This window comes from Schistocerca piceifrons, chromosome 1 (assembly GCF_021461385.2).
Source record: "Schistocerca piceifrons isolate TAMUIC-IGC-003096 chromosome 1, iqSchPice1.1, whole genome shotgun sequence".
NCBI lineage: Eukaryota > Metazoa > Arthropoda > Insecta > Orthoptera > Acrididae > Schistocerca > Schistocerca piceifrons.
Genome location: NC_060138.1, coordinates 147,902,348 through 148,173,972, shown reverse-complemented (window position 1 = coordinate 148,173,972; position 271,625 = coordinate 147,902,348). Strand labels below are relative to the sequence as shown.

Below are 271,625 nucleotides of genomic sequence, written 5' to 3'. Positions count from 1 at the left end.
ACATCTCCTGCAACCTTTAAACGCCACTAACTCATTATTTACCATTTAATATCAATAAATCGTACCTTCTCCAGAGATCCTGTGTGCCAATGTTTTGGAACAGCATTTATTTATATCATATAAGTCATAGTGTGGTTAAAACATAAAATACGCCAAATACAAGATTGACAAAATCCAATATGGCCTCACCCAGGTGCTTCAGCCAAAGTATGCCACAAGATCTGTCGTAAGGTATATATATATGAAGGTACATAACCCTATAAAGACATCACTCAGGTTGGAATGCCAGTTGCACATACAGCTCAGAGCATTTACGAGATACTGAGCAGAGTAAATGTTGTGATTTTATTGTTACAACGTACAATAGAGCGTCAGTGCATGACAGTCAAGGGATGGTTCCAGATTAGCTGGAAATTAGGGATGTAGGTACATGGAAAATTCAGGTTCAGGGCCCCATACAGTGTGACCAGCCAATAGGCAGGCATGCAGTAACAACTTCCCAATACCACCACCACCAATAGCAACAATGGAAAAAACCAGTCACAACATTACCCAGGCCAAAGACAACAGAGATCTACCTAAAGAAAGGAAAAAAATCAAGAAATGAAGCAGAAGACAACGAAGAAAAATGGCATTAAAAGAAATCAGAAGAAACTGACAAGACCTTTTACAGGAAGAAAATAGTTTAGAGGAATGCAGCGAAGGAGAATCTAGCGACGTTTCACACACAAAGGAAAAAAATGGAAGTACAAATAGACACAAACCAAGGCACCACAGAAGAAGACAATTATGAAGAACAATTCATCAAAGACGCGCTTCAGAGATCCGTATCTCGGAAGATTGCACAAAGGGCACATGAGCAACAAAAGGAAGATGAACATCAAGATAACTAACAAATAAGACGCCTTGGCGACAACCTCAAATGAGCCACTTGCACAACAGGCCACAGAGCCACAAGACGATATTGAGAAATACAATGTTTACCAACACTTGTATCCACTACGACGCAAATCATATAAAACTGACAAAGGCTGTCAAAAATATGGTACAAAGGAGACTCAGAGTGATGTTCAGAGGAGACAACACGTCATACCGTTTTGACAGCATGATAGAATATGCAAGAGGATTCTACTTTCGCCAAGTCAACAAAATACCATTCTACATCCATCAGAAACCAGAGAAAAGGGAATTAAATGTAGTCATTAAATACTTGTCACCAGATACAGGAGAAGAAGTCCTACAGAAAGTTCAAAACAAAAATTCCATGGTCTGACAATTACACTAGTATCACAAGAAATATCCTAAAACTGGACAAATGGTTCTACCTTCTCTATTTATAGCTATTCTGTCAAAAAAAACACTAGATGCCATCTATGATGTCAAATACGTAAGCTGTGTAAAAGTGACGACAGAAAATTATATTCCACGACAGATCCACCTCAGTGTAAATACTGCCAAAGATGGACACACAAAAGAAACTACTGCTGGTTTCCAGCAAGGTGCATTTAGATGTGGAGGACCCCACAACAGTGAAACTTGTACTCACCCGAAGGACAAACCAGCCAAATGTGCAGACCACAAACAAGATGCTCATGCAGCAAATTGGAAAGGATGCAAGAAAGTCAAGGAAGCGATCCGAGCCCACGAGGCAATGTTAAACAAAAAAAATTCTGATTTTCCTGCAGAGAAAAGAGTGACACAACAATGACGAAAGAACCAACTGGAACGACACATCAATAAGCAATAAAACCAAACATCATGATGCATCAAGAAGAATGCTCCAGGAGGAAAATTGTATTCAACTGTACTGAACAAATGCTAAGATGAGATGGCAAAAAACTCAAACAACAACACAGAAAAACTGGAAGCTGGTGAAACCCTATCAGAGAGATTACCAAACTGTTAACAATTCTAAAAAATGGCTGCTTGTTCCAAAAATTGATCAACACGGGGAGGAAGCAGAGGGAAGGAACTGACACCATTACTAGGATGATGATCTTTGTCAAAGAAATAGTGAACATCATTGACCAAAAATATCACACACCATGGAATGAAAATGGACGAAGAATTTAAAAATCTGCACCTGGAATATAAATGGAGATCGAAATAAGAAAACAGAACTAGAGGACTTCATCTCCACTAATAATATTGCGGCTCTGTTATTAACAGAAACATATCTCTGCATGTCTGAAACTTTCTGACTAAGAAATATGACAAGTTATAGAACAAACAGACAAAATAGAAGGGGACAGTAGTATCATTCCACAACAACATCACTCATTTTGGAAAGAAAGTCTGTGACCATTGCAGCAACTTGAGGCAGCAGCGGTAACTACCTGGACAGCAAGAACACAAGTAACACTGGTAGCGGTTCATTTAAGACCAAATGCCCAGCTAGTACCTCACGTCCTGCAGATGATATTTCACAGTTTCATTAAGTATTTCTCGGTGATGACCTCAACGCAAAGCACCCTCTATAGCATTCAACCAGAACCAATCCGAAGAGGGAACAGCTGTTGTACGTAGATGAACACACAGGTGCCATCATATGTGGATGCCTTGAAGTTACACGTATTATAATACAAACCAATCATCGCCCTGATTTATTGGACATATCAATATTTAAGAACATAGTAATTACCACCCATAACTGGAAAAATCCAAAGAGCTATAAAACACCCACAGCATTGAAGACGATTGATACTGATTGGAACAGATTCAGCAGATATATGAACAACAACATCAGACAAACTATAAACGTCGCAACTAAAGAAGACACAGATATAGCTATTGACTATCTTACCGAAAAGATACTAAGGGCGACCAATGAGGCCAGTACTACGAATATACGCAAGAGATAGCGACAACAGGCTTTACCTCCATTAATACAGGAACTCAAATACCAGAAAAAAGAACCAGGAGGAGGTGGCAACAATGTCGAGACACTGACGAGAGACGAAATTTAAATAGATTGCAGCGTGGATTACGGAAGCGAATGTTGGAATGGGAATTTGAGAAATGGGAAGACAAGATGTCGAACTATTTGCTGCAAACCAGAGATGAGTGGCAACTGCTTAGAAACTGAGGAGGAGAAAGAAACCGAAATACCCACCGGAAACCGGAAAGGACTTCCAAATGACATGTCCGAAAAAGCACAAGCCATTGTTAAGATTTTTGTAACTCAAAATCGAATAATCCAGGAAGACCTGGACATCTGGGGAAGAGAGTACGAAATAACAACTAATCAATCAGCGCAACAAACAGTCGTACAAGAGACCAGGAATGCACCTTTTCTAACAACACAAGAGGTTAAGGAATCCTAAGAACAAGAAAGCACCTGGGCTGGATGCCATAACAAATGAACAGCACAAGAGACTACTGAGAAAACCACACATCCTGTTGACTAGAATTTACAACAGGTGCTTTCTCAAATGCTGTTTCCGGAAAAATAGCTGCTATGCACATCATTACTATTCCAAAACCAAGGAACCACTTAACTCAACCTCACAATCACAGACCAATCAGTTTATTGAGCACTGTTGGAAAATCTTTCGAAAGGTTCATTACGGACACACTTCAAGACATGTTCACTAAATTTGAGAAGATATGACCAGTGCAATATGAGTTCCAGCGGAAGATTTCGGCAGAGCTCCAAGTATTGAGACTTATGGAACATGTCATGAAGAATTTCAATACGACAACATTGGCTGCTGCTGTTTTTCTAGACGTGGAACAGGCCTGTGATAAGATTTGAGAACTTGTTACGGAAGATGAGAGATGAGACAACGATCCCAGACTACTAAATTAAACTTATGGAAAGCCTTCTATGCAATAAAAAATGCTAGTACACCAGATCAGAGATCAAACTCATAGAGGGCGGAATTCTACAAGGCTCGGCCTTTTCACCACTCCTGTTTAAAATCTGCGTCAATGATATGCCAACAACTGGAAACGTTCAGCTGGGGCAATTCGCTGATGACACATATACTTTACGACCGGCCGTCAACATAACGCCATTATCAGAAGACAACTGAACACCACAGAGCGGCATAAGTACCCAACCAAAACAAAAGCAATAAACTTTAGCAGAAAACTTCCACGACAAAACAGAAACCTTACTATCCAAGGGCAAGAGGTACCATGCAGCTCAACTGCCAAGCATGTGGGAGTCACACTGCATTGGCGCCTTTTTTTTCGTAGATACATGTGACACATAAAACTTAAAGCCTCCGGTATGGTGAGGAAACTGATGCTAGTATTCCGCAGTAGCGAGCTAAACATCTGAATAAAAGTTCGATTCTGCAAGGCAACTGTACTATCAAAACTCCTTTATGGGAAGTACATCATAGGGCCTCACTAGCAGACCCAAATACAGCACATCCAGGTATTACAAAATAGAGTCCGTCAGTGGATATTTTGTGCTTAATGATACATGCTCACAGACACTGCATTAAGAGCACGTACTGAAGAAATTATCAAGCTCAACTCCACAAAAATTCATGAGAAACTAGACCAACTCTGATATCTCATATGTCATATCCGAGAAGAACGTAACACCAGAGCAGAACCCTGGCATCGTTGCAGAGTCCCCAGGACATTAGCTGAATATCAAATACATTAGAAATGAGATACTAAAAGTAAAGAAACAGACCCCCAGAAGAGAGACTTATGGACCTGTGGGCCTTACAAGTCTTCCTAAAGTGCAATAAATAAAATGGTGAAAACTAAACCTTATTCAGTCATAAAGAAGCGGAGATCGCTGAAGAAGGGATGGGACATTCATTCATTTTATTTTATTTTAAAACACCTATCAAGAATTCCAAATCAAAATGTACTCCAGAAAGTGACGTCACAGAAGCGATTACTATTATGTTATTGGTCAAAACCGACAGTTGGCAGGACAAATTTCTCTTGACCTACAAATATTTATTTATTTATTTATTTACTTATTTTTTAAATAATTTTATTGACTTTTAGTAGCAATTAATATGGCTTATACATTTAACATGCAAAGAAACTGGTAAACATGCGTAATATCTAGTAGGGGCCCTGTGAGCATGCAGAAGTGCCGCAACACGATGTGGCATGGACTCTACTGATGTCTGAAGTAGTGCTGGAGGGAACTGACACCATGAATCCTTCAGGGCTGTCCTTAAATCGGTAATAGTGCGAGGAGGTGGAGATTTCTTCTGAACAGCATATTGCGAGGCATTCCAGACATGCTCACTACTGTTCATGTCTGGGGAGTTTGGTGGTCAGCGGAAGTGTTTCAACCCAGAAGAGTGTTCCTGGAGCCACTTTGTAGCAATTCTGGGAGTGAGGGCTATCGCATTATCCTGCTGGAATTCCCAAGTCCGTCGGAACGCACAATGGACATGAATGGATGCAGGTGATCAGACAGGATGCTTACATACGTGTCACCTATCAGAGTCGTATCTAGATGTATAAGGGGTCCCATATCACTCCAACTACACACCCCACACCATTACAGAGCCCCTACCAGCTTGAATAGGCCCCTGCTGATATACAGGGACCATGGCTTCATGAGGTTGTCTCCAGACCTGTACACGTTCATCCACTCAATACAATTTGAAACGAGACTCGTCCCACCAGGCACCATGTTTCCAGTAATCAACAGTCCAATGTCAGTGTTGACGGGCCCAGATGAGGCATGTAGCTTTGTGTCGTGCAGTCACCAAGGGTACACGATTCGGCCTTTGGCTATGAAAGCTCATATCAATGACGTTTTGTTGAATGGTTCTCAAGCTGACACTTGTTGATGGCCCAGAATTGAAATTTACAGCAATTTGTGGAAAGGTTGCACTTCTGCCACTCTGAACTACTCTCTTCAGTTGTCGTTGGTCCCGTTCTTGCAGGATCTGTTTCCGGCGGCAGCGATGTCGATTTGATGTTTTACCTGAATTCTCGTAGTCACGGTACACACGTGAACTGGTCGTAAGTGAAAATTCCCACTTCATCACTACCTCGGAGATGCTGTATACCATCGCTCGTGTGCCGACTATAACACCACGTTCAAACTTACTTAAATCTTGATAACCTGCCATTGTAGCAGCAGTAACTGATCTAACAACTGTGCCAGACACATGTTGTGTTATATGGGCGTTGCCGACAGCAGCGCAGTATTCAGCCTGTTTACATATCTCAATATTTGAGTACACATGCCTACACAAGTTTCTTTGGCGCTTCAGTGTACTAATAACTTCAGTTAAATCTTAAGTACACATTTACAACACACATACATAAATTCACAAAATTAAAATTACAAATTCAGTATTTTATATGCCATAGCTGAATGGCCATTTCTTGTAGGTAACATATGGTCAACATCTCTGTTGTCTCATGGATGTTCAGTGCATGTAAGAGATTCTATCACTCCAATCGTGTAGAGGTGTGCAGGAAACATGCATGTCCCAACCTTATTGTAATAATTGATGTTATGTAAGTCCCTGGGAAATTTTTCTAACTGGATCACAGTTTTTTTGTATATTTCACTGGATTGAAGCGATGTTTGCCACTGCTGTTCCCACTGACTGTATGCCTCTTTTTTTTAAAACATGAACAGTATGTGAAAGCTACGGAAATATCTGGTCTCTTTCTTTGATGCTTCCTTTGTATGCCTCTTTTTTTTAAACATGAACAGTATGTGAAAGCTACGGAAATATCTGGTCTCTTTCTTTGATGCTTCCCTTTCCAAGACCATCTACTACTTCATTAAGGTGAATATGTAGATTTCTCTTTGTGTGGGAATTTATTTTCATTGTAGGTTTTCTTATTATTTCCAGCACATTGTACATACAAACTGCTATCAATTTTTCACTTTCAATGCTCAAATTTCTCCAAAGCACTTATAGGATCGGCAAGGAATATTGTTTTGCTATCCTTCTCATGTCCAAACTTGATTGCTTCTTTACTAGTGGTTACTTCAGCAGTATAAATACACTTAATGGTGGTAACAAAATTTTTTTAGCTAGCTGCAGCAGAGGTCGGTAATATACCCAGCAAATTCCCTCATAAGTTCTGAATTTGTCAGTCTATACATGTAAAAAAACGTGGCCATCCACTTTCCAGGTAATTTATTACTTCCATATTAGCTTTAAGCTGTTACCTATTCTGTCTGGTGGATAAAAAACCTTAGGCTGGCAGACTGTTTTTTCTTATTCTTTACTGAACACTGGTAACATTCGCTCCTTCCATGTCAAAGGGAACGCAAATCTGAGACATTTGAAGCCTCTTACTAACAGTGGTGGGTCGTTTGTGTTCATCTGAGTATCTTCTTTCTGGCAACTGCTTAGGTTAAACTACGGTGACCTAATTAATTACTACAGCCCTTTCAACCAGAAATCTTTTAACGAGTAGTTCTCTATGAATGGAAAGAGGCATTTCTTTGGTTTCTATAAGAAGTGCATTAATTAGTAACGTCTTCATTGCTCCAAGGCACTGCCTTATGGCGTGGTATTGAAGTACATTTAGTTTTTCTGTTTCATTTTGTGGGGTATATCCAAATAGATGGCCTCTGTAGTTCATTACAGAACATGTTAGTCCATGCCATAGAATAGGGAGTATGTCTGATGAGGCTCCCCATCACATATGGTTGGTTGGATGGTTTGCTGGTTGGTTGGTTTTTGGGAAGCAGACATCAAGGTCATTGGTCCCGTCAGATTAGGAAAGGATGGGAAAGGCAGTCAGCTGTGACCTTTCAAAGGAACCATCCCAGTATTTGTTTGAAGCAGTTTAGGGAAATCATGGAAAACCTAAATCATGGTCAGACGTAGGTTACAACTATTGTACTCCTGAATGCGAGTTCCCACGCATGGCTTTCAGTGCATAACACATTCAGAGCCTTTTCTGTTTTAATAGCAGTGTGATTAATATGTTCTGCCCAGGTTAGTCAGCTACCCAAAAAAAGCTGCAGTAACTTTGCTGATGATCGTACATTAAATCTGAAAGGTCACAGGCTTATCACATTCATTTGGTACATTTGGTGTTTTCGTGTAAAGAAAACTGCAGAAGGTTCTGATTGTAAGAAATTGAGAATATACCTGAGCAACCGTTCAGATAGTAGGTCAGCGACATTATTCATCCATGAGAAACACTATTCCAGGCAGATGGATGCTGTATATATGCAGATATCATCTGCGTATTGTAGCACATGAATAGTGGGGCCCCATATGTTTTTCAAATATGCTACAAAGAGGGCATATGAGACGGGACGTAGAATAGCACGCTGCAGGAAGCTTTTATACACTGCGAAGGTTCCATATGTACTATTTTCTTGCATCCTAATATAAACAGTTCTACAGTGTAAACAACTTTTAAGAAAGCAAAGACATATATATGGGACACCTAAGTGGTCTAACATTTGCAAGAGTAAGAAGACGTTAAAGGAATCATATACTCATGATGTATCTCAGAATAAAGCTGTAAGATAACCTTTCTCTTCAAATGCTTCTTCAATGTCCATCATGAGGATACTTAAATCAATAATCCTCTCCTCTTTCCGAAAGCCGTACTGTGACACTGGTAAAAATTTTATTATATTCTAACCACTAGTCGAAATGTAAATTTAGAAGGCATTCAAAAGACTTTGCTAAACACAATGACAGTACAGATGGACGATATCTATATCTACTGCACATCTACACAGACACTCCCCAAGCATGGTGGAAGGTATACTGAATAACTACCAGTCATTTCCTTTCTTGCTCCACTTGCATGTAGTAAAGAAAAAACGGTTATCTATGCCTCTGTGTGATCTGTAAATTATCGTATCTTAGCTACCTGGTCCATATGCACAATGCATGTTAGAAGCAATAAAATTGTTCAGCAGTCAGCTTCAGACGCTGGTTCTCTGAATTTTCTCAATAGTGTTTCCCGAAAAGAACATAGCCTTCTGTCCAGGGATTCCCACTTGAGTTCAAGAGGCATCTGCGTAACACTTACATTTTGTTTGAACCTACTGGTAACAAATCAAGCAACCCACCTCTGAATTGCGACTTAGTATGAATCCCAAACACTCGAGCAGTACTCAACAATAGGTCGCACAAGCGTCCTATATGCGGTCTCCGTTACAGGCCATTAGTGGCTCTGAAATTATAGTCCAGATCCTAGTGAAGGAGATGAGAACAGAAACTGAGAATAGCAAAGCAAATGCTGAAATGCTTAACTCTGTTTTCTAATGTACTCTTACAAAGGGAAACCCAGGAGAATTAGCCCAATTTAATCCTCATACCACTGAAAAGATGAATGTAATAAGCATTAGTGTTAGGGGCGTTGAGAAACAGCTGAAATTGTTAAAACTGAACCAGGCTCCGCAGCTTGACAGAATCATTGTCAGATTCACACTGAATCTGCGGTTCAGGTAGCCCCTTTTGTAACTATAATCTATCGTAGATCCCTTGAACAACAGAAAAAGGCACAGGTCACACCCCTTTACAATAATGTTAATAGAAGCGATCCACAAAACTACTGTCGAATATCTTTGACGTCTATTTGTTGTAGAAACTTATAACATATTCTGAGCTCAAACATAATGAGGTATATCAAATAAAGTGACCTCCTCAGTGCCAACCAGCATGGATTTCGAAAACACTGATCATGTAAAACCGAATTTGCACATTTTGGTTCAAATTGCTCTCAGCACTATGGGACTTAACATGTGAGGTCATCAGTCCCTTAGACTTTGGACTTCTTAAACCTAATGACATCACACACATCCATGCCCAAGGCAGGATTCGAACCTGCGACCGATGCAGCAGCGTGGTTCTGGACTGAAGCGTCTAGAACCGCTCAGCCACAGTGGCCAGCAAACTTGCACATTTCTCACATTACATACTGGAAGCTTTGGATCAAGTCAACCAGGCAGATGCATTGTTTCTTGATTTCCAAAAATCATTTGAGTCGGTACCACACCTTAATTGGTGACTGGGTTGAGGACTTTTTGGTATGGGAAACACACCATGTTATCTTGGATGGAGAGTCATCATCAGATGTAGAAGTAACTTTGGGAGTGCCCCAGGGAAGTGTATGGGACCCTTACTGTTAATGATCTTGCATACAATATTAATACTAAAATCAGGCCTTTCGCAGATGATGCAGTTATCTATAATGAAGTACTATTTGAGAGAAGCTGTTAGATCTTGATAAGATTTTAACATGGTTCAGAAATTGGCAAAATTTTGCACTTCAAAAAATAATGTAGTATCCTGCGATTGTAATATCAGTGAGTCACTGTTGGAATCAGCCAACTCAAACTAATACATGGGTATAACGCTTAAAGGGATATGAAATGGAATAATCACATAGGTTCAGTCATGGATTAAGTAGCTGCTAGACTTTGGTTTATTGGTAGAATACCGGGGAAGTGCAATCAGTCTACAAAGGAGATTGCTTACGAACCCCTCATACAACCAGTTCTAGAATATCGCTGAGGTTCATGGGACCTTTACCAGATGGGACTAACATGGGATATTGAACATGGTGAGTGAATGGTCACATGTTTGTTTAATCTGTGTCACAGCGATATTGAAAGAACTACCTGGGAAACTCTTGAAGACAGGTGTAAACTATGCTGAGAAGGCCTATTAAGAAAGTTTCAAGATTTAAATTATTACTCTAGGGTTATACTACAGCCCCTTAGATATCACTCACGTAGGGACTGTGAGGATAACATTAGAATAATTACTGTATGTACAGAACCATTCAATCAATCATTCGTCCCATGCTCCATATGTGATTGGAACAGAAAGAAATCCTGATAACTGGTACAGTGGGACGTATCCTCTGCCATGCACATCATGGTGATCTGCAGAGTACAGATGTGGATATAGATGTAGGTAAACCACTCTTACCTTAAATTCTCCCAATAAATGAAAGTCTACCATACATCTTCCCTACCATAGTTCTCACATGCTCGCCCCATTTCATATTGCTTTGCAACATTATGCCCAGAGGTTCAAACCAGTAGACTCTGTCAATCAGGACACCAGTAATACTGTATCCGAACAGTACAAATTTGTTCTTCCTACTGATCCACATTAACTTACATTTTTCGACATTAACAAGTAGCTGCCATTCGTGACACAACTAGAAATTTTGTCTAAATCGTCTTGAATCACAGTACAGGCACTCAACGTCGACACCTTACCATACACTGAAGCAATCAGCAAACAACCACAGACTGCTGCCCACCCTGCCCCCAAATTGTTGATGTACATAGAGAATAATGAGGTCCCATCACAGTTCCCTGAGGAACTCCTGACTATACCCTTCTCTCTGATGAAAATTCGCCATCGAGGACAACAAACTAGGTTCTTATTACATAAGAAGTCTTTGGGCCACTCACATATCAGTAAATTTTTTCCACATGCTCATACCATCGTTAACAGCCTGTAATGGGACTCTGTCAGTAGTATATTTATGAGAATTCCTGCACAAAGAGCATATTTTAGAGAATTCTCACTTTTAAAAACAAAATTTTAGTTTCGTTGTTTCCCACATAAAAATGTATCTATATCCATGAACGAAACGTTCATTTAATTAAAAAATAAAAAACTAATACATTTTTCTTTATAAATAAGTTCTCTGACACTACATTTATCTATATCTGTGAACGAAATTTTCATTTATTTAAAGATCTAGTAAAATTTTGTCTCCATAAATAAGCTCTCCAAAATCTTGTTTATCCATAACCTCAAGCCAAATTTTCATTTATTAAAACAATAAGAATGGTACAAATTTTTCTCTTTATAAGCAAGCTCTGTCTAACCTTGTCAATATTTATATCACTTAAAACTTTAACTAAAAAATCAAAGTACATTTCAATCATAAAAGTATTAATTTTTGGAAATCTAACTCTTCATGAGTCAGGTAGCCCAGATGGTAGGGCACTTGCCCATGAATGGCAAAGGTCCCGAGTTCGAGTCTTGGTCTGGCACAGTTTTAATCTGCCAGGAAGTTTTATATCGGTGTACACTTCGTGTGGAGTGAAAATCTCGTTCTGAAAACAAAATGTATTCGAAAGCTGAGCTAATTCTAAACTTAGAAAATTATTTTAAATGGAAATTTGGATTACAATATGCTGATTTAGAAAATTATTGTAAGGCTATTCAAATGTAACTAGAAGAGAAAATTACAGATTATTTGAACATAAAAGAAATGAAGAAGAGAGAACTAAGATATAAAAATATAAAAGAACTTCAATCAATTTGTAACATGAGAAATTTAAAAAATTATCTCAAGTTAATATGGAAAATTAATCGATCTTATTCTAAGTCCTGTAAGTCTGAATCAAAGGCTGAGATGGGTCTGCGACCGTGTGGGCTGCAGATTCCTCGACTTGCGCCATAGGGTGGTGGGGTTTCGGGTTCCGCTGGATAGGTCAGGAGTCCACTACACGCAGCAAGTGGCTACACGGGTAGCAGGGGTTGTGTGGCGTGGACTGGGCAGTTTTTTAGGTTAGATGGCCTCGGGCAAGTACAGAAAGGGCAACAGCCTCAAAGGATGCAGGGAAAAGTCAGGACATGAGGGAACCAAGCAGCAATCGGTATTGTAATTGTAAATTGTCGAAGCTGCATTTGTAAACTACCGGAACTTCAAGGGCTGATAGAAAGCACTAAAGGTGAAATCGTTATAGGTACAGAAAGCTGGCTGAAGCCAGAGATAAATTCTGCCGAAATTTTTACAAATGCACAGATGGTGTTTAGAAACGATAGATTGCATTCAACCGGTGGTGGCGTGTTTGTCGCTGTTAGTAGTAGTTTAACCTGCAGTGAAGTAGAAGTGGATAGTTCCTGTGAATTATTATTGGTGGAGGTTACACTCAACAACCGAGCTAGGTTAATAATTGGCTCCTTTTACCGACCTCCCGACTCAGCAGCATTTGTGGCAGAACAACTGAGAGAAAATTTGGAATACATTTAACATAAATTTTCTCAGCATGTTACAGTCTTAGGTGGAGATTTCAATTTGCCAGATATAGATTAGGACACTCAGATGTTTAGGACAGGTGGTAGGGACAGAGCATCAGGTGACATTATACTGAGTGCACTATCCGAAAATTACCTCGAGCAATTAAACAGAGAATCGACTCGTGGAGATAACATCTTGCACCTACTGATAACAAACACACCTGAACTTTTCGACTCTGTAAGTGCAGAACAGGAAATCAGTGATCATAAGGCCGTTGTAGCATCCCTGAATATGGAAGTTAATAGGAATTTAAAAAAAGGGAGGAAGGTTTATCTGTTTAGCAAGAGTAATAGAAGGCAGATTTCAGACTACCTAACAGATCAAAACGAAAATTTCTGTTCCGACACTGACAATGTTGAGTGTTTATGGAAAAAGTTCAAGGCAATCGTAAAATGCGTTTTAGACAGGTACATGCCGAGTAAAATTGTGAGTGACGGGAAAAACCCACCGTGGTTCAACAACAAAGTTAGGAAACTACTGCGAAAGCAAAGAGAGCTTCATTCCAAGTTTAAACGCAGCCAAAACCTCTCAGACAAACAGAAGCTAAACGATGTCAAAGTTAGCATAAGGAGGGCTATGAGTGAAGTGTTCAGTGAATTCGAAAGTAAAATTCTATGTACCGACTTGACAGAAAATCCTAGGAAGTTCTGGTCTTACGTTAAATCAGTAAGTGGCTCGAAACAGCAAGTCCAGACACTCCGGGATCATGATGGCATTGAAACAGAGGATGACACGCGTAAAGCTGAAATACTAAACACCTTTTTCCAAAGCTGTTTCACAGAGGAAGACCGCACTGCAGTTCCTTCTCTAAATCCTCGCACAAACGAAAAAATTGCTGACATCGAAATAAGTGTCCAAGGAATAGAAAAGCAACTGGAATCACTCAATAGAGGAAAGTCCACTGGACCTGATGGGATACCAATTCGATTCTACACAGAGTACGCGAAAGAACTTGCCCCCCTTCTAACAGCCGTGTACCACAAGTCTCTAGAGGAACGGAGGGTTCCAAATGATTGGAAAAGAGCACAGGTAGTGCCAGTCTTCAAGAAGGGTCGTCGAGCAGATGCGTAAAACTATAGACCTATATCTCTGACGTCGATCTGTTGTAGAATTTTAGAACATGTTTTTTGCTCACGTGTCACGTCGTTTTTGGAAACCCAGAATCTACTCTGTAGGAATCAACATGGATTCCGGAAACAGCGATCGTGTGAGACCCAACTTGCTTTATTTGTTCATGAGACCCAGAAAATATTAGATACAGGCTCCCAGGTAGATGCTATTTTTCTTGACTTCCGGAAGGCGTTCGATACAGCTCCGCACTGTCCCCTGATAAACAAAGTAAGAGCCTACAGAATATCAGACCAGCTGTGTGGCTGGATTGAAGAGTTTTTAGCAAACAGAACACAGCATGTTGTTATCAATGGAGAGACGTCTACAGACGTTAAGGTAACCTCTGGCAAGCCACAGGGGAGTGTTATGGGACCATTGCTTCTCACAATATATATAAATGACCTAGTAGATAGTGTCAGAAGTTCCATGCGGCTTTTCGCGGATGACGCTGTAGTATACAGTGAAGTTGCAGCATTAGAAAATTGTAGCGAAATGCTGGAAGATCTGAAGCAGATAGGCACTTGGTGCAGGGAGTGGCAACTGACCCTTAACATAGATAAATGAAATGTATTGCGAATACATAGAAAGAAGGATCCCTTATTGTATGATTATATGATAGCGGAACAAACACTGGTAGCAGTTACTTCAGTAAAATATCTGGGAGAATGCGTGTGGAACGATTTGCAGTGGAATAATCACATAAAATTAATTGTTGGTAAGGCGGGTACCAGGTTGAGATTCATTGGGAGAGTCCTTAGAAAATGTAGTCCGTCAATAAAGGAGGTGGCTTACAAAACACTCGTTCAACCTATACTTGAGTATTGCTCATCAGTGTGGGATCCGTACCAGATCGGGTTGATAGAGTAGATAGAGAAGATCCAAAGAAGAGCGGCGCGTTTCGTAACAGGGTTATTTGGTAACCGAGATAATTAGCAAACTCAAGTGGCAGACTTTGCAACAGAGGCGCTCCCATCGTGGTGTAGCTTGCTTGCCAGGTTCCGAGAGGGTGCGTTTCTGGATGAGGTATCAAATATATTGCTTCCCCCTACTTATACATCCCGAATGTAAAATTAGAGAGATTCGAGCGCGCATGGAGGCTTTCAGACAATCGTTCTTCCCGCGAACCATACGCGACTGGAACAGAAAAGGGAGGTAATGACAGTGGCACGTAAAGTGCCCTCCGCCACACACCGTTGGGTGGCTTGCGGAGTATAAATGTACATGTAGATGTAGATGTATTAATAATAGTCTGCCCCTGAGAGCTGAGTGGTCAGCGCAATGAAATGTGATACCTAACGGACCGGGTTCGATTCAAGGCTCGGTTGGGGGTTTTCTCCGCTCAGGGACTGGATTTAATGTGGTGCTCATCATCTTCATTTCATCCCCAATGACAGACAAGTCGTCGATGTGGTGTCAACTAGAAATACTTGCACCAGGCGAACGGTCCACTTATCCAAATGATTACTCAGAATCTAATAGTAATTGAATGATATAAATGAACAAGAAAGCTTTAGAAAATGGAAGAGGAAAATGGGTGAAAAGTTATGTTAGCATTTGTTAGTTTAATATCGCAGATATATTGTTATAAACTTGGTGATGAAGAAGGAAAAAATGTGAATGAGTTAAAGAATCTAATAGAAAATCGGAAATTAACCTGGTGTATACAAAAATTATTTAGATATCAAAATATAACAGTATAGAAAAATGATTTTACTTAGCATCTTTGAACATGAATTGTTTACAGTCGAATTAAAGAAAATAGTTTTAAGTTCTGTTGATTATAAACGTATTATATTTCAAGTTTGGACATTATAAATTTAACACAAAAATAATAGATGTTAACAACGATTTCTTAAATGAGTTAACAGATGCATTGAAGATTATCTGAAACTAATATGTAATTAAAAGATTAATGAGTTTTTATCATTATTTCATTAGATGATAATTTTTGATGTTTTTTCAGATACACTTTACAAGCAAATGTTCCACAAAAACATTCAACCTTTTGATAATGCTTTCCTTTATGTTTTGGAGTGAAGTTGCAGCTACTAATATATTTAGAGGAATTTTTCTTTTTTATTTTACAATTTACACATGTAAATGTTTTTTTATATTCATATTTATTTTCTCTGCATTTTTATTGTTTCCTTTTTTCTATTAATACGACCCCCCTTATGAAGGTGTATCGTATTTGTAATATTTGTTTCATTATCAATGTCTTTTTCTTGTTTATACAATGGACAAATCATTTAATATCCACTTTACATTTGTAAACAAACTATTAGAAAAGCTAAGCCTTTCCAATTTGAAAGTACTGAGAAGAAGTGAAAAACCATCTATTTTCACTTTCCATTTTATAAAGAAAAATTTTATCAGAAGTTAAAAACAAATAAGTTTTTACAAATATAATTTCATGTAAATTTGATCAGTTTTAGATCTAAAATATAACAATAAAAGCAATTAATAATTATCGATAAAAATAATAATCCTTGGTTGAATGTGAAATTAAGTTGATGATATCTTAGGGTATAAACAACATGTCGAAGAAAAGTATTCTAAAACATATAAAATTCCAATAAAACGTTACAAAGTATAAATATCCATCTTGATACAAAAGTTACTAAGAACTGGGCTTATATTCTTCAATTATAAATTCAAAAATGTTATTTGCAAAAATTACATGATTAATCTCATTACATGATTAGGCTCAAGAAGAAGTTTTACCACCGATTCAAAAACATGGTGAATATAAATCAAAGCTAACTGCAAAACAGCTCTAAGAAGTTTTAAAAGACCAAATAAAATTAAGGATGATTATATGAAGGAATTAGATGAAATATATCTTCAACCTGTAGTACTATTAAATGAAAGAAATGAACAGTTAATAGTTTATTACCATATGTTGTTCCTTGAACACCTAATGAAAATTTGCGGACTTACTTTTGTTATTTTAAGATTATGTGATAATAATTTAAAATATGGTTGTTATTTTGTTCGAACAGTAATAATAATGAAAACGAATAAAGTGCATAACAAATAGACATCCAAATTGTGATGACTTTTTAAGAATTAATTACATACCTATTAATTTGAAAAGATTGAACATTATTTGTCATTGAAATTGTTCCGATATTTTGGATAATTATTGACAAAAACATTTCTATGATGATGTATTAATTCTTGGTAATTTTTCAGAGAAAATGAAACGAAATTTTCGACTACTTTTTTCAGGATTAAATTTTAAATAACATTCATAAGGACTTTCGTATGTATCTAATAACCAAAATTCATTACAACCATCTGAGTCAATGAATTCTAGTTTAAGATTCACCAATATTTCAGACATAAAATTATGTTTGTTAAACTTTATATGAATTTCAAATTATACTCTATATTCTGTAATAAAACAATGAGTATAAGGAATGTTATATTCAAACCTTAAAATGTATGTCAATTTTCATTAATTGACATTTTAAAAAATTACATTACTTTCATTTACCCAACTATAGTGTGAATTATTAGAACCTAACCATTTAACATATCCTTTATAACCTTGCTACTTACAACTTTTTCAAGAAGATAAGAACCTGAAAACTCAGTTTTCAATACTTCTCGTTCTTAAAAATTTCATTTACTTACTTCACTATTTAAATCTTTTAATTTATATGGGTTGTGATTAGGAATGATATTTTCAATTTAAGATATCTCTGTTGACGAATATGTGCTATTTCCCTTTTCGAACATTCCAAGAGATTTATTTACTCTAACTGTATCGCCAATTTCTTATTTAGTTTTAGTAAGGGTTAAATTTCTTACATATACATATTTTCATAATTTTTATCATTTTTAGTTTTATTTATATTGCTTAAGGTTTTGCTCTATTATTTTAATCAATTAATTTCGAAACTACTTCAACACCTTTATAATTCCCGAGAAGAGCAAATTTCTTCCTCAATTTTTTAATGGCCTATTCCATTGCTTGCTTTTCATCTGATAAAAGTTGAATAACAATTAATACAAACATTTTTAAGAAATTTTGGAATTCTTTATTATAAAAGGCTTTACAATTATCTCTTTGCAATTTTTTTGGATTTCCCACCTTGAATATTTTTTCAAAAGAATGCATTTAAAATATCCTTGAGCATATCTTATACTCATTTCTTTCATTTAATGTCCTACTCCATTGTTCAACTGTACATGCTTTTATTTCGCTAAAAGTTGAATATTATGTAACATCAAATTTTTTAGAAACTTTTTATATTCTTTATTTTAAAATCCTCTACCATTATCTCTTTGTAATTTTTTAGTTTTCCTGCATCTCTTTGTAATTTTATCACATTTAGTATTTTTTCAAAAGAATCAGTTCTATAATTGTCGTTTTTATCTTTATTTTGAATAGCCCAAACTAATTTTGAAAAGATGTCTGTAAAAGTTAATAAATAATTACATGCTTTATTTTATAATTCCATCAACTTACCATAAGCTTTTTCGACTGTACCATCTATCCATCGTGCATTTACTGTAAAAATATATAATTTTTATTTAAATAATTTACTCATTGGTTGCTGTAAACCAATAATAATGTGTTCACGAATACTTAAATTACCTAAAAAAAATTTTAAATGGCTACAAATAAATGCGTTAAAATTTTGTACACTTTTGCTAGAATACACTACTGTTTCCTAAACAGTTTGGTAATTAATTTAGGTTATTTCCTCGAAATGTAACAAAAACAAATTCTTATAATAATAAGTCCCAACATGATCAGATGTACCTACGTTTACTATTGCACATTCTAAATTTTTTGTCTTAGCAGCAAATTCATGTCATAAAAACGCTGCAAAAATATTTAATTTTTAATAGTTTACCTATATCTTCTATGTAAAATTTAGATAACAGATTGTTATCTTTTCTAATTATAACTTTCAATCTTTTATTAGCTTTTTAATCGCTATCCAGTGTTTTTTAATTGCTTGAATATTTCTTTTTTGTACTCTAATTCATTATCAGCTATTTTCTTGTTTATAACAGCATTTTCAATTGATGCAGCTGCTGAAGAATCACCTAAAATATGGTAGATGTGACAACATTAATGACAAAAATCCACCATTCTGTTCTTTTCTATTTTTTCAATAAATATTTAATAATTTTTTCAGAATAAGCTACCAATTAAGTAAGCAAAGATCCAACAGTTCTTTGTCTTTTCTGTGCAACCATCAAAAATGGTTGAGCGCTATTAAATTGTTCATTAATTTAATTTGAGTTTAGTTCTATATGGTTTCATTTCTCAATTTGGAAGTTAAGTGTAATCAATTCAACAATTATTCATTGATATACGTTAATAACTATTAAAGAATTTGAATAATCCCCCAACCGATTTTATCTAAATCAATTCCCAATTCCTCATTTTCTTCTTCATACAATTGAGGCGTCTGAAACGTAAGTTCTTTCCTTTGCAGCTAACGGAAGTTTTTTACCAGGTTCATGTCTTTTTCTAATTCTTTATAACCTCTATAAAATATCTTGACTTTACATGCTTCATTCTTTATCTACACATGCTAATTTTTCATTTACATTTGTTCCAAAGCCACACCAATTATAGCCACGTAAATGCATTGAAAGTGGTAAATTATTAACTGCATCATTAACTAATACTTTCCTTTATTCACTTTCACCAAATATATGTCTTACTTTATACAAAGTTATAAAAATAATATATTTCGTTTATGATTGTCAAATATAAAACTATTTAATTTATTAACAAACCTTACCTTATTACAAATTTTTTATTATAATAATTTTTATTACCAGCTAATTCTTCACCATGGATTACTGCTAATCAGTTAATTAATATACAAACACCATGCATGCAGATATATTCAACTGGTTTTACTGATTTTTTTTATTAAATCTTCTTCAACATAATTAAATGAATTGTTAAGATTTCATTGTTAAGAACTAGGAAAATATTCTCCTGCAATTTGTTTTACAAAATTATTTTATTTATTTCCTTTACTTGATTTAATTACATTTTGAATGTTATCAGAATATGTGGCATTTGAATCAACTGAATTTCTAACATAATTATTAGAAGTGAATTCTATACCTAAATCATTCAAAGTAATCTGTTTTTTTAGTTAAAAAAGTCTTTTTCCATAAGTATCTTCATATTTTTTCACTAATGTTTATTTTAGTACCATTTACTTCAGCTGCATACTTACCAATATATTACCAATAGAGTACCAACACGTTTACATCCAGAAACAGTAACTTCGCTATGATTGATAAATTTTAACTTCGTTTTTTAATGCCTTTGTCTTTTTATTTTATTCTGTCTTCGATTTCTTCTTCATATATATTCAATCAATCAATTATTTTTTAGTTACTTAATGTAATCTTCTTTGTCACTATAATAATACTTAATTGTTGGGATGTCGTAAAATTCTTCTAAATAAGGTTGATTGTTAGGAACTACATGTTATTCGACTTCTGTATTTTCTTCAGCAGCTTTCAAACAATTTTCATCTAAACCTTAGATTCATTGTTTCGTATTCTGCTCTTGTTCTTTTCCATTTTTGAACTTTTCTTCTAATTGTTCTTGTATGTTTCTATTTTATTTAGCTTTTTTCAACTTATTTGTCATGCTTAGAAAACATTTATTCAGGATAAGAATACAATATTAATTTTTTTCATTTTATGTTCATTATTTATGTTAATCGTTTAAATGTTCAATGTTGTATGTGTAACGTCTTTACTTTTTATCGTTTAATATTGAAAAAATTTTCATTTCTCTGTATTTACCATCATTATGTTTTCTTCTCATATCTTTTGTTATAAAATTCATTTCATCGAACATTACTATATAATTCTATAAAATCTCGTATTTGAAATCACACCCCACCAAATTCATGCAAAATATGATTCAAATTTGTAAATTATTGTCTGATGATTATTAAATAATTAAGTTTATCTCTAACTGTTTTGGAAATTTTTAATAACTTTGTATTGAGCAAAACAATTTATTCCTTTACATCTCTTTCTAGTAAAATGCTTTCTGGCGAAACTAGTTTTCCAAAAATGAAGCTATCGAAAATTACAACTGAGTTATTGTCACATTCATCCAATGGAATAATTTCATCATTACTTTCAATAAAAATGAGTTTTTCTCTTTTTTTGTAAGTCCATTTTTTATCTGTATTTTTAGAATAAACCTACAAATGATTATTTTTTCCAATAACGTTTCTGGTACTAGAATATAATTATCAATAACAAATGTCATATTTGCACAACTACTTGTTCCCATTAGTGAGCATTGAGTATAATTTTTCTCAAGAATTCCTATGTGTGGTTCGCCATCTGTCATTTATTTTACGTAATTTTTATAAATATCAATGAGCAGATTAGTTAATTGAACGATAATTCATCTGTTCTGGAAAAATTAACTGTTCATATAATAGATACTAATAGAAATGTTTCACTAGTTGGTTTTTAGTCTACTTATTTAGTTTCAAATATTACAACGAAAAATGGTAAATTACACACTAATGATAAAATTCCTATTGTCAGAATTTTTTGAAATTTTTGGAAAACTTTATACAATTGGTAAAACATGATACTAACATGAAACAAGATACTAGATGGAGTTGCTTTTGTATGTGATATAAAACTATTTGTAGGTAAAGGAGATTGTATAATCCAAATTTTAGTATTTTATAATCAAATTATGGTGGCTAATGAGAAAGCAATTGTTAATAGTTTTCCTAAACTAATTCTACTTAAGTTGATAAATATATAGTTTAATCTAGCTGATAGAATGTTTGTTAAACATAATGATCATTTTGACAGAAATAATGATATTATTTCCTCATTCAAGCCAAATTTTGAATTTTGAAGACCAAAGATTCATGAACTAAATTATTCTATAAATATTCCATTTTTTAAACTATTCAAAATTTAACGATTACTAAATTTGAGGAAAATGATAATTCATGTATTTCTTTTTAATCAGTTGTGAAAAAATGCGAGAGTAGTAAATTTTACTCATGTCCCGGTAATGAAAAAACAGGAAATAATTTAAATCTCCCTAACAAAGAAACAAAAATTATTATTAATATTGGTGATGAATGGATTCATCCTAATTGTGCACAATTTTATATGACTTTATATGTTATTCACACAGAAGGAACGAAATTTTTGGTATACGATGGCAAATTTAATATTAAACTAATTGATAAGTATGTGTTAAAATCGGTAGATATTATTATATTTAAAAAAGGAAACAATATTTTATCCAGAAAAGAACACCCATTGATTTCCTCCTCGCCTTTTATTCTATTAACTTTGTCTCTATCAAATGAATTAATGATGGAAAGATATATTCTAAACAATGATAAATTAATAACAATCAAAATGAAGTTCTTTATCCATTAGAATTATCTTACCTGTTTTTAAGGCTTCTAAAGAATTCATGTGGAAAGGAGGGTTAACAGTAATTTGCACTTGGCATTCATGATCATATCAAGAAGATCCTTTTTTCCAATAGGTTATTAATAATAAAAGTAAAATGCTTCCAGAACAAAGTAAAATTGTTGTAAGAAATATGGAAGTTCATGTTCCTGTTTTAAATACGAACCAGGATATTCGCTTGAACTAGACGAAAAAAGATTGAAAATCCAAAAATTGCAATTTCTTTCTTTGAACTACAGTTGTTTGAATCTCCTGGATTAAATGGAAAAAGAAATTTTGAACTAGATATTACTAATTATAATGATTGTACTGAATTTGACATACCTTACTTTCTTTTCCTTGTTTTAGAAACCAATTGAAAAAATAATCCGTTAAATGAGTCTTCTTTATTCGATCATGTTAAGTTACAAAACGTTTATATAAAAAATGGAAGAAATTAAGTTTTTCGTCAATAATGATGGATTCTTGAAACCCCCAAATTGTCTGTTACATACTAACTATGCTTTTAGTGGTTTAAAAGCTTTAACTATTATATAACAATATTAATGTAAATCCATTCGGTTTTATTCCAAATTTTCCTATATATGATATCAATATGACTGAAACAATGAATGGTTTAGCTACTCAGAAAACAACTATGAAATTATTTACTTTTCTAACGAAAATATACTTAATGACACAATCAAATTTATTATTATGAGTGGTAAAAAGAATGTAACCCATGACTGACAATATAGAATTTTAACTGAAAATTTTAATTACATTAGTTAATAAAAAATTAAAACATTTTCAGAAAGACAGAAACGATAAAATTTGAAAAAAGTTTGTTTTGATTTTATTTATAAGTAAAATAATTATCTTCTCAAAATTAAAACATTTATCAAACATTATTTTGAGAACCTAGTTTTATATATATAAATAATAGTAAACCAACATGAACATAAATACAAGCATTGAAAATCTAGTAAGTGATCTTTACAGTTTTAGTAATTTTGGTGCAGTAGTGTTCCTAAGTTAGCAGTGCTAAACAAAAAGCTTTCACTATTTCATAGGATGAATTTTTGATAGCTAAATATGTTGAAAATTTTTATTACCTTTAGAAGATATATATAAAGTTACACTTCCATACCATGATACAAAATTTTTTTCAGAGGGCGATGATAAATTAGAGAAAATTGTTGAAGTACATCTTTTTTATCGAGTTAAAACGAAATAAAGTTGCCTTGAATTTGAATAAATCTTAAATTTTTTAATTTTTACGTTTAGTTTTTTGAATATTAAATTTTAATTCAATAAATTTATTTCTTTTATGAAACGATAATGTCGTTTGCAGTTATAGATAAATTTTTAAATGGGGAGAACACCGAAACTAAAATCTTGGTTTTAAACCTGAAAATTTTTAGAAAATTTGCTCTTTGGCCAGAAATCTCATAAATTTACTACCTGTGTCAAATGACCTCTGGGAATTTAGAAATTTCTCATCCGCCTCATGCCCTTCATCCAAATGAATCTCCTATTGAAGGATCTTCTCTTGCCTTTAGTATAGGTACAATAGTTGGTATGATGTATTCTAGAGCAACTTCACTTTCTTTCTATGTTGCCTTGTAATGATCTCTAAGTGTAAGGGACTTCACGCTCCCTGTACTGCAGTAGTTCGAGTAATGAAGATTTTTGTGAGGTAAGTGATTTGTGATAGGTATAGGTTAATGTTATTCAGGGCCATTCTTTTGTAGGGATTATTGAAAGTCAGATTGCATTGCGCTAAAAATATTGTGTGTCAGTTTAAGCACAGTCATGTATAATTGTTCAAAGAGGACGTTTCATATGTCGACCCTTAGCCGAGGATCCCTCACTGGAATCTTCTGATTTTTTTTTCTTGTTGTTTGTGTAATTAGTGTAGCTATTGTTTATTGCTAGCGCGTAATTGTAGAAAGAATCTCCTATGTAGTTGCTTTTTGTTTTGGCATGCATGTAGATTTGCACCAAGTATTTCGCAGCTGTGCTTGCAATTAACTAGATATTATTTTCAGCGCTATGTTAATGTGTTCTCTTATTTTCTGTGTTATTGTGTGAAATATTGTGACAATAATGGCGTGTGAAAAACGTAACACTAGGCTCCAAAGTAAACAGAGAAATGATAGTGACGACGAGCATAACTTACCAGCACCGCTGTGTAATGAATTAACAGACATTCAAAGTAGCAATTTGGTAACTGTGCATAGGGAAATGGAGCGGGCGGCAAATAATGGTGTAGACAGTGAAACAGGTAGTGAACAGGGAAGCATTATCGATCGATCGGTCGGCAACAGGTCGCCTCAGGAATCGGGAATGACAGAACGCAATATTGCAAATACTGTAGACTCAGGTTTTGGGTTCTCACCATTTTCTCAAATGAGTCAAGACACATTTTCCGCTTGTCAAAATGTGAATGTTGCCGGTGCAAATTCACTGCCGAAAAGCACTGAGGAACATGTTTCAAACACCAGTGCATTGTTATTACAATTAATGCAACAAATGGGACAAAAGCTTCAAAAGTTAGATACAATGGAACAAAATCAGAGACAAACACAGCAAAAGCTTCAAAAGTTAGATATAATGGAACAAAATCTTCAAAAGTTAGACACAATGGAACTAAATCTTCAAAAGTTAGACACAATGGAACAACACCAGAGACAAACACAGCAACAGTTAGGCGCAATGGAACAAAATCTTCACACCACGCTTGAACAAACACGTGAAGATTTAACTACTGAGTTACATAAATCGAATCGAAATGTCAAAAAGTCTGGAACGACGTAAAAACACACATTTGTTAGCATTTTCAATCTATTTTTTCGTGTCATGAAAATGCATTACAGAATCACGAAGCAGCCATAAAAGAACTGCAAATTATTGTTCATGAAAATCATGAGACCTTGCAAGCTAAAATTGACTCAGTTGCATCTACCGATTCGGTTAAGCAACTTGCAAAAACTCAGGAAAACTTAATGGACACAGTAGAAAGGCACATGGAGGAAATTAGTTCATTATCAGAGAAAGTAGTTGAACTTTCGGATCAGCTAAATAATTTATCTACGAAGGTAGATGATAATCTGAATGACACAAAACCGGTAGTCTTTAATGACACAGAAGAGTGCGAACAAATTAGGAAATTCAAACAAAATCAGAATCAAATTAATACGCAACACCAAAGAGAAATCCGGGAAGTACAAGACCAGTTGGCACAAGTAATACAAGAATTACATATTTCAGAGGACACTCGCGCCCCAATACGGGAAGAGGGACATAGAAACACGGAACAGCCACAAAATAATAACACAGCGCATTTCGGAAATTATAAACGATATTGGAAAGGTGCACCGAATTTTGAAATGGAACCGCCGAAACGACGTAACAATGACCGACATGCGACTCCCCGACATTATGATTTTGACTATAAGCTGTTCATTACTACACGTAAATTCAAAACATTTAAGAATTCTGGCAACGACATTCATCCACAAGCATGGCTCCATCAATTCTCTCATTGTTTTCCTCCCAACTGGTCGTTAGAACACAGATTAGAATTTATGTGTGGCTACTTAGAGAATGAACCAGCTGTAAGAATGCGATCGGCCATTCACGATTGTTACAGCAAAGGAGAATTTTATCATGCCTTCCACTCAGCATATTGGTCTCAAGCTACGCAAGACCGAGTAAAACATAGCATCATGATGATGAAACACTTTGAACAATCTGAATTTTCCAGTTTTGTCAAATATTTTGAAGACATGTTGCACAAGAATCAGTACCTGTCAAACCCATACAGCCCCTCAGAACTCATCCGCATTTGCTTAATCAAATTACCTGAACATTTACAATATATTATTTTGGCAGGACGTTGCAAAGACGACATTGAAGCTTTTCAGGGACTCTTACAAGAATTAGAAATTGTCACTGATAATCGCGGAACGCGAAAACAGGAACACAAGAATTACAGGTCACATCCGTCGGAATTCCGCGATGAAAGAAATAATAACTGGACACGACGAGGCTATTCTCACAACACAAATCGTGACCAAAACAGACAGCACCCGTATGACAACCACAGAGATAACCATAGAAACAGACAATATGGGAACAAAAACAATTATTATCAAGGGAGACAGAATAACTTCAAACGCAACAGTTCAGCGCGCAGTTACAACTCAGGAAGAAATTCCCTACCACGTGACCGGCAAGAAAGAAACTATGGAATCCACCGACATGACGACAGACGATATAATCGTAACGACAGACCTGAACTGCATCAGAACTGGCGAGCTTCAAACAGGGCAGGGCCTTCTCGACAAGGTGAATTTGTAGAAGTTAGGTCTCCTAATCCCAATAACGACGCGCGCCAACGAAGAGACAGACAATGACTCGCACCGCAGGCAGCCACGTGCGCCGGCTGGGTCAGAGAAAATTAACATAGACGCTAACCTTGAGAAAAATTCCAGTATTCTTTACCGACGTATACCACATGATAATTGCGTTCAAGTTGAAAATCTGAGTACTATGAAGAGTAAAGGATTGCACCACATTTCACATGTAAAACCGTTTATTGAAAGATAATCTGCTTTTTAACTTTGCCTTTGCCATATAACTTTTCACTTTACATTGCTAGTATGCTTTGTCAGACTTAGAATCTGTTAACATGCAACAATGTTTGAAGTTAAATATCCAGTCAAGAACCAAGAGAACTTATTTAAACAGAAATTACGAATGTATTGTTATTGCGAACAGACGACACAGTGTTATTGTGTGTGTACATTCTTGCTTGTTAGTTGCACGATTACCAGTACTGCTAATGAATTTTAATGCTATATTTTGGTTTACTTGAAAATACATTCTGAATTTAAAGTACTTTCAGTGAGATACCAAATGACATAGTTGTTAGTTTATGTGACAGCTACACGATTTTATCACGACGCTACTAATGAGTGGCAATTTGCAATGTTGCTTTTGCGGTGTTTCTGTTTTATATCGGCACAGTTTTCTGTTTTATTCTGGAAAGTAAAACATGTTTTAGCAGTAACTTTTGTGGTATAGCTACAATGAGACAGCCTTTTCTGTAGCACAACAATACGTTACAGTACAGTACTTTCTTCATCACAACAATAAGCGTAATAACTACGATATCTATACAAAGCATTTAACTTTTGTTTATCATGAGGTAAGTACATTGACTTCTGCACAACTTACTTTCAGAGGACGATAACTGCCAGACTTCCACAGAGATTATATTATAACATGACGCACAGTTTAGCGCTACAGTACACGTATTTGAGTGATTAATTTCACACTTAAAACATTTATTTTTTGAGATATTTGAAGTACAATGATACAAGGGTTTTCCGTGATACATTTCATTCCATTGCTGTAACCTGTAACACCTGAGGGTATAATTACATTAATCCTCAGGGGGTACACGCTTACTTTGTGTATCATGTGTTTGGCAAGCACAAGGAGCCCTAGCTAATATGGTATTTGCTTACACAACATTACACATCGGTACCATATTTCTCCAACACATAATTATACAGCTATCTGATCATTTAACTGAGAGAGACAAACTTTTTTGCTACGGCAGTGACAGATGTTTACGTAATTACACCGTTGGATAACTTCACACTTACGAAATTGTATTTTGTCTGTACTTTGTGAACTGTTCATATTTTTTCAGACCCATTGTGATATTATGATAGCTTTGAATGATACATTTGGTATGGGATCATGATTTTTAAAGTATGTGTGAGGTAGATGACACTTTTGACATGAGCAGAGAATTTTTTTAGGTTTTGGAATTATTGAAGGAAGCTACAACGATTTTGAGATTTGGCTGAGGTTTTAAGATGTTATGATGACGATGTGTATTACGCTGTTGCGGTATGTTTATGATCAATAAGCTGATGCTATATGAGGAATTTGATTATGCTATGTATTTATTATGATGGAATATTGAAGAAGTGTCGACGAATATGCATAAGTGTAATAAGGTAAGGAATAATGAGTAGTGGTTAGGGACTCTGACTTGTGAAAAAGGATGTTGGAAACCAAGAATCGTACTTTAAGAGTTATGAAATGTGTGTAAATGCGTGAATGTACCACAATGCCTACGAAAACTTTTTGGACACTGTTATATTTACAGCATTTTGTTTCTACAGATTTGTAACGCAAATTCTAGACCTGTGAAATTTTTTATATGAGACTGTCACTGTAGTGCAAACTGGTGTCATAAATATTTCCATAAGAAAGTTAAGTGACCACCTGCACGTAATGCGTCGTGGGCAGCTGCGCACAGTCGCCTGGAAAAAAGCCATTAGTGTGTGCCTTTTCAGAGGCACAAGTAAAAAAAAAGGAGGGAGGCCATTATCCTCGCTATTGACATTCCTTTGTAGAAAGCATCGCAAATACGACACGCTCAAACTTGAAAACATATCATTATACTGTGGAGCTCTTAATTTATGATATTTACTAAAATGCCTAATGAAATGATGAGAAACATTCACGGCTATTGTCTTGCTAGTTGAGAGAAATGCCATATGGCTTGCTTTATGTATTTATTTACTCATTTTGTTTAATATCTAGTTTCTAGCTGCACTGCAGCATTGGTTAAAATAAAATTTAATAGATGTACTAATATAAATATTTTATGCCTACAGATCCAGTAAATAATTTTATGATCTATTAAAAAAAACGAAGGAACATAAAAAGACATTTCCCATCACAGGAATTGCATACGGAATTTTCTTTTCAACTACTTGGTAATTTCTTTTGTAGAAATAGTTGTGGTGCACCACTTTAATTTCATAGACATTAAGATGTAATTATACATTTCCTTTATCTGCATTGTTGTCTTTAGTGTACTATTTTTTCTGCTTGAGCTTTGTCATGTTTAGATATAAGTTATTGCATTTGCTGCTGCTGTTTGCCAGTCATAGTGCTACTAAATTTCACTTTACATTACTCTGTTAAGCCAGTTTTACTACTGATTTATTTTTCTTGTTGCTGCACATTGGCTCATGTTAGTTGTAATTTTGCATTTTATCTGTTAATTTAGATTTACTGCTGCTTGCTGTGCACTCTGCATTTTTTTATCATTGCTGTTTGTGTTAATTGTTTTGTGCTGCTGCATTACCTCGTCCCTTAGTTTAGCATCTGAGCTTAAGTTAGCTTAAGGTGGGGTAGGATAAGAGAATGTGTTGTGATGAATGGAAAGAAATGCATTGAGAACCTATAAGAAAATGGTCTGGCCAAAAAAGTATTTTGAAAGAGGATATGAACAAAAAAGTAGGGTTTAGGGACAACAGGTTTAGGTAGGATTTTCTTGGAAATAAATGATGAGGTAAGATAGTGGAAAATAAATAATGAGGTAAGAAATATGTGAACATATAAATACAGAAAGCATGCTTGGATAGGATTTTTTTGGTGCAAACAAATGTTGAAGTAAGAGGAAAGATCTATGGAATGAAGTTGTGGATTGGACTGCAGTACCAAATGCTACCCTGAAAACGAACCCTATCCTTCCTTTTGTATTATTCCGCTATGTGTTTATGTATCCTTGTGTATTTGTCTTTTTCCTGTCTTTGTGTGTTTAACTAATAATATTTATCTTGTAGAATTTTTCAAATACTATGTTATTTTCTTTGTAAAGATGTTTAGACTTTATTTATTCCGTTTTGTTTTAATGCTCATGTGTGAAGATGATGTTTCAAAAGTTATTCTGATCTTTTATGTATGTACCCATGTCATAATTCCTGTAACACTGATGTATATGTTATTTCGATTCATTTGTAAAGCTTGTACTACAAATGTTATCTGTATTGTTATGTTCTTTAATGATGTATTTTGTACCTTTGTAATTGTATTCTTATGTTATAAAATTGTAATTGACAACAGTTCATCAAATTAAGTAACTTGTAAGTTACATTTCACTGCACACATTTCTGTTGGTCATAGTATATGGACAGTATGTGAGAAGTTGGGACTGTTAGTCCTTGCACATGTGTTAATAATTCAGCAAGGGACTGGATAACAGCATTGCTGGTTCTGAGGACAATTCCAAAAACTTTGTGAGTGCACAAGTGGTGGTTGTGGACTTGCTATATTATCCGTAAGACTCTTCAATGGTGATTGTGCACCTGCACAGTCACAACAGATGGCTGCTGGCCATCTCTACAAGGACTACAGTGGGTCTGCATCTTTGATGACCCACCAATACCATTATTTCTACAAGGACTGCAGTGGGTCTGCACCTCTGGTGGCCCACCAATACCGTAATCTCTACCAGGACTACAGTGGGTCTGCTCTGTGATGACCTACCTACCAATATTCTTCAAAACGTCGAATGATTTTGCTGTGGGTTTGCTCTGTTGTGGCCCATTACCTGTCAGCATGTCAAGGGTCACCACTGTCTTTCCGTTGGAAGGACAACACTACTTCTTCAAGACTGCGTGGAAATCCACTACTTCTGTGTGCATTGTCTTTTACTGCTCAGACTTTGAGAAAAGAAATGGCAGTTTTACTGTGATAAATGATCACGACTGCCTTTATGGACTGTGAGAAAATTTTAGCTTTTGACCAACATTGTATTAATAAGTGTGTGCATTTGATATCTTTCTTACTGTAATTATGAAAATTTTTTTCAAATATGTATTGGCCAGTGCACAAAACAATTTGTAAAATTTTTTGTGGGCGGCATGGGGGCTATGTAAGTAGGCTGTTTATGTTTTCTTATTGGCAACGTTACGTACCGCTCTGTATGAAAATCACTGGCTGTGCTGTGTGCAGTGTGTGGCTAGTTTGCATTGTTGTCTGCCATTGTAGTGTTGGGCAGCGGCAGCTGGATGTGAGCAGCGCGTAGCATTGCGCAGTTGGAGGTGAGCCGCCAGCAGTGGTCGATGTGGGGAGAGAGATGGCGGAGTTTTGAAATTTGTAACACTGGATGTTATGAACTGCTATGTATAATATGAGTTTTCAACACTATTAAGGTAAATACATTGTTTGTTCTCTATTAAAATCTTTCATTTGCTAACTATGCCTATCAGTAGTTAGTGCCTTCCGTAGTTTGAATCTTTTATTTAGCTGGCAGTAATGGCGCTCGCTGTATTGCAGTAGTTCGAGTAACGAAGATTTTTGTGAGGTAAGTGATTTGTGATAGGTATAGGTTAATGTTAGTCAGGGCCATTCTTTTGTAGGGATTATTGAAAGTTAGATTGCGTTGCGCTAAAAATATTGTGTGTCAGTTTAAGCACAGTCATGTACAATTGTTCAAAGGGGACATTTCAGATGTAAGTCAGAACAATGGACTCGAAATGGCGTCATGAATTATTTTTCAATGAGCCCCCCATTACACATCAAGTTATTGGAGTTAAAATGATATAAAATAGAGAAGCAAAATGCCTTAATGAGGGGGCAATCGCAGTTGATTAGAGATTGGGTTTAACTTACAGATTTCTGGCGACAGGCAGGTCATGCTATTGCTCATTGTTCATTTCTCTAGTATCAGCTACCGCACTTAGTAAAATTCTGTGGAAACCTGCGAAGTAATTATGTCTGGCTGGGAAGGACCTTTTTTGACAGTTAACGTAGAACACTTATTTTACACTTTGTGATAGTTCAGTGAAATGGACGTGTATTTCACAACCTCCTACTAGTCATTGCAGATGTATGACGCATTTTTCGAAATGGGAAATCAGCATACATTGCATCATTTAGATTGCCATCGATAAAATGGGGGCCAATTATTGTTCCTCCCATAATGCTGCACCATCCATTAACCCCCCAAGATCGCTGATGTTCCACTTGTCGCAGCCATCATGGATTTTCTGTTGCCCAATAGTGCATATTATGCCGGTTTACGTTACCACTGTTGGTGAATGACGCTTCGTCGCTAAAGAGAACACATGCAAAAAATCTGTCATCGTCCTGTAATTTCTCTTTTACCCAGTGGCAGAACTGTACACGACGTTCAAAGTCGTCACCATGCAATTCCTGGTGGATAAAAATATGGTATGGTTGCAATCAATGTTGATGTAGCATTCTCAACGTCGACGTTTTTGAGATCCCGATTCTGGTGCAATTTGTCTGCTGCTGATGTGCGAATTAGCCACGACAGCTGCTAAACCACCTACTTGGGCTTCAGCATTTGTTGCAGGTCGTGGTTGACGTTTGATATGTGGTTGAACACTTCCTGTTGCCTTAAATAACGTAACAGTCCGGCGAACGGTCCGGACACTTGGATGATGTCGTCTAGGATACCGAGCAGCATACATAGCACACGCCCATTGGGCATTTTGATCACAATAGCCATACATCAACACGATATCAACCTTTTCCGCCATTGGTAAATGGTCCATTTTAACACGGGTAATGTATCACGAAGCAAATACCGTCTGCACTGGCGGAATGTTTCGTGATACCATGTACTTATATGTTTCTGACTATTACAGCGCCATCTATCTATCACAAAGTGAAAAAAGTGGTCCAACTAAAACATTCATATTTCTTTATGTACTACACAAATATGTAATAAAAATGAGGGTTCCTTTTTTTAAAAAACGCAGTTGATATCCATTTGACCTATGGCAGCGCCATCTAGCAGGCCAACCATAGCGCCATCTGGTTTCCCCCTTCAAGCTAGACAAGCTTCGTTCTTCGTAGTTTTTTCGTTTGACGCTTATTTCGTGAGATATTTGGCCCAGTTATGATCAATGGACCACCCTGTGTATTGACGATACTGAGAATATTTTGAGGTCCATCAATAAGGTCGATCAATACTACTCATCAATACAGGGTGATAATAATTAAAGTTAAACTTTAAAGTCGCTGTAGTAATAACTCCACTGGTCAACATGATGTCAAATTGCAGCGGAGTATCATTGGAGAATGGGGAAAACGTATGGCAGAAGGATAAAAAGTGTGAAAATTGATCAATAGATTGTGCTATATATGTCAGAATACGTAAATGTAAACATCTGTCATGCACACGACCCATTGAAGTTGGTATAAACACGCTGGATACATGGCTTTTCCTGGTTTTGCATCTGTGACTTCCGCCATGTATGTCTGAATGTAGGATCGCGCCCTGCTTGCAAAGATGTATCTCAAGAATGATGACAAAGCACATGTCGCTTTACAGAAGTTCCGGACCCTGAAGGGTTTGAAAAAGGCTTTCGACTAATGACTGCTGTGGGTGTGGAGAAAATGATTCGTTGATGTGCAACCTGATAGAGGGAGGAAACGAATTGATTCGATGCCAGTGGAAGCAGTGGCCACATCAACGCAGGAGGAAACGAGTGGTGGTGAGCAAACGTGTAGTGCATGGAGAATTGCCCAAACATTGGACATAACTGTGAACACGGTGCCTAAAATCCTATGGAACAGCCTTCTTTGTTATCCATTCAAAATTATCCATATGCACAAGATGCTTCCTGTTCACCTGCCAGCATGAGAGACCTTTGCTTTAGATTTTCTCACTTGCATGGAAGTGGACAGTTATTGACTATGGAAGATTTTGTGAACAGACAAAGCCCACTTCCATGTGACATGATATATCAATACACAGTATTGTAGAATATGGGCAATGGAAAATCCACACGCAGATCAACCAGTACCACTTCATCCTGAAAAGGTCACTAGGTGGTGAGGATTTATGGCATCATCTATCATAGGGCCATATTTTTTCGAAGAGGCAAGTGCTTCCGGTCCCAGTTCTGTTACCTGTACGGTCACTGGTAAGCACTATGAATGTCTTTTGTTCAACTACGTTATTCCATCTCTCTAACAGTGTGGATGTGTGGATGGGATCATTTTTCTGCAAGATGCCGCACCTCTGAATATTGTAAATCCAGTTAAGCAACTGCTGGAACGCCATTTCGGAAATGCTAGAAGTATCAGCCGCCATTTCTCCACATCCTGACCATCCTGATCACTTGATCTTAATCCGTGTGACTCCTGGCTGTGGGGCTATCTGAAAGATGTTGTGTTCAGTGTTCCGATTCCAAACTTATCTGCATTGAAGCCACACATTGCGTGAATGTGTCCCTTGAAACACTTCAGTCAGTTGTAGAACATGCTGTTTCTAGATTTCAACTTCTTGTAGAAAATGCTGGACAGCGGTATAGGTAACATGTTTCGCGCCAGTCACATGGAAATTAATAATCCAATTTTATTTTGATTGATGCTTTTTATGCGGTTTTTGGTCTCAGGACAATTAAAAACCGGTGTGATTGATACATTTTATGCAGTTTTTGGCAACAGGACATTTAAAATCCGATGTGATTGATGCTTTTTATGCAGTTTCTGGCCTTAGGACAATTAAAAACCGATGTGAGTGATGCTTTTAATGCGATTGTTGGCCTCAGGACAATTAAAAAACCGATTTTTCCCATTCAATTAGGGTGACCAGACGTCTGGATTAATCTGGACATGACCTCCTTTTAGCTCTTTGTCCGGGGTCCGGGCGGATTTTTACAGTGCCCGACTTTTTTGCAAACTTTAGCGTAATACAGTTAAATTTACAATTCGTCCCGTTCCATTGCTCTTTTCTTAAATACTTTAACTATGGGCACAGCCTTTGTGATAAACACACAAGAAGGCAGTGTTAGTAGGTGACTCCAGGATCGTCGATGTTATCGTTGATCGATCTATAAGCAAATGCAAATATTGATTATTTAAAATTTTCGTTTCGTATCCTCGCTTTGTATTGGCTTGGCTTCCTGTAGTGTATGTGTGATTTGTGAGTCTAATTTTTAACCGAGCGAGATACGTAAAATATTTGGCTATGCATAAACGAAAGTGTCACCACAATCAATATTTTTAATTTAAAATAAAAAATATTGCTCTGGGAATCACCACCTCACCACCAGTAACAATTAACTACTAGTTTTACCGGTAATTCCCGGCAGTCACGTGACTTGTCCAAAGCTGATGGGTGGTATCCTCATCTGCAGTTGACCCTTTTGATTTGTCCTTTTTTTTCTTCCCTTGTCCTCCTTTTTGAAGCTATTTGTCCTCCTTTTTAAACAATTGCATTTGGTCACCCTACATCCGATATGATATGACTTTGCCATGGTGGATGGGCTTATGTTGTTTAATACCTAACAGTATCACACCTGTACACCCATACACACTTTTTAAACTACAGCTTAACGTCAACCCTACACCTTAGACGTTGTTGTATGATTCATTACTTATTTGTAGTCAACCACTATTAAATTGTGATGCTTAAAGCGCCATCTATTACCACATTTTGTAACTATTTTCTTCTGCTGTACGTTTTACCCCTTCTCTGATAATATTCCGTTGCAATTTGACGTCTTTCTGACCAGTGGTGTTATTTCTACAGCTGTTTTGAAGTTTAAATTTAATTATAATCGCCCTGTATTTCTAATATAGACAATACAACAATACGCGCTCTCAGACGATCAATATATTGGCGGTTTGACAATATTATTAAACGTGTGAGGTCCCCTGTATGCACGCATAGAGTAAATTTCTCTGGAGTGAGCACTGCGTTCTGCGCATGTTGTCAACATTAAACCTGGATTGTCACGTGTTTTCGGGACTTCGCTGTGCGTGTGTGCTTTCCGCAGAGTTTGAAGTTTATAATATCAAGAGTTTTTGTTATGTTTTCACCGTTTGTTGACAGTGTAATAGCGATGGTGAATTACTGTTGTTGCTACAGATGCAAAGAAATGTCGTCATACATTAGTCATAGATAGTAATGTCTTCACTTCAAGGCATAGATAATAAAACAGTTCTGTGTTCCGGATAAGTGCTATCATTGTACATTAAAATAATTGAATCTGAATCTAAAAGCGACCGCTTTTTATTCCTTAAATTATTCATCGTTTGATTTAATTTAATTAATTGGTTGTTTCTTATTCAAACGGTACTTAATTTTATTTCTTATGGTACTGAGGTAATTCGGAGTATTAGTTTGATATTGTAGAGCAATTTTTAGTGTCCTATTTTCGTTTATAGGAATGGATTTGTCTGTTGCAATGAATCTTGATGATTTAAAAGAAGCTATGGGGAAAGACATGTTGACCACAATTTGTTCCTTGCAAATGTGTAGCCTAATTGCTGAATATGTCCGATGTCGTGAGTGCGGCGAACATATGCGCCTCACCGGTGTATCATTTCGCCATACTCACGACTTATTTGTATGGAGGTGCAGCAGAGACCGGTTGTGGCGATCTATTAGGAGGGGAACGTGGTTCGAGAAATCTACTCTCGCCCTGAGAGACATAATGAAAATATCACTTACTGTTGGTGTTCAAGATATCCTGTGTGGCTCTGTGTGCATGAATGTCGTGTGAGTAAGCATACGGTAATGGACTGGTACTCGTTTTGTAGGGAACGTTTGTGGGGAATATATGAAATATAGGGGGCCATTGAGGGTGGGGTGTTAGGGGGTTTTATGGTCGAAATCGACGAGTCGCATTTTGGGTAAAGGAAGTACAACAGGGGGAACCTCTGGTGGGTTTATGGGTGTGGAGGGCAGTAGTTTCAGGTCAGCATTGTGACTGTGTAGTGTTCAGAGCAATACCAAATAGAAGTAAGGAAGTTTTGGTTAGGTTAATTGAAGATCAGGTTCCAGAGGGGTCTATTGTTATATCAGATGGGTTTTCTTCATATAGGGATTTAGGGGATAGGGGTTATCAACATCTTGTAGTAAACCACAACATTGAATTTAGATCATTATCCACAGGCGCCTGCACTAACAGTATTGTGGGGTACTGGTCAGCGGTGAAATCTCTTATAGGGAAAGGGAAACGTCAGATTTCGATACTTCAAAGCCACCAAGATGGGTATTCGTGGAGACAATGTATTCCGCGGACATATTGCCAGTTTAAATGTTTTATTAAACATGTTGGCAAAATGTATCGTCCCAAACATCTCAGCTAATTTCACAGCGGGGAGGGGGGGGGGGGGGTTGGAGTGGAGTTAGTGAATGAGTGTGTGTGTGTGTGTGTATGTGTGTGTGTGTGTGTGTGTGTTGGAGAGGGAGAGAGAGAGGTTTCGTAATGTTGCGTTTGTTGAGAGTGTAGGTATGTGGTTTTTACTGTATTTATAGGCGAGCTTCGGTTATTCTTCGATATTTCCGTGTGGTAAGTTCACTTTTCCATTTGCTTCTTTCACTGTATTTCACTATTTTGACACATTTCACTGTTTTATTCCACCAACATGTGTATTTTTCGTGTTGTGAGTATGTAATAGAAATGTCTCAGATGTCGATCTTCTTTCGTTTCCCAGCTCTAATATCAGTACAACATTTTCGAATGTGTACTTGCTATATTAAAGGCGAAACCCCCCGACACAACTAAAATTTGTATCCCGTCCTTCACTTCGCCTTTACACTGACACTGTATATGTCAATTGGCGAGCAAGATACAAATGTTGCGCATAGCCACATAGCTCAAGTAACGAATGGGATGCTATTAGCGTCCCATAGTGAAGTACAGGATACAAATTGTACATGTGTCGTCTTCTTGTCTCCGTGTAGTTCAGTTGAGGTACAGGTTGCAAATGTAACGTACATCTACTTCCACTTTTAGTTACCAGTGTACATATATAGAGGTTAGCGGAAATCTGGTATACATATATTACATACCTAGGTCCTTCTGTCATCAGTAGTACTGATATGTACATAAGAAAAGACTCTTAGTAATTGCGGAGACGAAATAAACAACACATCTACAATCTGTATTCTGTGTTCCATTTAGGGTTTACCTAAGCGGAGGATACATCGTACAAGTGAAGAGCAGGCAGTAATGCTAGTGAAAAGGAAGAAATCGACTTAGACAAACTCGTGTTCCGTACTGTACTTAAGAAACACAATTCGAATGAGCTTTTAATTTGTGTCCGGTGTTTCATTTACGGTTTAGTGAAGCGGGGGATACATAGTTCAAGTGAACAACAGGACAGCAATGCTAGTTAAAACTAAGAAATCGAAGTACGCTTAACTTGTATCCGTAACTGCACTTAAGCAATACAGTTCGAAAGAGTTTCGAAATACCATTGACATACATGTAACGTGATGTATTCTTTGCTAGTAATATATTTCATTCATTTCTTTCCATTGTATTTTGCGGAGAAATACTAAGATACAAACACGCGATATCGTTGACGCGAAAATACTATTGGCCCTTAAATATGTGAAGTACAGTTTTTCTCTCTTGGATTCCTTTGTTTCTGAACATTCTTCGCAGCTCTTTCATGTTTGTAATACATGCTCTCTGGCCAATTCTGACGTCATTGGTCAAAGCTGACGGGTTGTATCCCCTGCTAAACTTGACCCGTAATTTTTCATGGGTACTTTGTTTAAAAATTTCGAGGCGCATTATAATTAAGGCCTGAGTCTGTAGACCTATTTTTCTAAGATTTTATGACTATATAATAGATATTACGACTCGTACAAAAGCTTACAAACAGTCGCTTCCTCTCGTAAATTTGCCAGTGGAACAGGAAAGGGAATGGTTAGTTGTTTCAGCAAATACTATCCTCCGTGCATTTATTAGTGACTTGTCGGTTATGTATATAAATTTGAAATATGGGAGACAGATAAATTCAATAGAGTGGGAGTCTGTAATTGTCTTCGTATAATATGTGTCCAAACATTTTTGTTTACTATAAAGCTACAGTAGGAGACCATGTCAAGTATGTCTAGGACATGGAGAGTGATTATGTGTGATTTATATTTTAGTTTCCCGAACAACGAGTAAAGATGTGGCTCCAGAAAATAAGAAGGAGTAATTTTGTCCCCACAAAATATTCCAAAGTATGTTCAAAACACTTTGAAGAGGAATGTTTAGACAGAGAAAAATTTGGATGTGTGTGGCAGAAGATAGATGCTATACCAACTATTTTTAATTTTCCACAACACCTACTACCAATTTCTGCATTCAGCTTACATACATTTTCTACACAAATCAAATAAACACAATAGTGTAGCTAATCAAAGTGCACATTCATCTTCTTTGGTGTATTTTGCCTTCAATTTATTTTTTTCACCATTTGATTAAGAAGCGTAAAATATAAGTAAACACGTCCCCAAACTATTTCATTTATGTCACTTTCCACTTCCCGTAATGGTGATATATGGGGTGACTGTTACATGACCAACTGTATTTGCTTTACAGTACATTTATTCTCAGATCGCCTTGTTTCCTCCTTCTTACTCAGTCTATTATTTATTTAATAAACTGGGAGCAAGTACGTAAAATGCGTTTTAGATCGCAAAAACGAGAAAGTAAATACGTAGAAATAGCAGAAAAAAAGGACTAATTAGTAGGGATATAATCATTAATGTGTGGCAAATTCGGTGTTTTTCGGACACTTGCGGAAACTGCTTGTGACGGGTTCTAGTGCGCATTCATTCATGTGATTCTAAAATCAGTCGCTAGACTGAAATACTAGCGTACTGTCACGTCGTTTTGCAAGACTATCACTGCAAAAATGTACGTCAGGCTCTGTAATACTATAAAGTGCCGTTTCATATCGAGAACTACCAAAAATCGAGTGCATCTGAACTGTGACACCTATCGCAATGAAGCATAATGCAAAATCACTTGCCCTGAAAAGTTACGTAGCTTGTTTATTCCCGGTATCAAATGGATACTGTTAAAATGTCTGCTCAACATATATAAATAATCCACGACACGTACGAAAAGAATCCTTCTGTACTAGGGATGTAGTGACATTCTAAATATACGGACAAACACACGACGTCCAGAAAACACGTGACCATGCCGGCAATGCAAGCCGGCGATGTATGTTGACAACACAGAATCTGTTCTGCCCATGTGAATACTCACTCCAGAGATATTTACTCTATGTATGCACGCCAGTATTCGGATTGTGTCAACTTTGGCTACGCGCGACATCTATGATTTCGTGTGTTATCATTGGTCGATGCGAAAGATGGGATGTATGATGTCAATTTAAATGTTAGAAATTGCGATTTTTGTATTTGAACTTCGTCGGAAATGTTCCGTTTCTACATTTAAATACAATTGTATCAAAAACTGTGTATTCACGCAGCTGTTGTCATGTAAAGCTTGATGGGAGTCACCATTGAAGCACATTGGTCTATTGCGAATTTTGATAGGTACTTCGCTAATTATCTTCGGCTGTGTGACTTTTTGTTGCTGCACTGCAGATTAACAGGCTTGTATTGAGTTGTAATTTCTCCCCGATTTGTAAAACCGGGGTGCTCTTTTGCGTAAAAAATTGAGCACTTGCAAGTAACCAGACGGTCACACATGCAGAAACATATCGTACACTATGTAGGATGTGAAAGTTACAGAATTTTTATGTTAATCACTCGTAAGCTTGTATATGCGAATGTTTATCGAAACATAAAATATTTGCTGCCAGCTCTAATTTATTTACTTCTAGTGAAATGTTTGCAGTTTAATACCGCTTTGAAAAAAGATTACAGATAAATTAGTTTATGGAAATTCACTAGCAATTTATTAGTTAACGACGTTGCTGACGGATTTAACCGGGCAGGACATGGAGTGTGTTTACTAACATCCGCCGTTAATGGAATCTAAAACTCTGTTGCAAAACTCCTTGTCTCGAGTTTTAGATGTATGCAATGAGGATACATTCTTCTATTATCGCCAGGCAGTCGCTTCTGCGCTCCCCAGACAATTGTCTACATAAGGCTTGTCATCTTTTATGTTAATAAGTGATTTTTAGGCACGTTTTTGGTGTTTTATTCTCCCCCAACAGGGAAATATTTATTTGTTCAGGAGCCTCAAATTCAGATAGAAAATAGATAGAGACAAAGTTGATGGGCTCAAGAACCCACGGTCAAAATCTTTTTAAACTACCTGTTCGCATGATTAGTCTTTCCACAGTAAAATGCTGTTATGATTTTACGTGTGCAGTAAGCTGGTGCAAAAGAGATTTTTTTTCATGTGTTAGCAAATTTTATTCTCTTGGACAATATTGAGTCGTCTGTTTATTCATTAATCCATCCAGAGATCATCTCGAGTGTTCTAGGATTTGTCATTATAGTACAATGAAAATAAAATGCTCATCATATACACACACATTGAATAAACAAGTATGTTTTTATGAGGTGGTTGGCCATGGCCTTGGTGTAGGAGCACCCTGGCATTTGTGTGAAATGATTTAGGAAGACCTTAATTTGAATGGCATGACAGAATCTCCGTCCTCCCGAATGTGAGATCAGTGTCACAACTGCACATCATTCAGTTGGTCGCCATTGAGTTGTGTTCCTTGATTTATACACAATTTGATCCAGATAACTTGCAAAACGTACTTTTGTATTGCATCACTGCACACGCTAAGGACTCCTGCAACTGACTCTTGGACCACAAACATGGTACTATTCTTGCACTCCCTCCGGTCTGTTCAGGAAACTGACTCCAGGCCTATAAGTGTACAACTATGCCCCATGCTCATCTACATATCCTCCCCTCATTCCACGTGAAAAGCTGAGTCAGTATTCCCCCATTGGGAGTGAGATTCTGAGCTTGGGAGAAAGACAAGATATTACTGTAATGGACTATAGTTATCAATTGGCACATGATTTTCTTGTAAAAGCATTACATTGTGATACTGTATGGCAGAGTGACAGGGTGTTGTATTTGTCACCTTTCATTATTAACCACTACTCTCAGTAAATCTGTAATTGTGTAATATGCATTATTTATGGAGAAAGTTTCAGCTGCATTTTTGAACAGATCTATTGTTGTAATTCTTTTCCTCTCCTTGGCCAATTTGTTATACAATTTTATTCCATGGCAAAAAATGCTGTTTTGATTCCCCCCCCCCCCCCCCCCTCCCCTTGGTAAATTTAAGTCAGAACTAGCTGTATCTCCATAATTATCTATAAAGCTATTAGTGGAGTATTTTGTAGGCCTATTGTCTTTCTGATGTCCATGACAGGTTGGTAGATGTACTGGCTTGGTGCAGTAAGTAAAGGATACCCAGTTCTTTAAGGGGACTAGACCCTGCCTATCTAACCCATGTTAATTTAGGCAAGTATTTGACCCATTTCTGAAAAAAATTATGTGGTGCAGGACCTTAATATTTTTACTATATGTTACATGATGCTAATAGAGTCAAATGTACTAAAATCTATTTTATCAGTTTTATAGTTTTTAAGAAATACTTCTTTAAAATTTATTAACAAAAATATTAAGTTTTTTTCTGCAGAAAATATTTTTTGTGAACTTCCTAAATTGGGAATATTAATGAATGTAGGACCACAGGTGGCTTTTTATGTTATGTAGAGTTTCTGAAAATTTCATTCATTTATCTATGATATATGATATATTCTGATATAATGGGGCATATGTACTGGAAATTTTAGTTTGCAAGAAATTGAGGGTCGACAGAAGCGTCCGATCCAACGCGTCGGCTTTGACCCGTGACGTAAGGGTGTTGTCGTGTGTGACGTCATGTAGGGGATATAAAGATCTAAAATAAGTGCAGAAAAGTGGACGTGGCACATAAACACTCGTGGTAGGAAATTGCTCTTTAAATGCTATAAAAATTGTTTTTCAGCAAAATCCTTTTCAGAGTACTTAAATAAAACCTTAATCTATCAAAATGTGATGGAAACCAAAAATAATTTTTTTTTTTTACCTGAACCTCGGCGTGGTCCCCTTAAGTAGTTCTTTAAATTAGTCCAACTACTACTTCTAGTTATTATTCTTATGGCTCTTTTCCACCATTTAAAATGGTTTCCATTTAATTCCCAGAAAAAAAAGCATCATCTTTTCTAGCTAAATGTAATAAAACCAGATATAAGGAATTTATTACGGATTATAAGTAATGGAAGCAGTGCATAGTTCATTTGCATAATTTGTAAACTGAGCATTGTAAAGCACTCTTCTTGGGTGATACTGTAACTTCATCATGTTGTGACCCTATTTGGTTAAGAAACCACAGCCAAGAAATGCTGAACTTGCATGCAAATTCAAATTCCTAATGTACCCTAGACAGTTAGGCTCTGTGGATTGAATGATGACAATCCATCGAGGGGGAATTCTGTTCAAATTGTGTTGTGTACCACACACACACACACACACACACACACACACACACACACACACACACACACACACACACACACACACACCACTGCGCCATCTGGGACAGAACATTACTGGGACTGCACGAACTATCTCGGCATGCCTCATGGCGAATCCACATTCCCATTGAGCGCCACCTATCTGCATTCCCTGTCCATTTCCTCCATGTTCACCCTCAGAGATTCCCAGAGGAGGCCAGACAAATTTGTGCATCCATACTCAAGAAGGTACGTCCATTCCCCAGCTAGGCTAGTGAAATTATATGAATGTGTAGCATCTGTCCTCTGCAGTGATTAACACACTGTCTAGTAAGCAGGAGATCTTGGGTTTGGATCCTGGTCTGGTACACATTTTCACTCATCACCACTGGTTCCACATAATGTCCCAATGCAGCTGATAGCAGTGATCCTCTCTTTGCCTTTCCTTTCTTACCCTCTCCACCTCCTCCAATTTACATGTAGTGTATAATAGCTGCGGGTTCTGTGCAGTGTCTGCTCTTTTGGACATATCCAAAAGAACAGATACCACTCATTCATATAATTTGAAAAGCCTAACTGCGTAGTTGATCCACCTTCTTCAGTCAGAATGCACAAATACATTCTACCTCCTGTGGGAATCTCAGCGGGCAAATATGAAGGAAATGGACAGGGACAGCAGATAGGTGGCGCTCGATGGAAATGTGCATCTCCCGTGAAATGTGCCGAGATAGCCTGTGCAGTTGCAATAATGCTGTGTCCTGGATCGTGCAGTGGTTAATGCACCTGCCTGGTAAGCAGGAAATCCTGGGTTCGAATCACGATCTGGTCCATATTTTCACCTGTCGCCCATGGTTCTGCATAATGTCCTGATGCTGCTGACAGCAGTGGTCCCATCCCCTCTCCTCCATACCCTTTCCTTTCTTCCCCTCTCCACCTTGTCTTGTCGTATAAAACTACATAGAACAGATGATATTCGAGTCTACTTATGATGAAAATGTGTGGGATAAAATAGCAACAGCTCTTTGAGGACTCCCAAATTAAAATGGTATCAGTGACCATTATGCAGCTGTAGCAACAATGATAACCAAAGTACAAAGCGCAACTATTACTTTACAAGTATTTATTTCTTTAGTGAACTAGATATGAGACAGTAGTAGCATATCTCAGTGAGGAACTTGAAACTTATCTCTGGGCTGGAGCATCCAGAAGAGCTGTGGCTCAAGTAAAAAAGGGTAGTTGACCATTCATGTCGTAGATATGTACACAATAGAAAAGTTTATAATGAGAGGGCCCTTCCATGGTATACAGTTCCTGTAAAGTAAAATCTTACAAAGAAACAAGGCCTATTGCATATTAGGTGTAAAATCATACGGCTATCGATAGTGTGATGATGTATGAAACATGTTTGGCTATCAAGAAGTCACTGAATTGTGCCTTCAAAAACTATGGTGGTAGAATATTATCAACAGATTTCTCACAAAATCTGGTGAAATTCTGGTCTTAGGTGAAAGCTGTTAGTGACTCCAAAGTTAGTAACCAGACACTAATGATCGAAAAAGAGAAACTAGGATTTATCTTTGCACTACTGAAAAGATGAGTGAGTAGATATTAGTGTGAATGGCATTGAGAAAGAGCTGAATTTGTTTAACTTGAAAAAAAGTTCCAGGACATGATGAAATACTGAATTTGGAGCTGCGTTAGGCCCTCTTATAACAATAATAAGGTGTGGATCCTTTGAACAAAAAACTGTGCCCAGTTGCTGGGACAATGCGCTCTTGTTTTACCTATCTACAAGAAACATGGCAGAAGTGATCCACAAAGCTGCTGTCCAGTATCCATCCATTTCTTGTAGAATTTTAGAAAATATTCTTAGTTCAAATGTAATGAAGTACCCCCAACAAAATGGCCTCTTTCCTCACGTGACATCCTGGTAGCTGGTAGATACATGCAATATTTCTTGACTTCTGAAAAGTGTTAGAATTGGAACCACAACTGTCGCTTGTGAGCCGGCCGGTATGGCTGAGCGGTTCTAGGCGCTTCAGTCTGGAACCGTGTGACCGCTACAGTCGCAGGTTCGAATCGTGCCTTGGGCATGGATGTGTGTGATGTCCTTAGGTTAGCTAGGTTTAAATAGTTCTAAGTTATAAGGGACCAATGACCTCAGCTGTTAAATCCCATAATGCTCAGAGCCATTTGAACTATTTTTTTTGTCACTTGTTCTTGTTATTGAAAGTACAGTCATGTTGGGTGTCAGGTGAAAATTACAACTGACTTGAGAATTTCTTGTTAGGGAGGAAACGTCAAATTATTGTGGATGGAATTATTGACAGATGTAGAAGTACCTTCATGTGTGACCCAGGGAAGTGTGTTGGAACCCTTTCTGTTCATGCTATATGGTAATGCCACTGCAGATAATAATAGTAACCTCAGATTATGCAGTTATCTATAATGAAATATTGTCTGAAGAAAAGATGCACAAATAATTTGATAAGATTTCCAAGTGGTTCAAAGACTGACAGCTTGCTTTAAATATTCAGATATGAAAAATTGTGCATTTCACAAAATAAAAAATAAAAAAAATAGTATCCTACGCAGTTTGTCCCAGCTCTGTTAGGATGCTTGTGTAAAATCCCAAACCGCAGTTTCCCCCTGTGGGCTCAAGGGTTAGAATAGGCCTGAGGTATTTCTGCCTGTCGTAAAAGGCGACTAAAAGGAGTCTCGCAGCTTTTGGCCTTTATGTGATGGTCCACTGTAGGGTTTGACCTCCATTTTTCAAAATTTTCCTGAAGAGCGAGCGAATTGGGGAAGGGTGCCTTACATGGTGCATCATGTCCATTGTGCATTGAGATCTTTAGCCCACTTTCTCGTTGTGGCATTGCAGTCCCGATCATCCTCCATCTGTTAAGTGAGGACACCTTGGATGCATTTTCCTCCAACCACTATGCAGTGTTGTTTTCTGTGCTGACAAGGACCATGGAATTCTTTGCGCCTCGTATCCAGCATGGTAGCCAGTCCGTTGTGGTGGGCCGCCATGTACCCTGTTGGTTGTAGCCCCCTGACAACATAGGGATCGCTCTGCTGATGCCTGCACCATTAACTCCCCATGTATGCCATAGAGTAGATGCCCATCTCCATGACCTTTGCTGCAGCTGGGTGGCGCCCCTGGTCGGAGTGGGTGGCATCACGGCGGATGACACGCGATGAAGCATAGTACATCATCTCTTGATGGTGGTCAAATACCAGCAGTCTCTAAGCACTCACGGGCTCAGTTCAATGCACAGAAGTACGACCTCAAATCGTTCCCCTCCCTGGCCACACCATGGGAGGAACGTCAGGCTAAGGATGGCAGCAGCTCTTATTTGCCCCGGTACCTCATATGTTCGAGACTGTGAAGCCTCAGTTTTTTGTTGGGCATTTAGAGGACAAGTCTGGGGAGGTGGAGGGTTTGTCCAAAATGAGATCTGAGTCGGTCTTGATCAAAACAGCATCATCTGCCTAGTCACAGGCGTTACTCACTTGTGACAAGCTGGGGAATGCTTCTGTAACCATCAAGCCCCATAAGAGCTTAAATATGGTCCAGGGTATCATATTTCACAGGGACCTTCTTTTGCAGTCTGGCGATGAGCTGTGCGCCAATTTAGAACTGCAAGGTGTATGTTTTGCTTGGCATGTCCACCGGGGGCTGAGGGATAATCAGGTCCCCACCGGTGCCTTCATCTTGGCCTTTGAGGGTGATACATTGCCCGAGAAGGTCAAGGTGATGGTCTATTGCTGTAATGTAACACTCTATATCCCTCCCTCGATGTGGTGCTTTAAATGCTGTAAGTTCGGTCATATGTCTTCCCCCTGTACTTCCAGCGTCACATGTCGAGATTGTGGATGCACGTCACATCCCAATACTCCCTGTGTGCTGCCTCCTATCTGTGTCAACTGTGCGCTGTGCTTGCCAGACTGCAGGATTCTCCAGAAAGAAAGGAAAACCATGGAGTACAAGACCCTGGACCAATTGAACTACACTGAGGCTAAGAGGAAATCTGAACGCCTACACCCTGTATGCATGACATCGTCTTACATAGTCTCTACAACAGTTGTAGCCACATCAGCTCTGCCAACCCCAGAACCTCTCAGAGCCAGAAGACTACACCTGCCCCCTTGATGGTGGGGGGCATTTCCCTCCATGTTGATCCTGCACCACCTACTTCAGGAGCAACAGTCCCTCAACCATTGGGGGCGTCTGTCCCCACTTCTAAGTCGGAGAAGCGTACAACTTCTTCGGCTGCTCTTGCTAGGAAGGGGTCCCTTGAGTCACTCCCTTCCCAGGTTTCTGCTAGTGGGAAAGATGACACCCGCCAGTGGCTGAAGAGTCCAAAAGCAGCTGGTCTTAGAGCTTCATGCTCATCCTCAGTCCCAGAGACTGACTCAGTGAAGTCCTCCCAGCCAGGGAAACACAAAGAACAGTGAGAGAAATCCAACCTCCAAGCTTGTGTCTGCTGATGAGGCGGATATTGTAGCATCAGCTGAGGACCTAGATCTCGCTGGACCCTCAGACAAAATGGATATAGACTGTTCAGGCAAAAAGTCGGTGGCAGCAGGTGACCCTGAGGTGTAAACTTCAATGAATGCTCAATGCCTTCCCAGTCTCACGATGACGTCATCCTCCAGTGAAACTGCGGTGGTTTTTTCCACCATCTGGCTGAGCTACAGCAACTGCTAAGCTTTACACCTGCTTTCTACATCGCCCTCCAGGAAACCTGGTTCCCGGCAATGTGGACAAGACCCCTGCCCTCCATGGCTATAACGGATACTACAGGAACCGTAGTGACTGTAATCGAGTGTCAGGTGGAGTTTGCGTTTATGTCCTAAACTCAGTCCGTAGTGAACCTGTGCCCCTTCAAACCGCTCGTGAAGCCATGGCTGTTAGAATAAGGATGACACAGGAGATGACTGTCTACAATGTACATCTTCCTCCAGATGGTGCAGTGTCCCTGAATGTATTAACTGCACTGATTGAGCTTACTCGGCCATTGATTTATCAATTTGCAGCCCAGGACTTCTAACATCTATCTACCGGAGAGCACATGACAACCCAAGGCAGACTGGGGAACTTTCACATCTGCTGTCACCATTGAATCTCCCCCACACGGGAACATTGATGTGATGGTTGAGCAGGTGACTACGACAATCGTTTCTGTGGTAGAAAACATGATCCCACACTCTTTAGGGTGCCCCCAGCGAAAGACAGTCCCTTGGTGGTCGCCGGAAGTCACTGAAGCAATTAAGGAGCGTCGGCAACTCTACAGTGGCATAAGCGGCCCTGGAGCACCTCATAGCCTTTAAACGGCTCCGTGCTCACATTCGCCAACTTATCAAATGACCGAAGCAGGAGTATTGGATGAGATATGTCTCGACCATTGGGTGCCATACGCCACGTTCAGAAGTCTGGGCAAAGATCTAATGTGTTTTTGAGTGCCAGACCTGAACAGATGTGCCCAGTGTTAACATAAAAGGCGTGTTATCTCGACGCAATTGCGATTGCCGAGCACTTTGCCAAGCACTTTGCTGAGCACTATGCTCGACCCTCTGCATCAGAGAATTACCCCCCAGCCTTTCACACTCTCAAACGGCAGCTGGAAGGTAAAGTCCTCTCGTTCACTACACGCCACAGTGAATCCTATAACACCCCATTTACAGAGTGGGAGCTCCTCAGTGCCCTTGCACATTGCCCCGACAAAGCTCCTGGGCCAGCTCAGATCAACAGTCAGATGATGAAACATCTCTCATCTGACTACGAGCGACATCTCCCATCATCTTCAACCGGATCTGGTGCGATGGCATCTTTCATCACAGTGGTGGGAGAGCACCATTATTTTGGTGCTCAAACCTGGTAAAAACCTGCTTGATGTGGACAGCTATCGGCCCATCAGCCTTGCCAACGTTCTTTGTAAGCTGCTGGAACGTATGGTGTGTCGGCATTTGGATTGGGTCCTGGAGTCACATGGCCTACTGCCTCCAGGTCAGGGCGGCTTCCGCCAGGGGCATTCTATCACTGGTAATCTTGTGTCCAGAGAGTCTGCCATCTGAACAGCCTTTTCCAGATGCCAACAACTGGTTGCTGTCTTTTTTGATTTACGAAAGGTGTATGACACCACCTGGCGACATAATATCCTTGCCACATTATACGAGTGGGATCTCCGAGGCCCGCTCCCGATTTTTATCCAGAATTTCCTGCCACTTCGTACTTTGTGTCCAAGTTGGCTGTTCATCTCCCTCATCGGCAGCACAGGTCAGAGCTTCCAATTGCAGTTCGTGTCTGATCCCTTCTTTCTGAGCTGGAGTCCTTGCCTGTACCACCTATACTTGTCCATTCACATAAACCTCCTTGTGTACACTTAGGCTGTGGCTTTGCCTGGACCTTTCGCATGGCCCTAAGGACTCAATTAACCCCATTGCTCTCCGCTGCCACTTCCTCTCGATTCTTGACATGTACCGAGGCCACGAAGTGGTTTACACCTACAGCTCGATGGCTGATGGTCACGTCGGCTTTGCGTATGTCCATGGAGGATGTATTGAACAGCACTCCCTGTCCGATGGCTGCAGTCTTTTCACTGCCGAGCTGGTGGCTATATCACATGTTCTTGAGCACTCCGTTCATGCCCTGGGGAGTCATTTCTTCTGTGTACTGACTCCTTGAGCAGCCTACAAGCTATCAACCAGTGCTACTCACATCAGCCTTTGGTAGCGACCACCCAGGAGTCCATCTATGCCCTGGAATGGTCCGGACATTCAGTGGTGTGTTTGTCTGGACCCCAGGTCATGCCGGAATCCCAAGCAACACACTTGTGGACAGGCTGGCCAAACATGCTACATGGAGATCGGCTTCTCTGCAACTGACCTGCATTCGGTACTACGCTGCAAGGTTTTGTGGCTTTGGGAGATGAAACAGCATAACGTCAGCATTCACAACAAACTGTGTGCCGTTAAGGAAACTACATATGTGTGGCAGTTCTCCATGTGAGCCTCTCGCAGGGGCTCTGTGGTTCTCTGCCGGTTCCGCATTGGCCACGCATGGGTGACATGGCTACCTCCTGTGCTGTGATGGCCCATCTCAGTGTCAGTGCAGCACCCAGCTGACAGTGGCCCATATCTTGGTGAGCTGTCCTTCTTTGGCTGCCCTGCGATGGACTCTTCAGTTACCGGACTCGTTGCCATTAATTGCAGCTGACAATGCCTCATTGGCTAATTTAGTTTTACGTTTTATATGTGATGGTGGGTTTTATCATTCTATATAAGTTTAAGTGCATGTCCATTGTCCCTTTGTGTTCTCCACTCTAATGCTTTTAAGGTGGATGTTTTTAATGTGTCGCAGAGTGGCTAGCTTTTCCTTTTTTATTCTCATTGTCAGCCAGCCATGGTCATCTGCTCTCTTGTTTTTACCCCTTCTTCCTGTTTCTTGCTTCTCTCTGTGGTTTCGTTTTCCTGTTTTGTGCATAGTAGTGTTGGTTGTCCTTCTTCTGGTTCTTCCTTTCTCCTGTAATTGTGCTGTATGTCTCCTTTCTTTTCTCCTTTCTCGTTGTGTAATTATTTTGCTGGGAACAAGGGACTGATGACTGTGCAGTTTGGTCCCTTCCCCCTCCCCCCCTCTTTTAAACTAACCAACCAACCAACCAAACTGCAATGCTATCTTGTAGTGAGTTGCACCATTATGTTCTTTGAAGTTTCAGAAACAGCTATGTAGACAGTAAAAGCGCTAGCATTGCTGCAGCAGTCATCCTGGCCTTGAATGTAACAGTATGTGCCTGGCACTTGTCAATGTATTTGCCGAATTTGTTACACAAATTGAAGTTGGCAATGAAAGGACGCCATTATGACACAATTAAAAACATCCAAGAAAATTTTACTCCAGTACTAAATGCAACTCAAAAAAGGATTACTGTTTCTGTTTCAATATACTTTTAAAATGATTTCAGCTGTGTTTTGATTCAGGGGAGACTATCTTGAATAAATTTAGTTATTTTGTGAATGTAGTCCATGACTTATTTTTCAAAGCCACAGTCTGATAGAACTAGGACACAATGTGTATTGCTACGGTATCAGTGAATCACAGTTGAAATTGGCCAGCTTATGAAAATACATGGTGTAACAATTTGTAGGGATTTTAAATGCAAGAATCATGTAGGCTCAGTCATAGGTACAGCAGGTGGCAGACTTTGGTTCATTGGTAGAACACTAGGAAAATGCAATTCCTCTACAGAGGAGATTGCTTACAAAACACTTGGAGGACTCATTTCGGATTATAGCTCAAGTGTTGGGAACCCCTACCAGACAAGACTAACAAGAGATATTATACTATACAAAGAAGGGCAGCCCAAGTGCTCACAGGTTTGTTTAACCTATGGGAGAGTGTAACAGAGATACTGATATATTGAGTAGTTATGTAGATACTAAAGCAAGAGCTCTAAAGTCTCTGAACATCTTAAAATGTCTTAATGGCAGTTACTGGGGAGCAAACAGATATTCGCTGTTGGTATGTTGCAGAGTCATTGTTCAATCACAGGTGGAATATGGCTGTCCTTTATATTATTCTGCATGACCAACCTACATAAAGACCTTGGATTCATTGTGCCATGATCTCATTAAACTGGTGACAGGTGCCGTCAATACAAGTCCCGTACCCAGCTTCTGTGCTGAGGCTGGGGAACTGCCATTAATCGTCCAGTGTAAGTTCTTCACAGTGTAACATGCATATAAAGTCGGTGCAGTGTCTCCAGCCTCTAATCTCATGGTTCACCATTAAAAGTACTCAGATATATAAATCACAGCAGAGTGATGAGAGTGGTTGGGACTGAAACAGTGGAGCAAGGTAAAAAGCTTGGTGTTGTGTAGCTGAAATTTTTAACACAGTGTGGGAGTATTGATTATTAGTAACAAATTCAAGGCTGTTTGAAATTTGACAAAGCACAAGAAATCTTGTACACTGGCTCTTATCTTTAAACAAGCCTTTTACGGGTTGTTAGATGAGCACTGATACTGTGTCATTTATTCTGATGGGTCCAAGTAGGGTTATGTTGTCAGTTGCTCATTACTTTCTCCAGACAGTGTCCATAGGATTTGACATCCAGATGAATTTATAGTCTTTGACTCTGAGCTTTAAGTATCTATAAATGTGCTAGAGCAGCTGAGGTGCCATTGGCAGAATAATTTTCTTGTAATCTGCCCTGATTCCCCAGTCCTTACAGGCAATTCAGTAAACATATCCAGCTGACTAACTAGTACAGAATATACAAAAAAACCTATGACCTTTATGTTTTAAAACAGTAAGGAAAGGAAATATCATTCTGCTGTGTACCAAGTATATGGAAATAAAGGGAAATGTGTAAGTTGACATGGCTGTAAGGGACATTTGAAATGAAAATAATATACCACCAAATGCTGTCTGCTTGGGTGATAATGCATTGTTGTTCTAGAGAGGAGTTGTGTGTCAGCTGGAAAACTAATGACTAGAGTTATAAAACAACAAGCTAAGGCTGGTGAAGCCACTGTTTCTGTCATGGTGAACATACCTCCAGCCACTCTGATGGAAAGATGCAGATGTAACACAACTGAATATAGTGCACTGTCCAGTGACACACTGGTGTCTGACAGACGACCTGCCAATATGTGATGCTTGTGGCATATCAGTGATGGTGCACCACTTTCTACTTGATTGCATTTTATATTCAAACAAGAGGGAGCAATTTTTTCTCGATAGTGATTAATCCAGTGTTTTAAATAATAACGAAATGAGTGTGAAAAAGGTTTGTGGGTTTTATATGTTGTTGGGACTCTGCTAAAAAGGTTCTTCCTTTCTAGCCATAATTATGTGAATCACAGTTTAATTCTGGGAGAGTGTACATTTGTAGTTAGTGTGAGTATGTACATGGAAAAAATTACTGACAGATCCCAAGCTCATTCATGTCTTGTGCACCATCTGTTACTGTTGGATCTAGAGATAACTCATGTATTCTGCATACTGCCTGTGGATGTGATATGCTGCAATATATTTTAACTACTACTTACACCAGCAGTCAGTGTATTAAGCTTCAATGCCTTCATGTATGTTTTGCTTACTTAGCATTTTGATTCTGTTTTGAGATTACAGATAGTTATTATTTTCCTCTTGGCATTCCTCCTGCTTTTAGAGATAGCCCTATTCAAAAACAGAAGAAAATGAATAAATGTGAAACACTTTTGGAGGTTTTTGATGATGATGATGATCAGATGTTCCTAGTGAGAATGAAGTGCCGGATGACTGTGTGAATGAATGATTTTAGAGTTCTGAGGAAAATTCCAGTGACAGTGACATTACTGGGCCTGTAAGGAAGCACAAGGTGACTGTTTGCAAGTAATTCTGACAATAACGATGAATGTGATTAAGTTTGTGTGACTGATTCATTTTGTCATAATATTAAACCAAGTCTTGAGTGCCATCTCAAATGTGGTAAATGAGATTCAGATTTCTGTGTAAGCATTTATAACATTGATATGTAGTACTGTTAACAAACTTCATCATCTTCTTCTTCTTATTCTTCTCCACATACTGTTACTCGCTCCTGCCTTCATTAAAAGTAAGTGATAGTAAACGTGTGTAAAGTAGGCAACAGCACATCTTGCTGGAGACTTTTTCTAATACCTCGGATTTCTTAAATTTACTTCACAGTACAAAAAGGTGTTGAAAATGTACCTGACCAGCTAACCCTAAAATTTATTAGAAAATGTAGACTTACGGGCTGAATAGTCATGTCATCTGCGTAACAAGCCAATACTCAATGCAACAGGCTCATATTCTTATGGGACATACATAACAGCTGTTCAAAGATAAACATGAGCGTAATCATGTTGGTGAGTTAACCAAAGGTCACCTACAGAAGACATCAAGCTAATACTGTGTAACCGTCTCTAACCTTGATAAAGGCCTCAATTGAGCCAGCAATGTGTGTGTAAGTTGTTGTTTAGATGCTGTAGAGCTATCAAATTATGAGTATGGTAATTGTTGTTTTTCACCTGCTGTCCTGACCAGCCCCAGATTTTTATGCGGGATCAAGGTCAGAAGATTTAGCAGGCCACTGTAGATGTGATAAGACGTTTGAAAGGTTTTTGAACTAGGAATGTATGTGTGCAGCCCTCTGACCACAGCTGTTGTCATCTTGAAAGAAGGGAGTGTCCACAGCATACTCATTATCAAGATTCAGAAGAAAAGACATTTGTTCACAAATAATGTTGAAATGAATGTCCTGGTTCATGTTCATGATAAACTGAAAGACTGGCCTCGAGTTATGGTATGAAAACACCCCCAAACTTCACAGAACCACCTCTATCATGAGCCACTCTCTCCACACACTGTGACTTAATTGCTTCGTTGGAGTGTCAGTATAGTTGTCACCTTACATCATCTCTCGTAGGACCACAATTCATGTTTCCAATCAGCCGCTGTCCAATTTTTGTATTGTTTTGCCAACTGAAGCAGTTGTATGTGCCACTGTGAGCAGTGGTCATTTGTTAGATACCAGATTCCCAGTGTACACTGCATGCAATTCCTTTCGCAAGGATCACTCGGAAAATGTTTGGGCTGTGCCTGCATTGACCTACAGCAGCAATTGCTGGCACTTCTGAAACCATTTGTTATTGACAAGTCCTGACACTGTTTCTGGTTATGTTGGTTGGAACCTTTTTATGACCACTGATCGTACAGTGTGTTGCATGACCCAGAGTGATTCACCATTTCTTGCAGTAATGTTGGACGGTGCACATTGATAAATTGGGGAACTTTATGTATGTTGTGGTGATGGGCATATCCAAACTTGATAACTCCTAACTAAACAGTCCATGGATGTACTACCAGTTCATAATGTCACGTGAGAACAACATTTTGGTGATCAGGTGTGTCGCCATAGTCAGCTGTGCTGAAGATCTGAGCTCCTGGGCTTAGCTGAGAGTGTTATCTGCTGATGAAGGCAATGCTGCTGCTGTTCTTTCTGACAAGAACTACAGTGAGAAGATACAGAGCATGCAAGACAATGATTCCTACAGGAAGATCAACACTGACCCCACCAAGAAGACAGACAAGAGGGTGCTTCTCAAGGACTTTGACTTACGAGAGAGGATCATTAAGAAATTATTACTATAATGACCTGTACTGCCAAGATCTTAAGGACTCCCTAAGGCCAATGAAAATACGATGCCCTTAAACCCCATTGTCAGCAACGTCAGGGCTCCCCATATTTACTGTCAAGACACCTGACAGAAATATTAATACTCTAGGATTCACAACAATTAATATTCATTGTAGGTTGTTCTTAGCAGAGTATTATTTACAGTTACCAATAAGTTGGAGGACAAATGTACAGCTTTTAGCTTTTTTTCATTTTTGAGTCCTTTTTTACAATGCTTTACACATATGTAACATTGGGATTCAAGGTAATGGTATTGAAATGGGTAAGATAAATGTATAATCACAGTTTTGAATTCTGAATCGATTTATTACAAAAGCTCATACTGTAATGTAACAATAAACATATTTACATACATTTCTTTTTGTAGTGAAATTATCTGCAGGAGTTTCTGTCTTTGTTGAAGCACAGAAAAACTTTGCATTTTTGGCACTGAACAAAACTATTCTGTTTCTTGGAAATTTTGCACCTTCCTCTTGTGTTATTTCACTGAGGAAAGTGGTAATTTTGTCCTGTTGACATTCTAGCACTGGAGTTACTGTAGTAGCCAGTTTCTTGACTTTTTTGGAGATATCGTCAGTACTTGGACATCCCCTCTTGTCCAGCATATATCAATGCACTTGCAAGATTAGCTTGAAACTGTCTGAGAGAAACATGTTTTCAAGACGGGGCCTTGCAGCCTTCTTTATATTTCAGCCAGCTATTGACAACAGCTATTGTTATTGCATGCCAGAAAATATACAAACACTGTCCTCTGGATTTTATGAGATTTTTGTGTAGTGATGTCAACATGTCATGAAGACTTACTCCTCCCATATTACAATTGTACATTTGAATATTGGATGGTCTTGGGACAAGACTATGTTATTTCTTAGTCCTATGCCATCTTTTTGCCATGTCCTTTGGCTGTACACCTGTTAGCGAAGATAACAGTGTAACACATTTGTTGTCATACCATTTCACAATGATGAACTTGCCCGTTGTGTCAACTTGTGAAGCTATAGTGTCGCGTCCTTGTGCTGTTGTCTGCTTCTCGTTGGGAGGAGTACATTGCTTGAATCTTCCAGCTCTTATAGTGCCAGTGTAATAAATACCCCTCTTCAGTAGGCTCTCAGCATCATGATATGATGTGGAGAAATCTGCATAAGCCCTAAAAAGTGATTGTCTGCCAATGCTGCAGTTAGCTTCATCACAACATTGTAACCAAGAGGTACATGTACCAAGCAGTTACATGCTTTGTTGCCTTAGAAGCTGCACCTTGGTAAACGTCAAAATCATACAAATATCCTGAGGAACCAGCTCTAGCCCACATTTTGAATACCCATCTTGTTCGCTTGTTTCGTATATATTGTTGAAGACTACTGCGTCCTTTGTCAACACGATGATTCTGCTCAGGCAGTTTTCTCAGGCAAACTTGTGAGAACAAAGTAAGCCAAGGTTGAATTTTCCATAGCTTATCTTCTTTCTGTGTTAATTGAGTAACAAAAAGATTATCCTGGAAATGCAATAGAGGTACTAGTTTCTGAAAGCAGCTTTGAGCCATTATATCAGAAACCAGATTATGCACCATATGTTTTTCCCAGTAACATCACACACTAGGCATTTGTGCCAAGAGCATTTGCAAATAAATACCTAAAAGCTGCTCCAGCTCAGCTAGGGTAACGTCAATAGCTTTACCCAATTTCTGAATACTATAAATATTAGTTTGTTGAACACAGAGTTCCAGTATTTCACGTGTCACAAGAGATCTGAAGTACTGCTAAAGGGTGAGCATTTCTTCAGGTTAGTCTTCTGGAAGCTGCATGAATGGATGAATTTTTGGAGTAAAGTCACCATCAATCCACAACACTGTATCTTCTGGAACATCCTCAGGATTTACTGAAGCAAAAACAGCCAACTCTTGCAACAGCTCTGGAGTAGAAGTTTCTCCGCCATCATTATATGTGTTACTATTAGTCAGAATTTCATAATCATCCTCATCATGAAGTTCAGAAAAATCACTTTCATTGGGATTAGTTAGAACCTGAAGAATGTCATCAATCGTGAACTGGAAGTAAAAGAAAATGCCTAAATGTCACAATACTAACATTCATAAACATAGCCCTAAAGGATAATTAATTGGAACCCCTCTGCTGCTGACAGGTGTTGTTGATATACCTCGAAGCTGCACGGTCATCAGTGGTATCTGTTCTTTTGAGAACAGTTGCTATTTTCATGTATAACCCTAAATGCCCAGCCGGCCGCAGTGGCCAAGCGGTTCTGGGCGCTTCAGCCCGGAACCGCGCGACTGCTACGGTCGCAGGTTCGAATCCTGCCTCGGGCATGGATGTGTGTGATGTCCTTAGGTTAGTTAGGTTTAAGTAATTCTAAGTTCTAGGGGACTGATGACCTCAGATGTTAAGTCCCGTAGTGCTCAGAGCCATTTGAAATCCTAAATGCCCACTGTTACATATATGTAACATGAGTGCATTTCAACATTCGTAGGGTATTTCAATATGCAGAACCAAAAGATTACAAATAATTGGTCCACTAGTACTCATTTAAAGAGAAAATATTTAATATATACTGATTAAAAACTTATTATCCACACAAAAAGAGGATCCCACATACCTTGCGCAGCATGATGGTGACCAACTTCTGCCCTGGAGCATCTAAGAAGCTACGAACATGGTCAAAGATAATATTTCTACAGTAGTTCCATTTATTCCTCACAGAATGCACTGCATGGCTTGTACAAATGTGTAACAGTGGGCATTGGTGAACTAGCATTGGCTAAAGACTACTAAAACTGATATAAAACTTATGTTGCATATTTGTAGCTGGAGGTACTAGAGGGTTAAGTCCTCATGTGGCAAATCACCTCAACTACTTCAGCCTGAAGGACACAGATAGTGTCGTGAGCTTTGATGTTGTTTCATTATTCACTAGGTTGCTAGTACGAGAGTCACTAGCACTCATTCGTCAGAAATTTGACAGGAAGACCATTGACCTTTTCTTGTGTCTTCTGACTGCCACATATTTTCTGTTTAATAGAGAATGTTATGAACAGATGAAGGGAGTTACAATGGGCAGTCCACTCTTTTCTGTGGTTGCAAATGTGTACATAGAGCAGAAGTCCTGATGTCATCCAAATGGAAATCTACCTGCTTTCTCCAGTACTGGATTACACGTTCCTTGTCTGGCGCTAAGGAAGGGAAAAACTTCTTGAATTCTGTGCCTGTCTGAACTCCACAAATTGCAACATCAAATTCACTACGGAGACTGAAACAGAACGAAGACTACCATTCCTGAACGTCATGGTCAACAGAAGAGCTGATGCTGTTCTGGGCTGCGGTGTGTATCAGAAGAAAACACACATTGACTTTTATTTGCATGCAGACAGCTGCCATCAACGTGTGCACAGAGGAATTGGGTACTAAAACCTCCAGTACTCAGGGTGTGCATCATCTGACCCAGAGAATCTACCCCAGGAATTGTAACACCTCAGAACGGTGCTTTTTTTTTTAAAGTTACACAGAGTAGCAGATGAGGCATGCTCTCCACCCCACCACTACAGTATGACCTGTGGAGATGGAAGAAGTCACGCAGGGAAGAGGTAGGCATTGTCTTTATACCGTACACCTGGACACTAATGGGAAAAATTGGACGTATACTGAAAAAGCAAACTGTCTTTTGACCGCCCAATGAAACTTGAACATTATTGCATAGTGTCAGAGATGACCTTGGTTTGTGGAAGATTGGAGTACATCGGGATGCAAGTCAATTAGGCAAGACCTGTAACAGACAAACAGTGTGCACCATCGAAGATCAATACCGAGAACACCAGCAGCACACTTTACTAATGTATCCCAAAAAGTTGGAGGTCACAGAGCACTGTCTGTCCAAGAATCGTGATGGAATATATTCATACCAGGATTTTAGCACAGGCTCTGAAATACTGGGACAACATTGTTAGTGGCCATCGAAATTCGCACCAGGGACAATCTCTCCAACGAGCACTGCAGCTATTATCTCAGCAAGGCTTGGGAACCAGCACTGGATCCAATTGAGAAGAAACTCAGCAGACACAATACTCTGGCACCTAGGGCTGACAGAGTAACTGCACTTACACTGCCACAGACCCTGACGCCATTACCTGTGCGGCTGTTGACATGTGCCCTCAGGCATAGACTGTGTATAGAACGTGTTGCAGGGAAAGGGTATAAAAGTCAGAAAAAGTCAGATCGTGTGCTCAGATGAACTCTATTCATTAGAATATCTGATGATGATGTTGTTGTTGTTTTTGTTGTTGTTGATGATGATATGTCTGATGGCCAAAATATTGTACCTGTTGGATGCTTGAACCAGGAGTAAACCTATGGACTGCTCAATCAACAAATGCATCTGGGGAAACAGAAGAATTGATTATTCCTTTTGCCATTCTGTCATGTTGCCATTGTGGCCCATCACACTGCATTGGTGATGTGCAGCCGACTAGCACATACACTTTACTTCACTGCCCCCTTTTTTTTTTTTTAATGAGGTGATTAATATTTTGTTTGAACAGATTACTAAGTTAGCAAAAGGAACTGTTGCTTAATATTACTGAACAGGCAGCAGCTTTTTCAAAGTAGTGAATTTCCTGTAATTTTAAGCATGAGTATGCTTATAGTGAGTTTATAGCAGTTTAACAGTAAACAATAATGCAATTTGTTACAGTGTTTCACTTTTTAATGTACACTCCTTATCCCTGAACACTCTTCTTTGTTTGAATCTATGGAACACAGTCAGTGAATGAATGAATGGTTATAAATCATGGTGTTTGGGAGGAGTCTTTTGATGTTATGCTCCAATTAAATGAAGCTCATTGACTTTGTTATTCACCATTGCCTGTAGCTTTACTTTTTTACTGTTTTCATAAATGTTGTTTTTGTACACAGTGTCTGTATGACTGTACTAAAGCTAATGCTTATATGCAGAAACACACTGTTGATCTAAACTTGTGCTGACAGAAAAGGAAATATTTGAAATGTGTCTGAATTGCTTCCTGTTTGTGTTATAAAAATATATAATCTTCTGATGATATAATTTTTGTTATGTAGCAGTTGACTTTTTTTGCAGATGCTGCATTCTAACACGCAGTTGCTTTTTACGAGAGGGGTTAGGAAATGGAGAGTGAATATGGAGGTACCTGTGATCAGACAGAACTGAAATCATTGCTTAATGAATTGGAAGTGTCTTATAAAGTGAGTACTTATTAACATTATCATTCAGTATCATTCATGGTTATTTTATTGGAAGTACTAATAATACTGCTGTATCAGTTGTATTGTGGTAAATTGAACAATCTTTGGGAAATATTGTGACTCATTGGGAAAGCAAATTTCTACAGAGTTAAGTTGATGGTGGAATCACACCATTGTAACAAAGACCATATAGATTAGGTCATAAAAGAGATTTACCAAATTATTAAAATCACTTCACTGCATAACTACCACAGTGACACTGGTGCAGCAATCATAATAGAACCTTAGAACAGAAAAAACACCCTTTGTTTCACAAGATAGTTTTATTTAATCTTAACATGCCACGCATTTAACCTGTTCTGCTCACTGAATATGCCTCTTCACCTATGATAGGTACCCCTTGCACGCTTTAGTAACATTCTTTTTCCTGCTGTCATTACATTTTTCCATGTTGCTTCTAGGTGATGCAATGAAGTGTCAGCAGGGCTATTTGGCTATTACCTGCCAGTTCTTTGAAGCTCTTAATCATGTTTAACACTTTGGTTACAAGTAGGAAGAATTTTATCAGTGATGCAATGAAGTTCTATACTCTTAATTACATTTGATGCCTCTGTTATGATTAGCAAGAAGTTTTTATTGGTAAGCTCAGTTATGATGCAATATTCTATGAGTTGAAATTTAAACCCCTCACTACCCACTGAAACACAAATGTGGCCCTGTGCTCCTAGTCCTGTCAGTGTATGTCTTCCTCTTGTTATTTTTAATTTACTCACTTATTATTGCCTTTGATACCAATTTATCCTTACACTGGTTTATAATTTCCCCAGATTGTATGATAATGCCTAAAACAGGTGAAATGCATCACATGTGAAGATTAAATAAACCTAACTTGTGCAACCAAGACTATTTTTCTGTTATTTACCAAATTACATATAATATATGTTGTTGTGGTCTTCAGTCTTAGGACTGGTTTGATGCAGCTCTCCATGCTACTCTATCCTGTGCAAGCCTCTTCATCTCCCAGTACCTACTGCAGCTACATCCTTCTGAATCTGCTTAGTGTATTCATCTCTTGGTCTCCCTCTACGATTTTTACCCTCCACACTGCCCTCCAGTACTAAATTGGTGATCCCTTGATGCCTCAGAACATGTCCTACCAACCAATCCCTTCTTCTAGTCAAGTTTTGTCACAAATTTCTATTCTCCCCAATTCTATTCAATACCTCCTCACTGGTTAAGAGGTCTACCAATCTAATCTTCAGCATTCTTCTGTAGCACCACATTTCAAAAGCTTCTATTCTCTTCTTGTCTAAACTATTTATCGTCCACATTTCACTTCCATACATGACTACACTCCATACAAACACTTTCAGAAATGACTTCCAGACACTTAAATCAATACTCGATGTTAACAAATTTCTCTTCTTCAGAAACACTTTCGTTGCCATTGCCAGTCTACATTTTATATCCTCTCTACTTCGACAATCATCAGTTATTTTGCTCCCCAAATAGCAAAACTCGTTTACTACTTTAAGTGTCTAATTTCCTAATCTAATTCCCTCAGCATCACCCGACTTAATTCGACTACATTCCATTATCCTCATTTTGCTTTTGCTGATGTTCGTCTTATATCCTCCTTTCAAGACACTGTCCATTCCGTTCAACTGCTCTTCCAAGTTCTTTGCTGTCTCTGACAGAATTACAATGTCATCGGCAAACCTCAAAGTTTTTATTTCTTCTCCATGGATTTTAGCACCTACTCTGAACTTTTCTTTTGTTTCCTTCACTGCTTGCTCAATATAAAGATTGAATAACATCGGGGATAGGCTACAACCGTGTCTCACTCCCTTCCCAACCACTGCTTCCCTTTCATGTCCCTCGACTCTTATAACTGCCATCTGCTTTCTGTACAAATTGTAAATAGCCTTTTGCACCCTGTATTTTACCCCTGCCACCTTCAGAATTTGAAAGAGAGTATTCCAATCAACATTGTCAAAAGGTTTCTGTAAGTCTACAAATGCTAGAAAAGTAGGTTTGCCTTTCCTTAATCTTTCTTCTAAGATAAGTCATAAGGTCAGTATTGCCTCACGTGTTCCAACATTTCTACGGAATCCAAATTGATCTTCCCCGAGGTCGGCTTCTACCAGTTTTTCCAGTCATCTGTAAAGAATTCGCGTTAGTATTTTGCAGCTGTGACTTATTAAACTGATAGTTTGATAATTTTCACATCTGTCAACACCTGCTTTCTTTGGGATTGGAATTATTATATTCTTCTTGAAGTCTGAGGGTATTTCGCCTGTCTCATACATCTTGCTCACCAGATGGTAGAGTTTTGTCAGAACTGGCTCTCCCAAGGCTGTCAGTAGTTCTAGTGGAATGTTGTCTACTCCCGGGGCCTTGTTTCGACTCAGGTCTTTCAGTGCTGTGTCAAACTCTTCACGCAGTATCATATCTCCCATTTCATCTTCATCTTCCATTTCCATAATATTGTCCTCAAGAACATCGCCCCTGTATAGACCCTCTATATACTCCTTCCACGTTTCTGCTTTCCCTTCTTTGCTTAGAACTGGGTTTCCATCTGAGCTCTTGATATTCATGCAAGTGGTCCTCTTTTCTCCATTTTCCTGTTGGCAGTATCTATCTTACCCCTCATGAGATAAGCCTCTACATACTTACATTTGTCCTCTAGCCATCCCTGCTTAGCCATTTTGTACTTCCTGGCAATCTCATTTTTTAGACATTTGTATGCCTTTTTGCCTGCTTCATTTGCTGCATTTTTGTATTTTCTCCTTTCATCAATTAAATTCAGTATCTCTTCTGTTACCCAAGGATTTCTACTAGCCCTCGTCTTTTTACCTACTTGATCCTCTGCTTCTTTCACTATTTAATTCCTCAAAGCTACCCATTCTTCATTTACTGTATTTCTTTCCCCCATTCCTGTCAATTGTTCCCTTATGCTCTCCCGGAAACTCTGTTCAACCTTTGGTTCTTTCAGTTTATCCAGGTCCCATCTCCTTAAATTCCCACCTTTTTGCAGTTTCTTCAGTTTTAATCTACAGTTCCTAACCAATAGATTGTGGTCAGAGACTACATCTGCGCCTGGAAATGTCTTACAATTTAAAATCTGGTTCCTAAATCTCTGTCTTACCATTATATAATCTATATGAAAACTTTTAGTGTCTCCAGGGTTCTTCCATGTATACAACCTTCTTTGATGATTCTTGAACCAAGTGTTAGCTATGATTAAGTTATGCTCTGTGCAAAATTCTACCAGGCAGCTTCCCTTTTCATTTCTTAGGCCCAATCCATATTCACCTACTACGTTTCCTTGTCTTCCTTTTCCTACTGTCGAATTCCAGTCACCAATGACTATTAAATTTTCATCTCCCTTCACTACCTGAATAATTTCTTTATCATACATTTCATCAACTTCATCATCATCTGCAGAGCTAGTTGGCATATAAACTTGTACTACTGTTGAAAGCGTGGGCTTCGTGTCTATCTTGGCCACAATAATGCTTTCACTATGCTGTTTGTAGTAGCTTACCCACACTCCTATTTTTTTAAATTTATTATTAAACCTACTCCTGCATTACCCCTACTTGATTCTGTATTTATAACCCTATATTCACCTGACCAAAAGTCTTGTTCCTCCTGCCACAGAACTTCACTAATTCCCACTATATCTAACTTTAATGTATCCATTTCCCTTTTTAAATTTTCTAACCTACCTGCCCGATTAAGGGATCTGACATTCCATGCTCCGATCTGGAGAATGCCAGTTTTATTTCTCCTGATAACGACGTCCTCTTGAGTAGTCCCCGCCCAGAGATCCGAATGGGGGACTATTTCACCTCCGGAATATTTTACCCAAGAGGACGCCATTGTCATTTAATAATACAGTAAAACTGCATGCCCTCGATAAAAATTACGGCTGTAGTTTCCCCTAGCTTTCAGCCGTTCGCAGTACCAAATCAGCAAGGCCATTTTGGTTAGTGTTACAGGCCAGATCAGCCAATCATCCAGACTGTTGCCCCTGCAACTACTGAAAAGGCTGCTGCCCCTCTTCAGGAACCACACATTTGTCTGGCCTCTCAACAGATACCCCTCCGTTGTGGTTGCACCTACGGTACAGCTGTCTGTATCGTTGAGGCACGCAAGCTTCCCCACCAACGGCAAGGTCCATGGTTCTTGGGGGGGGGGGGGGGGGGGTTATGTATAATATATACCTAAAAAAAATACAGTGTCTACTCACACACCATACATACTTTACTTTCAGTCCAAAATGCAAAGTCGCATGAGAAAACATTTACTATTTCAAATATTATTCCTTTTAGTGGAAGTCTTCAGCCAGTAACCACATTCATATTTATTTATCAACTGTTGGCCATGTACGTGATATGGGTTTTGTCAGGTATAAACATACCGTATTTACTCGAATCTAAGCCGCATGTGAAAAATGAGACTTGAAATCAAGTAAAAAAAAAAATTTCCCGAATCTAAGCCGCACCTGAAATTGGAGACTCGAAATTCAAGGGGGAGAGGAAAGTTTTAGGCCACACGTCGAAATCGAAACAAAGTTGGTCCATTGTAATATGAGACACAATTTAGGTCAAATGAATGACAATACAGCTACAGTAGTTTGATTCGAGTCGTAAGCTTAGCAGTTAAGCTTTACCAGGTAGGCATTGCTATGCGTCAGGCGCTCCGTCCGTATTTATACGGGTACCCTTCCTTTTTCACATGCTTCGTCTGGTTTGAATTGATTGCTTATTTTTCTTTGATCTGATAAGTGCGTTCTCTATGTTATAGGTGTTTACGTCACTCTAAGCTGAAAATGTATTATTGTAGTGTGTCATGCATTGTTTATCGCATTCTGTTAATGAGTGTTAACGGCCTGTCGCCGCTCGCGGCATGGCTTGCTCTTGTGCGCGCAACCATGGCTTAAAAGAGGAATCTTCTCATTAGCGAAACAATGGCAAGAGACTGCTATTTGTTGTTACTTACACTGCTGCTTTCTTTGATAATGATCAAGAAGAACCAAATAATAGACTGCGTATGATAGATGATGTTCTGAACTAGAGTTTAGCGAAAATTTTTCTCCGTTTGAAAATCTTTGCAGAAGCCTCTTCAGTACATTACATTCTGCACAGGAATTAGTCATCGTAGATTTAAAAATCTAGTCAATTGCCATGCTTCATTTCTGACTGTGTCACTATTAGGCATAAGAATAATACGAATATAAACATGACATATGTATATTATTCCGCGTTTGCTGTTGTCTCACTCGCTCTAGTTTCGTAGTTTACTAGGCAGACAGGATTTAAATGAGATAGCAGCAAACACGAAAGAATACATGGCAAAATGTTTATATTCATATTATTCTTATGGTGCAGAGAATACTGCATGTGATTCACAATTCATAAAATTCCTGTTAGCAACGATCTCTTCTCACAGGTTGGAAAAAATTCAGAACGTGGAGTTGGCCATGTTGATAAACATCCCAAACAGTCTTTCCAGTCGGATTTCCATAGTACATTGAAATGCTGCTACATTTGAAGATGAACAATACGGAATTTGTATTTACTACATTGGATAATGTATGAAAAATGCGGTGGTCGAAACTCGGGGCAGAGAAAACGCTCATCTTCCACCTTTTTTTAATTTATTTACTGATGCAGAGGTTTTGGCGCCAGTATTTATCTTTGTGCCTGCAAAGCATGCCTGTATAGCGCTACATATATTCGACGGCAGAAGTTTGTTGTGGCGGCACCTACCAACATTTTTCAGAACTTCCGCTTACTTTGCACTCGATTCTAAGCCGCAGGCGGTTTTTTGGATTACAAAAACCGGAAAAAAGTGTGGCTTAGATTCGAGTAGATACAGTAATAAGCAGATACACTGGTCAGTCAAAACATTATGACCACCTGCTTAACAGCATATTTGTCCATCTTTGAAAGGGAATACATCACTGTGACATCACAGTCAAGGAAGACATCAAGAATGAAGGGTTGCAGGTGTTTTGCAGCTGTCTGCATGTCTTAGAGTACCACTGCAGGTCCCATGCAAGTGCAGGCAGGAGGATGTCTCCCACAGTTTGCATATGTGGGGCACTGCACATTTCGAGTTGCTGTTCAGCTCAATGACGATGTTTGTGGACATGATCATCAACCTAGTGTAGCAAAAATGTGATCCACCCAAAGAGCTGACATGTTTCCATTGATCAGTGGTTAAATTCTGATGGTCTTCTGCCCACTGCAATCACAATTTACGATGTTGTTGGGTCAACATGTGGACATGTAGGTGTGGTCTGCTGTGGAGCTCCATGTCCAACAAAGTGTGATGAATGGTGTTCTCCGAAACACTTGTGTGTGCCCCAGCATTGTACTCTTTCAGCAGGGATGCCGCAGATCACAATCTATGCTACTTTACAGAGCAGACAAGCCTCCAAAACCCATGTTCTCTGAAGAGTCGTGGACGTCCAGCCATTTAACACCTAGTGGTAGTTTCACCATCCTTCTACCTCTTTCTGTAGATACTCATGACGTGAACATTTGACCAGTTTCGCCATTTTTGAGATACTTGTCCACAGGCTCTACTTAATATAAGGGGCGTTCAAAAAGAAACAAGCCAGAGACATAATTACAGAAACCACTACCTGTATGGTAGAATTATTGACTCTGGCTGTTAAGACACTTGTCCCACTGTGGTAGAAGGCAGTGAATGGCTGTCTCAGAAAATTCCCGGGGCTATGAAGTTAACCAGTTCGGCAAGTATGGCTGGACATTGTCATCCGAGGTGAATCGTTTGCCCTTCAGAGACTTTTTAAGGGGACCAAAAGATGCCCCCCTTCTGATTCACTTCCTGCAGCACGGGACAACAGCAAATGCCTGGCATTACTTGCAAACCTTGACCACCCTTGGCCAAGCGATCAAATCAAAATGACCAGGCAATCTCACCCATTGGGTCATTCTGCTCCATGACAATGCAAAGCCTCATACGGCCAACACAGTTGTGGCACTCGTGCAGAAATTCAAATGAGAGCCTCTCAGCCACCCTCCGTACAGTCCGGACCTCTCTCTCTGTGATACGCCATGTTTGGTCCACTTAAAAAGGCTCTGAGGGGCAAACGATCCACCTTGGACGATGACGTCCAGCTGTACATGCAGAACTGGTTAACATCGCAGCCCCAGGAATTTTATGAGACAGCCATTCACCGCCTTGTGTCACAGTGGGACAAGTGTCTCAACAGCCAGGCTCAATACTCTAACATGCAGGTACTGGTTCCTGTAATTATGCCTCTGGTTCATTTCTTTTTGAATCCTCGTTATAAAAATCTGCCCTTTGTCAAAGTCATTTTCTCAATCAATTTCCCCATATGCAGTCCATATCTTTGCTGGGGTGATCCCCTGTCTGTGTCTGCTTCACTTATATACTTTTGTTATTGCGTCACTTGCCTGCAATGCCACCAGGCGGCACATAGTGTCGCGATGGGCAGTGCTCATTGTGTTTAGGCCGATTAGTGTACATTTAGCTATATAGATAAACAACAAGTATATTTAATAACTAATGCAATAAATGATATTAACTAGGTAGAGAAATCAAAGGAATAAAAATATGTAACACAGTATACTGCTGATATTAATATATAAAGCTTCCCATTTAAGTAAAGAAAATAGTTAGGAGGCCTACTGGTGGTAATTACTACCTATTATTTTACATTTCATTTAAATAATCCTTATGTGGATAGTAACTTTTTTTGAGGATATAGCCTACTTTAACAGTTTTTTGAAGCTGTCCAATTCTGATGCTTCTTTTAATATCTTTAGGTAATTTATTATATAATTTTAAGCTCTGATATTGAATATCATTTTGTTTTTTCTTTTTAGGTGCAGGCATTCACTGGTTCTTGTGTTTGTGTATATAGCTGCCTGTGGCACATTGATTTATGGTTGTTACTGATATGCATTAGCATTTGAAAATATAATCACAGGGGACAGTCAAGATTCCAAGCTCTTCAAATAATTCCAGGCAGTGAGCCTGTTTGTTCTTTTTCATTATTATTCTGAGACGCAGCTTTTGTAATTAGAAAAAACTTTCAAAGTTTTTCCTGTTTGTGTCCCAGAAAATTATACCTTACTTAGTGATTAAGTGAACATATGCATAATAAGTTGCTTAGAGACAATTACACACTGATACTGGTAGTGTTAAAGCATAGCATACAGATGGAATTCTTTTTGCTATTCTTGTTGTATGTTCTCTCCACTTCAGTTGGCTATCTGTAGCCATCCCTAAAATTTTTGTGTTATTTACACAGCTTACTAGGTCACCAGTTTGATTTTATTTACTATTGTTATTATTTTTTTTGTATAGAAATTTATTCTGTTTGTCTTCTGTATGGTAAGTGTGATGTTATTCCATGACCACCTTTCATCGTGTCATCGGCTTTGCACGGCAGTAATTCTGGAGACTTAACTGTGATTTCTACGTTGCTGTCATGAACAAATGGAAAATTGTCTCCCTGCATGACTCTTTCTGAGTAGACATTAATACAGACCAAAAATAAAACTGAGGGCAATATACACCCCTGTGGAACTCCATTGATGACATGTTTGGCATATGATAGATGTTTCCTATGTGTCGAATGCCTTGGACAAAAAAAAAAAACTATTACACAAACACTTCTATCCAAGGCCTCCATTATGACTGTAGTAAATTATGCTGTTGATGCTTCTGTGCTATAGCCCCATCTGAATCTTGATTGTGATTTCATTAGCAAATTATATTTATTAAGATAGTCTGTATTTTATGACTGTTTCAATTATCTTTCAAAATGAAGATAATAGTGATGCTGATCTGTAGTTTTCTGTTTTCAGAGTCACGCATTTTGATACCAATAAAAATCTGGCTTACTTTAAACTCTCAGGAAAGAGGTCTGAACTGAAGAATTTGTTTTTAATGTGTGCTAGGGACCTCTTTAGGCTAACTGTGCATTCCTTGAGCAGACACACTGAAACTTCATGTAGTGTGAATATTTTTAATTTTTTATTCTGCGCACTACCTTTCTCACTTCCTGCTCTTTTGTGGGTAACAATACCATTGATATGTAGCTTCTGGCATGTGATATGTATGATTATGAAAAGTTTTGCTGTAGCTTATGGCAATGCTGATGGAAATATACTTTTATGAAATTGGCCAGTTTGCTTGGGTTATGGATTAGAACTCCTCTGTCTCCTACTTGGGGTCTATTTCTCTCCAACTTATATTATTTTGATACCTCCAACAGAATATAATACTTTTGGGAATGTTGCCTCAAATTTTAGTTTAAACACCGATGAAAACTTACAGTACTTAGCCACCACATTTCCTTCAGCATACGCTTTCTCTCCTATCTGGTGATACAGTTGCTTTAAGTCATACTTTTTGACTTGGAAAAAATCTTTCTGTAAACCGGCTCCCTGTAAGATTTTTTTGTATGTGTATTAAGATAAATAACTTCACAGAGATGGTCAGAAAGCCCTAGACCTTTATCAGTTATTTCATACTGAGGTTTATAATTTTCAGTTATGTGATCTGATGTAATAATTTATGAGAATCTTACAAGACATTTCGAAACCTACCCTGAAATTTTTTTTACGCAGGAAAAAGACAGTGAAAGAAATGCACTGGCAAAATTTTAGCTGCAAAGAGGCACTGCCATGTAATTTGTAAAAAAATGTTGAAGTTACACATTTTTGCTGCGTGAAGAACAGCTTATAATAGCGGTGTGTACAGCCCTGCCCGCCAATGCGTGACTCGGCAAATCACTCACGCAACACCACGTAGCAGAATTATCCGGAGTTCACAGACACGAATTTTAAGCACCTAAAACCTGGTTTACAATGGAGTGGATGGAAACAAACATGTGTAAATGAGCATCTGCAGAAAATTCACTACAATTTGCGTGTATATAGGTAGAATCATTTATACTAAAGGGAATGGAAGAGAACACTAGGTAGCAAACATTGCCTATGAACACTGTGTTATTAGTTTTTGGGGCTAATATTCGGCATACAGCATACAACTCTGTCTTGTTAGAGACAAAATGCAAAACTTTGCTATTCAGTGAGGATTATTTGGCTTGGTGAACGCACTGTTTTTGACAGAATATGCAAAATGGTGCAGGGAAGGTAGAATTTAAGTGTCTCAGTTTGTATGGAAGAGTGGCATGTGTGGAGATCATGCACTTTACATGGAATTGAATCTCCACCTCTCCTTACCACTGGTCCAAAATTTTCCATGTGTGTTGCCTTCCGTATTTCCCTGGCTTCTCATTAGTTTTATAACAATTCCTGTAGGTCATTCCTTATAATTATGTTTGGATGTTGTACATTTGACTATCAGTGAAACAGTTCTTTGTTTATTTCCTGTAGTCACCACAAAAATGCGAAGTATCTATTGAATGACAAAAACAAACATTTTTCTTGCACCAGTCACACTGGACAAAGGAAAAATTGATGCAGTCAGGCATTTTGCAGTAATCACTAGTTTTATTTAGACAGGGCTGGAATTGGTAGGAATACATTTCGAATGAAATGTTGAAAATTATTCTTTCCCATTTTTTCAGATTTTCATATGTTGATTACAAGATTTTTTGCAACTAAACAGTTCATTTTTTGTTTTTGGTCCTAATTTGCCTTACGGTTCTTGAACACAGATATACAGTTGTGGAAACAGTAAACCACTCATACTTATCACTGGAATTATTGTAATGAATGTGGCATTGCATTAATCGATTGGGCAATTGAGTTTTTTTCACCCTGAAATGAAATGATAAAGTGTGGTGTGCGCGCAGTTGTTTCATGAAACCTGATTGATCAGCATTATAAACAGCAGTTGTGGGGATAACAGCATGTTTCGTCTTTACGTCAGTTATGAATTACTCTATAGCATTGTCTTATCACTGGCAGCTGCTCGACATGTTTTCATGTCAAAAACTTGGTAATTTTGTGACTTCCTATTTTGTACGATTTCTTGAACCTGCATAGCCAGGTCAACGAAGCTTGGAAATTAGCAATGTTAATGTCAGATGCAATTAGGAGGGCCCAGTGTCATAGATCTCCATCGGTAATGGTGCATAGCCTGTCACAAGCAGTTCTAAATCTTTGGAACAGTTTTCCATTCAGATGGTTTTGGGTTTCTATTTGGCACATATTTCTTACTTCATGTAATTCATTCTTCCATTTGTATAGGTCACACTCCAATTTTACGAAACGAAAACGCGTTTGCAGTTCAAGCATTTTTTCCCTCCTTCATTTAATCAATATTTCACTGCCTTTTCTTTGTTGCTGAAAGCTGTTGCAGTACATGTTTTTTTAGGCTTGGAAGGTATTCTTCTTCAGAACTGTTACTGGCACAACTGATGTCATCTGAACCACGATTCATGGAGTCATCACAGTTATTTCCTATTTCTTCTAACATATTCATAATTTCAAACGAAATGTTGATATCATTTGAATGAATGTCAAGAAAACCAACTAACAAACACATATGTACGTGCTCAGAAGAAGTAGGTGATTTCGGCTGGAAACCCCGGTCTTCATATTTCATCATTGCTAAATTGAGAACATTAATTGGATTTCACATAACTGGTGAAACTGGAAGGAAAAAAGTACTATTATCAGGAATGCCTTATTAAAGCACAATAAATATTAATTCGGCTTCATATGTATTGTCAATACTTACCAATACTGCAAAAAGCAACTGATAATTTGTCGTAGATGTTACTTGAGTGGCTAATTCGAGAGAATAGTAACTGTGTACTGTAGTGTCAGAGAAACTATCAGTGAATGGTAACCTGAAACATCCTTTACAAATTACAATAGGATTGTGTCATGTTTCCTGTTTACAAATGTACCGCTGACCTTGGCTGTGTGTGTGCGTAGTTGCGCCTGTGCAGTTGCTACAGCACCAGGAGGGGTGTACATTGTACATTGTACCGCCACCTGGTGCGCTACAAATGTGGCAATTTTTTTTATACTTTTTATATATATTTTTTCTGTGCCTCTTAGCAGTTAAAATTTTGACAGTGCATTTATTTTGTTGTCTTCTTCCTGCGTACAAATTTTCAGTATAGGTTTTGACATGTCTTAGTGGACTATTCCCTTGTTAGTCAAGGCTATGTTAATGTTGGTAATCTGTAAAATTAAGCAGAAGATGATCATAACAATAATATGAAGACATAAAGGATTGAATTGCATATCATGAGGCGTTGTCAAACACCATTTTCTTTCTAATTTATTGGGGTCTGCATAGTGTGATGGGCTCTATCAGTAGTGATGACTGTCTGCTTCTTAAACTTCATCAGCATGAGCACTGTTGAGTTAAGCATTGCTCGGTAGTGAGGGTCATAATAAATACACAGATGCTGACATTAACAGTGTTCAACAGGTAAAATTTAACCTTCCACTGTTATTGTGGGTATTAATTGTCCTCTTCTTAGTCTCACTATGAAAAAAAAGTAAGATTGTGTGGTTGTACTTAATGTACCAGTGCCCTTGTATACCTCTCTTCACTGTAAGAAAGTGTGACAGAGGTGTTTGTATACTGTAAAACAAAGAAAATGATTAGAAGAAAGATGGGGGCACTTGCTTTTAAATGCAGTTCCAGCCATCAGTCTATCTAAGGGCATACACTCTCCAGAAACAATAATACACATACTTTAATAAATTAATTCTGTAATCATGCCAAGATATCAATAAATTAATATACAGTAAACTCTCTACTATCTGTGGACAGATTATTCGCTTTGCATATTATGTGTGGCCTATTTCTCCCACTTTTTTTCTGCTACTGAAAATTTCCCATTAACTTGAGAGTGGTCACTGGTGAGTGATAATCTCACATTAAAACACAGGCATAGTAAACAATATGCTGCTCAAACACTGAAAGATCTGTACTGTATTTTGTTTCAAAGTACTGTAAGGTAATGTGAAAATGATTGAAAACTTCTTTTTATTTAAAAATAACTTGTTTCATCGTGATTAGGCATCATCTGATTGCCTAAAGTGAAAAAGGAGGCTGATTAAATAACTACCCTACAAACAATATAAGGCATGGTTCTAAGTTACACCAAAAATTTAATTAAAACTGCAAACAACACTCACATAAAACTGTCAAATGAAGTTCATTGCAACGGCTGCTAAAGCTCCATGTCGGCCATATATGCACATAACTGTCTGTATGAAAATCAGAATAACTAAAGGAGCTGTGGGAGCCTAGACAGAAAATTTTGGAAATCAACCCACAGCCACAGTGGAAACAAGGTCTGAAAAACTAATAAAGGAAACCAGTAAAGAAATACAAATACCTTTGACCTGTTGTAGCAAGAAATAGAGCACAGAGCAGAGTCACAGTGTCTGGGTGCCAAACAGCTGAGCAGTGTAACGAGCAGTGGCACTAGAATTACTAATTGAAGGATGGCCACATATATAGCTGCAGTAATACAATGAAAGGACAATAGATGTTGTTAGTAACTTAAGTTATGGAGAAGGCTAATATGGGACTGATAAACCTTCACTTAACTAGAAGGAATAAAGTGGATTAAAATTAAGGTTAAAATGAAATGGAAATTAAAATTATTGAACAGGAAATATGGGCCATGCAAATCACGTACAATACTATGTTGCTTAGTGTACATATTAGGTAGTAGTATTGTGGTAAATGACAGTAATATTAAAAGTTAGCCAGCAAGTATGACATGGATGAAGCATACAAAAGCAGTATTCATGAACAATTAAATAAATTAATCAATAAAATTGCAATAAAACTTATACAAATCTTTAAAATGTTAAAAAATTACATGTCTGTGTGGGGTGCAGAATGCTATGACACTGCACTATTAAATGCATGCTCAAATACCACAATTACAGTGAATGTTCATGTAAGGCAATAAAAACCTACACATTTAAGTGCCCACATGTTAGTAACGGGGTTAAAGTACATTATACACCATACAAAAGATGAAAAATAGAAGATCCAGAACCGATGGTACACACTCAATATGTGTTAGGTTAGAAAACAAGAACACGATGATAAAACAAATTGTTGGAAGAATAGTGCTAAGCCAATGAGGAGACCTTATAGCAGGTATCATTAAATCTTAAAATGTCTGATTCTTGCTAACCAACAGTTCATTAAGAAGAGTATGTTCATAACAATGTATAACAATTTCCATCTCTTCTAACAAATTCAGCTTTTTTCCCTTTTGGCAGACTGGAGGACTTTTAAATTGCTTAGCATCAGTGACTGATGGCCACTAGCTTTTAGGTGTCCTTTTCTGTTCAGAAAATACTCACAAAATCTAGTCTTAAATATCCTACTCGTTTGTCCTATATATGAAGCATCATATTCACTGCAGTTGATCTTATACATGCCTGAGCCAGCAAATTTATCTCTGTATAGCTCTTCATTGTGGATATAATGGTTCCGTATATCATTTGCCAAACCAAAAATAATGTCTGCACCCTGTTTCTTAAATAGTTTGGCTAGCTCTTATGAAAGATTTTCTATGAAGACGATTCTCACAAAATTAGGATTAATAGGTGGGGAGGCGAGTGGGACCATGTGGCAATCTTCCCTTTGTAATTCTTGCAGGGAGTCTATGGCTTTGCATTGGCCACACTCGGCTGACGTACGGCCACATCCTCTGGTATGAGGATCCACCCAATTGTTGGTGTGGAGCTTATCTCACAGTGGCCCACATTGTACGAGGGCGAGTCAAATGAAAATCTTAAATATTTTTTAAAATATTATTTATTGTGCAGAAGTGGTACAAAGCTGTATCACTTTTCAACATAATCTCCCCCACGCTCAATGCAAGTCCTCCAGCACATACAAAGTGCATAAATTCCTTTAGAAGAAAATTCTTTTGGTAATCTGTGCAACCACTCATGCACCGCATGGCGTACCTCTTCATCAGAACAGAACATCTTTCCTCCCATTGAGTCTTTGAGTGGTTTAAACATATGGAAATCACTTGAGGCAAGGTCTGGTGAGTATGGTGAACGAGGAAGACACTCAAAATGGAGGTCTGTGATTGTTGCAGCTGTTGTACGGGCAGTGTGAGGCTTTACATTGTCATGTTGCAAAAGGACACCTGCTGGCAGCAATCCACGTCACTTTGATTTGATTGCAGGCCGCAGATGATTTTTTAGGAGATCTGTGTGTGACGCACTGGTGAAAGTGGTCCCTTTAGGCATGTAATACTCCAAAATCACGCCTTTTTCATCCCAAAAGAGAGTGAGCGTAACCTTCCCTGCTGATGGTTCTGTTCGAAACTTCTTTGGTTTTGGTGGTGAGGAATGGCGCCAGTCCTTGCTCGCTCTCTTCATTTAAGGTTGGTGGAAGTGAACCCAGGTTTTGTCCCCAGTAACAGTTCTTTCAGGGAAACCATCACCTTCTCGTTCAAAGCACCGAAGAAGTTCTTCACAAGCATCAACATCTCGTTCTCTCATTTCGGGAGTCTGCTGCTGTGGTAGCCATCTTGCAGACACTTTGTGAAACTGGAGCACATCATGGACAATGTGGTGTGCTGATCCATGACTAATCTGTAAACATGCTGCAATGTCATTCAGTGTCACTCGGCAGTTTTCCTTCACTATGGCTTCAACTGCTGCAATGTTCTGTGGAGTCACAACTTGTTGTGCCTGACCTGGATGAGGAGCACCTTCCACCGAAGTCACACCATTTGCAAACTTCCTACTCCATTCGTAGACTTGCTGCTGTGACAAACGTGCATCACTGTACTGAACCTCCATTCATTGATGAATTTCAATAGGTTTCACACCTTCACTACGGAAAAACCGAATTAAAGAACGCTGTTCTTCTGTGGTGCAAGTCGCAAGTGGGGCAGCCATCTTTATACTCATACTTCAATGGTATGTGTGCATCTGCACTATGCTGCGACATACAGGCCATTCTGCATGCTGTTTGTAGCACGCTTACCAACTTACTGGATAACGGCGCGAAATTTCAATTTGTTACTACACATTAAAGATTTTCATTTGGTCACCCTCGTACTAGACTGCCCGAATTTGGCCACCATATGGTGAAACTCGCCCCCCCCCCTCCCCCCTCCCTCCGCCCCCTGTGAACCGTGGACCTTGCCTTTAGTGGGGAGGCTTGCGTGCCTCAGTGATACAGATAGCCGTACTGTAACTGCAACTACAATGGAGGGGTATCTGTTGAAAGGCCAGACAAACTTGTGGTTTCTGAAGAGGGGCAGCAGCCTTTTCAGTAGTTGCAGGGGCAACAGTCTGGATGATTGACTGATCTGGCCTTGTAACACTAACCAAAACGGTCTTGCTGTGCTGGTACTGCGAACAGCTGAAAGCAAGGGGAAACTACAGCTGTAATTTTTTGCGAGGGCATGCAGCTTAACCGTATGGTCGTTATCAAGAGAATGAAAACTGGCGTTCTATGGATCGGAGCGTGGAATGTCAGATCCCTTAATTGGGCAGGTAGGTTAGAAAATTTAAAAAAGGAAATGGATAGGTTAAAGTTAGATATAGTGGGAATTAGTAAAGTTCGCTGGCAGGAGGAACAAGATTTCTGGTCAGGTGACTACAGGGTTATAAATACAAAATTAAATAGGGGTAATGCAGGAGTAGGTCTAATAATAAATTAAAAAAAAAATAGGACTGCTGGTAAGCTACTACAAACAGCATAATGAAGACATTATTGTGGCCACGATAGACATGAAGCTCACGCCCACCACAGTAGTAAAAGTTTATATGCCAACTAGCTCTGCAGATGATGAAGAGATTGATGAAATGTGTGATGAGATAACAATTTTTTTTCAGAAAGTGAAGGGCGATGAAAAATTAATAGTCATGGGTGACTGGAATTCGAGAGTAGGAAAAGGGAGAGAAGGAAACATAGTAGGTGAATATGGATTGGGGGTAAGTAATGAAAGAGGAAGCCATCTGGTAGAATTTTACACAGAGCGTAACTTCATCATAACTAACAATTGGTTCAAGAATCATGAAAAAAGGTTGTATACATGGAAGACGCCTGGAGATATTGGAAGGTTTCAGATAGATTATACACTCCTGGAAATTGAAATAAGAACACCGTGAATTCATTGTCCCAGGAAGGGGAAACTTTATTGACACATTCCTGGGGTCAGATACATCACATGATCACACTGACAGACCCACAGGCACATAGACACAGGCAACAGAGCATGCACAATGTCGGCACTAGTACAGTGTATATCCACCTTTCGCAGCAATGCAGGCTGCTATTCTCCCATGGAGATGATCGTAGAGATGCTGGATGTAGTCCTGTGGAACGGCTTGCCATGCCATTTCCACCTGGCGCCTCATTTGGACCAGCGTTCGTGCTGGACGTGCAGACCGCGTGAGACGACGCTTCATCCAGTCCCAAACATGCTCAATGGGGGACAGATCCGGAGATCTTGCTGGCCAGGGTAGTTGACTTACACCTTCTAGAGCACGTTGGGTGGCACGGGATACATGCGGACGTGCATTGTCCTGTTGGAACAGCAAGTTCCCTTGCCGGTCTAGGAATGGTAGAACGATGGGTTCGATGACGGTTTGGATGTACCGTGCACTATTCAGTGTCCCCTCGACGATCACCAGTGGTGTACGGCCAGTGTAGGAGATCGCTCCCCACACCATGATGCCGGGTGTTGGCCCTGTGTGCCTCGGTCGTATGCAGTCCTGATTGTGGCGCTCACCTGCACGGCGCCAAACACGCATACGACCATCATTGGCACCAAGGCAGAAGCGACTCTCATCGCTGAAGACGACACGTCTCCATTCGTCCCTCCATTCACGCCTGTCGCGACAACACTGGCGGCGGGCTGCACGATGTTGGGGCGTGAGCGGAAGACGGCCTAACGGTGTGCGGGACCGTAGCCCAGCTTCATGGAGACGGTTGCGAATGGTCCTCGCCGATACCCCAGGAGCAACAGTGTCCCTAATTTGATGGGAAGTGGCGGTGCGGTCCCCTACGGCACTGCGTAGGATCCTACGGTCTTGGCGTGCATCCGTGCGTCACTGCGGTCCGGTCCCAGGTCGACGGGCACGTGCACCTTCCGCCGACCACTGGCGACAACATCGATGTACTGTGGAGACCTCACGCCCCACGTGTTGAGCAATTCGGCGGTACGTCCACCCGGCCTCCCGCATGCCCACTATACGCCCTCGCTCAAAGTCCGTCAACTGCACATATGGTTCACGTCCACGCTGTCGCGGCATGCTACCAGTGTTAAAGACTGCGATGGAGCTCCGTATGCCATGGCAAACTGGCTGACACTGACGGCGGCGGTGCACAAATGCTGCGCAGCTAGCGCCATTCGACGGCCAACACCGCGGTTCCTGGTGTGTCCGCTGTGCCGTGCGTGTGATCATTGCTTGTACAGTCCTCTCGCAGTGTCCGGAGCAAGTATGGTGGGTCTGACACACCGGTGTCAATGTGTTCTTTTTTCCATTTCCAGGAGTGTATAATGGTAAGACAGAGATTTAGGAAACAGGTTTTAAATTGTGAGACATTTCCAGGGGCAGATGTGGACCCTGACCACAATCTATTGGTTAGGAACTGTAGTTTAAAACTGAAGAAACTGTGAAAAGGTGGGAATTTAAGGAGATGGGATCTGGATAAACTGAAAGAACCTGATGTTTTAGAGAGTTTGAGAGAGAGCATTAGGGAACAATTGACAAGAACTGGGGAAAGAAATACACTAGAAAAAGAATGGGTAGCTTTGAGGGATGAAATAGTGAAGGCAGCGGAGGATCAAGTAGATATAAAGATGAGGGCTAGTAGAAAACCTTAGGTAACAGAAGGAATATTGAATTTAATTGATGAAAGGAGAAAATATAAAAATGCAGTAAATGAAGCAGGCAAAAAGGAATACAAACGTCTCAAAAATGGGATCGACAGGAAATGCAAAATGGCTAAGCAGGGATGGCTAGAGGATACATGTAAGGATGTAGAAGCATATATCACTAGGGGTAAGATAGATACTGACTACAGGAAAATTAAAGAGACCTTTGGAGAAAAGAGAAACACTTGTATGAATATCAAGAGCTCAGATGGAAACCCAGTTCTAAGCAAAGAATGTACTTGAGGACATTATTATGGAAATGGAAGAGGATGTAGATGAAGATGAAATGGGAGATATGATACTGGGTGAAGAATTTGATACAGCACTGTAAGTCGAAACAAGGCCCCGGGAGTAGACGACATTTCATTAGAACTACTGATAGCCTTGAGAGAACCAGCCCTGACAAAATTGTACCATCTGGTTAGCAAGATGTATGAGACAGGCGAAATACCCTCAGACTTCAAGAAGAATATAATAATTCCAATTCCAAAGAAAGCAGGTTTTGACAGATGAGAAAATTATCGAACTATCAGTTTAATAAGTCACGACTGAAAAATACTAACACACATTCTTTACAGACGAATGGAAAAACTGACAGAAGCTGACCTCGGGGAAGATCAGTTTGGTTTCTGTACAAATTTGGAACATGTGAGGCAATACTGACCCTACAACTTATTGTAGAAGATAGGTTAAGGAAAGGCAAACATATGTTTCTGGTATTTGTAGACTTAGAGAAAGCTTTTGAAAATGTTGACTAGAATACTCTCTTTCAAATTATGAAAGTGGCAGGGATAAAATACAGGGAGCAAAAGGCTATTTACAAATTGTACAGAAACCAGATGGCAGTTATAAGAGTTGAGGGACGTGAAAGGGAAACAGTGATTGGGAAGGGAGTGAGACATGGTTGTAACCTATCCCCGACGTTATTCAATCTGTATATTGAGCAAGCAGTAAAGGAAACAAAAGAAAAAGTTGGAATTAAAATCCATGGAGAAGAAATAAAAACGTTGAGGTTCGTCGATGACATTGTAATTCTGTCAGAAACAGCAAAGGACCTGGAAGAGCAGTTGAATGGAATGGACAGTGCTTTGAAAGGAGGATATAAGATGAACATCAACAAAAGCAAAACGAGGATAATGGAATGTAGTCGAATTAAATTGGGTGATGCTGAGGGAATTAGATTAGGAAATGAGACACAGAGCAGTAAATGTGTTTTGCTATTCGGGGAGCAAAATAACTGATGATGGTCGAAGTAGAGAGGATATAAAATGTAGATTGGCAATGGCAAGGAAAGTGTTTTTGAAGAAGAGAAATTTTTTTAACATTGAGTATAGATTTAAATGCAGGAAGTCATTTCTGAAAAGTATTTGTGTGGAGTGTTGCCATGTATGGAAGTGAAACATTGACGATAAATAGTTTAGACAAGAAGAGAATAGAAGCTTTTGAAATGTGGTGCTACAGAAGAATGCTGAAGATTAGATTGGTAGACCACTTAACTAGTGAGGAGGTATTGAATAGAATTGGGGAGAATAGAAATTTGTGACAAAACTTGACTAGAAGAAGGGATTGGTTGGTAGGACATGTTCTGAGGCATCAAGGGATCACCAGTTAAGTATTGGAGGGCAGTGTGGAGGGTGAAAATCATAGAGCGAGACCAAGACATGAATACACTAAACAGATTCAGAAGGATGTAGGTTGCGGTAGGTACTGGGAGATGAAGAAGCCTGCACAGGATAGAGTAGCATGGAGAGCTGCATCAAACCAGTCTCTGGACTGAAGACTACAATAACAACAACAACAACAACAAAAACATGGTGACACTGTAAACTTTCTAGTGGACAATGCCAAAGTACCTGATTTGGATTTACATTTTACCCGTGAAATTGTTTCTTACTCCTCTGTGTGATGTAGTGCATATTAGCCTCGTCAGCCAATTGAGAGATTTTTTTGAGGGGTGGGGGTGCCCCATTGCCTGCTCTGACACGAGGGGCCTACTGCTGTCCTTGCTTGATGGTCCGACCTGGCTCATGCCCTTCCTACTTAGCTAATTCTTAGTATTCTTTTACAACTGTTGTTCCTTTTCCTGTGATTTTATGTTGTCTGTGTAGCTAGTTTTCTGGTGGTGATAGAGGGTGTGTCAGCATCGGTCAGATGTAGAGGGTGTCTCTCTGTAATGTATCCCAGCGGCCTCCAGCTGTTTTCTGGGTGGGGCAACTCTCCCACCTTCACCCTTTTACCCCTGTCTTTCTTCTACTTGCTTTTATCTCTTGGCTTTCATGATTCTCATACACAATAGAGTCCATTGGGATTTGTCTTTTGTGTACTTTATCTGTGGGGGCTATTCCCATCTTGACACACAAAGGATTAAGGGACTGATGACCTCATAGTTTGGTCCTTTAACTCCATCAATCCATACATACATTACCCCACTGGAAAAGAACAGTGCATGCTACCAATAACTGGTAAATACAACATAACACATGGTTAAATGGGAACAATGTGCCCTACAAAAGCCAGAGACAATTATTCTAACACATTTTCTACCTTACCTTTGGGAAGACTGAGGACAAGGTAGTGGAAGGGGCTCCCAGCCAAAACATGGCAAGTTAGAAAAATATCCATAAAATGAGATTTTTTCTATTGTGATGTAGGGCATATCTTAATATATTGTTTGGGAGCCAACAACTGTAGGAATTAGGTATGCTATTACATGACTAGATTAGTGCATTTACTTCTGTATGCATCCTCTTTGGTTTGAAGCTGGCACAGTACTTACAGTAGAATATCTGTGGCTTCACTCTGACACCCATGCCTCCGTCTTTGCTATCCTCCCTGTTTACCTTTCCCCTGTTTCTTCATAACCTGGGTTGTGAGTAACTGAATCCACTTTCCCTTCTTCCCCTTTTTTCCCATCTCTCCTCCCTGACAAAGGAACAAAGTTCTGAACGCTAGGATACGTAAATTTTCTGTTCTGTTTTGTGTATCTATTGGCTGTACTGAGCTGAGGTAAGTACTGGCCAGCCCCTCTATCTCTTTGTTAGTATTTAGTACACACATAATAAGACAAAAGCATTTTATTAGAGAAGATGGTGGAATTATAGTGAAAAACTGCAATCAAATAGTGGGTTGTGAAGTGAAAGTTCATTAAGGAAAGTTAAAATTGATTTTCCAGCAGGAAATACTACGGTGTCTGTGTTTTGAGAGAAACAGGGTGTCAACATTATTGACTAGTTGAAAAAGAGAACATCCACCATTAGCTCTCATTACATGACATTATTAGACAGTTTACGCAGTGAGTTGAATATTTTGTGCAGGGTATTAATCATTTTGGTGTTTCACAAAACAGTCAGACCCCTGACTGAGGTGGTAATTGATGTAATGTATTGGTAGGTCATCCTCACAAAAAACAAACAAGATTAAAAGGTGAAGCAGACTATGATTTTTTTTTTCCCTTCCTTACCTAAATGTGGCATTTTGTTTTTAAGGTGAGTAGTTGTTATCGTCTGCCCTATCAATCGGTTTTTGTGTTCCGTACAGGGCTTTCCACTAGAGCTATAACATTTTCCGTATTGGTATTTGTGCCTATATATTCTTATAGCTTCTACTGTTTTAATCTTTCATAAATATTTAACTATCACTTATTTTCACCAGATGCAGGAAAAAGAAGCTAAGTACCATGTGATCAAACTTCAAGAAGAAAGCTTAAAAGTGAAACAGATCCTCTCAAAGATATCATTGGTTGTCAGATCTGCTGAACAGAAAGGAAATATTGAAGATTATCAAGCACTTTATAAAAAGGCTATCGAGGTATGAAAGTATTTATTATCTGCCTCTTTCATGCATTTTGTTCTATTATTATGAATAATTCTTTGGGTTGTTAAGACATGAGCTGTTATATTTATTTCATTTTTTAGGAACGAGATGAATATAAACTGAAAGCTCACAATCAGGCATGTGCTATAATGAAATTAGAAAGAGAGCTGTGTAAAATAAAAAACGGTACCTTGGACAACAAAAACGTTGGTTCAAATAGTGCGTCATATTTGGATAAGGAAATTGATTTTTTGCATACGGAAAATGCCTCTCTCAGAAATGAACTCAAATGCCTTAAAAACCTTCTAAATGATCAAGAGCATTTGAAGAAAGAACTGTCTGACAGCAACTTGGAGAATATTTCTCTTAAAGAACAGATTGTTAATAAACAAACAGAGTTAATGGAAATGCAGTATCAGTTTGACAGTAAACTGAAAAAAGTACAGACAGAATGTGAACAACATACATTAAATCTACAAAAGAAACTTTCAGAGTGTCAAGAACAACTAACAGAGGCCAAGATTTCAAAGGAGTTGACAGAGAGTAATCTGAAGGAGAAATATGCATGTGCATTGAATAAAGTGAAAGAAATGCAGCAGAAGCTTGAGAAAATAGTTGACGATAATGTAAGTACATCTTTAATGCTGTGCAATGAAACTTGTTTCATTTCCAAGTACAGTAGGTGTTCTGTGTATCAGTGTGAAGTTCATATAACAGCTTGCTGTGTATGTTGTATTTGCATTCATCGACAACGGGCTTAGGTATATTTCTGATGCATGAAAATCAAGGGTGATGCTTGTTACATTTTTTATGACCTGACGAAACTACAATTTTTCAGTCATAACTGTGGGTTCTTTCATTGTTCTGGGAGATGGTTGGTCGGAACTACAATGTATGAAATATTAATTCACCTTATTACATGAATGATAAAAAGATTTACTTAACTTTATACAATCTTATACTTACAACTGGCACTGAATACTAAAACATCACTTGATGCACACATTTACCAAACTCTTCTCTCCAAATGCAAAGATCTCAGTGTTCAAAAGTACAGTTCCAGCAAGACATGATTAGAATATGAGCCCTAACTAATCAATGTTATTGTCTTGATTGGAGATCACAAACTTTGGTTTGAGCCTTCCTCTCCTCAGCCGTGTATTGGCATCCATGCAGTGGCACTGCAGTGCTAAGAGAGAGGGCATGGCTTTGCCAGTGCCTCCCATTCATTGTTATGGATTGCAGTGAGACATCGTTAACTGCTGTGGTATTGATATAAAGTGCCAAAACTGTCATGGCACCTCGATCTTTGGATGATACCACAATTTTAATCTTATGTGAAGCCACTGACTGATAGGTGAATATTCAAGTACTTTGTAGTAGTGAAATTTTGAACAGTGTTACAAATGAGAAACAGAAACCAGAGATGCCTGTTACCCAACATTTCACTCTCTGTGAATTCAATCTGTCAATTCATTATTTTCCATTATAACTGCATAATATAATCTCTAAATTTATTTTCATGCAGGTGTTTTCACTCCATGTTGCTTACACCAGATATGAAATATTCTGGGTTAACAGCCAGATTGTCATGGAAATATGCATGATATTACGCCGTCCGACTGAACAGTTAATTTTTTAAAATATATATAAACCAAAAACATGCTTGTCAGAACATACTCCTCATAATTTTCATAGGAGGAAAGCATTGAGCTGCTTATGTAACACATGTTAGCAGGAACTTGACAGTATATAGGCAATCTTAAAATTGAGATGTGGAGTGGGGACAGTGGCAGTTGTAGAAAATATTATTTCATTTCGGCGCTTACCTTCAACATTAATTGAAGAAAACTGATTTTAATTAATAACTGTCATGAGGAAAGAAAAAAAAAACGAGACAATTCTTAAGTTAAAATTGACATATTTATGTTGTCAAAAAAGTTGCAAAATGACAACAAAGGAATAAATTAACTAAAATACTTCATAGAATATTTTATAGCATGAAATGAATATTTCATTCCATTTTTCTGCTACGTCCAAGTTGAGATGACCAAATGAAAACTGTGATTGGACCATTTTGAGAAAACAAAAATAGCTGACTTCTACATACCAAAAGAAGGGATGGAGGAGGAGGTGGTTACAGTTGTATTTCATAACTGCATAACAGTTTGGTGCACCACCAGTTTCACCAGTTTTATTAATTGTTAAGAACTGTGTCGAGTACCTTACACACTGAATTTATGAAAATTATGCTTGTTTGAGAGTAATGTGTGATGCCTGGTTGGCTAGTTTGTTGTATACATTCTACATGTAATGAAGTACATAAAAATGATTCACATTACTGTAACATTATAAAATGCTGTCAAACTGATTTGTATATGAGTCGGACTAGTAGATTTTAAGCTTTAAATTTATTCAATGAATGTTAATAACTTACTTACAAACAAAAGCCTGACAATTAAAATAATTACTCTGTAAATGATTACAATATTGCTTAGTCCAATTGTAATCAAGTAACTTGTAGAAATACCACAGCTTAACAGTTTTTGAGGATGTGAAATGGAATTCTCACATAGGCTCAGTCATATGTAAATCACATGGCAGACTGGCTCAGTGGTGGAATAGTAGAGAAATGGAATCAGTCTACAAAGGAGGTGCTTACAAAATATCTGGATGACCTATTCCAGATTATTGCTCAAGTATGTGAGACCCATACCAAATATGGTTAACAGGGGATTTTGAATGTACACAAAAAAGGCCAGCATGACTGGTCAAAAATTGGTTCAGTCCATGGGTGAGCCTCATGGAGATGATGAAGAAACTGGTCTGGCAAACATTTGAAGATAGAAACAAAATATTCCATTAAATCCTACTTAGAAAGTTTCAAAAATGAACTGTAAGTGATGAATCAAGAAATATACACTTAAAGAAAAAAAAAGGCAAGGTACTAAAGGTTGGAAATTGGTAGATGTGACATACATGTGCAGCAAACAAATGATTACATTTTCTGAAAAATTGGGTGATCTATTCAAGAGAGAGCTTCACAAACTGTGCAACTCAGTGATGAGTTAGTCCACCTCTGGCTCTTATGCAGCATCCTTCTATGAAAAGAAATGGGACCCCTGGCCATCACTCTTGGTTGCTGGGCCATATGGCAGGTGACTTAGATTGCTCGAGGCATCTCTAGAATATCCTCTTTGGTCATCGGTGCTCAGTTCCTAGTAGGACTCATCAATGACGATAGTTCTACTCCAGTCAGTGAAATTGCAGGCTGAATGTGCCTGACACCACTGCAAATGGGCTTGTTGGTGTACAGAGGTCAATGGTAATCGGCAAGAGCTGTGCTGTGACCTTGGATCTTCTCTGTGAGTGCCTGTTAATGGTCCTTGTGGTCACTGAAGGACCAGTTGCACATCAGATTGATAAGGAATCTGAGCTCTAAGTGCCAGTTTGATGATTGCTTGGTCCTCACGTTCTGCTGTCTCTTTAAGTTGACCTCTTCTTGATGCCGTGTTCAGCCATGGTTCACCTGTTCCTGCCAACATCGGAAAGTCGCATTGCTCCATTAAAATGTTGAGCTATTTGCAATTACCTCAACTGGCTTCTTTGAATCCAACTACACATCCCCTCTCAAATGCTGACATGTACGTATATTATTCAAGTGCCTTTCTGTGAGGCATAGTTATTGTCCAACTCAGTACGGGGAATGAAATTCAAAATGAGTTTATGCCCTGGTATCAACATGCCCCTGTTTACTATCATTGCCAGTTGTGCAGTGATTGCGCTGCAGTGTCAGTTATCCATTGGCTGCAGAAGTTTGCAATTTTGCATTTTCCATCGAAACCGGTATGAATATCAATTTTTGAGTTTTAGAGTGTATTACAACCCTTATATATGATTTCTGTGGGGATACAAAAACAATGTTAGACTAATTACAATGCATGCAGAGGCATTTCAGTAATCATTCTTCCAATGCTCTATGTGGGAATGGAATGTGAAGAAGCTGTAGTAACTGGTACTATTGGTATGGATTTGCAGAGGTTTCCAGTGTATGGATATAGATCTATGCTGACAGACTGAGTGTGCCATCGCCAGATATGTGACTAGATTTCCACCAGGTAGTGTGGATGCATGGTATTACATGTAACATAATTATCATGGAGGTTATAATGGTTATTCTTCTGGTTTTCTTTTGGTATTGTAATATCTTCACCTGTTATGTCCAGAGATTGACAATTATTTGGTTATTTTATAGGGAAATATGTTGCCCAGTAGGCATGCTTGGGTGGAACATCAATGTGGCTTTAGATGAGACAGAGGAACAGCTGATAGAATAATTGTGAGTTGACAAATAATGGAAAAACATAGTAGAGACAAGAAATCTCATAGGAGGCAGGTGACCATGGTTATATTATAATGTAATATTGTACTGGAGCTGAATAGGTCACTTCAAGAAAGCCATACATATAGTGAAAAACGACTCTTTTTACCCATACTACTCAATTGATGAGTTTTGGATTTATTTCCCTCATCAGATATCAAAGTGTGCAGAGGACCTAGGATACAAGTGTTACTCGATGAATAAGTAACATAAGCTGATATATATATATATATATATATATATATATATATATACACACACACACACACACACACACACACACACACACACACACACACACACACACACTTGTATATCTGATCAAACATCAGATGGAATGTAGCAATATTATGAAAAGGAAAGTTGCTACTCGCCATATAGTGGAGATGCTGAGTCGCACATAGGCACAACAAAAAGACAGTCTTTTTGTCATGCCTATATCTGCGACTCAGAATGTCCACTATATTGTGAGTAGCAGCTTGTATATCCGAAACACATCAATTGAGCAGTTTGGGTGATAGTTATTTTTCATTGACTATATGACTTCTCTGAATTGACCTTTCCAGTACAGTGCTACATTATAAAAAAATAAAAGTTCTATGAACACAGTATAAATATGCGCTTCCTATTCATCAATTTCAAACAAGCCTTTGATAGCATAATTTGGCAAGAACTATACAGAGTGCTGTGAGAAATTGGTATGTGAGCCAAACTAATAAATGTAATAAAAACCTCAATGGCAGAGACAAGTGCAAAAGTACAAATATTTAACAGAAGCAGTATCAGCTTTGTCTCCCAATTAGGAGTCAAGCATGGTGACAGTCTCTCTGCTGTGTTGTTCAATATAGCCCTTCACAGTGTAGTACATAGCATTATATTTATGAAAACCAGCCAGATATGTGCTAAGAGTGGTGACAACAGTAGGAAGAAATGCTAACAAACTTGAAGAAACATACATGGCAATGAAATAAAAATCAGCCTTATAGTAAATGGAAAAAAAAGATAATGCCTCAATCTGAGGCCAGAACAACTCCTACAGATCGAAATATAAATGGAAAATTTTTCAAAGGAGTCTTAACCTTGGGAACCTTATATCAAATAACAGCAGTGGAAGAGCTATAGGGGAAAGGCAACAAGCAGGAATTGTATTGTATTGGGTAAGTTCCTATGGGATCAAACTGCTGAGGTCTTTGATCCCTAGGCTTACACACTACTTAATCTAACTTATGCTAAGGACAACACACACACACCCATGCCCAAGGGAGGACTCGAACCTCCGACGGCGCGAGCTGCAGCAAGGCACCTAAGACCAAGCAGCTACCCCGCGCGGCAACAAGCAGGAAACAGAGCTTACTTTGCAGATTTACAGCTGTTCAAAAATAGCCTTGCTACAAGAACAAAACTCCTAATACATAACTCCCTAGTTTACCCAATTTTTACATGTTGGTTGAGGTATGGATGCTGTTATAAGATGGCAAAAGCTCTTTAATAACCTTTGGGCAAAAAGTAATACATAAAATGTATGGCCGAATAACGGAAGAAGAAGGCTGAGGAGTACACAGTAACATCGAGCTACAAGCACTAAGATGAGGAGGTGGTATAGTAAAATTTGTCAAATCACAATGAATAGAATGGGTGGGACAGTTGGAGAGAATGGCAGAGGGTAGAATACAAAAGGAAAGGATGAAAGGTAAGAGTCATGTTGCTAGATGGAAAGGGAGACCTAGAAGAAAGTGGACTGATGATGTAATAGAACTCACCAGCATGGGAGTCTGTGGTTGCAAAAGAGCTGCAAAAAGCAAGAAGCATGTAGGAAAGTAATTGAAGCAGCCAAGGCTCACTAAGGGCTGTAATGCTACGGAAGTAGTAATGTGGGAAACATACACTGTAAGGGAAAAAAAAAAGAAAAAAAAGAAAAGAAAAAAGGTGTACTGTGAAGGAATTATTGAAATGGGACAGGAATTGGTAGATGTGATGCGCATGTACAGACAAGCAAATGTCTGCTATTTTAGAAAAGTTGGACGATTTATTCAGGTGAAAGAGCTTCACAAACTGAACAAGTCAGTGATGTGTTAGATCACCCCTGTCCCTTATGCTGGCAGTTATTTGGCTCAGCAATAATTGAGAGAGTTGTTGGATGTCATCCTGAAGGATATTGTGACAAGTTCTGTCCAATTGGCATGTTATACCATCAAAATCCTGAGCTGGTTGAAGTGCCCTGCCCATAATGCTCTAATCTTGCTGGCCAGGGTAGGACCTGGCGAGCACGAAGACAAACAGTAGAAACTCTCTCTCTGTGTGTGAGCATGATTGCTGAAATATAAGCTCAGGATGGCTTGTCATGAAGAGTAACAAAACGGGGCGTAGAATATCATCCACATACCATTGTCTGTAAGGGTGCAGTGGATGACAACCACAGAAGTCCTAGTTTGAAAAGAAATGGCATCCGTGACCACCGCTCCTGGTTTCTGGTTGTATATTGGGTGACAGACAGGTTGGTATCCTACTCCTGTTCGGGGTTTCTCCAGACGCATCTTCACTGTTCTTCGGGCCTCAGTTCGAAGTGGGAATTATCACTGAAGACAATTCTACTCCAGTCAATGAGATACCTGGCCAAAGACGTATCTGGAGACTCCCCAGACAGTGGTCGAATACCAACCTGACTATCAGCTACCATACAGCCTGACAACCAGGAGTAATGGTCTGAATTGCCATTTCTTTTCATAGCAGGACCTCTATAGTTGTCTTTCACAGCACCCTCACAGCACAACGGTACGTCGCTAATATTCTATGCCCTGTTTTGTTGCCCTACATGGCAAGCCATCCTGGGCTTACATATCAGCAAGATAATACCCACTCGCACACAGTGAGAGTTTCTACTGCTTGTCTTTGAGGTTGCCAAACTCTACCTTGGCGAGCAAGGCCACTGGGTGTCTCCCTGATTGAGAATGTGTGAAGGATATCCTTCAGGAGGACATCCTATGACTGTCAGTCCATGCCAAGCCAAAAAACTGCTTGGCTAAGGCCCAGACTTGCTCAATTTGTGAAGCTCTTTCTCTTGGATAAATTATCTAATTTTTCCAAAATTGTAATCATTTGCTTGTCTGTACATGTACATCACATGTAGAGATTTCCATCCCATTCTGATAATTCCTTTATGGTGCATTGTTTTTATCTTAGAGTGCCTATATCTTGACACAACTCTAATCTCTCTGCATCAAGAACTAGTGTTGATCGTGTGATGAACCAAATTTGAATCCAAAGTAGAATGTGGGCTAAGGCATCAGACTTGCATTTAGAAACAGCAAGGCCCAAAACCTCTGTAGCTAACAAGATGCAGGTTTTCAGTGGTTTGTGTGGACAAATTTAGGAAGGTAACTTCAAAAATAACATAGCCAATGCTTTTCTCCATTCCTCCTCTAGTGGCCACTTCTATATTGTGACATTAAACGCTAATTTTTTTGCCTTCCATTATCGACAGAATGTTAAGTCCTAGCCTTCCTTTATTTTTCCAACTGACATGTCATGTTACTCCTCAATATGAATATGGGACATGATCACTGGAAATCCTTTCTAAACTGATGTGAGTACTTGTGGTTTTTCTTATTAACTACTTCTATAACACAAATCATTAGATTTTTTAAAAGCATGTACAGGTATTGGTCTTCTGTTTCAGGGAAATGAAGGTACATGTATAGTGGGCTCTCCACCAGACAAGTCTGAAAGTAAGTGTGTAAACAATACTGTTGTCAATTAATAGTTTTGTGCATTTTTTATGAGTCAAGTATTAAGAAGACTCATTAATTTTTGACTTATTACCTGGTTGGGAGTTTAACAGAGAAAAAACATTTGCTTTATGAGGAGAAATGTAAAAACTGAAAAAAAACTGCACCATTTATTTGTCTGTGGTTTGTGTAGATTCAGCCAAGATGGCAAATGAATTTGCTGAATCAAATGGTTGTGAACAAACCAAGATCACCACTGTTATCACTACTACCAGAAGCAGCAGTAGTACCGTTACTACTACTGAAAAAGTTTTGAAGACCTCTTATTCATCAGAAGATTCCCCAGAGGTAAGAATAATGCAATAATTAGGTTATAATACTTATGCCTGAAATTTTTGTTGATGTTATTACTGAAGGTACACTTCTTTTGTGTGGGCTACATTAAAGATTCACTGCAGGGGGATTTTGCTTCCCTCAAAAAACATGCAGAGAAGGAAAGCAATTGGAATTCTATGCAATAGATGTAATTGACGGCCAGACATAAGTAGAAGATTTTTATTTATTTTTCCCCTGAATTAACGTCATTCTTCAGTTATAAGAGCAATTTGGTAACATCTTTAAATTCATAGAAATATTGATGAGCTGGCTAACATTTACCTTCAGCCCAGTGTGGGTGATAGACGTTCACAAGTAGATGCAAGTCAAACCTTTGGAGTCACAAATTTCTTCTTCAGGATAGAAAAGATGAGCAAGGTTGGAGAAAAAGGAGAGAAGAGATGGGTAGATAGTGTAGTTCACTCAGAACTTGAGGACTCCATCTTGTCTTGTCTAAGAAGGAAAGGAGATAAAGATGAAGGTAACTGTGTCAGAGTAGGAAGTCAAAGGCAGAACATCAGAATTTTGTTATTTATTTACAATGGTTTTTTGCAACTTAATTATACAGCTGCTTATAGTAATACATGAAACACACAAATGAGTTTTTGTGCAAAACAGTTATTTTTAAACAAAACAAAACATCACATGCAGTAACAACTGTAAATAAACATTAGGCATTACATTTTTAGAAAACTGTGATGTGCAAAATACAGAGTTACTGTGTTTGGGAAACTATATAAAAATGGGTTTTGCAACAGTAAAGGGATGTTATGCTCATGGAAGATCAATGTATCTTTACTACTTAAATGAAAACCTTTTACGAAATAAAATAAAATAATATAATTATTAGTGTTTGTTAGATGTTGGTTTTGCTTTTTATTATGAATGTGATGCTTTTTCCACCTTGATGTGGAGCCTGCCAAAGTTAACACAAATAAATGAAGATATATTAAGGTTTTTGAGGTAGGGAAGTAATGTAGCTTGTTCTTAACACAAAAGATGTGGTCCCTATCTCCAAATGAACTACTGCCAAGTCTGTTTTAAGCATATTAAAATCAACCCAGAATGTGCAATAATTGAATTCCATTCTAATCAGTATGTACACCAAATTTAAGTGTGGTTTATCTGTTTGTGCCCCTTTAAATCTACAACCCACCCTTTTTCTGTTAAAGAACACTTTATGCCCTTTGCTTACAATTTTACTATCTGAGAAAAAATTTACAGTTAAATGATATGACTGATGCCAGATAAGTCGGCCGGAGTGGCCGAGTGGTTCTAGGCGCTACAGTCTGGAACCACACGACTGCTACAGTCACAGATTCGAATCCTGCCTCGGGCATGGTTGTGTGTGATGTCCTTAGGTTAGTTAAGTTTAAGTAGTTCTAAGTTCTAGGGGACTGATGACCTCAGAAGTTAAGTCCCATAGTGCTCAGAGCCATTTGAACCATATTGATGCCAGATACTTAAACTTCTACTGCTCCATCACCAACTAGCTGAGCACCCAGTGGTGCCCGGTATGTATTTATTTCCCTCCTCTAGTAGTCCGTCTTCTCCTCATCCATCTTTCTGTCCATCTGTTCGTACTCCACTGCCTATCCGCTCCTTCCCTCCCCCCACCCCCCCCCTCCCCCGCCCATCTCCTCCTCCCTCCTTCTAGCTCCACGTTATCGCCTCAACCCCAGTAGGTGGCTGGTGGGTCTTACCACAGCAGTACTTCATTTCAGATTGTAACTAACATGTATATCAAATTTACTTGAAATCATTCCAGGTGTTTAGGATGAGCTTTTTACCCTTGGCTTTGCCCACGTACACATGTCAAATATATGTATCTCTGGCAAATTTCAGCCTGCAGTTTCATTTTCACGCAGCTCAATGTTTATGCATCGTATTTCCTGCATAATGTATCGAACAGAAATATACAACTTTAAAAATGTGTATTTAATGAAAGAAACATAATATAACCTTCTGTTATACATCATTACAAAGAGTATTTAAAAAGGTTTTTTTTCACTCAAAAACAAGTTCAGAGATGTTCAATATGGCTCCCTCCAGACACTCGAACAATATCAACCCGATACTCCAACTCGTTCTCTCTGTAGCATATCAGGCGTAACAGTTTGGATAGCTGCTGTTATTTCTCATTTCAAATCATCAATGGTGGCTGGGAGAGGTGGCCGAAACACCATATCCTTAACATACCCCCATAAGAAAAAATCGCAGGGGGTAAGATCAGGGCTTCTTGGAGGCCAGTGATGAAGTGCTCTGTCACGGGCTGCCTGGCGGCCGATCCATCGCCTCGGGTAGTTGACGTTCAGGTTTCATAAATAACCTTTTTCGTAGGACTCTCCGTACAGTTGATTGTGGAATTTGCAGCTCTCTGCTAGCTCTGCGTTCGATTTTCCTGGGCTGCGAACAAATGCTTGCTGGATGCGTGCTACATTTTCATCACTCGTTCTCGGCCGTCCAGAACTTTTCCTTTTGCACAAACACCCATTCTCTGTAAACTGTTTATACCAACATTTAATACACCACCTATCAGGAGGTTTAACACCATACTTCGTTCGAAATGCACGCTGAACAACTGTCGTCGACTCACTTCTGCCGTACTCAATAACACAAAAAGCTTTCTGTTGAGCGGTTGCCATCTTAGCATCAACTGACTCTGACGCCTAGTCAACAGCGCCTCAAGCGAACAAATGTACAACTAAATGAAACTTTATAGCTCCCTTAATTCGCCGACAGATAGTGCTTAGCTCTGCCTTTTGTCGTTGCAGAGTTTTAAATTCCTAAAGTTGTGGTATTCTTTTTGAATCACCCTGTATATCTACTTACAGGTACATTCAGCAGCATATGTGGATACTGTCTGTGAAATGTGTAGTGAATAGAGTTAGTACTAAAGTAGTTGGAAATTAAAATTTCATGCATGATGCGGCAGTTTTTCACACATCTCAGTATTTGATGTCATATCTTCTGAACTGTGTTTTGTACAATTATATATTTTGGTTGTTACATTCAGTGGCATATGTGAATACTGTCTCTGAATTGTGTTGCAAATACAGTTAGTAGTAAAAGAAGTAATAAATTAAAACGTTATGCTTCATGCAGCAGTTCCACTGCATGAACAGTGATTATGTAGTAAGCGCTAAACTTCTTTTTTATTTTATCGAATTGTGTCGGCGAGAAGACATTTTTGGTCTGACTGTTTCCTAGTTACATTTGCTTTATCATTATTTTTTGATGAACGTCGTCCTTTTTCAGCCTTTCTAGAAGACTATTTAGCAATACTATTTGGCCTATTCCTCTTTCAGCATTTAATAATGAGTTTTATTTGATGCTGTTTATGTAAATATAAGGCTGATTGTTCATTTGCATTGACATTGTCAAGTTTGACACCTTGTAGTAGTTTTATTTCAAAACAGTCTCCGGTGACATGTGTGCTGTTATTTCCATACATGAGAATAATTTGTCTGGTCCATGAAGAATATTAGGGGAAATGTGCTTAATGTCTCACTTCTTCCAAGAAGCATCCACTTCCATTTGATACAAAGGAGAGTTTGCTGTAACGTCCAACAGTTTGTCTTGGACTAAAAAGTGTTCATAGAAAAATTTCTGTGTTGAATAATTTTCACATCCAATCAGCATTTCAACTGTCTGAAGTCCAGATGAGGCTTTATCACTCATTTTTAGGACTGAATGTTTAAAATAAATGGCAGTATGTGGATACAAATGGTCACTCTGCTTAATCAATAAAAAATCAGCACACATGGAACTTACGAACTGACTCTAGATGTCTGCGTACAGCATCTATTGTTAACTATTAAAATGTTGCTTTCGTAACTGAGCACATAATGTTTTTGTTGAACATTTTTAGTATAACTGACATGAAGTGCTTGTAGAAGTATTTTTTATTAAGTGAGAAAAACAGTATTTGCCCAACAGTGACTACACGTATATGGAAACACAGCCACCACAGACTTAAAGTATAAACAAGGAGAAAACTGTTGATACTAATTTAGATATTTCAACAGATTTTGCCAGTGGTGAACAGAAAAGAAGGAAAGAGAAAGGAAAGTGAAGAAATGAAACATACAAGGAGTGAGAAGCTTGTTGGGGTACACAAAGTATGAGAAAAAAGCGATTGAGGGAGAACTTAACAGATGAAATTAGAGAAGAAGACTGTGTGAGACACTCAGCAAACAGACATAGAGAAACTCTGGATGGAACAAGATTATGTAATGAACTAAGTAGATTTACAATGAGTAAAGCTTGTGAAACACAATGATTGCAAGTACGAGGGCCGTTCAGAAAGTAACCTCCGGTTGATTTAAAAAAATACACCAAGTTAAATAAAAATATTTTAATATATACATCTTACAACTACATCTTTGCACTATTTTTCTACATAGTCTCCATAGCGATTGAGGCACTTATCGTATCTCTTCACAAGCTTTGAAATTCCTTCTGCATAAAAATCACCCGCTTGTGCCTGGAGCCAGCCTGTGACCGCATCTTTGAGCTCTTCGTCGTCATCAAACCGCTGTGACCCGAGCCATTTCTTCAAATGCATGAAGAGGTGATAATCACTTGGCACCAGGTCTGGGCTGTAAGGTGGATGGTTGATAACGTCCCACTTGAAGGACTCAAGAAGGGCCGTTGTTCTGCGAGCAGAGTGAGGACGGGCGTTATCGTGCAAAAAAAACGATACCGGAAGTCAGCATACCACGGCGTTTGTTCTGTATAGCCCGTCGTAACTTTTTTATTGTTTCACAGTAAACGTCTTGATTAATGGTCGTACCACATTCCATGAATTCAACCAACACCCCTTTGGCATCCCAAAACACCGTTGCCATCAGTTTTCTGGCAGAAAAATCTTGCGAGGCTTTTCTTGGTTTGGTAGGCGAATTTGAATGTGCCCACATCTTTGATTGTTCTTTTGTCTCAGGGTTCACGTACTTAATCCAGGTTTCGTCACCTGTCACGATTCTGTTTAACAATGGTTCTCCTTCGTCCTCATAACGTGACAGAAAGTCTAATGCAGAGGCCCTTTGAGTTTTGTGGTGGTCGGTAAGAATTTTGGGCACCCATCGTGCACAGAACTTATGGTAACCCAATCTTGCTGTCACTATCTCGTACAAGAGAGTCTTAGAAATCTGTGGAAAACCAGTAGACAACTCCGTCATTGAGAAACGTCGATTTTCACGAACTTTTGCATCAACTGTCTGAACAAGTTCGTCAGTCACCAATGATGGTCTACCACTCCTCTCTTCATCATGAACGTTTTCTCGTCCACTTTTAAATAAACGTACCCATTCACGGACAACTCCTTCACTCATAACTCTTGGTCCGTACACGGCACAAAGCTCACGATGAATAGCTCCTGCAGAATATCCTTTGGCTGTAAAAAGCCTTATGACAGCACGCACTTCACATTTGGCGGGGTTTTCTATTGCAGCACACATTTCAAACTGCCACAAAAACTAAACTAGCGCAGGTACGACGTTCACTCGACCACGGCTTGATGCCGACTGACCTGTTGAGTGCGTGAACGCACAGATGGCGTCGCTACTCCCCCCACAACCCGCACTGTGACCAATCGGAGGTTACTTTCTGAACCGCCCTCGTATATAAGTAAAACATTAGTGTACAAAAATTGCAAGCAGAATAATTAGATATTTCAGTTTCTCAGGTGGAGCATTCTTTTATGATCCCACTAAATAGTACAACAACACAATTACAATGTCATTGGCAAAACTGATCAAGTATTTTACTTATGTGGTGTCAAGAAATTCAGTATAGAAGCACCAGATACCTGTTGCATGAGTGGAATAGACCAAGCTAACAATTTTTCAGTTAATTATTAACATTACACTACCAGGAGAAACTGAACTCACTCAAGGACAACGCCATTTTATTGACAAGTAATTCATTGTTGTAGGAGTATATCATAACAAATTCAGACCAAATGAAACACAGGTCATCGATACACAGCGTATCTCCCTCTGATGGCAACACAGCCGTGTATTCTCACACAAAAACGTTAATACAGGTGGCAGATGTCATCCTGTGATAGATTGTCCTATGAATCTTGAACTTTTTGTTGCAGTTTGGCAATGGTTCTTGTAAACGCTAGAGGACAATTAAGTTGTCACTTCTTCATGTCCTGTATGTGTTCAGTTACTGAGAGATCTGCTGATCATGTTGCTTGGGGCAATCGTTGTACGCTATGAATAACATAATGTCCCAGCAGCTGTGTTTGCTGATGCATTACCCTGCTGAAAAACACATCACCTTTGTGATGAAGAAATGCCAGTAGTATGGGGTAACAACCTGTGTGATGTTGTGGGCACTGGTTACTTAACTCTGCAGAAACACCAAATGATACCACAACCTCTGTCTGATGCTTGTCCCCACTCTACCCTCACTCCCCATCGCCACCCCACTCCCCTCCACCGCCACACTCCCCACCGAGTGAACACGTGGCATCCCCACTGCTGCTGGATGATTTACGGAATCCACTTGTTCTAGCATTGAGAGCTCTGCACCCACATGTGGGTGCCCAGCCCATGGATTCCCAGCCAGGTGCATGGAGGAACATGCTGGCTGACAGCCATAGAGGAATTCTACTGGACTCTTCTCCCTTATCAGCGTCGACTGCAGGAGCTTAGAAAAATTGTTAGCAGCTCATTCGTAGGAGCATCGGCCACATATTTCATCATCTGTGTTTTAAAAGTTCGCATCAATCTTTTGGCCCCACCATTTGATTAGGGCTGCAAAGACAGACATAGCATGTTTTGAATTCCACGTCTGTGGCAGAACTCACCGTAAATTTGGGAGCAACATTACGGTCCATTGTCCAACACCAGCATGAGAAGTAGTCCTTCAGTAGCAAAAATTCTGGTGAGTGCGGTGACTGTTCTCTCTGCACTTGTGGATCAACAGCAGACCACATACAGGAAGTTGGACCGACAGTGGACCACATAAGGAAGGTTTGCAGAACCTGCTATCATGGATGTGAGGACATCAGCCAGCATGAAATCGTTTAGTGGAGAGCTCCTTGCTGTTATTCTCACTGATGCCAGTTGTCGACATGACGTTTGACCTGTGACATGGCGCTAGGGGAGCAGCTTATTTCGTGAGATGCGACAGTTACCTTGATGCAAGAGCTGCAAGATTGTTGACTGGAGAGGTTGCGTGAGGACTACCTGGGGAGACTGTTGATCCATGGTTAGTAGGATCACTTCGTCCACGAGGATTAGACGTTGGTGGAAGTAATGCTGCAACAGTTTTGAGCATTGACTGGGAATGTGGTCTGACTATCCCTGTTGTACGTACTGCCGCACCTTTGCAAGATTGTGTCCTCGGCCATGGCTGTAGCCACACAGGTCTCTGTGATGGGAAAAGTGCCCATGACCTGTTGAGTTTTTTGTCCAACTGGAAGCACAAGATCACATTTTGGTCGAACTCCAGGTCAGGGCCCAATGGGAGAGTGCCTGTGTATGCCTATTAAGTGGTATTGTAGAAGTGAATTTTGTAATTTTACCTGCAGAGAAAGAGTGCCTAGTGCTGGAATCCGGTTGCGTAGGTTTGCTGCCGGACTGAAGAGGGAGGTAATGGTTTATGACCTGTAATGAGATGATACTTTATTTCATGTAGGAATATATGGATTTTCTTCAGTGCAAAGATGATTGTGAGGACTTCTTTTTTTGATTTGTGAATAACACTTCTGCACAGCATTTAGTGTCTACAACACAAATGTGATCGAATGTTCAGAGCCATCTGGGTCTCTGTGCCAAGATGGTCCCCAGGTTCTGTTGAGAGGCATCTGCTGCCAAGACTATCTGTTTGCTTGATTGAAATATTTCTCAATATTGCTGACTGGAGGGCCTGCTTCAGGTTCTTGAATGCCTGTTCACATGCCTCCAACCCTACTAAAGGCATATTCTTCTTCTACTGGATGTTGAGTGGGTGCGCAGTTAACCCCATGCCTGGGATAAATTTTCTCTAATACATTATTTTTCTCAAGGAGTGGAGCTCCTTTAAATTTGTGGGGCAAGGAAGTGTGACAACAGCTTCAACATCTGTGTGTGTGTGTGTGTGTGTGTGTGTGTGTGTGTGTGTGTGTGGAGGGGGGGGGGGGGTGCTTATTACCTGTGCAAGAGATGATGTGTCCTAAGTAATCCACCAACGGTTGAAAAAAAAAAAAGAGATATTTTTTGAGGTTGCATTTAAGGCCTGCCGAATGGAGGTTGTGGAACAGCCACTGCTGGTTTCCTAAGTGTTCTTGCATTGTGGCTCCCATCACCACAATGCCATCTAGGTAATTTATGCGGCCCAGAACAACCTGCAGCTCTTGGTTGAGGAACCTTTGAAAGATTGCTGGGGTATTGGTCACCCCTGAAACTAAGCGTTTAAAACTACTAGTACATTCTGTGGTTTCTCATCCAGGGTAGTTGTAAATAAGCTTTGTAGAGATTGACATTCAAAAAATACTGACTGCCTGTGAATCTGGAGAAAAGCTCGTCTGGTTTTGGGATGTGATACTTACCAATATCTGACTGGGAACTAATCTTAATCTCCATGCAGGCAGTTTCCCTGACAGTTTTTTCACAATAACCGAAGGTGTTGCTCATCCACTTGCAGACAAGGGTTCAGTGACGTCCATGGCATCAAACTATGTGTAAAGGACATAAGTTGTGCAGGATAGAAGCAAGGGCATGCCAATTTTTTAATGGAATGGGCACCATAAAGTCCTTCACTTTTCCTGGACACTAGCGAAAGTGTCAGGGTAATCCTTACTGAGGGTTTCCAATTCCCTAAGTGGGACTTATTTCAATACCAGGTGGACTGAGTCATGGATGACAAATCCGAAAGCAGAGAAAACATTGTGACTGAATAGATCCTCTATCCGTGCTGTGAACCACAAGGAAGGTAATGTGTTGCATGACATTTTTGTATGTTGACGCACTTGGGTATTGTCCATTGAGTGGAATGTATTTTCTATATGCTGCCAAGTGGTGAGCTGTGAATTAAAGGGGAGGTGCTCCCAGCTGGAGATATTTGAGAGAGCAAAAGGGACATGGTGACACCAATGTTGACCTGTAGCTAAACTTGTTTGTTGTGCAAAATGAGCATGATGAATAATTTTGCAGGTGACACCAGTGTAGTGTGAGACTCTGATGAAATCATATTAATGTCCATTATGTCCTATCCAGACATGGTATTTTACAAAGGATAAATAGGACTTGGTAGCAACGTAGCTAAGCAGAGCGCTTGAAACCTGTCTCAAGCTGGATTAACTTCTCACAAGTTTCATCTGTCTGTATTATTCCAACTAAACAAAGAGGATTATTGGTACAGATATTGAGGGATTTATTGTAGCACAGATTCATTTGTCATGGTTACTTGAGCTGTAGGGAAAGGAGTATTTGATCTGAAATTGCTGGGGATTGTAAAAATGGAGTGGTTGTTTGCTTTCATGTGAACCCTAATTTGGATGGCATTGTTAGTCAAATGGAGGCCGACATTCAGGAAAACTGTGGAGTTTGTAAAAGAGTAAGATAACTTTCAATAAAGAAATCAGTTAGTTTCTGGAAGGAAGTGAAGTTTTTCATCTTAACTATAAGCCTAGGGCACAAACTATTGTTGAATCTAAGAACCTTTCACAATCGAGGCGGGTTTTTAGTTTTTTAATATATTGTTGAATCTCCCATGTGTCTTTGTGTTCTGGCAGGACACAGAAATTTTGAAAGGTGCCACCATAAGCATCACATCATTTATTGGACACAGCCAATTTCCACCAAAGCCCTTACACCATAGATAACAGTTGCTTTTATGCATATCAATGAGTGAGTGCTATCAATTTCTGATTGTTCATCCAGTGCCTTTTATAATAACTACATAATAAATTTAGCTTCTTTTGTGGGTAATATTTGACAGCATTATTTTTTGCTCCTTTGAAGTATCAACACTTGGAAATAATGGCATTACCAAAGTTTATATTCTCTGTTAGATGCAAAGTATTTGCTACATGTTGTATCTTCATTAATAAGTCAATGTCCCAGTTAGGTGGCCTCTCAAAATGTTGCTGTACAATGGAACCATACTGGGTTAATTGCTGTCCACCTGATTTATTTACATCTCTGACCTTCAAAGATGAAGACCATATGAGTAAGCATGATGTTGATTAATGTTACAATCAGTGAAGTTTGTGGGATACTTCTAGCTTGTCATTGCAAGAAATAATAATTAAAGAAATAGTGTTAGACATAGATACCCTATATAGGATGGATGCCGGTGTAAAGAGAGGTTGCATTAATGGTGACAAGGTAGGTTTTAGCTGTAAGAGAGTTAGGAATATAGTCAAGGTGTGCAGCAAAATGGATTGTTAGTGACTTTAAAGCATGCCTCAATGAAATGGCCAGGATAGCAGTCTAGTCTCTGCTTTGGTTTCCTACTCTCTCTCTCTCTCTCTCTCTCTCTCTCTCTCTCTCTCCCCCCCCCCTCTCTCTCTCTCTCCTCCCCCCCCCTCCCCCCACTTTCTCTCTCTGATGGATTCTCATTTATCTTTGTGTCCCTTCTTTCTATGTCTACATTGTCATACATATTCTGCAAACCATTGCGAAATGTGTGGCATAGAGTAGCTTTTCAAGCTACCCACTATTTTTTCATGTGCAGCACGCAAAAAGTCATTTTCTTGATAACTACTACAATTTATATATAGCCATTGTGAAAAATGACCACAATAAAAAACAGTAATTAGTTTCATCTTGGCTTTGTGGTCCCTATGAGAGTGAAGTGTAGGGAATTGAAGAATGTCTCTTGATTATTTGCTTAACATTGGCTCTTCCAACTTTGTAAATAGCCTTTCTTGGAATAATGGACTTCTGTCTTCAACCATCTTCCAGGTCAGGATTTTTCATCATTTCTGTGATGCTCTCTTGTAAGTTGAGTACATTGGTGACCTTTCATGCTGTTTGTACACTCACTTGAGGATGAAATAGTATTGGAAATCAGTGTGGATTTGTAATTAATATATGGTACCCGGTTTTAGAAAAAAGAAACCATATTTGTAATTAATGTATTGTACCCAGGTTTAGAAAAAGAAACCGTATTGGTGTATTGCTTATTGAGATGTATAGCGAAGATTGCCAGGGGACAGGAGAAGATAACTCCAATAACCCAGACACACATCAGAGGAGAAGGGAAATGTCAAGGTCAAAAGACTAAGCCATTTGGTGATTGCTCTAGTTCATGGCTGTGAACAGAAGAGAGAGAGATGTTTTTAGACCACAGTTCAGAGGGCCATCTGTCTCACGAGTCAGGTGAACCTGCAGCATGATTTGATTGGCAAGGCAGCTTTGCTAACAACAGTTTGGTCTATTCTGACATGAACAATTTGATTGTTGTTGAATTCAGCTGAAAGGTGATGGATGAAGGAGGTGACCTTTTTGTAAAATTTAAATAATGAAAATTATTCACATCTGCGGCACCTGGTACATATCTTTTCCTCTCCCTGAAAGAATTTACTATTGGTAAATTTGACAATCTCAGTGTAACCTTAAATCTAGCGAGTGACAAAATTTAACACAGTTATTACAGCTCTGTCTGGTGACTAGCTGGGTGCACAGGGCTGTGACAGCCATGGCAATACAAAGGTAGCCAAAGCTGACTTCTGAGACATTTTTAAGGAGTACAAGTAACTGAGACACTTATAAGTCAAGGACTAGAACATAACATGTAAATAATCAGTACATGTTACAGGTCAGTTTTTTTTTTTTTTTTTTTTTTTTTTTTTTTAGAAAAAGATTAAGGAGGAAGTGAATGATTGATTTCTAGCATAATTAGGAGAAGTAATGGATCTAGCATGATGTTCAATAGGGGCCACATGATGTTGAAAGGTTTCTTCATCAGATTGTAGTTTGTTTTTTAAAAAGATGTGAGCACACAGTGCCCTAGCTCTTTCAGGGATTAGGTAACCATCAGGGAGACACAGACTGGTTGTCAACCTGACAGTAAGGCAGATTGAAATCAGGGAACAGAATTTTGAAACACACGAGTTATTTTAATTGTAATCAGGGAGGACTGAAGCATTTTAAGTAAAATTTATTTTGAGTTTGTTAGCACCACCGAGTATGTCTTGTAAGTAATGTTGTAATTATTTAAGTGATCAAAGAAAAGTTTTAAAACTGAAAATATATTAATGTGTGGAAGGCACAAATCACCTTCTTGATTGAATCTGAGCATCAACCAGAATGATCTATGAAAGTAAACAGATTTGACTGACAGAAATGTAAAGTGACAATTACAAAATGTGAGGCTTCTCACTGCATTAATGCATCTCATAAATCAATAACAACATTTAGAATAAACTCCTGAAGGTTGATTCCTTTGACTCAATTTTTTGTGGTCATAACAGCTACGTATCTAAATTCAGTTAAATTGAATAGAAAGATTGTAGAAATAATGCATGACAACAGAACATCAAGTGAACATAAGCACAATAATAAAACACCATTGTTTGAAACAAGTCGCAAAGTAAGAAATTTATAAGACAAATACAAAATAATAGTTTAATTAAAGAAAACAGTCCAAAGTGGGATTACAAAATTATAGTTCACGACAGTAGAAAACAAAAGTTGACCTTAACTTTTGCATTTTATCTCAGAACAATCCACTGGAATTAGGTGAAGGCACTCGATCATCTAGAGTGGCTGTATGCATTCTACTCCATAACTTGCAAGTGAAACAGCAATATAGTCATCCTCAGTATCAGAATAACAAGTAGGATGGAAGTTACTGCGGGAAAAGTTAGGGTACAGAGAAATTTCTGCATTATGGCCTGAGAGGGGTGAATCAGGCCTGAGGGACCGCCAAGTTGTCCTGTGCTGATGGTTTCAGCAGATGCGATACCAGGAGGTGTGTGGTCAGCACACCACTCCTCCAGTCATTTTCGGTTTTCTTGATTTTGAAACCACTAGTAGTCGGTCGAGTGGCCATGTCAGGTGATCTTACGAGGCTGAATGCACCCTGTACCAGTACTCCAACCAAGGAAAAATCGTTATCAGTACCAGGAATCATGCTGAGTACACAGCTGCAGATTTGGACACTACAGAAACACTGTTAAGTAAAATATTGTGGTAGTGGAATCTTATACTATGGATGGCAGCTAGATCTAGTGTGATTTGTTGTTGATGCTGCCACCGCCGCCACTACTGCTGCTGCTATTACTGCTACTACACCATCAACTAATCCAAGGACTTGAGCAATTCAGTGTTTTTAGTCTCCAGAAGAACTGTTAAGATAGACTGTGTACTGCCTAAACTGAAATTCTGGAATGAATAGCAGGAATGGTTCAATAGTGGAATTAAGAGTTTCTTTTAGTTGTGTGTAGAGCCAAAATTGAGGTTTCAGGACGTCACAGTGGGATGGTTTGAATAGAAATCTCATATTATTCAGTATCTGTGTGAAGTGAAACTCCAATCATAACTCACAAGTGAAACCACAGTTATATATGGGACATTCTATAACCTACTGCTTCGTATGTGGTAGCACAAAAGCTGTGTTAATTTATCAGTCAGGGATGTGCAAGTTGTTTAGTTTCTGCTAACAACAGAATAATTTCAAAAAGAGAAGTGTTGTTATATGAAATTAAATCAATACAAATATAGTTTACCTAGAGTGGCAATTCTGTGACTCTACAGCAGACAAAGCTCTATTGTGTATGCTGTTCAGTACAGTGTCTAACTGGAGGGACCATAGTTGGATAATACCTTTATGATCACTCCCATTAGCCATCGTGCCAAGTATCAACTTAGTTTGTGTGGTCAATAGTTGCAAGTATATTTCCAAGGAATAGGTAAGGTTAAACCCTGTATCATTCCAATTCACAAATCAGACAAGGAGGTATCCACAAGTGAAGAATAAGTTTGAGGTAATTTTGAGTCAACTTCACAGTAACACAGTTATGATACTGTGGCATAAAACTAGAAGCAAGGGGTATATCTTTTGAAGAGGCAGGTATAGTTGCATTGAGATATTTATAAGAGTATAAAGTAAGGACTCAGGAGGAATTAAAATCAAACTGACTTTATTTTGTAGTCCAGTTTATGTACCCGAAATAATACGTCATATCAACTTGGGCATGACCAGAGTTTATCGTGAAAAACAGGGTTTTCTAGTATCGTACTTGCAACACTGTTGAAGTTGCAGCAAGTTACTAATTTGGGTTTTCGTAGCATCCGTATTTTGATTAATCAAATCACGAAGGAGTTTGTGGTGAGATAGCAACTGGGTAGTGAGCAGCGAACTTTGTTGCATATGAGAACAAACTGTCTTCAGTATGTTAAAAGGAGGAAACGAAGTCTACACAAGACATTGAAGTGTATCACACATGTGTAAGCAAAGGTGCTGATTTGCCTCGCCAGTGTCTTCTCGGAGGCAAGTTGCATCTTGCAGTGCCTGGTTGCACTTATTCAGTTTCTGTTGAATGATAGGTGGTTCCATCCAAAGAAAAGCGTGATCATATTTCAGCAGATTTCAAAAAAACATCACAGCAGCCTTTTCCATTATAATGAATTGCACCCTTGTAGCACAAGTTTTCAAATTTCATAAACTTTGAACATAATTTTGCCATACCAGCCAGTGATGAAAACTATGCTATGACAATGTATCAGCATAGTGAAATAATGCAAACATATGACAAAACCATTCAGTAGTAGAGGCGGATAATAAATTATGTAGGAATAAGTAAAAGAGCAAAAAGAGGCTAAAGGGGCATAATAGTTAATTTGGTTGTAATGTGAAGTGTATAAGACACAAATGTAAAAGCAGTGGTGTGTTACTAGCACAGAGGGCTGCTAGGCATGTTACTAATTGCATGCAGTGGAGAAAAGGCATCATAGTCCAGTCAATGAAGGAAAATTGGGGAGAAAAGTTCATATAATTGCAAATTTTTGCACAGTGGTAGGAACAATATACTAGAAGTTCTGACTGTGGGGCATGTGCACATGTGCTTGTGGATGAGTGGCAGGTGGGAGGGGGGGGGGGTGGGGGGGGGGGGGGGGGGTGGACTGAAGAGCGAGCGGGGTAGTCCAAACACTCTATAATCCATTACTTCACTAGAAGGCACTACAGGGTATTTCACACAGTTATACAGATCCTTCTGCATCTTGCTTCTTGAATCACTGGTAATGCAACATGCAGATACATCTAGGCGATGTTTATTTTCCACGAAGTGCATTAGCACTACACATGGAACACAGATATGGTTACAAATAACACTAATGTAAGAAAAGCATACACACAAATTCTTGTAAATCTCTGCACACTTTCCTACACTGCTAGAGACGAAATTAATTCATAGTCATTCTGTATGGCAGTAATGTTCTTCTGGGAAAGGCATCTTCCGCCACCATGAGCAGTGCTTGCTTTTTAGTTTACAGGCAGACTATACCCCACCAGCATTTTCTGTCCATTTCTCTTATGTGTGTAGAAAAAATAACTTCACAGAGCTCATATTTATGTGCTGTGGAGCTATTTTCAGTTTAATAAGTGGATACTGTGTCGGCAGCGGTTCATGCGGTGAACTTTGGAAGGGCTGATTTAATTTTGTGAAACACTCTGTAGTTGCTTCTTGTGAAGTAGTGTAGTTGAGAGAGAAGGACTCATCTACTGGGTCTTCAGTTTTCAGGCCTATGAAGGAGGGAAGTACAGACCACAATCCAGTGAATAGCTACCTTCACACATCACAGAGGCAGAACGTAAATTGTAACAGGAATTCATTGGTTGCTGTGTAAATGTTTTACTGGGCTTGGCTTTTGTGTCAAATGATTCTTTCTGAATTTAGCTGGATCCACTACAGGAGATGGTGTATTGTCACCATTTCCACTTGGTTAAGTGGGCAAAATGAACTATAATCTTCTGATCTGGGAGCTGCAATTCGACACAGACAGCCAATGTGAAGTGCGATATCTGGTATGGTCCATCCAAATTTCTTAGCTCTGCCTGTTCCCATAACCATTTGTCATAACATTGCATGATCTACTTGATTTAGCAGCATCCTAGTGTTTTTTTGAATATGGAGCTGTTGTCTCTGTGTCACAGCTCCAATGCTCTGCTGAAATTTCTTCCATATACACTGTAATCTTTTAGCTTCACTTTGCTTGAATGTGTTTTGGGCAGCATCTTCTTGATCTCGATAGGGGAACTCTTTTGTGACCATAAACATCCTCATAGAGTCTCAACCCTGTTGTTTCATGTACCATGGCATTGTCTGATGAAATCACAAATAGCAATAGACAGTCCTAGCCTGAGTTCGAGCCATTCATGTAATAAGACCTTTTAACTACAGTTTTATGAACACATTGATCCCTGACATTTGTTGTAAGGGGGTATTAGGCAACGATCTGCCATGAACGGTACAGGCCTGTGTGACAGCTATCTGGCTGTAGAACAGGTGAAACTAAGAGAATCAGTAAGCACATTAATGTGCTCATAAACAGAAAGCTGATCTGAATGCCCATGAATCTGTGCATGCACATTAGAGGGCAGTAACTCACACATGTGCAGAAGGGGGTACTCAGAGCATGCTTCTTACTTATTCTTGTTGAAATCAAGCAAAATAAATATTTTTTGCCAACAAACTGTGTATTATATAAGCTGTTTCTGAAAAGCATTGTTTGTACTGCATGATTCGTATTTTAGAAATGGAATGGACCAAACAAGTGTTAAGCATCCTAATTCAGGCATATAGTGAGGAAAGATGTCTGTGTTACCATCACAACCCCTGTCACAGAACTCATTTATTACTGAATAAATATGCATATAACTTCAAATGTGTGGTTTTCAGCTTGTGTATGTAGTGTTGTAATTAAGAAAAGGTTACATTTGATTTGATTACATCTGTTTCTTTACTTCAGCAAGCCAGGAAGGACAAACTGGCAATAGTCAGCAAGAGAATCCTATCACAAAATGAATAAACGTGTGGTTCAATTCTTACTTTCCGCTAGGTGAAACTGCCTCCTACAATATTTTGTTACTGATCTGTGGATCTTTGGGCCTCAGTTCCTTTGTTAATATGGATTATTTCCACTGCCTTCATCCATTCTTCCCAGCCAGGGTTGAACCCAACAATGTCTGGCTTTTCGTCATTGTCCTTGTTAGTGTGCTCTAATCCTAAGAGTTACAGGCACTGGAAGGCAAAAGCACTGAAAACAAATGCATCCTCCTTGTGCAAACTTCTGTATAAATGTAAATTTAAACACTAAATATATTCTTGTGCTATCAAGTGCCATAATATAAACTGAATAGTTCAGCCCTTAATTCAGAACAGTAATAAGATAATTCTGTGACAGTTACATAAGAGAACAGCAGTTACTTAATAAATAATAACAAAAAATAAAAACAGTTACTTTATAAGTAGGAACCTTCAGCTCTCAGAAATTTTTAATTTCAATTAACAACTTTACAAAAAATCAGACAGTCCTCTTCAAGATTCACACAGTATTGCCATCTAGTGCACCTGCGTGGATTCACATGAGAACTATCCCACATACATCATGTAATTGGGCAATGTGAACCAGTTTGTCATTCTACCTTAGGTGCACGGGTAATATGGGCTGTAGAGTGAAACGGTGTAGTTGTCCACTTTTTTAAGTAGCCGACATACTTGTACCATAAGTTTGAACATTAAGTTTGTCTCTCGGTGTGTTGTTATCCCTTTGGACTCCAAAATGGTAGTACTAAATGAGCGATGAATGCTTTCTCAACTGTCTCTGCGATCATATCTTCAATAGCTAACATAATAAGATAGCAAGAGAAATGGTCGCTCATGGGTAAAACTCATCTATTTTGAGCTGTTATGGGAAACTGTCTCTCAATATCGAGTGCAACGATTTCACGAGGTTCTACTGCCCCAGGTAGAGTTTTGAAGAGGTATATTTGGTCTTCATCCTTGCACTCTCTTAGCACAAGGGAGACAATTTTGAATGAGTTCTTCTACATCTTTCTTTTTTTGTGGCCACCAATAATAATGGCCTGCAGTGTGAACTAGTGTGGTGCTTTTCCCATTATGACATGCCTTTATGCGATCATGACATTATCGCAGTGTGCACTACATTTTCATATATAAAATGTTATCTCTTGCTATTAAAGCTGCTGTGGTTGCCAGTTTCTTATGCTCATTATAGAGTTCCAGTGCTTTTTTAATTCCTCTGTAAGCATCTTGTCTCCTTGCAGGATCTTAATTTTCCTACTAAAGGTATTTGCGCTCTTATTTAACGTGCCAGACTTGTGACATATTGATAGTGTTTTAAGGCCCATCTAACAAGTCTGGTACTAGAATCTTTTATACTCAAAAGCCATAGTAAAGCTACATGATGTGTAATTATTGTGAACTGATGATCATGTAGGTAACATCAAAAGTAATGAATGCCAAAAGCAATGGCCAGAAGTTCATTTTTTGTTGTGCTGCATTTGGCACAGTCGATTCTGTTGGCATGATTTATAGCCAGTTGGTTTTTCTTCATTGTGTTGTATTTCACTCAAAATACGGATGACAGCAATATTGCCAGCATCAAATGATAGGATAAAAGGTAGCGTTAAATCCAGATAAGCCAAGATAAATGAACTTAAAGAAGCATGGTAACCCATGGAATTTTAATGTCTCTGCTTCCAACATTATCTATGCGCACTGGCAGAAATGTACCATAGTCTGAAATATTCATGTGCTGTTTACTGTCTAACATTTCTTGTTTATGGGTCTATTAAGAAAGTATATCATCGTGTAAAAAAAGGCTTTCTTCACCTCTATCCAAATGATTTCCCCTGTACCAACCAATATTTTCTCAGCTTTATTTAACTTCAACACTGTGTATATGATTTGGTGAGTTGGGAGTAGATTTAGCAAACAAATCACCAAAAACACTTGTTTAACAATGGAAAATCCAGGTTAAAATGTAACAATATTATGAAAAGGGTAGTTGCTACTCACCAAGTAGTAGTGTTGCTGGGTCGCAGATAGGCACAACAAAACCTCTGTCACAAAATAAGCTTTCGGCCAACAAGGCCTTTATCAAACACACACACACACACACACACACACACACACACACTGGTAGTCTGGCTTCAGCTGCCAGAGACTGTGGTTGTGTGTATGTGAGTTGTTTTTGCAAGTTGTGACAGTCTTTGTTGTGCCTATCTGCATATCAACATCTCCACTATGGTGAGTATCAGCTCTCCATTGCATAATATGAAAACACTTATTTATACACTTGTATCAATGAAAAAGGTAGACTTTCTACCATTGATCTTACATGTCAAAATTTGGGCAAAAGGGGAGTGAGTGCAGTGGCAGAACCACTCCTGTTCACATTTCCCATATTTGCATTCCTTCAAGGACCTCAGTAACCTATTTGGTTGGCGAGCTGTGATGTGAAGATGGACAGTTTGCCCTCTCGTGTCCGATATTTTTTGCAATAGGCAAATGCCAATGCCAAACAGTCGGGAGCCTTCTGACCCCAGTGTTTGCACCAAGTGCAGTGCACTTCAGCCGTGAACGCTTACTTGGGTGTGAGACTGGGGAAAATGTCAGGCCTTCTTGCCTGGAAACCAGAGTCGTACAGCCTCCCTTGGTGTGATTGGTGAAGCACACTTCACCTCAGCCCCTCCGTGTGAGTAAATCCTGTGAGGAAATATATTTTTACAGAAGGTACTCTGCTTTACTGAGAAGTCTCTTCCTTTCATTACATAGGTCTTATTCAGTCAGCAAAGTATTCAAAATCTTCTCTGGAATTTTGAGGTATTGTGGAAAGTTTTTCAATGTTGTAACTAATACTATGCTTCTCCATAACTGTCCACTAGACCTGTTGCAAGAATGACAAATGCCTTGGTGTTTCCCAGCCCATTCCACAGAATTTATATAAGCATGATTCTCTCCTTGCAGCTTGAGGATGGTGGCTCCTGCCAACACTTCATCACCCTATGCGGGAGTTTCCCTGCATCCGTTAAATTTTGTATGAAAACATGGACATTTTTGCCTAGTTTGTCTGTGTAGGTAGGAACTAGCAAACAAATTGCGACATCAAATACAGGCCAGTGTGGAACTGCACATGGAAACCCCGTGAAATGGGGAAGTGAAATGGGGAAGTGAGGCTAGCTGTGGACACAGTGCTTCTTTGTGGCATTGCATTTACTAATGCCTCATTAAGGTGCCTTTGCAGGACATAATTTTTCACCCAGAGTGGCTCCATTCTCACTTAAAATACTGCATCCATCTCCATCTGTCTCTGTGACCTGGTTGAAAGCATTCCTCTAAACTAGACACATAAAATAAATAAATAAAAGCCTTTGATGTCAGATCTCGGTGACATCTCTGAAAGCACAGCACCAATGGCTCCTTCTCCATAAAAGAGAAGTTTGTGAATTACATATGTTGATCAACTCATGACGTGGTAAGCATGGGACAGAGAAACAGTTGGTGGCTTCGGGGTGGCGCTGGGTCATTGTACTGGCAATGTGGCTTTGTCCAAAGGTGGCGGGTGATGTCTGAAGGCCTCGGACAGTTGGGTGGGGTGGGGGAGGGGTTGGCGGCAGCGGTGGTGGCGGCAGTGGCTCTGGGTAGTTAGCCCAACTGACAGCACTAAGCATTTGTCAGTTGTCACAGCACAAGGCCAGATGGTGCCACACAATTGTTTCTTGCTCACAGTTTAGTAATTTGTATGCAGCACTTCAAAAAGCTGGAAACAGTGCAAATTCAGAATTCCATTTCTGACACTAGTTTGTATGCCCAATTAGGGGTGTAGTCATAATTGGAAAGCCCTTTGGGCTTGTAATTAATATACAGGGGTAAGGTTTATAAACTGATTGTATTCAGCCAATGAACCAAATCCTACCACCTGCTTTACCTGCAACTGCTGTAATTTTCATTTCATGTTTATAAAAATTGCTACAGTGAGGTATTTGTATGAGTTGGATGAACCCAAATATAACTCGGTGATGTTATAGGCTACTACATTTCTGTATTTTTTGAAATTTACAATTTTAGATTTCTACACATTAAAGCAAGTTGCACTCCTGGTTTTCAGGCTGTTTGGGGGGTTACAGTCAGGTTGGTATCGCACTGCTGTCTGGAGTATCTCCAAACATATCTTTAACCAGGAATCTCAGTGACTGGAGTGGAATTGTCTTCAGTGATGAGACCCACTTTGAATTGAGCACCGATGATCTGTGAGAGTATATATAAAAACTTCAATGTGGTAACAATTCATATGCTTTTCAGAAGTAACAAAATACTGCAGCCACATTGTTGCCATCACTCGTGGCTTTTGGGATGTGAGAGAGAAGTGGAATTGGATTTTGGATGACTGATGTTTTCAGAATGCTTGTTGGATTGACAGAGGTCATTCTGTTAGAGATCCCTCATTATATTTGAGCTCAGAATTTCTTCTAAGATTCTAAAACAGTGACATTGGATGGTAGTTTTCTGGATCACTTCTTGTACCCTTCTTGTAGACAGATGTGCCCTGTCTTTTTAACCATCATTGGCCACAGGTTTTGTTTGGGAGGTCCACAATATACAGGATATATAAAAAAGAATCGTCCAATTTTTTTTAAAAAAAATCATAACTATTATATTGTTTGAGCTATAAGCATGAACAACATACTGTTGGAAAGAGCGAACTCTCAAGTTTTACATGGTTCCCGCTAGGTAGCAGCAGAGTGTGCGTCACTAATAGCTGTTCAGAATGACTTTCATACTACGTATGATGTGGATCTTCCTACAGTACAGAGCAATAGATGATGGCATGAACAATTCTGAGAAACAGGTTGTTTGTGTAAAGGCAAATTGCTGGGCCATCCCTGAGTGTCTGATACAGACGTCGAATGCATCCGCCATAGTTTCACAAGGAGTCCGCAGAAATCCATTCACTGTGCAGCTCGACAGCTCAACATGCTCCGGATGTACAGTTAAACATGCCCCCGATGTCTGTCTGGTGTGTGTTGCATGTTTACATGTGAAACCATACAAAATTCAGCTACTGCAAACTCTTCATGAAGGTGACCAACAACAATGTGTGGCGTTCTGTAATTTCATTCCGGGCAAGATGGAGGATGACAGTTTTCTTCCACACTTAGTGTTTAGTGATGAGGCAACGTTCCATTTAAATGGAAAGGTGAGCCTTTATAATGTGAGAATATGGGGTATGGAATGACCACATGAAGTTGTACAACATGGGAGGGACTCTCCAAAATTTAATGTGTTTTCTGCAGTTTCTTGGGAAAAGGTGTACAGTCCATTTTTCTTTGCCAAGAACACTGTTACAGGAAGCACATATCTCGACATGCTTCAGAAATTTCTTTTCCCACAGTTGAAGACTGATTTGATTGACTTCATTTACCAACAGGATGAGGCACCGCCACACTGATATCTGGAAGTACGGGAATTTTTAAATCAAAGGATTACTGTATGATGGATCGGTCACACTGGACCATATGATTCACCCTCACATTACTGGCCTCCGAGGTCATTGGATCTGACTGTATGTGATTATTTATTATGGGGGTTTACAAAAGATTCTGTTTATGTGCCTCCTTTACCAACAACAATGAATGAACTGAGACATCGCATAACTGCAGCTGTGGAAGCTGGGTGGGAAAAATGTGAATACTGCATTGACATATGCTGTGCATCTCAAGGGGGGCCATATTGAACACCTATGAAAAGGTATGAAAAAAACTTTGAGTTTCCCATTCATCAGACAAACAAAATTCATTGCATATGTTTATTAGTTTCAGAAATATAGACATGCCAAATTGGGTGATTTGTGATTCATTTTGATACATCCTGTATTATGTTTGAAATAGGAACTAACTCAGCTGAAAAATTTGTATATACACTATGTGATCAAAAGTATCCAGACGCCCCCAAAAACATATGTTTTTCATATTCGGTGCATTATGTTGCCACCTACTGCCAGGTACTCCATTTCAGCGACCTCAGTAGTCATTAGACATTGTGAGAAAGGAAAATGGGGCACTCCGCGGAACTCGTGTACTTCGAACATGGTCAGGTGATTGGGTGTAACTTGTGTCATATGTCTGTATGCGACATTTCCACACTCCTAAACATCCCTAGGTCTCCTGTCTCTGATGTGATAGTGAAGTGGAAACGTGAAGGGACACATATAGCTCAAAAAAGCGTACTGGCTGACCTCATCTGTTGACTGTCAGAGACTGCCAACAGTTGAAGAGAATCGTAATGTGTAATAGGCAGACATCTATCCAGACCATCACACAGGAAATCCAAACTGTATCAGGATCCACTGCAGTACTACGACAGTTAGACGGGAGATGAGAAAACTTGGGTTTCCTGGTCGAGTGGCTGCTCATAAGCCATACATCATGCCGGTAAATGCCAAACGGCACCTCGCGTGGTGTAAGGAGCATAAACGTTGGATGACTGAACAGTGGAAAAATGTTGTATGGAGTGACGAATCACAGTACACAATGTGGCGATCCGATGGCAGGGTGTGGGTATGGTGAATGCCTGGTGAACGTCATCTGCCAGCATGTGTAGTGCAACAGTAAAATTTGGAGATGGTGGTGTTGTGATATGGTAGTGATTTTCATGGAGGGGGCTTGCACCACTGTCGTTTTGCATGGCACTATCACAGCACAGGCCTACATTACTGTTTTAAGCACCTTCTTGCTTTCTACTGTTGAAGAGTTATTCAGGGATGGCGATTGTATCTTTGAACATGATCAAGCACCTGTTCATAATGCACGGCCTGTGGCGGAGTGGTTACACGACAGTAACATCACTGTAATGGACTGGCCTGCACAGTGTCTGGACCAGAATCCTATACAACACCTTTGGGGTGTTTTGGAATGCCGACTTCGTGCCAGGCCTCACTGACCAACATCAATATTATGCTGTTGGGGATATTAAACTGGACTTTCATGGGACATGTGGTAATAGTTGAAGGGACCATAACAGTTGCGGACTGTGAGAACATTATTGTGTACTGCCCAGACCACTTCATGCTAAATGTCTTCCTTGATTTTGATAGCATCTTCCAGCTGGATAACTGTCCATGTCATAATGCCAGAGATGTGCCACATTGATTTGAACAGCTTGATAGTGATCTTGCATTGATGTTTGTCTACCAAACTAGCCTGATCTGATCCGACTGGAACACATCTGGGAAGTTTTTGGGTGCCAACTCTGCACCCATAAACCTCCAGTTTGCAATCTATAGAAATCACATGACCTGTGCATAAACATCTGGTGCCACATACCTCCAGAAACCCATCAAGGACTTTTTGAATCTTGGCCCCATAGAATCACTCCTGTATTGCAATGTAAAGGTGGACCAGCACTATTAAGCAGGTGGTCGTAATGTTTTGGCTTATCAGAGTGCTTCAGTCATCATTGCAGTGGTGTGAGAATTAAATTGGCACAGTACTCCTCTATCTTCCATTGTAAGGGAACATTTGAAAATGTTCACCATTTCTGATTCTGTTTTTTTTTTTGCTGGAGGTTTGAGTTCTCCCTCAGGCATGGGTGTGTGCATTGTTCTTAGCATAAGTTAGTTTAAGTACTGTGTAAGTGTAGGGACCGATGACCTCAGCAGTTTGGTCCCTTAGGTATTCACACACATTTGAACATTTTGATTCTGTTTTTGCTTTGCTGCTCTCAATTATGGTTCATGCCATTCTTGAGAATCTGAGCACTAACTTTTGTGCCACTTACAGCCTTTAAATATGACCAGGATTTGAGTTTTGTGAGAGATGTTTTGATAAGATTCTGCTAAGGTTCATGCATGGCTTTTTTGAGAGCCAAATGCTCTAGATTCAGGTTCTCCCTCTGTACAGATCTCTGATTCATGTTGTACCTACTATACAGTAACATTTAGACAATGGAAACTCCAGGTAGGAATATCAACAATGTAGGGAAAGATAGATTGCTACTTACTGTAATGATAACACGTTAAGTTGCAGACAGCCACAATTAAGACACTTACACATAAGCTTTCTGCACCCCATTTATTCACGAAAGCACACCTCATGCACACATGATTGCCAACTCCAGCAGCTCAGGCCACAATGCTACAGTAAGTAGTGATCTGTCTTTTTCTACATTGTACACAGTAATAATTGTTAAAGTTCCTTTTCAGCAACTGTATGTTATGGAATGTCCTTCCAATAATGGACTGTTCTACTAGGTACATGTCTATCCAGAAAATGGTCATCTTTTCTTTTCAATTTGAACCAGTGTTGCTTCTAATTGGCCCTAGCCAGGGTTAGTTTTTTAAGTTTGTCTTTCAGATGTGACATGATGTAAATATTTCTAGTTCTTTTAGTTGCCATTTGTGCTTTAGTAATCCTTGTTGCTACAACTGTCTGACGGTCACTGATACAATTTCCAGCGTGGGCATCCTCAAAAGGTCAAGTCTCTTTGTTTCCATCAGATTTAATATAATTCAATCATATATGGCCCCCTGGCTAATGGCTAGTTTTCAGAGAAGGCATTTGCAGTTATTTCACAGCTTGTTTTGTCAGCCACGTCACCTACAAAACTGTAGTTATTCCAATCGACTGTTGCATGATTGAAATCTCCTCCAGTTATGACAGGATTATGATTGGGGAAATATGTGTTAGTGTGTTTAGGGCATCTTTAACCTTATCGCTTTTATCTGGAGTTGTGTGGTAATTGGTGGAAGGGCCCAGTTTTTAACTTGTGCTCACATTTGATACTGAGTCTTGCCCAAACAATCTTACATGCAGCTCCAATTTCTATCTTGGCCAGTTTAAGTTTCGTGTCTACTGAAACACTTGTGTAATCACCATTCCCAATTGGCCTTGCATTTCTCAGTACACATGCATAAGCCCAAAAATCTCATTGCTGATTGTTCCAGTTTTTAGCTGGTTTTCTGGACCTGGTATATAAACTCCACTGCTTTTTACAAATTCAAACTGTGGAAAATTTATTTTGAATGCTTTGTTTGTTGTTCAGTATGATTTTAATCAGCTTGTGTGTGTGTGTGTGTGTGTGTGTGTGTGTGTGTGTGTGTGTGTGTGTGTGTCCAGGGGGTGGGGGTGGGGGTGGTGGTGGTGGTGGTGGTGGTGGTGTGGAGAGGAGGGTCTTTCCTGTGAGTCATGCACTACAGCTGTCATTTTCTGGATTCAGCAGAATCACATATGCCGAAACAAAAAACCTTGTGTGAACTCCACATACGGTCAGCTAAGTATCTGATGTGTAGTGCATGCGTGACTCATAGAGGGTCCCTACAGTTCTCAACCCTGTGGTGCACTAACATTATGCCACTTAAAGCCTTCACATACAACTAGAATTTGAGTTTTTAGAGGTATTCCAATAAGATACTGCTTTGATAGTCATTGATGACTTCATGCTTTTGCCTTTTGAGAGCCAGATGCCCTACATTTGGCTTCTCCCTATGTAAAGCCCTATGTTTCATTTTACATCTATCGTGCAGTAATCTTTTGATGTTCAGAGTTTCTTTACAGTATCTGTACACCATGGAGGGTCCTTGTCCTCATGAACTTTTCTGCTAGGTACATATCTATCCAGGATGCCAAAGTCTATGTTGTCACAGAGCCTTCAAAGAGCCTGGTTCAAGTCTTCTACTTTGTTCAGATTGGGGGGAGGGGGGGGCATGATCATTTCTAAGGGCAATTTGCAGATTGTGAACTTTATTGTAACTCCTTGAGTAACGCTGGAATGCTCCAACTTTTGTACCAGTTGCTGGACTGAACTTACTATGATCTCAGAGACCAGGTGACAACTATCACTTAAAAAATGATTTGGGTCTGTCGTCTGTCTTAACAGGGGTTCTGAGTGAGCACACCCCCTTCGTTACCATCTCTCTACCCCTAAAGTTTTTCCTTTTTTTCTGCCTAGCATAAGTGACTTGTGGTTCTGAAAGCTAGAAGTACTTTCTCTCTCTCTCTCTCTCTCTCTCTCTCTCTCTCTCTCTCTCTGTGTGTGTGTGTGTGTGTGTGTGTGTGTGTGTGTGTGTGTGTGTGTGTGTGTCTATAACAGGAGCTGCACCTCTTAAAGAAAAGTCCAATTCATTTATCTCTTTGTGAATTTAAGAAATTTGTGACTACAGTTTTCCTTTGAAATTATTATCATCATGTAGAGTAGAGTGCCAATAAGCAAGAAAAATGATGGTTGAAAAGTTGGTATTTTTATTCAAACTCTAGAAACGTTTTTTGCCTGTAATTTTATAGTCAGTTTACTATTGTTATACCTTTTTGCAGTTCTCCAAATCCTTTTACACTCACCACTCACTTATTTAAAAACACATCATTGTTACTTTTTTACTTACACATTTTCTTGTTGTATTTACAGAGGAATGGTTCAGACAAAAGTAATAAAATGAAATTGAAAAAAGGAGTAGCAGTGTGCCTTTTGGACGATGAAGAGTAAGTAAAAAAAAAAAAAAAAAAAAAAATCATTACTGCCAGATTTGCATTTAAAATAAGTACAGTTTCTTCAGTAGTTCTTTCTGTGGTATGCACACAAACCCTTCAATCCTTGAATTTCTGTACTTTTAATAATGATTGAGATTCCACTTTTTAAAGTTACCGGGAAAACAATTACTTAGTCAATTTACATTTATTGACCAAGAATTAAGAAAAGTTATGTGATGTACTCATTTTATGGCTTTTTTTGTTTGTAGTTAAATGAAGTTCAAACTACTAAAGGCTCATCACCAGTTTGACAGATGGCTAATACCATTTATTAATGTTCATAACAAAACTACTATAGCATGTTCTCTTCCTAATGACCTTTCCCCAAATACCAGTTCCCAGTCTCCACCTTTGTGCTCCAAAGCCTGTTCATTTCAAGTCTTCTACTCAAGGATCTACAACAGTTCTCTTATTTCTCATGATAAAGTTTTAAAATATTTTAATTCAAATATAATGAAATAAGAGGAGATATTACAAGCAAATAGCTGAATTAGACTTCCAGTTAATTATAAAAATTAATTCATTAATTTATTTAATAGTAGTAGTAGAAACAGGAAAGAACTTCCAGTATTACAAGGAAGCTTTAGGTAAGTATAAACTTTAATAAGAGGGAGATTTCATTGCTAGATAGCAGACAGGTGAGGTAATGTGACAAGACTTAAAAGTATTGTGTAAGGATTTTACTAAGAAGGATTGGTAGTGAGGGGCTGGTTTGTTAGCTCATAACTTATTATATTGCGGTGGATCTGGACTTACTTGAAGACAAATTTGTGTGATAATTTGTAGGAGGACTAGACCTTCTTTAGGGTAGAATCAGTTGTTTGGTATTCCTGCTTGATGGGAGTTAGTGAGTGGAGGAATGCAGATCAGAAGGCTCGGTGGTCTTGTTTCATGTCAACATGGGGGAATTAGAGGCACAGTGAGTAAGATGGTAACATACCTTCTCAGATATCATTTGTATATCAGAACTTCATATACTTGGAAATAATTATTAATATTTCCTCTGGAGCAATATTTCACACCAGATTCATCATGAGGAACACTTTGCAACCCACAATAGTGGCATTTTATGTCAAATTTAATGTTTCATTCAATACATTAAACCACTATATATATAGAGGGAAACATTCCAAGGAGTCATTCCAATCCCGGGAACGGAAAGACTTACCTTAGGAGGAAAAAAGGACAGGTATACACTCGCACACACACACATATCCATCCGCACATACACAGACACAAGCAGACATTTGTAAAGGCAAAGAGTTTGGGCAGAGATGTCAGTCGAGGCGGAAGTACAGAGGCAAAGATGTTGTTGAAAGACAGGTGAGGTATGAGCGGCGGCAACTTGAAATTAGCGGAGGTTGAGGCCTGGCGGATAACGAGAACAGAGGATATACTGAAGGGCAAGTTCCCATCTCCGGAGTTCTGACAGGTTGGTGTTAGTGGGAAGTATCCAGATAACCCGGACGGTGTAACACTGTGCCAAGATGTGCTGGCTGTGCACCAAGGCATGTTTAGTCACAGGGTGATCCTCATTACCAACAAACACTGTCTGCCTGTGTCCATTCATGCGAATGGACAGTTTGTTGCTGGTCATTCCCACATAGAAAGCTTCACAGTGTAGGCAGGTCGTTGGTAAATCACGTGGGTGCTTTCACACGTGGCTCTGCCTTTGATCGTGTACACCTTCCGCGTTACAGGACTAGAGTAGGTGGTGGTGGGAGGGTGCATTGGACAGATTTTACACCGGGGCGGGGCCGGTTACAAGGGTAGGAGCCAGAGGGTAAGGAAGGTGGTTTGGGGATTTCATAGGGATGAACTAAGAGGTTACGAAGGTTAGGTGGACGGCGAAAAGACACTCTTGGTGGAGTGGGGAGGATTTCATGAAGGATGGATCTCATTTCAGGGCAGGATTTGAGGAAGTTGTATCCCTGCTGGAGAGCCACATTCAGAGTCTGATCCAGTCCCGGAAAGTATCCTGTCACAAGTGGGGCACTTTTGTGGTTCTTCTGTGGGAGGTTCTGGGTTTGAGGGGACGAGGAAGTGGCTCTGGTTATTTGCTTCTGTACCAGGTCGGGAGGGTAGTTGCAGGATGTGAAAGCTGTTTTCAGGTTGTTGGTGTAATGGTTTAGGGATTCCGGACTGGAGCAGATTCGTTTGCCACGAAGACGTAGGCTGTAGGGAAGGGACTGTTTGATGTGGAATGGGTGGCAGCTGTCATAATGGAGGTACTGTTGCTTGTTGGTGGGTTTGATGTGGACGGACGTGTGAAGCTGGCCATTGGACAGATGGAGGTCAACGTCAAGGAAAGTGGCATGGGATTTGGAGTAGGACCAGGTGAATCTGATGGAACCAAAGGAGTTGAGGTTGGAGGGGAAATTCTGGAGTTCTTCTTCACTGTGAGTCCATATCATGAAGATGTCATCAATAAACCTGTACCAAACTTTGGGTTGGCAGGCCTGGGTAACCAAGAAGGCTTCCTCTAAGCGACCCATGAATAGGTTGGCGTACGAGGGGGCCATCCTGGTACCCATGGCTGTTCCCTTTAATTGTTGGTATGTCTGGCCTTCAAAAGTGAAGAAGTTGTGGGTCAGGATGAAGCTGGCTAAGGTAATGAGGAAAGAGGTTTTAGGTAGGGTGGCAGGTGATCGACGTGAAAGGAAGTGCTCCATCGCAGCGAGGCCCTGGACGTGTGGAATATTTGGGTATAAGGAAGTGGCATCAATGGTTACAAGGATGGTTTCTGGGGGTAATAGATTGGGTAAGGATTCCAGGCGTTCGAGAAAGTGGTTGGTGTCTTTGATGAAGGATGGGAGACTGCATGTAATGGGTCGAAGGTGTTGATCTATGTAGGCAGAGATACGTTCTGTGGGGGCTTGGTAACCAGCTACAATGGGGCGGCCGGGATGATTGGGTTTGTGAATTTTAGGAAGAAGGTAGAAGGTAGGGGTGCGGGGTGTCGGTGGGGTCAGGAGGTTGATGGAGTCAGGTGAAAGGTTTTGTAGGGGGCCTAAGGTTCTGAGGATTCCTTGAAGCTCCGCCTGGACCTCAGGAATGGGATTACCTTGGCAAACTTTGTATGTGGTGTTATCTGAAAGCTGACGCAGTCCCTCAGCCACATACTCCCAACGATCAAGTACCACGGTCGTGGAACCCTTGTCCGCCGGAAGAATGACGATGGATCGGTCAGCCTTCAGATCACGGATAGCTTGGGCTCCAGCAGTGGTGATGTTGGGAGTAGGATTAAGGTTTTTTAAGAAGGATTGAGAAGCAAGGCTGGAAGTCAGAAATTCCTGGAAGGTTTGGAGAGGGTGATTTTGAGGAAGAGGAGGTGGGTACCGCTGTGACGGAGGACAGAACTGTTCCAGGCAGGGTTCAATTTGGATAGTGTCTTGGGGAGTTGGATCATTAGGAGTAGGATTAGGATCATTTTTCTTTGTGGCAAAGTGATATTTACAGCAGAGAGTACAAGTGTAGGACAGTAAATCTTTGACGAGGGCTGTTTGGTTGAATCTGGGAGTGGGGCTGAAGCCTTTGGATAGGACAGAGGTTTCGGATTGGGAGAGAGGTTTGGAGGAAAGGTTAACTACTGAATTGGGGTGTTGTGGTTCCAGATTGCGTTGATTGGAATTTTGAGGTTTTGGAGGGAGTGGAGCTGGAAGTGGGAGATTGAGTAGATGGGAGAGACTGGGTTTGTGTGCAATGAGAGGAGGTTGAGGTTTGCTGGAAAGATTGTGAAGGGTGAGTGAGTTGCCTTTCCGGAGGTGGGAAACCAGGAGATTGGATAATTTTTTGAGGTGGAGGGTGGCATGCTGTTCTAATTTGCGGTTGGCCTGTAGGAGGATGCTTTGAACAGCCGGTGTGGATGCGGGAGAGGAAAGATTGAAGACTTTTATTAAGGATAGGAGTTGACGGGTGTGTTCATTGGCTGAGTTGATGTGTAGGTGAAGGATTAGGTAGGTGAGGGCAACGGATTGTTCAGTTTGGAACTGGTATAGGGACTGATGGAAAGAAGGGTTGCAGCCAGAGATGGGAACTTTAAGTGTGAGGCCTTTGGGGGTAATGCCAAATGTCAGACAAATGTCATAGATGATGTGACTTACCAAACGAAAGTGCTGGCAGGTCGATAGACACATAAACATACACACAAAATTCAAGCTTTCGCAACCAACCGTTGCTTCGTCAGGAAAGAGGGAAGGAGAGGGAAAGACGAAAGGATGTGGGTTTTAAGGGAGAGGGTAAGGAGTCATTCCAATACCGGGAGCGGAAAGACTTACCTTAGGGGGAAAAAAGGACAGGTATACACTCGCGCGCGCGCGCGCGCACACACACACACATCCATCCGCACATACACAGACACAAGCAGGGAAACATTCCACGCGGGAAAAATATATTTAAAAACAATGATGATGATGATGATGATGATGATGATATATTTAAAAACAAAGATGATGTGACTTACCATGTCTGCTTGTGTCTGTATATGTGTGGATGGATATGTGTGTGTGTGCGAGTGTATACCCACCCTTTTTTCCCCCTAAGGTAAGTCTTTCCGCTCCCGGGATTGGAATGACTCCTTACCCTCTCCTTTAAAAACCACATCCTTTCATCTTTCCCTCTCCTTCCCTCTTTCCTGACTAAGCAACTGTGGGTTGCGAAAGCTAGAATTTTGTGTGTATATTTGTGTTTGTTTGTGTGTCTATCGACGTGCCAGCGCTTTCGTTTGGTAAGTCACATCATCTTTGTGTGTGTGTGTGTGTGTGTGTGTGTGTGTGTGTGTGTGTCTATATATATATATATATATATATATATATATATATATATATATATATATATTAAGACATAAAGCACATTTTGCGTGCAGATTTCAATATTGTTTTGACTGATTTTCCAAGAGGTAGTAGATAATATCTCCATAGTAAATTCTTTAGATTATTAGTAATATTTTGTTAGACTGTAGCCCCCAAACATTAGCACGGTGAGCAAATCAAAGAAGAATCACATCCAAGGCAATTAACAAAATATTGTGATCTGAGTCCACCTGCAATGCAGATGCTTAAAGCTGATATCAAAGGGCACACTTGGCTATAAGTCTACCCTACTGAGAACTTGGAGGCCAAGTGGTATAAACTACCTGATTACCTTGGCATTACCTTGGTACTCGTGTGTCACAGTCTTGTGTAGACAGGAAAAGACATCTCTAGTAGAAAATCGACGTAATTTTATTGTATGTTATAGCATACAAATCACAAAATAAAATTTCATGAGAGGTGTCTGTGGACTAAGAAGTGCTATTCTCACTAGCTAGATGGCCAGAAATGAACTAAACGCGTGAAAATGCCATACACATATCCTCCCTCTGCCCTCCTCCCAGTCTTTCCATTTCTTTCAATGCCATCAAGAGATCCATTCACTTCTGAAAATTTCCAGGAAGTTCTGATGTGTTCTTTTTGACTGAAGTTGTACAGAAATGCCACTGGGAATGTTGCCATTCAGCCGAGTGCACCTGAATACTGTGGTCATTTTTGATGACCACAAAAACTAAGGATTATGCACTAATTCTAGTTGCTTCCAGTTATTTTTACATGTAGTCCATTTCCAATCCACCAAAACCCAAAAGTTAATGTAATTTAATGACTTTAAAAAAGAAGCAGTAGCAGGAGAACACGAAGTTCTCATCCCATCCGGTAAGCCTCTTATGATCCGGGCCTCTGGGTGACCGTGTGAACTCTACCCATTTCCATTTCCTTCACATCACCAATCCTTTTCCATCACCCATCTTCCATCTCCTCCAACTGTTCTCTAGAAGGAGCCACTGCCTTCGAAAGTGGGCAAATTTCAATATCTTTAAGTGTGTGTTCTCCTGCCACTGCTTGGCGAGTAGAATGTTTTTAACTATCCAGTTACATTATGTTTTCTTTGATACAGAACCCAGAAGGTGTCTCAAATGCTTCCCTCATCTGCCCCTGCCCCTGGTATGTTAGTCACTACATGACCAGCAAGTTTTCTTGAAATGGCTCCAAATGTTACTGAAGTAGGCTTATTTTCAAATACCATCTCTTTCTCATTTGCTGCCCCACTTCACTCGCACATGTGCTGCCCCGGTTCACTTGTACGTGCGCGCATGCGTGCAGTGGCGGGGGGGGGGGGAGATAGGCATAGGCGTTTGTTTGTGTAGTTTTTGTTAGCTCACCCTTGTCTTAACTCCAAATAATACTAGTGGTGCAACAAAAGCTGAAGCATGACCTCACAATACATGCTGTAGAAGAACGTTGATAGTAAAAATTGTTAATTACGTCATCTACATTATTTCAAGACAGAATTTTCCACATCATTTTAGTGATATTAACACTCTGTCTCTTTCTTAAATTCTCTGTTAACTGTAACATTCATGTCTGTCAGAAATTGTTTCTAATTTCCTTTTAGATGGTATTCGTTGTAGGTAGCAACTTGACATATCATTATCATTAATTATTCATTTAATCATCATTAGTAAATTACCCCACATCATTGTAATCATCATTAACGGTTTACTCCAAGTATTAACTATTCACCATTGTCACTAGATCAGCACACATGCAATTATCACATTATATTCCATCTTGTCAGTGATCAGCCTTTCAGTTATTCCCACAAATTACGTCCACCACTTCTCCTCTTCCTTATTTAATACATCAGAGTATGAATGAAATAACAATATTATCAGAAGGTAAGTTGCTACTCACCATATAGCGAAGATGCTGAGTCGCAGTCAACTGAAACCATACAACTCTTGTGTGGCTGCCACTGGTGGCAGTACTCATAACATCTGATACCAGCCTCAGAATTATGAATAGACAGGCCTGGTGTGTTGTCTGTGACAAATGACACAACAAAACTAACAGCAGATAAAGCAAATGCCAGACTGAGATTCATTGGAAGAATGCTCAGGAAATGTACTCCACCCACAAAGGAGGTAGCCTACAAAACCCTTTTTCAACCAATACTTGAATATTGTTCATCAACCTAATGTCTGTACCAGATAGGATTGATAGAGGAAATAGAGAAGATCCAAAGAAGAGCAGCGCATTTCATTAAAAGTTCATTTAGTTAGCACAAAAGTATCATGGAGATGCTCAGCCAACTCCAGTGCCAAACACAACAAGAAAGGCATTCTGCATCACTGTGTGGGTTACTGTTAAAAGTTCTGAGAGGGTATGTTCCTAGAAGAGCTAACCAATATATTGGTTCCTCCTGTGAAGCATTTGTGAGCAAGTGGGAAACAGGAAGTGACTGTGGTACATAAATCACCCTATGCCACACACCACAATGTAACCTGCAGAGTATTGATGTAGATAGAAAATGCAAAGCTTTTCTATCCTAAATTTTGTAAAATAAATCTCTTGAACAATTAAAATTGAAATTGTAAATTTTCATGGGGAATAAATAATAGTTCTAATTCCCTTTGATACTAGGACTAGAACCCTAAAGCTTTATCATCAGAAGGAAAAGCATTTCAAGTAGTACTGAATAATAGCAAATGAAACAATGGAAAATCCAGGATGGAATGTAACAATATTAGGAAAAGAAAAGTTGCTACCCACCATATAGCGGAGATGCTGAGTCACAGATAGGCACAACAGAAAGACAGTCACAAATAAAGCATCCAGCCGGTAGGGCCTTTGTCAAAAATAGATCACACACACACACACACACACACACACACACACACACACACTCACTCTTACTCACACTCACTAATGCATTTCACACCCACGACTGCAGTCTCAGGTAAGGGAAGCCTCAGTGTGATAACTGTTTACATCTTGAATGACTGAGTATGTCATTTTATAAGACTTGAACTAAATTTCTGTTTAAGTATTTCCTATTGTAAATTATGGGTTATGTTAAAATTGTAAGTTGAAAATTTAGCCATGACGATAAATACAAATATAACTACACAGTAAAATGTTGTTTATAGTGTTGAGTTAGAATTATGTATCTTGTTAACCAATAGTGAAACCTCTATTTGTCACATTAAAAGGTATATGTCAGCATGTGTTCCTTCTGTCTCATAACTACAGTAAAACTTGGGGGGGACGGACAAAGTTATAGAGAGAGAGGCAACCACAACTATACACCCGTGTCTCTCAGCAAAATCAATTACGTCCTCAAAAAGCATCAAGTAACAGCTGTCTTCTGCTTGCCCAATAAAACACAGGACTTACTAGGGTGTGTTAGAGATGACATTGGTTTATGAGAGGCAAGGGTACAGCCAATTCTTTGCCTTTATGGAATAACGTATAGTGGGTAAACAGTATACGCCATCAAAGATTGCTGCCGAGAATACCAGCACTGCACTGGGCTAAGTATCCTGCCATGTTGCCAGTCACAGAGCACTGTTCGTCTGAGACACACATGAGGAAAACTAGTGCACCAGGGTTTTAGCACAAACATCAGAATACTGGGACACCATCATTTCAGAGGTCATCCAAATTGGACCAAATACAGTCCTATTCTGTGGGACTGAAGCTATACCCTCAGCAAGGGTTGGGAACCTGTACTGAGTCTAATACAATGAGCTGGTACTCAGGGTGGGTGGAGTTACTACATCCATGGTGCCACAGCTTGGATGCCCAGGCAGCCAGACACCAGTCCAGCTGCCTCAACAGTCGCTGATGCACACCCTCGGGTGCAGGCCACGTATAGTGCAACCAATGGGAGATGAAGGGGAGAGGACATAAGTTGGCTGTGTAGTCTCAGTAGGACAGTGCATCTGACTCTGCCGATGTGTCTGCTTGCCAAAATATTTTCCCTGCCAGACGTAGTGAACCAGTATAACAACTGTGGACTATTTGATCAGTTTGTAAGACTCTTTACTTATATTGCCCAGATGTTTTATTGCTATGCTGTTCATCTAAATCTGGTTTAAAATTTAAAGGAAAAATATAACCAAGTGCTGGCTGTATACAGAAGGTTCAGATCAAACAATGAAATTCTGGAATGGAATAACAATAACATGAAATCGCTTCTCACCACATAGATGAGGCCTGAGCAACAGAAATGGCACATTGAAAGACAGTGTTCTTCCTGTGTGTTTGTCTGCTGCTAAGTGTCTCCTCTTTGAGTGGGGCAGCATTTTATACTGAAGGTTTGGGCTCATGTTTCAGTGTAGCATTGTTTCTAGTTCCGCAGTGTTTTAAAACCATATTGGTATCTATGACAGGGCAATAATAATTGTAATATTGAGTAAAAGTTTTGTATTTGTTGTCGGACCCTTTCACCTGATAAAGTTTCTCTTTTCTACATCTACATTTCTACATCTACATTTATACTCCGCAAGCCACCCAAAGGTGTGTGGCGGAGGGCATTTTACGTGCCACTGTCATTACCTCCCTTTCCTGTTCCAGTCGCGTATGGTTCGCGGGAAGAACGACTGTCTGAAAGCCTCCGTGCGCGCTCTAATCTCTCTAATTTTACATTCGTGATCTCCTTGGGAGGTATAAGTAGGGGGAAGCAATATATTTGATACCTCATCCAGAAACGCACCCTCTCGAAACCTGGCGAGCAATCTACACCGCGATGCAGAGCGCCTCTCTTGCAGAGTCTGCCACTTGAGTTTATTAAACATCTCCGTAACGCTATCACGGTTACCTAATAACCCTGTAACGAAATGCACCGCTCTTCTTTGGATCTTCTCTATCTCCTCCGTCAAACCGATCTGGTATGGATCCCACACTGATGAGCAATACTCAAGTATAGGTCGAACGAGAGTTTTGTAAGCCACCTCCTTTGTTGATGGACTACATTTTCTAAGCACTCTCCCAATGAATCTCAACCTGGTACCCGCCTTACCAACAATTAATTTTATATGATCATTCCACTTCAAATCGTTCCGCACGCATACTCCCAGATATTTTACAGAAGTAACTGCTACCAGTGTTTGTTCCGCTATCATATAATCATACAATAAAGGATCCTTCTTTCTATGTATTCGCAATACATTACATTTGTCTATGTTAAGGGACAGTTGCCACTCCCTGCACCAAGTGCCTATCTGCTGCAGATCTTCCTGCATTTCGCTACAATTTTCTAATGCTGCAATTTCTCTGTATACTACAGCATCATCCGCAAAAAGCCGCATGGAACTTCCGACACTATCTACTAGGTCATTTATATATATTGTGAAAAGCAATGGTCCCATAACACTCCCCTGTGGCACGCCAGAGGTTACTTTAACATCTGTAGACGTCTCTCCATTGATAACAACATGCTGTGTTCTGTTTGCTAAAAACTCTTCAATCCAGCCACACAGCTGGTCTGATATTCCGTAGGCTCTTACTTTGTTTATCAGGCGACAGTGCGGAACTGTATCGAACGCCTTCCGGAAGTCAAGAAAAAATAGCATCTACCTGGGAGCCTGTATCTAATATTTTCTGGGTCTCATGAACAAATAAAGCGAGTTGGGTCTCACACGATCGCTGTTTCCGGAATCCATGTTGATTCCTACATAGTAGATTCTGGGTTTCCAGAAACGACATGATACTCGAGCAAAAAACATGTTCTAAAATTCTACAACAGATCGACGTCAGAGATATAGGTCTATAGTTTTGCGCAACTGCTTGACGACCGTTCTTGAAGACTGGGACTACCTGTGCTCTTTTCCAATCATTTGGAACCCTCCGTTCCTCTAGAGACTTGCGGTACACGGCTGTTAGAAGGGGGGCAAGTTCTTTCGCGTACTCTGTGTAGAATCGAATTGGTATCCCGTCAGGTCCAGTGGACTTTCCTCTATTGAGTGATTCCAGTTACTTTTCTATTCCTTGGACACTTATTTCGATGTCAGCCATTTTTTCGTTTGTGCGAGGATTTAGAGAAGGAATTGCAGTGCGGTCTTCCTCTGTGAAACAGCTTTGGAAAAAGGTGTTTAGTATTTCAGCTTTACGCGCGTCATCCTCTGTTTCAATGCCATCATCATCCCGGAGTGTCTGGATATGCTGTTTCGAGCCACTTACTGATTTAACGTAAGACCAGAACTTCCTAGGATTTTCTGTCAAGTCGGTACATAGAATTTTACTTTCGAATTCACTGAACGCTTCACGTATAGCCCTCCTTACGCTAACTTTGACATTGTTTAGCTTCTGTTTGTCTGAGAGGTTTTGGCTGCGTTTAAACTTGGAGTGAAGCTCTCTTTGCTTTCGCAGTAGTTTCCTAACTTTGTTGTTGTACCACGGTGGGTTTTTCCCGTCCCTCACAGTTTTACTCGGCACGTACCTGTCTAAAACGCATTTTACAATTGCCTTGAACTTTTTCCATAAACACTCAACATTGTCAGTGTCGGAACAGATATTTTCGTTTTGATCTGTTAGGTAGTCTGAAATCTGCCTTCTATTACTCTTGCTAAACAGATAAACCTTCCTCCCTTTTTTTATATTCCTATTAACTTCCATATTCAGGGATGCTGCAACGGCCTTATGATCACTGATTCCCTGTTCTGCACTTAAAGAGTCGAAAAGTTCGGGTCTGTTTGTTATCAATAGGTCCAAGATGTTATCTCCACGAGTCGGTTCTCTGTTTAATTGCTCGAGGTAATTTTCGGATAGTGCACTCAGTATAATGTCACTCAATGCTCTGTCCCTACCACCCGTCCTAAACATCTGAGTGTCCCAGTCTATATCTGGTAAATTGAAATCTCCACCTAAGACTATAACATGCTGAGAAAATTTATGTGAAATGTATTCCAAATTTTCTCTCAGTTGTTCTGCCACTAAAGCTGCTGAGTCGGGAGGTCGGTAAAAGGAGCCAATTATTAACCTAGCTCGGTTGTTGAGTGTAGCCTCCACCCATAATAATTCTTATTTTTATAGGTGGTAGTTAATTGTATTCATAGTTTGTTTCTGTTGAACAATTGTTGTTATTTTTGGCATAGCTGAATTTAGGTACTATACGACGAGTAGTTTGATTAATTAAAATGAATCGTTATATTTGAGATTTCTGTTGATTGTTGCATGATCTATTCCAGTGAGGTTTGCATCAATTTCTCTGGTGCTGTAATGGCCAGGGGGATGGCAATGGCTACTGGTTGGTGGGAGTCATCTGAGACGTTGTCAGTAGGTGCTTGAGCTGAACCTGGGACATTGTGGGCTGTTTTGATTGCTTGGAAGACAGAAGTGATATTGTGGGTAATTGCAGAGAAACAAAATGTGAACACAAACTGTTCTTTATTAATCCATTAAACTTGAATAGGCATTTGTGTGCGCTCTTGTCTCTGGTTGGCTCGTAATATCCCCATGAGTAGTGATGGCTAAGGTAGATACAATGTGTGGTGTACACACACTATCCAGGTGGTATTGCTGGTACATCTGGAGCTAAGTCAACAGCAGTGGCCGAGCACTGGACTTGGCCTTGTTGCAACAAAGGGCATGGCAGTGACTTCTTTTAACTCTGCAATAAGTTGTGGTATCACAGTGATATGTCGTGGCATTGCTTTAAGTCAGACTGTGAGCAGAAAGGGGCAGCTGGCAGATAACAGTGACCTAGACGCAGAGCTGAGTGGTTTTCTGTTTGTGCCTTGGCCATGAGGCGGCAGCATGTACATCAGTGAGCAGTCTCATTGAACTGGTATTGGAATGTTGGCTGTGTCATAGTTAGGATGGTGCTCCAAAGTTATGGCAGTAGAACTTGTGGAAACAAACTGATACCCAGCAGGCGCTGTGCATAGCCCTGCCAGGTCGATCATGACCCACTCTCCTTTGTGGGAGTTCAGATGCAGCTGTCTGGTGATAAATATTGCTGCTGCATTCCTTCATTCTGTTGAACCCTCTGGCTGACACAGAAACTTTGCAAAAGTCTGTGTTCCAGTCTCGGCTAATCCCGGGCGGCAGTATGTTGAAACATGGAAGTGACCAGCCTCTTGCTGAAGGTGCAGAATTGGCAAGTAAATGACTCAACTGAAGCAGTCAGTGTCTGGAATTAACTGCTGTGGATACATCTCTATTCCCTATCTGTGTCCTATACTGCTACAGTTTCTCCCTCCTTAGGAAAATCCAACCCCTTTACTTCTACTTGAGAGTGTAGCTGTAACAGAGAAATGATAGACACATCATTGTTTCAATGCTTTACGTACACCTGCCTCAATTCACAGTAAGCACATCTTGCATAACTTCTGTCTTTGCATGTGCTTCTTCCCTTTTCTCTGTTTCACTAAAAGCACTGTGGCTGAGTTATAGGTAGCCATAGCGTCATCCCACATTGTGGAAAGAGGATGGGGAATGTAAGAAAGGCATTGTAACAGTGTGATCTCACTATTCTTCCCACTTAATATTTGTACACTAAAATTCACATTTCCCGCACTCTAATATTACATATATGATATACTCGTATTAATCTAAATCAAATTCTCATATGTTACATATATGATATACAGGGTGTATACGACCCGGGAGATCCGGGAAAAACCCAGGAATTTTTTCATCTGGGAGAAAACCGGGAAAAACCCGGGAATTTTTTAGAATACTGGGAAGTTTTCATTGTTTTAGTTTTCAGTTAAATTTTTGTAACTTTGACTGATAAGAACCAATACTCTAACGAAGAATAGTACTGTATATCGCTACTGCAGAATAATACTGCGTCAATAAAACACGAATGAGAGGGAAAAAAAAAAAAAAAAAAAAAAAGAATATAAAACTTAAGTTGCAAAGGAAATGCACCATGGACAACAACAAAACGCAGTCCTCATACAAGCTTCTGCCAACAGCAAGATGTGTCAAAGCATTTAGGTAGACTATGCAATGTTTCCATAACAACAAATTGCCTCCGATGAGCGTGACATCACAACTGTTTACCTTAGATTCGTTTGAGCGGTTGCGAGCGAGCTTATGTGCATGTGTGTGAGTAGCACCTTCTCCTGCTTCTGGCTGCAGAATTGTGACAGTTAGCCATATAAGCAATAGCAGCGAGCAGCCAGATGCTATCCGCAAAAATTTTACTGGTGCGCCTAAGCTGCCAGATTCGCCTATGCGAAACAGTCCCAGAACTAGGGGTAGGGAGCGAGGACGAACCGGGCATCAACCCAGGGCAGCAGTTTGAAGGGGGGGGGGGGGGCAAATTCGTATTATTGAGGAAAAAGACCTTGTTTCACAAAGCTCCTAGCATCCAGCGCACGTTGGTCTATCGATTACTCATATGATTTTCAGCACATCCCTGTTGGTTTTTTTTAACATTTTTGATCAAATTTTAAGTTGATTTCTGAATGAATCATAAGTTGATTTTTGAATGCGTGCATAGTGTACGTGATGTCTCTGCCAGGGAAATCCCCGCTGCATCTAGAAGTAAACTTTCCTGCAGACAAAAGAGGATGGGGCTATACAAGCTGAGCTAATAGAGCCGAACGGGTGAATGCCAATCACTGTTCGTGTGGTTCAGTGGGTTTACAAATGATCAAGATTGTTATAATTACTAGTGAATTCCCTAGATTCAGACTACCAGAGTGGAAATAAATGACTGACAGGAATAACAGGTAACAAGGATTATGTATTGTCTTCTCCGAGTATCCAAGGAAATGAAATTTTGACAGAAAATTTTTGGCCAGACCGCTACACTGCTAAGGGTCAGTTATACAGTCCCCAGCTAGCAGCCGCTAAAGTTCTATTCTGGGAGTCGCGCGGAAAACGCGTTGTACGGACACGTAATAATGCCTAACCAGAGAATAAATGCGGGATAACTTAACTGGTGATTGTGGCAGGGTTAGTGAAGTTAACCAGAGAATAAGTTTTGACACTGGCAGGAATAGTTACTGAGTTAGTGATGACAAGATCATTTGTTAGAACATGGAAGGAGAAGAAAAGGGGTCTTACACAAATTATGGAAGAATTGGCGATTCAAAATGTATATAAAGATTTCGTACTACTACTTTTCGATCTCGTGCTTCAGAAGCTAGAGAGTATGAATAAAGTGTGAAACTATTTCCTAACATAAAACTTTTTGCTTGTAGTATGCCTAATAGGCATTTGATATTGGTACTTCATGAATTATATTCTGTCGTCTTATAAAAATGACCGTTTATGCCGAAACAGTCTCGTTTATTTGGTGTGTGTAACAATTGCTGCAATATTAGCCAGGCCTATTTCGTTTTATCTAGCAGACAGTGACAAAATACACGTAATCAGATCGAGAAACCACACCAGTCTTGGGTACTACTTGTATTAACAGAGTTTCTAGTATTAGACAATGACATTTCGTTTTTTCATGTAGCAAAATGTTGAATTTTGACGAGGTACTAGATTCTTTCCCAGAAAGGAAAGTACGCCGTATAAAGCTGTGGCAAGATTAGAGAGCGAGAGAGAGAGAAAAAAATGCTAGTACTTAAGGATTGAAGAAATGTGTACTGTCTTGCTTGTCTCTTGTTTTTACTCGTTTTATGTATCCTATATTTAATTTTATGTCACAAAACAGCAAGTTGTTAGCTAACAGGCAGCAAAGACTGCAAATTTTCTGAAGCGTTCTTGTTCTTCTGGTTACAAATAATCCCATCCAGTATTAATTGCGAGATTTTTTTCTAAAGAGGGGCAGGATGTCGAACTGGCCGACTGGGAGCAGGAGAGGCACCACAAGACATTTTATTTCTACTTGCCTGAATATAGTTTGATGGCCCCTTTACAAAATTTTGCATGTTTGAATTCCACAGAGCAAAATACAGAGACGTGCGATGGAAGAATGCCGTGTGAAGAGGCGTGGCACTGCACTTCAGCACACTTAAGACCAAATAACACGTATTACGTTCCCTCGAACATATATGTTTTATGTATCAGACTCTTCAGAAAGATGTGAGCTACAAAATGAAGATAGTTTTGAAAAGTCGATTTTTTACATTTTTGGCTTCCTACCTCAAACGTTCGAGGGAGGGGAGTGTCACTATCTAATATTACCGCGGTTCGGAAATATTGTAGATCTGGACCTGATGCACAGAGCAATTTGAGTTGTAGTGGGGAGGTGGTAGTCTCCAAGTGACCCATGTTTACATTAAGTGATTTTGCTGTTTACTCTTTATTTATTGCTTTCACATCAAATGAAAACAAAATGGGTTTCTGTGGGCGGGAGCTATCAAGTGAATTGAAATACATTCACATAATTACGGAAGGGTGAAATATGTTATTAGTTTCAGATCATATTTTGTTTCTACCTTTCTGACAGTCAAGCGTTAATTGCCTTGCAGAACAGTGAAGTTATTTTTGTCGGTTTGTTAAAGAAATTTGACTATTATTAATCTTTTCTGCTGAGGCAGCCAATTTATTTGAAACGAAGTGTTTAATTCAGCACTATTGGCTAGTTTCAACTGTTCGCTGCATTTCAGGTTCACCTTTTCATCTTCTAGCACGTATGGCGTTATGCCATAATAAAGAACCAAACATGAGATAATACAGTACTGGCACTCCAAGAAAATTTACATCTGAATCTGGACATACGAATGAGCGCTTTAAGCCGAATTATGCATTTTAGTATGGTTCACAAAATTCCCATGTCTTGTTTCTTTTATGACATGATGTAAGATCTTTTAATGTTTTATACATACGAATGTACGGACTTCCTGCGTCATCGTAGCTGTGCAAGCGCGGCGATGCCCGTTATCTGGCGCTCTCTGGCAACTGCTGAAACGAATCTATTTCTAACAGGTCCCAGGAAAATATTCTGAATAGTTGTTTGAAGAGCATTACTTTCAAAGTAAATTTCCTATTTCGCAAGATGAGCTCTGTGCTCAAATGTCCGATGAATTTCTAAAATCACAGAGCGTTTACCTCTCATTCAAAAATCAGATCTTTGAGGATGACCATTTAGAATATTTTAGAGCCAAAAAGATCAGACATTTATGTCGTTAAAAATTTTACTGGCACATTTGTGTGATCTATCTTAAGGTGTAACTCGCGCAAAAAAGATCAACTTTATGTGTGACAGCATAGCTTCTCTTGTAGCTTATTAATGTTAGAGGAGACCAATATTATACGTGAAAGCTTTTCTTTTCTAGTAGCAACACTATGTATATTAATTTAAACCATTACGTTTTCCTATTTGTGTGTTCGCAGTTCTTAACAGTGATGTTGATATTGACTGATTACGTCACATGTCCTGTGCTCTGAATATCCGCTGTCATCGGCTAGCGAGATCGCTTGACATGAGCTACGACTGGCTTACAGAAGCGCATCACAATGTCCATTTCAATGCTTCGGAAAGTAACATGCGGTGTTTGGTCGAATTAGAATTTATACTTTCGTAATACGAAAATATGCAGTTTACATGTTGCTGCACATCAGACATCTTTCCAAAACGTGTATTTTCCCCTGAGTATCGTTTTTTAAAGTGCTGGGAAATTCTACGCTGGTGTATAAAACCACTACCATTGAAAGGATTGATAAGTTTAACAGTTCCACGGAAAAGTATACTGCTACTTAACATGAAAAAAATGTATTTTCATCCGGGAGAAAGTGTATTTTTAACTGGGAAATCCGGGAAAAATCCGGGAATTTTTTTTCCTCATCCTTGTATACACCCTGGATATACCTGTATTAATCTAAATCAAATGCTCATATGCAATGTTACGACATGTCTTGCATCTACACAAACAGTATTACACGCTTTTCAGTGCTAACGTAAAAAACCAGGCACTCTTTGACCTGTGAACTGGTTTACATTAATTACTTCGCAAAATTCCTATTAACACAAAAAAAATTAAAGCTATTTCCTAAGCTATCTCAGCACCCAAGATTTCCCACGTCAAAGTCAGGCGTTTGTGTAACCTAGTAAGTAATGTTGTGTGTATGTTACCAGAGTTCGTGGTTTGGCTCTAAGGCCTTTACCAAATACAGTTAAGTCTTAACAGAATAGGCTACAAGGATGCAGAGGATGCAAAGATACAAAATGTGTGGATCCCACAAGTGCAAAATTACACATCTGTGCCACTACTCACATATATTGCTCTCATCTGGATGACTGTTTGAAGTGTTCTGTCATCAGAATGAAACATACATTCTTCTTTGTCCTCAAACCATCTGACTCCTGTCACCAGAATGTCCAGCGGAAAAAGACCATTGCCGGTTGGTGGGAGCCATCTAGGAGGTTTTCAGGAGGTGCTCTATTCCCACCTGGTGTGTTGTCAATTTGTTTGGTGGCAGGGGAGACAGAAGTCGTGGTGTCATCTGAAGAACAAGGCAAAGTTGGTATTTCTCAAAGGGACCACAAGTAAACATATTCACTGCCAGATGCAGCAATGAATGAGTGACATAGGCATAGACAGTCTGTCAAGAGTTCCTTATGCCACTGCTACAGAACACTTACTTATGGCAGAGCAGAGTGCTGCTCACATCAATCTGCAGTCATTGCCAAAGATGACGATTGTCTCACTCCAGCCATCAGTGTGAGAGGTGTATTAGATAAAAGTGCAGCAATGTTTATAATCAGTACTTCTAAGGAATAGACTATTATCTTGTTCTATATCAAGCGATATGTTAGTGTTCAGTGACAGTAACAAATACATGCGACATTCCTGTGGCTATTGACTTGTTCAGTGCTGAGTATTTCAACTCATAAAAAATTAATCTAATATTTTATAAGTGTTGGGTCTTTGGCTGTGGAGGCCCGTTGTTAGGAGTGTTTGGCGCACTGTATGTTCAGACGCACTTGTACTCTGTCCAGCATTAAAGTCTGTTGTTAGTTCCACCACAGCTTGCATCTATCCTGTTTTACTAGCCTGCCCAGCCTTTGATGTCCGATATATGGAAAGAGGGGTGGCGGTCCAACCCCAAGATGTCTGGACATAGTTTCACCTATGTTTAGCCATTTGTTGAAGACACTCACCTCAGCACTGCTCAAACACCCAACAAGTTGTGCAGTTTCCAAAGTGCTAGAGCCGAGCCTGGAGGCCATCATAATCAGCCCTCAGTCAAACTCGGATAGATTGTGCATATTCGCCATTCTACACATGGACAGGTGGGGAAGGCGGATAGTCGTGTTCGGTTCGTTGGTAGAATTTTGGGAAGATGTGGTTCATCTGTAAAGGAGACTGCTTATAAAACACTAATACGACCTATTCTTAAGTACTGCTCAAGTGTTTGGGATCCCTGTCAGGTCGGATTGAGAGAGGACATAGAAGCAGTTCAGAGGCGGGCTGCTAGATTTGTTACTGGTAGGTTTGATCATCGCGCGAGTGTTACGGAAATGCTTCAGAAACTCGGGTGGGAGTCTCTGTAGGAAAGGAGGCATTCTTTTCGTGAATCGCTACTGAGGAAATTTAGAGAACCAGCATTTTAGACTGACTGCAGTACAATTTTACTGCCGCCAACTTATATTTCGCAGAAAGACCACAAAGATAAGATAAGAGAGATTAGGGCTCATACAGAGGCATATAGGCAGTCATTTTTCCCTTGTTCTGTTTGGGAGTGGAACAGGGAGAGAAGATGCTAGTTGTGGTACGAGGTACCCTCCACCATGCACCGTATGGTGGATTGCAGGTTGATGGCCATAATATTCTGGCTGATCAGTGTATCTCTGGACACTGGCTGTGTTCTATGCTGCTACAGTGCTTACTGTATTTATCGATTGTATGAGTTCAATCCATACATGAGTTTCATGTTTTTTATACTGTCAGAATTAGTCGCAAAATATAGTAAGGCCAGGACCAATTTGACCATCTGTACTACTAACAATAAGTCTATTCATGAGGCACATTACATCAGCACTCGAATTGTGACATACCACAATTATGTACTTTTTAGCTAACTTGTATAAATGTCCACTGTTGTGAAGCACATCATCTCCTATTTCAATTTTTCCTTCTTAAGAGTGGTTTTAAATAAATAAGAGAATTTTTAACTGCAATGTTTTTCACACAAAAAGTTGCCCACGATAACTAGTTCCTAGTGAGTAACTTTCTAATTTATAATGTAGTGCTCCACTGGTTTTTAGTCCATTGAAGTTATTACTGATACATGCGGTGAATGTTGTTTCACAAATAATTGGGATACCTAAGGCTTGTTTCTTAAGTATTATACACTCCTGGAAATGGAAAAAAGAACACATTGACACCGGTGTGTCAGACCCACCATACTTGCTCCGGACACTGCGAGAGGGCTGTACAAGCAATGATCACACGCACGGCACAGCGGACACACCAGGAACTGCGGTGTTGTCCGTCGAATGGCGCTAGCTGCGCAGCATTTGTGCACCGCCGCCGTCAGTGTCAGCCAGTTTGCCGTGGCATACGGAGCTCCATCGCAGTCTTTAACACTGGTAGCATGCCGCGACAGCGTGGACGTGAACCGTATGTGCAGTTGACGGACTTTGAGCGAGGGCGTATAGTGGGCATGCGGGAGGCCGGGTGGACGTACCGCCGAATTGCTCAACACGTGGGGCGTGAGGTCTCCACAGTACATCGATGTTGTCGCCAGTGGTCGGCGGAAGGTGCACGTGCCCGTCGACCTGGGACCGGACCGCAGCGACGCACGGATGCACGCCAAGACCGTAGGATCCTACGCAGTGCCGTAGGGGACCGCACCGCCACTTCCCATCAAATTAGGGACACTGTTGCTCCTGGGGTATCGATGAGGACCATTCGCAACCGTCTCCATGAAGCTGGGCTACGGTCCCGCACACCGTTAGGCCGTCTTCCGCTCACGCCCCAACATCGTGCAGCCCGCCGCCAGTGTTGTCGCGACAGGCGTGAATGGAGGGACGAATGGAGACGTGTCGTCTTCAGCGATGAGAGTCGCTTCTGCCTTGGTGCCAATGATGGTCGTATGCGTGTTTGGCGCCGTGCAGGTGAGCGCCACAATCAGGACTGCATACGACCGAGGCACACAGGGCCAACACCCGGCATCATGGTGTGGGGAGCGATCTCCTACACTGGCCGTACACCACTGGTGATCATCGAGGGGACACTGAATAGTGCACGGTACATCCAAACCGTCATCGAAGCCATCGTTCTACCATTCCTAGACCGGCAAGGGAACTTGCTGTTCCAATAGGACAATGCACGTCTGCATGTATCCCGTGCCACCCAACGTGCTCTAGAAGGTGTAAGTCAACTACCCTGGCCAGCAAGATCTCCGGATCTGTCCCCCATTGAGCATGTTTGGGACTGGATGAAGCGTCGTCTCACGCGGTCTGCACGTCCAGCACGAACGCTGGTCCAACTGAGGCGCCAGGTAGAAATGGCATGGCAAGCCGTTCCACAGGACTACATCCAGCATCTCTACGATCGTCTCCATGGGAGAATAGCAGCCTGCATTGCTGCGAAAGGTGGATATACACTGTACTAGTGCCGACATTGTGCATGCTCTGTTGCCTGTGTCTATGTGCCTGTGGTTCTGTCAGTGTGATCATGTGATGTATCTGACCCCAGGAATGTGTCAATAAAGTTTCCCCTTCCTGGGACAATGAATTCACGGTGTTCTTATTTCAATTTCCAGGAGTGTACATTTAGATGCCCTGTCCTTATTGGTTGTACCCTTTCCTATTGACTTCCTACTGTGCCAGTGTTATTTATGTGAGAGAGAGACACATACAGTTTGTACATTATATTTCAAGGCCCTTTAGAGCTGTACCTCTAAGATGAGTTACTTATTTCTAAGTCTGACTTTTCTTCGGGCATAGAAGTCTTTGATAATCTGATGTATGGTGTCCCATTATTCTAAAAAAGGCTTTTTATTGTTGTCTAGGACTGTAGTATCTTACACCGTACTGCTGTATGGGTTACTAGCTTCCCTTTTCATGTGCAGACCATGGTTTATATGTTCATCACAGATCATTTTGACTATATCTAGCAAGTGTATATAGTTAAATTTATGAAAACAGTTGTTTTAGCTTCAAATTATAGTTCTCTATTTATTTAGTTATTAATACATAACTTCTGTGGCAAATTATTTTAGACTGGCATATTTGTTGCATCAGAGTCAAATTAATATAACATAAAACAAATGTGAAGCACTAAATCAAGTAATTGTGCCTAACAACATTCAAAGCACATTGTCAGTTATTATCTAAGTTTCATGATAGAAGTAGATATTCATCGTGTGAGAATGAAATTTATAGTGAACCTCCAGAACCACAAATATTATGGGATAATAAGTGCCTGCCAGTAGTTGGCAACTTAAATCAAAGCTAAACAGGTTTACTTAACTTTCAAAAGCTGGTGTAGCTAGGCAGTTATGTCACATGGACAATGGAAACATACAAGGAGAAAACTGACCAGTTATTAAATAACTGAAAAAGAACAATCACACGTGGATTTGATGATATGCCATATGACTTTATGAAGCAAAGTGTACCATACTTTAGTGTTGTAATTAGTCACCTGTGCAATGTGGCATTCAAAGACAGTTAGTTTTCAGATATCCTGAATACTTAATAGCAAAGTAATTTATAATAATGGGGAAAGAGGTATCTCATAGGTTGCTGTATCCTGCTATTAGTGCATGTGAGTGCGCCGAGTGTGGTGTCACCACGCGTGTGCACTTGAATCGGTCACCAACTGTTTCAGTGCAGGCCGGCAGCTGGAGGGCACGTGTGGAAAGTATGCATGTAGTGTTTTCTCCACCGCTCGGACTGCTGGCACGTCATGCATATATAGACATGGAGCAGTGCTTTTTGACCCACTCTGTGCCCTTCCAGTTATACCATGACCGTCGTTTGTTCTGTGCCGTGTTCGTGTGAGTTCACGAGAGCATTATTTTCATTATTATTCAGAGGCTGATGAGTAAAGCCATATTTGTGTTACTTGGATCAGTGTCATGTATTACTTGGTTACTACACAAATGGTGATGAGGGTGGGTCAGTTTCTGGGTGTGCAATCTGTAAGTATGGTTTCATGCAGTTAGTCATTATGAATTCTGTGCTACCAGACCTGTTTCAACAGCCTACAGTGGCAGTGACCACTTTGTTGGCTTCCATTAACAGAGAGGGCACTGTTCCACTGGTCCAACCACCCACTCTTCCTCCATATGGTGATTCAGCCGAGGACTGGGAAGCTTATGAAAAGAGACTCATATTACAGCATGTTTTGGCTTTTGGTGTGACACACAAATTTGTGCAAAGCGTTCTTCCACTCGTGGATTTTACCCAAAGAGTATCAATTACTGTGTCAGCTTGCCCTTTACAAGAATCAGCAGCATGAGGAGGATAATCGGGTTGGTTGCACCAATAATCACACCCATTTAGCAATAGTTCATTTATTAACCTTAAAACATACAAGGATCACAAAGAACTGAACTGAACAGAACATGGCAGAACAGCCAAAGATAATGCTTAGAGTCCAAAGATGAATGCATATCGATGTTGGTGTCAATTTCATCGGCGCCACAAGCACATTCTTTTGATCACATGTGCAGTTTATTGTCCAACTACCATCACACATAATTGCATGTCGTAGCACCATGAGTTGAATTCTACTGATACCCCAAGAAAACAGACCAGGGCCAGGGCAGCCGAACTTCACAGCCTTAGCCGTAAGTGTCAATTCGTTGCTGATGCCCATAATGACTCTTATGCAGTTTCTGTTGTGTGCGACACGATTATTTGTTTAGCTCTGAAGTATGGGGTGATGTGGCAATAGTGTTACAAGATGTGCGCACCAGGATAACAGATAGTTTGCACGAGTGGTGGTGATGGTGGTAAACATGTGGGCCCTGCACACCGAGCAGACCAAGGCCATCCCAAGCAGCTGTGATCACCACATCAGCATTCTCTGTTTCCATCTTTTCCTTTCTGTTTCGCCCAGCATGAACATTCAGTGTGCCCTAAGTGCTGGGCTACTTTTAATGCGTGCCAGAAGAAAGACCACTTCGCCTTCATGTGTCGTTTGCCAAAGGTTGCTCAGGATATGGACGTATACTGTGAGACTCCAAAGCTTGTGACTTCTTGCAAGTTCTTTATCAAGGTAAGTGATTTTTGCCAAGTGCTCCAGCTACAGATCAACACAGGTGCTGCAGTCACATTATTGAATTCTCAGACCTATACGAGTTTAGGCTCACAACCATCATTGACACCGGTCACACAGATGTTGGTCAGTTATAAGAAACTGAACATTGTGCTGTTGGGACAATTTATAGCCTCTGGCTGTTACAAGTCAGTGGTTCACTCTGTTACATTTTTGGTGGTTGCTGATACCGCTGTTGAGAACTTGTTCGGGATGGACACATTTTAGGCATTTGGATTTTCTATCACTGATGCGATTTCCTATCACTGACACAGGTCACCTTGTGTCTGATCAGGTACCATATTGTCAATTGGAAACATTGTGTGACGAGTTTTTGGACTTGTTTTTGGAAGGCATAGGATGTGCTACGAATTTGTGTTCGTATTTCTTTGAAATCCATGGCTTGGCCTTGTTTTTGTCATGCACATCCTATTCCTGTCACCCTTAAAAATCAAGTGAAAGCAGAATTGGACAGACTTAAGTCTCTATGAGTGGTCCAACTTGTTGTGGCTAGTGAATGTTTGTCTCTGCTGGTCGTAGTTTGGAAGGTGTTGGGGAAACTGTCTCTGTGACGAATTCAGTACTACTGGCAGTGTGCAGTCGAGCATGGATACGTATCCTCTGCCACACCAAGAGGAACTGTTTTCAAAAATATTTGGGTGCCCAGTACTTTTCTAAAATTGATATGTGTGAAGCATACCTGCAAGTTTCTGTGGATGAAGAATGTCGGCAAGTTCTGGTTTTGAATTCTCCTTTTGGTCTCTATCAATATTTGTGCCTTCCTTTTTAGTGTGGCTAGCACCCCTGCTATTTTCCAACAATTTCTAGTGCAACTGACTATGCCTGTCCCAGTTGCATTAATTATATGGATGATATTGTTATCACAGGCTCCCTCATGGCCAATCACTTGAAAAATTTGTGCACTTTGTCTTCTATCTTACACTCTGCACACTTATGGTGTACCCTCGTGAAATTTCAGTTTTTTCAACATTCTATTGTTTATTTCGGGTTTGAGGTATCGCAGGATGGGATTCACCCTCTGCCACAACACGTCTCCGCTGCTATGTCTGTACCCCATCCCCCATTCATGAAGGAACTTCAGGCCTTCCTAGGGTAGAGAGCCTACTTAGATAAATTTCTGTTAGGGGCACCCCCATTGGCTGACCGGTTGCATGCCTTATTGTGCAAGAATGTACCTTTTTGCTGAAACCCAGATTGCAAATGTGCTTTTTAAATGTTCAAACCCAAACTACTCTCAGCCCCTTGTTTAGCTATGTTCTCTCTGGACCAGCACACTGTTTTGGTGATTGACATCTCACAATATGGCCTAAACATGGTCCTAGCTCGCCAATATGCCTACAGCGCTGAACAACATGTGCATTCACCTCTAAATCTCTCACTCTAGCCCAGAAATTTACTCTCAGGTGGAAAAAGAGGCTCTTGCAATAGTCCATGCTTTCTGAAAACTTCACATGTTTTTGTATGGCTCCAAGTTTCACCTTATTACTGATCTCGCACTTCCTTTCATGACAAAGCAGCATACTGCCTAAAGTGCTGTTCTTGTCTTGCTACAATTACAGAATCCATTTTTGACCTACATCTAAACATGCCATTGCGGATGCCTTGTCTTGCCTCCCTGTGGGCCATGATCCTGAATTTGCTTCCATCTTGATGTTGAAACTCAGGCCACAGTCAAGGGTTTTCCAATTACCAGCTGGCATAGAGTAGCTGACGTCGCTGCTGAGCCAGTTCTCCACCAGGTGATTCAGTTTGTTCAATAAAGCTGGCCAGATAAACCACAGGGTCAAGTTTCAGACCCCCTGCACAACTATTTTTCCTCATGGTATCATCTATTTGTTTTTGACGATGTTTTGCTGTTGTCCATGGAAGATGTCTCTCCTAGAGTAGTTATTCCTGCTGCATTTCAGTACAAGGTTCTATACCTTCTCCACCAGGGTCGTTTGGGAGTTTCACACACTAAGCTCTTAACTAGGAGACATGTTTTTTGGCCACGAATTGATGGCAAAATTGTCCATTTTGTTACAGCTTTAGAGCAGTGTGCCTGGCGACAGGCTGCTCCCAGGGCATCCCTGTACCCTGTCCCACTCCCCCCAGTGATAAGAGTGCATTCATGTAGAATTTTACTGGTCCCTTCTTGAATTCCTATTGGCTCTTGGTTGTGGATGCATTTTTCTAGGTTCCTTACATTATCCCGTGTGTGTGTGTGTGTGTGTGTGTGTGTGTGTGTGTGTGTGTGTGTGTGTGTGTGTGTGTGTGTGCGTGTGCGTGTGCGTGTCGACATTTTCTGAGGTCACAATTCGTACACTTTTGAGGGCTTTTTCTATTGAGCGGTTGCACAGTACTTTAGTTTGCGATAATTGGCTGCGGTTTATTTCTCTCACCTTTCATTTGTTTTGTTCCCCTCTTGACATTTTTCATAGTGAATCCTTCACTAGTACACTCCCCAGTTGTTTGTGCTCTTGTCAAATGCAGCAAAATTGGGGAGGGGCAGTGGAGCATAATACTACTGAATCTCAAGAAAGCAACAGCTGCATCTGTTCTTCATAATGTTTCTGCAGTAATTGTAAATGCAGCTGGTGCCATGGCTGCTGTCTTGAGAACAGTTATTCCTGAAGAGCCGAGTGCTAATGATGCTTCACATACTGTTACATTACAAGGATGCTCTGAAAAGTTCTCAGCGTTGTCCATAAATTAGAGCACTATTGCATGACTAAGGATGATAGAACGATCAAATTGCTTAGTATGAAAGTGCTAGTCATTCCCTCCAGTTTTTGGCTGTAGGCAGGTGTCTGAATAAGGTACACTGATGAATTCTTTGAAAAGGAAAGGGGGAGGGGAGTAGAGTATCATGAAGTGATAAACTTTCTATATGAAAGTAGGGTTGATGCCAACTAAAAATCATTCAAGGTTTATAAATGTGTATGATAAATCTTCTACTTCAGTTTCCACCATGAATAAATGGACTTCTGAATTTAAGCAAGGCTATAATAGTGCCAAAGATGATCCATGTGTAGAATGTCCGAGAAGTATAACCTCACCAGAAATCATCAAAAAAGTGCACAATATGATTTTGGAAGATCTGTGTATGAAGGTGTGTGAAATTGCCAAGATTGTTGGGATTTCAGATCACCATGTCAGCTATGTTTTGCACGAAAAATTAGACATGATACCCTTTGGGATGGTGCAACTGCCCATGGCGGATCAGAAACAAATTCATAGAGTTCCTAATAGTGTTTAGTTGCATCAGTATGTGGCAATGGATGAAACATGGATTCACCACTACACACTGAAATGGAAACAGCAATCTAAACAGACAGCTCCAAAGAAGGTGAAGGTGATGTCATCAGTGGGAAAGTTCATGATATCGGTGCTTTAGGAAGCAAATGAAAATATGGAAATTGACCATTTCCAAAAACTAAAACATTAGCTGGAGATTATTATTTTAAACTTCCAGCGGATTTGGATGTAAAAATTAGAGAAAATAGACATGGTTTGCAGATGAGGGGGGAAAAATCATTTTGCATCAAGACACTGCACCTACCCACAAAAGTGTCTTGGTAATGGCAACGTTGAAGGATCTGCACTGTGAAGTATTGGAAACTCTGCCCTATTCCCCAGTTTTGGCTCCCGCAGACTTTTGTAACCTCAATCTTCCTTGCTGGTAAGTGTTTTTTCTTCGGCCAAGAACTGATTGTAGATCTAGGTGAGTATTTTGTGGCACTTTCATAACACTTGTGCTTTAGAATGGAATAATGTTACTGAAGTACTGCCGGTTGAGGTGTTTTAAGATAAAGAAGAAAGGGCATATGGTTAACATGTCAACATGTCTGTCCCCACCTTTGATGCATCCCTTCACCCAGATTATTTCACAGTTCGGTTATGTTGTAACCTCTCAATAATTTTGAGTTCTTTGCAGAAGTAAACATGCTGTTATCATTGGCATCTGTCTATCCATAAGATATATATTTCAATTGGAATTTAGTATTTTGTCACTGTCCACTTCCAATTTCAGTGAGCTTTTTGTTCCTAGTATTATGTTGGCATTATTACCTATAATAAGCAAAAAGTAATTCAGATACCTTTACATGAATGTTCCTGCAGTTTGCTAATACTAACTTAATTTTTTTTTTTCCTTTTGATCTACAAGAATGTAAGCAGCTTCAAATTAGAGGACCACAATTGATTCCGGATACAATGCAGCAAATAGTGAGGCTTACTTTTGCATTGCATGTGAAGAACACGGCAAGCACCAGTTCAGCGAACCCTATAATGGAACTGAGGATGGTCTGATTGCAGGAGGTAGACACCATTATTGTAGTACAACCTCCTATATGTATCCATTTACACCCAGTACACTCAGTAGCCTTTGGCAAAGCCTACAAATCTCAGACGAGACTTTGTAACAAATTTACTGAGTGTACATTTGCCTTCTTTTGTGCTTTACCCATCTAAAGCTGGACCTCCCAATGATCAAAATACCCTCTGTGCTTGTCTGATCTTGGCAGGAAAGTTGGCAATGAGGCAGTATCTGGCTGGATTGTTATCAACACGAGGGAGCACTTCATATCTGTTGCTAAGGCACAAGGGGATGACCATATTCCCAGCTCCCACATGCAACTTCCACACAGATACATGTGAATGCACAATTGTCCAAACCAGTCAGATGTTGTGCATCAGATGATGCAATGAGATCAGGTTTTCCAGGGATTGACAACAGCACCAGAGATGTCGCAGCTTTCACCACTGGTACCACAACATCACTGCAGCTAAGAGTAGTAGTCTGAAGTCTGACAACACTGGCTAACACAGCTCCAGATTTTCCCAGAGGGTGGCCAATGCATAAGATTGAGACTTGCAGTCATCACTGTGATCTTAGCTTATTGCTGTGTAAGTCGTAAATGTCAATAAAGAAATTAAATTTTCATAAGTTCTGCCCCGCAAAGTATTCTGCTGAAGTTCCTCCAAAGTTTGTAAAATTTTGATCTTAAAAGTTTGGGACACCCTACATTATGATATTAGACAGATACCTTTGTTCCCATTGATCTGATGCAGAACATGTCTTGAGTATTTCGACTTAACCACTATTTGTGATTCGGTTGAGAAATGACAAGCCTAGAACTATGAATAAACTGGTAGTGTAGAGTATTAGTTCTAATAGTTATTGATGAACATTACCTTTTAAAAAATCAAAAATTAAGTGCCCTTTTTTTTGTTAGTTTTCTCCTGCTGTATAGTTATACACAGTCCAGTTTTTCACCTCCTGTGTAGTTATACACAGTCCAGTCATGTTAATGTGACCAATGCCTATGTTAGGCATCAATATGCAATAACTGCTCACGGATGACAGGTATATAAAGCATGTCAGGGGCAGAGAAAACAGTGCAGTCTTTGTTGTAATGTGGAAACGGTGATTATCTGATATCCAAAAGGGCATGAACATTGGCTTTTGGGCCAAGTGTGGAAGTATTTCCTAAATGGCTGTGTGTGTGTGTAAACTTTTCTGTGCTGCCATGGTTAAAGTGTACCATGCACGGCAACTGTGGTGTAACGGGCCGTAGATGACAGGCGTGGACGATGGCTGCGGAGATGCTTACAGGTGAATAGACATGCAACTGTTAAGCAACTGACCATCCAGATGAACCAAGGGTCACCAAACATGTTTTCACAAAGACCGTTCAGTGGATGTTGCTTTTGTATGGGCCTCTATGGCAAGCCCCTGGTTCATGCACCCATGCTGACTGCTGTTTATTGTTGATGAAGGCTGGAATTTGCACACCAATACTGCAATTGGATGCTCGCTGAATGGTGATAGGTGGCCTTTTCAGATGAATCATGTTTTATGCTGCATCGGACAGATGGATGTTGGTGTGTACAGGGAGCACATTCCAACAGTCACTGGAAGGGTCCAGGCTGGAGGAGGGTATGTTATGGTCTGGGGTATCTTTCTGTGGCATTCCCTGTGTGATCTCATCATTCTGGAAGACACAATGATTCAGTACAAGTATGCATCTATCTTTGGGGATATCTCCACCTCTACATGTAGTTTGTTTTTCCTCAGCACGGTGGAATTACCAGCAGGACACGCAACATGTCACATGGCTTGCAGTGTATGTGCATGGTTTGAATAGCACCAGGATAAGTTTACTGTACTCCCCTGGCCACAAGTTCTCTAGATTTACACAAAATCGAGAATTCGTGGGACAACCTTGATCAGGCTGTTTGCACTGTGGATCTCAACCAAGAAACATAGTGCAGCTAGCCATGGCACTGAAGTTGGAATGGCTCCACATCCCTGTTGGTACCTCCAGAACCTCATTGACGCTCTTCCTACATGTCTTGCAGTGGTCCGCACTGGAAATGCTGGCAGATTTTTATTTTTCATTGTTAAAAGCAAAACCAAACTGTGAATGTTCTCTTTGTAGTTATTTGTTTGTTTATTCATTTTGAATACCTGCTTGTAAAGTAAGCATCAGGAAATACAGTGTTACTTTCATTTTCTCAATTTATGGAAAACTGAATTTTTTGTGTGCATGTTATTCTAATGAAATGGAACTTTTATACACTTAACTACAGTTTGAATGAGAAGCTGGAAGCTACAGATTATTTAGAACTTACCCATGTGTTGGCTGAAGTGAAACATTGGTGTTATATTTGTGTATTTTTGGAGGTCTTGTCTTTCCTATGGGTTCATTTCTGCTGCGAGTATTGATGTGGCCGGGCGTTTTCTTCAAGACTCATTTTTATTTACAAACTGAAAGGTAGAACATTAAATACTCTTTGCAATACATACTACTACTGATTGAGATGGTCCCACAACCTTTTTGCATTAAATGTGCCAAGCAGCAATGTAGGAATTCATTAAACATGCTACTCTTACTACATGCTGACTGAGTGTCGACTAAAAACTGACCTGTATTACTTACATATTTCAACAGTATTAACACCACACAAAAAGTGCCCCAATTGAATGGCTGTCATAGTATTGTTCTTCAAATTTACAATTTTTCATAGTTTTGCTTTGTACAAATATTTTTTTTAAATTTAATCACAACTTTGAATTTGTTCACTAGCCCTCATATGTTTTTATGCAATGTTGATTTGATTTCCTCTTGCAACATGAACACACGTGTGCACACAATTCATAAATTTTATATGAACTGATATAGAAAATCATAATTAACAGACATGTGTCATAAATTACGCCAGGAGCACAATGTAATAGTAGTTTCTAAATTTTTTCTTGCTCATTTTTTCCCCACCTCCCAAACCCACAACCTTCTGATACTGTGCATGTTGGCATTCTAGTCCCTGCACACAGCCCAGACAGTGTTGATTTCTCTCCCCGTCCATATACTACTGTCCCTTCCCCTTCCCTGCCTGCCTCCAAACTGCTTCTTGCATTCCACACGGTAGTGGCATTCTGGCCTAAGATGCTTGATTTGGCGGTCGTGTGTGCATGAGGTGAACTTGCCTGTGTGAATGGTGTGTGTTTCTCTTTTGCTGATTAGGGCTGTGGCTGAAAGCTTTATGTAAGTGTCTTTTGATTTTTTTGGTTGTGCCTGTCTGCAACTTAACATGTCTTCTTTATGGTAAGTAGCAATCTATCTTTGCCTAAATTGTTGATATTCCTAGTTTATGTCCTGTAATTCAAAGTCATTGAAACATTTTATTGAATATTATAAGTTTTGAAATTCATAATTTTCCTTGATTAGAGCCTGATAAGATGAAAGCTGGACTACAAAATAAGTAAATATAAGTAACAATATTTTTTACATGAAATCTGCCAAGCAGCAATTTAGGAATTCATTAAAAAGTTGTCTCAAATTGCATTACTATTAGCATTTTCATTAAGTGTGTTGAAAATAAGTTCATTTACAGACCACTTGTATCACTGGGTATGGATACAATATTTGTCACTATCTCATTTTATCTAGTTATTGTATAACACATTAATTTGGTTGTTTACATTCTTTTCCAGGCAGCTGGTGGTTAAAGGAGAGGAGAGATCAGGTAAGCTTTCATTAATTAACTCCATTTGTTGTGGTTTCCAGGCATCTTGCAATCTGGTCTTGGCTATTTGCCTTCTTTACAGCTGTAGTTCCCCCATTTACCCCTCTCCTACTGAATGGAAACAATCCCCAGATTGAGTTTGTACCATTCATTGCAATATCCATTTTTCCAGTGGCCCTAATTTAATGAGATATCCAGGAGAACATCTATGGAGTTTGGAAAGTAACTGAGAGTTGCTGACTGAATGAAATCTGTGAAGGTGGATCATTAATAATTCCTAAGTAGTTCGGTCTACAAGAGCATTGTTAGTGAAAGGCAGGAATCTTATTTTAAGTTCCATTCTATCACACAGTTTTAACCTTTTAGTGCATTCTTTATTAGCTCTGCAGTAGCGTTGTACTTCATAAATTACAAAATCACATTCTGCCATGTATTACATAATTTTATTTTATAGTGAAAATAGGTTTGTATATTATACAATCTTGGATGAAGGAAGTGCAGCTCAAAATTAAGTATTAATTTCATGCAAAAAAAGGCATATTTTGGCGTAATTTTGCGTTGCAAACACTGTTTGTTAAACCAAATGTGTTGTGTTGACTTTGCTTTTTGTCTCAGTAATCTACTATAAAAGACGGATAAATGTGCCACAACAGCACAATATTTTATGGAGATGTATTTTGGCGTACTTTTGCGTTGCAAACACTGTTTGTTAAACCAAATGTGTTGGTTGACTTTGCTTTTTGTCTCAGTAATCTACTATAAAAGTCGGATAAATGTGCCACAACAGCACAATTATCTGTCTTTCATAGTAGATTACTGAGACAAAAAGCAAAGTCAACCAACACATTTGGTTTAACAACGCAAAAGTATGCCAAAATACATCTCCATAAAATATTGTAGAACAAAAGCAAACTGGTGCTTCTCATTTATTATAATGTTGTTCTACCAAGAACCGACAGAAGACTCTGTTAACATAAAAAAAGGCAATTGGCAATAGTCATTGGTTTGTATCTCTGTAATGATGTTAAATGGTCTGTTGGGAATATAACATTCATATTCATATCAGTATATTGTCTGCCTTCAAACAAAAGTGTGTCAAAGCATACTGGTTGCAAAATTAGTGAATGTTTATATTTCTAATTGAAAGTTGCTATACTGTTGCTGAAATTAGCTGTCAGGTGTGGTAGACTTGTGGGTCTACTGCAATAAGTAAAGGAAAGGTGAAGGGAGGCCAAATGTTTGAAATGAGCAGAGTAATACAAGTATAGTATCCAAACTAATATTCTAGAGCTTACAGATGTTTCTATTATGGCTCTGTTGAGAATTGTGGTTGAACACTAAGCTGTATGAAACTTTGTACATCTTGGGTGGTGAAAGTACACGTGAAGATTAAGAGTGCAAGTGCAGTTGTATTTCTTGAGTGGCTTAATGAGGGAGATGAGTTTCTTTCCCATACTGTGGTGAAGCAATGTCTCTCTTATTGCCAAAAAAATCCTGGTAGTAACTGTCATCTCAATTCCAATCAATTACCAACTATTTACTAACTAGAACATGTGGGGGCTGTTTAAGGTTTAATCATTCCAAAGTTTTCTATAAAATTGTATTATTTTGGGGGATCAATTATTTGCTGCTTATTTTGCAGCTCTTGACAATTACTTATCACCAAGATCCTACTAGGGTCTCAGGCTTGATGTCTTCTACATTACCCTAAGAATTAGTCACCAAATAGCAGAAGTGTTGAGTTGTTGCTTCTGCTTTTCTGTGAGTAGTTTCCATTGTGCCAAAAGTATTTACATTCTTCCTGAACTTTCCCTACTAAATTTGTCCTAATAATAAAATAGATTTTATCTTAAATTTGGTTTCCTGTCTACTTTAATGAATTTTAAATGAATTGGTAATTCTCGTTGGATTTGGCAATATTCTGCCCAAGGCTCTTTCTTTTCTTTTTTTTTTTTTTGGCATATTTTCAACATACAACTTCCTTTTCAAAAGAAAAGCTTAATGAAATGCTGATGGAGGATTCTAATAGGTGTAGCAACCTCAGATTTAATCCAAAAGGAAAACTTGCGATTCGCATCACTTCCTTTCCCTTCATACAGGAATGTTGCATGTGGCCTAGAGGCTTTATTGAGGGAAACTTGTCATAAATGTTTGTGATGTCCACAGTACTTTTGTAATTTGCTCTTACCTATTAATCCCATTTTTTCCACAGTAATATTGTTAAGAATTATACAAATATAGTAATAGGTGAGGGGTTTTATCAGGTGAAATGGGTGGGACAAACAGAGGAATAGAAAAGCAACTGGAATCACTCAACAGAGGAAAGTCCACTGGACCTGACGGGATACCAATTCGATTCTACACAGAGTACGCGAAAGAACTTGCCCCCCTTCTAACAGCCGTGTACCGCAAGTCTCTAGAGGAACGGAAGATTCCAAATGATTGGAAAAGAGCACAGGTAGTCCCAGTCTTCAAGAAGGGTCGTCGAGCAGATGCGCAAAACTATAGACCTATATCTCTGACGTCGATCTGTTGTAGAATTTTAGAACATGTTTTTTGCTCGAGTATCATGTTGTTTTTGGAAACCCAGAATCTACTATGTAGGAATCAACATGGATTCCAGAAACAGCGATCGTGTGAGACCCAACTCGCTTTATTTGTTCATGAGATCCAGAAAATATTAGATACAGGCTCCCAGGTAGATGCTATTTTTCTTGACTTCCAGAAGGCGTTCGATACAGTTCCGCACTGTCGCCTGATAAACAAAGTAAGAGCCTACGGAATATCAGACCAGCTGTGTGGCTGGATTGAAGAGTTTTTAGCAAACAGAACACAGCATGTTGTTATCAATGGAGAGACATCTACAGATGTTAAAGTAACCTCTGGCGTGCCACAGGGGAGTGTTATGGGACCATTGCTTTTCACAATATATATAAATGACCTAGTAGATAGTGTCGGAAGTTCCATGCGGCTTTTCGCGGATGATGCTGTAGTATACAGAGAAGTTGCAGCATTAGAAAATTGTAGCGAAATGCAGGAAGATCTGCAGCGGATAGGCACTTGGTGCAGGGAGTGGCAACTGACCCTTAACATAGACAAATGTAATATATTGCGAATACATAGAAAGAAGGATTCTTTATTGTATGATTATATGATAGCGGAACAAACACTGGTAGCAGTTACTTCTGTAAAATATCTGGGAGTATGCGTGCGGAACGATTTGAAGTGGAACGATCATATAAAATTAATTGTTGGTAAAGCGGGTACCAGGTTGAGATTCATTGGGAGAGTCCTTAGAAAATGTAGTCCATCAACAAAGGAGGTGGCTTACAAAACACTCGTTTGACCTATACTTGAGTATTGCTCATCAGTGTGGGATCCGTACCAGATCGAGTTGACGGAGGAGATAGAGAAGATCCAAAGAAGAGCGGCGCGTTTCGTCACAGGGTTATTTGGTAACCGTGATAGCGTTACGGAAATGCTTAGCAAACTCAAGTGGCAGACTCTGCAAGAGAGGCGCTCTGCATCGCGGTGTAGCTTGCTCGCCAGGTTTCGAGAGGGTGCGTTTCTGGATGAGGTATCGAATATATTGCTTCCCCCTACTTATACCTCCCGAGGAGATCACGAATGTAAAATTAGAGAGATTAGAGCGCGCACGGAGGCTTTCAGACAGTCGTTCTTCCCGCGAACCATACGCGACTGGAACAGGAAAGGGAGGTAATGACAGTGGCACGTAAAGTGCCCTCCGCCACACACCGTTGGGTGGCTTGCGGAGTATAAATGTAGATATAGATGTAGGTGGGGACATGAGGAGGAGTGTACTGAAAGGAGGGTGACTGGTGGGAGGGAGAGGTATTGAGTGAGTGGCATAGGAAGTGGCGCTAATGAGCCCACCTTGGCATCTACAGCTCATGGTCTAGTGACTAGCTTTGCTGCCTGTGGATCACAGGGTCTTGAGTTCAATTCTTGGCCAAGTCAAGGATTTTCTCTGCCCAGAAACTGGGTGTTTGTGTTGCCCTCATTACTTCATCATCATTTATAAATTATAAAGTGCAGCAATCAGTTGTTCTGTTTTGGATTCTAGGGCATATTGAACGATGCCTTTGAATTTTTTCCATTTGTTCTCCACATCTTTTATTCTCATCACTGAATATTTGATGCTGAGTGCTGAGATATTCTGAAATTTGTATCCTGTCACCCTTGCTGAGCAAATCTACCTTCCTACCATTCTTAACATTCCTTGTAGGTCCCGTCGTCATAGGTGCTGTCACAGCCATATGATCACTGATACCTTCCTCCATGTAACTGAGTCGATAAGTTTAGGTCTGTTTGTTGCCAGGAGGTCTAAGATGGTACCCTCACAAGTTGGTTCTCTAACTATCTGCTCAAGGTAATTTTCGGACAAGACATCCAGAGCAATTCCACATGAATCCCTATCTCTGCCACCAGTTTTGATTCCATAACACCCCCAACCTGTACCTGGCAAATTGAAGTCACCTCCTATTAAAACAGCATGATCGGGCAAATTACTAATGATATTCTGCAAATTCTGTCGTAAGTGCTCTGCAACTACAGATCCTGAGCCAGGTGATCTATAAAAGCATCTGATCACCAGTTTTGACCATTATTTGATACTCAATTTCATCCAGATTAATTCACATTCTGAATCCATGATAACCTTGCTAGATTTTATCGAATTTTTTACTGCAATAAACATGCTGCCTCCATTGGCGACTAACCTATCTTTACAATAAACATTCCTATCCGAACTTAGGATTTCGTTGTCATTGCTGTCTGGTTTCAACCAGCTTTCTGTTCCCTGTGCTTTATAACCTTCAGTAAATGATACTAATTCTGTGACCTTTCCTTGGATGCTCCTGCAGTTTTCTATAATCATATTAATCTTTTCTGTCTCTGATCTGTGATGACCAAGATTCTCTAAGGTCACTGTGACTGATTTAACCGGCAAATCGTCTTTGATCCCACAGAAGGGGTTCTCTAATCTAAAAAAGTCCCATGTGCATGACACACGTATTCTGTTACCCCAGTAGTCACTTCGTGTGTGTAGTGCACGCCTGACCTATTAAGGGGAACCCTACAATTCTGCACCCAATAGCGGAGGGCAAGAAATTCACATCCGATACTGTTGCAGAGTCATCTGAGCCTCTGGTTTAGACCTTCCACTCTGCTCCAAACCAGAGGACTACAATCAACCTTGGGTTTGATGCTACAAACAGACAGCTTAGCCTGCACCCTGCGTGCATTGCTAGTAGCCTTCACCAAATCAGCCAGCTGCCAAAAGAAGCCGGGGATGGCCTCAGGACCCTAGTGCCAGGTGTCATTTATGCCAACATGTGCCACTACGTGCAGCCGGTTGCACCCAGTGTGCTCGATAGCCATCAACAGGGCCTCCTCCGCATCATGGATGAGACCTCGCAGCAAACATACCGAATGCACACTGGAATTCTTTCCTGCCTCACCTGCTATCTCCCTGAGGGGCTACATCACCCATGTAAGATTGGAGCTCCCAATGACAAGCATACCCACCCTCAGTACTTGTCCGGACTGGGCAGGGAAATTGACTGCTGGCCCAACAGGAGAGGCATCCCATGCTGGCTCAGACTTATCAACAACACTGGGTAGCATCTCGTACCTGTTGCTAAGACGTAGGGAGCCATCCACACAGCTTGCTCCCTCTTTCACCTTCTGCCCAGTGACACGCGAACCCACTACTGTCTGCCACCCACTCTGGAGTGAGGACAGACCGCTCATATGTTGCGTATCAGTAGCTGCAGCAACATCCCGGTCACCAGGCAATTCCAATGGCACCAAAGGTGTCGCAGGTCTTGTCACTGGTGCCCCGACATCACCGCAACTTTGAGTTAGCTAGAAGCTTGTCGAGGGTAGCCAACGCAGCTACCAGCTGTTAACGGGCAGCAGCCAACTCTCCTTGTGTCTGCTCACAGCAAGCACAGTCCCTTGCCATACCATACTCTGTATAAATAGATATAAGGTCTCAAATGGCGCTACTGAGTTTGAAATGTATACAAAATATGCCAAAGGAGAATAAAGTAACACTAAAAGTTGCTGTACTGATTTCTCACTGTACTCTGAGACTGCAAGTTACTAAACAGGAATAAATTTCATGACCACGAACTCCAGCATCTCAGGCCAGACTGCAGTTATCACGTGTGATGCAAGCAGTAACCTGTAGGGGGTGAGGAAGGGGAAAGGATAGTATTGTATGAGTGGGTGAGAGACAAATGTTATCTTGTGGAGTACGCAGGGACTAAAATGCCAACTGGCACAGTGTCAGGAGGTTATGGGGCAGGGAGGTGGAGTAAAAAGAAGCAAAGAAGGGAAAGATTGGTGGATGCATTGGCAGAGGGCACCAAATAAAAAGGAAGGCAGATGAGAATGGGGAGGAGATGATAGGACAGAGGGGCTGGAAGCCATTGGGTGGAGGGTGCAGTGACAGTACATTACTACACAACTCTTTTATGGATACAACACAGTCTCTCTTTTTACCATATACATTCCATCGTCCAGACCAATGGCAAGAGCCGATCTCCTTCATGTCCTTGGTCAGTTTCCACCCCCTATTTGCTGGTTGGGGACTTCCAATGCCCACCACCTGCTTTGGGGATCTCCGCATCCTTGTCAGAGAGGCTTCCTATTGATTGACCTCTTCCACCAAGATTATCTTGTTTGTCTCAGTACTGAGGAATCTACTATTTTGTCAACCTACTCTCATTTGGACCTTTTGGTCCGTACTGTTCAGCTAGCTCAGCACTTTACGTGGTTTGCTCTTGCTGATACACACTCGAGTGATCATTTTCCATGTGTCCTTCGATTACAACCATGACTGCCATCTATTCACCCAAGATACTGGAAGTTTTTCCAAGCTGATTGGACACTTTCCTCCTCTCTAGCAACATTTGCTGACCGTCAATTTCCTAGCATCAATGATAAGGTCACTCGTGTTATAGAAGTTATTTTACAGTCGTGGAACGTTCAATACTGCGTAGCTCCCCTTTGCCCCAGCGGCCCCCAGTTCCTTGGTGGAACAAGGCGTGCCATGATGCAATACATGAGAAGAGACGTGCTCTCCCACGTTTTGCGCCATCATCCTACGTTGGCCAACAGTATTCGCTATAAGCAGTTATGTGTGCGATGCCATCACATCCTCCGTGATAGCAAGAAGGCCAGCTGGGACTTTTTTACAAGTTCCTTTAACACCTTCACTCCCTCATCTGTAGTATGGAGATGAATTTGACAGTTATCTGGCACGTCTAGTTTCTCCCCGATCTCTGGACTGAGATACCTTAGTGAACCCAGTCACAATTTCCAAGTCATTGGGTCAACACTTTGCTGAGATTTCAAGCTCTTTACATTAACCACCAGCCTTTCTCCTGAAGAAACAAGCAGCTGAAGTGCGACGTCTTGGTTTCTCCTCTCAAAATCGCGAAAACTGTAATACCGTTTTTTCTATGTGAGAACTCCAACACGCGCACTCATCCTCTCGCTCTTCTGCCCCAGGACTGGATGACATCTATGTCCAAATTTTTCCGCATTTATCATACAATAGCCTGCTTTATCTCCTTTGCCTTTATAATCGAATTTGGACTGACAGTACCTTCCCCAGAAGATGGCGGGAGCCATCGTCGTTCCTGTTCTGAAACCTGGAAAGGACAAACATCTCCCCTCTAGCTATCGCCCCATCTCTCTCACGAGTCGTGTTTGTAAGGTTTTGGAGCATGTGGTAAATTGCTGTTTAGGCTGGTGGCTGGAGTCCCGAAACCTTTTAACACCCACCCAATGCGGTTTCTGAAACCATGGTTCCACAGTTGACCATCTTGTTGCTCTCTCCACTTATATCATGAACAATATTCTCAGGAAACACTAAACGGTAGCTGTATTTTTTGATCTGGAGGGGGATGCGATACCTGTTGGAGGACAGGCATCCTTCGCAAACTGTTCTCTTGGGGCTTTCGAGGTCAGCTACCCCTTTTCATCTGTGAATTTATGACAGAGCGCACATTTAAGGTGCAGTTGAACACTACTCTCTTCTGTACCTTCTACCGAGAATACGAGTTGCCCCAGGGCTCCATGCTAAGTGTTGTACTCTTTGCCATTGCCATAAATCCCATTATGGATTGTCTCCTTCCCGATGTCTCAGGCTCCCTCTTTGTCAAAGATTTTGCAATCCACTACAGCTCCCAATGGACCAGCCTTATTGAAGGATGTCTTCAAGGATGTCTCGATTGTCTCCACTCATGGAACATCAAAACTGGCTTCCGATTTTCTCCCAGTAAGACCGTCTGTGTAAATTTTTGGCGACATATGGAGTTTTTATCCTCCTTCACTATATCTAGGCCCTATTGACCTTCCATTCGTGGACATTGCCAAATTATTGGGACTATGTTTGACAGAAAACTGTGCTGGTCTTCCCATGTTTCATATCTTTCGACTCGCTGTCTGCGATCCCTCAATACCCTCCGTGTTCTGAGTGGTACCTCCTGGGGAGCGGACTGAGTGGTCCTCCTCTGCCTATATCGCGCCTTAGTGTGCTTGAAATTTGACTATGGAAGCATAGTTTACTCCTCTGCATGGCCGTCTATTCTTCAGCGTCTAGACTCTGTCCACCATCGTGGATTGTGTTTAGTGTCTGGCACTTTTTACACCGACCCATGGAGAGCCTTTACGCTGAGACTGCTGAACCTCCGCTGTCTAATCAGCGAGCTGTCCTTCCTAGTCATTACGCTAGTCATCTGTCTTCCATGCCTGCTCATCCATCCCATGCCCTTATTTTCAATGCCACTTCTGTCAACTGCTACATTCCCTTTCCTTCCTGTTTCCTAAAACTTTCTTGACCAATGGGGGTATGGTGCCACCTTGGCTTCACACTCAGACCTGACTTCTCCGTGGCCTTTGCCAGCTTCCCAAGGATAGTACCTCCCCCTATAGTTTACTGTCGGGCATTTGCCCCTCTATGCGCACAAGTGCCGGATGCCACATTTATTTACACTGATGCCTCAGACCACCTTTGGTGTTGGGAGTGCCTATATTGTTGGCGACACCCCTGTTCGATTTCAGCTTCCCGACCAGTGTTTGGCTTTTGCTTTGGAGCTTTATGCTGTTCTCCAGACTGTCCAATACATCCGTTACCATAAACGGATACAGTATATTATATGCTTGGATTCACTCAGCTCTCTTCTCAACCTCCAAGCTCTTTATCCCGTCCATCCTCTGGTCCACTGGATTCAGGACTGCTTCTACATGCTCCACTTGGGGGGCGTCTCTGTGGCATTCCTCTGGATCCCAGGGCGTGTTGGTATCTGCAGAAATGAGGCAGCTGATATAGTGGCAAAGGCTGCAGTCTGTCTTCCTCGGCCCACTGTTTGCATGGTTTCTTTTGCCAATCTACAGTGCATTTTATGTCATGATGTTGCTCTTTTATATCACACACATTGGTATGCACTTCCTGATAATAAATTATGAGACATAAAACCTCTTCCCTGTGCTTGGACCTCTTCCTCCCGGACCCATTGTTGGGAGGAGGTAATTTTAACTAGATTCTGGATTGGGCAATGTCTTTTTAGCCATCGAAATCTTTTAAGTGATGATCCTCCCCCACTTTGTCCCCACTGCTCTCAACCTTGGATGATGAGACACCTTTCACCTCAGTGCCCCTATTTTAATCTGCTATGTGCCCGTTTACAGCTGTCGCCTGACATATCTTCCCTTTTAGCAGATGACGCGCCCTCAGCCAATCGCGTCCATGAGTTTATCAGTGTCAGTGAGATATCATCGGTCATTTGAAGCTCTTTTCGGGGTATACAACCCCCTCTCAATAGCTGTTTTCTAAGATTTCCTTCCGTTTTCAGTTTCCCTCCTCCTTGAGTTTTGCTCCCATTGCAGCTAATTTAAATTTCGGTTTTTTAACCTTCACTAAGCCACAGAATGGGCACTTATGACTGTAGCAGTTATGACCATAGCAGTTTTGTGCCCTAAAACCATAAAAAAAAAAAAAAAAATAAAAATAAAAAAAAAAAAAAAAAAAAATAATTCCCATAGGTTGAGACCAGGGTGATTATGGGAGCAGAGAATGTGTTACGACACCCTGCAGTGCCTACCTGGCTGAAGGCCTCCACCAATTATGACCCCTCCACCTATAAAATCTGCCAGAGTGATCCTATCCCATCCCCTCCAATCCCTCTTAAAGCCTTAGACTCTCCCAGAAAATCTCCCCTGAATCTATTTCCCTCTTCACCCCTATGTCACCTCGCACACTCACTTTCTACATGCTCCCCAAAATCCACAAATCCACAAACCCAACAATCCTAGACATACCATTGTGGCTGGTTGTTGTGCCCCCACTGAAAGAATTTTGGCCCTCATTGACCAGCACCTCCAACCAGTTGCCCTTAATCTAGCTTCCCATGGCAAGGACACCAACCACATCCTTCACCAATTCTCCACCATCCCCATCCCTTTACCTCCTGGATCCCTACTTATCACTGTTGACACCACCTCCCTATACACCAAAATCGCTCATGCTCATGGCCTTACCGATATTGAACATACCTTTCACAATGTCCTTCAGACTCTAAACCCACTACCTCATTCCTCATACACCTTACTAACTTTATCCTAACCCACAACTATTTCTCCTTTTGAGGGAAGGTATAGAAGTAAATCTGCAGCACAGCTATGGGCAACCAAATTGTGACACCCCCCTCCTATGCAAACCTTTTTATGGGGCATCTAGAGACCTTCCTAGCCTCCCAAAATGCCAAACCTCTAGTCTGATTCAGGTTCATCGACCATATCTTCATGGTCTGGACTCATGGCCAAGACGTCCTATCTTCATTCCTTCACAATCTCAACACCTTCTATCCCATCTGCATCATGTGGTCCTCCTCAACCCAGCATGCCTCCATCCCAGATGTTGACCACCTACTCTCTGATGGCTCCATCCCCACCTCTGTCCACTTTAAACCCACCAACCACTAACAGCACCTGCATTTCAACAGCTGCCATCTCTTTCACACAAAAAAAAAAAAAAAAAAAAAAAAAAAATCCCTCCTATACAACCTGGCCACTCTGGGACAGTGTATCTGCAGTGACAAAAACTCCCTTGCTCCATATGCTGAGAGTCTCACCAAGGGCTTCACAGACAGGCAGTATCCCCTAGATCTAGTCTTCAAACAGATCTCCCATGCCATTCCCCCCCCCCCCTCCAATCCTCCCTCCAAACCCAAGAACCAGCCACAAAGGAATGTCCCCTTCATCACCCAGTACCATCCCAGACTGGAACAAATGAACCACATCTTTTGCCGGGGCCTTCATTGCCTATCATCGTGCCCTGAAATGAGGGGCATCCTACCAGAGATCCTTCCCGCACCTCGTGAACTGATGTTCCTTTCCCCATCCAACCTTCACAACATCCTAGTCCATCCCTATGTCACTCCCAATCCCAACCCCTTGCCCCAGGAATCATATCCCTGTGGAAGACCTAGGTGCAAGACTGCCCAATCCTCCCACCCAGCATTTCCTATTCCAGTCCTGTCGCAGATGTATCCTACCCCATCCGGAACTGGCCCACCTGTGAAAGCAGCCATGTCATTTACCAGCTCTGCTGCAATTGTTGGTATGACTACCAGTCAACTGTCCACCAGCTTGAAGCTGCCACCACCAAACTGTTGCCAAGAGCAAAGTAGACCACTTGTTGGCACAATATACAGCTGAACACAACACACTTGATTTTGACGGCTCTTCACTACCCAAGCCATGTGGTTCCTTCCCTTCACCATCAGCTTTTCTTAACTGTGCAGATGGGAGTTATCCTTACATCACATTCTCCGCTTCCGTTGTTATACCGGCTGCAACCTATGGTAAGATACTGCCTCCACCCAACAGTTTCCACCCCTTCTGTCCTATCATCTCCTCCCTATTCTCATCTCCCACACTGTTTATTCACTGCCCTCTACCAACACACCCACCCATCTTTCCCCACCCCTCTCCTTTTTCGCTCCTTTTCCCCCCCAACTCCCTGTCCCACAACCACCTGATGCTGCACCTGTTGGCATTCTAGTCCCTGCACACCTCACCAGATAGCATCTGTCTTTCTCCCTACCCATACACTACTATCACCCCCCCCCCCCCTTCCAGACTGCTGCTTGCGTCCCACGTGACAGTTGTATTCTAGCCTGAGATATGGGAGTTGGCAGTCATGTGTGAGTGAGGTATGTGCTTGCTTGTGTATATATGAATGGAGTATGTTTTTTCTTTTGCTGATGAAGGCTATGGCCAAAAGCTTTAGGTAAGCCAGTGTCTACTAATTGCACCTGCCTGCAACTTAATGTGCCTCCTTTATGATAGATAGCAATCTGTCTTTTCCTACACTGTTGTTATTCCTGCCTGGAGCTTCCATTATTTGAAAATTTAATGTGAGGAAGAGTGAGTTCAACATGATCAGGAAGAAACAGGGGAAGATGAAGTCAATGAGAGACATAGGCAAGCAGTAGCAGTTCTGAGAAGTTTAAGGAGTTTGATGCGAGATAGGGATGCTCATGGATGACAAGAGAAAAATCCCTAGGTACTACTGTGTTCTTATCCAGACGTACACTTCTGAAATTTGGACAGTGAATAAAAGGGTTTCAAACAAGATACAGGCGTGCAAAATGAAGTTTCACAGAAGCAGAGTGGGCATAACAAATATAGATAAATGAGAACTTCAAAGATACGGAAGATGGTAAAGGAAACAACCTTACAGGAAAGGATAGAATCAACAAGGCTTAAGTGGTACAATAATGTAAAGAGAATGACACATGATACACTTCCAAAGCAGATATATGAATTTAGGTTCACAGCAAAACACCAGGGGGAAGAATAAATGATAGTTGGCTGAAAGAAGTGGAGGAGAGTATTTGGAGCAAAGGAGAGGACTGAAACAGAATGATGACAGAGTGATAGTGGGAGAATGGAAAACAGAGGTTTATGTGTTAAACAAACTTGGACTGTTGATATAAACTGTTAGTGGTGATGTATGTGGAATGTTAGCTGCTGAAAATGTGTGATATGTGGGTGTAAGTCAGCACCACAGCATGTATTTTAAACAGAAACACAAGAATGGTTGTAAAATTTGATAACAGAAATACACTTTCAATGTATGCCAGTGAAAAAAATTTGGTGCTGATGCTGCACGTCAGGCTGAAAGATATTTTACAAGGAATGGCAAGCTGGTAGCCATGCCATAATTAGTCATGGGACTAATTAATATTTAGCAGCAAATGCAGAACTGATTTCTTGTTAAGCACCATCAAAACAAGGATACTGTACAAGAAATATCAATTGTTAAATGTCTCTGCGCATGCTAAAAGTACTTATGCTTATGGGAGTGATGCTTAGGTGGCTGAAGAATATCTCTTGATTCTTCATTTAATCTGGTTATTGAAACTTTGCTGGTAGTCTTTGGTGGTATAAGTGGCATCTTATCATCGAGAATATGCCAGAACATTTCCATGACTCTCTCAAGTGAGTCAAACATTCTGTGTCTGTTCGTGCCACCTTTCATTGTATACATTCAGCATCCCCTTTTATTCCTATCTGGTATTTGTCTCACACACTTCAGAAATATTCTGAAATGCAGAGTCCCAAGTGATTTGTAAATAGTCTCTTTTATAGACTGACTGCATTTTGCAAGTACACTGTCAATAAATTGAAGTATTTCACTTATCTTACCTATGACATGGTCTGTTTTATGATTCTGTTTCATATCCTTACCAATTATTACACCATGGCATTTGTATGAGTTGATCAGATCCAAATGTGAATCATTGAGTTATGTTAGGATTTTTTAAAAGTTTTTTGATGGATATTTACGTGAGATCCTGCTGTTGAAATCACTGGTGGGTGCAGGCACAACCCTATCGAAGATCAAATGCTTTTCATTCTGCACCTCTCTATCAATAGTTCTATGCTTTCATTATCATCTATTGCGCAGAAGTTGCTATTTCTTTAGAAATTTCTTTACACTGACTGTATACTGTAGAGGGTCACTCCCATCAATACAGATCTATACAGTTCATGGTTCACTATTCTTGTAAACTTTAGCTACAGTTCTTCTACATGTTACTGCACAGAGACAAATGAGTTCAGTCACTCTTTGAGATGTGACATAACTGCTTCTAAACCCAGTACTGAACTTGGGAAACTTTCTACTTTTTGAAGCTGTTGTTTGTACTTTAATAACCACGTTTCTATAACAGTCTCATGGTTTCAACATGGACGTCCTCAAAGAGGTCAGGTCTAATTTTTACCATAAGTCCTAATACAGTGTGGGAACAATAAAACTGACCCAGAAAATATTTACAATAAGACTGGTGTGTGCATGAACCTTGTTAACCCTCCGTTACACGCACCGCAGACTGTGAGTCAGCAGTTTTATCTTTTCATCAACAGTCACTGATAAATTCAAGATTTCCATTAGCAGCTTTTTCTACCTTCCCCTCCTTCCGTAATGAATTATTGGCAACAATTGCAGTTAGTCATTATTGCCAGAAGCAGCAGTCTCGTGAGGTGCAGAGTGTCAGTCCGCGTGTGTGCATTCGTGTGGCGCGGTCCTATCATCAGTTCTTTTACGGTGTATTGCAGGTAAGGAGGTTTCTTCCTTTAATATTACAAAACATATACAGTTACGTTTAGAAACTTCTTTTATTTATTTATTATCCAAACTATCATACAATTATGACCCTTTTCATTGACCAACACCGATTAGTTGGGTTGTTTGGGGAAGGAGACCAGACAGCGAGGTCATTGGTCTGATCGGATGAGGGAGGGATGGGGAAGGAAGTCGGCCGTGCCCTTTCAAAGGAACCATCCTGGCATTTGCCTGGAGCGATTTAGGGAAATCACGGAAAACCTAAATCAGGATGGCCGGACGTGGGATTGAACCGTCGTCCTCCCGAATGCGAGTCCAGTGTCTAACCACTGCGCTACCTCGCTCGGTACCGATTAGTGAAATAAGTTATACACTCTTTTTTCTCAGAAGAACGGTAGATGACGATCAGGTTTTGCAGTGGTTGGACAAAGAGCTTGGTAATGAAGAATGTAGTGATCTGGAGTCAATATTCGAAAGTGATCACTATTCAGATAGTGAACAGTCGCTGGACGAAAGGGATTTTATCGAAAAATTTGACTTGTATATTGGGAAAGATGATATGCAATGGAGCCATTGACCTCTAATCCAAAACAGAAGAGTAAGAAGACCTCAACATAATATTGTCAAGCATTTACAGGGAGTCATAGTTGAAGCAAAAAATGCCAAGCGTCCAATTGATTGTTTACAACTTTTCTTCACAGATGACATTTTAGAAGAAATTGTTCGCTCCACTAATATTTACATTGCTACCATCTGTTCTAAATATTCCAGAGAAAGAGATGCTGCAGACACTAACATTACAGAAATCAAAGCTTGTTTAGGACTCCTTTTCTTGGCGGGTGTGCTACGAACATCACACACAAATTTACTAGATCTCTGGGCTGTAGATGGTACTGGAGTGGAGTACTTCAGACTTTCAATGGACATAAACCATTTTCGTTTCTTGCTGGCATGTCTGAGATTTGATGATTTCAGAAACAGAGCTCATCAGAAGGAAACAGACAAATTAACGGCTGTCCGATTCTTGATAGATCAATTCAATGAAAACTGCAAGAAACATTATAGTTTATCAGAACTAGTTACAGTAGATGAAATGCTGGATGCATTCAGAGGCAGATGTGGATTTATACAATACATTCCATCAAAACCAGCAAAATATGGTATAAAAATGGTTGCACTTACAGATGCAAGGATGTTCTATGCCAGTTATTTAGAAATATACTGTGGAATGCAAGTGGATGGGCCTTATCTCTGTGATAACACGCCTCATGCTATTGTCAAAAGAATGGTGAAATGCATATCCAAATATGGCAGAAATGTAACATGTGATAATTGGTTCACATCAATTCCACTTGCGGCTGACTTGTTGGAAAATGACAAGCTGACAATGGTTGGAACAATTCGAAAAAATAAACATGAAATTCCTCCATTTATGACAGTAGCAAAAGGTCGTCCTGTGGAATCCAGCATTTTTGCATTTAGGAAGAATATGACACTGGTTTCATATAAACCCAAGAAAGACGAGGTTGTTCTGGTACTGTCTACTTTACATGATGATGACAGTATTGACAGTGATTCAAAAGTGCAAGCTGGAAATAACAACATTTTACAACGAGACTAAATCTGGTGTGGACAAAGTTGATGAGATGAAATGTACATACTCTGTGACAAGAATTACCAGAAGATGGCCATTTATAATTTTTTCCTCTTTTCTAAATATTGCTGGAATCAATTTACAAGAGCAATTCGGATTCAACAATTCCCAGAAAAGACTGTCTAAAAGTTCATGCCAAAAAAACAGACCGACGAGATTTTCCTGCAATGTGTGCAATAAATTTGTATGCCTGGAACATGTGGGTGCATATCTGTGCAGTGAATGCGGTGAAAATGGCAACGACCACGAGTGATTTACTCGAATTGACAGTGAGGCTGTAAACTATAGTTTCCTGAAAAAGTTTCTGAACTAATTTACTTAAGATAAGTATTGGTTAATATTCATAAAGAAAAACAGTGAAAAAACAGAATGAACGTAAATTTCAGCAAGTACAATAAATGTTCTTATTGGTTTACGGGTAAATTATGAGTTAAAATATTTTATGTACACTACTGATGCTGAAATACATTGTGTTTACGAATTCATTGTTTTATTTATGTTATCCAGACTCGAATATACTATTATGTTTGCCAACTGTAATGTCAGAATTGTTCATGAAAATGGTATAAAACGCAATGCAGACTCTCTGTCCACGTGCGTGTAGCAGAGGGTTAAGGAACATCACATAAATGGTATAAAACGCAATGCAGACTCTCTGTCCACGTGCGTGTAGCAGAGGGTTAAGGAACATCACAAGTGATGCTGGAAATAGCCACTATTGATGTCGATGCAGCACTGCACTCAGTTTATTGAACTGAGAGACGTGCATAGCAGTTGTGTCTGAGGCATAGCAGCAATAATTTTTTCATTGTTCTGCTGAAGCTTTTCCAGTGTGAGAGAATTATTGGAGTACATCTGATCCTTCAATCTGCTCTACAGGTAAAAATCACAAGGAGAGAGATCACACAGTCAAGGTTGCCAGGAGAAAGGACAGCTTCTGCTGATTGTCTTCCCATTGAACACCTCATGCTCTGGCAACAAGGTTTTCTAAGTGGTGTATTCTGTTGCTCAATCTTGTTGAAAATATCCATACAGTCGTTTGTTCTCTGCAAACTGATCCACATATTGATCAAATAGTTCCTGGTCATACCAGCTTGCATTAACAGATGGTGTTACAGTATGGGGTTCAAGACACTGTGTACCAAAGACTAATATTGAGACTATGCAGTGGCTCTTCAAACCACTGACAAGGGTTTCCTGATTCATAATGGCTTATATCTGTGATTTCACATACCCTGACAGGCTGAACCAGACCTTATTTGAAAATATGAAAAGCTGCAGATCCAAAAGTCTTGATTCCACTTCACTGACAAAGGGAGGCCCCGATGTTGGGATCGCAGATTTACTTCAAACTTTGTACACCTTTAGTAGGCCATTAAAACAGCACAGTGTGCACTATTCTGTCAACTACGAGAAAATTGCAAGAGAGGTTTTATGCTTCAACTACGTAATTCATCTATCTGTGCATAGGTGCCTCACGTTGAAGTTCATGGTGGTCAAGTGGGTAGCGTTTAACCTCCATAAAACGCTTGTGTATGTAACGACAGTTCAACTCCCAGTCAAACTTAATTTTAATCTGTATTTTTTTCATCAGTGGTCATATTATTTAATTAGTATGATGTTTGAGAAGTAATATGAATAAAGTAACACGTGTATTTGCATGAATTTTTAGTGAATTTAGTATTATTTGATTACTTACTATCTTTAATTTAAATTTAATTATTAGACCAAACTTGCTTATATCTATCTACAAGTAAATGAAGAAATGCATATAGTTTTCCTGAAAATGTATGCCTGTCATGATTTGAGAGATTCCTTATACATGCAATCTGGTAAGGTACCCAGAATCACTTTGCACCTCACACAGAGGCAGGACCAGCTTGCAGTTAACCTGCAAAGAGGTGAGACATTGCTAATGTAGCAAGAACAAATAGTGTAGGTGTTACAGAATTTACACTTGTACTACAAAATGAGTGTTTAAGCGGGAGTCAAACTGTCACCTCATACACATTCATCTTCCAAAGCTCAAATGCTAATCACTTTCTTTCTTTTTTTCACCCCCTCAGTTTGTTCTTGGTAATTGTACATTGCATTTGTTCAGGGTCGTTGTCCCATGACACTTGAAGTTCATCATTGATTAATGCACTCAGTTATTTTATTACAGAGGGCAGGTAATCCTCTGACCAAACACGCTGAGCTACCATGACAGCATTCCACTTGACCATCACAAACTCTTTAACAGTTGGCACCTATGCACAGATACATCAATTGCTTAATAGACATGTAAAACTTCTCTTGCAATTTTCTTGGAATTGCCATAGGAGTGCACCTTATTACTTGCACATTATGTTGTTGTAATGGCCTAATAAAGGTGTACAAAGTGTGCAGTACATCCTTGAGCCCAACGGTGTGGCCTCGCCTTCTCAGAAATCACTGACAGATAACACATGAATGTCCCTCTGCATGCTTTAACTCATGCACAACAGGACATTTGTAAGGATATAGGTGCAGGTCCTTTTCAGTAATGTTTCAACATGATGATATCTTAATTCCCACTTGCTCAGATAAATGGCATTGACATTTTGTTGGACTTTGTTCAAGTGAAGGAAAGTATGGCGCAATATTTCCAGTATTCGAGCTCTTTGCACATAGTTACACTTCTCATTCGCTACAGAGTCCATTATGAACCAATTTGCCACTAAGATTTGTGTTGCCTACTTCATTGGAGGGTTTGCCAAAAAACTTGCAGTCTTAAACTCTTGAGCAAACAATTCCACACCCTTCGCCATGAATTTTGCTTTTCGTAACACTTGACAAAGAATACGTAGTTTTATTGTGAGCTCCATTTTGTGATGCATCCAAGTTGTCACTACATACACATCTGCTCCTCATAGTCACTCAAACATATCAACACGGCGAAGTGCTCAGTACAGAGCATGCAGAAGATGCGCGTGCGCACACACGACAGCAACTGATTGGGGGCATCAAAATCGCAATTTTCAGCATTTTCATTGATGTGCAGCTCTCATATTCATTAACAGGGGTGAATACTGTGCCAGTTTCATAAATATGCAAGTTTTATTTTGCCCATGCTATACACTTCCATCAGAAGTGGGCTTCTAAGCTGTGTGTTCCACGTTGCTTCACAGAGAAGGCAATGAGTAATGTTTTTAAGGATGTCTTGTTATGCCCACCACTTATGGAATTGTAGTTATTCCAATTGATTGTTCTCCCCTGCAGTGTTGGGTGCTAGAATAGACTCAGTTATTCCTTGCCTGTTGTAAGGGGCGACTAAAGGAGTCTTATACCTAGTGGAGCTTTTACAGTGATGACTCTGTGATTGTTAGGACACCCATCAGTTTTAGCTCGTTTCACAATATTCCCTCAACCTCTTCTGCATAATTGTTTGTGGTCCCCTTTTAGGATTTGACCTCCTCTTTCCCACTTTCCTAAATTTCAGACATTTGGGGAAGGGTGCCTTATGTGGTGCATAATGTATCCGCCATGTGCTGTGATCTTCTGCACCTAATATTAGACTAGATTTATGTTCACAACTATAATCCAGGGCAGCAGCCCATATGTTGTTGGGTGGGGGGAGGGGGGGGGGGAGGGCACAGTCATTATGTACAGGCATCACACTGCTGGTGCCTGAGTTGTAACTTCCCAATCTGGGACTCTGGGCAACGGCTAATATGCCAGGCAGCCTTTGCTGTGGTGGGGTGGCACCCATGGGAAAGCCTCCGACTGATGTGAGTGCTGTACCAGGAAATGATCTGCAATGAAATGGATCAAACACAGCCTTTGCAAACATTGTGTCAAAATTCATTCCCCCACACCCACAACATTGGCACAGAGGATTGGTGCAGCTGGAGTTGCATCGTCCTACGCATCATCAGCTAAGAGGACACCTGCCAAGGTGCCCTTCTCAGAGGACAAAACAGGTCAACAGTCTACCGCTACCCACTGGTTAACATACCCACAGACTGCAGATCAAAGAAAAGAATGGTGCTCTTCCACCCAAGAAGTCAAGACAGGATACTCCTCACAGAAACTGAAGTCTCGCAGGGACAAGAAGGATAAATTGGAAGTTAAAGTAAACTCTACAGCTCTGCTCGATCCACCATCCCCACTCTCCCATGGTCAAGCCCATGAAGCCCATGAAGACCGATGAAGAACGGCTCATTCAGGTGGTGCAGCAAAGTAATTCATATTCCTATTTCCCCTTCACTGCTTTCTCAGATCCCATTCTGATGTTCCTTTAATGGAACTGTAATGGCTACCATTGTCAAATGGCTGAACTCTGTCAACAAATGGTACTCACTATGTCGTTGGCATGGCGCTTCGGAAGATACGGTTCTTTGAATCCCAATTCCCTACTATTAAAAATTACAAATCATACAATTCCCTACTATTAAAAATTACAAATCATACAATTCCCTACTATTAAAAATTACAAATCATACTGTACAAATTGGATTAACATCGGAAGGGCATCTGGAGAAGTCTGCACCCTCATTCAATCTGACACTTTCAACGAACAGGTGCCACTAACTGCTGCATTGGAAGCCTTGCCTATTCATGTCTTCCTGTCAGTCAGGGTAACAGTATGTAAATCTATCTACCCCGAGACAGATCTATACTACATTACGAGCTGGTGGAGCTATAACGGACTGTTGCCTCGCCCCTCCTCCTGCTTGGGGACTTCAGTGCTCATCATCCTCTGTGGAGCAGCCAAACCACACCTAGCAGAAGCCAAGCAATTGAGCATTTACTTTCAGAACTGAAAGTCTGCCTCTGTAACAATGGAACTATAACACATTTCAGTATGATCCATAGAACATACTCCACCATAGATATTACAACTGCAGTCTGAGCACGTTGCCCTTTGTGGTGTGCGTACTGTAAGACTAGATTTATGTTCACAACTATAATCCAGGGCAGCAGCCCATATGTTGTTGGGTGGGGGGAGGGGGGGGGGGGAGGGCACAGTCATTATGTACAGGCATCACACTGCTGGTGCCTGAGTTGTAACTTCCCAATCTGGGACTCTGGGCAACGGCTAATATGCCAGGCAGCCTTTGCTGTGGTGGGGTGGCACCCACGGGAAAGCCTCCGACTGATGTGAGTGCTGTACCAGGAAATGATCTGCAATGAAATGGATCAAACACAGCCTTTGCAAACATTGTGTCAAAATTCATTCCCCCACACCCACAACATTGGCACACACCATCAGATTATTTGACTTGTCGCTCTAACGAAGTTGGCGAGTGTCAGCAATATGTCTCGTGGTCTTATCGTGGCGTGTTTATCTTCTGCCGTTAGGTCAGACGATAGAAATGCCACTTGCACACTTATAGTAGCAGATTGATGGTGACCAACTTTAAACAGAACTTGATTAATTTTCACACACATTTATTAAAATAATAAAAAGCATAGACATTACGTAACTTGATTCTGGATGCTGTTTACAATTGACAATCTGAAGTTCCTTTGGTCTTGGTACGTTAATCTTATTCTCACATATCTCTGATACTTGACAAAGTGTCTATACATTTACCTTCATGGCTATGTACAGGAATATGATAATCTTATTAGGCGCAGACTGAAACTTGACTATAGACTGGTACAGACTGGTGCAGACAAATGCAGACTGACTAATCGAAGGTCTGTACACTCATTATAATACCTCGCACGTTCAGGTATCACTGCACGAGTGTGATCTGCGAGGAGAAAAGGTTCTACGTTAGCAGCAATCTCATTGGCTGCGTTACATATTAATACGCGGATCGGCAGAAACAGAATTTGGTCCGTCTCTAAGGCTGCGCCATTTCGTAGCGCGGAGACGGACGAGTGTTGCGCCTGCGCTGTTGTGCTTAGCGGGGCGCGCTCTAGTGGGAAAGTTGTGTACGCGCTGACTACACGGAACTATGTACACAACACTCTTAATGCAGTAGTCGATCCATAGCAACCTCTGTGACAGCGACCACTTTCCTATCACTCTCTTTTTCTCAATACATCGACCAGTGGAATATGCGCCTCGACAGTCACTTCAGAAAGCCAACTGACAAGCTTCCACCTCCAAAGCAACTTCTGAAACCAGTCAAGAGAAGAGTGTCTTAGGAGTGGTACAAGATGCTGTTGACATGATTATACACACTGGTGGGATGGCCGTCTGAAGAAATAGGTGCAGCTGTCAGAGCATTGCAGGTTAGTTGAAAACATAATCACCGTCCTTCTTCTGAACATTTAATAGCATTGAAGGCATGGCTTTTAATAAAGAACAGAAATCAGAAATGTTTGGAACAGTATGGTATCATCTGTGGGAACCCACACGCTATCGTCTCAAGTATTGACTAAACTCCACTGCATTTGTGGCCACCCATCATCCACAGTAGTTCCTGCCATCTCCCTCAATGCCAATATCTGTACTGATCCTGCAGTCATTGCTGAATGCTTCATGGCTTACTTCACCAAAGTGTCCACATGCAGTAACTGCCATGCTAATTTCCTGATTCTGAAACACCCACTGGAGCGAAATTCCTTAGCCTTCCTTACAGAAGGCTTTGAATTGTGCAGTGTTCTATTTAATGAATGGGAGTTCCACAGCACTTTAACAGTGTTGAGAGACGGGCCCTGACCCTTATAAAAATCGATAACCAAATGCTTAAACACTTTAGCAATGACAGCATACAACAGATTCTTCAGTTATCAATTGTATTTGGCAGGAAGAGTGTTTCCCTCTCAATGGCAGGAAGTGGAGTTTGCCTGCCAATGGTTGGAGGGTGTTATTATTTCTTTCCTGGAACTGGGTAAAGACACTCAAATTTTGACTAATTATTGATCATTTTCTCTAACAAAAGGGCTGTGCAAATTATTTGAAAGAATGGTTTCCCAATGTCTCTGTTGGTGCCCAGAAGCTAGGGAACATATATCACAATTTCAAAGTGGCCTTCAGGAGTTCCGCTCCATTATAGACATACTGATTCATCTGGAATCGGCAGTGTGTTATGCTTTTGCACATTGCCACCATCTGATCACCATGTTCTTTGACCTACAGAAGACGTACAATACAGTGTGGTGCCATCACATCTTGTCTACACTGTGTGAGGGGCTTCTGGGGCTGTTTACCCATTTCTCTCCAGAATTTCCTACCCCTCCAATGATTCAAGGCCTGCATAGGTTCAATTATCAGCGACCAATACTTACAGGAAAGTGGAGCTGTGCACAGATCAATTCTGAGCATAACCCTCTTCGATATTGCAAGTAGTTGTATCATGACTGATGTGGGACCCATAGCCTCATTATCACTTAAGGTGAACAACCATTGTCTGTCTTACAGCTCTCCATCATTGCAAACCACAATGTGTCAACTTCAGAGGACCATATAGAGTCATGGATATCAATTTTCACTTGTGAAAACTTCGGTCATGCACTTGTGTTGTCGTCTCAGGACTGTGCAACTGGACCAGAACTTTGTTGGTAACCAGTTGCTTGAAATCGCTAAAATTTTCAGGTCTTTTGTTTCACAATAAGATAACTAACACAGTTACCACATGTGCACCAGCTCAAGGCAAATTGCATTAGGGAGCTTAATATCCTCAGATACCTCAGCAGCACCTGCTGAGGCACAGACCACAAGACCATTTTCTGTGATTTTATAGAGCTTTTATTTAATCCCAATTGGACTATGGACATGTTTGCCTACAGGTCAGCTGTGCTGTCAGTACTGAACTTGTTAGGTCTGGTTCACCACAGTGGTGTGCCATTGGCATCTGGAGCCTTTTGTATGAGCCCTGTAGATAGCCCTTCTGAAAGTAGTTGGTGTCCCACCACTGAGGGTCAGATACCAGCAACTCTTGGTGAACTGTGTGGGCATAATGTTCAGATGTCTACCCATCTGTGTTACTCAACTCTGTTTCACAATAGTAGTTCAGACTGTTTACAAATTGCTCAAAAATGGGTAGACCAGCTGAGATACAATGGGGAACTCTGTTCAAGGGCCGCCAACTGCCCCTTTCTTATCCGTCTTTGTAAAGTTCCGTCTTGGCATTCCCTGTGGTATGTAACCAATCCTGTGATTCAAATGTACCTCTTTGCATCCCAAAGAAAAATGCTGATTGCACCGTTCTCAGATGCCTGTTGCTTTTGCTTCTCAGTGACTACCCAAATTTGACATACATCCACATGGATGGATTGAAAACTCCTCATCCAGCCATCCTGATTTAGGTTTTCCATGATTTCCTCAAATGGCTTAAGGCAAATGCTGGGATAATTCCTTTGAAAGGGCATAGCCAATTTACTTCCCCATGCTTCCTTAACCTGAGCTTGTGTCCAATATCTAATTGCCAACCTGTGGGAGGGATGATAAATACTAATTTTTCTTCCTACCTTTCTTTCTTTCTTTCTTTCTTTGCACATGCAAAGGAGCATGAGAAGTATTGTCAGCCAATTATATACAGTGTATACACTGCAGAGTTAGTCCCCATATTACAGGCTGTGTAGTACATGAAAACTCTTGCCCCAGAGGATTACCTGGTTTGTTGCAGCTCCATGAGCTGCTTACAAGGCACATCTTAGTGCTACCCCAAAAAGCTTTTGGTTGCTAACATCCAAGACCTCCACAACTCCAGATTGACAGTAACATTCATCTGGACACCAAACAATGTGGGTATATTAGGAAGTGAATTTGCTGACAAATTAACTGAAGAATCATCCAGAGGTGTCAAACTTGAACTTGGAGTTCCAGACACAGACTTACGATTGCAACTGCAACATCAAATTTTGAAAATGTGAGATATTGAATAGCAGGCTACCCTGACCATCACAAGGTGAGAGCTGTCAAGGGGACTACCAACATATGGTGTACTTTTCTTCTGGCTTCTTGGAAAGGTGCCATTACACTGTGCTGACTGCGTATCAGCCACACCAGACTTACCTATGAGTTCTTTTTGTGTCAAGAGGACTCTCCTCAATGCAGTTGTGGTACTCATCTTACAATTGTCCATATTCTCATTGAGTGTGCACTGTTGGCTCATCTGATATGATTAGTCAACCTATCTATGTTGCTCCTTCAGATACTTGAGAATGGGCAAGCAGCCACCAAGGTCAAACATTTCCAGTGGGAAAACGGATTTTATAGCAAACTTTACTACATCTACATGTTCAGGGTCAGGGACAGTCTGTTGCATGTGTACGTGTGTGAGAAAGAGATGGAAAGGGGAGGAGGGGGGAGAGTCTCTCTCACTGCAGTGTATGCCCGAGTGGTGTCACTGCACTGTTGTGCATTTTTGTACCTTTACAGTTTCTTGACTACTGTGGCATATTCTCCATTTCCCATTAGCCTATCCTGTCTATATACATTTAGATTTACACAAAAAATGCCACATTTGTCAATTTCTCTTTTTACCAGCTGACTGTACCTAGTATTACAAGCTACTGCTTTTTAAGATTGCTTTTAAACTCTGGGGAATTTGTTGCAAAATGATTTGGTATTTGATCACTAGGATTTTAATTATTCCATCTATGTTGACCGTTTCTGTAAGTCTTACACTAATGCTAGGTCTCTTAGACCTGTCATTATCTGGATTGGATTGAGAGACACCTAATCAAAAAATCCTTCATGTGCACTCCACACAGAGGCAACTACCTAGGTGGCAGCCTCCGATGTATAGTGCACTGCTGACCTATTTATGGGACCCCTACCATTTTCATCCCTTTGGCCATGAGACCAAGAAACCACAACTAGCTTATTACAAAACCTTTGAAGTCAGTGGTTGAAGCTTCCTACTTAGTTCAGAACCAGAGGGGGTCAGTCAGTTCTGGAGACAATACTGTGGATTGAGAGCTTCATTGAAATTGTGAGCAAAGCTGTTTTCAGTACTCTCTGCCAGTTGGTGGACTGATCAAAGTATGATCCTGAATCCCAGATGACAAGCATCACTTGCTCAGGCTTTTGCCACTGTCTGCAGTTGGATGGATCTGAGGCATACACACAGAGTGCACAAGGTGACTTTTCTATCCCTTGTTGCCAAATTTTCCTGATTGAAATTCGCCATATGTTTGAACTGGGGATAGATGTAATATCCAAACTGATCACTGCCCCCACCCCCCCACCCCCCACCCTCCCTCCCTGTCCCCTTCCTCTTCCACCTGCACCAGGCCCCTATACCTACCACTGGCATGCCATTCATAGTGTAGTGGACAATTGGTGATAGATCCTGTATTTCCTGTAGAGGACGGTGCTTTACAGGAGAGGACAGTTCAAGAGGTAACTTTGGTAACGATATTATTTTAATTTCATGATCTCTGTTACACTTCGAGGATTGTAAAGTTGTTTAAAATCCAAAGCCACAACATCCACAAAAGTGTTCTGTGTAAATAATGGATAGAATTTACAGGTTCCTTAAAAATAAATTTGTTTCTTAGACTTTTGATAAGGTTATGCTCACAGAGATTCAGTTTGTCAGACTCAAAATAATTAAAATCATGTATACCAACAAAGCACATCTCCTGCTTCAGACAACTAACAATGCAGCTACTAAGTCTTAAGCTGAACTACCATCTCTGTTTGCCTTCTATACATCATTACTCAGTATTGTATTAATACTTGTCAATTCCTTGCAGATGACTGTGAGAATGAGGATTTGTCAGAAGAGGAAGTTGATGAAATGTAAGTTCTATGTACTTCAAGCTTTTTTATCTTATATCTCATTAGTTAATAAGTTCAAGAAACCTGTGTTTTAAACTGTCCTTGCTATAGCTCAATATTGTTTGTTGTTACAGCAGCAGTAGCATTTTGCTTATCATATTTGTGTCACTATCTGTAATAATTGTAAGAACGTGCGGATTTCTTGACTAAAGATGAAAGTTTCCCATTTTTCACAAAGACTTGAAGACCACCTTCAAAAACTAAGTAACTGATATTCTGGATACCACCTGATCAATACCTAGAACACAGAATTTGAAAATAACTAAAGTTCATTTTTAGCCGAACTCATAGGAGTCAATGTTTGATTAAAAACAACTGTCACTTCTGTAATCCTCCTGGCCTCAATCTCCACTGACTCACTGTTTGAACACTCTCTGCCCAATAACTTCCCCATCCTCCACCCTGTCACCCCCCCCCCCCCCCTCATCCCCCCATCCCATCCCTCTCAGTCCATGCATCAACATTGTAGTCTTCGCACGCCATACCTCACTGGCTCCAGCACCCACATGCTGCATTCCTAGCCCATACTCCTGCCACCCCTCCCTCATTTCTAACCTGATCTCCTTACATGTGTGCCTGTCGATGAGTCAATGTTCCTGTTGTACGATGGATGTTCTCCCTTACATCTAAATTATTTAATTAAAAACAGTTATTTATCATTTATGCTATCAGTCACTTTAGGTTGTAATAACATTAATGTTCAGTGTTACTATAACCTGGTGTTATTGTAATCAAAGTGATTAGTAACATAATTAATAAATAACAAGTGCAGAAAATGAACGAATCATATAGTTTCTCAAAAATCTTTTTTCCAAACTTTTCATTTTTTTTATTGTCTTGATGCAGTAATATGTGGAAGCTTTAATAAAGTGTGGCATGAGGGGTCAAAACACATCGTTATACCATGGCTGCAAAGTTTTGCTATGAGCTGTGGACACTAAATATGTCAAAATGATTTACTAGGGTATGTGGTACAGCCACCAGTTGCAGATCACTTGCAAATAAGAATATACACATGATAAAAAAGACAAAAATGCTAGTACATGAAACCACACATTTTTATTGATGGTAAATACTTTCCTCTTGTTGATTAACCATGTTTCTCTTTATTTAGAAAGACAGAAATGTTAGCAACTGAGTTTGTAGTCAAGAGACGCAGCTATTCCAATGAACTATAGAAATAAATGCAGTTCTTTCAAATTTAATCTCTTGATTAAGGAGAAGAGGTTAATGGTAAGAAAAAGCATTTCTTTTCATACTTTTTTAAAGAAAAAGAGAATAGGTTGTCAATTTTTTCTGTGCACACAGCATATTCTTTTCTCACAGCACAGAGCCAGTAAGTGTGTAGCAGATGGTAGCTGTCCTACTTCTCCCATCCTATTATGACAGGAGTATGGGAAAAGACAAAAGAGCACACATTGTTTCAACTGTAATCTACAATGAATCTATTTCTGTTGTAAATGCATGTTTTAAGTGAGTGCAGATCCTCTGTTTCCCATTAATCATTTTAAGCTGTTTGATAGAATTTATCTGTATACTATTTGCCGGGTTAATTGATGCCCAATCAACATTGGAAATAACTGCCACCATTCTTTTGTAACAAGTTATTCTTTTAGTTCCTCGGTATTTATTTAAAAATAAGTATGCTTAATACTTAACTGTGAAACCGTTCTCCCATGCAATACCACTCAATACCACTTTAAGTGAAACTGAATCTACACATGTACTGCAGTACAATATTTGTACTAAATAACAATGTTACTTCAATGATTGGTTACAATTACTGAAAGTATCTCAACAGAAATAAAAATCAGTCATCAGCTGCACAAGAAAACATGGTTTCAGCAGTTTAAACTGTCATCTTCAGAAGTGAAATAAGCTCATATGCACAACATCAAAATAAGAGTGGGATGGCAGTGTCCTACAAAGTATTGAAAGAAAATACATGTATAAATCAGTATATTAAAAACAAATGTGCAAAGATTGAACTGAAGTAGTAAAACGGGTCTGCTAAAATGAATGTAAAGGAGTTAACCTTGAGAATCACAACATACCTATGCTGCAGAATTAATAAAATAGTGACGTCATTAAAATATGATATGTGCAATGAGTAGTAAAACAATGAACTGTCAAATCACGGATTGTGTGTAGTATGTGCAAAGGAAACCAACCAAATAATGGTGATATGAGCAGCATTGAACAAGCATATATACAAAATGGGAGCACTGGTGTGCATATAAACTGTAATGAAGTCTAAAACAGTTGAAGTTCAAGTATGTGTTAAAGCTTATAAAACTATATAAGATCATTAACAAAAGCATTTAAAATGCCTTATCGTGTCAATACATTGTTGATTAAGTGTTGCGTATTCACAAATGTATAACAATATGTTGTATAAGTGTAGAGTGGACACTTAGCAGTTGCATAACCAGTGTTGAAAATGTAGCTGTGCTTCATCTCACTTACACAGTGAATGGTTACCTTTGCTTCTTGCAGTGTTTGCTTTCACAGAGCAGTGCACAGATTAAAAATGGAGTTATAAAAAGTGACAGTAATGTACTGACTGACCAACTCAGCTGCTCGATGTTGGCATTTATATATTTCTACTCATGTTTTTAGAAGCCTCTCCTCCATGAGAAATCTTCTAACATCTTACAACTATAATATTATATCTTCAACAGCTTTTATATCTTTTGCTAGTTAGATAGTGAAACAACAAACTAAAAGACATTGGAAAAGATTGTGTTTTTCTTAGTACAGCACGTTTTCACCGAATACAGTACAATTTCAGTTTATAGACAATTGGCATAAGATGCTTGATGGCCTCTGTGAGCCAAAATTCTAAAGACGCTCATAGTTGGTAAAGGATGGTGGTAGGTTGATGCTTGCTAGTGTAAATCCAAATGGACGGGCATGTGGTACATGGAAGACCCTAGAGACCCATCCTCCATCTATTGAACTCATGGTTCCAAAACCAGTAGAAAACTGTTCTTTTTCTTGTGATTTTTGTCTTGTGGCCATTAGGCCATGGTCCAAGGCATATATGATGTGCCTAACATTTTGTCTTCCAGTGATGAAGACATCATCAGAGGCTACAGAGACTCAGAAAACAGTACAGGCTTAAAGAAGCTCCACAAATCAAACTGTTTTATGTGTCTATGCAATGGTCAGACTGAGATGCCCTCAGACTGCTGAGATCACTGAGTCACACCAGCATATGTTGTGGAGCTTGCAGTGGAGAATAATTGGTACTGTTATTTAGCGCTAAGGCTCACCAGCTCCTTCTCTTGGCCTTGAAGGCCCAGTGGATTTTCACTGGCTGCTGTGTCAATCTTTGCCTGCGGATGCAGTATGGAGGGACATGTGGTCAGCATGCCACTTTGCCAGGTGTTTTGCCAACTTTCCAGACCATAGAGCTGCTGTTTCTCATTCAAGTAGCTCCTCAGTTGGTATCACTAGGCTGAGTGCACTTCTTACTAGACGTCTCAACCAGGAAAAATCCTGGGCAGCTCACAGCTTATCTAATTTCAGTCCTTCTTTTCTAGTAAAGTTGTTTCTGTGCTTTTGAATTTCTATGGCCTCTCTGTACACCCGAGCATAGTTATGATTCCAGCATCTTGATAAAACGAAATTGTCAGAGAAATAAATTTGGTGGTTTCTTGATACCAGTGCATGATCTGCTTCTGCTGATTGATCTCTGTTTCACAGATGACAATTACTCTTCTCTTTCTTAAGTTGGAGGTTACTGCTTCTTTTTGCAGTTTCTATGTACACTTGACCATATGTGCAAAGGATTTTATGTACTCCTGCTATGACAGGCAGTGAGCATATGGTCTGTGCATTGCTCAAATTTTCTGCACCTGCACTGTGTCAGTGTCTGTCTTTTTGGTACGCTGCTTATGCAACTTGTAACTGTTTTTACAAGTGAGAAGAATACTTTCCCAGTAGTTGGCTCTTTTTCACTAGCAGCTCCATATCTTTTACAGTGCAGTGCCTTATTTATCCGAGTAGCCATTTCTTCTGTAAGCAGTCCAACATGTAGGCCTTACTTTGGTTCCAAGATTTTTTTACCCCAGGCAATTAATTTTTTGATCACTCTTCTTTTTTTGCAAGGGACAGTGGCTGGAATTTCTGTGAATGTATCTTCCCATGTGTGTGGGGTTCCTGTAGATTTTGTATCCTAAAGTTCCTATGTGTTTTCTAAGTAGTTGTATATCCAAAAATGAAATTTGACCTTCTTTCTCCTTTTTTTCCCGCCAAAGTGAAGAGCATATTATAAATAATATCACACAGAAAATTTAGAAATTGTGATGGTTCTTGTTCTTTCTGAGAACATGCAGTGAAACTGGCTCCAGTCTGCTGAAACCAACGTGAGGGTTTCTCCTTTGCCATCTGAAGGACTGCTTTTTCAAATTTTGACCATATACAAATTCTCTGCAATTGTGCTGAGTGGGTATCCCATAGCCACTCTGTCAGATTGACCATAGCATTTGTTGTCCTGTTCAAAGTAAATTAATGTGAGATAATGTTTAAAGAGATCGGCTATACCTTTAGCAGAAGTCCTTTCCAACTGTGACATTCTTATTAAGAGGAACCAAGTAAAAAATGATACAACATCAACACTTACCCATAATACCTCTTGGACTCAACATGAAAGATTTTAATTGTTTGATAAAATGACCAAAATCTTTAATATAAGTATCAGTATTTCTATAAATAGCTGTAGGGGAGTGGCAAAGCATTTGGTTATCCCATAGTTTGGACAGTCAATATTGCTGACAGTAGGTCTCAGTGGAATGCCAGGTTTGTCAATCTCTGTGGTAATTCCTTTCATTTGGTAAAACCTTTTTGTGATTGGGAGAAATAAGAGGAAACTTCTTTATTATGCTAAGAACAGAAGTTACAGCTTCTCCTTTAAGCTGTTTGTATCTTCCTGCTTCTAATATGTTCTGAATTTTACTGTAGTATTGCCCTTACCTGACGGAGTAATTTGAATGCCCTTAGCAAAATGTAAATGTCGAGAGAATTTTCATTTAACTTTTAGTAAGATACTACTAAGTGGTTTGCTTCTAAGCAGTATTCTGGCTTGTTCCACATGTAATTCAACTACAGGATGTTTAAATTTAAAAAAAAGCCAGATTCAATCTTCAATATTGATAACAGTGCCTTCTACTGGCATTCTAGAAGGTGCAATTACATAATTTCATCCTTTGGCAGTATGAGCCATATCTGCAGACTATTGAATTTTTCCTTCCATCTATTAGCGGACACCACACAATCTACTTCTATGGTTTGTAACATTAAACTATCCAATTTATCACAAATATTATGACAGAACTTATTACTGAAGAATGTTGCAGCTCCATTAGCTTAGAGTTCACAGAATCACATGTGATAGATGCATTCTCAGAGCAGCACTGACTCTTTGTGATCATAGACATCATGCACAGTTGCTGAAGTGAAGTTTCTCTTCCCCTCAGAAAATTCAGTGTTGTTGAGGTCTCTCTGCACCACAGCAGAAAGGTGACAGAGCTAAATAAAAGAGATTTCTTGTGAAACTAGGGAACCATGAAACTCATTTCTCCAATATCTTTTACCAAGATCCAATCATTATTATGTGAGAATTTATAGCAAGGCCATAGAAATTCGAAAGGACAAAAAACGTTTAACAGAAAAGAAGATGGGCTGAAATTAGACAAGTGCTAAATAATGCAAACAATGCCAACTCTTCCCCCTTACAAGCTCCACAACATGGGATGGTGTGACTCAGCACCCTCAGGCAATGGCCTGATAATGTCACTATCTCATCATTGAGGGGATATGTATAAATAGTTTGATTTACTGAGCTTTCTCAGTCTTTATAACTCTGATTATGGCTTCAGCATTGGAGCACAAAATTTTTTGTGTGCTCTTTTTCCAATTCCACTTTCATTCTCAATGATGAAGTTGAGATGCACCAAGCATTGTATCAATTTACTATCATGGTACAATAGGGGCACTATGAATATATTGTCAGAGTATCCTGATTATCTATTACGTTTTAAGACTGCATAATTGAGCAGTTTATTTTCAAAATCTTGCAATGCTAAATTAGCCATCAGTTACAAAAAGAAACTACTAATCATGAAATCATCTCTCTCTCTCTCTCTTCAAAATTCTGGTTCTTAAGTAAATAATAAGTGGAGCTTTGCCCATGTTTATGATACTATTCCCAACTCAGGTTTGCAGTTAATGAATGATAAAGAGTGAGCATTAGATACTTCAGTGAATATCAAAATTAACAAACCAGGGCTGTGAAATGCATTGTTTTTCTCTATACAGGGTGAACATTAATAAAACTGACACACTGCAGGGACAGATTCCTAACTGGAAATGCAGGAAAAAAAAGGTCCTATGAACTTGTGTCCAGAAGTGGACAGTGTGTGTGCAATGACAACATCCATGTCACAACAGATGTTCAAAGTGGCCTCCATGGGATGCAGTGAACAGGTTTACACATCACATCATGGATTGCTGCACTCTTTCATATGTTCCAGTCTCTCTATGAATAGCGTCACAGGCATCATGAAGATGCTATTGAAGGGTCTATACATCAGGAACTAGTTTAGCATAAACAACCTTTTCAGATGCCCCCAGAGGCTAAAATTCAGGGAGTTTAAGTCCACTGATGTAGCAGGCCTTGCTACAGGGCCTCCGCATCCTATCCAATGTCCAGAGTAGATGATGTTGAGGTGCTGGTGAACTGTAATGCGGAGGTGGGATGAAGCTCCATCATACGGAAACCACATAATCTGCTGTATTGCCAAAGTCACATTCTCAAGCATCCCAGGCAGAGGGTTCTGGAGGAAGTCCAGTTACATTCTTCTGTTGAGGCATTGTGGAATAATAACTGGTCCAAGAATGTTGTCACCAAGAATCCTTTCCCCCCACACTGATGCTGAACCAATGCTGATGAGACACCTCAACTATTCTCCGGGGATTGTCTGTCATCCACAGGTAATGATTATGCAGGTTTATGATGCAAGTTCTAGCAAAGGTTGCTTCGTTGGTAAGGAGAACTGATGACAGAAATCACATAATTGTGATGATCTGGTGCCAAAACCAATGACAAAATCCTTCCCATAGATATCCACTGCTGATAATTATTGCACTTGTTACAGGTGATTGAGATAGTAACGGTTATCATGCACGATACACATAATTGTACTTTGCGTTACAGCTTTTTAGTGGGCCACTTTCCTGGAACTTATATGAGGGTTCATCTCAAAATCCTCTAGAATCAGGCCCTCCAAATCTGGTGTAAGTACATTCTGCTACCTCCCTGCACATTCGTCTTTCTGAGAGGACCCGTGATCACGCACGTGCCCAAAAAGGGCTTGAAATGTTGTGTAATGTGTTTGATGTCTGTGAGGGTACTTGTTTTGGTGTAGCCGTGGTGACTCTCGACCATTTCCATCTGCTTGTCCATACACAAACACCATCTTGGTTTGTGAATTTTAAAATTTTCCCGGCGAATTGACTGTTCAAATAAATTTTGGGCTTCCAGCCGGTCATCATTCAATACTTCGCACGATATTTCAACTGGGCATCTGCCAGTCATCTCTAGGTGAGCCGTCGCAGACTTGCGAAAACGTCCTCCGTTCTATATATCAATATATAGCGTACTGTAACTATTGTGCGCATGCGTCAATAACTTGATAGATGAACCACACTGGCCACCAGCAGCACCCTCGCTGGTGGAATAGCAGAACTCAGTCGCCCTCTGTGTTGCTGTTTGCCGTGGCTGTCGATGCACTCTGTCATCTTCGATTAGAGCAAATCGTGGAGATGATGGGATTCCACGCACTGTCCAGCTGGTAGCCACTGTCATGGTTTAACAGATTTTCCGCCAGTCGTATTTCTACGGATTCTTTAATAATGGAGTCCCAGAAAGACATTGCTGTGGAAAAAATCATTGTTTTCTCATACTCCATTGAATGTCCAGTAGAAATACAATGTTCAGCAATAGCGGACTTGCTTGGCTGCAAAAGGCGAGTGTAACGTTGATGTTCAGTGCAGCGTACTTTCACGGTGCGTGTGGTTTGATCTATGTAAGCCATACCACATTGGCAGGGTATCTTGTAAATTCCGGCCTTTCGTAGTAACAGATTGTCCTTAGGTGATCCCACAAGGTCCGCAATTTTCGATGGTGGGCGGAAAACCACTTTTACCTGAAATTTTCGGAGGATTCTTGCTATTTTGGTGGCCAAGCTTTTTATGGAGGCTTTTGAGGAGAGAGCGCTTGAATCAGCTGCACTGAAACCAACAGTTTTTTGGAGGTATGTGGATGAAACTTTCATAGTGTGGCTCCATGGAGAAGATAAATTAATGGAGTTTCTACATCACCTCAACTCCATTCATAGTAACATCCGGTTCACCATGGAAATAGAGGAAGATGGTTGTTTGTCTTTCTTGGATGTCCTGGTTCAAAGGAAGAATGATGGTTCTCTAGGCACTCAGTTTACCGGAAACCCACTCATACTGATTTGTACCTACAAGCATCGAGTTGCCATCACTCATCGCAAACCATGAGTTTGCTCATACTGTCTCAGATCTAGATAGCTTACCTCAAGAACTTGTCCATCTAAAGACAGTATTCAGGGAAAATGGGTATTCCATCTGTCAGATTAACAGGGCACTAACAGTTAAAACTAAGAAGCAGGTTGTGAATAAAGAGGAGAACTTGCCAGAACAATCTTAAGCTTTTCTTCCTTTCATTGGCAACACTTCGTTTAAAATAGCAAGAATCCTCTGAAAATTTCAGGTAAAAGTGGTTTTCCGCTCGCCATCGAAGATTGCGGACCTTGTGGGATCAGTTAAGGACAATCTGTTACTACAAAAGGCCGGAATTTACAAGATACCCTGCCAATGTGGTATGGCTTACATAGATCAAACCACATGCACCGTGAAAGTACGCTGCACTGAACATAAATGTTACACCCGACTTTTGCAGCCAAGCAAGTCCACTATTGCTGAACGTTGTATTTCTACTGGACATTCAATGGAGTATGAGAAAACAATGATTTTGTCCACAGCAATGTCTTTCTGGGACTCCATTATCAAAGAATCCGTAGAAATACGACTGGCAGAAAATCTGTTAAACCATGACAGCGGCTACCAGCTGGACAGTGCGTGGAATCCCATCATCTCCACAATTTGCTCTAATCGAAGATGACGGAGTGCGTCGACGGCCGCGGCAAACAGCAACGCAGAGGGCGACTGAGTTCTGCTATTCCACCAGCGAGGATGCTGCTGGTGGGCAGTGTGGTTCATCTATCAAGTTTTTGACGCATGCGCACAATAGTTACAGTACGCTATATATCGATATATAGAACGGAGGACGTTTTCGCCAGTGTGCGATGGCTCACCTGAAGATGACTGGCAGGTGCCCAGTTGAAATATCGTGCGAAGTATTGAACAATGACAGCTGCAAGCCTGAAATTTGTTTGAACCATCTTGGCTTGTTCCTGACATGATTACCAGATCATTTTGCTGCTTACAGTGTGTTGCGTCAATCACACAGCCTGCAGCACACAAGGAACACACATCACACAGTCAGAGGAGCTATCACTCTTCAGCACCAGCTACTGTGGCAACAATGCATTTCCCAACACGTGTTCATAGGACCTATTTTCCTCCATTTCCAGACAGGAATCCTTTCCTGAAGTTTATTAGTTTTATTAATGTTCGCCCTGTATATTTTTTCAGCCTCAGCTCACTCAGTTGGTACCATTACCACTTTCAACCCGTTACTGCATCAGAGCTGCGTGATTGCTAGGTATGTTCGCATGCTAGGTATGTTGTCACAATGAAAGGTGCTATTATTGTATGAAAACAGTTGATAGCTGTCAGATGCACCCGATTGACAAAGTCATTACGGTACCAGGAAACCTTTATTATTTCCTGTAAAGAAGTAAGGAAGATTAAGATACAACAACAATATTGTCTGTACTAGATACTGTGAATGGGATGACACGGGGGGCAGCCATTCTGGTATTTTGTTTCTGTGTCCATAGGTGGAATGTGTTAATTTCTATTATGATCTCTGACAATATATATCATAGAAGAGGAATTTTTGTTTGGAACATTCGTAGGCGCACACACAAAAAAGTATACTGGAGGATGAATTGTGGATGTCTTACCCTACAGAACCCACTTTTCTTGGCTTCACCTGTACAGGCACCAAAAACTGATCCAAACATGCCCCTATTATAATCATGAGTGTATGGAGGAACAACACGTTCATCAAACATCAGTCAGTCATCATTACAAATAAGTCAATCTATTATCACTATCTCCATAACCTACTTCTGGCTTACAGGATCTAACCTCCTGTGTAAAAATCATACAAACTGAACCATAATCTGTCATAGTATGAGAAAAGCATAAAACTCTTATTATATATGTTAACATATATGATAAGTCATTGCTATTTTGCAACATTGTACACTGTAGCTATAAAGGATTCTGTTTGTTTTTGTTTCTTTCCACTATGGGAGAACTGTAGTAAGTCGCTCGATAATTGGATGTGTCATTTGACAATTGAAGTGAAAATAGGACAGTGAAAGATATGCTGAAGTTAAAGATCACATGATTGTAAGAGTAGAAGAAACAGCTCCAGGGAGAATGAAATATAAACGTTTGAAGCAGTTAACTCAGAACCAGGCAATTGCCAATCTGTGTAATCTGCAGAGATGGCTAATTCTCCTGAGGGTTTGAATTTCTGTAATTTATCAGTATTATATAAAAATTTCTCTTGATCCATTCTGGGATTTGGAAGAAACAAGGCCTTAGGATGTGAAAGAAAAAAATGCTTGTATTTTTCTTATATTTAAATTATGACAATGCAATGTAATCTCAGAGATCACAGTGCCCACATGCTCTACTCACAAGTCTAGTGATTGTCTTTAATTTGCTTAATCTTACAGCTAATTCATAACAACTGAAGGTGCTGCTTTTTTATTCATGATGTAGTTCAAAAACTCTTCTTTAGGTGTGACCAAGCATTAAATAAATAAGTAATAAGGCTATAGAGCCTTAGGTAAGTAGTAAAATTAATCAGTAAGGTAATAAAGTAACAGATGTAACTAAATATAACTATACACTCTTATCAAATAAATAAAGTTCAAATTGTGTTGTAGCAAACTATGTGAGAGACACTACATCACTAATGGTCAATGATATCCCTGATTATTAGCAAACAAAGTGCATCTATGTAGTGTAGCTCACTGGACCCACCATAGAATCCATTTCTAACAAATACTGCTGTGTCAACTGACAGTTGATGATTTGACAACTTATGTAACAACTACTGTATTCACAGCTTAATACTCCATTCCTACATTTGTTCATACTCGTTTGCTTATTACAGTCAAACTTAAACCCAGTATATACTTTAGTATCTCCGTGTATGGTCCAACTTTCTTGACACACACTACATTCAAAGCTTAAATCTTTGCATGATTACCCATTACAGATCACAAATTTTTGAAAACGAGGTTTATGGGCATTGTATCTGTATTATATTCACCTGGACAGTGAAATTCTTCTTGGTGTTCTACTGTATTTTCCGTAAAACTAGGTGTAGTGCTGATAGATTCTACTTTTTCCTTCACTTTTTGTTTGACATGTTCAGTTTCCTCCAAACTAGTCAAAGTGTTTGGGGCATGATTTACTTCACCAAATTCATTATTTTTTCAAACACTTCCATTTTGTCTCCTTGAAATGTATAATTAACATCTTAGGTTCATTGTGTACCTCTTAAAACTGTTCATTCATTTCGTTTCTTACTGGATTATATTGTTTATTTAGTTCAGTCTGTAGCTTCTCAGGCAAATTTAATAAGGTCTATTCTGTATTAGAGATTTTATCCACTTTCGTAGGTACCTAAGTTCCTTGTGTTTTTAAATCTGTAACACTATTTGACAACTCTTCTTTATTGGCTTTCATACTGTCAGATAACTCTTGTGCAGTGGCTTCCCCTTGAGTTTGGAGGGATTTAACACTAGTTGACAGTTCATCTAATTTCTTTAATTTCTCTGCTTGCTTTTTCATAAGAGCCAGTAATTCTTTTTTGTGTGTGGCGAATGGCATACAATAATAACAATATGTACACTCAAGAACACTGAAACCTCTTACTCTTTTTTTTTTTTACGGTAACTCACAAGATTAGTAAAACATATTTTACAATACTTTGCTTTACAGCTCACCTAATCGAGCGCGCAGCAAGCTGCACTGCACTGCTGATGTGATTTGCGTGGACTTAGTGACATGGAGATGAGCTGCTGCATATTCGTTGTGCAGCCATCTGACTAGCTGCTGCACTGTGAAGTGGAGCTGCACCATTGTGCTGGTCAGGTGCCACAGGGGCGCCCTTGGAGGTCTCTGCTACAATTGTAGCCTCAAAGTCACAACACAAAATTCTTCCATGTTGCCTATAAGATTCTTCTTCACAAACAAGCCAAAGGTTGCTTAAGCAGAGTAGTATCTATTGCTGTTGACCTCCTTTGTTATTCGATTTAATTTAGGGCAATACTGCAGCATATGCCCACTTATATTTTCTCAGTTTAGACTTTGGTTGCTCTAGACAGCTTTGTATCTTCTTTTATTTTCATTAAAATTCATAACAAATCTTTATTGTAACCAATGATCTCTTTCTTTTAGCATATCTAATTTTCATCCTGCATCAGGGTGCCAAAATGAAGTGTAATGTTGTGACTCTTTTTGTGGTTACACCTATGTACAATCTGTTTCCCGTGTAAGTTTTACCTTGTAAATAACTTCTGTTGCAAAGCGCGGTTGCTGGAAGAGAGTGCTGATCTATGCAAGCTACTAAATGACAAATGCATTTCCCTGTCAATTCTTCTGTATTTACTACAAAATCTTAAAACTGATTACAGTTTGTGGCGAACAGATATTTTGTAATGAATAGTTGTCAGAAAGTCACAGTATGCATTTAATACTAGTACATAGACTACTAAATCAGAAGTGACAGTTCTTAAATCTCATCTGCAACTTTTCTGCCATTTTCATTCATGCCAACCTCCTTTTCTCTGAGACTTCCAAGACATTGCCAAGCCATGTTGCCAAAGCATGAGTGAGTGTCACAGCAGGAGCAGATGCCCAATTGCTGCCAGAGCTTGTTGATGTCCGAAGCAGGTGGCTTTCACTCCTAATCTGTACATAGGTTAATAATATACACCACAGAGGGATGTCCCGACACTTGAAAACTACCTAAACTACGTTTTCAGTTACTATGAAAATCTTTCGTTGGCCTATGAATATAAATGTGGAACATGTTGTTCGCAATAATCCCCTGTTACACTACACCATTCTGGTGAAAGGTGACTTTAAGATGGGCTAACTCAGCTGACAGACTTCCAGAGTCTTAGTAGACATTGGCCCTATGAGCCAAGGTACAAAGTATGCCTTCACGATGAGGTCGATAATGACAACTGTCAGCCTGAAGATACAAATCAGTGTGAGCTGGCTTCCATAAATAGCGTGTCGCAGTGTACCATGAACTATCATCCTGACCAACACATTAAGGATGGGAAGGTAGCTGTCGTTCTCCAGCCCCATAGTGAAGCAAATATTCAATTACAGGGCAGATTCCTCAGTCTTTCATTAACCGAAATGCAATAATATGTAACAAAAGGCTTCACATTGTGACACCCTCTGTCTGCTCATTGAGTAAACCATACATGGAAGTCAACGTGTCGAAAAAGGTTATTTAATTCAACACCAAACCTAGCCCCAATTAACTGTAATGAATTTGACTGAGGAACATGAATGAAGAGAGAAACCACATCAGAATTTATTAAAATATCGGACTCATTCGAACTCAGTCCCTCTGATCAATGTAAGAAATCCATAAAGTTCCTAATGTGATGTACTCACCAACCTACTTGTGGACTCAACAGATAGCAAGGTGTTTTGCTACACGGCATATCAGAGTACATACGTTACTCACAATGGATCTTCAGACGGCCATATAATCTACAATGGAATGCACAATAACACTTAAGACCTTATCAAGAGCTTTGTTACAAGAAACACTTTTTCGGGATGTCGTTAGCCTTCCCTCAACACTTTTTCTCAGGTCAGTACTAAGTCTGTGACACACTAGATAACACAGTAAACTCTACACCTTTTGAACATAATCCTAATTGTCCAATACAGCAATAACATTGTCCTTGTCCACAGGTGAGGTAACAAAATCAGGATTCGTCCCTAGTGAATGCAAAGCAGCTCCCCCAGCTGTTGTAATACACTTTGGCAAGAATGCTCTAGTCGACAAACTGCATGGCTCTGTCACAAACAGTGTCTGAAGATATTTTAAAAACAGCGTGTTCAATAGAACTTATAAAATTAACAACTGGTAAATTCTTAGGTGTCTGCACAGAGTTTGATCATTTCCCTAGGACAGATAAAGCTGTGTCATTCAAATATTTCTCTCTTCGATTGATCACAGAGCACCAAAATGTAATATAACACTCCATCCCACAGAAACATTGAAACTCAGCCAAATGCTGAGCAGTTAGAGAAGAAATTCCGAGTCAAACTGTAATCAGAAACCACTGTCCAGCCAATCCCAATTAATTTATTAATTTGTTGGATTTTGTTTGCTGAATTCATCTAGTCTTTTCGTGCACCTGTAACTTCTTTTTCTGTTGGACCAGTTGCCATCCATTATCGTAGGGATTTAAATCTCTCTTCCTTTTGAGTTTTTTCTCCTTGTATTATTTTCCATTCTTTTCTTATTTTATGTATCAATTAATTAATTGTAATCTGACACTTTCTCCCTGCACATTTGCTGCTCAAGGTTTTTTTGCCAACAGTAAAAATCTGTTTCAAGTAAACTGTGAAATACTGAAATCGCGCAATTTAAAAAAATGAATCTCTTACAACACTTTTGTGAGCAGTTAGTTGACAAATACAGGGTCCCAATCGTTGGTAGTGCTTTTCTCTCTCCTTGTGGCAAATCTAACTTGAAGCAAAGAAAGAATAAAAGCCTTGTAACCAGCTGTTTTCTCAACTTGCTTTACTACCAATATGAGAAGAGTATACCGGAGTTGCCATACAAACACAGGCAATAGATATTGGTACACACCTATTTACATGTAAATTTACATGCAATAACTTCAAAGTTGATAAGCCTACGGCTACTTTCATATACACTATGTGATCAAAAGTATCCGGACATCTGGCTGAAAATGACTTAAAAGGTCGTGGTGCCTTCCATCGGTAATGCTGGGATTCAGTATGGTGTTGGCCCACCCTTAGCCTTGATGAGAGCTTCCACTCTTGCAGCCATATGTTCAGTCAGGTGCTGTCAGGTTTCTTGGGGAATGGCAGCCCATTCTCCATGGTGTGCTGCACTGAGGAGAGGTATCGATGTCAGCCGGTGAAGCCTGGCATGAAGTCGGTGTTCCAAAACATTCCAAAGCTGTTCTGTAGCATTCATGACAGGACACTGTGCAGGCCAGTCCATTACAGGGATGTATTGTCATGTAACCACTCTGCCACAGGCTGTGTATAATGAACAGGTCCTCGATCATGCTGAAAGGTGCAATCGCCATCCCCAAATTGCTCTACAACAGTGCAAAGCAATAAGGTGCTTAAAACATAAATGTAGGCTTGTGCTGTGATAGTGCCATGCAAAACAACAAGGGGTGCAAGCCCCCTCCATGAAAAACACGATTACACCGTAACACCACTGCCTCTGAATTTTACTGTTGACACTACACACTGGCAGATGATGTTCATCGGGCACACTCTGCCATCATATCGCCACATTTACGTTCCTTACACCAAGTGAGGTGTCGTTTGCCATTTACCGGCGTGATGTGTGGCTTATGAGCAGCCACTTGACCATGAAATCAAAGTTTTCTCACCTCCCACCTAACTGTCATAGTATTTGCAGTGGACCCTGATGCAGTTTCAGGAGTGTGGAAATCTCGTGTACAGATTTACGAGGTCTATCTAAACAGTATCCGACCTTTGATTTTCCCATGCAAAATGGAAGATAGCGCGTCACTACTGTACACAGTAAAGGAAGAGACCTTTATGTGCATGCTCTAATGGGTTCGGCTACAAGAAGAGAAGCGGTACAAAACTGGACTGCGAAATTCACACTTCTCTTACTACAGCTGACTTACTTGAAACATTTAGCTTATCTTCTTCTCTGAATATGCGGCTGCGTCAATCACCACAACTTCTTCTCTCCAAAGAAATAATGCTGGTTACAGGAACTAACAAATACTCTCTCTGTCTGTAGAAATAACTCGGTACCCTCATACCTGCAGTTAAGTTCAGGTATATTTTCATGTCCACAAATTCTTGCAACTCAACTACAAGGATACCTGTTAGATACTATTAAATATAATTACATTGTGGTGGGTTTCATAACCACCAGAAATTCAAAAACAGGTTTTGCTTCTCGCAAGTCTAACACCAAGATTAAGAAAAAGTCTCTAGTCAAAACACGTTTCATTGTTCATAACAATTACAATCATTGCACCATCAAAGAATAATGAATGCTTGCTCCTTGTACGTCACATACAGCTTCTATGGCGCGAGTGGCAGACACTTGTCAGCGTCGCTCGTCCAACACAGCTTCTGTCCTCCCAGGTCCATCGTCCATCCTGCACACACAGACACGTGTTGCGCAGTAAATAGGCTCTCTCTCACACTTATCTTTAAAATATCGCGTGTTTGAGGTGGCAGAAGGTCGAGTGGTTCCAGAATTTACGTGTAAATTCTCGAAGAACTACATATCCCCCTCCTCAGATCAAACACGCAGTATTTTATACATAACCATTATGTACATCAATATCGTACTAGTAACAATCCACACTTCAAAAGTAATCATTTTTTTACATTATATTTTATACACAATTTCCTCTTTTTTTCATAAATCCTTGTACTCTATAGGCTTTCCACTAATTCTTTACTTTACTTTTTTTTTAGAACATAAGCCCCTATTTATAATTTAATTCTGCATTTCTCTTACTTATAGTGGTGAGGACTTTCTCTTCAGGTCCAATCATAAATTTCAGGTGTTAGGACATTTAAATATTTCATCCTGTATTATAATTTTTTGTACTATTTTTCCTCAGTACCGACTAGTATCATTGTTCATAGTAGTTTGTGTTCTGGAGGAACTCTGGGCAAATGAAAGTGTTCTTTCCGACATTCACAAAACATAATAATGCTAGTGATATATAGAATTAAAACTTACCAGAATAATCCATATAAAATGTGTGACTTTTGTCACAATACTGTCCATTTCCCCTTTAGGAAAAGTATACATTACACGTGGATTGACCTTATGAGTGCACTCCCTCCTTCCGTTTCAGTAGGTATGCCCCTCTTGATTCCTATTTTCCTATGGTACAGGTCAATCCACTTCTTGGTGCCCCTGTCCACACAGTATAGATCAGCCTTTCTTAGGTCTGTCTATCTGCCTTTTATATTCAGTAAATGCTGGTTGTGCTCCCCTTGTCCTTTATGAGTGGGCCTCATGGTTCCTTTTCCTAGATACATCTTTATGTACACTATAATTAAATGTTTTCTGGTAAAGTTACAATATATTTTACACCTCTACTCCACTTCTTGATACTTCATTTAGTCCCCGGAGTCCTCCCCTACTTTTCAACTTATACCTACTTGGTATATACTATGTCTCTATACACCATTCAATACATAATATGTTTACTTAGGTTATAAGAGCCCCACTATCCTACAAATCGTCAGAATATTTGTTAGATTGACATCCCTTAATAATTACCCCAACTGATTTCTCTCTGGCTTATGTTCATTTTTCTTACTCATGCCTCCTTCTTATGTACACTCGGAAATCATTGCAGTTCTTATACTTATATATACATATGATATTGAATCGTCATAGTTCTTATATATATATATTTTCCCCTATATACGTGCAATCCAGAGCCTTCACAATAAACAACTATGTGTGTACGTGCAATTCAGAACCGTCACAATAAATGACAATGTGTGCATTCTTTCCTGGGGTAAACATTCCTTTCCCCCTACAATGCTTGACGGTTCTCCCCTTTTGATGTGTAAGATCATTGTTTGTGTAATCATATTTTTTGTGTGTATGCGTAAGTGGGTTTGTGTAGCCTGATTCTTCGGCCTACTTCTATAAAATAAGTTTTAGGTTTTTGGAAACCACGGAAAATAAGAAGGACTTCAGCAACAGTAATATATGAATGTGGAAAGAGGGAAAGATAGACCGGCACTCAGATGAGAAGTAAGAAAGGGAAAAGTGGAAATGGTTGCTAAGATCCAACAAGAGAAAGAAGGTAACCCCAAAGACAGGAAACCCTTCCCACCTCCCTACCCCAGGATCCCTACTTCGCCGGTACTTGAGTGAGAAGCCGGAGGAGGTATGGTGTTAAATCGTCTCCTACAGAATGGACATTGTCACCTTCACCCTCAAGGTCCCCACAGAAAATCTTACAAACCCCTATGGAACAGCAGATGGTGAAGAATCAGTCACACTTGTTTGTGTGGGTTGTTTGAAAGGTGTGGTGTGTGTTCTGTGTTAGCCATGTTTGTACTTACACTACCCACCCCTCCAAAAACTAATACAAACCCTCCCATCTACATCACATTTCACACAGGGTATAAAATATTCTCTACGAAATAGACAATTATATACTATGATCAAATAGTTATTTAGTTAATCACTTTACCTAAATTTTATACGTACATAAAATACTGTGTTCAGATTATGTCATCTAGAAATCACTCGGTTCAAACATTATCATCATATTATACCTTTCACTCAAATAATATTTTATTCGTTTCATTTCATGTGTAGAGATCACTATTCATCTGTGATTCTCTTAAGTTTTCTACCTTACTGTCATATGTGGTTTTCTACATACAATGATTATAGGATAGTTTATTTAAGATTTGAAGGGAATTTGGTGCAGGAAAAAATAGCACAGAAGAAACGCCAAAAACAACTAGGGATCCGAAGGCCGTCACTCCGCCCGTAAACGTCCCTGGGATATATACAACTTTGTCTTTTACATTGTATTTTCCTTTTTCTGATCCTGCTATAGGATCTACTGAAAGTAAGGCTTTGGAATGTATTACCACTTGTACTCGGTAAGATCCTTCATACTTTTGGCAAAATTTGTCTCCCCCCTTCCTCAGGGCAGAGCTCTGAAGATGCTGTTTTATGAGAGCTAGGTCATCGACCTTGTGCTGAGGTTTGATAGCCTTTCCATTATGTTTACTCACTCATTGTTGTGCTTTGTCAACTAGATTTTTAGAGACTATTTCCTGTTTCATTTGGTAATCGTCAGTAGGTTGTTCAGGCCAAATGAAATATTTGATGAGAGGTTCTCCTACAAAGGGTTTGCCTATTACTTCTAAAGGTGTTAATCCTGTTGATAAATGTGGTAGTTCATTTAAAATAAGTTCAAAGTCTTTAATCTTCGTTGCCAATAAAGTATGTTTTTCATGGTAGAAGGTGAGGCATAATTTCCCAATCTCTTTCATTACTTGTTCACATGGATTTGACGATGGGTTATAGTTGGATATTAATACTTGACAAACATCCTCCCATTCTAGAAAGTCTTTAAATTCGATACTGACAAATTGTGGCTCATTATCGAAGAGAAATCATTTTGGTTTGCCTACCTTGAGAAAGTATTGTTGCAGACAGTGTATCATGGTTGTTGTATTAGCTTTCTTAATACAATACAACTTAACGTACTTCGATCAACACTCTATGAGGACAAAAATGTACACTTCTCCCTTTCCTTTCGGAAGTGGTCCAAAGGAATCCTCTGCTGTAAGATCGTGTAATGTCTTAGGAATGATTGGATACATTTTGTATTTAATATGGGTGTTACTCTCTCACCTTCTGACAGATTTCATAAGTCTTAATTAAAGATGCTACCTTACGTCCTAGCTTCCTAAAATAATAGTACTTATTCATATGAGCTATACATTTCTTTATCCCGAAGTGTCCATATCCAGTATGAACATACCACACAACCTCATCCTCCATCAACTTTGGGATGCATAAACGCCACTATCGAGATGTTATACTGTCTCTCCAAAATAAATTATGCCCTATAATTTTCCACCTAGCTACTTGATTGAGAGGTAAGGAATTCTTGTTACACATAGCATATATTTCTGTAAAGTAGGTATCATGATGGATGTTTTCGGTTATTCTTCAAGCCGTCTCTTGTACACTGTTATGTGGATTTTCTACTGTCAAAAAATTAATCAAAAAAATTACGCCGGGCCCTTCTGTACATTTTAACTCTTTCATGTCTACAGGTAACCTATACAGAGTGTCAGGCACAATATTTTCAGAACCTTTCATATACCATACTGTGTTTTAATGTCATATTACTGTAGGAACAACATCCACCGCATTAATCTACTATGTAATAACCGACTACTTATTAAAAAGGATATAGCTTGGTGATCTGTATATATATATATGTGTTTCTGACTCCCATACTAGTGTTTGGAATTTTTGGATACCCCATACTATTTCTAATAGTTCTTTTTCTGTGGCTGTATAGTTTAATTCATGTTTGTTGAGCTCTGGTTAGCAAAAGCTATATATCGGTGATTTTTACTTTCCAGACCTCACTCTCCTTGGAAATGTTCTGCTGCTATACCATAGTCGGTATGAAATTTTAAATGGCTCACCCATAACCGGATGGTGTAATGTGTGTCATTTGACCAGTGCTCTTTTTACATTTTCAAACGCATCATTGGCCTCTTGGTCCCAAACCCATGGTATTCCCTTCTTTAATAAACGTAAAAGTCTTAAGTCATTCAGCTCTTGACTTTGTATATTATCGACTATAGTACCCAGCATTTCCAATAAATCCCTTCAATCGTTTTATGTTCCTAGGGGGTGGACACTCCTTAATGTTCTTTATATGTTCCAGATCTGGTCTAATTCCTTGCACTTCTACTTAAGTTCTTGCCTCACAAAGTGTGATCTAGACAATTTTACTGTAATACCTTTTTCTTTAAACCTTTTCAAAGTTTTACGCAAGGTCAGGCAATGCTCTTCCCAGGTAGATGAGATTAACAGTATGTCCTCTACATATATTATTAAATCCTTTAATGATTCCCTTCCTAATGCCTTGTCCAGTGAAAAGTATGAACACAGATACTGCAATATTTAGGCCAAATGGTTATACATTAAAATGATAAGATTTCCCATCAATGATAAGATTTCCTATCAAATAGAAACACTGTATATTTCTTTGATTCAGGATGTAACCGAATTTGCCAATATCCAGCAGTCAGGTCCATCGCGCTAAAATACTGTGCTTTCTCAAATTTGGACAATAATTCATTGATTTTAATGGGTTGTCGTGTTCTGTCTTTATATGTTTATTCAAAGTACCCCCGTCTAGCACTAACTGCACACCTCCCATAGCCCTTTTTACTACTACCAAGGGGTTATTCATGATGCTAGAGCTACGTTCTATTATGTTATTGTCAACCATCTTGTCAGTTTTTTCCTTAACTGCTTCTTTTAGATTTACCGGTATTGGATATGGCTTACAGAAAAATGGAGTATTATCTTTGATTTTTAATTTACATATATAGTTACTAATACTACCCAGACTATCGGAAAATACCATTTCATATTCCAATAGAATTTTAGATAAATCTAATTTTTGGTCAGTGGTTAGTATTGGAGATTTGTTTACTTTGTTTTTTATGTCAGCTCGGTGTGATAAATGACTTATGTTATTGATTTTCAGTGCCAATTGTGCCGTAGCTGATAATCTCAGACATCGATTCTCTGTTGTTCGTTTATCAGTGTAGATGTCTGTCAAAAAGGTATCCAGTATCTGCTATCTCCTTTTCCAAAACATAGAAAGTTTAAAATTACTTTATATTCCAACAGCCAATCTAACCCAAATAAGATATCCCTGTTAATATTTTCTACTACTAAAAGTGTCTGATGAAATGGGATGTCCCCAATGTTGCAGTTTACTTGGGTTTTGTATTTGACCACCTTACTGTTCATTCCAGTTACACCAACTATGTACACTTCAGTTACTGGCGACAGCAGTAAGTGTTGTTTAGCCTGTAAGGTCTTAAAGAATGCTCTGGAAATCAGTGACACCTCACTCCCGTAGTCTATAAATATGTTATCTTCAACATTCTCCGCTTTTCCTACTATTACTGGTTGTGGATTATCGATAGTCAAGCTTGGTTCTTCTAGCAACAACCATTCTTTTGTTGGTATTTTATGCATGAAATTAACATACCTATTAAAACCAGGCCTCCTAATGTATTTCTGAGACCTGGGCCCTGGCCCTGGATCCAGATCGCACTAAGTTTTCCTCATTATTGGTGATCACTGGTTGGCTACCAAATTGTGGTATTACGTTACCGTTTTGTACTCTGTTACTGGTTGATACAAATTCTTGTGAAGTAACTGGGCCTAAATTTGAAGGTGGGCACTTCTTCTGATAATCTTCATTATCATTATTCTGGTTACACTGGTGTACTCTAGCTAAATTGGCCTCATGTCTCTTAAAATTGCTATTGCTGTTATTACTACCTCTTCTGAAATTCTGATTTTCACTTTGGTGTAGGTTCTCCTTGCGGTCTTTGTTTAAGGCATCAAGAGCATCTACAAAGGATAATAATTCTTCTACAGTTATCTTTCCTAGTGTAGATGGGTAATCGTCTTATTAAAATTCGAACTAACCCCTCTTCCTCCATGGGCTTGTCTAAATACTTTGCTCGTGTCAAATGCTAGTCTGAATACTTTTGCATAATATCCCATGATCTGTTGTAATACTTTGGGTCCCACAAGTCAGATATTACTTTTTCCTGGGTGCTTGCTGACCAATACTTCTCCTTAAACTTATTCTGGAAGTCTGCCCAAGAAAAGTTTTCGATGTTCACTGTACCCCACTCTGAGGCCTCTCCTATTAGATACCCCACCGCAAATTCAATCTTTTTTGAATCTTCCCAAGTCTTGGGCAAGGCTTGATTGAACCTTTCCAAAAAGTGAGAAGGATGTACTTCCCCATCCGGCTTAATCTTAGGGAACTGTGTAGATAACCCTGAATTTGCTCCCCATTGTATATTTATTGGTCCTGTGAATCTTACACTGTACAGGGGTACGTAATGTAAATCTGTCATTACTTCACTGGTTAACACCATGTTAGGAGAAGTCACCTTCTTGTCTACCTTATCCTGAATAAGTTTGAATTCTTTCCATAAATTATGTATGCTTCTCTTAGTATCAATAAGTTCTGAAGCTAAATTTGAAGAAACGTTGTTGGAGGTTACCCTCTCGGCAACTTTTCGGTCGATTATTTCCTGCTGTGTGGGATTAGCCGAGCGGTCTAAGGCACTACAGTCATGGACTGTGCAGCTGGTCCCGGCGGAGGTTCGAGTCCTCCCTCAGGCATGGGTGTGTGTGTTTGTCCTTAGGATAATTTAGGTTAAGTAGTGTGTAAGCTTTAGGGACTGATGACCTTAGCAGTTAAGTCCCATAAGATTTCACACACATTTGAACATTTTTTGATTATTTCCTCTACCTGTTCCTCCAGATTAATTGTATTTACTGTGTCTGAAGTGGCTAGTTTCTCCTTAACATTTCGTTCCACGTCATCTACTCGAATGCTCATGCCTGCAATTTGTGATTTTATCATAGCTTGTAATTTATCCTACTTTTCCAAACACTCTCTTAAGGTGTGCAACCTCTGCTCCACAGCATCGAATGTGACATTGCATATGCTTTGAAATGATCCTAACTTTTTTCTAAGTTCAGTTTCTGCATTATTACATTTATCTTCAATATCAAATTCTAGTTTTTTAGCTAAATTCTGAAATTGCTCATTCTGTCTCTGGTCAAAGTCAGTAAACAGTTGATTTACATGAGTATTCAAAGAACTAGTTAGTTCACTCTTTAAATCTAACATCAGATTTTTACCTTATTATGTAGAGTGTCAAATTCAGTCTTTATTAAAGATATATTCGTTGCTTGACTGTTCAAGGTTTTACTCTGGTTAGTTAAAACTTCACTCTGAGCATCTAATTTAATACTTAATTGGGTATTCACCAAATCTAACTTAAGACTTCGAGCATTTAAACCTGCACTCTGTGCTTCTAAATTTTTACTTAAAGTATTAATTTTGGCGTATGACTCTGTTCTTTGGTTATCTAATTTAAAAGTGATTTAATTAAATTTGCTATTTCAGACCAGTGTGACATTTCCCTTGTCACTTTAATAGCTGCAGCTGGTTCTGCTAGTTGCTGTGCATATTCTTTCTACTTTTAGATCGAGTTATCATAAAAAAAACCTTACTTCTAAATATACTAACTATAGTCTTTGAAAGGTATCTGTAACTTTCTATTCAAACAATCATTGTCTCTTGCTCACCCGGTGTAGAGTTTTAGGCTGTGTCAGTGAGCTGGTGTGGAATCAGCACCGGTGAACAGCATGGGTGCCGGCGACCTTGAATGTTGGTTTCAGCATCGACGTTGGCTGCGATGTGTGTGAGAGCTGTTTACTCTCCACACCAAATCTTCTTAGTTGAGGTATTCTCAGCGTAACTCCTCTTAGTCTAAAGGTTGAGGTCTTCTCTCTGTTCTTTTGACGTTAGTACTTTCTTACACCTTTTACTGTGTTGCATTCGCAACTTTCTTCCATTTAGTTTCTTGGATTCAATCCAGTTTATTGAAACAATTCTCGTATCTTGTTATGCCTGGTTGCTATGGCAACTCAAAATATCTTCTTCCCTTTACCATCTTAAAATTCCCGTTTTCTTCAGGTCCTGTCACTTAGGTCGCCATGTTCTAACAGTTTCAGCGACAAGAGAAATAACTTGGTACCCTCATACTTTCAGTTAAGTTCAGGTATATTTTCAGCTCCACAGGTTTCACATAAACATACAAATTCTTGCAAGTCAACTACAGTGACACCTGTTAGATACTATTAAATATAATTACATTGTGGTGGATTTCATAACCACCAGAAATTCAAAAACAGGTCTTGCTTCTTGCAAGTCTAACACCAAGATTATGAAAAAGTTTCTTGACAAAACATGTTTCATTGTGCATAACAATTACAATCATTACACCGTCAAAGAATAAAACATGCTTGCTCCTTGTATGTCACATACAGCTTCTATGGTGTGAGCGGCAAACACTTGTCGGCGTCGCTCGTCTGACGTAGCTCCTGTCCTCCCAGGACCAATGTCCATCCTACACACACACAGACATGTGTTGCGCAGTAAGGCTCTCTTATTCTTATCTTTAAAATATCGTGTGTTTGAGGCGGCAGAAGGTCGAGTGGTTCCAGAATTTACGTCTAAATTCTCGAAGCACTACAATGCATGAATTTTGTCCCCGCCTTCCAGTGCATCAGTCACTGCCTGTCGATTGCTGAGTGAGGTGCTGCACAACATGTTCATTGGATTACCGATTCTCTCAAGGTGACTGAACATGTTGAGCAAAGATACTGCATCAAATTTTGTCAAAAGCTTGGTGATTCTCAAAGCGAAACAATTCGTAAGATTTAGCTGGTGTTTGGAGAAGATTTGAAGGGTGTAACACAAATGAAGGAGAGGTTCAACTGATTCAAAAATGGACACACATCAACGGAGAGTGACCAGGATTCTGGCAGGCCCCAAACTGCTTGGAGTACAGCTGTTGTTGAGAGGGTGCAAAATTTGGTGATGGCAGGTCATCGTTTGACCGTGCGGGAGATTGCCCAAGAGGTTCGAGTGAGTGAAGACTCTGCACATGCAATTTTGCGTGATGATTTGAACATGTACTGAGTGGCTGTGAAATTCGTGCCCAAGTTGTTGTCGCTGCAAAGGACCTTCTATACACCACCAACACTGATCTTGGGTGTCTGAACACTGTGATAACTGGAGATGAGTCATGGTTGTATGGGTACGACCCAGAAACAAAAAGTCATTCATTGCACTGGCAGCATCCCGAGTCTCCAAGGCCGAAGAAAGTGCGGCAGGTGTGAAGCAAAATCAAGGTGATGCTGACTGTCTTCTTTGATGTCCATGGAATTGTGCATCACGAATATGCACTGGAAGGACAAACAGTGACAAAGGAGTACTATCAAGATGTTCTCCAGCGGCTTCATGATGCAGTTCGGCGCAAAAGACCAGACATGTGGATGGCGAAAAACTGGCAACTGCATCATGACAACACTCCCGCACATTCATCCCACTTGATCGATCCAAAATTTCTTGGCCAAACATGGAATTACAACCAACTGCCAACCTCCCTACTCTCCAGACTTCTTGTGACTTCTGGTTGTTTTCAAAATTGAAGATGCCACTGAAAGGATCCCTTTTGAGATATAATGTGGAGATAATGTGGAACACGACGACAGAGCTGAACACCATTCCAAAAGAAGACGTCCAGTGGTGTTTCCAGCAGTGGAAGGATCGGTGGGCTAAGTGTGTGCAAGCACTATGGGTCTACTTTGAAGGGGATTAGGTTCCCAACCCCGTCAGGTATTCAAAATATTTTTTCTGGCCAAAGCTTGGAAACTTTTTAGACAGGAAGTGTATTGCACAGATGACACCCAGTCACCTGACCACGTTCGAAGTTTTTGAGTTCTGCAGAGCCCCCCCCCCCCCCCCCCCCCAATTCTGCTCTCTCATGATGTCTAATGACTACTGAGCTCACTGATATGGAGTACCTGGCAGTAGGTGGCAGCACAGTGCACCTAATACGAAAAACTTATGTTTTTGGGGATGTCTGGATACTTTTTATAACATAGTGTATATATTCCAGTAGAAGGCATTAACATATTGCACAGACAAACCTGTCACAAAACCAGATGCTCAAGTAGTTCAGCCATTTACAATTAGCCTACAAGACAAAATCCATACCCAAAAAAGGTAAAATCCAAAGAAGCCCAGCACAAAGCCAACAGGTAGCAGGTAAATATTAGTGGGTATTGCATAAAAAGTTCTCGGTTTACTTGCCGCGTCAAATTTGGGTAAAATCCCAAGCTTTCGATGACTACCTCCGTCATCTTCGTCAGGGGTAAAACTGACTGTCGTGGGCCGGTGAGGCTTCCGCTTTTATAAGCAGTGGACGGCTTCTCATTGGCTGGATGACGTCACGGTGAAACCGATGCGTACTGAGGTGGCGGCTTCTGTATCCATAGATTTTGTTTGCGCGCTTTATCCAGCGTTGCTTGCAGCGCCATCCATCGCAACAGGCAGAGAACTGCGAGGAATGTAAGAAGTCTCCCTCTGCACTCTTTCTATATCAATTGCGCACTTCCATGCATTGCTGAGTGCATAACCAGAATCTCTGTTGAAATTATTTTCACAGAGTCTAATTTCAACTGCTTCCCTGATGACAGAGTCCCAATAGTTTGAAGCGTGAGCAAGTAGTCTTGTGTCATCGAATAAAATCTTATGTTTATTTAACAAACTGTGCTCAGCCACCGCTGATTTCTCTAGATACCTGTATTTCAGGTGACGCTGATGTTCCACACTGCGATCGCCGACAGTTCTTATAGACTGGCCCACATAAATTTTGCCACACTCGCAAGGAATGCTGTAAATTCCCGGTACTCTCAGGCCAAGATTATCTTTCACGGGTCGCAGCATTTCCTTAATCTTCCTGGGTGGCCGGAAGACTGGTCTGATTCCTTGCCGGCTCAGAAATCAGGAATCAGAGGTTAATGGTGGTCTTATACTGCAGTTGAATGTAAACTGTTTAAAACCATATGTGGATGAAATAAAGCTTTCAACACAAAAGCCCTCTTCTCTATAAATAGAAGAGACATATTATAACCCTATGTTTAAAGGCTATAGTATACACAAGAAACTTGTGTGTGTGTGTGTGTGTGTGTGTGTGTGTGTGTGTGTGTGTTTGTTTTCGTTCATGTTTGTGTTCTCCTGTACCCCTCACTTCTTGAATCTGTGGATAATTAGGCACTTGAGGTTCTAATCCCTCCCTCCTTGTCGCTGTATCCTCCTGATTACATGCATTGGGACATTAATAATATTGTGAAAAGGATAGAGTGCTACTCACCTTATAGAGGAGATGTTAAGCTGCAGACAGGCACGGTGAAAAGGCTACTATACATCTCAGCTTTCACCAAGAGGCTTTCTTCTAAACTAGAAAACACACACACAAAAGCACATGCATGGCCACTGCCTCTGGCTACTGTAGCCAGAGACAGTGATCATTTGTGTATGAGAGAGAGTTTGCTTGTGTGAATACATGTGTGTTTCAGCCAATTTCTTACCCCATCAGAGGCTGGGCGACCTATGACAGCAGGTACATCAGATTCCAGGTCAGCTGCAATAATTGCACATCTTTTTATATTCGTATGACTATCAGGCAGCTGTCTATCACAATGAATGGCCACTGCCAGACTGTGGCCAAGAGCAAAGTGGACCACCCTGTGGAACAATATGCAGCTGAATATAACATGCTTGATTTTTACCACCCAGGCCATCTGGATCATGCCCTCCACCACCAGCTTTTCTGAGCAGCATGGATGGGAGTTACCTTACAACACATTCTGTGCCCCTGAAATTATCCTGGCTTCGACCTATGGTTTCTACACAGTGCAGTCAGCAATTTACATTACCTTTGTCCTATAACCACCTCCAAATCCTTGTCTCCACACCCTCATTGTACTCGCTCTCCGCCAATGCACACACCACTGTTCCCCTCTCTGCTCCTCTCCTTTTCCACCCCCCAATCTCCCCACCCCCTCTGCCTCCCAACACTGCTTCTGGCAGCCTCGTCCTGCCATTTTCTACTCACTGCACACTAAGCCAGAGAGTACTCTTCTCCCCCCACCCCTCCTCCCTCCCACTCGTACTCTATTATGCTTCCCCCTTCCCTGTGCCACTCCCACGTGGTGCTTTCATTCAATGCAACAGTTGAACGGTTGCTCTCTGGGTAGAGCAGTTGGAGATAATGGTCAAGTGTGTGTGAGGTGTGCCTGCTTGTGCGAATTTGTGCGTGTGTGTTTTCCTTTCTTTTCTGAAGGCTTTGGCTGAAAGCGTAGAGTGTAACACCCTTTTCATTGTGCCTGTCTGCAATTCAACATGTTATATTTACGGGAGTAGCAATCTATTCTTTTCTTATTTTGTGTGTGTTTTTTATTTTAGAAGAAGACCTCTTGGCCAAAAGCTAAAATGTATAGCCGTTTTTTTTGTTGTGCTGATATGCAACTCAATGTGTCCTCTATGAGGCAAATAGCAACCTATCCGTCCCATAATTTATTGTTGTTCTATCTTGGACTTTGTGTAGGGACTTAACATTTACTTTGGTGGGAATCAGTTAATACCAATGCTCCTCTTTTCGGATGATGTCTGTCATGTCAACTGAAAGAAAATGACACACTTCATACTACTGACAGATCATCTCCATTGATAAACCCAACATTTCGCTGTTTATTACTGTCTGATACTGTCCTTTGAGAAGTGGCAGAGGATTTGCCCTCCTAGTGTCAATTTTCTCATGTGGATCCACTACCAGTTTATCGGTGCTTCAGCACATGCTGCCAAGTCACCTAAATTGTTAGAGGCACCACCTGGATGCTTTAGTGCTAGCTGTATTTGAATACAGATCCAGTATCCAGGACATGGTAGAACTTGTCACTGTTGTCATCCATAGGGCTGATGTCTGTTAATCCTCGTAGATGGCTAGCCCCTGATGGATTGATTTTGGGGAGGGGGGGGGGGGGGTGCCATTTAGCTTTCAGGGCAGGTATGTGGTATTGAGAAAGTTCTCTCACAGTCCACTTGCTGATGACAAACTTACAGCCTTTTTCTGTGTTTAGGCAGAATCCCAAAATAAATGGCAATTAGGTGAGAGGATAAGGTTGGTCCTCAGCTCCAGTAATGCCAAAAACTATGAGGGGCATCACTTTTGTATGAAGGAGTTGAAGCCTTTTGATACATGTGGCTTGCAATACAACAGCAGTGCCAGACAAAGTGTACAAAGACGTGTTGTGAATTTGGAATGCTGACCTCAAAAACTAACTCCTCATGCGTTTTAATAAAATCTAGTCTGAGATACAATCGTGAACCCCTGCCTGAAACCTGATGAAGATCACAATAGCCCAAGTAGTTAGCTGTTGTGTAGTGAAGATAGAAGAGCGATCAATCAACAATAGTGTTTGAAACTTCCCTGATGTAATAACTGCTTCAATGTTTCACGGGTGTTGCATTGGTTGGTGTTGTGTAAATTGTGCGATATTGCCACAAGGCAGTTACTTGTAATCTTCAGGTGCTACTGATACATTGTCATGGTTTGCCAGTTACTGTGCCGGCTCATTAGAAATGAACAGGTGCCAAGGGGTGGGTCTGTAATGTATTTCTAGAGGCCATCAACATCCAGAGTGTCCTGCTGGAGAAACAGGCTGCAGTATCCACAAGCAGGCGCAGGAAACACCCTACCACAAGCTGTGAACCCCAGTGTATGCTTGCAGACAAGGCTTTTAGCACCCAATTTTACCTGTCCTAGCTTTGAGTCCACATCTGTGTTAACGTGTCACATTGTAAGTCTGTGTCTGACAAGCTGCAGTGCCACTGATGCTGTTCCTCATGTTTTGCTGAGTTGATGTGTGTATCTAATAACTTAACAGAAATACAGAATATTTCAACTGCTTCTGTAATGATGGAGCCTAAGTACATGGAGTGGATGAGAGGATCTTCACCTCTCCATAATTCATCCTTTGTTCAGGAACTAAACTGATAGAGGGCATTTTACACCTTTTCAAACAAATGCTTACCTCAACTTACTATTTACTTAGAGACCAGTATTTTCAACAAACTGGTTGTTTTGCTGTGGATAGCCATCCTCCTCCCATAGTAGCCACTCTCTGTGGAAGACTTCAAGGACAAAGCACTTCAATCAGCAGTTTCGTAACCGAAATGGTTCTGGAGATACATAGGCAATGCATTTGTGGTATGGCCACAAAGGACAGCAACACTTCTTTCATTTCTTGGAACAACTTAAATCCCCAGCCAAACATCTGCTTCACCATGAAAATGGAGTGTTCTGGTGTAAAAGTCTAGTGCTGGCATGATGGTCAGGAATGGTATAGCAGAGAGGGCTGTGAAGAAGACGTCAGCCAATAGTACTCTGACTGACCCAGGACAACACTAAGACAGCAGCGGCTTCTAGGCTAAGAGAACATAAGGGCTGTGCCATGTGGCTGCAGCCCAGTTGAAGACTAGCAGTTTTACGAGCTCTACAGCAGCAACTTAGGGACTGTATTGTTTCACTTGTATTAGGAGTTGTGTATACTGAAGAGATTTTCTTATTTTGTCTGTTGCATATTGCTTGTGACCCACCATTGTAAATTGTCAAAGTTAAGTATTGTCATTTATCTTACTGTAGTAAGAATTCATTAATATGATTTGCTTGAGTTGTTGTCTAGCGACGTGAGAAAGCAGGTTACCTAGGCACCGTATATCAGACGAGTGGGCAGGACACAGCATGAAGAAAAATGGAAATCACCTGTTTCTGGACATCATGGTTTGTAGAAATGAAGAGAGCTCCTTGGGCACAGTTCAGGAGTGCAACAGTGTATTACAGGCTCTTGTTCGTAGTCTTAGAGCTGACTGATTCAGAGACCATACCATTAGAGATTAACCATCCCTGCTGGGTGCTTGTCTAGAATGGGCACTCTGACAAGCAATGGATTTTGGCAGCATGCACTAAACCTCAAGAGCAGCCAGAAGAAATGGAGGACTCCATGAGGATGGTGTTCTGCTTTATGGTCGTGGTGTACCCTTAAAATTGGCAAGGCTGTTTAAGAAATATTTAATTAAGTGTGTTTTCTGTCCTGTGGCACAAGTGCAAATGATGCTGGGTTTTGTTAAAGATGACCTAGATCTAAGGAGACCAGGAATATATAAAATTATGTGCCAGTGTGAGAAATTATAGATCAACCAGACATGTTGCACTGTTGAAGACAGCTGCGATGAACATAGACATCAGATCATATTGGGTTAGTCAGAAAAATCTGCTGTTGGTGAACACGGTCTTGATATGGGACACAGCTTGAACTACAGAGAGACCAAAATCCTCTTGTCCACTTGCACTTACTGGGACCCTATCATTAAAGAAGCAATTCATATATGTATAGTTAAGCACTTATTTAACAGAAGCACAGGGTTTCAACTCAGCAGAGCATAGGAACAAGCATTGGCAGCATTAAGACATCCATCGGCCACATACAAATGAGTACAACAAGTTAACATGGTGAATCTAGGTCAAATCAGTTGAGCCAGGTTCCAATACCTTGCCCTTGTGCATATTCCCACTTCCACAGCTTGGGTCCAGGCTTTTTGCACACTGTGCATGCAGGTATGGCCCATTTCTCCAGCAGGAGGCTCTGGGAGTTGATGGTATCTACAATGATGGTACATCTCTACATCCTGTTGCCTATGCTTTTCTAACGTGCCATTGTGTAAATTGGTGACCAGCAACAGAAGTACGTCAGTAGCACCTGAAGATAAGTCTTGTGGAAATATTGTGCAGTTTATACAACACCACCCAAGCCAATGCCTCTGAACCACTCTAGTGATCAACAAGCTCTTAGTTTGGTCTCTAAGAAGCAGAAAAGTCTCAGTGTTCTTCAAAGCAGTTTTGATATGTTCCATTTAAGATGAGATCAGACCCCAAATTTTTTTGAGAAGAAGAAGAAAAGGGGGGGGGGGGAAGAGGAATCTCACTTTTCTTCTTTCTTGCTCTATATAAATATTTGGACTTTCATGAATATATTGGTGCATAATTTTTGTAATAAATCAGTAGAGTGTATTTTCTAAATTTTACTTCACACAACACGATGTCTGCATTGATCTTTGATCCCTTCAGATATATATTCAAATTTCAGAAACTACACTCCTGGAAATGGAAAAAAGAACACATTGACACCGGTGTGTCAGACCCACCATACTTGCTCCGGACACTGCGAGAGGGCTGTACAAGCAATGATCACACGCACGGCACAGCGGACACACCAGGAACCGCGGTGTTGGCCGTCGAATGGCGCTAGCTGCGCAGCATTTGTGCACCGCCGCCGTCAGTGTCAGCCAGTTTGCCGTGGCATACGGAGCTCCATCGCAGTCTTTAACACTGGTAGCATGCCGCGACAGCGTGGACGTGAACCGTATGTGCAGTTGACGGACTTTGAGCGAGGGCGTATAGTGGGCATGCGGGAGGCCAGGTGGACGTACCGCCGAATTGCTCAACACGTGGGGCGTGAGGTCTCCACAGTACATCGATGTTGTCGCCAGTGGTCAGCGGAAGGTGCACGTGCCCGTCGACCTGGGACCGGACCGCAGTGACGCACGGATGCACGCCAAGACCGTAGGATCCTACGCAGTGCCGTAGGGGACCGCACCGCCACTTCCCAGCAAATTAGGGACACTGTTGCTCCTGGGGTATCGGCGAGGACCATTCGCAACCGTCTCCATGAAGCTGGGCAACGGTCCCGCACACCGTTAGGCCGTCTTCCGCTCACGCCCCAACATCGTGCAGCCCGCCTCCAGTGTTGTCGCGACAGGCGTGAATGGAGGGACGAATGGAGACGTGTCGTCTTCTGCGATGAGAGTCGCTTCTGCCTTGGTGCCAATGATGGTCGTATGCGTGTTTGGCGCCGTGCAGGTGAGCGCCACAATCAGGACTGCATACGACTGAGGCACACAGGGCCAACACCCGGCATCATGGTGTGGGGAGCGATCTCCTACACTGGCCGTACACCACTGGTGATCGTCGAGGGGACACTGAATAGTGCACGGTACATCCAAACCGTCATCGAACCCATCGTTCTACCATTCCTAGACCGGCAAGGGAACTTGCTGTTCCAACAGGACAATGCACGTCCGCATCTATCCCGTGCCACCCAACGTGCTCTAGAAGGTGTAAGTCAACTACCCTGGCCAGCAAGATCTCTGGATCTGTCCCCCATTGAGCATGTTTGGGACTGGATGAAGCGTCGTCTCACGCGGTCTGCACGTCCAGCACGAATGCTGGTCCAACTGAGGCGCCAGGTGGAAATGGCATGGCAAGCCGTTCCACAGGACTACATCCAGCATCTCTACGATCGTCTCCATGGGAGAATAGCAGCCTGCATTGCTGCGAAAGGTGGATATACACTGTACTATTGCCGACATTGTGCATGCTCTGTTGCCTGTGTCTATGTGCCTGTGGTTCTGTCAGTGTGATCATGTGAGGTATCTGACCCCAGGAATGTGTCAATAAAGTTTCACCTGCCTGGGACAATGAATTCACGGTGTTCTTATTTCAATTTCCAGGAGTGTATGTGATATAGAAGGCTGTGCTTTTGCTAATGTTCTCTTTGGACCTGTTTATCACAGATCGGCTTAATTGGTTATGAAATATTCCTTGCTCATATGTCTCCATGGAAAGACACACAGTGTTAAAGAGGCATTTAACAATATTGTGAGTCTTTCTTGGCATAAAAACTTATAGGTTAGGTGTGTGTGATGCAGTGATATCCTTCATTGATAGTGCGGTGTTGGCAGAAGAGCCAACACCGTGTTACAACGCGTTTTAGCTCACGGAGGCTGGCGTGAGGAGGGGAGAACTATACTGACGTGAGATCTGGAACATGGCAAGGAGTTAGAATTCAGAAAGCGGACATAGCTAGTTTGATACTTAAGTTTAATCCATTAATGATGAACGTCGCTCTTGACGATACATGATTCACAATATTGTCTGTTCAGAATTCATTGTAATTACTGAATATGGCACCTTGCTAGGTCGTAGCAAATGACGTAGCTGAAGGCTATGCTAAACTGTCGTCTCTGCAAATGAGAGCGTCTGTAGACAGTGAGCCATCGCTAGCAAAGTCGGCTGTACAACTGCTAGGGAGTCTCTCTAGACTAGACCTGCCGTGTGGCGGTGCTCGGTCTGCAATCACTGATAGTGGCGACATGCGGGTCCGACGTATACTAACAGACCACGGCCGACTTAAAGGCTACCATCTAGCAAGTGTGGTGTCTGGCGGTTACACCACATTCCTCCCCCCCAAATCGGCGGACGGTTGTGATATAAGGCCTCCACCCGCCATGGGGAGGACCCCATGTTGACGTATGCGACGAGGTGGGGAGCCTAACAACAGGTGAAGCAGTGCCACCTGCACCCTGCCATTTGGACCCCAGGGAGCTAGGGAACACCTGGAAACCTACTCCAGGGTGCACGCCAACATGCGGTGTATGCGCCCGTAGAGAGACAGGAGGGGCCGAAGGGTCGAAATCCATCGGGCCGGGGCACCCGACAGGCGAAGACGACATATGGTCCGGAGCGGGCAAGAGTTCCATGTCGGAGGACAACTGGTCCCGGGGAGTGATCGGCGGCACATGACCCAGGGGGGCGCCCGGCGGCTGCAGCGACACATCCACTGCGTACATCGCCAGCAGCAGAAAAGGCAGCGGCGGCGGCGCGTCGCCATGGGGCAAAATGGAAGGCAGCGTCAGTAACACCTGGGGCTGAGACGAGCCAGTAGATGGGTCCCCAGGGCACTGACTGGACGGCACAGTCGCTGAAAGCAGACTGTGAGCGGCAGATCCCGTGTGACGGCAGAGGCGCAGCTGATTGAGATGCCGGCGCACCTCACCAGAGGCCCCCAAAACCTAATAAATAGCGCGTCCGAGGCAGCGAAGAATGTGCCCTTTGAGCCAACGCTGTGAACCTCGATAGTGGCGGTAGTAGACAAAGTCGCCTGGGGCAAAAGCAGGTGTCTGCCGCTGCACAGGAACCGGATGCGGCGGATGTAGCAAAGACATCAAGGTTCGATGATGGCGACCGTGGAGCAACTCAGCCAGCGAGCGACCATCTCGGAACTGAGAGTGATACGAGGACAAAAAGAGCAATAACGCGTCCTCCTGAGCATGCGACTCTTTCAACTTTATTATCTGTGACTTTAAAGTCCTGACTGATCGTTAAGCGGCACCGTTTGACTGTGGTGAAAGCGGTGCGGACGTCAGATGTTGAATACCATTTGCCTTTCAGAATGACTGAAATTCTGTGGACATGGATTGTGGGCCATTGTCAGAAACAATTGTCTGTGGAAGACCTTCAATGCAAAAGATAGCAGATAACACTTGGATGGTGGCAGATGATGTCATGGAAGACATCCGGACAACAAAAGGCAAATTACTGAATGAATCTATCACAACCAACCATCGAGCATTCCAGAATGGACCAGCAAAATCGATGTGTAAGGGTAGCCAAGGGAAAGTGGCTTTTGGCCATGCAAAGAATTTCCGCGGTGGTGCTGTTTAGTGTTCGGCACACACCATGCAAGAAGAGCACATATTTGTAATCGCGGCATCGATTCCGAACCAAGTACAGTGCTGACGAGCAAGTTGTTTCGTTCTCACTATACCCCAATGTCCTTGGTGGAGAAGCTTTTAAGACAGAGGACTGTAATGAATGTGGGACCACGACCCTGGACTGATCATTATGAGAACGCAACAGCAAAACACCACGACGAACAAAAAGTCTCACCTTGTGAGCAAAAAATCGGCGTACCAACCGGTCCCCGATCCATGACTTTGACAAGGGCCATTGCGTAGCAACAAAATGCAGAACGGTAGCAAGGACAGGGTCGGCAGTTGTGGCTGTAGCTACACAATGAAAATCAATCGGAAACGATTTGACCACGTCATCGGTTTCCGAATCAATGAACATGCAAGCAAGTTTGGAGGAATCGAATGCCCTATCCTCAGCAACAGGCAAATGCGACAACGCATCGGCGTTTCCGTGCATAACAGTGGACCGATACTAGATATTGTTGCGGTACTGCAAGAGGAAAATAGACCAGTGAATGAATTTCTGCACTGTACGTGGAGGTACAGGCTTGTTCGGATGAAAAAGCGATGTCAAAGGTTTGTGGTCTATGATTATGGTAAAGTGACGACCATACAAGAAGTCGTGAAACTTTGTAACACCAAATACGAGAGCCAATGCTTCTTTCTCGATCTGTGAACAATTTCTTTGCGCAGACGAGAGCAATTTGGACACAAAGGCAATAGGGCGATCGTGCGAGCCATCTTTGTGCGCAAGCACAGCACCCATCCTGAAATCCGATGCATCCACCATTAACAAAAGGGGCTTCCGGGGATCGTATGGCGTAAGGCAAGTATTGTAAAGCAACGCCAATTTCAACCGGTGAAAGGCGCGATCGCATTCGGTCGTCCAGACGAACGGAACACCTTTACGGCTTAAGCGATGAAGCGGAGCTGAAATGAAAGAGGCATGCGGCACATATTTATGATAATAGTTGATTTTTCCTAGCACTCTCTGTAGCTGCTTCAAATTCTGCAGCGAAGGCAAGTCTTGTATGGCACGGAGGTGTGCGGGACTGGGATGTATGTCTTGGGCATTGAGTACATGGCCGAGGTATGACAAGTCACTAGCAAAAAACACACGTTTGTCCTTCCGTAAGCGAAGACCATTATGTCGCAAGACCTCAAATAATGTTCCGAGATCGGCTAAATGTTCTTCTTCTGTCTTTCCGGAGATCACAATATCGTCCAGATAGTTTGCTGCAGTAGGGACTGACGCACAAACAGTTTGTAGGTATTGCTGAAACAATGCAGGGGCAGATGCACACCTGAATGGCAGTCGTTTGAATTGATATAAACCAAGATGGGTGTTAACCACCAAAACAAGCTGGGATTCTTCATCCACTGGTATTTGCAAGTACGCATCTGCTAGGTCCAACTTCGAAAAATATTTGCCCGGGCACAGTTTGTCAAAAAGATCTTCCGGTCGGGGTAAAGGAAAAGTTGCAATCATGAGTTGTGGGTTCACTGTCGCCTTGAAGTCCACGCAACGTCTCAATTTTCGCGAAGGTTTTGGCAAAATGACTAAGGGTGATGCCCAGAGAGAAGCCTGCAAACATTCAATTACACCTTGTGATTCCAAATCGTGTAATGTTTTTGCAACCTCATCACACAATGCATGGGGAACATTGCACACTCTGAAAAATTTCGCTTGCGCATTTACTTTCAGTTCCAAATGTGCATTATAGTTCTTAGTGCAATCGACGCCTGGTGAAAAAATGTCTGCAAATTCTTCACATAGACGAGAAACCCTTTCGGAAGGCACAGTCTGGTTCACTGATAGAACCTGATTTACTATAGACAAGTGAAACAACTAAAATAAATCGAAACCAAAAAAGTTCACTGCAGAACAAGAACAAAGGACATAAAATGACACAAGTTTTGTTTGTCCTTTGTATGTTGCAAGAAGGCTGCACTGTCCTAACACAGGGATCCTTTGACCTGAATAGCTAGTTAACTTAACATTTGTGGCACGCAACGGAGGTGTGCCCAGCAGTTTGTAAGTGTAGTGATTGATCAGTGAAACTGCAGCTCCGGTATCGAGCTGGAATGGTATCACTTTGCCGTTAATGTCCAAGTCTACAAAAAGTTTATTGTCCTGCTGACGACAAGAGCGACTGTCTCATGCAATGTGAACTGACACTGGTACAAAACACTTGCAACTTGACGGGAGTTCCGGCGATGTCGACGCACACTTTTTGTGGGACGAACACAGTCACTGTTAGAGAGAGTGGCACTGGGCGGAGTGGAATGAACGACATGCATTTCCATGGGCGAAGTTTTGCGAGCCTGAGTATCCTTGGTTCAGTTCCGATTCCGGTGCGAAGCAAAGGGCTGGGAATGGTTGTGAGTTTCCGATCCAAGCTTTTTCTGGCAAACACTCTGAACAGGTCCTTTTTTATTACAGTAAAAGCAAATAGCTTGGCGTGACGGGCAATTCTCACGCGAGTGTTTAGTAGCGCACCGCGGTCATGATTTGAGCACAGCATTTGCTTGCCGGTGCGGCACACATGGCTGAGAACCTGGCGGCAGCGGCGCGGCCGGGTGTGAGGGCTGTTTACTGCTCCGTGCAGCTCGCCTGGCGGGCTGGTTAACCTGACACACGGCTGGCGAAGTTTCAAATGATTCCTGAGCAAAGTCAAGTGTGTCCTGCCGATCCAATATGTCCATCACTTTTTGAAGGGAGGGATTGACTAGTTTCAAAATCAGAAATGTTCTGTGCAATTGCATCACGTACCATAGTATCTGAATATTGGAGTCCACATTGACACTCAATAGCACAATCCCTAGTAAGGCCTTGCAAGGTTGCAACCCACTCCCGATTAGTCTGAACTGCCGTACGTTTTGTACAAAAGAAGGTATACCGTTTCACAACTACATTGACTGATTGTCTGATTGTTTGAAATATGCATCTAATGCAGACAAAATTTCTTCGTAGGACAGTGTTGCTACGTCGTGTTGGGGAAATAATTTGACTATCACATGGTAGGTTTGCAAACCGACGGACGACAAAAGAAAAGGCTGCAGCTCGTTCCCTTGAATTCTGTAGGCGGCGAGATGGAATCCAAATTGGCGTGACCACTCCGTCCAGCTTTCCAGCGCAGCATCAAAAGGTCGGAAGGGCGGTGCAACTGTGTGTTGTGGCTGCGTTAGCAGTGGAGCGGCAGCAGCCGCATTGTTTTGCGTAGCACGTTGACCCTGGACGAGCTGTCCAAGGGCATCCAGGAATGCCTGCGTCTGCTGATTCTGTAAGCGATAAAATTCGGACAGTACATCTGGAGATTGTGGCGAAGCGATTACACAGTGAAATCAGGGCAGGAACAATGATATATGTCAGTATAGTTAAGAACACCGTTTTTACACTCATCGCCAATGTAATGTTGGCAGAAGAGCCAACACCGTGTTACAACTGGAGGCCGAAATGCACGCGTTTTAGCTCAGCAGGCTGGCGTGAAGAGGGGAGAACTATACTGACGTGAGGTCTGGAACATGACAAGGAGTTAGAATTCAGAAAGTGGACGTAGCTAGTTTGATACTTAACTTTAATCCATTAATGATGAACGTCGCTCTTGACGGTATATGATTCACAATATTGTCTGTTCAGAATTCATTGTAATTACTGAATATGACACCTTGCTAGATTGTAGCAAATGATGTAGTTGAAGGCTATGCTAAACTATCGTCTCTGCAAATGTGAGCGTCTATAGACAGTGAGCCATTGCTAGCAAAGTTGGCTGTACAACTGGGCGAGTGCTAGGGAGTCTCTCTAGACTAGACCTGCCATGTGGCGGCGCTCGGTCTGCAATCTCACACACACACACACACACACACACACACACACACACACACACACACACACAAGCAAGCATTCATTACACACACATGACTGCCGTCTCCAACAGCTTAGACTAGAATGCAACTGTCACATGGAACAAAAGCACCAATCTGGAGGGGGCAGGGAAAGGGAAAGTATAGCAGGTCTGAAGAGTGATGTCTGGGGAAGTATGTAGGGACTAAATGGAGATGTAGGGACTAAATGAAGGCATGACAAGACTGCCACCAAGGCTGTGAAGAAGTGGGGGGGGGGGGGGGGGGGGGAAGGTCACAAGTTATGGAAAAGGAGAGGAGCACTACAAAGCAGCATGATAACAAATAAGAATTTGTTGCATGTTGTGTTTATTGTTCTTTTGTGTCCTTTTGATTTGTAAGAAGATTCACAGCACAGATTAGAAACTACATAAGTTGGTACAGTGCCATAACAACCAACCATACAGAGATTTTTTTTGGTATATAAACTCTTAGATAACTCTCATTGCTCCTTTCGTGATTGCCAATGCCTAAAATACACACAATAAACATTGTTTTTTACCTGTTCAACACTTTCAGCATCTCCCCCCCCCCCCCCCCCAAAAAAAAGCAGTGGTGGTTTTTCAATAAATTTAATTTGCAGGTGTAGACAGGGCACAACAAACTTTCAGCAACAAATTGAAAAGTGAGAATGTAGGGAAATCATTAAAGAGAAAGAAAGTGTTGTTGTTAGGTAGTTCCCATGGAATCGGTGTTGTCCAACTTTTTCAGGATGAACTAGGATCATAATACCAGGTCACCAATTTTTTTATACCTAATGCTGGTCTGGAGCAGGTGACAGAGGATTTAGGATCTCTTTGCAAAGATTTCACTAAGACACTGTGGTTATAGTGGGTGGGGCAGGTAATAGTAGTGACAGAGATACTGGGTACAGTATAGACTGTGACCTGGCAAAGATTGCATTAGCATCGAAGCATACTAGTGTTGAGTTTGTATCTGTTCTTGGGCGCCATGACCGACCTCATTTGAACTCTTCTGCTGAGAGAGTTAGTTTGGAGTTGGAACGGCTGCTTTTGTTGGGTGCAGGGTCACACATTGGTGTGGTTCCTGTTGATTCTGTCAGTAGGTGGAATTATACTAGGCATGGCCTTCACTTCAACAGGAAAGGGTAGGGTAAACTGCCTGGGAAAATAGCAGGAAAGTTAAAAGGGGGAGGCACTGTCATGAGTGATAAAGTGGTTATAGTGTTCAGAAAAGATGCTTTTTTTTAGGATAGGGAGGACAGAAAGAAACAAAATTTTAAGAGAATTTAGGACTGAGACAAAGTTTCAGTTTGAGTAAGAAACCAAAAAAACATAATTCTAGCTTATTACATCTGCATAAACAGCTATTGGTTAAGAATTTTCAACAGTCAGCAGATACTTCAACTCTACCCAATTTTAACTCAGTCAATGTGAAATGTCAGCTATCTTTTTTGCATCAAAATATTTGAGGACTGAGAAATAAAATTAATGAATTAGATGAATCAGAGTCCTCAAACCCAGCTGACATAATCTGCCTCTCTGAACATCATGTGACCACTGGTATAGAACTTTGAAGTGTTACAGGGTTTAGGTTAGCATTCACTTTTGTAGAGCAGAAATGGAGAAAGGAGGAGCTTCCACATTCATCAGGAACTGTCATAAATTTAAGAACATAGAAATTCATAAATTTTGCATGTGCAACAGAAGTAGAATTTCTCAAAAAAATCCTTCTTTATATTAAGTGTATATCAAGCACCTGCAGGTAACTTTAATCTGTTCATAAACCACCTTGAAGCTGTACTGGCCCATTTAACAAGCAAAAATGAAGAAATAGTGGGTGCTGGTGATTTCAATGTAGATTTCCTTAAAGACAATAAGAACTTATTTGAGTTAGTAACACTATCATTCAACTTAATTCCCACTATAAAGTTCCCCACTAGGGTACTCAATTGCTCACAAACAGCCATTGGTAATATCTTTATAGAAAAGTCCAGTAAACAAAATTATATTACAAAACCAATAGTCAATGGCCTCTCAGTTTAGGACACTCCTCAGAGACATTCAGCGGACTGATGTTTACAGTGCTCATGGCATGAATGAAAAATATAACACTTTTGCTAATAAAGTGCTTACCTTATTTGAACACTGTTTTCCCCAAAAACTAACCAAGGTTAGAGCAAAGTCTACAAAGAAGCCATGGATTACTCAAGAAATAGGGGTATCTTGTAAAACAAAAAGAAAACTGTATCTGTCAATCCGAAACAGTTCTGATGTTGATGCTATAGCACATTACAAGAAATACTGCAAAACATTGAAGACTGTAATACGGACATCAAAGCAAATATATTACAAGGAAAAGATAGTCATATCAGATAACAAAATAAAGACAATAGGAGGTATAGTAAAGGAGGAGACTGGTAGAACCAGACATGAAGAGGAACAAATAGCATCAAGAGTAAATGATACATTGGTGACAGATATGTATAGTGTTGCAGAACTTTTCAAAAAACATTTTATAACTGTTACTGAAAAGATGGGGTTGTCAAATTCTGTAGATGCTGCTATGTAATACCTCAGACCAGACATTTCAAGTAACTTCCATAATATGAATTTGACTCTCACTACCCCGGCAGAAATAATGTCCATCATAAAATCTTTAAAATCAAAAACATCTAGTGGGTATTATGAAATATCAACAAAGTTAATTAAAGAATGTGATTCTGAGTTAAGTAACATATTAAGGTATCTGTGTAACCAGTTGTTTATCAGTGGAATATTTTCTGAATGGTTGAAATATGCCGAAGCTAAGCCACTGTTTAAGAAGGGAGATTAAGAAATAACATCAGATTTCCCTTTCGCCAGCATTCTCAAAAATTTTTAGAAAAAGTACTGTACAATCGCCCTTATAACCATCTCCCCCAAAGGGTTCTGATATTGAGAAGGCCATCTACACAGTGAAAATGTACTTAATTCACTAGACAAAAAACTGTAGGCAACGGGTATATTTTGTGATCTGTCAAAGGCATTTGACTGTGCAAATCACAATATCCTTTTAAGTAAGTTACAATATTATAGTGTAACATGAAATGCTGCAAAATGGTTCAAATCTTATATCTCCGGCAGGAAACAAAGGGTGTTATTAGGAAAGAGACATGTATTAACCTATCAAGCATCATCCAACTGGGAACTAATTACATGTGTGGTAACTAATTACGTGTGTGGTCCCACAAGGTTCCATTTTAGGGCCCTTACTTTTTCTTGTGTATATCAGTGACCTTTCATTTGTAACATTACCACATGCCAAGTTCATTTTGTTTGCCGATGATACAAACATTGCAATAAATAGCAAATCAAGTGTAGTCTTAGAAAGATAGGCTAATAAAATATTTGTGGACATTAATCACTGGTTCCTAGCCAATTCTTTGTCACTAAACTTTGAAAAAACATAATACATGCAGTTCAGAACTTGTAAGGAGTGCCCCATGAGTATGTGCCTAACGTACGATGACGAGCAGATAGAAGAAGTGGACAGTGTTAAATTCTTGGGATTACAGCTTGATAATAAATTCAACTGGGAGGAGCACACCACAGAGCTGCTGAAGCGTCTTAACAAATCTCTATTTGCAATGCGAATTGTGTCAGGCTTAGGGGACATTAAATGAAAAAGCTGGCATACTACGCTTACTTTCTTTCCATAATATCATATGGGATTATTTTTTGGGGTAATTCATTAAGTCAAGCTAAAGTTTTTCGGGCACAAAAACGTGCAGTAAGAGCTATATGTGGTGTGAACTCAAGAACATCCTGCAGAAGCCTGTGTAGGGAACTAGGGATACTAACTACTGCTGCCCAATATATTTATTTCTTAATGAAATTTGTCATTAAAAATACATCACTTTTTCAAACCAACAGCTCAATTCATGGAATCAATAATAGAAATAAGAATAATCTTATTCAGGAACACACATTTTCAATTACTCGCCAGCAGCCATAAAAAGCTTAACAACCAGTGAAATTCAGTTTAAGAGAAGCCTAAAGGATTTATTGGTGGCAAACTCCTTCTACTCCATTGATGAATTTCTCAGTAGAACCAACTAATTTGTATGTATATATCTTTTGCACAATTTCAGTGCAGTAATGTGTTCCCTGTAAATAAGTGTGTGTGTGTGTGTGTGTGTGTGTGTGTGTGTGTGTGTGTGAGTACAATCACCATTTCACTGCAGTAATGTGTTCATTGTAAATAGGTATTATAGTAGTTCTATTACATGTTTATTACCTTATAAATAAAAAACCTTTTTTTTATTTTAAATTCAGTGCATTAGTGTTTGTAAAATTATTCTTTCACATAGTGTTCATAAAAAAAAAAATGACGATCATTCCACTTGGGACCTGTGGAATGGTACATTAGCTTATTTGTTTGAGTTGTAAATATTTGTCATGTATTATTGTTTTTCTGACATGTTCTACATCCTGGAGGACCTCCTCACTATGGATCAATTGGATTGAAAATAAACCTAATCTAATCTAAACTATAAGTTTCACAATTTTAATCAATCACACAGTAAACAATTGTCAATATTTTTCTAAAAAAATGAATAATAGTAACGGTTTCATAATAGCATTTCTAAATTACTCAGACTGTGACCATTGCAGAGCTTTGGTCGTCATGTCTGCTAATTGTTGTCCTGTACTATGATAATTTATCCCAAACAACCCTTCTCTTTACTGTTCACAAACATAGTGAAATTTCACATCTATGTGTTTGCTTCATCTAATTAATGACCTGATGTGATCATGTGGATAGCCCTTTGATTATCTGCATGGAGATGCATCTTCATTTCTCCTCTGGCTAAGGCTTGTAGTAGGGTATTGATGTATTTTATTTCTTTGGTGCATTCTGCTTCTGAAACATATTCTGCTTCAGTTGTTGCTGTAGCTGTTGCACTTTGCTTCTTGGAACACCAATTAATGGGGGCACCGTTATAAAGAACAATGTGTGCAGGTGTACTCTTCTGGTAAATCCTGTGCATAATTAGCATCACAAAAGACATTTTGATGAATAGTGTCACATTCATCTTCTTTCTTCGTATGGAAAAGGCCATAATTCTTGGAATCTTGTTGGTATCTCAGAGTTCTTTTTACATTTTGGTAACCCTGTTTCTTAAGGTCTGTGAAGCAAATCTCATAATTAACTGTAAATCCAAGATCTAGTCCAGTTTTACATGACAATCACAGAAGGCTTCCTATGGCTTCACAATATAGAAATTTAATGTGTTCATCTTTTTCATTTTCTTCACTTGTGGCCTTAGTCATATTGAATTTTTTTAGTTCTTTCTTCACATAGTGTTTTTGATGTAGAAATATTCATTATTTGTACTCCTATGTGCATATCTGGATTTTCTACCACAACTATTTCAAATTTTTTTAAAGTTCCTTAAGCATATTTTCAATTTTCTCCAAGTCTTTTCGCATTATGATTCCATCATCAACATGTATAGCCATGTACATTTCTTCTGTTACATCTTTAAATATGGACTGATCTGACTTCAGTGAATTAGTCCTTCTGTTTTTATGAAATCTGTCAGTCTTATTCCATCTGGATGAGCTTGTTTTAAGTTCACACAGAGATTTCTTCAAAACATAATTTTTTCCAGCTACTTTTTATCCTTTATAAAAATCTCTTTACCAAGTTTCCCATACAAAAATGCTGTTTTTATATAAAAAAAACTCTTATATGGAAATTTTTCTCTGCTGCCAGAGCAAACAAGAGTCTGAATAATTCCTTGAAATCTATATCCTGTTCTTTTTGACAACCTCTGATAACTAGTCTAGCTATATGTCGACCATCATGTTAGACTTTAAAGATTCATTTGCTCATTAATATCTCTCCCTTTTTCCCCCTCTTTATTGACCAACTTCCATGTTTCATTCTGTTCAATAGATTTCTTTTCTTCTTCTATTGCTGTTAACCTTTTTTTTTTTTTTTTTTTTTTTTTTGCCTGGATCATTAACACATTCTTCATATGTAAGTGGTGCTGTTTCATAATCATCTTATTTTAAATATTTCTTCAAATTGATTCTATCCCTAAGGTTGCAGTTTCTTGGGTCTTCAGTGCATGCTCTTTCTTCTGGATTTTCTTGTCCTTCAGTTTCTTGGTCCTGAATTTCATTTATTTGATTGTTAATTGGTAGCCGGCCAATAACAAGATTTTTTTTCTGTAGTGCCTCTTTTGTCATTCTGTGTTCAAATTCAACATTTCCTAATACAACAATATTTCTTCTTTCTGTACCAAACAGTCTGTAGCCATTTGGAGCATAACCAACAAATATGTGTTGATTTGTTTTTACATCTAGTTTATTCAAGTGACATAGAATTTTGGCAAAAACTCTTGATCTAAAAATTTGAAGTCTTGACAGATTTGACCTTTTCCCAGACCACTTTCCTGCAAATGTGGCACTTTGATTGACAGTAGGGCTCCTATTGATCAAGTATATAACTGTGAACATTGCCTCTCCCCATAGTTGTTTCTTCAGTTTGCTATTGAATATCATAGTTCTTGCCTTGTTCATTATTGTCAGATTTAGTCTCTCTGCATTCCCACTGAGTTGAGGACTATAAGGAGTATTATTGAGCAGCTTAATTCCTGTACCTTCACACCAATCCTTAAACTCATGGTTGGTATATTTATCAAATCTTATTTGCGACACTTTCAGATTGAACTGATTTTCACTTTCTAAGACATATTTTCTTATTAATCTTGCATCCTCTGACTTGTATCTTAACAAATAGCCTACACAAAAATGAGTGAAATAATCTAATACTGTTGTGTAGTATGTGTGTCCATGAAATGTGGGGATTCTATCTTCCAACAGATATTGGTATGTATTATTTAAGGTGCTCTTTCTCTCACAGTGGAAAATGATTTTTCTTGTTACCTTAGCTCTCTCACAAGCTTCAGGCAATTGAAGTACAGTGTATGCCTGGATGATCTCACTTATTCTGTTATTCTTGTTTTTCATTTTACGTCAGTAGTGGTTGCATTCCTAATTTAATATTCACTTCATATAATCCATTTCTTGTTTTGTGTCTTCTCAAAATGAGGATTTTAACTTTATATATTTGAACAGAATGTTTAGTAAACACAATTGTACAATCTTTTTGAGTAGTGGCATTCACAGATAGATTTCTACTCAGTTGAGGAACATACAAATCATCTTTGAGAACACCGTTATCACCTTCCTCCTGCTTCTGTTTTCATTGATCCACCATGTTTGGCAACTTTCACAACACTACCATAGTATTTCACATTTGCTAACTTGTCTACTTCATTACACATGTCCTATACCTGTACTGTCAGCAGCCATGACTATATCTTCGTTTTCATTGGCTTCTTGTGAAATCTTTTCTTTGTTACATTCATATGAAATACATCCAGTGTCTTCACTGATGTAGTGTGTCTTCTTTTCTTGAATGACTAGATCTTCTTTAATGCCTCCTAAAGTTAAAAATGATATTTTTGTGTTGTGCTTGTTCTTAAAACAACAGCTTGCTTCTTTGTGGTTTTTCCTTTTGCAGTGAGGGCAGGGCTTGAAAGATCTTGATTTTGGTTTCTGAATTTGATTTTTATTTTTAAAGTAGTATTCTTCTTCTTTTTGATTGTTTTTCTTGCATATAGCCTTCTTAGGCTTCTTGCATTCTCTTTCAAAATGCCCATGTCCACCAGAATGATTACAAATTAGATCTTTTATTTTATTTGTGTTAAAATGAACTCAAACGCAACACTCTCTTCTTGATTATTACTCTTCAGTCATTCCTCTTCTCTTAAGAGAATTGAATTTAGATTTTCCATATTCTTCTCACCACTGGGCATGTCACATGCTGGAGGAAAAGGTTTGAATTCATCTGGCAAAATAGACGGTATCTTGGGTATAATCATAGTACCTGACATCTTTTCTAACTGGAGACAATTCTGCAATGCACTTATGTTACTAGCCATATTTGTAGTTTTATTGTGCTTGAAACTAAAAACTTCTTGAAGCAACTGCTGAATTCTTTAAGAAGCCTCTCTCTTGTGAATTGCTTTGTCATATGTGGCTTTGGAAGTTTCACAACACAGTACATATGACTTTACCTTTTTCTCAGTTGTTCTCACTATGTAATGTTTCTCCTTGGCACCCTGTTGTTGCCATTTCTTCTTTTTTCCATAATTCTGCAGTTTTCTAGTGTTTCAGTTCCATCCATCCCACAAGCTGAATGTACTACTGTCTTTAAGCACTTGTACACCATGAGGTTTTTTGTTTTCTTGAAACATAAGTGTATTTATTTTGTTTTTTTAGAGCTCTTGCCCCATAATCTGTTGTTTTTTTATTATTTTGTGTTCATTTTATTGGAAGTATAATAAGACTCAAAACACAGATTAGAAACTACATAAGTACAATAACTCTTCGGTAACTCAGAATTGCTTTTGTGATTAGCAGTGCTTACACACACACACACACACACACACACACACACACACACACCATTGTCTTTTTTTACCTCTTCTTAAACACTTTCAACTTTACAAACAGGACTGCGTGTTTACAGTTGTAAGTAACTATATTCTTAGGAAAAAATTGTAATAAAATAAATATGAAATTACAAGGAGGAGGTAAACAGCAGCTGTCTTTCTAATTTAATATGTTAAATTTAGCTGGCACAAACACAAATAGCAGTAAGGAGTGTAGTGATAGTTTCTTGTTAATACAGCGTACAGATCAAGTTTGTAGTACATGCTTGTCTTTTGTTTATTTATACTTTAACTTATCCCTTGAAGGTTCTACCTCTTCGAAAGATCTACAGAACACATGAATGAATGGAAAGGAGGCTAATGTCCTTGTTCCATAGTAAACATTTCTTTATTCTTAACAGTACTTAGCAAACTAAACACGAAGTAATTAATAGTTATTTATGATAGCATCTGCTTGCACCACCATTAACATATTCTATAAACCTGTGTCACATAGAAGGGTTTTTTCCTGATCCTCTCAAACTATCCAAGGTAACTCCAGTCTTGAAGAAGGGTGTCAAATCAGATCCTGCAAACTACAGACCAATTTCACTAATTCCAGTACTAGGAAAAGTCTTTGAAGGCATTATACATAAGCAGATGTATGAGTACCTAGAACTAAATGGTATGTTAAGTGCATCACAGTTTGGTTACAGAAAAGGAAGATCAGCTATACATGCCATAGAGCTCTTAGTCAGAGACATTCTAGCAGCATTTGAGGACCATGTCACGCACAGGTAACCTTATGTGATCTGAGCAAAGCTTTTGATTGTGTTGACCACTCACTTCTGCTCTCTAAACTTGAGTACTATGGAATATGTGATAAAAGTTTAAAACTCATCAAATCATACCTCAATAAAAGGAACCAGGTGGTGAGTTCAGGAAGTCATCTGTCAAACATACTCGAGGTTCAACACGGAGTGCCACAGGGATCTAAATTGGGACCACCTCTTTTCCTTGTACACATAAATGACTTACCAGGAAATATAGATGTAAAGACATATATGTATGCAGATGACACAACTTTTCTATCTGTAACCCATGTACTTGATAACCTTGCAAGTGATATGAAATTGGCAAAAGAAAATGCAACATCATGGTTTAATGCCAATGGTCTGCTATTAAATGAGGAAAAGACCCAGAATATGTGGTTCAGTCTATCAAAGACTACAAAAATAGAAAAACAAAAGGCAAAGTTTTTAGGTATTGTACTTGACAACAGTCTAACATGGAACTCTCATGTTGATCACATAGTGGTTAGGTTGTCAAGAGTTATATATTTGTTGAAGAGACTGATGTGTTGTGTGACATTTGAGTATGTAAGGACAGCGTACTTTGCCTTTTTTCAATCTGTTTTAAGGTATGGGTTAATACTCTGAGGAAACAGCAGAAAAATAAATGAAATTATGGTGATCCAGAAAAAAGCAATCAGAGTAATGGTTAAGATAGATAATAGAACACATTGTAAACCATTGTTCATTAAATATAACATTTTAACAGTAACTAATTTATATATTCTTGACAGTGTTAACTACATACTTGCTGAACTACCTAATTTAAGTGTAACAAATGAAAGCCATGGCTACTATACAAGAACTTGTACTTCTCTGCTGTTGCCAAAAAATAGATTAGCTAAAACTAACAATAGTCATAAGTATATGGCAATTAAAATATATAACAAATTGTCTAAAAATGGGTCAATCAAGCCTGACAAATTATTTAAAGACAATGTTCATAACTTCTTGTTAACTAATCCATTCTATTCATTAGAAGAATTTTTAGAAATGCCCAATATCAACTTAAATATGTAAAAATTTATTTTGTAAAATTAATAGTGAACTGACGAAGTCTATTGCATGTAATAATGCTGAATGACTAATAAAGAATCTGAATCTTCATAGCAATTTTATGCATATACTATGGAATCATGAATAGAATCTATGGTTTGTATGAATAGTGGCTTACTACACTATTGGTTTACATGCAGATGAAGTAGCATTTGTGAACAAGTAGAATGCACAATATAAGGAGCTAAAGCTACTGTTCATTCAATGCCTTAAAATTGTTTTACAATATTATTATTATTATTATTATTATTATTAGTAGTAGTAGTAGTAGTAGTAGTAGTAGTAGTAGTAGTGGTAGTAGTATTTGTGTGTGTGTGTGTGTGTGTGTGTGTGTGTGTGTGTGTGTGTGTGTTCAATACTTATTTGATTAATCTTCTTTCTGTACATTTGTTCTAGCCATTTTACACTCTTGTTTTATTAATTCATTAACTGCATACATTCCCGACTCAACTTCCACATATTGATTGCTTCTCTGATCCCTCAGACTGACACTTTTTTGTGCATCTCATAAATTTCATATCATTGACTTGCATATGTATTTTTTCGTGCTTTCATGGTGTCCATAACTTTTATCCCTATGTTAAAATGGATATAGCCATTACATAACAAAATTTTATTTTTGATTCTTTCCACACTTTGTTGCCTAGTGTTCTGTGTGTTGTACCAAATATCATCTGATGTTTTAGTTTGTTCTGCATTCTTAAGTCACAGCCTAATAAGTTACCAGGCTTGATCGAAAACATACAGCTTAGTCCAGTTACGAAATATACAGGGCTTTTCCTTTAAAACCCGTTACTCAGGTTATGATGTTTGTTTCTTGATGCAGATAATTGTATTAAGAGCTTTAGGTAGCCTCATTTTTCTAAAATAATGCATAAAGTACGTCAACTATATTTCCATATTAAACTCTTTCATTTTTTCCCTATGATTGTCGTATTACAGTAATATAGTTAGTACAAGATCTTCCCTGTGTAAGCCCATTTTGCTCATCTACTAATAATAATTGTGCTGTGTTTCTAAGACAGTAGTTAATTCATATGGCATAAAGGTTGGAACATTTATTATGAATAATTATTCCATGGTAGTTTTCTGTGGTATTACCTTTGTTTTCGAGAAAGTGCTTATTACTTTCAATGTGTGTGGTTCCAGAATTGGTCCTCCATATTTTAGTAACTTTGTGTTAATTCCATCTAGTCCTGCACTTTCGTGTGAAAGTATTTGGGCTCCATGTAGCTTTGATGGTTATCTCACCCACTTGGTAAATTTCATTGTACCATTGGAGGCATTGCTTGTATGTGCTGGCTCATTTTCTTCATTCTGTAGCATCTGATAGTGGCTAATCCAAGCTGCTTTCTTAGTTAGATGAGTTTTTACAATTATTCAATGTGTTCATGTTCCAGGAAATGGTCAAAGTACTAAGTGGAATCTGTGCCCCAGTACCTCTACCTGACCCTTTTTTTACAATGTGCTGTGAATTTCTGTTGTTTACTCCATGTACCATTACCTCATTTGAAGTACAACTCTCAAGTTTGGTAGATATGTCAACTAAAAGCAGCTGATTTTTATTTTTACAGATGCATCCTGTTATGAAACCAACATAGAAACAGTGCACCAGAAGAAAATTTATGTATTCTGAAGATGGTTGAACTGAAAGTCCTATCCTTATGGCTAGAAATGTTAGAGCATGTGCATCTTGCATTAGTGGATAACATTTTTCCCTGTATGCATGCATGCACCAGTGTGTGTGTGTGTGTGTGTGTGTGTGTGTGTGTGTGTGTGTGTAGGCATGTGGTATTAATTTACCATATGGTATTAAGAATAGCTTCAATAATGAAGCTGAATTGATGATGCAGACCATTACAGAATATTGTCACACATGTCAGCTAAGAGACAGAAGACACATACTGATACATACATGATAAAGAGTGAGGTAGATAATGAACAAGTTTAGACACTGTAGAAAAGAAAGGGAGGGGGGGAGGGGGGAGAGAGAGAGAGAGAGAGAGAGAGAGAGAGAGAGAGAGAGATAATGCAGAGATAATATAAATTTGCTTATGCTGCATCAAGAATTAATTTTAAAGAACAAGTCTTAATAATCCTAAATATGTATCAATACGGAAGTTAGTACTGGTGTGTTTGTTAACTACCTGCCCCAGCGGACATCTTTTGTGTCAGTAATGGCACATTAAAAAGTCAGATGAGTTACAAATTTGATATTTGAGAGCCATAAGAGAACACTGAAACAGTTGTTGTAATCTAATTTTTAAACTAATCATGTCCATGTAGACATATTTGTCTTATTTTTGATGACAGGCACTTACATTCAAAACAACCCTTTTGTTTGTGTAGGTTCTGTTTGTTTCATTCCTTTCTTGTAGTTCAAAACGACAAGTTTCTCCCAAATGTTATTAAATTGAGATTCCATGATGAAGACAGGCAAACTTAAAAAAACACACAAATTTGGTAGTTTTTTCTAGTTAAAAAAAAAGCTTTCTTCAAACCAAATTTTGGTTTGAATACTGTAGGCCCCTACTAGACATGGTTCTATTGGATATGGTATTTGAACTCTGAATCATGTGCAACTTGGCCTTTGTCATATTAACAAATCATTGACAGAGGTGAAAGAAACAAGACTTGACAGAATAGGTCTGAGGATTGAATCATGGATTTTTGGACGTACTTCTAGTTTTGTACATCGAAGAACATAAGTCTCCCATCTGCAGCTCTGGTAACACTAACCATTGGATGATTGCCAGGGCAGATGGGTTAGGCAGATGGCTCTTCGCGGCAGTGGCAAAATGTAGGTTAGAGAGGTAAAGGACAGAACAGTGTTGGTAAAGGAGAGAATTTATTTGGAAATAGTAAGAGGAAAGGTTGATGGCAAGGGAGTGTTGTATAGGATGGGTAGATACAAGTGTATTGGAATGAGATGAGTTTTAGGTCAGAGGGATGTGGAAACAGATGATGTGCTGTAAGGGGAAGTTGTCTCCTGAAGAGCTTGAGGTAGCAACTGCTGGAGGAGGGGGGGGGAGGGGGGGGGGATTCTTATGAGGTTGTTATTTAAGCAGATGTTAGCACTGAGGTTTTGTGGCTTGCAACGTGTCCAGCAACTAGGTTGTTGACCTCGCTGTAACTATTTATGTGGGAAAGAAATGGTAGTATGAAGTAGATGTTTTGCAAGACACTGGTAAGAGGTGTCACTAGTCCTGAGCTGTGACTGATGTTAGGAGCACAGACCAGGTAATTGGTGTCTTTAAGTGCAAGGTTCAGTCAGGTGATATGTTAGAATACTGCTCCTTCCTCAGGGATGATAGATCGGTGAAAGTTACAAGAGCTAGTCATGAAGTTTTAATTATTACCTCAAAAATAAAGTTATGAAATTAATTTTTTTACTATTTTTGGATATATATGTGCAGTCCATGTACACACTGAAATCCTCACTGTACTGTAGAATGCTGCTGGAGTAGCCAAAACGGAATTATACAGCATGTCTCCATCATTCATTTGGTTTTGACCCCTTTAGTGGGATGCTAAAGTACTATGGTGTGGGGATTTCGCAGTGTACCAAAGCTGCAGTTATGTATCAGAAAACAGACAAAACATTAATTACTTATTTCATTCTTCCAAATTATTAATAAAATTTTGAGTAACCATCATAATAGAGAAGAGCAGGTCTCTTAGACCCCAGGAGAAGAGGGACACATTAGTAGTTAGAACAACCCTAGACCAAAGAAAGAAAGATTACTGAAGACATAAAATTATCACCAAATATCAAAATAAATTACAGGCAAAAATTGCAGGCAAGCTCAGGCAGAACAAAAGATGATGTCAGGAAGGTGGTTAATTGTATTAAGAGGAAAATTCAATCAAGAAAACTATTGTATTTTGAGACGGAATTACTGGCCAGTACCCATACCTTCAGGCAGGTGGGGGGGGATAAACCATTCTACACACAGAAAAATTAAAGTACATGACACTATAACTCTGTGTTAGGTTTCAGAATTGTCACTTTCTTCCTCACGTAGGAAAGAAGGTTGGGAGTAATGTTAAAAAGGCAAGGCAGGTCACTCAGACTCCAAGATGATGGAGACGCACTATAATGAGGATGAGGGTCGTAACTATAGATAGGTCCCTCTTGTCCTTGGGACTGAGTGATGTGTCTTCCTTTCTTTTAACTTTCCCCAAACTATCCTTGCTTCTCCTCTAAGAAGGCGCTAGTAGTTCTGAAACTAGGCTAGTGTCACCTATTTTTACTTTTATGTGTGTGTATTAGCAGTACTAAAAGTGAAACATGTCACAGAGAGGAGAAGAGCATTCGTTAGTGGGATTTCAACAAAAGGCTAATAACTCTGTGTTTATAAACATATTTGAAACACCACTGTATGAAATGGACCTGGTAATTCAGTTTCCACAGTTTGTTAGTGGATTGACACTTTGGTTTTATGAGTAGTTCATCAACAGTTAATTATCTCCTCCCCCTGCACCTCCCCCCCCCCCCCCCCCTCTCTCTCTCTCTCTCTCTCCAAGAAAAGTAAAGCCTTACTGTTATGTGGAATTCTTAATGACAGTACAGAAAAATCACTTGAATCATAAGTATTTATTAACTGGCATTTATCTCATGGTGCTATGTCATAGCCAGATCAGCTGTTAGCTGTGCCACAAGTAAGGCTCTGTCAGCTAGGAGCCAGATGCCGACATGAACAGAAAATGTTTTTGCCGGAAACAGTTTAATACACTGCCAGTATCGCCTAAAAACAGATTATGCATGTACATGGCATGATTCAGTAAGTGCAAGTGAAATGATGCTTTACTGTGCCTTGTTAGCAGTGATGAAACATTTGTGTGACACTATTGTTAGCAGTGGTATTTTACTTTTGTACAGTGGAGGGGGTCTTGATTGAAATTGGAGATACTGGGTTTCTAGCAGTGAAAATAGATGGCAGGAGCACATAAAGTCACACATTCAGAATGATTTTAAGAAACTGAATTTAGTTGCTTTGATGATTACAGTTAAGTGATTGCACATTTAGTTCTTGCTTGTAGAAGGAACACATTTTGTAAAATACCCAGTTTTTTTAGTGTCCATAAGAATTGGGAATGTCTGTTCTATCTGCAAATAATAAGTTCAGTTGTGCATATAGTAATTAGAATATGGTGGAACCAGTGGAAAAATGCTCATTTTAGAGCACAAAAAATGTGAATATGCTCCTGTTTATTAAAAGACTCTGACTGAAAAGAGGGGTACTAGCTGCCTCATTCTATCTTCCTCAGCACCCTTCAAAATTTTTCCCAAAAATTTTGCCATGCCGTTGCATGGATACCCATAAATGAGGCAGTTCAAAATATATATAAAAATAATAATAAGGTGGTGTACTGTGTAACAGACATGTCAGTTTCAGTGTTATATATACACACACTTTTAATTAACACTTGATTTCCTTGGCTTTACTTTTATACACTGATTTTGTTCCTTAGAATTGTTATTGTTATTGGTACTATTTTGCATCACTGTCTTTTTTATTTCAATTTTATTTAAATAGCTTTGTTGACCATATAGCAACATTGCTGAGTTTTTATCTGTTAACTGTACATTCTATTATGTGAACTTTTTGATAGTATTGATGCAGCTGCTTTACCAATTGTTTACATATTAAAATACATTACTATTCTTTGTGTTAACTTGATATAAGTCTGTTGTTATATTTTTTACAAATCTGATAATAAAGGAGTCAAAATTAAAATCTTCAGAGAGAAAGTGAACATGGAATGACTCAAGTGGTCGAATGTGGCCAATCAAGTCAATAAAAAAATAAAAAGTTCCCACAAGATTCAAATGCATTCATGGGAAAAAAATCACAACACCACTAGATAATGTAGGGTAATGAAATTTCAGGAATACATTTTTATAAGTAACATATTTAAGTGATAAACATTGCAAGATCACAGGTTCGTGTAAGTGAGCGATAAGCCATTGCAAATGTGGAATGCTAGTACATTAATAAACAGTATAACCACCAGAATTCTGAGTGAAAACATGCATGCATCGTGTTGTACAGGTGCAGGATGTCAGCTTGTGGGTTGGAGTTCCATCCTGTTACACTTGGTCTGTCAATATAGGAACAGTTGATTCTGTGTGTGAATGGTGTTGGAGTTGTCATCTGAAAATGTTCCATATGTGTTTGATTAGAGACAGATCTGGTGACTGAGCAGGGCAAGGTGACATGTCGACACTCTGTAGAGCATGTTGGGTTATGACAGTGGTACGTGGGCAAGCATTATTCTGTTGGAAAATAATCCCTGTAATTCTGTTCATGAATGGCAGTACAACAGGTCGAATCACCAGATTTACACAGCCTACCAATGTGCACTCAGGGTGCATGGCATAACAACAGGAGTGCTCCTGGTGTCATAGAAAAATGCACCCTAGATCATAACTCCAGCTATAGTCCAGTGTGTCTAGCACACAGACAGATAGGTTGCAGATCCTCAGTTGGCCTCCTACTAACCAACACGCAGCCACGACTGGCACAGAAGCAGAACCAGGTTTTATCAGAAAATGCAACAGACCTCCATCCTGCCCTCCATTGAGTTCTCGCTTTACAACACTGAAGTTGCAAATGGTGGTGGTTTGGGATCAGTGGAAAGCATGCTACAGGGAGTCTGGCTTGGAGCTGCCCTTGAATTAACCACTTTGTAACAGTTCGTTGTCACTGTGGTGCCATCTGCTGTTCAAATTGCTGTTGCAGATGTAGTAAAATGTGCCAGAGCCATACACTGAATCAGATGGTCTTCCCTCTCAATAGTGCCACGTGGCCATCCGGAATGTGGTCTTCTTGCCACTGTACATTCTCGTGACGACCACTTCCAGCCATCGTGTACAGTGGCTGCATTCCTGTCTAGTATTTCTCCAGTATCACAGAAGGAACATACTGCTTCTTCATAACCAGTGAGGTGTTGATAATAGTATCTTTGTCACCTTTAAGACATTCTTGACTAACGTCAACTTACCCGGTCCAATCTCAAACTTTGGTTCACGCTGCACAACCCCATCTTGGTGTTGCAATTTTTTTGTGTCAGTGTACAAGTGAAAAAAATCTAACCTGAATCATAATTTTAGTATACATTTAACATATCCATAGCAAAGTGTGTAGTAACAGCTTGATGCTTCATTATATTTATGACAGATAAAGACAGACAAGATCAGAGTTGCAGTTGATTACTTTCTTAGTTCAGGATTTTACTCCAAGAACACTATTTCATAACTCTATTGTCTCTACAGTGATTTCTCTGTCTGAGCAGAATATGATTATTTATTGAATTGATCATTTACAAAACAAATGACACATTGTCAGTGAATCCACAAAAAACGTAGAGATTAGAAACTAAAAAGAAAACTCATTGGCAGATTGTGACTTAGATGAAGGGTTCCTAACAGACTATCTTTCATTGTTCCATTTGCTAATTGAATAGTAAAGGAAGAAAATGAAAGTGGTGCCCAGACTACCCTTGGCCGAACACCGTACTTATAGAGTATAGATGTAGATTCAGGATCACCAATTTCATCTGACTAGCCCTTTCAAGGCACTAAGGTCAGCTGCTGAACACGTGGACATGTGCAAGACCACTACAGAGCCACTTCTTCATAATATAAGCAAACTCACAGAATAGGTATTTGTCCAGATTCCAGTGAAGCACAGCCACTTGGGTTTAACTAGTGCCTTGTTCAGAAACAAGTGATTCCAATCTACAACTTCCTTTCAGCAAAGAATCCTAGTAATATAATAATTTTCACACTTTTATTCTTCTTTTTAGGCCAAGTTAAGTTGTTAGTTATTTATGGTTGTTACCATTAGAACTTCATGAGGTTGTTCATGATTGTCATCAATAATCCCTGAAGGTGACAACTGTTCCATTTATTTAAATGTGATTAATATCTGAAGACTTAACCTGCCTGACACTTGAGACTGCTGTACAGACTTAAAGGAAACACCTTAGATAGATTATGTGTTCCATGATTCCATGAAAATTTGGTGTTCCCCCACCAGCCTTCCCTGTATTATATATCACTGCAAGTTTGTTAGTGAGTAGGATTATTAATACTTCCTGAGAGACTGTCCATCTCTGTATCAGTCTCTCTATCAGATGACATAGAAGCACCTTATAAGAAAAGTGATCAGTGTAGGGGCTATTCTGACATGGGCAAGAAACCAACTGAAATTTTGTTTGTTTGGACCCTATGGCGTTAAACAGGACAATAGTATTTTGCAGCTTAGAATATTAAGCCAACATTGGTATTTACAGCAGTGAAGAATCAGCACTGCAACCTGAAATTTTGTGGAAGTATGGGTTCTGCTCTGTTGCTACATATGACTTGAGAGCTCCATTAATGATTTGTGAACAATATTTATACAAGAGTTCCAAGTTCTAGAACAGTTAGAACCAGGAAAACACCAAAGTGACATATGGGTGACTACTTTGTCTAAATTTCCAGTTTACATCTACATCTACACACATACTCCGCAATCCACCATACGGAGCGTGGCGGAGGGTACCCCGTACCACAGCTAGCATCTTCTCTCCCTGTTCCACTCCCAAACAGAACGAGGGAAAAATGACTGCATATATGCCTCTGTACGAGCCCTAATCTCTCTTATCTTTGTGGTCTTTCTGCGAAATGTAAGTTGGTGGCAGCGAAATTGTACTGCAGCCAGCCTCAAATGCTGGTTCTCTAAATTTCCTCAGTAGCGATTCATGAAAAGAACGCCTCCTTTCCTCTAGAGACTCCCACCCGAGTTCCTGTAGCATTTCCATGATCAGACCTACCAGTAACAAATCTAGCAGCATGCCTCTGAACTGCTTCTATGTCCTCCCTCAATCTGACCTGATAGGGATCCCAAATGCTCGAGCAGTACTCAGAAATAGGTCGTATTAGTGTTTTATAAGTGGTCTCCTTTACAGATGAACCACATCTTCCCAAAATTCTACCAATGAACCGAAGATGACTATCCGCCTTCCCCACAACTGCCATTACATGCTTGTCCCACTTCATATTGCTCTGCAATGATACGCCCAAATATTTAATCGACGTGACTGTGTCAAGCGCTACACTACTAATGGAGTATTCAAACATTACAGGATTCTTTTTCCTATTAATCTGCATTAACTTACATTTATCTATATTTAGAGTTAGCTGCCTTTCTTTACACCAATCACAAATCCTGTCCAAGTTATCTTGTATCCTCCTACAGTCACTCAACGACGACACCTTCCCGTACACCACAGCATCATCAGCAAACAGCCGCACATTGCTATCCACCCTATCCAAAAGATCATTTATGTAGATAGAAAACAACAGTGGACCTACCACACTTCCCTGGGGCACTCCAGATGATACCCTCACCTCCGATGAACACTCACCATTGAGGACAATGTACTGGGTTCTATTACCTAAGAAGTCTTCAAGCCACTCACATACTTGGTAACCAATCCCATATGCTTGTACCGTAGTTAGGAGTCTGCAGTGGGGCACCGAGTCAAACGCTTTCGGGAAGTCAAGGAATATGGCACCAGTCTGATAACCTTCATCCATGGTTTGCAAGATATCATGTGAAAAAAGATAGAGTTGCGTTTCGCAGGAGCGATGCTTTCTAAAGCTGTGCTGATGCATGGACAGCAACTTATATTCGAACTGAGAATATGTTTGAGAATCCTGCAACAAACTGATGTTAAGGATATTGGTCTGTAATTTTGAGGATCCGTCCTTCTACCCTTCTTATATACAGGTGTCACCTGCGCTTTTTTCCAGTCGCTTGGGACTTTATGTTGGGCAAGAGATTCATGATAAATGCAAGCTAAGTAAGGAGCCAATGCAGTAGAGTACTGTCTGTAAAACCAATTTGGAATCCCATCAGGACCTGGCGATTTATTTATTTTCAACCCATTCAGCTGCTTCACAACCCCAGGGATGTCTATCACTATGTCCTCCATACGGGAATCTGTACGAGACTCAAACGGCGGTATGTTTTTATGATCCTCCTGCGTGAAAGATTTCATAAATGCAAAATTTAAAATTTCAGCTTTCATTTTTCTGTCTTCCGTTGCCATGCCAGACTGATCAGTGAGTGACGGGATGGAAGCCTTCGACCCACTTACCGATTTTACGTAAGACCAGAATTTCCTACGGTTTTCAGCAAGATCTTTTGCTAAGGTATGACGGTGGTAGTGGTTGAATGCTTCGCGCATTGCTCTTTCTACAGCAGCACAAATCTCTACTAACTTTTGCCTGTCCTCATTCTCCCAATCTTTCTTGTACCGCGAGTGCAACTGCCTTTGCTTCCTGAGCATTCTCCGAATTGCACTGTTAAACCACGGTGGGTCTTTTCCGTCCGTAACCCACTTTTTCGGCACATACTTGTCCAATGCGTGATTTACAATGTGTTTAAAATTTGCCCATAATTCTTCCATGTCCATCGTACCGGAAGTAAATGAAGTGGATTCATTTACTGAGTGGGATGCTAACAACTGCTTATCTGCTCTTTCTAGTAAGAATACTCTCCTAGCCTTCTTGACCAACTTTTTAACTTTCGTAACCATAGTCATAATGACAACATCATGATCACTGTTGATGAGGTCTGGTCTGTTTGTGGCTACCAGATCAAAAATATTTCCATTATGCGTTGGCTGTCGATTTAGCTGCTCAAGACAGTTTTTGGATAATGTTTTCAAAAGTAATTCATACAACAGCTTGTCTGTACCACCTGCAATGAATCCATAGACATCCCAGTCTATACTAGGTAGGTTGAAGTCGCCTCCGACTAATATAGGATGATCCGGGTACTTCTGTGATACAGAATGTAGACTCCCTTTGAATGATTCTAGAACTGTCACGGTGGAACCTGGTGGCCGGTAATAACACCCCACAATTAACTTTATTTCCCCTAGCCCTGTTAAACGTGTCCAGACAACTTCACAATCACACTCTACTTCGACCTCAGAAGACACCACCTCCTATGGTGTCTAATCTGTCTTTCCGATACATGTTCCAACCCTCACTAAATATATATATTTCAGAACTTCCTATCTCAGGGTTCAGCCAGGTCTCAGTCCCGAGAATAATTTGCGCGCCACACACTTCCTGGAGGGCAGTAAATTCAGGAACTTTATTCCGAACACTCTGAAAATTTACTGCTAATATCTTGATAGCTGAAGCGTCTTTACACTGAGCGTGTCCTGATTTCCCTGCCTGCACGTCGACTGGTGAGTGTTCATTAGGATGCCTCGTACTACTCCCTAGCCTAAAAAACACCCATGTGCACGCCACAAGTACTCCGCTACCTGAGTAGCCGCTTCCTTTGTGTAGTGCATCCCTGACCTATCTAGGGGCGTCCTACAATTCCCCACCCAATAGCGCAAGTCTAGAAATCTGCAGCCAAGACCATCACAGAGTCGACGAAGCCTCTGGTTGAGACCCTCCACTCGGCTCCAAACCAAAGGACGCCAATCCACTCTGGGAACGATGCTGCAAATAGAGAGCTCTGCTTGCACCCCGCGTGTGAGGCCAGCGGTCTTCACCAAAACCACCAGCCACCTGTACGAACTGAGGATCGCCTCAGAACCCGAGTGACAGGCATCATTGGTGCCGACGTGAGCAACTATTTGCAGACGACTGCACCCCGTACGCTTGATAGCCGCAGGCAAGGCCGCCTCCACATCTCGGATGAGGCCCCCTGGCAGACAAACCAAGTGCACGTTGGATTTCTTTCCAGCCCTGAACACTATTTCCCTAAGGGGCTCCATCACCTGCCTAACATTGGAGCTCCCAATAACCAGCAAGCCTTTGCCCCTGTGTGGCTGCTCGAGCCCTGCTGAAGGAGCGGCCACCTGCCCACTGACAGGATGAACGGGCGAGGCCAGCCTCCACATTGGCCCTCCACCTCGAGCGACGCGAATGCGTTGTAGTCCTCCACTCACCCTGAGGTGAGGGCGGCCCCAATGCGCCGGGTACACTAGAAGGTGCCTCGGCAGCTGAATCAGCGGACACAGCAAGCGACACCTGGGGTGTGTCAAGCGACGTGCCAGACCCACCGCCGTCGCTGCACCTCGAGGCAGCAGCTCGAAGGCGGCTGACTGTGATCAACAGCACGCTCAGCTGCTCGCGAACCACGGCCAGTTCCTCCTGCGCCCGCACACGGCACACACACAACTTATCCATCCTACTGCTAATATCTAACGACTCCGCGAATTTATACTCTACGGCTATCAATAAGCAATATTATTCCTCTCAAATACGAAAATATGCAAGGATTTTATGTAATTAAATATGCAAATGCACAAACACTCGGAAAGAAATAAGGAATCAAACTACAAAACAAAAATGAAAGCTAAATATGCGACTCGCTACTGCACTGCTGCTGCACTGATACTTCACCAGTGGCTGCTCAAGGCTCAGTGATAGTTCATTACACAGTTGTGACTAATCTTGAAACAAGTTGTTGGGATTGGCATGATTTGAGCTAATTGATGTTTGTTTGGCATGAACAAAACTAAGTCTGAAGGTTTCACAGAACAAAATTCTTTATTTTGGTAACAGTGTCTGCTGAACAGATTGGACAAGCAAGTAGTCTCTAAGTTGAATACAATTCTGAACTTTTAGTTCACAGGTGAAATGTTCTGTATGTGCATATAACACAGGAAGAGGCAAAACTGTAAAATGGTCAGTGACTCTGTATCCCTGAGAGACTGGCACACACCGAAGAAAAAAAAGAGAAAAAAATTGGAACAAACAAAATCATATAAAAATTCACATGTCAAAGCATAAACAATACAAAAGAACATAAAACATATTAGGAAACACTGTGCCCCTGGTGGTTGACATGGAAGCTGTTTGACAGCTGCAACTCATTTGTTAAAACACACACACACACACACACACAAAATCTCTCTCTCTCTCTCTCTACACTACACTACTGAACACAATACCATTGCTGGTTGGCACGAACTTTCAAACAGATGCCATATCAGCCCCATTGCTGGAAGCAGAGTGTCATCAAGGAACCGGACCAGGAAGTGTGCATGGCGGTATGCCACATAACGTGAAAAAATAATATTGAAGAATTTCGCAAATTCAGCAAAACTGACGTCATAACGAAATAAATATTATCGCAGAAAAACTGAAAAGATTATGTAATCCACTAATATGATCTGTGATTGTTATTGTAATCTCTGTTCCTTTTGATAAAGGATCAAAAACACTTCCCTTTCATTTCTTGGTAGTGTAAAAAGCCATTTTGTGACGAGGCATGAAAACGTTTAAGTTTCATGTAATATTTAGACAAAATATAATCAAAAATTACTTAAAAGTATTGCTAATGTTTTACTGTAACAACTCTTATATTCATGAAGTGATATATATTAACGATTTATGCTAATTTTATAGAGGAACACTGGTGCAGTGGTCAACGCCGTAGTTCTACATGATAATGGCCTAGAGTCGTAATAAATATTTTAAAATTTGCTAATTGTGACAAATAATTAAAAATAAATGTAAATGTTGGAGATTTCTCTTGATTAGCAGTTCTTCTTTTGAGGCAGTAATAGTAGTCAGTTTTTCTAATATTGAACCATATTCATTTAACGTGATTTCAGTAAATTTTTTTGAACTCCGTGTAACGGAAATTGCGAGAATCTCCTCAGCACTGCAATATCACAAGAGTAAATCTAAATTATTAATACTGCAGCGGTATGTCTGGAATATTGTGTGTTGGTGGTGTCTTTTAATATAAAAACAGTGTGTTGGGCAAACTAACTGCGAGAAGTACTATAACTGAGTCCATGGCGTAAATAATTTTCCAGTTGTGAAACAGGCAGAATAATACTAACTCCAACTTTACATAACATATAAATATCAACAATATACACGTAAAAAGAACCTCCACAGTGGCTCGAGTGAGTCGTGCGCTCTTGTCAGTCAATGCTGGCTGGTCGTTGCTCTTGAGGTAGGAGTTGTGGTGTCAATACTGAAGGCTGTTGTAGCCACACTGCTGCGAGTGGTGGTTCATCTTTAAACACACTTCAGGTTTGACATGGTTAATGGCTATAGTTGCAGGCTTTGCCATTTACCACATCATCTAAAATCTGCGTGCTTTGTCATAGGATCCGGTATGGGTCACTGTATACCAGTAGCAGTGGTGCCTTAACAGCTATTTGGGCTGCCCACTCCACATAACTATCGACTGAGGCACTGCGTGTGTGCAGCTTTCCAAGTCACAGGGCTCGTAATTGGTTGGCGTACCAAGTGGGGTGCCATATGCATGTGATGTGGTCTCTTAATTGTTGAAAAAATCTAGACCAATATTGAGTTGGCAAATGAGCTAACCGTGATAAGTTCCCCGTGAAGATTGTCGTTCACTGTAAACTAATTCCACAGCTGAGGAGTCCATTGTACGCTCAGGAATACGATCAGAAGGGTAGAAGTCCATGATTAACCACCGCCCATAAGTGGTGCCTTCATGGGTTGGTACCACCTCTGAACCATGCTGTTACTAGTGGGGTGATAGCTAGTAGTTTTATGATATTTATACTTGCAGAATCTTGCCAGGTGGGTGAACAGTTCCAATTCAAACTGCCTGCCTCAGTCGATAGTTATGTAGAGTGGGCAGCCAAAATAGCTAGCCAATTAGACATGAAAGCAGAGGCTAAGATTTCTGTGATGTGTAGTCCACAGGTACCGCATCTGGCCAGCACGTAAATTGGTTGGTTATTGTAAGGAGATATCATTGACCATTCGATGGGGAAAGTGGTCCCACAACATCAAGCTGTACATGGGTGAAATGAGAGGTTGTGTCTGGAAAGTTACTCTCTGGCACATGCACATGGCAGGACATTTTGCAATGCTGGAATTTGAAGGCAAGTTTGCATCCACTCTTGGAAATCACTCTCCACATTTGGCCAAACAAAGCATTGTGACACGAGGCTAAAAGTGGGTTGGGCTCCAGGGTGACTTAGATCGTAATCACTGTCTAAGGCTTATCATCGGAAAGCTGATAGGAGGAAAAGGTGATGTCTTCCTCAGGAGACATCACAATATAGTGTGGCATCAGCCCCTGGAAAGGAGCAGTGCTGCATTTGCTATGCTTTTTTTGCGGCCTCAAAGGCAAAACACATTGTTCTAGCCAACTGCACTGGAGTGCCGCCACAAACCTTGGAGCCAGGAAGTGCTGCATTGAATGGCTCTTGCAGTTCTGCTGCATGGGGTAAGTGTCAGCAGTAATAGTTTAGCATGCCCAAAAGCCGGCATAACTCCTTGATTGTCATCAGTTGTGATATCTGCAAGATTTCTTTGACCTTCTCACTTAGTGGTAGGGAGTCTGTAGATGAAGTACAGCAGTCTAGGAACATCGCCTCAGGCTGTGCAGACACATACTTAGCCACATTCAACACCGCGCCAAATTGCTCACTTATATAATCATTGTAGAGGCTGGTTATCTTGCTCCCTGGTGGCAGAAAATACATGTATGTCATCCAGGTATGCAAAGTAAAACAGCAATCTTCATAGGACAGAGCCAATAAACCACCGCCAGGTTTGTGCAGCATTCTTTGCCAGGTTTGTGCAGCATTCTTTGTTAATACAAACATCAGAAATTTGTTTGCAAAGAGTGTGAATGGAGTGATTATCACTTTCATAACAATGCCCTCTTCTGCCACTGGTATGTGCATATATGCCTTCCCGCAGTCCAAAACACTGAATATTGTTGCACTGAGTACCGCACACAGCAAGTGCACGAGATATCGATGAGACATGGTTTGTGTGTTGAATGTACCATAGTCACTGCATGGGCACCAGGCTCCTCTTTTCAGTGGAATAAGGTGCAGTGTGGATGACCATGGGCTACTTGATGGCTGGATTACACCTTCCTTAAGCATCACATTGAATTCCATTTTAGCGATGGCCAAACAATCAGGTGTCAATTTCTGTGGTACCTACCACGTACTGCTAGTGTCCACGATATTCAAATGGCCATGGCTCCACTTGTACCACAGCAGGGAAAGCAAGTCAGCAGGGAAGCTAGCAGAGGGCAACTCCGGAAGTCATGCCAACACTGCGATCGTTGTGTATAGCTAGAACTGGCGTGCACAGATCAGCACTATGTTTTGCTTCCACGGCCCTGCTCTCCACCCAATGAAAAAAAAGTAATCCTCCATGAAGTGGAGGTTTAAGCTCTCACTGGAGCAGCAGAAAGGAGCAACATTGCCTGCCCACAGCTGATGATGATCATTAGAGCCACCACCACTGGGCACTACCAGCTAAGCAGTTCTGGACTAGGACATCATTTTGGGGATTGTACTGAGGAAATTTAACTTGACATTACTCTTACTTGTAAAAGAACTTAGCATTCAGGATGAGTGGACTAGTAGCATTTCTGAACTTAACTTTTGTTTCCACTCTGTATAGTTTAGCAAGTGACTTCATTCTTGGCAGTGGCAAGAATAACCTTTTATGCCATCTACGAATTACAGAAGAAGTGTTAGTTTATTTGGTGCTTAGCTTGGTAGACTCTGCAAGTACATTTAAGTTGTTTGGTTAAATAATCAGAATTGTGTGAATAAATAATTAGTCAGTTCAATCAAGCATGTGTGTCTTGTGTTGGACACAAAACCAATCTCCTGGATCTACACGACATCAATGGACCATCTGTGGTTTCTATATGGTGTACTGTGTTGTGAGCCAAGTGCATTGTGCCCCTGGTGGCCTGGTCACGGTCAGATATTTCCCCGGCAATGTGGCATACTCCTCATCACACCCATGTATCAGCTTGGTTCACAGATGTGTAGTGGTGAACACTTACTGCAGCCAATCCAGTAATGTGATCAACTTGTGTAGTGTTGGCTGCATCTGGTAAAGAATGGCAATGTGCCAGAAGATCAGCTCCTATTTTCGGCTCTGTAAGGTTGGCAATGGTAAAATCCCATGTAAATGGACAGCGCAGTCGAAAATTTAACTGTATTCATTGCATCCCGTACATAGAGATGGATGAGTTGTTCGCAGCAGATAAATGTAATGCAGTCGATGGTCTACAGTCGTTGACTAAAGTTCTTGGCAAGGCACTTAAGTCTGAATCAGTGTCTATTAGTCTATTAAATACTTCTGACTGGATCACCTATCGATAACGGACAGGTGCCATGATGTTCTTGATAAGTAGGTTGTGTCTACTGCTGGCTGCCACTGGCATTTGGATGCAAACATGGTGCTGTACATTTACATGCATGTTTGTCAAACCTACGATGGTACCATCATGCAGGATGTTCCATGTTCGACAATGCAGTATTGGTTGATGATTGGCTTCTGAATCTCCTACTATTATGTCCTCTACCATTCCAAGCACCGCTCTGAGACAGTAATGCACTGATCTCTGTGTGCAACTGTTGGTGCCACCGTCACTCTGCTGCATGGCACTGCTACAGTATTAAACTGTGCTGGTGCGATAGCCTCCTGAATCTGATCCATGAGCTCTGCCACTGCCTCCAACAAGATTTCTGTCTGCGATGCCACAATCACTTCGACTTGCGGAGGTAATTGGCTGCTCCACAGATTGCATACCAAGTTGTCAAGGATGATAAATGTATTGACTTTGCTCCACAGATAAGGCAAATACTGTGACAACTTATGGTCACCGATGTCTTCGCGTGTCAATAACTGTCTGATCTGCTCTTCATGCGATGCAGCGGCTCTCTGGATTAATTTCAATTTGAGTGTTACATATCAATTTTCATGCGGTGGTGCAGTGATCACTTCTTGTATCTCTGCAGTGTAGCAATGAGGGTGAATCTTGTCAAGTCAGCCGTAATTCCTGTGTAGCTGAAACTGGCTTTGACTTGAGCAAACCATAAGATTGGGTTGTTCAACCAGAATGGAGGTAAACAGACCATTAATCGAAACACTTTTAGCATGTTGTATCTTGCATGATATTTCAATTCCATGGTTCAAAATCTTAAACATGGTTGTGAAGCAGCAGCTGAGTAACTCAGAATAGGCTGAAAAATCAGCCAGCCAGTTGTAAATAAACGTTTATCATCCCTTGACCATGGTTTCGATATTTGTAAAAATACTTCTGAATAAGATATTTTTGCGTATATCAAAATCACAGTCAAGGGATAATAAACCTTTATGTGCAACTGGTTAGCTGGTTTTTCAGTCTATTCTAAATTCCACAGTAGTCACTCAACATTCTTCTTCAGACCAGATCATGTCAGGGTCACCACTTGTCGGGATTAGCACAGTTTGAGCTAACCGACCTTTGCTTGACATAAAAAACTGAGTCTGTAGGTTTCACACAACAAAATTCTTTAATTCAGTAACAGGTATGCTGAACAGATTGGCCAAGTCATTATTCTGTAAGTTAAGTATGAATCCAAATGTTTAACTTGCAGGTGAAATGTTCTGAATGTGCGTATAACACAGGAAGAGGCAAAACAGAAAAATGCTTATTGACACTGTATCCTATATCCAGTGCCGCCTGAAACACAAAACATGGAACAAACAAAATCATTAAAAAATGCCAAAGAATAAACAATACAAAAGAACATAAAACATATGACAAACAGTACCCATAGCGGTTGGCACAGAAGCTGTTTGATGACTAGGTTAAAAGCAGTCTGGAATGTAATTGCAAGTCATATTGTACTATTACAGTGTTAACTGAATAGTAAATCACCACTCATAGAAGTAAAAAATAAAATAAAGAGGGAGACTACAACAGAGCTAACGAAATAAAGCTGTAGCTTCTTACTGGTAAACTCCTGACCATTGGTATTGCAACATTGTGATACAGTATTTTACGTATTGTTTGTATACAGTCTATTAGGAAGAATCCTTATAAATAAAAATTAATTGCTGCATATATGAAAAGTCATAACCTAAGAACAACTTGACCAATTTGGTTGATTTTTTGTTGTTGTTGTGTTGGTAATTGTAGATGGTAACAGTATTTTTGGTATGAAAAAGAAAATCAAAAAAAGAAATTGCATTCAGTTTGACAATTCTGCTGTCCACACTTTCATAGTAAAAGAAATCAGTTTGACAGTTATGCACATAATATATAAATACATATGTAATATGTAATGGGGAAGCTTCTCAATGGGAAAGGTTCTCAATTAGCAGCATTGTCCCCAGAACTGTCCGATGCCCTACTGGTTCTGAGTTGAGGAGAAGGACTGAACCAGAGGCTTCAAAGGTTTTGTGACAAGCTAGGCTGCAACATACTGTTCAGTGTTTCGAGAATTTACACGTAAATGCTGGAACCACTTGACCATCTGCCGCCTCGAACACGCGATATTTTAAAGATGACTGTGTGTGTGTGTGTGTGTGTGTGTGTGTGTGTGTGTGTGAGAGAGAGAGAGAGAGAGAGAGAGAGCCTATTTACTGCACAACCCATGTCTGTGGGTGCAAGATTGACGTTTATCATGGGAAGACAGGAGCTGCGTCAGACGAGCGACACTGTGTTTGCCGCAAGCGCCAAAGATGCTGTAGGAGAGGACACGAAGTAATTAAATGCTACTCTTTGCTGTATTAGTGAATGTGATTGTTTAAAAAAAAAAAAAAAAAAACGAACATTTGACTATAGACTTTTAACTTAATTCCTATCTTAGCTCTGAACGAAGCAAGACACAGGGGATGTCTATAAATTATTTGGTTGTTAAAACCAGGCAGTTGTGAGTGATTATGTTTAATTGTATCTAAAGGGTGTTGTTGTAGCTGAGTTACAAGAATTTGTATGTTTATGTGAAACTTGTGAAGATGAAAATATACCTGAACTGAACTGAAAGTATGGGGTTACCGAGTTGTTTCTAGTGAGAGAGAGAATTTGTTAGGTCCTCTAACCAGCATTATTTCTTTGGAGAAGAAGTTGTGGAGACTGATGCAGCCGCATATCCAGGGAGGAGGATCGGATAAAAGTTTCAAGTAAGTCAACTGTAGTAAGAGAAATGTGAAGTTCGCAATCCAGCTTTACACTGCTTCTCTTGTCGCCGAAACCATTAAAATGTGGCGACCGACGTGATCAGGACTCGAAGAAAGAGGAATTTCGAAACGAAATCAAGATAAAAGCATATTGTGAGTTGCCATAGCAACCATTAGCGAGCAAAAGACAATTAATTGAGTGTGAAGTTAAGGACATTGTTCAATAATAGACTGTTAGTATAGTTATTATAATCAGAGGTGAATTTTTTTAATGATAACTCGATCTAAAAGTAGAAAGAATTTGGATCAAGAATAGCAACTAGCAGAAACAGCCACAGCTATTAGAGTCACTATGGAAATGCTATACTGGTCTGAAGTAGCGAATTTAACTAAAGCTCAAAATGCCCAAATTACTACTTTAAGTAAAAATCTAGAAGCTCAGAGTTTACAATTAAATTCTAGATTAGATGCACAGAGTGCAAATTCAGCTACTTTAAGACAAGAACTAAGTCTTAAGTTAGATTCAGTAAATAGTTAAATGATAGATTAGATGAACAGAAGGCAGATTCAGCTGCTATAAGAAAGGAACTAAGTGCTACTTTAAGTGAAAAACTAGAAGCACAGGGTGAGGTTTTAAATGCTAAGTTCAATGCCTTAAATGATAAAGTGGAGAGTTTGCAATTAGATTTAAGGAATGAATTAAGTAACTCCCTGACTATCCATGTAAACCAACTGTTCACTGACTTTAGTCAGACACAGAATAACCAGTTTTAGGACTTAGCTAAAAAACTAGAATTTGATATTGAAGATAAATGTAATAATGTAGAAACTGAACTTAGTGAAAAGTAAGGATCATTTCAAAGCATATGCAATGTTACATTCGATGCTGTAAAGCATAGATCGCACACCTTAAAAGAGAGTTTGGACAAACAGGATAAATTAATACCTATGGTCCAATTGCAAATTGAAGGCATGAGCATTCGAGTAGGTGACATGGAATGAAATGTTAAAGAGAAACTAGCCATTTCAGACATAGTAAATATAAGTAATCTGGAGGAACAGGTAGAGGAAATAATCGACTGAAAAGTTGCCGAGAGGGTAACGCCCGACAATGTTTCTTCAAATTTAGCTTCAGAACTTAATGATACTAAGAGAGACATAGATAATTAATGGAAAGAATTTAAACTTATCCAGGATAAGGTAGATAAGAAGGTGACTTCTCCTATCATGATGTTAGCCAGTGAGGTAATGACCGACCTACAAAGGGGGGTAAATTCTGGACTATCGAGACAGATTCCAAAGTTTAAGCCAGACAGGGAAGTACATCCTACTCATTTTCTGAAACAGTTTAATCAAGCCTTGTCGCAAAACTGGGAAGATTCAAAAACGATTGAATTTGTGGTGGGATACCTTTTAGGAGAAGCTTCAGAGTGGGGCACAGTGAACGTAGAGAATTTTTCGTCTTGGGCAGACTTCCAGAAAAACTTTAAGGAGAAGTAAGTATTGGTCGGCAATGGCCCAGGAAAAAGTAATATCCGACTTGTGAGACCCAAAATATTACAACAGTTCATACTACTATGTGAAAGTATTTCGACTGGCACTTAATGAGAGCGAAGTACTTAGATAAGCCCATGGAGAAAGAAGGGTTGGTGCGAATTTTAATGAGACGTTTACCCATTTATGCAAGGAAGGATATATTATGTAGTGGGTGGAAAACCGTTGAAGAATTATTATCCTTTGTAGACGCACTTGATGCCTTAAACAAAGCCCGCAATGAGAATGTGCATCAAAGTGAAAATCAGAATTTCAGAAGTGGTAGTAATAACAGTAATAGCAATTTTAAGAGACATGGGGCCAATTTAGCTATAGTACACCAATGTAACCGGAATAAGGGTAACGAAAATTATCAGACGAAGCATTCACCTTTGAATATAGGCCCAGTGATGTCGCAGGAATTTGTACCAAGCAGTAATACAGAACAAAGTAGTTATATAATACCCCAATTTGGTAACCAGCCAGGGATTTCCAATAAAGAGGAAAACATAGTGAGTGTTGCAATTCGGGCTAAATACCTTTATATCTGTGTATATACGGGCACTGGACGAGGCATTAGGAAGGGAATTGTTAAAGGATTTAATAATATATATAACCTCATCTTCCGTGGGAAGAGCATTGACTGAGCTTGCATAAAACTCTGAAAAGGTTTAAAGAAGAAGGTATTACAGAAAAATTGTCTAAGACGCACTTTGTGAGGCAAGAACTTAAGTTTTTAGGGCATATCGTAGGAGTGCAAGGAATTAGACCAGATCCGGTACGTATGAAGGCCATTAAGGAGTGTCCGCCCCCTAGGAACATAAAACGATTGAAGGGATTTATTGGAATGGCCGGGTACTATAGACAATATATACGAAGTCAGGAGCTGAACTTCTTAAGACTTTTACGTTTATTAAAGAAGGAAATACCGTGGGTTTGGGACCAAGAGGCCAGTGATGCGTTTGAAAATGTAAAAAGAGCACTGGTCTAATGACACACATTACATCATCCGGTTATAGGTGAGCCATTTAAAATTTCATACCGACTATGGTATAGCAGCAGAACATATCCAAGGAGAGTGGGGTCTGGAAAGTACAAATCGCAGATCTATAGCTTTTGCTAACCAGAATCTCGACAAACATGAATTAAACTATACAGCCACAGAAAAGGAACTATTAGCAATAGTGGGTATCCAAAAAATCCAAACACTTGTATGGGGGTCAGAAATACATTTATATAAACAGATCACCAAGCTCTATCCTTTTTAATGAGTAGTCGATTATTACAATCTGCTTAATGCAACTTTCTGTGAATGTGTTATCACCAGAGGTTTTCCAGATGTCTGGCCTGCGAGATCACCTGATCTGAATCCATGTCACTTTTGGCTCTGGCAATATCTTTAAAAAAATGCCTTTACCAGAGATATGTTTGTCTCTATCTGACCTGAACGCCAGTACACAGGAAAATGTTGCTTATAGTCCACTGGGAGTGCTGGAAGCAACCGTTGAGCACAGCATTTTGTGGATGCAGCATCTGGTCGATATCTCTGGTGCTCTTACTGAACAAACTGTGTAAGCAGTGGTTAATAATAAAATCAACATTATGCCTTTCTCATTTGTTGGACCTTTCCTGCTCACATCCTGTTCCTAATCACATTACAAGAGTATGACATAATTGTTAACAAAACAGTGTGCATCAGGAAATGTGAGGTTAAATTCCTGGGAAAGTTGGTCTCCACAGCAAGCCTGTCACTATTGACTGAGGAGCTGGTTGAAACTGTAAAACAAATGCCCCTTCTCCAACTTACAATGGGCTTCACAGATCCCTAGGCATGCTGAAATGTTACTGACATGACTTGGGTAAACTAGCATCCCTGTAAGAGCCATTCACAGAGCATTACTCGCCAGCAAAAATACTACAGGAAATTGTAAAATACTGTGAACTCCAGGACCCAAAGCAGCTTCCCATGATCTGAAGAAACATCTGTCAAAGGCTGTGACACCCAAGGTTGAATGCCCTCTTGGCACTTCTGGTACATGCAAACCAAGTGGTAGTGGAAGCAGCTCTGCAACAAAAAGTTGATGGCAAATGGCAGCCACTCACCTTTTTCTTTAAGAACTTGACTCAACAGCAGCTAAACTGGAGTGCTATTGACCATGAGCTAATTATTGTTTGTTTAGCTATCAAGCATTGCCGTCTATCTGTCAAAAGGATACTTGTTGCAATTTTTATGGACAACAAGCCGCAAGTAACTATCTGCCAGCAAGACACAGACGTCAGTTCACCGTGTCAATGTAGGCAGGTCGAGTATATCGCACAGTTCCCAACTGATGTGCTTCACACACAAGAAAAAATAACCTGGTCACAGACTGCCTATCTCAGAAATGCAACAGTTTAAACTCCATTCATTAGACAAAGTTAGCATGAAAGCAACAAGATGATCATCTCTTGTGATGTCTTACACAGGAGCAGCGAACAACATTGCAGCTCAAATGTGTGCTAGCCCCAAATGTGCAAGACAGACTGTGATGTAACATAACAGAAAGGAAGCAGCAGCCATAGATATAAGAAAAATATCATCGTGAAAGGAATCCAAGCAACAGCCAAGTTATTCTCTACCAAAGTCATGTAGCCAAATGTTCAAAAAGATTGTCATGTATGGGAACATGTATGCTATCGGCAAGTTTTATGTGTGCACGTGTGCGCACTATCACATAACTTTTTGAAAATGCTGTTAATTCATGCAACGATAACTGTGCCATTATTCCTATTCTATGAAATGGTTTTGAAAATCCTGTTTTATGTTTGTTAAAAGTCATGGCTAAATTTTCTCAAGGTGCTATCGCCAGAAATATCATACGTATCCCAACGTGAAGACACCCATCTTACTCATGATGGATTAAAAATCTTTCTTTAATATTACGCAATAATCCATTAAACACAATGCTTAATTATTATTTTTTCTGTGGGGCTTGATGTTCCAGGAGAGCTGCCTGTGTGCAATGGCAGCGTAAGCATTTACAGAAATTTCTGTTAATAAAAAAGCTGTACCTCTGGCCTAACATGAATTGGAAAATATTACAAGACGCCGTTTTCCATTTATTGAGATGATTCTTTTTAATGCTTTTAGCATGCAATGACTATTAAAAGAGCTTATATCATTTTTATCATTAATGGCGTCGCTACAACAATGAGCCTACACAAAAATGGTCAGGGCAACATTTAATTATTATGTAACTAAATCATATTCATGAAAGGTACTCACTACTGACAAAAACACATTTTATAACCAGTAGTTTCATATATATTCAAACAAATTCTAATACTGCTACAGATAATGGTATGAATTACAGACCGTGAACAGTAAGTGTCCGTCAGCTAGAACATCAGAATCGAGAAGACAATGAAACAAAAAATGCTCATTCTTCTTATACAAATGGACAAAGATCATAATTATTTCGATTCGAAGAGCGCAGAGCACGCTTCTTTATTGTGGGATCATCATAGGTCACTACCACTCTCTGGGAAAACACTGATTACTCATAGTCATCAATCATTTTACCAGGTGGGCAGAAGCCTTCATATTACAAAACGTATCTGCTAAGACTGGTTGCTAGCGGAGTAGGGAACACATGGTTCTCCAGGTTTGGCATACTGCAAGACATAGCTACAGATCGTGGCAGGCAATTTGAAAGCCAACTTTTCAATGAACTTTTACCAATACAACCACCTCCGCACTACAGGCTGGCACTCTGCCACCAACAGAATGGTAGAATGGTTTCACTGCATGCTCAACTGCCCTAAAGCGCACTTCATCATTGTGGTCGAAACACTGACTAACAGCTAACGACAAACAATTCTCTCCCTCGCAATTGGTCTACGGTAACTGAGAGTTCCAGGAGAACTAATCATGCCAGCTTCTGCACAGCCATTGTCCCTGAGCTGTGTACAGAATTCGCACAACAACTCAACTTCAGAAAGAGAAACATTAAGCATACCAGGCTTGTCAGACATGGAGACCAGTGGGTGTTTGTGCACAAAGACCTGGAAGAAATGTTAAACATATTGCTCAGGGATGATATAGCGTGCCCACCGCTCATTTCTCTATACTCTCGGCCTCGCGGGGTACTCATAAGAGGCAGTCACAATTTCAGATTTGAAAAGAATGAGAAACAAGAGACAGTCTTAACAGAGAGGCTCAAACCATGTACACTGATGAGGGTGCAATCTTTACTCATTCCATAACATCACACTCCAACATGGAGGCCGACGTTTCTGCATATAGTTTTGCCAAATGAGAACAGGCAGACAGATCAATTGCAAATCCTCCCATATACCAGGGGCATCCAGTTTAAATGAAGGGGGGGAGGACTGATGTGGTAACATCACTAACCCGCTTCCCACAATGAGTGCGCAAACCCATCACTGACTACACAAAAGGTAATTTTGCCGCAGTTGTTTACTCTCATTTCTGTATCTTATGGGAATACAAATAAGTGTTACTTGTTAATATTAAGTAGTTCTTTTATGTGGTTAAAATATAATATAAAAGTTCCCTTAGACTGACAGAGTAATATGCAGTATTATCATTGCCTGCTTGACTTTTTGAAGTTATATTAAGTAGTTCTTTTCATTCTACTTTCCTTTAAGTTTCCAGTAAGACAGATAACCTTTTCAGACAGGGCAGTAACTGTAACATTCCACCAACAATATTTATATTTCCATATTTCACAGTAATCGCAATAATCTAACATCACAATTACAGCCAATTTACACTAGTTGTCAACGGACCATCACTTCACATCACATAAGGGTGTACTCACAATGGACGTCATCTCATTTCAGTTCACTTAGCGCAATACCAAATGGTGAAAGTGGGGTTGTGAGATACCATCCGTGATACAAAAAGTCAGAGTATGGTATCGGAATATAGAAACCAACAACAATAAAGTTTATAAATAGCCAAAACAAACTTCATAAAGCTTATTCTTGATCAATTTTGTATAAGTATGATAAATACTGAGAAGTGAAAGAGCATTTCAAAGTAGCGACATTTATTTGCTAGCAAAAACATATAGGCCATGTACAAACACATTAAACAATATTTGTAAGGGAATACATAGAGCCTGTTTCCCTTATAATGTCATTTTTCTCATTCAATAGAGCTGGTTTTTTCACTTAATAAGAGGTTATTTATTGAAAATTGCTTAATGGACTTATTATCTTATTTATACACGCTGTAGGTATCAGTTCTGTTCTGTTCTGTTATTGTAAAACATAAACATAAATTCTGGTATCTTGCCTCACTAACAGAAGAACATTTGCCTTTCATCGCAAAAACAAAGCAAGGTAATAAGATAAATATTAAGGAGAAACGAAAGCATGAAACAGCATTCTATAATAAGAATAAATGTGGGGAAAATAGTTTGACTTCCAATGTTAGCAGACGAAGATCCATTTCTCACCCACCAACATCACTGTCAAAACTTCCTTCCTGAATAACCTTATCAGTGTGTGATATGATATGATGTGACATGTCATGTCGTGATGTGAAGGCAAGTGTGAATTGGCCTCTTAACAGAAGTTCATCATAATCACAATTACATCATCTTTCTAAAACAGACAGTCTTTAATAAGTATGACATGAAAACTCAGCATTTCCAAAGTTTTTCAATGAAATGTCTTATCTCATGCCATATTATGGTCCTGATGCCATAAGGGAGAGGCAAATACAAGAAGAGCAAATGATCCCCAGTGGTGCAAACACTAATCTAGAAACACTGGGATACCGGTAAGATTAAGGAAACTAATAATTGCCCCGGGCTCTGAGCAAAACTGTAATGTCTTCCATCAGTCACTGGCCATCAGCTAACATTGATGCTCTGTCCCGCATGCCGATTATCCACACACAGTAAAGGTATACGTGGCAGTGTTGATCCTAACCCCACTTTTTCAAAATGAAAGATAAAAAATAAACACTTCATATTTATTTCCTAAAATCGTATCATGCAAATATCTTTAATGAGATTTTAAAAGAAATAGACGTATTCTCAGTTCACTCAGGCGGCAATGTACTCGAAAATTTCGTCACACTCCAATATTTGAAGCAGGTGGCAGACTTCAGTTAAGTGTCGGAATACTGGGGAACTGCAGTTACTGTATAAAGGAATTGCTTATAAAACACTTATGTCCTGTAATAAAATATGGCTCAAGTCTGTGGGACCCATACCAAATACGTCTAACGGATAATATTGAACGTATATAAGAATGACAGCACAAATGGACACAGGCATCTTTGACCTGTGGGAGAGAAAGACAGGCTGAGGAAACTGAACTGGCAGACACTTGAAGAGAGCCACAAATTGTCCTAAGAAAGCTTACTTCAAAATTTCAAAAACCAGCTTTAAATGATTACTATACGAATATACTACATGAGATGTGGCGGTGATCTGCTACCTCACTGATAACACTTATTTCCCTGTTAAGCTACATAATCAAGACAATAGGTTAAGATAAGAAAAATGTTGGAACGTAGCATGCGTATGTGCTTCAATCTGTTTAAGACTGGTTGGTGCAAACTTCATTATAATCTGACGTTTGGGGCAGGAGATACTTAAATTTTAATTGAGCACTAACATCAGAATTCGCTGGGGCATGCACTGATTCAGCCAAGGGTTGGGTAACATGCAGCAGTTCACCCAGGTGGGGGGCTCAGAGTGAGGCACCGGTAAGTTTCTGGGAAATGGGGAAAGAACTAAAAGTTACACACAGTTTGCGGAGACAAACATCCCTTAGCAACAAGCAGTTGCAGTTGTCTCGAGCCCTGAAACCAGGGACAGGAAAAAAAGAGTCCATCCAGAAAAATAAGTTTTTAAGTAGAGAGAATGATTGTAAAATTGTTTTGAGTGTCGGTATGAAAGAGTTCACACTGAAGCACCAGTTCAGGACAAGATATTACCTAAACGGTAAGTATTAGGGAAGTGACTTTCATGACATCACAGTCGACAGTAAAGTTATAAATAGGGATCCCAACCATTGTGTAGGCAGAACTCTCGCCCATATTATTCTTAAGAACATTAGTTTACTTATATCACTGTAGCCTCGATGATTACTCATTGACTTGTGTGCAACAACCAGATTCATTGGTGTATTTAGATACAAAAGACCTTTTCAACATAGGAGATCTCAAATGACTTAGTCTATGTCATATCCGGTCGCATACATTTTTAAATATCTTTGTTAATGTTCCAAGGAAGATTTCTGCTGTAAGTATACCTTGGAGCGAGCTGCACCTGTATTGACGCCAGAGCGCCGGTCGCTGCGTCCGACAACAATGGAGACCACAAACAGATATGACAACATATATGCAGAAACTTACGCTGGTTCATATTACACAAATCAATCACTGATTTACAAAATCGAAACATTATTTAATGGGAACGCATGCCAATTCAGTACAACAACACAGTATGTTTGCTCATTCATAATCAATGCCGATAGTACAGAAATTTTAAATCGAATAAATATTTATGAGGGTCTCCCATAATAGTACCCAAATATTACTGTACCGTATCAGCGTCGAGTGTAGTCGGATCCAGGACCTGTACTGACGTCAGTTTTACCTCAGTGGTGCAATAAGCTTTGTAACTGTTCATTTTATGTTGACAGTGTTTGAATACAAACAGTCACCTACGAAGTGACTTTAATTGAAATTGTGAAATTACAGTTCCGATGGTGACAATACCTGCAGATGTCGACAGTGGTAGCGTAAATGAACAAAGATTATGTCACGCCCTTACACCGTATCTCACCCTGCTGACAGTAAGTAGGACGATGCTGCTTATCTGATTGTAAACTCTCTCAGTGTTGTATTAAATTGTCGCTGCCGACCTTCTCATCGCGACTGTGTGGGTAGAATTTTTGTTGTCTTGGTGAATATCGTGCAAATTGTTGCCAAGCAAGCTCAAAACCATCCTAACGTTTCGTTTCCAAGACCCACGTGGCAGCAGCAGTGTTGTTATGATTTTGTGTGAAGTTCGTTATTTAGTTAAAAACAGAAATGTTTCTGGTTAATTAGAATTAGCGTCTATCACAAAGGCTCATTGAATTCTGGTCTGTGGCGATTGTAGCTTAAATCGGAATACATAGGGCCACAAAAATATGTTATGATTTTATCAAAGTAGTGTGTTATTTATTTGATGGCATGTGAGTCTCTCCCTGAGTTGTGTCGTGTTACTGCAATGCTTAATCAAGACACACCAGCTGGAGTGCAGTGTAAGAAGAACTGCATGCCAGGTAAGGACAGGTTGAGGATGTGTGGATGTACTTTGAGTACACAGAGCAAAAAGGTAGGTCTGTATCACCACTCGGCCATATACCCCTGTTATTCCTCTGCCTACTGTGTCAGGCAGTTCATTGTGTCACACATTACAGGAGTGGTTTTGTGCGTCTTACCTCTCTCTCTCTCTCTCTCTCTCTCTCTCTCTCTCTCTCTCTCTTTGTCAATCGATACAAGAATTTGCACGGGTAAATTCTCTCTGAAGTTTCCAAGGATTGCAGGCATTATTAACAAATATTAATATTAATAACTTTCATGGCGAGGGGAAAGAATGTTACAAATAGGTGCATCATGTTGCCAGGAAACTGTGATGGATACTGTTGCATATTCAATGAGTGTAATAATTTCGTAGTGACTTCTCCAAGTAGTAGTTTTGGTTTACAAAGCAACACTGAGAAAAAACAGCAGGAGGATTGCTCGTCCTTTTGCAGTCAGAAGAGGAGAGTTTTAATGGTCTGTGCACGTTAGTTGGTGGCAGATAGACCGTCTTTCGGTTGTAAACTTGTCGATTGGGAGTCCGGACACAGACTGCAGCAGACGCACTGGCATCGCAGTGACTCAGCACAGCAGGGATGGTGACCCACGCATCACCAAGAGGCACAGTAAAGAAGACTTCAGAAGCTAAACCCTCAAATTACAAGGATCATTTCAGAAGTTCTGCACACTGTAAGACAGAACTGAAAAAATTATTTAAATTACAAAATACCTTTGCAGGCCTTCAATACAATCTCCATTCTTCGCAACCTTTTGACAACTTCTGTATTCCGGATAGGGCACATTCATTGTTGATCTGTCTGATTACTCGGGTCACTTCACTGGATTCATCAACTGTATCAAAACGTTCTCCATGGAGTTAGTTCTTCAATTTGGGAAACAAATCAAAATCTGGTGGACTCATCTCAGGACTGCATCTCAGGACCGCATCCATATTTGTCGAGTGTTTCCCATCCATATTTGTTGAGTACTTCTCTCACTGGTAGGGCAGTATGCAGTCTAGCATTATCATGCAAAGTGAGTACACTAGCTGTGCATGTTAGCCCTTCTTTGACGAATTTTCGGGCCCAAAACATTTTATAGAAACAGCTTGTAGTACACACCTGTTTACAGACCTCTCCTGGGGCACTGCACTTGTAATTATGAATTCATTCATGTCGTACACAAAGATCATCATCAGTTTCATCTTTCATTGTTGACGGTGGAGTCTTTTCTGGCCTTGAGAGTTGGAACTTTTCCATAACATTGAAGTAATTCTTCTGTGATTCTTTTGCGACCTGCCTTCTTCATTTAGATCATGCGGAACCCATCAGGCAGCAATTTTTTCATTTTTAAGTTTTCAGTTATGGTTCTGAAAAGTGAAATGAGGGACATTCTGGCATCACAAGCAATTTCCTCACATGTTTTTCGTCGATCCTCTCTAAAATGTCATTAGAAATAATGTGAGGGGTATAGTGTGTTGTAGTTTATGGCCTTCCACTTCTTGCGTTGTCCTTAGTGCTTACCCAATCTTTACGGAAACGAGCAGACACCGTGATACTGCACTACGACACACTACAATATTCCCAAACCCCTCTCTCAAAGCGATATAAATTTTTGTTGGGTCCTTTCTACGTACGGATTCGATTTTGATGTAGGAACGCTGGTCACTATGTGTAATCCTGACTCTGTTCCAGCTTCCATTTTAAAACTAAATTACTCAAGACTCAGTTACGTGAACCAACACACACATACACGAGCGTCACCCTCACAACCGACATGAATTTCAACTCGATCATGCCAACGTAACGATTGCACGTGTGCAGTGTGCAGGACTTTTGAAATTACCCTCGTATTTTCCATCTGCTGCACACGCTTGTACAACCTCAGAACAGGGTGGCCGATAGCATTAAGGACCCGGTACATTCTATGTCCTACAGTGACGTAGAGGTATTATTTATACGGACGAAATCAAGCAGGGACTTAGTAGTACTGAAGTTTGCAGTCGTGATATGTACTCAACTTGAGTACAGTATGGAGATGAAACTGTGGTACAGTAGAATCTCCTAGTGTTGTTTCAGTTGTGTAAATCAAAAGCAAACTACTCGAGCTTAGCGATTCAGTAGTTAGCGGTCCTGACGGTACTCGCATAATGACAGAATCAGCAATTGTCTTCAGATGTCAAAACTAATAGGCAAAATATTTTGAGGCTGTCATTCATTAATCGAGACATTAAGTAACTTGAAGTCTGAATGACAAAATGATAATTCAGCTCTGTTTTAAGGACTGAATTGGATAAGTTAAATTCAAGTGTATGAAATGATGCTTTTACAGAAATAACTAAATTTAAATCAGAATTAAAGCGTTCTATTGAAAACCAATTTGCCCAATACTCAGTACAAGTGGACGAACATGTTAATTCACAGTTGCAAACAACTGTTTCAAAGGTAGACTCACAACTCATTTCTCTGTACAGTGCAGCGAAATACATGCAAAAGAATCCAAGCTACAGATCATGATAAGGTTGGAAGCCAGTGAAAACGTCTTTCGCACTTCCACTGAACAAGCAGATCTAAAGCAAGCTATACAGGAGGAGTAATCATATAACAGAGAAGAATCACACCCTTGGCGCTGAGTAAAAAGCGCATGAGTCGTTTCAACAGGAGCAGCTTTCATATGATCATGTTGTTGATGAGAAATTGCTCAAAAATTGACCAAGAAATTGTGAAGTTTTGTCGAAGTGTAGTGCAGCATTCGCCTGTTATGAAAATTATATCAGGTTTTTAGAAGTGGTGGAATGGTAACATGGTGGCCATACAAATGCACAGCCATACCAGGGTGATGGTAGGCCCGTATGTCTTTTTTGTGGTCATGGAGGCAAGCAAAACTCACGGAGAGTATGCAGAATGGGAACCACTGTTATGGGGAATAATATGTCAGTTGGTGCATTCCACGTGACCCATTATACTAAACAGCATCTCAGCACACTATTGACCAAAGACAATGAGGCATGAATTCCCTACATTTAGAGAAGTGAAAAACTGGTTTACAAATAAACGAATTGCAGCACGGGGACACGGCAGTTGGTTCTTATGGCATGAGGCAGCTGTGCCTGTAGCCCTGTTCTGTATCATTTGGTCGCTCAGCCGGTCTGTGCACACCAGTGAAATGGATGTCAGCTGGGTGACTGTATCACACGGTGACACCAAGGAAGAGCATCTCCGAGTCAGCAAAGGAGAAGACCGTTTGCCTTTGTTTGGTTTCTCTGAACCTTAGCGGTTGCCAGATGAAGACTCAGGTGTTTATTCGCTGGAGGAAGGTAAAAAGTCTTCGCAGGAGTATTCTTTCTGTCGTTTCCAGCCTGTCGGTTGTGTAGCAGGTGATTTCAACACTGGAGGTCAAAATTTGATGGCTTGTTGCACAGCTGGAGAAGAAGGATATGGGGATGCTACCATGACACTGGGCGGTTTTACAACCATAGTGCTGAATTTGAGGTCGCAAGTCTGCATGACCACATCCTTCATGGAGCGAGGTGTAGCGAGAATGGTACTGTAAGTGTCAGATGGTAAAACGCAGGGCTTCCGACTAGCCAACAACTTGCGAGCGACAGGGTAAGGCGCTTTTTCCTCGCCCAGATGTCCTGGATGGCACGCTCATCAAGATACATGAGATATTCTCGGGATGAGGGTCCATGGTCGCCATTGCAATTCATACACTGGGCAGAAGGAGGTAAGCAATCATTCTCGTGAGCATTCCTACCAGCATATCTACCACAAGTAACACATTTGGCTGGGTTTTGACAGGACATTTGAGTGTGGTTGTAATGTTGACATTGGTAGCAGCGCATCAGGTTTGGAATGCATAGTTGGACTGTGATGATTCCATACCCGGCTTTGATCTTTGGTGGAAGCACTGTTCTATCGAATATGAGAAGAAGAGTACATGTAGGCACAAAGGACGCATCAGTCTTTTTCGTCATCTGATGGACTGCAGTGACTCCCTGTTCAGAGAGGTAAGTTCGGATTTCTTCCTTGATCAGACCATTGAGCAGCCTAGTGTAAATAACACCACACAATGAATTCAGCATTCACTTGGCCTCGACACAAACAGCATAGCTGTGGAAGAGTGAAGCTGCAAGTAGTTGTTGTGCCTGAGAATCACAATTAGTCTCTAAAATAAAGTGCCATTGCATAAATGAGAGCAGGATTTCCAAGGCTGGCAATTGCATCAACACCATTCCGAATAATAAATGGAATAATTGTTGCAAAGGACTGACCTTCTTCAGTATGCAGTACCATGAAGAACCGAGGTGCAGCTGGTAGAATCTTGGAATCTATAGCCTCATTACATTTCCGTTTAGTAGACGTAGACTGAGATGATTGGCTCATCGTGAGAAAATCCCCCATTATTGCCAGCGTCTCTGAAGGTTGTGCTCCTTCCAACTGGTGGCACCTCCTAAGAGTGCGGCTCACTCGCCTTAGGTGATTGATCACACCTGAAGTCACACCTCCTGAACAAATCGGCAATTTGGGAAGGAAACAGCTCAGACAATCACCCTTCCCTGGACCTGGCCTGTACCAGGGGGTATATGTGAACCCTACCTGTCTGCCCAGGGCTGGAATTACGCGTTACGCAGTCATCTTTTACGTGTCAGACGCGTGGGCCCACCTTGAGGAACGCGTAGGGAGGAAGGAGAAAGTAAGAGGAACCTCAAACACAGCAGTGGAGGAAAGATATTAGATGGAGAACGAAGAACGAAAGAAACAGTGGCGAGATTGTTCTGATGTCAGGCTACTGAAAATTAAGAACAAATTCCCAAAAACATGTCAGACATGTTCACCAAGGGAGGGGAAAACGAATAGCAGGAGCACAGACATGCAGTGCGGAAGGGAAAAGTTGCTGCAAAGGCTGGTACCCTGTGGTAGCCAAGCACTAACTCACTAAAGAGTGGTGATCCCACTGGGACCTTCAGGTGCAAAGGGATGTCTGTTGCTATTGGATAGTCTCTCATGTACAGCTGCAGATACTCAACCAAATTACAGGTAGCCTCCCTGCTCAGTCTGTATCTAGCCACAAAGTTGCTCTTGGGCATTTCAAAGGAGTTCAGCTTATCCCACAGATTACATTACCAATCGCATGACACGACATTGCCTTGAGCCATTTGCCCACTTTTGTCACTGTTGCCATCTTGTCCACTTCCATGATTCTCGGCTGAAACACATGCATAATAACATTTATGAACTTACTTTCCACACAGATGCGTCTCAGTGATTCTTCTATAAAACCTAGTCACTAAATCCAAAACTAAAAATCACTCAACATTTCTAAAATAACGATTTACTTCCGCCAAACTGAACGAATGGCCTTACCAACACCTCACCACCTCTCGGTACAGTAGACAAAAAAATTTGCAGGTGAATCAACAATTAACAGGCCTCAGTCCACAAAGGAGACTGCTTACAAATCACTCATGTGACCGATTCTAGAACACTGCTTAAGTGTGTGGGACCCATACCAAATAGGATCAACAGGGGATACTGAATGTATACATTGAGGGGCAGCACATATGGTAACAGTTTTGTTTGATCTGTGGGAGAGTGTGGCAGAGATACTAAAGGAACAGAACTGGAAGACTCCTGAAGATAAATGTAAACCATCCCCAGAAAGTCGATTAACAAAGTTTCTAGAACCAGCTGTAATTGATGACTCTAGGAACACACTACAATCTCATATGTATCGCTCACATAGGGATCATGAGGATAATATTAGAATAATTACTGCTCACATAGAGGCATTCAGACAACTATTCTTCCTGCGCTCCATATGTGAATGGAACGAGAAGAAACCCTAATAAATGATACAATGTGACATAACCTCTGCCATGCACCTCACGGTGGTTTACAGAGTACAGATGTAGATGTAGACGTATATAACATACAGAATAGCAACTTTGGCTACTGACTAAAAAAATACGTCACTACCGAGACTAACATATGGAAACGAATGGTATGGACAGCTGACTTTGATCAGGGTAGAGACATCTGACTTTGCCGAGTGGGGGCTGGTGACACAAGTGGCGAAGGACTTAAGAGCTTTATGGCCTGATCTTCTTTGGACATTTTCGACATGCTTCGAGTGGATGACGCATATGGACTTGCAAGGCTGTTTAACGTACAAGAAACTAACGTAGTAAGAGCAGAAGGTACCAACGAATTATATAGTTGGCAAATATGGGGATTATGTGCTTGGAAATAGGTTTGGCAACTCGAGAAAGCAGAAAAATTAGAAAGCGTTAAAGTGTCTTTGGAGGAAAGCGATATTGTCTATGAATTCATATTCGATGATAATTCTGAATACTTAGGATGCATCGCTTTTCGAATGACAGGTCGAGTAGTGCAAAGCACAGTGCACATGTGAACTGTCAGTTCGCTACAGGATGCTTCAAGAGTTTCGGTGTTCGTCTTTAGAGAGGTTTTGACCAAAAAACTGTGTTTAAAGATAAGTTGTATAAAGAGGAACTGTTGCCAACTGTAGCTGATAATAGTCCTATTGTAGTGGAGATAGTAGGTGAGTTGGAGTCCGAGCTATACTTAGACATTGGTCCTCAGATTTTAGCAATTTCTTAAGAGTGTTTTGGAGCGTTGTTAAGCAAAGCAGACATGGCAATCGTCTCAGTGTCGAATGTTAAGGTTTTCATAGCAACAGGGAAGTTGTCGAAAGACGTTAGGCAAGAAGTCATTCTGCTTGTGCAATTTAAGGATTTTTGATCATTCTGCAGATCAGTGACAATATTTAGGTGATTCTTTAAATTATTTATTGTTGTAACTTGAATTTTGATATAAGCCATTTGAAACTGCATATAAAGGAAAAGCTGATAGTGGTGCTTTTTGCAAACGAAATAGTGGAGAACGAAATAGTGGAGAAATAAAAAAAGAAAAAATACGAGGATGTTATCAAAAAGGAGGTATTGAAGGTGAGTTTGTTAATGGACAGTGCTATTTTATGATTACCCTCAAGTTATGAAATATTTTAAGTGTTGACTGACTATAAGGCCTCATGAGAGGTTTGATGCGAAGACTTATCCAATGCCATTCACACAAAGGGAAGCAGTACAGAAAGAGGCCAACAGGATGTTAGAGTGGGGTATTATAAAGAGGGCTAGAAGTGAATACATAAATCCTTTATCTGTGGCCCCAAAAAAATGTAAAATTGGTTTTCGGCACTAGAAAGCTAAATCAGATTCTAGAGAGAGAAAGCTGCAGACCAGTTTCAACTGACAAGTTGCTACAACAATTTCAAGTAGCGAAGTTCCTATCGTCTATTTACATTACCTGTGGAGACTGGAATGTCAGGTTTCCCCAGGAATTGAGGTCGTACACTACAATTTTGTATGGCAGGTTGTCCTTTCAATTCTGTACAGTGTCATTCGGTTTAAATACATCAGTTTTGCGTATAGTAGGGTGATGCACAAGGTCCCAAACCCTGAGCTTATGGAGTCACTGACCATTTACATCGATGATGTGCTGCTATCTGTGCTCACTAGGGCAGAACACTGTGAACTACTGGAATGTGTGTTGGTAGCCAGGCAGAGGAAGGGAGAAGGGTGGGATGAAACTCAAACTTAATAAAACTGAATTGGTTGGAACTGAAATTCAACTCTTGGGTTATGTTATTAGTGTGGCTCACGTAGTACCTGAAGAGGGAAAATTAAGAGCCATAGAGGAATTTCCAGGTCCTAAAAATTAAAAAAAATGAGGCCTATGTTCGGTGCTTTTGGTTTTTATAGGCGTTTCATCTTCTCATTTAAGCATTTAACAATCTCTATGTAAACCAACTGCCCAAGAAGAATCTTATTTGGGTGTGTGCTACAGAAAGCGTTCCAAGAACTCAAGTCAGTTGATCAATGGCAAGATTTTATACCATAAGCCCTCTCTTATGTCTTCAAAGACATGTCTGTAAGGAATTGGTGCTGAGATTTTCGAATTGGAAGGTAGTGAAGGCCAGACTCACCATCACACTATTTCATCTAAAGTAGAATGTTTTTACACGCTGAAAGAAACTACAGTGTTGTCTAACAGGAACCACTAGCCAATGTGTATGGTATTCAAATGTTTGAAGGATACTTATATACTTATCAGGAAATCATACAATTGTACTGACTGATCATAAGGCGCTTAGGTTTCTAAAGAGGTGTCGCATCAGACATCCTTGATTGGCTCAGTGTGCAATGTATCTGCAACAATTTGATATGGAGATCAAATATGCAAAAGACAGAGATAATGTTACTGCAGATGCTGTATCCAGATTGACAGCTGAGGGAAAGGCGGAGGAACTAGGTCCGATTTCAGAAGGGGTGTACGTCTTTTTCAAGAACGGTAGGAAGCAACAATATGCCAAAAACTCTTCGAGAGCAAATCAGGGATAAACGCTTCAAATATCTTAAGCAAATACGAGGTTCGGCAAACACCTAAACGTGAAGGTTTATTACAAAATCCATAAAGGTACACTCTTCCACAAGCGAAAATCAGACAGTGGGGACTAGAAACTGTACTGTCTTAACCAGCTTGTAAAACCATGATTGATTTTGTTCATGAAATGTATGGGCATTGTGTAGTACACAAATGAATTGCTAATAACTGCAGGAGACTGTGATTCTGAAAGCTGTGGAGGCGAGTGCAAATAAGGATCTAGTGCATGATCAGTACCAGGCAGTATGGGTACTTTCTGTACTGATTTTAGGAACCCAACAGGCTATTCGAGTAAAGACACAGAAACAGTTAATTGCTGTGGATCTCTTTGGTCCATTACTATAGCTGCACCTACATTTTTGTTACATTAGACATTTTCTCCAAACATGTGTTGTTTTATCCAATCTGCTGAGCAAATACTAAGGTGTTGGTGGAGGAAACGGAGAAAGACTATGTCATACAATTACGTAAATGACGAGCCCTGCTGTCAGATAATGGTCCCCAGTTTACCGTCAATAAATCTGAAAAAGTGCTGGAAAGAAACCAGATCAGATGCCCGTAAATTTCGCTGTATTTTCCACAGGACAACCTGAGCGACTGAGTGATGATGGGGTTGAAATGATTGTCAAATTTTTTGCTGTAGACAAAACAAAGCAAGGGTACATTTTCTTCTGTTGTTTGAAGATGTTATTAATAATCTGCAGCATGATGCCACTGGTTTCACACCGTGTGAATTAATGTTTCGGAGGAAGCCCACGAATATAATTGGTGAGGAAGTGGTTTTTTCTGATATTCCGGTACTAACTCAGGATGAGACAAAAATTTCCCAAGGACAGGAAAAGAAGGCATGATATTATGGTCGAGCAGACCATCTTCAAGCATGGTGACCTGGTGCTGGTAAAAACTAGGGAGAGGTTGAGTAAGGTGTTCCAGGAAATTTAAAAGTTTTTTCTAGTTTATCATGGACATTTCCTGATAGAAAGTTCTCCTCATAAAATTTTATATCGTTTACTATATATTTATATTGAAAAACGTGTTGGATTTCAAAAGATATATACAGTAAATGTAGGACAAGTATGGGGCTGCTCTAATCTGTGGGATATGTCACAGTTGATCACTTGATCACTTGATCACACTCGATCTGTGTAGAACAGTTCTTCTTTTCTACTCTCTTGATTCTTCTAATCTTTTCTCTAATTTGCGCATTTGGTCGAGGTGAACTGATATTTGAGGTAGCATACAGATTGTCAATACGGGAAACTAAGAGAACATGCTGTTTTAAATAGAATCGTTGATGTGTTTATGTAACAGGAAAACAAAAAAGGTATAGGCACTAGTGATCATAAAGGTTTGAAGTATATAAGATGACTGAACGAAGTAAATGGTTATGGAAGAGAAAAATCTCGTTGATCCAACAGAAACAATACAGGATCTTTCAGTTTGGATAATGTTGACTACGTTTGAGTTAGAAGGTTGTGACAGAGCTTGAAATGAAAATCAGACAAGGCAAGAAGTTGAGGTAGCTGTTTGAATGGTATTGTGTTGCAACAAGTGATCTTCTCCAGAAAGAAATTATGAGTAGCAGACAATTGGGTGACTGCAAAATAGTACTACAAAAGCTAGGAAAATAGACTAAACTGCCTCAAGCCCTAGACAGATATACAATGAGGTGACAAAAGTCATGGGATATTTCCTAATACTGTCAGAACTCCTTTTGCCAGCGTAGTGCAGCAACTCGACGTGGCATGGACTCAACAAGTCGTTGGAAGCACCCTGCAGAAATATTAGGCCAAGCTGCCTCTTCTGGCGTCCATAATTGCGAAAGTTTTGCTGATGCAGGATTTTGTGGATGAACTTACCTCTCTGTCATGTAATTGCGACCTGGTGACGTGGTGCATTGTTATCCATAAAACGTCTATCGTTGTTTGGGAACATGAAGTCCATGAATGGCTGCAAATGGTCTCCATGTAGCCGTAAATACCACTTCCAGTCAAGAATCACTTCAGTTGGACCAGAGAACCCAGTCCATTCCATGTAAACACAGTCCACACCATTATCAAGCCACCACCAGCTTGCACAGTGGCTTGTTGATAACTTGGGTCCATGGCTTCGTGGCGTCTGTACCACGCTCGAACCCTACCATCAGCTCTTACCAACTGAAATATGGACTTATCTGACAAGGCTACCATTTACCAGTCGTCTAGGGACCAATCGATATGGTCATAAGGCCAGGAGAGGCGCTGCAGGCAATGTCGTGCTGTTAGGAAAGGCACTTGCGTCAGTCGTGTCGTGCCATAGCCCGTTAACGCCAATTTTCGCTGCGCTGTCCTAAAGGATACATTCGTCGTGTGCCTTGTATATGCGATACTCCCGCCATTTGTGTATGTGAATATCAGTATCCGATGGCTTTGGTTACCTGAGTGCGAATAGTAGTAGTTTTATGTCTTAAAAATATAAGCAAAAGTGACTATGTAGTCAAGAGCACCAGACATAAATGTACGGCATCCTAATGTCTAATCTTAAGTATACAAGCGATTTTCGTGTTTTTGTATAATAAAAACTTTCGAGTTGCCACAAACGCCAACGTAGAATAGCAAGCAGATATTTTACATACATGGAGAGACAAAAAAAGAGATGGAAATGAAAACAGAGAAAATGAAACATTAGTTAGAGTGAAATGTTTCATTGCGATAATAAAGTCTTAAGACAGTTTTACAATGGTTTGAAGGAACAATCATGTAATACTTTTTAAATGAAAGCTCCGCCATTTGACTCTACAGATCGCTTATTCTACTGTACAATTATATAACGAAGTTTAGTATATTTCAACTATGACTACATTTATAGAAGTCTCATCATACCTGACATTGTGCTACTCGAAAATAGCCAAAATCATGAGTACAAAGTCAGATAGTGGAACTTTCATTTAAAAAGTCTGTTCGTGTTCATATTCGGCTAAAAGCTTAGAAAGCATAGGAAAAGGCTTCCGTGGTTTTCATGATTCATACAAACAGAACTGCAGTGATATCATGGGAAAGCAGCAAGAGCACACAGACTGGGCCTAGACCACAGCAAAGTATTGTCATGCAGATCAGCAATTGAAAATTTTCAATAAAAAAGACTCTAAGTGCCATAAAAAGAAATTTTGAAGTTTTGTGTTAAATGGGATCTACATACTAAATCAAATAACATATAAAAGGCTCAAACTGCCATCAATGAAAATATAGTACCATATGCAATCAACAAATGGCATGCAGGTATTAGGCTTTTTGGTCTGCACAATTGCTCCTCAGTGTGAGATAAAATGGCGGAGGCAGCAGATGTTTGTAACAGTTTGAATGGAAGAATCGGCGAATTAAAGAAGAAAATACTGGGGCAGCAATGAGGAAAAAGCTGAAAAATGGGGAGAATGAATATGTAAATTCAGGTAATAAATGTACTCCACCAAAAAGTCATCCAGCACAGACGATAAGTTTCATTAGTTATCGCTAAACTACACCATAACTGGAGAGACTATTTTTGAGTTACCAAACGTATTGTTCCAGAAGATGTAAAGGACATGATACAGCAGTCAAGGCAAATAAAGTCATTTATCGTCAGTATCATGAATGCATCTGACTTCACAGATCTCGAGAAAGCAATTTTACAGTAGAATAAACGATGTATAAAGTAAATGGCGGAACTGCCATTTAAAAAGTACATGGTAATATAAATACATGAAATCTAGAAATATCCAAAGTATGGTGACTATGGCTAGACAAACATAGCCTCACATAGTTAATGCAGGAGAAGCTGAAATTGAACTGAGGACTGGAAAGATATCCCTATTTTGAGAAAAGGTGTACAAGTACAGGTCAACAAGGAAATGAAGCTGCCTGCCATGAATGCGACAAGCCACACCTGCAAAGAAAAGAAAAAAGATATGATTGAAATGATGCAGTACCTGGCAAATAATTACCATATA

The 271,625-nt window shown here is 40.0% G+C and overlaps 1 protein-coding gene across 1 annotated transcript; it reads left to right on the top strand.

Moving 5' to 3' along the window:
* Nucleotides 1–40,500: 40,500 nt before the first annotated feature.
* LOC124799883 lies at nucleotides 40,501–231,404 on the top strand. Its single transcript, XM_047262953.1, has 10 exons — nucleotides 40,501–40,699; nucleotides 60,949–61,073; nucleotides 83,614–83,769; nucleotides 83,877–84,401; nucleotides 91,833–91,881; nucleotides 92,075–92,229; nucleotides 119,627–119,700; nucleotides 151,686–151,717; nucleotides 178,660–178,705; nucleotides 230,970–231,404. The coding sequence occupies exons 2-10, from the start codon at nucleotides 60,996–60,998 to the stop codon at nucleotides 230,983–230,985; spliced, it is 1,131 nt and encodes a 376-aa protein (XP_047118909.1). The 5' UTR covers nucleotides 40,501–40,699; nucleotides 60,949–60,995; the 3' UTR covers nucleotides 230,986–231,404.
* Nucleotides 231,405–271,625: the final 40,221 nt, after the last annotated feature.

Excerpts from the sequence above, each read along its gene's own strand:
- LOC124799883 (XM_047262953.1), top strand. The coding sequence starts at position 60,996 with ATGGAGAGTGAATATGGAGGTACCTGTGATCAGACAGAACTGAAATCA. Across the intron at positions 61,074-83,613 it reads AATTGGAAGTGTCTTATAAA|ATGCAGGAAAAAGAAGCTAA; the intron begins GTGAGTACTTAT and ends TATTTTCACCAG. Across the intron at positions 84,402-91,832 it reads AGAAAATAGTTGACGATAAT|GGAAATGAAGGTACATGTAT; the intron begins GTAAGTACATCT and ends CTTCTGTTTCAG.